The 228,396-nt window shown below is 52.1% G+C and overlaps 10 protein-coding genes and 2 long non-coding RNA genes across 28 annotated transcripts; 4 read left to right on the top strand and 8 right to left on the bottom strand.

The window, feature by feature from the left end:
• The first annotated feature begins 2,000 nt into the window (after positions 1-2,000).
• Positions 2,001-14,045, top strand: PTGES (prostaglandin E synthase). Of its 6 annotated transcripts, none has more exons than XM_052669260.1 (4): positions 2,001-2,084; positions 11,003-11,132; positions 12,147-12,229; positions 13,064-14,045. In XM_052669260.1, exons 2-4 carry the CDS (start codon positions 11,025-11,027, stop codon positions 13,311-13,313), a joined length of 441 nt encoding a protein of 146 aa, XP_052525220.1. In that variant the 5' UTR covers positions 2,001-2,084; positions 11,003-11,024; the 3' UTR covers positions 13,314-14,045. The 6 variants fall into 6 exon arrangements, with proteins under 6 accessions (XP_052525220.1, XP_052525222.1, XP_052525227.1 ...); XM_052669262.1 differs by lacking the exon at positions 2,001-2,084 and adding an exon at positions 3,166-3,218; XM_052669267.1 differs by lacking the exon at positions 2,001-2,084 and adding an exon at positions 10,267-10,439.
• A 3,775-nt stretch (positions 14,046-17,820) lies between these two features.
• Positions 17,821-34,534, bottom strand: PRRX2 (paired related homeobox 2). Its single transcript, XM_052669259.1, has 4 exons — positions 33,522-34,534; positions 20,647-20,831; positions 20,349-20,527; positions 17,821-19,910 (listed from the first exon to the last, which is right to left on the bottom strand). The coding sequence occupies exons 1-4, from the start codon at positions 33,763-33,765 to the stop codon at positions 19,775-19,777; spliced, it is 744 nt and encodes a 247-aa protein (XP_052525219.1). The 5' UTR covers positions 33,766-34,534; the 3' UTR covers positions 17,821-19,774.
• A 3,323-nt stretch (positions 34,535-37,857) lies between these two features.
• ASB6 (ankyrin repeat and SOCS box containing 6) lies at positions 37,858-42,943 on the top strand. Of its 4 annotated transcripts, none has more exons than XM_052668889.1 (7): positions 37,858-37,974; positions 38,093-38,317; positions 38,709-38,890; positions 39,275-39,381; positions 39,799-39,907; positions 40,375-40,473; positions 40,859-42,943. In XM_052668889.1, the coding sequence occupies exons 2-7, from the start codon at positions 38,136-38,138 to the stop codon at positions 41,626-41,628; spliced, it is 1,449 nt and encodes a 482-aa protein (XP_052524849.1). In that variant the 5' UTR covers positions 37,858-37,974; positions 38,093-38,135; the 3' UTR covers positions 41,629-42,943. The 4 variants fall into 4 exon arrangements, with proteins under 4 accessions (XP_052524849.1, XP_052524851.1, XP_052524848.1 ...); XM_052668891.1 differs by having other exon boundaries at positions 37,870-38,317; positions 40,859-41,631; positions 42,466-42,943; XM_052668890.1 differs by having other exon boundaries at positions 37,876-38,000.
• Positions 42,944-43,542: 599 nt separating this feature from the next.
• NTMT1 (N-terminal Xaa-Pro-Lys N-methyltransferase 1) lies at positions 43,543-46,272 on the bottom strand. Of its 4 annotated transcripts, none has more exons than XM_052668903.1 (5): positions 46,195-46,272; positions 45,434-45,739; positions 44,797-44,991; positions 44,403-44,655; positions 43,543-44,014 (listed from the first exon to the last, which is right to left on the bottom strand). In XM_052668903.1, the coding sequence occupies exons 3-5, from the start codon at positions 44,956-44,958 to the stop codon at positions 43,758-43,760; spliced, it is 672 nt and encodes a 223-aa protein (XP_052524863.1). In that variant the 5' UTR covers positions 44,959-44,991; positions 45,434-45,739; positions 46,195-46,272; the 3' UTR covers positions 43,543-43,757. The 4 variants fall into 4 exon arrangements, with proteins under 4 accessions (XP_052524863.1, XP_052524864.1, XP_052524862.1 ...); XM_052668904.1 differs by having other exon boundaries at positions 44,797-44,997; positions 45,672-45,739; XM_052668902.1 differs by having other exon boundaries at positions 45,672-45,739; positions 46,195-46,271.
• Positions 46,273-51,968: 5,696 nt separating this feature from the next.
• LOC128073721 (uncharacterized) lies at positions 51,969-74,055 on the bottom strand. Of its 2 annotated transcripts, none has more exons than XM_052668897.1 (4): positions 73,734-74,055; positions 72,843-73,048; positions 69,791-71,060; positions 51,969-60,957 (listed from the first exon to the last, which is right to left on the bottom strand). In XM_052668897.1, exon 4 carries the CDS (start codon positions 57,415-57,417, stop codon positions 56,239-56,241), a length of 1,179 nt encoding a protein of 392 aa, XP_052524857.1. In that variant the 5' UTR covers positions 57,418-60,957; positions 69,791-71,060; positions 72,843-73,048; positions 73,734-74,055; the 3' UTR covers positions 51,969-56,238. The 2 variants fall into 2 exon arrangements, 1 of the variants encoding a protein (XP_052524857.1); XR_008202841.1 differs by lacking the exon at positions 51,969-60,957 and adding an exon at positions 66,695-69,555.
• An 18,389-nt stretch (positions 74,056-92,444) lies between these two features.
• Positions 92,445-95,620, bottom strand: LOC128073728 (uncharacterized). Its single transcript, XR_008202848.1, has 2 exons — positions 95,371-95,620; positions 92,445-93,302 (listed from the first exon to the last, which is right to left on the bottom strand). It is a non-coding gene; the product is annotated as an uncharacterized LOC128073728 (long non-coding RNA).
• A 23,236-nt stretch (positions 95,621-118,856) lies between these two features.
• Positions 118,857-141,955, bottom strand: LOC128073727 (uncharacterized). 4 transcript variants are annotated; one of them, XR_008202845.1, is made up of 7 exons: positions 141,685-141,955; positions 139,419-139,583; positions 131,531-131,782; positions 131,218-131,420; positions 121,638-121,715; positions 121,331-121,495; positions 118,857-120,793 (listed from the first exon to the last, which is right to left on the bottom strand). It is a non-coding gene; the product is annotated as an uncharacterized LOC128073727 (long non-coding RNA). The 4 variants fall into 4 exon arrangements; XR_008202846.1 differs by having other exon boundaries at positions 121,331-121,715; positions 131,506-131,782; XR_008202847.1 differs by having other exon boundaries at positions 121,331-121,715; positions 131,218-131,423.
• A 5,470-nt stretch (positions 141,956-147,425) lies between these two features.
• Positions 147,426-148,980, top strand: IER5L (immediate early response 5 like). The gene has a single exon (XM_052668898.1). It carries the CDS (start codon positions 147,928-147,930, stop codon positions 148,933-148,935), a length of 1,008 nt encoding a protein of 335 aa, XP_052524858.1. The 5' UTR covers positions 147,426-147,927; the 3' UTR covers positions 148,936-148,980.
• A 6,850-nt stretch (positions 148,981-155,830) lies between these two features.
• Positions 155,831-179,450, bottom strand: PTPA (protein phosphatase 2 phosphatase activator). The gene is made up of 10 exons (XM_052668899.1): positions 179,131-179,450; positions 177,628-177,728; positions 176,266-176,352; positions 171,441-171,566; positions 170,580-170,697; positions 168,970-169,069; positions 167,865-167,989; positions 167,287-167,387; positions 162,648-162,755; positions 155,831-158,196 (listed from the first exon to the last, which is right to left on the bottom strand). Exons 1-10 carry the CDS (start codon positions 179,153-179,155, stop codon positions 158,122-158,124), a joined length of 966 nt encoding a protein of 321 aa, XP_052524859.1. The 5' UTR covers positions 179,156-179,450; the 3' UTR covers positions 155,831-158,121.
• Positions 179,451-179,494: 44 nt separating this feature from the next.
• On the top strand, positions 179,495-195,448 carry CRAT (carnitine O-acetyltransferase). The gene is made up of 14 exons (XM_052668884.1): positions 179,495-179,626; positions 182,572-182,835; positions 183,268-183,386; positions 185,498-185,551; positions 186,403-186,568; positions 187,136-187,310; positions 187,876-188,054; positions 189,041-189,141; positions 189,571-189,690; positions 190,174-190,296; positions 190,382-190,517; positions 190,968-191,030; positions 191,558-191,695; positions 192,204-195,448. Exons 1-14 carry the CDS (start codon positions 179,600-179,602, stop codon positions 192,417-192,419), a joined length of 1,881 nt encoding a protein of 626 aa, XP_052524844.1. The 5' UTR covers positions 179,495-179,599; the 3' UTR covers positions 192,420-195,448.
• A 2,645-nt stretch (positions 195,449-198,093) lies between these two features.
• Positions 198,094-210,686, bottom strand: DOLPP1 (dolichyldiphosphatase 1). Its single transcript, XM_052668901.1, has 8 exons — positions 210,570-210,686; positions 204,368-204,468; positions 202,588-202,672; positions 202,235-202,334; positions 201,314-201,412; positions 199,905-200,033; positions 198,913-199,002; positions 198,094-198,487 (listed from the first exon to the last, which is right to left on the bottom strand). Exons 1-8 carry the CDS (start codon positions 210,643-210,645, stop codon positions 198,451-198,453), a joined length of 717 nt encoding a protein of 238 aa, XP_052524861.1. The 5' UTR covers positions 210,646-210,686; the 3' UTR covers positions 198,094-198,450.
• A 2,367-nt stretch (positions 210,687-213,053) lies between these two features.
• Positions 213,054-227,939, bottom strand: MIGA2 (mitoguardin 2). Of its 2 annotated transcripts, none has more exons than XM_052668885.1 (15): positions 227,817-227,939; positions 226,956-227,166; positions 225,727-225,839; positions 223,367-223,484; positions 222,998-223,137; positions 221,410-221,527; positions 221,134-221,234; positions 220,443-220,558; positions 219,941-220,013; positions 219,500-219,586; positions 218,797-218,895; positions 218,175-218,309; positions 217,701-217,754; positions 216,683-216,799; positions 213,054-216,562 (listed from the first exon to the last, which is right to left on the bottom strand). In XM_052668885.1, the coding sequence occupies exons 1-15, from the start codon at positions 227,910-227,912 to the stop codon at positions 216,362-216,364; spliced, it is 1,779 nt and encodes a 592-aa protein (XP_052524845.1). In that variant the 5' UTR covers positions 227,913-227,939; the 3' UTR covers positions 213,054-216,361. The 2 variants fall into 2 exon arrangements, with proteins under 2 accessions (XP_052524845.1, XP_052524846.1); XM_052668886.1 differs by having other exon boundaries at positions 226,956-227,151; positions 227,817-227,925.
• Positions 227,940-228,396: the final 457 nt, after the last annotated feature.

The following is a 228,396-nucleotide window of genomic DNA, read 5'->3' as shown; positions in this document are numbered from 1 at the left end:
GCTCGCAGCTCTGGCTCCGCAGAGGGCAAGAGCCTCACAGGCAATTTCAGTCTGAGAGCAATGTTATCTCAACAAGGGAGAGCTTGAATAAAGAAATGTCACCTCGTGGTTCTCAGCAGATGAAGGAACACGATGTGGTCCTGAGAGTACAGAAATGGAAGGGCAGCTCTTAATCTCTCCAGGGTAAAGTGCAGCACCAAGCTGTGTCTTGGAAAGGATGAGTGGCTTCAGACCTTACAGTCCACTCTTTCTCCTTGTATCTGGGAGCGTGGAGCCTCTGCTGACTATGGAGACAACGAGGTGTCTGTACTAAATTCTTTGCTGTGATTTTGTGTCCTTCCACAACCAGCACGTCTCCCTAAATGCGTGAAATGCAAAGTAATGTGCCAGAAACAGCAGAGAGGAGGAGGAGAATGACCTCATTTATGCGTAAAGAAGGAGCAGCATGGGACACATCTATAGATCTTTTCCTTCCCATATGGGAGGGAGGTGGCATATATTTCCTATACAACAATAGGATGTATGCTGCCTAACAGGTACCAGATGGGTGTTTAAATAACCTTCAGCTGCAACATGTCATGCTGTTATCTCATTATCCCTTACAAGTTAAATGGGTTCAAGCTGGGCCTGGACATGGCTGAGATGTCTAATAGCGGTGGTGAGGCTGACACTGATGGCAATTTCCTTGAACAGCTGTCTGGAAGCTCCAAGTGGAGCACAGACCTGCAACGTGCAGCCTGCAGAGCCTGAGCACGGTGCTCTGCCTTTCCCACCTCCCCACAGAGCCTCAGCACGGCGCTGCTCATCATCATCACACATCAGCACGTGTCCCAATCAGCACAGAGACCAGTGGGCATGGGGTGGCAGTTGCAAAGGAGAAATAAGGTGTGCAGAGGTGGGCTGCTAAAGGCAAAGGGTACGAAGAGAAGAAAATCCCAGCCAAGAGTTCTGCCTGCCCTTTCTCTGCAGTCTGTATGTTGAAATTTTCTGTCACCCACCCATGGTCTGATTTGTAGGTTGTTGGTTTAAAGTCAGTGCTCCTGGCAGTTAGAGCTTGAGAGCTTGCTGCAGTATGGTACAGAGCGTGGAGGATTGGTGCAGCACAGGGCAGCATGCCTGACTGGGGGCTGGAGAGCCAGGGAAGGATGCATGTCTCCAGCAGGGTGATGGGAATGGGAGCTGCAGCCCTGACTTCATGCAGTGGAAGAAATTTGCAGGTAAGAGTTTTAGGGTCAGTGAAGCAACACTCTCCTGAGAAAGCCTGTGGCTTTGGGTGTATGGGTTTCTCCATATTTCCAAGTACTTCAGCAAATAGGTTTGGGACACAACTGCAGTTGTCTGCTGTTGACATGAGGTGCTGGGCTGGAAAGAGGATCTTGTGAAGATTTCTTGCCAGAGAAGTGGAAAACTCTCAGTGTTCATTTTTATTTCTACCCAAGCATATCTCCTTGCACAACACTTGTCTCGCTGCCTTCCGACCCTGACTGGACGCTCTTAGTGCTCAGAGTCTTTCCAACAGGCGTGTTTTTATTTTTTCCCTCCCGTTTGCGTGGTTTGAGTTTGTTTTCTTTCCCTGCTTCAATTTCAGCATCACGTTCCAAGTTATCCTTGTCCTAAACACCAAGACTAGGCAGCAACAGGAAAAGGCTGTCGTTCTGACGTACTTTGGGATCTGTTCAGAGCCTGGCTAAGCTCTGAGGACGGCATTAATGCTGTGGGAAGGCTCTGACTCATGGAACATGGTCATTTGTTGACCTTTCTATAATGTGATGGTAGCAGTAACACCAAACACCAAAATCTACGTGAATGTTGAGCAAACATCGTCTAATCCTGGCAACACCCAAGGAGTCAAAAGACTGTCATCCTCCTCTTGCAGCTAGGGAAAACGAGCCTTAAAGATGATGAATGTTCTTAACGTGACATTTTATGGCAAAGGGATTGGCAGCTCTGCTCTCTCTTTGGAATCTTTGCTGGAGAGCCTTGAGCAGATTAAAAAACCCTTGTCTGGGGTACAACAGCCCAGAGCTCCCGGTGCTGGTGTGTGCAGCTGTGCTGTGTGAGGAGGTGCAGTCTGACAGGGAAAGGTAGGGATGGACGTGGGGTAAGGGTGGAGGGAAACGTGGTGCATGTGGCCAGGCACATCTGTCCGTGTGAAATAGCTCCTTTGATCACAGCTGAATCCCTGTGAAATTCCAATGGACTCGCAGAGCTTTTGTTCTGAATGCTCCCTCTAGGAAACACAGCTGAGGCCCTACAGGATTTCCCATCTGGATGCCTCAAAGCCTTTTGCTCTGTCTGCAACATAGGCTCAGGGAAGAGACTCACCGTAATGTGCAGAGGAAGACAAATGGGGTTTTAAAGCTGAACCGGGTGGTTTTCAGCAGGTGGGGCCAAGCAGGTGGTGTTACCTGGTAGGGATGGGAGTGAAAGGAGCGGGAGGGGTGGTGCTTAATGCCGTGCTGGGTCTGCAGCGCTGGTGTGGGTGAGTGAAGCTGCTGTCTCGTGCTTCTCCCCTCCTGTGGGCACTTCCTTGAAAGGTAATGCTGTGTAGATATGTGCAAGGTGGCAAGCTGGTAGGGCACCTCCTGCCCTTTATAGGGCAAGAGCTGCTGCTGCCGTGTGTGTTTGATCTTTTAGAGGTATTAGCTCCATCCATCCAGCGCTAAGGAAGGAGATGGATGGGGAGCAGCTCTCTCAGAACAAACACAGGGAGGTTCTTAAGTGCCTGCAACTACAGTGGCTCTGTTTCTTCTCAGATCATAATGTACTTTTGAGGGGGAAAGAAGGGAAGGGGGGGAGGGGGAAATCAGCTCATTGGCTTTGGGGAAACTGAGGCACACTCTGAACTCTTCTAGTTTTGGGGCCAGGAATGAAGAGGTTGAGATACAGCTGCCCTGAGCTGTCTCTGCTCCCACCTAATTGCCTCTGGGCTCTGGTTTCAGGACTGGTGTCATGCAAGATCACAGTGAATAATGGATGGATTGGAAGTGATAGAGCCAGCGGATGGCTATCGGGTTGCACTTGCAGTTGAGATTGTTTTGTCTTGTAAACTAAACACTGCTCGTGCAGACATCTGTGGTTTAGTGATTAGATCTGGAATCCGGGCAAGGTGGTGTCACCCTGCATGGAGCAGCCCAGGGTGGATGTCGTTAGTTGTGCTGCAGCCTCCTCTTCAGTGGGATGGGGGTGCCACGAGACCTGGATTTCACCCATCTTAGGTTTGTTGGTTTTTTATTTTCTCCTTTTTTTTTTTGTTCTTTCAACTAGAATCTGGCTTTCACTGGGTTCCAATCTGGGGCTGGGATCTGCAGACTGGTTTTGCTCTGCATCCAGGCTTGGAAGCAGCTGAAGCAGAGTAGCTCTCATGTGAGCCAGCCTGTGTGGCTGTACAGAGCAAGAAATAACAGGGAAACTCTACCCCTGTGTTTACTTCTCTCTTAAAACTTGATTTCTGTTGCAGATAATAATAACTTAGAGACAAAGCCTGTGTGAAGGGGACAAAAACATTCTGCTCCAGGGAGGGTTGCTACAGGAATAGGATTACAGGCCATGAGACAAACTGTTCCCCAGCCATGGGCCCTCTGATGTGGCCAGTGCCTTGTACCTCATCCAACATACATACACCAGTGGGGCTATTAGCCAGACATCCCCATCCAGATCTTTGGGACCTTTAGCTGAAAGAAGGTATTAAAGTGCTCCATAGGTCTGGAATTGGACTAGAATCAGAGACTGTGCTTGGCTTGCAGCTCACAGAACAAAACACCCTGCTTTTTCACCCATCTCCTGTGGAAGAGACTTAAACACAGCTCACTAAAATAAGTCCTGCAAAGCAGCTATTGCAAACAAGGGCTCCAACACGAGCGAATTCCTGAGGTGATGAGTTATTGTGCAGCTGCTCCAGTTATGCAAGAAAACTGATTTGTAGGGCCTGATGTTATCCCATTGGTGTGGCCTTTGGGAGCTCTGGGAATGGCTGTGTCCCTGCAGCCTGCTGTGCTGGGCACTCCTGCACGTGCATGCAAATGCCATCCCATGCAAACTGTGCAAAACGATCTCACTCAGCTGCTTTCCTCTGCTCTTCCTTCTGCTGATAGGAAAAAGTCTTGTCCAGGAGCATGGACTGGAGTGTCTGCAAGCAGAATCCCAAGCAGCTGTGTCGTGGCTCTCTGATTTTCGTTATCAGCATTCCACATCATAATATCACGTAGTGTGCTGGGAGTTAAAGAGTTATTGCTCCAGTTTGGTGGATTGTTGATATTTCCAGGTACGTGGTTCTCAGGAGAGAAGAACTACAGATCCCAGAAGACCTCACTGTTCTGTTTCCATTTTCTGTTTGGAGGGGAAGATAAAAAGAGGACGAGACATTCCCTTATTTTACTGCTCCTCACTGCTGTGTGTGCACTCTCTCATCTTCAGCATTAGAGTAAGGCCTTCAGTTTTGGGTGCTCTCTCTCTCATTTATTTGATTTACTAGTTTCAATTCCAATTATATTGTATTATATTGTGCTATCTTGCACTCCACTGTCATATTTAGTAAATGTTCTCCCTTAGCTCGATGACACTGTTTTGTTTGTAGGCACATCTCTGCCTATTCCCATTTTTTCCCTTCCTCATCTCCTGGGGCATGAATGCATGGGTCCCCCATTAGTCACAGAACTGGGCTGAACTGCCCCAAAACAAGTGACAAGCTGTCACTCAGTCTCCTGGATGGTTCTGCTGTTTGAGCAGGGCCAGCTGCACAGTGCTAACCCCTCTGCTCCTGCAGAATCCATGTGAGAAGTGCTCAGTGAGCACCTGTTGGGTTGTGCTCCATGTCCAATGCTGAACCACTGGGGGGGAGTCACTCCTGTATATGAGACATGGAGACATCTATCAGCGTTGACTGTAGAGAGTCTGGAAAGTGTAGGTTCTCTTTCCTACGTTGTCTTACAGGGGAGGAAAATGGAGTTCTGTGAATAGAAGGTTGCATGCAGGGCTTCGGTATCCAGCTATTGTTAAGATGTATTTGAGAGCTGGGAACCCCCTGGCTAGCGGTGAGCTGGAACAAATCAAGGACAGGAGGATGGACATGCTCCACAAAGAGCAGGGTTTGCTCTGTGCAAACAGCATGCCAAGAGGGAGACCGAGCTGGGGTGCAGAAAGACCCGAAGGAACAGAGCGAAGCAGATTGGTCAGATGGCTGTGGGGTGACGTCCCAGGCCTGTCTTCTGCAAGAACACAGTTGGAATTGCTTCGTTTTAGGAGCAGCCTCTCCAGAGCAATAAGCAGCTTGGTATGGAGACATCCTAGAGCCCAAAGAGAGGATCTGTGGCATTTAAAAGAAAAATGAGCCAAAGGACTGCTGGAGCAGTGAGTTGGGAGTCATGTGCTGGTCATCTGCTTGCCTCAGCGTTGGAGGGAAATAAGAAGTATGGTTAGGATAATCAGAAGCATGGAGGAATCTCCTTTGAAGAGAGATGAAAGTGAATGGGGTGTGATAAAGCTGAGTAAGAGGTAATTTCACAGACGTATATCAAAGGAGGAGTATGCTAGACAAAGCTGAGCAATAATCGCCATTCTTCCTAACCCCCAGCGTGTCTCCCCATGACATGAACAAGAGGGGAGGCAGATCCTATGAACAGATTATCGTCATCATCTTCACTTAAACTGTGTTTTATTGTGGGAATCATCGTCCCAGGAAGTAATTTAGTTTCAACAGTTTGGAAAGTGAATCGACGCGTATAATTATTGAGCGCTACCGTCAGCTATGACAGCAACCCGGGAAAGAGAATTAAACCTAGTGATTCAGAGCTTAAATTAATCCTCAGGTTCTGAAAGGTCAATGAATCAGGGTGTGTATGAGGTCAGTTTGCTGCTCCCTGCTCTCCCTACAGGGGCTGTGGGGCCTTGGAATGGTGATGGACACCAGGGCTGGTATGGCTGGGCACCTCCGTGCTCTTGTTGGAGAGCAGCAGCCCCCTCCCAGCACAAACCAGCACACTCCTGTCCCTTTCATTGCCTTACTCTCCTCGTGGGACAGCTCTGGCCTCCATCCCACAGCTCCCATCTCTTCTCGCTTCCCATGACTTCTTCCCAACCGGTTCCCATCTAATGGGTGAGCTCTTCTTGTTCATTTTTAGCCATGTTGATGGCACCATCAGTAGAAATGTCTGTGCTAGAAAGATGCCTTCTGCTGTTTTGTAAATATTTGTATGGAGAGCATACCTCCTCGTGGAAGGCTGCGTAAAGCAGTCATGGTTCCATAAACACAGCTTGGGGCAGACCTCTGAGCACACGTCATGGCCATGGGGGCAGAGCCTGCAGGTCAGGGGAGCCATCAAAGCTCGGGACCTGGATGGGTTGCTGGTGCTGCTGGTGGTTTGCATGGAGAGAGAAGCCAGGACAGTAAGTCCAAGTGCTGGACTCCATGCTCAAGTTGTTGCTTGCAAGGGTTTCTCTGCTTCACTGCATCATTCACACCACGTTCTGCTCTTGTTAAAGATGGAATATTAGTCTGGATTGTGTGGTCCTACATCCCTTTCTCTTTCCTCACTGTGGTTTTTGATTGCTTCGTAAATCCCACATGCTGTGCTGCACAGGGCGTGCGATCCTTGCTGCAATGTCCAGAAAGCAGCCTGTGAGCTACATTCCTTTCTCCTTATCTCCTGCTCCAGCACTTAAGATGTGACTCCTGGGTCTTGAGCTGTGAGTGCACAAGAAGAGCTCCCAGGCAGCGAGGGCTGTAAACAACACAGCTAAAGGACTCCCTGCTTTCCAGGCTGATTGCAGCGAGGATGCTCTTTGCATCATACATGAGAGGTATTTACTGATAAACGTCAGCATTCAGGATCTGGACCACCTTTCTCCTGGTTGCTGAGATGCAAACATGATGCTGCCAACAGGAGACTGAATGACACACCGTGCCACCAGCCCAGGAAAAGAAAGGGAAAGTTTCAAAATCTGGAATATTGCGCACAGGCTGACTTCATCCAAACTGTGGAAAAAACCTCAAACCACCAAGAAGCTCTTACTGGTCTGAGTCAGGCACCCTGGGTTCTTAGCAAGCAAGCTGAAAGACTGATGGAGGTAAAAGTTGAGGAGCTGGGAGCTCAAATGTCTTTGCTCAGGGTTGCTGCAAAAAGGCTGCCCAATGCCTTGCTCTGAGAAGTGAGATCAGCATCGGTGATAAAGAGATTTAGAAAACATGACCTATAGGGAGAGGTGGGAGGGATTAGTGCTGTTTAGTCTAGGAGTGATGGAGGGGACAAAGAACTCAAGGCTTTGAAAATGAGGTCTGCCTTTTGGAGAGCGTCATGGGGAGCCAAAGTGTGCCCCAGTTCCCCTTCCTTTGTCATGCAGTGTGTGGAGGCAGGGCTGTGCAGAACCCTTCACCTTTGATCTTGCTCAAGAGAATCCCCCCATGGCAACTGTAGTTACTTCATATGTTTGCAAATGCTTGCTTCGAGTCTAGGAAATGCTTCCCGATTTTGGAGTGTTTGGCAGTAGGACTTATTTCTCTTCCCCCCCTCTCCCCCCCCCAGCCTGGCTGGGAAAGCCCCTCTTTTTGGTCAGTGACATAAGTGGTGTTTGCCTGTTGTTTATTGGCATCTGATTCAGGGGAAGAAACACGATGCAAGTTGCTGCAGTGGGATAAAGTGAGAGATGCTGGCTTCCCACACACCTAGCCCTGTCCCCAGCTCCCACCATGGCCCCATGGCAGCTGCAGGTGCAGGTCTGCCTGGAGCCTGTTTGGACTGCTGGGTGGAATGGAGTGGAAAAGAGCATCCCTCCCAGCTGGGCTATATCTCTGCAGCCTCGCCAAGGAATTCTTCCCTCTAAGAGACAGCTCAGGCGTGAATCCATGTGAGGCTCAGAACAAGAAAATCTGATCTGCCTCCCACATGCTCACAGCCTCTTGGCTGCTTTTCCAGCAGCCCTTCCTTGCTGTCCCACCAGCAAGGGACAGTGACAGCCCCGCAGTTGTGGTGGCTGGGAGCAGGGCAGCAGATGGATGGAGCTGGGGCTGCCCAAGGAACAGCAGCATCCTCTGCTCCTGCTGTGTCCCAGACCAGAGATGCTGCATCCCTTCCCCAGGCCTCTCTGCCGCTGCCAGCATCTGGTCTTTGGGAGAGTCCCATTGAGAGGCCTCAGACACGAGGAATGTGCGTAGCTTCTGCCAGTACAGCTGCAGGGAAGATGCTTTGCAGTGCACCACAGACAAAATCTCCTGGAGTTTGAAGAATTTGGATCTTGCCTGTTTGTTTTAGGCTTTGAGGCACTTTGCCATATCTCCTCCCATGCTTCACGCTGCAGTGAAGACCCCAGGAGCTGGGGAACAGGGAGCTGCATGTGAAGCAAGGGGATTTCACCCTCATGTGGAGCACGGGGTGCATCATGAGTCGGGCTAATCACCTCTTTCCTGATGTGACCTTTCATGCGGGCTGAGGGAGAAGGGCAGGTGGAGCACCTTTCTCTTTAATTAAGGAATATCTAAGCTGACTCATGCCTTTACTTGAAGCTGTGGTTGCATTGGAGCAGGAGCAATCTCCCGTGGGCTGCCGGATTTCCCTTGCACAGCAAAGGGCAAGTGATGGCTGGGGCAGGGCATGCCTGCAAACTGTGTGACGGGAGACGTGGGAGACAGTGGGGAAGGAGGGCACTGAATGGGCAGGAGTATAGCTGGGGGCCTTCTGCAGTCATGGGCTGAGCTGCAGCCTAAGGGAAAACAAAATCTTCCTCTACCAGGCAGCAAAATGGGGAATTGTCCATTTGGGCAATGAGAAATGCCCTCTGCAGTCACAGCCGTGCCACCGTGCCACACACATCTGTGCCCCAGTGGGAAGGATTTCTGACACAAGCAGCCCTCTCACTTTTAGGTGCCACCAGGAAATGACCCAGCACAGCAGTGCTGGAAAAACACAGTTATAATGCTGTGGTGTAACTCAGCTGCTCAAATAAACAGTTCCCTGTGTGGGAAATGAGAGCAGCTTTTATCCCTTCTAAAGAACCTAAAGAAGGGTTGTTATTAAAGGCTTCTATTTTTAAGCACTTCTCTCAGGCACTTCCCATGAATTTTTCTTTCCTTCTTCCTGCTCCTCGTTCCTCCTCCAACGAAACCCTCCACCTTCCCACAGCTCCTGGGATCATTCTGACCTGATGGTGCATCTTCAACCCTTTCAGAGCCCAACCCTGACTCCTGTTAACCGTTCACCCGCAGAACGCAGTGCTTTCCACCAGCAGCATTGGCACAGGGCAGGTCCTTGGGCTGCGACCTCATGTGCTCGAGGCTTTGTGGCACAGCTGCGTTATGTTGCCCTCAGGACCTGCTCTTGTTCAGGCAACAGCTCCATCCTAGCAGGATGTGCTCCGTGTAGGAGGATCAGCAGCTGCCTTCTGCCCCAATTAATGGGGCAGCTGAACACGGTCCTGGAAGCTGCACTGCCGCAGGCCAGAAGGTGCCGCCCTGCCATGGACATGTCCAACAGCACGAGGCCCCTCAACGTGAGGCACCCCAGCAGCACCACGTCTGCCCTCTGTGCTGCTCTGCCCCCTCATTCCTATCCAGGTGGGTGCTGTGCCCGCCCCTCTGCAGGGCTGTACACCCAGCACATCCGATGCACGTGGGGCTGGGGCTGCTCCTAGGCTCACATCCGGACAACCCAACGTTCTCCATCTCCCCGTTTGCTGCTGGAGCAAACAAGAGAAGTCCTGGCTTGTCAGCAGCTGGTACTGAGCTTGTGCATAATTCCTGCTGCTCAGCAAGGTGTGCTGATCCCTGGGGAGGTGCAGAGGCAGATACAGAGAGAAGGCTGCTGGTGTCTGCTCTGTCCAGGGGGTGCCACCGCTGTTGCATTGCTGGGACAGCTGTCCTTGTGCAGCAGGACCTGAGCACGATCCTGGGCCGTGACATTCCTGCTCATTGCTCTGGTTTCTCTTGGAGCAAAGTGTGCTCATTTGGCAGTTAAAAAGCACTGCAGAACAAAGTCAGTCCTACAGGTAGCAATGCTTCGATGGATTCTTTTGCAAGGAGCAAACCATCCTACTCTGCTCATGGGCTTATTTTGTGGCTGGAAACAACTATTTTAGTCCAAACCAGAAAGAACTACTCACATACCCAGAATATTCATTTTCCAGTCGATGTCTGAAAGTATCCATTTGCTTGAAATAGATCTTTTTGTGTGCGTAAAGGAACTGAGTCCCCAGTCCAGCCCTTGTAAGCTCAGAGAGCTCTCTGCCAGCGCTGGGGCCGCGCAAGGGAAGGAGGAGTTAAAGGTTTGCAGTGCAGGAGCAGCCAAGCTCCGACCCTCCTTGCAGGCGTAGATCCTCTCACTCTTCCCTTCTGATGGCTGGGAAATCCAGCTCCAAACTCAGATGCCCCTTTTTAGGCTAGAATCAGCCTGCACCCAGCTCCCCTGATTCGCGTTTTGGGAGAAAAGCAAGCGGAGCTGCCCCAGGGACGGGTTGGTCTGTATTTCCCTCTGCAGGTTGGGGGCTTTGGGGTTCTCCTTTTGGGTTTTGGGATCCTCTGTGGCTTTGGGACCTCCCAAGGACAATCCAGTCTGGTGGGCAATGTGGGTAGCTGGAAAGAGGGCCAGGTCTGTCCCTGTCCCCTTGGCAGGTGGTGCCGAGGGGAGGGCTGGCTGCCTGTGCAAAGTGCTCAGTCCTTGTGGGGCGGGACTGGGAGCACTGCCACGCAGGGCTGTGGGACTGGGACGGAGCTGGGCTGGGTGCAGCAGAGGTAGGTACCTTCTTTCTCCCGTCTCCTCCTCCCTGGGGCTGCCGATGAGCAAGGAATGCTCTGTGCAGCTCTGGGCATGAGCAGAAGGGGAGATCTGTGGGGTGTTGTAGGACAGGCTGATGTATCGAAGGAGCTGGATCCCAGCTCAGAGCATCCAAGGCACACGGTGGGGTCCGGGTACCACTTGCCAGTAGTTCAACTCTGTTTCGCTGGTGGATGACCCTGTGGGGGCAGTGGGGCTGGGGGCTGGGGGCTGAAGCATTGCCTTCCTGTCCCCCTCTGCAGGGCCAAGGCAGGAGCTCCCACAATGATGGGGAACACCGTGTTCCTGTCATTCACCTTCTACAGCACGATCCTGATTCTAAAGATGTATGTCGTTGCCATCATCACGGGACAAGTGAGGCTCAGGAAGAAGGTACGTCCCAGCTTCCTTTCCCTCCCTCGCCCCTCCTGCCTTTTGCTGGGGTTTCTGCGTGGATTTACTACAAACCCTTTCTTCTTTTCGTCCTGCAAAAGCCAACAGGGTTTTGCAGAAGCAAGCTGAGTTTTCTTTGACTTCAGTTGAAAGCAAAACAGGTTTTCTAGCTGTGGCAGATAGCCATCTCGCTTCTCTTTGGCTCTTTCTGTTTGCTTCCACCATCTGCAGCCTGATGTTTATCATTTCTGAATCCTAATCTAAATAGTAATTTCAGATGCAAAATACCATGCAGGTGAGCTGCTGCTCTGTTTACATTCATTTGCCATGTCTGAGAGAAAAGAAAGAGAAAAGTTTAAGGACAAATGATTGAAATGCCAGAAAAATTCTTGCAATGTGGCAGCAGGCTTCTGTGCTGCAGGAGAGCGAAGTCACAGGGAGCAGAAACAATAGCTGGAGGAAATGGCTCTTGGACGTGGGGACAGCAGCAGGGATTGAGGCACAGCTCAGCCCTGCAGAAAAAAACCTGGAAGTATTTGAGGCGTTTCTGAATGCACCAGCAGAGAGGGAGGGAGATGGTTCTGCTCCCAGGCCAAAGGCAGAAGCGGGTTCTGCATTGTGGCGTCGCTGGAGCTGGGGATGTGGATCCCATTCTTCCCAGGGAAAGCAGTAGTGCCAAGGAGCCAGCCAGGGGATTTTCTGCCTCAGTAGGGCAAAGCCATCCATCATTTGCTGTTATCTTTTGGCTGCTGCCTTTGGTGTCTGCAAGCTCTGTGCAGGAGGCTGGCAAAGTCTCCCAATGGATTTCATGGAGAGAAACGCCTGCGCCGAAGGCACCCGGGAGATACCTGATGTACTGAGATCTGCTCCATTCATTACTTTTTTCCTGCTCCATTCTTTTTTTTTTTTTTAACCTCCCCTTTTGAAAACTGCATGAAAATAACCCCTAGAGCCCTCCCAGAGATATCAGGAGCTGCATCCTTGACAGTCCTGCATGGGGACACTCTTTTGCAGGCGTTTGCTAACCCAGAGGATGCGCTGCGCAATGGAGGGCTGCAGTACTACCGTGAGGACCCTGATGTGGAGCGCTGCCGCAGGCGAGTACAGAGCCAGCATCCCGCCCCAAAAGGGCAGCAGGAAGCTGGAAGGCTCATTAATTAGCTAATTGCACAGCTAGGTGGAATGCCCTGAGGTCCGAGGCAGGACCCCGTGAACCAGGGCAGCTCAATCATTAATGGAAGCGCGCTGTGTGTGGAAGGATTGGGGTTTGGGGGTCAATGGGTGCAATGAGACTGAGTCCTCAGTGTTGAATTCGGGGTGACCCAGCTCTGTGCTTGCCTTCAGTTCCCTGCAGGAGGTGGCAGGGCATTGGCCCAGGCACTGCATGGGCTGGTTCTGCACAGGAAGGGAGGCTGGAGCCGTGCTGAGCCCTGCTGCCAGCTCTGCTTCACCAAACATCCGATAGCACCAAGCCACAGGCTGCCAGGGAGAGGAGGAGGAGATAGATGAGCTGTTCCTTTGCTAAGAAAAATAAAATAGTAGTGATAATAATGATCACCCTCTTTCGATGAGTCAGAAAGGACCAGCTTCCATAAAAATAAATAACCAGAGCTGCAGTGGCGGCGGTGTTCAGAAGTCTGGGGTTTGTGCAATGAGCACATGCCAGCTCAGACCTTGCTAATGTGTTTGCAGCCATGGAGAGGGCAAATCACCCTCAAGGTCGGTGCGTGAACGGGAGGTATCAGGGGGCTGGGGGCTGTGTGGAGCCTTGCACAGATGGAGGAGAAGGGTCTCACAGCACAGCTCATCTTTCATTTCCCAAGTCTGGCCCCACTCGCATGCAGGGGGGCTCGGAGCCCTTCGGGAGCTACGCTCACCCCATCAGCAGGCTGGAAGCCAGGTGGGAAGGAGCAACCTGTTTCTCTTCACAGGGCACATCGCAACGACATGGAGAACATCTTCCCCTTCCTCTTCCTCGGAGCTGTGTACTCTCTGCTGGAGCCCAGTCCTGCAGTGGCCAGGATCCACTTCTTCATCTTCTGTGCGGGACGCATCATGCACACCGTGGCCTACCTGCTGAAGCTGAGGGCTCCCACACGATCCGTGGCATACAGCGTGGCACAGCTGCCCTGCTTCTCCATGGCCCTGCAGATCCTCCTGGCAGCTGCCCCGTATTGGTAGCACCCAACCGAGCAGAGCACCCAAGCCCCCATTCTGCTCTGTTCAGCTGTGCCAGTACTGAGACGTTCCTGGTGGGGGCGTGAGTGGGTGCTGCAGGGATGTGTGGGGTGGCCTCGGTAAGGTCACTGGGCCTGCTGTTGAAATTGGGGCAGGGGAAGTGGGCAGGGGATGCCTAGCAGCTTTCCCTCATTCCTGTCCTCGAGGAAGGGGTGTCATCAGAGGAAAAGACATTTTCTGACCCAGCATGGGATGGGGAATGCTGCCCTTGATCAGCAGCAGAATCAGGAGGGAAAAACCACCACGGTCTCACAGCTCTGCAAGAACTCTTGGTTGGTGGATGTGGGTGTTTGCAGGGAGGGAGACAAGCTTTTGATCCGGTCCCAGCCTCAACACGGGATGCAGCAGGGACTGCCAGAGCAGCCCGCAGAAATCACTGCCCTGCAGAGAGCTGTGTGCCTGCAGCCATGTGCTGCCGCTGCCTGGAAATGCTCTGAGAGATGCTTTCAATTTGCACCCCAAGCTGTGCCCTGGGAGGAGGGCTCTGCTGTTCTTCTGTGCTGCGTGAGGATGGCCAACCCTACTGTGCCACACAGCTGTCCTTAGGGATGATGCTGGGGCAGCCTCATGGAGGGCAGGGCAGGAGGAAGGCTCTGAGGACAATGCAAAGCTTTGCTAAGATTGCAGTGAGAAAGCAGAGTGAGCAGAAAATAAAATCCTGTCTTAAGCACTAAAGCTCTTCCCTTTGCTGTGCTCTCCTCTGGGATCCTCTCACCAAGACCCCACTGAGTATCAATGGGAAGCAGGGCAGCTCAGGTAGATTCTCAGAGCTTCACCCAGCTCACAGAGGGCTCCCAGCCCAGCAGTGGCCATGGCCTTGGGCTGAGTTCTTTGGGAGATTTGGAGCACAGCACTCTGCTCTCCTGGGTGCAGCAGGAGGGCTGCAGGTCCCACAGTTTGCTCTTGGTCCCCTCTTGCTCACACAGCCCCAGCTTAGCAGATGTCTTCATAATACCCCTTTCAGTGAGCCCATGCTGCCTCACACGGTGCACAAGGTCTCCAAACCCCTGCACGTTTCCCTCCTGCTGCATATGCATCCTAGTGGCAGGAAGCAAGTATTCCCAATAAAAACAAATCATTGTGCTCTGCTACATCCTTCCTTGAGAGCTGCCGATGCAGCTGGGCAGCAGCTGGGGCCGGGTCCAGCTGCAGGGAACGCTGAGCCTCGCAGGGCCAGGAGCGTCCTGGGGCTTCTGGAGAGCTGAGCACCCTTCCCCCAGCCCACCTGCAGCTCTTGGCATTATCAGGGCCAATCCTTTAAATGCAGAGAAGCTGGGGCTCGTAGTGCAGCCATGCTTGGTTCTCCTGCCTTGAGCAGCCCAAAGTTTGGTGTGTGCCCAGCTCTCCTCCAAGCAGGCTTTTGCTATAAGATGCTTTTTCCAAGCAAGCTGTCTCTGTGCCCTGCCTGCACTTCTTCCCAATGGAGAAGCTTAAATCCTGGAGGGCTGAAGCTGTTCAGCTAAGGTGTGGTTGCTCTCTTACAGCTTCCAAAGGAGCTGTCTGTGTTTTCCATGCTCAGCAGTCCCTTCCTTCTCTAGGAAGCCAACACCTTGCTTCCTTGGTTTCCTCCTATTTTCTTCAGCTGTTGGTGTTTGGGAGGTGCTGCCTTTCTGTGTCTGCATCCGCATTAATGGCTGAGATGGACAAAATGGTCCCACGTGACAGATTTTTTTTTCCCTCACTACTTCTTGTTTTCCAGTAAGAAAGGCGGTGCTTTATAAGATGGACTCCATCCAGTACGTGCTGCTGTGTGTAGGGATGTAGCTGTGGGGACCGGGGCTTTGGGGTGGGAAGGAAAATCTAAGAGCCCCCTCTAACCCCTATCCAACGCCTGGGGGTGATGCCCTGCTCAGGGAAGCTGAGGTTATTTGCAGAGCTCTGCTTACTTCTTTCTTTATTAAAAAAAAATAAACCCTGCTGTACTGGCTGCAGGGGGAAAAGCTTGGGAATGTGAACTCTAATGCCTTCAAAAAAACAAATAGAAAAGGCCCACGAGGCAAATTTCAAAGAGGCACAGCCACTGAGCCTATTTTGAAATGCTGGGAGCTGATGGGAGTGTGGATGGAGCCCAACTCGTCCCCGCATGGCCAGAACTGGAGCTGGGACTGCATCGCTGCGGTGCATCAACATGAGGAACAGCCTTGTGCCCTGCTTTATTCCCAAGGGCATGTCAAGCTGCTGTCCCCCGAAGCAGGACGGTGTCCCCAGTGTCCCCTGCAGCTCTCGGAGGGAGGCACTGGTGGCTGTACCCACGAGTGCTTGAGCTGTGCCAACCATTTGTTTCTCACACCTGGCTTACAGCTGAAACGGTAATGCAGCAAAACCCACCTGGGATCGCACGTCTGCCAAGTTCGGTGCTTAAAGATTTGGGTGTGATTCACTCCGCCAGCGTGTCTTCCTCTCCAACGTCACCGAGCCCGAGGAATCTGAAGGTGGGATGGGGGAAGCAAGTGCGGACCCAGCGACACATCCCTGCCCCTCCTGCACCTTCCGGACACCTCAGCCCAGGTCACCCCTAACCTCAGGCTCTGCTCTTACTCCTCCTCACAGTGGGGCTTCGCCATGCAAATCCCCTTGAGGAAATGCTGTTCTTGCGTCTTGCAGCCAGACCCACGACACGCCGCCCCATGGGTGCAGGAATGCCGGCGGCACCAACCGCGTCCCCGGCCCCGCGTCCAGCCTGGGGACAGCGCTGAGCAACGCGGAGCCGCAGCGCCCCCGTGTGGCCGTGGGACGCACAGCCCGGGGACAGCGCTGTGCCGGGGGGACGGCGGGGGTTTGGGGTCTGGGCGGCTCCGACCTGGGGACGGGGAAGCCGTGGGGTGGTTTTTTGGGGGGGTTTGGAAAGAAGCTGTGGGTAACCTGGCTGGGATACCTGGCTTTTTTTGGTCAGTAGGGAAAACTCAGGCAGTACAGGGCTGCAGGATCTGGGACAAAGGGAGAGAGGTCCTTCATCAGCTGAGAGCTCATCTGGGAGTCAGCTGGATGCAAAGCAGCTGCTGGAGGGGAGTAAATGCAATCTGCAACCAACGTTCTTGCAGCCTTCCAACGAAAGCAATGGTTTGTGGATGGAGACCAGAAAGCAGAAGGAGGAGAAGTGAGTCTGTGCTGGATGATGGAGAGGTGGCAAATCCATCCCTGTGATCTACTGAGTCGGAAGGGACACTTAAAGGTCTTCTGGTTCAGCTCCCTGCAGTGAACAGGGACACCCACAGCTCCACCAGGTGCTCACAGCTCTGTTCAGCTCTGACCCTGGGTGTCTCATTGCAGGGAGTCGGGCTGTGGTTCTCCCTGCTCCTGTCTCTCAGGAGTCCTCAGACCATGGGTTGGGGCCTCCTGCTCTAACAGGAGCTGAAGTGGAGCTGGGATGGCACAGGCAAGAAATAAATGACATATTTCTAGCAGCAAATAGTCATGAGTCAACAGAGAATCTGCCCTGGGAGCAGCAGTAAGATCTTCACCTCAAAGAGTCTTCTGCAGTTGGATCTGGGCCATATTTTGCTGCCACAGTCCCACCCACCATTAACTTCTTGGCCCTCTCCAAATCCATTTTACACCTTTGACGGCTGCAGCATCTTGAGGTGATGGATTTCAGGCCATAGCTGTGCTGTGGCTTTCTATAACAGCTGTGAGGACACTTTCTAACCCTTTCCTGGGCACTCCTAACACTTGTTTGCTCATTTTGATCTCTGTTAACCTGATGCTCCTGTGCAATAGCATCAGGTTCCATAAGCGCCTCTTGCATTTTTCCTGCCACTTCGTAGCTCAGATCCTGCAGCTCATTCCTATGTGGCTCATTCCTATGTTCCTGCCCTTCTGGTCCATGTTAGCTAGCAGGCTGCAGAACCTGACTCACTGTGGTGCTGCCCACCTCGGTGCAAAGGATGGAGCCTGGAAGAGCTGCACTTGGTGCTGATGTGAGCTCCTGGCACTGGCGATGCTCAGCCCTCGCTGAGTCCATGCTCTGAGCGCAGTGTGCCGTGAGAGACCACCTCCTCTGAGCACGTCTACATCTCCTTTCTGTATCTCCTGCCTGGTTCTCAAGGCTGGGCCACATGCTGGTCTCTGCTGTGACTGCAGATGATTGCACATCCCAGCAGGACTTCTGCAGCAGATGCTTGCCCATGACTGAGCACTACTGAGTGCTCAAAGGCTTTCACCCGTATTTGTGCTGCGGGATGGAACCTGACAACTTAGCAGTGAGGAGCTCTGGCCCTGGCCCCATCCCTCCTCAGCCCACTGCCACAGTGCTGGGGGAGATGTTCTGATAGCATGGATGCCCAGCGCTGCTTGGGGGGATCTCCTGGCTGTGGGGGTTCAGCACTTCCAGCCCCTGTGCCCAGCAGTAGGGCTGGGATGTGGGACCGAGTTTCCCTGCCCCCCTGGGACCCCAACGTTACCCCCCCTCCCCAACGGTGTGAGCACTGCTCTGCATGCACAGACACATCTCTACTCAGTAAAATATTTATTCCTCCATTATTTCACAAGAGTTGTTTTTTACAAAACAAAAAAAAAACAAACCAAAACAAAACCAAAAAAACCTTTACAAAAAAATTCCAAAAAAATACAGACATGCAAAAAAAAATAATAATAATCAAAAGTCGACTGTGGATCTTGTAACAAGCCATTGCAATGTACAGATAGAAAAGGGAGAGAGCTCAGATGACATGACCACGATCCCTGATTTCCCTCTCGGTGAGGCTGTGATGCTGAGTGATGCTCTGCCTTAAGCAGCCAAGAGCGTGGCGAGGGAGGGGCCCAAAGATTAGGAACGCATGTTTTCAAATATATATATACATATAGATATTTAGTGAAGAAATATTTATTCCCTGCTTTTTTTAGGTTTACAGAAACGGCATCTGCAAACTATTAAATGGGTTTATTTTCATTAATGCTCTCAAAGAGGCAGCGACATTTATATCCCTGTGGTTTCGTCTTGTATAACCAAAAGAGCCCTATGCTTTCCATGGGAATGGGACCCCCCGGCCCAGTGCCGTTCCTTGGGGTGGGGGCTTTGCTCTGCAGGGGCTCCTCTGCCCACATGGCAGTGCTCAGCGCTGTGGGATCCCCATGAAGTCTCACTGCAGCACTCTGAGGAGCTCTGCCCTCCCCGCTTGGCACATCCAGGGGACACCATGGCCATCAAGGACCAGATGTGGCTTTCCTTGGTAAGAAAGGGAGAGAAAGCTCCTGTGGGCAGGATGTGGGGGCTCTTGGGTATGTATGCAAAGTGGTTTGGGTGCTTTTGGCCTGGCATCGCATACTGATGGGTGTTGATCTCGATGGCTGTCGTGGCCATCCTTGGGTCCAATGCTACATTCACTTGTTATTGGCCCCACCATGCTGGCTGGACAAAGCCCTCCTAGAATAGGTTTGGTTGGCTGCTTGGCTGCTTCTCCTTGCAGTGGGTGAGGGAGGAGCACTCCACTGGCTTTGTCCATGGAGTCAATCCCCTATTGCCCCAGCGCCGGCTCATCCCACGTTGCTGCAGGGAAGTTTTCTGCCCACCCTGCAATCGAGAGCCCCTTCACCGGGCTGTGTGGTGTGGTGGGGAATACAGTTTCCTTTATTCAGAAACACAGAAAACACCCCATAGAGCCTCCAGCCCCGCATTCTGTGGCCCATCTGCAGAGCGGCCGCTGGGGATGCTGTGCCTCCGGAAGACGAAGCCTGCTCTGCCCTTGGCACGAAGCACTGGGAGCCGCCTACTCAGCTGAAACCAACAGCTTTTTCCAATTTTCTCTTTCCCTGGGCTGGTTCAATGACCTGGGGCTCTGCAGAACTGCTGGCAAACCCGCAGATGTGGGGTGGTGGTGCCTGGATGGGGCGCGGCGATGTGTTCCCCCCCCAGTTTACGGCACCAGGACGCAGCTGTTGGCTTTCAATGGTCCCACTGAGCCCCATGGCTGGCAGTGCATGAGGAGGTGAAGGCCCAGCATAAAGGGGGGCTCAAAAAATTGGCATCGTGCAGCATCGCGATCGTCCCAGCGCTGCGTGCCGTCCCTGTGGGAGGAGAAGACCCAATAACTCTTTGGCTCTCCAGGCAAGATACCCAAATTGGTCAAATCCAAAAGTCCAAGATCCTTCCATGTTTGGAAGCAAATTCTTGTTCGCTTGGTAAGTCTGTTTGTCCTCGAAGAGCGCGTGGGGGGTATGTGTGTGTATATATAGCCTTTATTATAAGGGTGTGCAGAAAAGCAAGTTTCTAACCAAGTTTGCTCCATATGTGGCTATAGCGATGTGCCACTTCAGACTGGGACTTGACGCCACCTTCAAGAGGGAAGAGGAGAGGAGAGGTGCTGGGACGTCAGACGAGCAGTGCGTGGGGCGGGCAGCGGGTTGGTGCCGATCAGTACAGGATCCCCACGTCGAGTCCTGGATGAGGCCATGGGGATTTTCCCCGGTCAGTTCACAGTCGGCACTTGGTTCTGATGCAGGCTGAACTCTTTGGCTTTGAGGCGCAGGCTGGCGATGCTGTTGGCCATGTTCACCCCTTGGGTGGGCGTCGCGGTCCCGCTGGAGCTGTAGGACGGCACAGTGCTGCGGGGGGAGCGGAGCGGGGTGAGACACAGCCCATGGGGAGCCCACACATCCCGCTGGCTTCCCAGGCTGCGTTGGCGGCTCCCTTTTGGGCGTCTCCCACAAGAGCTCTGTAGCATTTTTATGTGGCTGTATGCATGTGGGAACCCCTCAAAGTATGTGCCAGGAAGCCATGCCCTCCGCTTTTGGAGAGCTGGGAACTGAAGGGTCCCGCTCCCCCTCTTGGGTTAGGATGTGGGAAGGGTCAGTGCAGGCCAAGAGGGTCCCTCATGAGGACCAGGCGTCCTCCCATCCAGAAAACGCTTGGGGGGGGGCCAGCAGGAGTTCCCAAGGTGACATCCCACCTCTCACTCCGTTAGCCCTGCAAAGCTCTTCGCGTCCCCACCAACAGCACAGGGCTCCCAGGGAGATGGGGGTGGTCCCACGTCCTGCACCCACCTGTACGGGGAGGAGCTGCTCCACGAGAGGTACTCGGGGCTGAGCGCGGTGGGCCGCGGTGCCATGGGCTGCTCGATGGCAGCTTCCTGGCTGTAGGACTTGAGGAGCGACGCCGATCTGTTGGCCAACATCGCCCTCTCGTTACGGCGAAACTTGGCCCTCCGGTTCTGAAACCAAACCTGAGAAGGGAAGGGGAGGTGTTAACAAGGCCTGGGTTGAGCGGAGATGTCCCCATTGTCCTTCCCACCTCCCAGACCCTGGTGCTGTGTGGGGATGGAGGTGGAGATGTCTATCCCACCTGGACTCTCGCCTCGCTGAGGTTCACCCTCCTGGCCAGCTCCTCCCGCACGAAGGCGTCGGGGTAATGCGTCCGCTCAAAGACCCTCTCCAGAGCCTGCAGTTGGCTGCTGTTGAACGTGGTGCGGTTCCTCCTCTGCTTCTTCTTCCTCTTGGCCACTCCACGGCTCGGGCTCAGGCTCTCACCTGGGGGAAATCACAGCAAAAGCCCCGTGAGACTCCGCAGAACCCAGCTTCTAAAGATTCAGTCTTCACGGACAGCAACGAATTCAACCATCTCAGAGATCTCCCATCCCCATCAACCCACGGAGCTGCAGCATGTGGAACCCAACCTCATCCACACACCAGGAGCAAACACAACCACGGCTCTTGGAGCTCTGCTTCCTCCATGCTTATTTCTGCCTTTGCTTGCCTATGGAAGCACCAAGTGTAGAACACAGATTGGTTTCACCACATCAACCTTGGGCTTTCCGCCAGGCTGAGATAAATCTGATTTTTTGTCGCTAAGGTCATCAAATTTAGGCAAACTTACGGGAAAAAGAATTGATACCCAATCCCTGCCTTCACGGGAAAGACATTTTGCTGTTGGTATTCCTCGTGGAGGTACTGGGTAATTATTTTTTTCCATTAATAAAGCATCTGGATCCAATCTGTACCTACTGGTGGGAAAGTATTTTGGAATTATTTGAGATGTTAATAGTTTTATGGCATCGCTCTGATTCATAGCAGGGTTATATTGGGGTTTTCTGTTCTGTATCCATGCAGAGGCCGCGATGGCAGGAATTACTGCTCCCTGAGTGTGCAGAGGAAATAAATACTTGCTAATAAACTATCTTGGTAGTTATTAAATAGATGTGCAGCATTTGGGGATGATTCTTGAGCAAGGAACAAAATCTGCTGGAAGGGATATTAACTCTCCTTCTTTGAGGCAATACCGAGCAGGAAGAAATTAGAAGTTTTGAGATCATCTTGGCCTATAATTATGAATAACCATAAAACCTCTGCCATCAGGTTCTCAAGAGACCCTCCGGTCTCTTTGTGCCAGGAATGGCCCATGCAGCCCGAGATGGGACACGATCTTCTCGGTAGGGTGAGGGCTGGTGCCTGAGATACGCACGGGTTCGGGGCCTCTTTCCCAGCCGGGAGAACGCAGGCTGCTCTTTGCCGCAGTCCGCGTGAAGGCTCACAAATAAAATTCCCCAGATTCCCTCCAGCTCTCGTTTCTGCTGCTCCAAATGCTCTGCCCGTCTCCGCTTTCCAGTTGCCCCTTTTAGTTAAACTCCTTTTTTGGTCCTGTTTTTCCTCAGCGAGCGAACGAGATGCTGGATTAAAATACACGGAGTCCAGCCGTGGTTGATCCAGAGCTTCCCAGGGCTGGGACTGAGCTGGGTGCCATCAGCAGGATCCAGCAGTGAATGGGACCAAAGCTTGGGTCAAAACCCTGGGGTTAGAAGCCAACGGCCCTCAACAGAACACGATGAAATGTATAAATAAAATTAATTAACCCCATTTGATTTTCATCCTGGTATAAATTCTGGCTGTTGGATCTGAAGCTCTGGTTGAATAGTAGGGAAAAATTGTACCCAGAAAGAGTGGTGATGCAGGGGCACAGACTGGCCTGGGGTTGGGGGTCACCATCCATGGAAGTGTTCCAGTGGAGATGTGGCACTGCGGGACGTGTAGTGGGCATGGGGGGGTGGGCTGGGCATGGGGATCTGTGAGGGCTTTTCCAACCCGACTGACTCTGTGATTTTATGACTTTTCCACAAGTGATGGCTTCTCTTGCCTGCCTTAAATTGGCTGAGAGAAAATAGGATTTCTTAAATCTCCTCTCCTTAAATGCCCACGTCCTCTGCTGTGCTTGGAGATGAGGCTCAGTGATGAACGCGCATCTTGTCCCCATCAACCCCACCATGGAGCCCTTCCCAGCCATGAGACCACAGGACCAGATAAATGCTGCCCTCGCTGGCGGCAGTCACCACTTCCATAAAGGATAAACAAGGATAGATTTACAGAGGTGAGCATCACAAACCGCCCTGCTACTCACCAGGGGAGCAAAATTCACCACAGCCAAATTCACCATAACCTTCACGGGGGAATAACATTTCTGCACCCTGATGTGTTTCCAAGAATAAAAGCCGTTTAGTTGCCCGAAGTCAAAAACAGCTCAACAAACGTGTCGCTTTCGCCCCCAAAAAACATTACTTGAGGTGGCTGGGGGGAGATTTTGGTGAAAGCCAAACCCTTGCATTTGTCAGCTATAATTTGGGGGGGGTTTGATGGCAGTGTGGTGGAGGCATTGACTTGATTGTCCAAGCAGTGGTCAGAGGGGACCTCTCAGCAACTCCCACTTTCCCTTTGGTGTATTTACTTTCCACTGATTACAATTTCCGCCAAAGGGAGAAAAACAAATGCAGGGGAAAGGGGGAAACGGAGGGATAACGTTACTGAATAATGAAGGATGACGTTGGGGATGGAAGGATGGGGGGGGCTCAGCAGCCCCATGGCTCATGGCGGGACGTGTCCCATGGTTCCAGCCCCCAGGACACCAAGACCACAGAGAACAGCCCTGCAGAGCGGAGCTGGGAGCGCATAGTCATGCACCATTTGCAAAACCAATGGCCCCAGTGCTGCTGGGTCAGGGTTTGTTGATTTAGCTGAGCACGGAGCAAGCTCGCTTTTCCAGCTCTTGCCCTCTTTCCCTGTGTTTTCCATAGCAATGATGTGTCAGGAGCCCCAAACCGGCCACCGGTGAGGGCTGTAAGTGGGTGATGCGCACTGCAGCACAGATGCTGGTGCTGGATTTCCACCCCAGCTCTGCTTTGACTTCCAACCTCCAGCACCCAGTGATGCCATCCCCACCTCTCTGGGATGCTCACATCTTCCATTTCCCATCGCCAACCCCCAGAGCCCCATACAGGATGCAGCTTTTTGCCGTTGCATTATTTCACACGTTCCACTTGTTTGCCAAAGACCTTTAAGCCTGAAATTCCAACCTCCCCCCCCCAGATGATCCAATCTGCAGTACCATTTACTTTCCTGCTCCTCCTGGAATGGCATTTTTGTGTTGGCTTTTTTTTTTTTCCTTCCTTCTTTCTTCTTCTCGGGTATAATTTAAGGGTTGAAATAGCCTGGAGGGAATTAGCTGTAAATTCTTCCTAAGACAAATAAATTCAGCCCTCTAAGTTTCTACGTTTTTCAAACTGTTGAGAGACGTTTTGGGTTTGTTTTACTTGAAATAATGATCATGGCATATCTGACCCTCAGGCTGCAGCCGGCTCTAACCAAATAAATAGCTTTTATTAATTAAGGTTTATCCTTAACAAATAAAACCCCAATTTGATCTCGGCCGGCTGAATTAGCAAAAATAAACAACTGGTTCTCCGGGCACTTGATGTGGATTTAACAAATTAACGCTGGGCCTTCATCAGGGAAGCCGCAGGGTGGTGGAGGACTTTTACAGCCAAGAAATCCTTTGGAAAAACAATGTCTTTCGTTTCTCCCATGGTCTCTCTCGGTAAACATGTGGACTCCCTTCATCCCTTTATATACTCCAGGGAAGCGAGGCGTGCTCCAGCGATGACGTCCAGCGAGCTCCATGTGCTCCATTAACCGGTTCCATGGAAGCACTGCCCATGAGGTCGTGATGGGGTTGAGCAGAGCTCTCTGCCCTGGGAATTTCCACCCCCCGGGGGTTCCCCGTGCTCCAGATCCCTTTTCCCCACAGCCCGTGGGCTGAAGGTGTGGGCACGTTGCGTTGGTTTTGTGCTTGGCCATGAGCGTGGCAGAGGATGGAGACACAGCAGGGATGGGGTCTGTCCCCTGGTGGGGCACAGGAGCAAAGATGGGAAGCACCCACCCCACTGCTGGTGCTGATATCCTCAAATCACCTCCAAAAGCCCAAGGAAGGTGAGAAGCAGCCTTTGCTCAGGACCCTTTGCTGCATCATCCGAACCCACCTCAGGAGCATCCCAAGGGCACGGGGATGGGGGTCTGGGGCTGCCAACCTCCTTGGGGCTCTCCTGCTGCCCCATCCCATCCCACAGCCACTCCCTGTCCCTCCAGCCCAGCCCCAGCTCCCTGTATCCCAGAAATCCAGAAGCTCAGTGGGAGCAGGAGAGACCGGGGGGGTCCAAATGTGCTGAGTCCGAAGGAAACTTTCTCGGATCAAGTGGCGGACGTTAAAAATTTAAGAGAGGGGTAAGTCTCAGCTACCGGAGAAACATTACAGCGAAATGTTTCCGAGGATGTTTCACCTCATTAATTGTGAAAAAACTGAAACGCTGACACGTTTTTACAGGCTGCCAGTTTTGCTGGGGGAAAAGTGTCTCTGTTATAAAGGAGCAGCAAAAAGACCGTACCAAAAAAGAGGCCAAGGCCGTCCCGGGAGGGTCTTAGCTCCACTCACTGACAGGCAGCAGCTGGCTGCTTTATGGTCATGGGGCTGCCGCTGCACCAGCCAGCAACCACCCAGCACTGCAGATGGATGGGTTTGGACAGCATCCTGCACAGAGGTGCTCTGTGAGCATCCCCCATCGCTGGGGATGGTGTGGGCACCCATCGTGGCCCAAATGCCCAAATGAACTGGGGGGGGTCCTTGGCATCATTCTGCATCACTGCAGGGCTGTACTTCGAGCCTTCTGCCAGCTGCTGTGCAGGACAAAGCTGCTTTTTGGCACAGCTTGTCTCTAGTGCAAGAAGCATGGTGAAATCATGTGGGTCACCAGCATTTGGGGACCAGAATGGAGCCTGTTGAGTTTTCCCAAGGCTGAGGGCCTGATCTTGCCTTTCCCTTCACCAGAACAAGCCCACCATGGGGAGAAAACCCCATCCCATGTGGCTGCAGGGCTGCAGGGTGGCACCAACTCAGGGCACCCACAGTGTGCATCCCTTAGGCTCAGTGCTGCGTGTGCCATGTCCCCCCCCGAAGCCATCAGCTGCAGCATCACATCAGGCTTTGGGGGCCCACAAGAACACCGTGAACACACAGAGCACCCAGCCAAGCTGCAGTCTTGCTGCTTCCCAGCACCGTTGGTGTCGCGCATTGAAATAGCTGAGTGCAGAGCCTGGCAGCACCATGATAGCTAACAGATGTGTGAGCAGTGCACGAGGAAATGCTCTGCTCAGGCCCTGGGAAGTGGGGGATGCAGGAATGGACAGGGCTGGGAGAGCACCGGAGCTGCAGCGGGATGGGATCTGGGGATGGACAGTGCTGGGATGGGTGATGCTGGGACAGACCTCACCATCCTGCAACAGCAAAGCTCTGCTGAAAGCTCTGACTGCAAAGTGCTTCTCCCTGGAAGTGCCCATCTAGGTACAGGGAGAGTGACATGGTGTTAAGGACATACAACTAATCAGGCAGGGCTGCATAGCAGGAGTGGCTGGCTCCCAGCCAGAGACTCCTGGCATGGCAATCTCAGCCTTCCTCCCCCACGGCAAAAAAGTTAAAAAAAAAAAAGAAAAAAAAAGAAAAAAAAAAAAAAAGAGGTGATTTCTTGAAATTTAATAAGCAAAAGCCCATAGCGAGGCCGCCCTGATGGCATCTGGCACTGAAACCCAACACCAGCCCTCCAGGTTAGCGCACAGCCCTAATTGCATCAGAGTCATTGCCAAGATCGAAGGAAGAGAGCATATGGGGACCAGGGGACAGCCCCATGGGACGCTCCCTCAGGCAGCTGGGGCACCAGCACCAGACCCTGGCACCCACTCCCCCCATCTTTACCTTTCTGCAGCCAAATGGGTGTTTTCCAGCTGGAGATGCCACCAAAAGCCCCATTCCAACACCACCCACCTGCCCCAAACCCATCCTACAGCCCACAGCCACCTCTGGAGCATCCCGGGATGGGGTCACCAATACATTGGGGTGGTGTGACGGTAGCTGTGAGCCCCTGTCCCCACGCCCCTCTCTGAGGAGCACCCCATGGGCACACACACACTCATCACACAAACCCTCTCCAGCGAGCAGCGTTGCCGTCCTTCGGTCTGGTTTTCATTTGAGGTCGGTGGCCCCTCGCCAAATTTATTGTAAAACATTCATTTTAATAAGTGGCTCGTATCTTTTCTCCTTTTTTTTTTTTTTTTTTTTTTTGCTTTCCCCCAGACCGAACCCATTTAACTGTTTGCGGGTTGACACACAGCCCCACTGGATGCAGGTAGGACGATGCTGGGGGATGAGGGGGGGCTGCATTGGGGTCCTGCTCACACACAGCACCTCAGAGCTGAGATTCCTCTGTCCATCTCACCACTGCCCTCCCTTCTGTCTCCCTGCCACGCTCAGACCCCTCGAACCCACCCAGAAGTGCAGTGTGGTCATGCTAGCATTGGTGCAGGGCACAGCTCAGCCACCTCTGGGTGCTCACTCACAAATCCCATAGAACACAACGTGCCCCCCCAAAGGCTTTGACAGATCTGCATGATCTGTCACGATAGGGATCTGACTGCATGATGTCACGATACAGAACAGCCATGGAAAACCGTGACACACAACTTGTTGGGGTTGGAGCACAAAGGGGATGGTGACTGGTGGTTCTATTCTGACATTTGTTTCGGTTTTATAAACCTCTAATACTAATAGAAACACTTCAGACTCTTTTAATTTAAACAAAAACAGGGAGTTGGTGGGTTGTTTTTTTTTGGGGGGGGGGGGTTGGGGGAGCTGGCTTTATTTTCCTTCATTTAAAATTTCCCCCTGAGGTCTTTACAACCCCCAGATCACAGACACGTGGCTACCAAACTGAAAATGGAGGGGAATGGGTGTCCCATAGCAACGGCCACGCAGCCACGCTGATCCATGTGCTCCGGGGTGCAGCAGGAACCCCCCCCCCAATCATTCCCTGCTCACAGGGGCTGCACTGCCACATTGCTGCCCCTGTCACAGTGTCCTGCACAGCTCGGGGTGCCCAGCCCAGCCCTGCAATGCTCTGTGTCCCCTGGGGGGCAACTCAGTCCCCTTGCATGGCTCAGGGTGCAACACAACCTCCCCATCAATGTTCTGCAAAGCTCATGGTGCAATACAACATCCCCCCCATCTTAATGCAATGTCCTGCACAGCTTGTGTGCAATGCAACTCCCCCCTCAACATTGCAACACCCTGCACAGCTTGTGTGCAATGCAACTCCCCCCTCAACATTGCAACACCCTGCACAGCTTGTGTGCAATGCAACCCCCCATCAATACTTTGCACAGCCCCAGGTGCAATGCAGCACCCCCTGAACACTGCAATGTCCTGTACAGCTCCGGGCACAGTGCAACCCCCCCAGATCCATAACTTGCACAGCTGGTACTCAATGCAACTCTCCCTTCACCATCAACGCTCTACACTTTTGGGTGCAATTCAACCCCCTCCCCACACCACCATGCCCCGGGGAGGCACAACCCCTGCAGCAATGCCCTCTCCCCACCTTTCTGCATCCCCCCCCAGCCCCAGAGCTGTGCCAGGAGGGCCGTGCCCCCCCCGCACCCCTCCTGCCATGTGCTCCCCCTCTCCCCTGCCATGTGCACGCCAGTTTCCTCGCGTGTGAAGGCGGCAGCCTCTCAGCTGCAGTGGCTGGAAAGGACGGCGCCTGAGCACATCTGGTTCAATGCGAGCGCCTGGCGCCTGGCTTAGCCGCAGTCTCCATTCGGAGACGCACAGACTTTAATAGACTCATACAATTCTTCCTGATCTATCACTGCAGCCGCAGCTGAAAAGCTGCTTTATTATACCCGCTCCAAAGGGGGAAGAGGAGGGAAGGGGAGGGGGATGGCGGCTGCCGCTGCCGCTTTCTAAAGGCTGCGGAGCTCCACGGCTTCTCCCGACAGCACGGGGGGCACCTCGTTAGTCCTCCAGCTCAATTAGCAGCCTCCCGGTGCCATGCATCACCCAGAGAAGGGCTGCAGGGTGGGGGCTGCGCTCCATCATCCTCGTGTCCCCAGTCTGGGATGGGGCAACGTGTTCTCCAAAGTGTCCCCTTTAGCCCCAACCTCCCCCCTGTTCCCAAACGCATCATCTTCTTTTTCCCCCACACTGCTCAGGAGGGGTTGATCCTCACCTCCCCTCCCCCTCCAGGTTTCCTGGTGTCCCTCCAGTGCTCCCCAGCAGTCTTTACACTGGGTGATCCCTTGGGCCAGAGAGGGGTGCTGAGAAGGGAAGGTCTCTGCGTGGGGAAATGATGGGAACGCATCAAGGGTGGGGGCTTTAGAAAAATATCTCCAAAAATTTGAGGGTGTCCCTCTTCTGTGGGCACTGGGAATTGCCTTGAAAGCCCCTCTCAGATCGTTCCTATGGGGTTTCCCATTCCTATCCTCCCGAGACAGTGCTGACCCCATGCAGGGGACCCCTGCCCACCAGTGCCCTGCACCAAAGAGATCCATGACAAACCCACATCCATTCCCATCCCCATTCCCTGACCCCTCCTGTCTCATTTTAAAGGATGCTCTGGGCTTCCCCACAGCACAATGATGCTATCCCAGCCCCGCTCCCTCCCCCGCCCCTGTAGGATAAACCCTTCCAGCTGCAGATGGGGACCTGATGCCAATCAGGGGACTTCACCACAGTAAAGCAGCTGGCCCCATCCTGCCCTCAGCCCCATCCCTTCAGCTCCATCACTTCCCAGCCCCAACATGGGGAGGGGGTGAAGAAATTGCCCACTGCCGGAGGAAAGCAGCGCTGGGGAAGGGGGTGACAGCCCCGCTCCCTGGGAGGGAGGAAGGGTTCCTAACGAGGCAGCCTCAAAGCCCTAAATCATTTCATCAGCCTCCCAGCTACAGACACACGCCCAGGCTCTCTTAAAATGCTGATTCGTTGAAATTCGCCCATCTTGGCCACGCGGAGTCGAAATTTCATATTTTTCCCGTGAATCAGCCCCGTTCCCTGAAATAACAGCCCGAAAGGAGAGGGGAAATAGTCTCGCCCTGAGCTGTTCCTGATCACAGCAGACACAACAGCCGGGGGGCAGCGAGGTGTCCCCGTGCCCATGGGGCTGCAGGGACTCCTGATGGAGCGGGGCAAACCCCCACATCCCCACTGCACCCCCCGTCCCCTTCACAGCACCACAAAAGGTTTTCAACTCCGTTCCTATGAGCATCACTGCTCCAGGGAGAGAAAAATCACTGCTCTGAGAACTGGGGGGGGAGGGTAATGGGACTTTCCTGGCCGAGCCAGGCACTTGGTGTAGTATTTTTCTCCCTCCAGGCACACGCTGCAGGGGGTGTCCTGCAACCCCTATGGGGGTATTCAGCCAATCTGTGTGCAAATTGACCCAAATTAGAGCCCAGGTGTTGCTGGTCTGATAGAGCCTGAATGCAGCCCAGGGCAAGGAGCATCCCCTGCCATGTAGGGAGGAGTGTGACAGTGAGCCCATGGCATCTTTTGGGGACAGAGGAGGATGGAGGAAGTTTGGTGCTGGGGTGTTCCCCTGACAGAAACCCCATTTAGACATGGGATCCCTCTTTGCCCACACCTGGCGGCCGTTTGTGCTGTTTCTGGGTTCTTTCTACAGGCTCTGACCTAAATCAGCCCAACCTCAGCCCCTTGCCCTGCTTGTCCCATTGGAAAAGCATCGCTCCTGCCTGTCTGTGGTTTTCCGCGCACACCTGGGCACCAGCCCCAGCCCACCCCTAGGGCAGCAGGTCCCATGGCAGCAATGTGGGGTGACAATGGTGGATGGTCCCCATTTGAGGACGGGAAGCCTCACTGTAGGGTCTATGTCTCAGGCTGGGGGCCAGGGTTAAGGTGGGTCCTTCCCCAGAGCCCTTCATTTCTTTGACAGGGATGCACTCAGCTCCCCGGAGCGGCTGGAACTCATCAGTCACTGCACTGGGACACGTCAGGCTCCCAGCCCCTCACATGTCACCAGCCCTACATTAAGTGCAAACAAATGGGGCGGGAGATCCCTGACAGCGAAGCCCGTCTGGATTAATTGCAGGGTATTCATCAATGATCAATCAATCAATCAATACCTGCGATGGGTGCTGCAGCATTGGGTGAGCGCTGGGCTTGGGCACTGGGCACAGACAGCATCCCCCTGCACAGAAGTGAGCTGTCCCGGGGTGTGCATCCATCCCTGCGTGGTGTGGGCAATGTCCCCAAGCTGGCAATGGGGACAGCGATGGTGACACTCCATCTGTGGGCATCACGGCCATGCAAGGCTTGCTCCTGTCCCAGATCTGTGTGCCACCCAGCATGGCCATACAAGGACCGAGGAGCCCTTATCTCTCAGCCCCCCTTCAGTTCCACCGTGGCTCTGCCACGTGTGGTCAATGCAGACAGGCACTCACAGACGATGGTGTTTTGGGGAGCAGCACGGGACTATGGGTGATGTAAATCCTACAGCCCAGCCTGGCTGCCTGACAGCCTCTTCTCAGCTCTGGGGATGAAATGGGGTGCTGGCAGCCCCAGCCCTTACTGGGCATCAGCATCGTCTGGTGGGCACAGCTGAGCTGTCTCCACATTGGGACTCCACAAGCAGCATTTTGGAAGGCAGGAAAAGCCCAGCAGAAAAGCATCCCAGTGGGCTGCTGGAAGCAACCACCCAGCCCTGACCTCAGAAACAATCCCTTGCCACGTTCCACTTTCATCAGGTCCTCACTTCAGTTTACCTTCTCACCTGCCCTCATTCATGACATTAGAACCAATTCACCATAACATCATCAGGTGCACCATCTCCTCTCACTGCACAGAGGGACCAAGGGCGATTTCTCCCCTCTGCGCTCAGGTGATGGGATGGGGAATGAGCCACTCTGCCCAGGTCTGGCCCCCTCACCCCATCCCATCACCCACTCCCATCCATTATGGGAGCAGCCAAAACAGCACAGTCCCAAAGCACCCATCTGAGACAGTGCCCAGCTCCACTCCCACCCCCAGGCAGCACCAAAAGCAAGTTCATTGTTTGAAAAGCCATCAGTCAAGGCCCGCTGGCTAAAATTACCCTCCTGCTTTATCATCTTGAGAACATTAAGGGCTGCTGTTAACAGATGTTTCGCGTTACACATTATTTGTTAGTCTAATGAAAGGAGGTGAACAAGCTTTCAAGACCTCAGAAGTTGTGTGGAAGAGTTTGATGGGACGGTGCACCACTCCGGGGGATGATGAGGATGAGGATGGGGACAGGATGGGGATGAGGATGGGGACAAGGATGATCCCTCACTGCCTCTTTGGCACTCCTTCCACTGCCGAGCCGTGCAGCTCTTGGCCTGCATCTGAGAGGGGAAAAAGATGTGATGGTGGAGAGGAAGATGAGGGAAAATGCCTTCACTGGAGGATGCCCGTAACAGAGAATGTTACGCTCCTCTGATGTCGTCACACTGATGCCAGGAGCGTCGCAGATGCAAATGCTGTGTGGTATTTATGATCCTGGTCTTGGTTTAGGAAACTGCATCCCAGACTCTGGGCAGTGGGTCCCACAACCTGAGGTTTGCACCAACATGGGTTTTCTTGCTCCATTTCCTCGTTCATCCTCCTGCAGGCTGCTTGCAGTTCCCATCGCTCAGGCATCTCCATTTGGGGTCACAAGAAACACTTCCACTCCTGACTGTGTTGTTGGTGCATCCCAGATGCTCACAGTGTCTTCATCCCCGTAACTTCACAGAAACAGGTGCCAGAGGGGAATATTGTCCAGTGATGCCAAACCCCAAAAGGCCTCTGTCCCATGAGGAATGGGCTTTTAGGGGTAAAAAAACGGCCTTGGAAGGATCTGCCAGATTTCCAAAAAGCCAGACTATGCCGTGCTGCATGCAGCCCCCCCCCCTTCAATTGTACAGCCCCATTCACAGCCTCACAGTCCCAAAGGCGATGCGGGAAGTGCAAACAAAACCCAAGGGAAGGGGAGGAAGGATGGGAAACAACACCAAAAATCTCAGCTGCCAGTCCCGAAATTGGCACCCAGCCATCAGTATCCCAAGCAGAGGGCAGAGTTGGGGTTCTGGTTGTGCTGGGAATAAGATGTGGTTGGGAAAAGGATTCTTCTGACCCAAATCACAACGTGGGAGTGCTGGAGGGGACACAAGGACCACCGTACTCTCCCTGGGATCCCCTCACCGCAGCTCTGGGGCTGCAGCATCCCTCTACACCGGGTCAGGCCCACGGCACGGCCAACAGCGCCCCGGAGATGGGGCCCAAATCCCAGTCCAAGGCAGGTTTGGGGGTCCCAGATCCGAGCTGGGGGCAGGCAGAGGGTCTGCACTTCCACCCCCTCCTCTCTTCCACCACCCTACAACCTGAGGGAGCTCTTGGGAGCCTCCAGGTGCCCCCGGAGCGGGGCTTTGCCGCAGGGTCGGGGCCAACCTTCTCGCTCCGGAGCCGGGATGCAGCTGGGTGAAGCGGATTTGTCCCTTTCTAAAAGTGCCGGGACAGAACGCAGCGAAACCCGGAGCACCGGGGCACTGCCCGTCCCCAACCAGGCTCCTATCCGCCCCGAGGGGAGCGCTGGGACAAAGGCAGCTCCGTGCCGGTGTCCCTGTGCCAGCGGCGGGGACCCGCAGCTTTCATTTCCACCGGTCCCACCGAGCCGCCTCCGCTCTCGGAGCCCGAGAACAGGGGCGGGGAGCGCCGAGAGGGCCAAGCAGCCCCGGGACGTACCGGGAGCTCGGCACCGTCCTGTCCCGGTGGCGGCGGGGAGGCGGCCGATGCGGTGCCCGCGTCCTCCCGTCCCCCCGTCGGGTGCTTTCGGTGTTCCGGCGGTTCCGATCCCGCAGATATCCCAAATCCACCCCCACAACCCACGGGGTCTGTGCCCCCACAGCAGCCCCCATCCCACATCGGGGGGACCCTGCGCCCCTTTGTCCCCTGCCTTCAGCCCGGCCCGGGGGGTGGGGGGGGTGGGAGAGGGGGCAGCGGGGCCACCCCACACCCCGAGACTGCGGGTAGAGGGGGGCCCATCCCGGGACGTCCGTACTCACCGTCCTGGGGTGCCGCCTCGCTGCCGCTGCTGCCTCCCGACGGCTCCGGCATGGCCTTACCGCCGGCGGAGGGTGGGGGGCCGGCGGGGGGGGCCCCGTTCATCCCGGCAGCCACCTCCTCCAGGTCGAGGAGATGGCTCACGCTGAAGTTTTTCCGGCTCTGAGGGTTTTCGGGCGGCTCCGGAACGCGCACGGTGCTGGGGGCGAACGGTTTGTCCATGGCGAAGGCTGGCGGCGAATCCATGTCTCCCACCCCCACCGGCCCGCAGCCCACCCCGAGGTGCCGGGCCGCTCCCCGGCCCCTTCCCCTTCTCTGATCCCCACCAAATAATAATAAAATAATAATAATAATAATTAAAAAAATAAAAAATAAAAATCCCGGCTGCCCTGCGAGTCCGGCTCCCTCCCCAGCCCCTGTTCCGCCTTGTGCTGACGTCTGGGGAAAAAACCACGCTCCCAGCCCAAACTTTCTTCCCCTGCTCTTTGCTCTGGAGCTGTTCAAACAAACGCCCCTACACCGAGCGGGGCGGCCCCTCGCCCCCCGGTACAACGACCCCCGGGGTGGGGGGGAATCACCCCCTGCGCATCCCCCCCCTCCAGCCCCGCTTTAAGTGCTTCTCTCAACAAGTGTAAGTGGCTGCGCTCCGTGGGGAGTGCTGCGCTTCCCCGACTCCAAATGGGGCTGCGAACGGGTCACCCCAAATGGTGACCCTCCGGGCCCACCCCTCCACCTACATCCCACCCTCCGGGCCCCCATCAACCCCGGAGCGAGGTCAGCTCCGCTGGGAGCAGCCTGGCTCTCTCCCCTTAATGAGATAATTACGTCCTGCACCGCAGTTACAAACTCATAGGCTGCTTCCCTTGGGGTTAGAGAGAGAAACCTCCCTAATGAAAACCAGCCACCGGGCAGGGGAAAAAGAAGGTTTTCCTCTTTAAAAATTCGATATTTAGAGGTGTGTGTGTGTCGATGTGTGCGTACGTAGGGACGGAGGAGGCGGCGTGTCCGGCTGCGGGGCGATGGGCAGCGGCGGGGGGCTGAGCACCGCTCCTCGGATCCCCGCATCCCCCCATCCCACACCCCGCGTCCCCCCTCTCACCGCCTCTATCTGCTCCACGCGCAATTTCCGAGCTCGCAGAACCCTTTCCCACCCATCCCGGCCCCCGGAGGAGTTGTTTTAACATTGGCCGAAAGCTTTCCTTGCGCTCTTTCCCTTGGAGCAGAGAGGGGCGCGCATTTCGATGCAATCCGGCGCTGCCAAATCTGATCTTCCTGACAAGGCAGCGGCTTCCCGGAGCTCCGCAGATTGCGGCTGAAGGCAAATTTTGGCAGTCTGCGAGTCCGCTGTGTGTGTGCGGGGCTCCCAGGGTGCCCGGCCCCCAGCCCCCCTCCCGCTATTGACGTTTATTGGCCCCAGTGTTTGGCCCCGGGGTTGCGTTGCAAGGCTGCAGCCTCGGCGTCCCTTCGGCTGTGTGACCGCAGGGATGGTGGCACCGGCACCCTCGGTCGTACATCCTCTCAGCCCCACTAAAACCATCTCTTCCCAGCACGGAGGTGATGCCGCAGGAGGAACAACGCGGCCCCGGAGCGCGGGGTCCCACCATCAATGTGACAATGGCTTCTGCTGGGGCGCAGCCCCGTGGCCAACACCTCCCCCCCCGCCCCATCTGCTTGTCCAGAGCCGATGTCTTTCATTCCATCCGCAGCATTAAATAATTAAAAGGAGGGAATAATCACCAGCAAAACCCCCTCGGGTTCGCACTTCCTCAGGCCCTCTGACGGCCGATATTTTTTTGGGTGAAATACGACCTTTTTATTTATATATATATATATTATTATTTTTTGTAACGATCAAAGGGGATCAGAGCTCCAAAGGAAAAAAAAAAAAAAAAAAAAAAGAGGCCAAGCGTTTTCTTATCCCCAATCCTCACAGCCCGGTGAAGTTTCTTTAGACACGCAAAGATTTACACACCTTTCTGCGGGGTGCCTGCAGTTCCCCGCCGCTCCTCACGCATTTCCATGGGCAGGACAGGAACAGTAAAGCATTGAGAAACCAGGCGGCCTTCAGCCGTAGCCCTGTCGGCCCTTCAGAGGGTGAGCGCCTAATGGCTTTTTTTTGAAGTAGGGGTCAAGGTTGGGCTTGCTTCCCCCCCCCCCCCCCCTTTTTTTTTTAAATAAAACAATCTGTATTAATGCAATTTCCTTTTTAGCTGTAGGATTTAACTTCTACTTCTTTTTTTTTTGGGAGGGGGGATTGAAAAATGAGTTTTAAGTGATTAAAACTGGTGCTGGCTAAAGGAGATCCCGGCACAGAGCAGAGCGTTGGGCGGAAACTGAGCCAAGCACGTTCACTGCACCTAACCCTGAGCGCATGGGCTCCGATCCCACACTGCGGGGCAGAGCAGCACCGACCCACTGCGATGCTGTCTGTGCTCCTTGGCGTGTTTCCTTCTTCGTTTTTTCCCACCTTAGAACGGAATGAATGCAGTGAATTGAGGCGCAAATCGATGCTCCGTTGTGTCTTCCCAGCAGTGGTGTCACACTGTGGGGCAACTCGAGGGGCAGGGGCTGCAGTGCCTTTGGTGGCATTGCACACCCCCAGCCCCACGGGAAGGTTTCTCCCCCAAACCCCTCATTCCCCACTTTCCATCTCCTTCTTTCACTCCTTCCTTCTCCCTCTCTCTTTCTTTCCCTGCCAGCAATCCCAATCCCAGATGAACCAATACTCCGTGGCTCTGCTATTTCCCTTTTATTCCCCCCCCCCCTCCTTCAGCAGTGAGATGGGAAAAGAGTGAACTACAAAAAAAAAAAAAAAAAAAAAAAAAGAAAGAAAGAAAGAAAAAAAAAATCAAAGCTGCACATATTGGATCCAGATGTGCTTGCAGCCCTTTCCAGCAATTTAATTAAATTCCCCCAGACAGCCAGGAGGATTTCTTAATGATCAAATTTCCCTGGCTTTCCTCCTAAAATGCCCCTCTTTCTTCGGCTCGCCGCTGCTCTGTCTCCCTGATGGATGGCAGCTCACATTCCTCCCCGCCGCCCCGCCGGGTGCTGCCAGCAATGGCACAGCCGGGCACCAACAGCGAGCGGTGGCACCGGGCAGTGGGTATGGGAATGGGGGGGGGGAAGGATCATCTGTGGGGGATCGGGGTTTTTGGCATTGCTGGGGGGGGGGCACAAAGAGAGCACAAGGGGACACAAGGAGGACACAACAGGGATGCAAATGGGATGCTGTGAGGACACGGTGTGGATGCAGCAGGGATGTGGCAGGGATGTGGTGGGCACACAACAGGGACACAACGGGGACATGGATGGGACACGATGGAGATAATACAGGGACATGGCAGGGGCACAACAGGGTCGCAGCAGGGACATAGCAGGGACATGGCAGGGACACAAACAGGGGCAAAAACAGGGATACAAACAGGGGCACAGCAGGGACACAGCAGTGCTACAGCATGACACGATAGAGACATGACAAGGCCGCAGCAGAGTCACGTTAGGGACGTAACAGGGACACCTACTCACAGCACTGCCTTCTAAATGATTTCTTCTCTAACAGTGCCTGGTGTGGGATGGACCTGCCTGGTGCCTTGTGCTGCCAAATGTCTGGGGATGGTGACAGTGCCCACCACCCGCACCACGGTCTGGGGAACAAGGAGGGATGGGAGCAACACCACGGATGTGAGCATGGTGCTGAATCCCCAGCAAGGGGAGCTGAGAGCCCATGGGTGCAGTGCAGGGGGGGGGGCACCCACTGCTCTATGGCTGCAGTAGGGGGCGCCTTGGAGACATGAAGGCACCTGCACCTTTGGGTGCTCCCTGGAGGGCGATGGGGGGTGCGTGGGGCTGCAGGGCCGTGCTGCACATCTGCACGCACCCGGTATGGCATGGACAGAACCAGAGCCATTGAGGGCAATGGGAGGGGGCTGTCACTGCTAGGGGGCGGGATGAGCATCTGTGCATTGGTGTGCGTGTGCACTGGTGTGCGTGCACCCGCTTGCAGGCACGCATCATGCACGTGAGAACAGCTGCGGGTGCGTGCACCTCTTGCACACCGCATCTTGCAGATGCAAGTGGGGCGTGTACACACCTGAGGCGTGTGTGTGTGTGTCTGTGTGTCTGTGAGCATGTGTGTGTGTGTGCGCGCGCGTGCACGTGCGTCTCGCGCCCACCAGCACCTGCTGCGCGCGCCCCCGCCCCGCTCCCGTTCTCCCGCTGCCCCCTGGCGGCCGCGCGCGCACTAGCCCCGCCCTCAGAGAGGCAGCGCCCCTCGTTAGACCGCGCCCGCCGCCAGGCCCCGCCCGCCGCCAGGCCCCGCCCACAAAATGACGAAACTGGCGACTTCCGCTTCCGGCGGCGGGGTCCCGAAGTGCGGGCGGCGCGGCTGTGTTTTGTGTCGCTGCCTTCGGGCTTCGCTCCGCGGGGCCGGCTTGGGGCCTCCGGGGCGGCCCGGTGGGTTCTGCCGGCGCTGCCTCGAGGTTCTGGAGGGGTGGGGTCGGGAATTTTGGGAGCGAGAGAAGTGATGTTTTTTTAAAACGCGGAACTATTCGAAATTCATGTTTGTTTTCAGAGGGGCAGGCGGCCCCGTGGAAACCAGGCCCGGGTCGGCCTGAATGTGGACAGGCGGCACCGCTGTGCGGAAGGGCCCTGCGGGGCTGGTGTGCAGAGCAGAGTGCTGCAGGATGCCTTTCCTGCACGGCTTCCGCAGGATCACTCTCGAGTACCAGCCCTTGGTGGATGAGATCTTGGCGTTGCTGGCGCTGCAGGATGCAGAAAGGCAGAATGCACTTGAAAGGTAACTGACCGGGCTCCAAGCAGAGCTCTGAGGATAAACACCTGCTTGATGGTGGTGGCTGGAGCTCTGCAACTTCGGCACTGGAGCAAACCCTGTCTCAGTGAGGGCCATTTTTCTGAGGGCCGTTCTCCTTCTATCCTTTGGGAATGCGGGATGGAGCAGAGCAAACGTGAGGCTGTGTGTGCTCCTCAGAAACTGGCTGACCCACAGCAACAAAAACTCACTAGGGTTTCAGCTGCACTCCAGTACTGCTGTATAACCCTGTAGCCAGCAGTTTACAAGAGAACAGGAGAAACCTGGGGTTTTTCTCCCTCCCTGCTTTGACCCTTGCAAGCTCATAGGAGACACATACTGCCTGGGTGAGTAACTGGTTATTTTCATTCATTTCCAGTCATGCCTGCCTGGGCAGCAATGGAAGCCAGCTCTCAGCAATGAGACAAGTCTTGGAGAGGGAAGCCCACTCCCCATTCTACCAGGAAGGTGTGAGCTATACCTTGCTGAAGGTTACTGAGCTGGGGCTTGTCGAGGCTGCAGAAGTACTCCTGGAGTTTGGTGCAGACCTCAGCTTTGAAGGTATGGCTGTGGGAAGGGCACTGTACTTGACTGCTCCTTGGGCTGGCTGGGAGGGGCTGGGTGGTGAGAAGCTGCCCCTGCAAGGCAGAGATAGCTGGGACAAAAAGGGAGGGGTGCTGCTGGCTCCGGCCTCAGGTTCCCACTACTGGATTTGATAGATTAGATGTGCCTTATCTAAATCCAGCTATAAGAATGGGCTGGGGGGTGGCCAGAGAATGGGAGCCATCTTTGAGGGCTTTTGATAGAGGCAAAGCCATTGCAGATGCAGGACCTGGGGCATCTGTAACGACTGCTTCTGTGGGCAGCTGTTCTCAGTGCCCACCCTGGCTGACGTGTTCCGTGTCTGGGAAGACCCTCGGTTCTGACCACGTGTTTTGTCCTCAGACCCAGTCACCTACTACACCCCCCTGCACATTGCAGTGCTTCGCAACCAGCCTGACATGGTGGAGCTCCTGGCACGCCACGGGGCCGACATCAACCGCAGAGACCGGGTACGGAATTGACTGCTTGGACACAGAGGTGCTCCAGCTTCCTTGGGCCTGCAGATGACCAGTCTGTGGGGTCGGCCCTCTCTGCTGCCCCTTCCAGAGCCTGCTGCGTGCCATCTGCCATCAGTGGCCTCCCAAGCTGCTGCCTGCACCGTTCCAGTGCTGTGGCAAAAGCTGAGACCGCCTTTGGCCAAGCAGATCTGCCTCTGCTGTGGAGCGTGTGGTGGGAGGAAGCTGGGGTAGATCAACCTCTCCCTGTAGACATAGTGACACTGGGGAGGGGGCTGTCACTTGTTTTTTGGGGACAGGATGAATTATCTGCTCTGATGTTGGCCATGACGAATGGCCCCATCGGTGATTCTCCAGAGGTACTCATGAATAGTCCTTAATACTTGTGTGTTTTCCTCTTGCCCTGTACAGATCCATGAGAGCAGTCCCCTTGATTTGGCCAGTGAGGAGCCTGAGAGGCTGCCGTGCCTCCAGCGGCTGCTTCAGCTTGGGGCTGACGTCAACGCAGCTGACAAAACTGGTTTGTGGGGTGCTTCCAGCAGGTGGGCTGGAGCAGGGCATGGGATCTGTGTACCTTCACCTTGCTGCTGCAAATTCTGCCTGCTCTGAAAATTGATGCAGGCTGCAGAACCTCCCTGGTGTTCTGTGCTGTCTCCTAATGTCTTGTCTGCATTAGATGCAGCAGGAGGCTAAAAGCAGCTCTGTACAGCCCATGGAAGATGGGGGAGAGGGAGATGAAGGGGGGGGGGAAAGGGGGGGTGCTCTAAGAACCACTCTGCCATCACCCATGTGCCTTCTGGGGCCACCACCAGCCCCAGCTGCACCACCACAGCTGTGCTCCGTCACAGCAATGTTGGGAGCCTGCTAGCAGAAGGGCTGTCTGCCTTGTGATTAGCAATTGGGTTGGTGGGATGGATTCTTTTCCTTCCTTCTGAGGGTGTTTCCAGGTGGAGCACTGTCTCATCTGATTGTCTTTTCATACTGCAGGAAAGACAGCGTTGTTGCACGCCTTGTTGCACTGTCATTGCAGCAGTGTTGTGGATCTGGATGACATCACAGAGAGCATCCGTCTCCTGTTGGAAGGAGGTGAGGGCAACGGCTCCCTTCTCCACTCAGAACCCCTCTAGGCCTGGTGCTTGCTGATTCTTTGTACAGCACCAGGTGCTGCCCTCCCAACTCCTTTGTGTTCCCAGCTGAGCAAGAGTAAAGTCCAGAAGAGCACCTGTCCAGGGGTGCTCTGATTTGAAATACTTTTCCACTAGGAAGAAGCACTGTGGCTGTCAGCTGTCTTGCTGTCAGTTCTACAGTGGGTTGTGCAGGTGCATGATGCATTCAAGTACTGCCTTTCATACCTCCTGGTGATACTAAAGGATCTACACCCCCTCCCCCCTCTTAGTATGTCTCATAAATCCATTTTGATTGTGTCCTGCCTTTCTTTACAGCTCCGTTTATGTTCTGTTCCTTCCTCCAGGTGCAGATGCCAGGGCTACCACTGAAAATGGTGACACTGTCTTCACCTACATCATCTTCCTGCTGGGTGACATAGACTTGGCAAGCACGGAGGTGGCAGAGATGCAGAATAGTTTCTGCATTCGTGTCATGCAGCTGCTCATGGCCCATGGTGCCAACCCCAGTGAGTGCCCATCCCTCGAGTCCTTGACCTACCGCTGCCTCCAGAACTTCACGTGTCACTTCCCACTGCTGCGTTTCCTGCTGGAGTCAGGTGCTGCCTACAACTGCTCCCTCCACGGTCCTTCATGCTGGTCAGGCTTTCAGACTGTCTTTGACTGCCTCTGCTCTGACGTCAGTATCCTCAAAGATAGCAGCATCTCTACAGAGGTCATCCAGATGGGTCAGACTGTGCTGGAGCTCATGATGGCCAGTTCACAAACCATCCAGCTGCCCAGCGACTTTGAGGTCGACATTAACAGCTGCAGGTACCATGAGGAAAAGATCAGGAGCCTGTTCTGCTCTGTGAAGCAGCTGGAGCACACCCCACAGGCACTGAAACATCTCTGCAGGGTGTTCATCCGGCAGCGCCTTAGGCCTTGGCCAATAGATGTAAAAATCAAGGCTCTGCCTCTTCCAGACAGGCTGAAGTGGTACCTCCTCATTGACCACACTGCTGTTGGGCACGAGGACCTCAGCCTGACTGATGACTCCTCATCTCCTCATTCTGTGGTCACAGTGCCTACTGAGGGTCAGCACATCACTGCTCTGCGCCTGTTGTCCCTGCAGTGAGAGGTACTGCTGTCCCTGTGCCAGTGGCTTTACTAGTTCTGCCTGTGGTGTCTCTGCTGAGTTTTCAGGGGTGTGCTTTTTTGTGCACAATGCTGCATGCGTGTCTGTGGAGGTCTTGTGGCTTTAAAATACGTCGCAGGGAGGTGGGCAGAGCCCCCGGGGGTGAAGAGGGATCCTGAGCAGTGAGAAGCTGGACACTGCAGGATGAATATGGTTTAAAAGGTGGATTCGCCTTTGCCAGGTGAAAGAATGTGGATTTGTAAGAAAAGGGGTGAGAGCAGGAGGATGGTGTGACCGTACAGGTCTCTGCTCTGGCTGCAGGGTGGGAGAAGCAGTGCCATGAATGGCAGCACAATGAGATGCCTCAGGATGCTGAGAGATGCTGCTTCTCCCCGGAACTGAGCAGCACTGAGCAGGGGAGTGCTGGCATTCAGGCCCTCCTCTTCAGTCAGTGGAAGCAGCCACAGTCCTGCATCTCTGCCTGGATGCGGGTGCCTTCTTCACCTTACCTGGGATTCCAAAACCAGGAAGTTGGAGGGGATGAGGGGAAGTGGGGTTAGGAACAGCAGCCTGAGTGCTCGCTGACCTCACAGTTTTTGCCAAGAGTGCTGAATCCACTCAGCACAGAGCACTGCCTACAAAGGGTGCCTCAGTATTGCTGGACTCCAAGGCAAGCAGACAAGTGGCTGTTCCTTGGCTTCATGTTGTGTCCTTGTGCAAGCATGTGGGATGGGCAGCTGTCTCCTCAGTGCCTTGCTCCTCCCTGTTCCTTTTATCTGCTTCTCTTTCCTTTGGTGATTGCATGCTGAACATTGATGTCCATTGCCTCTTTCCCAGGGGAAAGAAATTGCAGCAGGGCTGCAATGGGAGTTTTCTTGCCAAGCTGCTACTGGAACCCTCAACTTTTGGGGCTCTGCAGGAAGGTCCCAACCTGTCACAACCATCTGGCTGCATCAAGGAGGCATCTGCTTCCTTGTGAAGTGCAGAAGATGCTGTAAAGCTGAGCCCCCCACATTTCTATTGTTGTTGTTTGTCACGGGGAACAGATGCAGAAGAGGAAGAAATGTACTCTGAGCAGATATTTATAGCAAGTGGATCTGGGATCTGCAAGCAGTTGGTTGCAGAAGAGCTGTCTCACCACATTGCCCCTCCTGGCAGCATCTGTTTTTCACCTTTTCCTGCTATGTGGAACTGGAGCTGTGCATCTTGATGAATTGATGTTTTGAAAAAAAAAATAATAATAATAATGTGATAAAATACTTCCCTGCTGTCTGGAATGGAAAATGAGCAATTAAACAAGGCCTTTTAAATAGCATCAAGGTGCATGTTTCTTCTGCAGGAGAGTCAGGGTGGAAGCAGGGGCTCCAGCTGGTTCCTGGGGAGGAATTCAAGGGATGGGTGGCAGCAGCTCTGTGTGGGCTCAGCCCTTGGTGAGCAGCTGGGCCAGTGTTAGCAGTTGTGGTGCATTAGGTGGGCACAAGCCAGTGGCTGGGCAGAGATGCTCTGGATGTGGCAGAGGAGGAGTGTTAAAAGCTAGGAGGCAGCTGCAGCATTTAAGCAGGAGGCGTGGGGCCACTTGTTTTGCTGCAGGTGTGGAGACCCGCTTTGTGGGTTTACAGAAGGCCCTTCTCAGAGCCCCACACCCTACAGCGTAGCGTAAGGCAGTGGCAGAGATTTCTTCTGTTTGCCATACCCAACTTGGTGCCAATCTCAGCCCTCGCTTTTGTAAGCCACAGTGAGTTCATGAGTGGGACACCCAGGCAGGAAAGGGAATCCAGCCTGCCACAGAGATGTACCAAGCTCCTGCTCACAACCAGGGAGCAAACCTGCAGGTGCCCAAGGAGCACATCCCCAACAGAGGGACTCTCCTGCTCCCTGGGTGCTGCATCAAGCCATCTGACAGAACCCGCGTGCTTCAGTCCAACAGCAGGAAAAATGTATTTGGCAAACACCTCTTTTCACAAACAGCAGCAACTGGGAAGACGAAGCCCCATCCTCACCACCAGCCCCACACAGACGGAGTCGCAACGCCCTCGCTGCCCCGCGCTGAAGGCACAGTCCTCACCCCTCCTGACCCCGGCAGGAACCGGCTGTCCTGGTCCTGGAGAGACCTCCTCCCATCAGCACCTTCATCTCATGGCGAAGGTGTAGACATGGTAAATCTCATCGGGGAAGTTCTCCTGGCGCTCCTCGGCCAGGAGGTGCAGCCCGGCCCGGCGGATGATCTTACGGACCACATCCAGGTCCCTGCAGACGCTGCTGTCCACATCGTCCATGATGACACCCTCCTGAGCCATGTTGTCCTTGATGACCACGATGCCGTTGGGCCGCAGGCCGGCACGGCACCGCTTCAGGAAGTCAGAGAGGTGGTTGTCAGTGAGGTGTCCTGGGGGGCAAAGCAGATATTAGTAAATGCAGGGCCGCCAGGCAGTGTGATGGATGAAGGGAGGCTGTGGTTGGAATCCCTCCTGATCCAGGCAGACAAACATTTGAGCAGTGGAAACCATGGGGATGTTCAGCCCGCATCCTGTGTGCTCAGTCCCAGCTCTATCCAACCCACACCTCTCTGCCCTGGCCTCAGAGTTTGGAGGGAAAAGATGCCACAGCGCAGCGCCCTCCCACTGCCCCTCTGTGGGTCAGACCCCCTACCCAGTCAGGCTGCAACGCTCACGTCTTTGTCTCCAGCAGCCCCAGGTCTCCTCAAGCCCCTCCCTGCGCATGTTGGGGTACCTGGGACAGGCAAGTGAGACCCTGCTAAGCCGAGCGACCCTCACCAATGACCCACTGGATCCAGATGACGTCGTAGGAATTGGGCTCAGGGCTGAAGTCCTGGAGGCCACAGCAGAAGTAGTTGCGCACCCGCCTGCCTTCCTCCCCCAGGTAGCTCTTGGCCTTGGTGAGGAAGTCCTCGGTCACATCCACCATGTCCACAGTCTTGAAGAGGGGCAGCAGCAGCCTCTTGGTGATGCGGCCGATGCCAGCCCCGCAGTCCAGGGCGCGGGTTGTTCCCGTTCGGTTGGGGCCATCCTGGAGTGACAGTGTGAGGGACGGAGCTCAGAGAAATGGGACGACCGTGTGGGAGCTCACAGAGCAGCAAAGAGGGAAGAGCCCAGCTCTGCTCAGGGAAGAGGACAGAGCTCTGGGAGCACAGCAACCCACGGCACCTACCCGCAGAAAGCGCTGCAGGAATTTCCTGGAGCTGTTGATGTCGATGCTGGAGATGTGGCCGTAGCCCCCCAGCATGCCGTCCACTGTGGCGGGCACATCCTTCCAGTACTTCTCTGCCTTGGAGTAAAACTCAAACTCATTCTCCACCACCTCACTCGTCATGCTGGCTCGGGGCACGGACCCTTGTGGGACTCACTGCTCCTCCAGGGGGGAAGAAATCACAGGTGAGGCACAAAGCCCCCCCACCAGGTGGGGCTCCCAGCGCGCCCCCCAGAGAAACAGCATCACCACCCTCCCCTTGTTAATGCCACGGCCATGAAGATCAGCTCTGTGAGCACCCTGACTTGGGGCTGACACCCTTTATCACCCCCTAACTGGGCTATTTCAAACCCTAAAATCCTCCTGGGGAGCAGAAAAAGGAATAAAGTGTTTTCAGAGCCTCCCAGGCAGGGACGCTTCAGCCTCGCTCAGCAATACCCCATTTCTTCCTTTGAGGGCTGCCCCAGCCTTTTCACCTGTTCTGCCTCCTCTCTCCAACTTAAGAGCATTAACGTTTTATGTGTTTATCTGCACTGACAGCCCCATCAGTCACCTCCAATTACATCTGGAGTTGCTAAAAGTTCTTCTAAGCACCTACCTGAGGATTGTAAATCTCAGCCGTGACCACCAGTTAGATATATGTGCCATGTAATAAAGTCAAGGTATAATCAGCAATACAAGCTATAAATCCCCCCCAGACATCCCATAATTCAAACCGCTGTGGATGTGATTAACTGCGCCGGGGATCAGAAGTGAGATTTAAGGTGGCCAAAGGCTGAATTTGAGGACTTCAAACACCTTTATAAATAAGGCAAAGACCCCGTTAGACACAAAACCTTTCCTACGGCAGCGGAGGCAGTTTCGGGGTCCTCAGCTTGATGTCCCAGCGTGGCTCCGCTGTGACCTAAGGGAGGAAAGAACGCAACTGGAATCTGACAGCACGGCAGCCCCGAAAGGAGGGAGGTGAGAGCCGCTCCTTCCTCAGGGCCGCCCCACAGCGCCGTGCATGGGGCGGAGGTTCCGAGAGCTGCACGAAGCGGGGCTGGCAGCGGCACCGTGCTGCTGGGCGCCTCCCCCCCCCTGCTGTGTACCGGGTGACACGGCCCCGCCGCTCCCGCGCAGCTGCAGGCCTCAGCCCGGCTCCTGCGGCCCAGGACCGGCAGTGACGGTTTGGGGCCCTGGGAGCCGGGGGGAAGAACGCACAAAGGCCTAAAGCGGCCTAAAGCCGAGCCGCTCTCCCCCCCCTCCTCGCCGGCCGCTGCCAGGGGCTCCCGACCCCACAGCCCCGCGTCGGGGTCCCGGTATCCCCCGCCCCCCCACCCCGACCTCCCCTCCCACTCGGACGCCCCCAGCCGTTACCTCTGGCCGCGGCCACGCGCCGTGAGGCGGCGCTCGGCGTGACGTCACGGCGATGTCACGTGCCGAAAAGGGGGCGCGGCTCGGAGGCCGGACGGCGGAAGCTCCGCCCTCACCGCCGAACCGACCGCCTCCGGAGCGCCGTAACCCGGCACGGCCGCCAGGAGGCGCTGTTGTCCCGCAGTGCCGCTGCCGTCGGAACTTCGCCGCCTCCCGCGAGGCCGGGCCGTGCGGAGCGGAGCGCAGCGTGCGTCCATCGGCGGCCGTCACGGCGCGGAGCGGCACCGCGTGCCCGCAGCCCTGAGCCTGCGCCGCGCTGTGCCGCGCTCCGAGTGCGGCTCTCGGCCCCGAGTGCGAAGCCGGGGGAAGCAGAGCAGCGTGGCACGGCCCGGCCGAGGGCTGGGCAGCTCCGCGAGCCTTCCTTTTTCCTTTTTCCTTTTTCCTTTTTCCTTTCCCTTTTTCCTTTTCCTTTTCCTTTTTCCTTTTTCCTTTTTCCTTTTCCTTTTCCTTTTCCTTTTCCTTTTCCTTTTCCTTTTTCCTTTTCCTTTTCCTTTTCCTTTTCCTTTTCCTTTTCCTTTTCCCTTTTTTTTTCCTTTCCCATTTCTTTCCTTTTTCTTTCTTTTTCCCTTTTCTCTTCCCGTCCTTTGCCTTTTTTCCTCTTTCACTTCCTTTTCCCTTCTTTTCCTTTTCTTTTTCCTTTTCCCTTTTCCCGTTCCTTTTCCCTTTTCCATTTTCTTTCCTCTTTCCCTTCTTTTCCTTTCCCTCCTTCCTTTTACCCTTTCCCCTTCCCCTCTTCCCTTTCATTTTCCCTTCTTTTTCCCTTTTCTTTTCCCTTTCCTTCCCTTTCCCATTTTTCCCCTTCCCTTCCCCTCTGTCCAGCCCCAATCACTGTGTGATCCCCATGCACTGAGTCCCCTCAGACCCCATCCCCACCCCATCTACTCCTTAGCACTCACCTCTCACTCCCCTCCATTCGAGGCAATCACCGTTCCTGCAACATTCAGGATTACTTTTTTTTTCCCCTAGGTACTTAATCACCCCTATTACCCTTTTCTGATTAATTAATTCTAATTAATTTCACACTACCACTTGGAGGTGAGTTGACCAGCACTGCACGCGTTGCTCCCAGTGACCAGCATGCTGTGTGCCCCATTCAGGTGCCAACGATCCGGGGGACACAGAGGATCCCACACCCCACACACGCTGCCCTGCGCCCCACACCTCCAGCACTGCACTGCAGTGGGTTTGGGACGTCACAACAAATTAGGTCAGTGCTCTCCTTGTGCTGCTGGGAGCCACCAATGTGCCCAGCACCAGCTAAATGTTACACACTACATGCTATACACTATCTGTTGTACACTATATGCTATATATTATGTGCTATATACGATATGCTCTTTGCTATATTTATACACTATATGCTATATACTTTACTAGATGGCAGGTGACAGCTACAAGATACTGGTTATTAGCAAGAACAGTGTGTATATAAATGTTCTCTCTATAGACTGTGTATATAATTTTATGAACATAATACTGTGTGCATGTACATACACAGATACAGTTTACTTGCACCACACATATATGTACATACTTACACATTTGTACATACATACACACGTATTCCATGCCACACACGCCATACCTACACACACGTGTATTTACACAGCACAGATACATGGATACATGCATCTATACGAGACATAAATATATCTGTGCATACATAAAATACTTGTAATATGTATACCTGTGTATGTGTATCAGTATATGTGTGTTTCCAGATGGGGCAGTGGCAGGGAGAGAAGAGGATGTGGAGGGTGAGATGAGGGCGAAGGGAAACCGCTCCGGGTTACAAAAGCTCCTTATTTGATTAATTGTACTTTCTGTTTGATAAATGTTACTCATGAGTATAAAATATGCAAAGCACTTAGCAAGTTCACACTGTTTAAAGAACTCAACTAACCAAATTAAAATTCCATGATAGGAAGCAAGGCGCTGCAGAACGGCACGGCGAGGCACGCCGACCCTCAGAGCCGACTTCCAGCCCTGCAGCCCCCACAACCTTCCCCTTCCCAGCCCTCCCGAAATGGGGCTGAGTACAAGGGTTGAAGGGGAGCCCTCCCAGCAAGGGGGGGATGGAGCACCCAGTGTCCTCCATGCGTTGTCGTGGTCCTGCCACAGTCAATGTACAGTGAACACGCTGGGGAGGATGCAGTGCTCAAAGGGAGGACTCAGCGGTTGGTGGGAGGATGCAGTGTGTGCTCGGGGAGGATGCAGTGTGCACATGAAGCAGTTTCCCAGTTCCCAGTGCTGGCTCACGCTGGCTGTGCAGCTCAGCCTGGAGCAGGACTGACTGGAGCAGCATGTGCACAGGCAGCAGCTCCCCAGCCTGCACGACAGAGCAGAAAGAATGAAGAAAACCCGGCCTGGATCTGTCCCGCCTGCCTGCTTCCCTGGGCCCCTCTCAAGACTTGTGAGTCCCAGCCTTCAGCCCCCAGCCTCCCCTGCACCCACAAGGGTTGGAGGTTGGCTGTAGACAAGGGTGACTCTCTGGTCGCTCTTGCAGCGCTCTATGGTTAAAGCCATTGCTGGGTGGGGGCACCATTTCTCCAAGCATTGAGTGGATCCACACCTCCTGCCAGAGCAGCTCATGGCACAGCACAGCCCAGTGCAGCCCCAGCACCCTGTGCAGCCGATGCCAGGCTGAGCAGCACGCAGAGCCCCTCGCCGGCTCAGCTTCTCCTTGCAGTCTGAGCAATGATTTAGCACCCATTAACCCACGTGGCTGTAAATCCCGGCACACACAGGTCCCAAACATTTCAAGCAACGCAGTTTGTGTCATTTTGGGATTAGTGTTTACTCTCTTGTTAATTAATATTTGTTAAAGCGAGGCTAAGAAGAAAGCATTTGGCTTCTCGCTTTGGTGAATGTCTCTGTGCCCTCGAGGAGCAGCATGGCTGGGCTCAATGCATGGGGCCATAGCCAGAAAGGGGAAAAAATGCTATCATCTGTACATGGGGAGAATGCAGCCCCACACTGATGGAGGGAATGATGCAGTTCCTGCTGCTGCTGCAGCACAGGGGGCACCTCAGGGCCAGAGGGCATCATCCCAGGTGGGGCTGTGCTGGTGCCAGGAAAAATGCAAGTCATGCGAAGGCAGCAGTTTGGAATAGGAATTGGAAATGGAACAGGAACAGGAATGGGAGTAGGAATGGGAATGGGAATAGGAAGAGAAACAGGAATGAGAACAGGAATGGGAACAGGAATGGGAATGGAAATAGTAGCAGTAGAAATAGCAATAGTTATAGCAATAGCATCAATAGCAGCAATAGCAGCAATGGCAATAGTAATAGCAGTGGTAATGGTAATGGTAACAGTGATAGCGACAGTGATGGAGTAATAATAACAACAATAAGGAGCTAATTCTTTATTAATCTTTATCAAAGAAAAACAAACAAAACAACAAAAAACAAAGTCTACAACTTTATGCAACTCTGAGGCAGCCCAGGGTGACCGCTTCACATCCCTTAAATTGTGAAATGGTGCAAGATTTGGATCCTACCCCCAGAGCACTTTCTGGCTTCCATTGTATTGGATGGTCCCAGGTGTCCCAGCAGCTGCAGAGCAAACCCTGAGGCCAGGACCCTCCGGACACCTCCAGGTCTGAGCCCAAGGCTGTCTGGAAGCAGGGGAAGGGCAGCACCCCCTGCTCCTACTCTGCGCCCTTCATTTTCCTACATTTCCGGGCACAGAAATGAAGCAGCCCCTCCCTGGTTCAGTGGGGGGTGAGGATGGTGCCAGGCCAAAGGGCTGGGGCTGCTCACGGGGGTCGAGGTGCCCACAGCCCACAGCCCGCAGCCTGCGATGCGCTTGGCGATGCAGCGCGGCTCGCGCGCGCCAGGAGTGAATGTTAATGGTGCCGAGCTCCTGGGAGAAGTGATCAAATTCTACGTCGAAACCAGCGAGGAAAGGAAGGGGAGGGGGGAGGAGGGGGGGGAAACAGCTCTGCAGATTAATTCTGCTGATGAAAATTAAAATCGGGCATCTCCAAACCCAGACCAGGAGTAGCTGCCTCATTCCCAGCGCCTTCGGTAACCCCAAACCTCCCAGAGGGCATCTGGGCACTGCAGCAGGGGACGTGGCAGGGCCTCAAGGGGCCATCGTTGGGCACCCCTGGGTGGAACCCCTTGCACCCCATCTCCCTGCTCCTCTCCATCTCCTCTCCCCCGCCAGAATTTGGGTTTTATCCCCGGCTGCTTCCCTCCTCCCTCCTCCTTCCCTCCGCCCGCTCTCCTCTCCTCGCTGCCAAGTCCGCAGGTTTCCCACTGTGACCTTGAGCTCGTGTTCCTGGAGCTGGTTGTGGGCTTCTTAAAGGCGCCGTGTGGGCACCGAGGTCCCTGCCTGCTGCCTCCCCCTGGGATCCACGGAGATGGGGCACCGAGACGTGATGGCACGGCGCTGCTGAGCCCCATGGGCGGAGGATCCAGCCCTGCTCAGACAGCCCAGGATGCACTAAAAGCTCCATCATCCAGAGAGGACCCCAATCAATAGGTGCCTTCAAGGCAAGTCATAAAACTTGGACATTACGCCGGCACCGCTCGGCGCTCCGCGGTGAAGGCGGTGTTTAATTCATGGGATTAAATGGGAGAGAAAGGATGGAGGCCCCAGTGCTGCTGGGAAACCCATGAAGAGTGACCTTAGCCATGGCTGGGGGACACTGCTGCTCATGGGGGGAGCCCTGCAAGCACCCTGTGTTCCTGAGCACCGTGGCCTGGGCGTAATGCAAATACAAACCAATGTGTGGAAAGAGGGTTAAGGCAAATGTTAACCATGAGAGTCATGTGCTAGTTCACCAAAAGGACACGGAAATACCCCACCAGCACAGGGATGGGGCTCAGGGTGGGCTCTGCGCACCCATTCTCACCGTCCCCAAGCTGGGGCAAAGCACACAAGCAGGGGATGCTGCACACTGCACTGTTCCTCAATGCCTTCTGGGTGTGTGGATGTTGGGACTCCAGAGACTGGCATCAGGGCCCAGCACTGAGCTCTTCACTGCGTCCTGTGTGATGGGATCCAGAGCACAGGGACTGCAGGCAGCTCATGGAGCTGCACCCAGCTGGTACAGATATGTGTGGGGAAACTGAGGCACAGCAGGGTCTCAGATGCTGAAGAGACGGATAAGAAGGGAGGAACCCGGCCGAGACTCATAGCCGGCATCAGACCAACCCCACAGCATCCCAAAGATCTCCTACTGCATCACTGAACATGTATGGGCAACACAAAGGCACCAGCTGGCCACCGAAAGGCACAGCTCCGTAACCACAGCTCCACAGTGCTCCTGGATGAGGACAGATGCTGCGCCCTACGCTTGGCACAGGGTCTGTCCTGCAGGAAATGGGACGAGCAGCACACGGCCACTGCACGTGGGGGACACTCAGCACAGCCCCCCAGGTGAGGGGCCGGATCCGGAGCTGCAGTGCCCAAGGAGGGAGCGGTGTAAAGGAGGAGGAGGCTGAGAGGAAAGAAAAAGAGAAAAATGAGTTTTCCTGCTGCCCCAGCGGTGTGGCCATTGATCGGGCGCAGGTTAGTGTGGAGCGGTGCTGAGAGCCTCATTCCCAACCGCCGGCTCACAATTATTGGAAAAAAACCCGCGCTGCTGCTGCAGTGAAATTAGTTATTGATCTCTTGTCTGGGTGACGAGCGCGGCGCGGGGCTGCGGGGCCGCTGCTCCCCGGGGACACAGCCCAGCACTGCGCTCACCCACCGCCGTCCCGTGGACAGAGGAGGGCTGAGTGCCCCCCTCCCCGGGGATCCCCCTGTGCACCCACCCCCAAAAGCAAAGGGATAAAGGGGCTCTGCCCGACCCCAACCCAGCCTTCCCATGGTGGCCCCGTTGGCACTGGTTGGGGGTGTCTCAGGGCATCTCCCACCTTTGGGGCGGCGTGGAGGGATGTGAGCAGCAGTTGGGGGCTTCTGTTGTCTTTGTGCCTTGGGGGGAGGGTGGAGAAGTCTGGGTCTGGTTTGCAAGGGGTTCATTTTGAGTTTTACCTTTCCTGTGGTTAATTCAGGAGGTTCTTTTGCATGGCACAATGGCTGCAGACCAGCGCTGCCATGTCCTTGGGCATTTCCTTGGGCATTTTGGGGTTGTTCAACCCCCCCTCAAAGGATTTTCCCCCAACTATTTTCCCCGGAAGGAAACTCCATGAAGTGCCTTTGGGGATGCAAAATTACAAGTCCCTTAATGGAATCCTAGGGGCAGTGGGCTCTGCAACACCCTCAAGCTTTGGGTTTGGGCCCCCCCCATATGGGAGCTGGATGCTGGATGCAGATTGGCACACAGGAATGGCACAGGCTGATGGTAGTTCCCATGTGGAGACTCAAAGACTTCGCCTATGGTGAGACACCATGGGGATGGGACAAGAGGGACAGCAGGCAAAGGGACTCAGAGAGCATCCCCAGGCCCTATGATGGGACACTGAGCCACTCTCAGCCCCACGCTCAGCATCCCAGACCCCATCCACATGGGTGTCCTGGGGGAGGCTGGGGGGGTCCCAGCCCTTTCTCCACACCCCAGACAAAAGCTTGGCAACAAAAGGCTGTGGGATGCGAGGAGGCACCCCCTGAGCCGGGGGGTATTTGTTTAAGCCACAGGGGAGGGACAGCAAGCTGCATTTCAAAGCGGTTCCCCCTTTGTCAGCCCTTGGCAGCCCCCCTTGGAGCAACATTCCTGGCGTGGGGCTGCGCAGGGGGTCCCAATGGGCTCCGGTTACAGCGCACTGCCCCATCCCTGCAAGGCAGCTCCCGGCCCCATGGCTGCTTTTGCAGAGGGGAGAAGGAGAGGACTGGGAAGGGAAAATGGAAAAATGCAGCCAGAATGTGGCAGCAGATGGGCCTGGGAGCCCATTCAGGGACTCATAAGGAGAGAGTCCCCCCAGCTCCAGGGATTGCTTTCCACCCCAAGCTGCCCTGGCCGTCACGGCTCCACGTCCCATAGTTAAGGGGATGACCGTGTAGGGCCGTGCCGTCCCGCTCTGCCCCATGGAGCTGGCTGTAACCCACACCAAACGCAGTGGCTGGGCAGATGGAAAGACCAAATGATGGCTTTGCAGGGGGGCCGGGTTTGTGTGAGCCATCCCTGTCTCGGTGAGCGACTTCGAATAACGGATACACTTGAGAAAATCGCCATCTGCTCCCGGACAATTCGCAACCAGAGGAAAAGGTGAAATAAATGCAGGGATGGCTTCGACGCCAGCAGTGGGGCCATGCTTTGTGCAGCATCCCCAAAGCCATTTGGGCACGAGGGGATGGGTTGGGATGAGCAAGGCGCGAGCATCCCGGGTTCGGTGGATTTGGCAGGAAGATGGACTCTTGCCAGATCGATTCTTTTTTCCTTTTTCTTCTCTTTTTTTTTTTTTACCCCCACCTCGCCATTTTCTAATACCTCCTGCTTCCAGCTGGGCTGGAAACAACACAAAAATAGACAAACTACAATGCAGCACTTTCGTGTTTCAAGTCCCGGAAGAAACAAGATGCAAAAGATACAAAGCCCATTGCATGGGGACAGTGATGGTGGGGTTTATTCACCTCTTGCTCTTTGCTAGGCTTCACCTGGGCACGAGTGCAGATGTAAATGGAGGAAGCTCGGGTATGAGCCAAGTAGAATCCTTCCATGTTATCTGAGCTCATAGAAAAGCTCCCGTTTGGTTGTGATGGTGAACTGGAGGCGGGCAAGACACTTCCCCAAAGTTGCCTGCAGCACAGGGCTGGGTGTCCCCTGGGCCTGGGGAGGGCTGGGGGTTCTGGAACAGCCCCACACCCCATGGCCCCACACCCCATAGGCACAATGGGTTTCCATCAGGCAGGCCAGAACCATGAGCACAGCGCTGCCATATGGTGATGGGTACGGTGCTGAGGTGTGGTTGTAAGTGCTGTCTGCAGGGGGTCCTGTGGGTGCTGTGACCACAGGGGGCAGCCCCACCAAACACCCCTTTGGCCCCCATGCACAGCAGGACCCCCAGGCTGGTAACTGCCCCCACGCACAGCAAGGAGCAAACCCTGCTGGACACCCCAGGAGGAGGAAGAGGAGGGGGAGGCAGAAGGGCTGGCAGAAAGCAGCCGAGCAGGAGCGATGCAGGCACGGCGAGGCGAGGCTGAGCGCGAGGGAGCGGGAGCAGAAATCTGTTGCCCAGGATGTGTGCTTTGCTGTCAGCCGGCTCTGATTAACGGGCTGCCTTCCAGCTCCGAGCCGGCTGCGTTCCTGGCAGCAGCCGAGGCCCCACGGCTTCCTGCCGTAGGAGTGGCTTTGCTGAAAGGTTACATTTGCACAATGTGCCGCTGGAAAAGCGGTGCCAGAGGTTGCAGGCGGGGGAGCCGGGCGCGCAGGCAGCTCCGTTCTGTGTAATGGAAAAAACCCTCCGGGGGACGCGCGGGGAAATATCACGTTACGGTCCCGCAGCACCGAGTGGGGCCGGGCACTGAGCTATGGGGACAGGAGAGGGATGGGGGTGTGCGCCCCACAGCGCTGCTCTGAATGGGGACAGATGGGGTTGTGCCCCCTCCCCATGGTTTGCTGCGCCCTGCGTTAAAACGGCGGCGACGGAGGGCGTGTGTCGCTGCCCCTATGTGAGGGGTGTCCCAGATCTGGCAAGGAAGGATTTCCTTCCGTGGAACCTTCGGACAGCTTCTCCACAGCCCTCTGCTCCCCCCCCTCCATCCCACCTCCTGCCCCCAGCGCTCTCCTACAGCATTGCCCCAGGCTGCAGCTGATGCCACTCCGGGATGGGACCTCTGCTGGAGCAGGCTCCCCTTCAACCTGCTAAACGTTCCCACTTCATCACCCCTTGCAAAGGATTTTTTCCCCTTTTGCTTCCCTTGTTTCCTTGGTTTCAAGGTTTTTCTTCCTCATCAAGTCCCTTATTAAGAGTGGATTCTCAGTTTCAGGGTGTTGGTGGGGCAGGAAGAGGGATTGCAGCCACTCCAGCTTTTCTCCCCTCATGTGTGGGACCCAAGAGCTGTGCCCCAGCTCGCTGGGTTTGCCCCAAAGCTTTACTGTTATCTCACACTCCCCCCGTGCTGTATCTCATGCTGGAGCCAACTGGACTCCCAACCCAGCCGCATTCTGCTGCACAGCACCGCCCAGCCCCAGCCCCATTGCACCTCCGATGTCCCTGCCTTCCCTCTTCATCTGTTTTCATTAGGATTTGGAGATAAGCTTCAAAATAAAGGCAGTGTTTTTATCCTCGCTGCCTTATCAGCATCCTTCCAGCGGGGCCCGGACCCAGCAGTGCTGTATGGGATGCTCCAGGGAACACAGACCCCAAATCTCTCCCCCCAGATCCTGCAGATTTGCTGCCCCACAGCCTGCAGTGGAGCTCCGGAGGGCACCGGTGGCTTTGAGAAGCTCTCTCTGCACCTGGGGACAGCAGTGCTGCACGCACCCACGTGCGGGAATACAAACCCAGCGCCAGCTCAGCACACCTGGATTTTATTCCTGGCTCTGCCGCTGACCTCCAGCAGTTGTTTCCCTCCCCTGGGGCTGTCTCCTCTCCTGCTCTGTCACACCACCAGCATTTCTTTGCCCCAGTGAGGTCCCCAAGCTCCATCACCCCTTGGCTAGAGACAGAGCCCGACTTTGAGGACACGGCCCTTCCCTGCCCTTTTCCCAAACAAGGTCCCCAGCCTGACAGAATAACACCGCGTCCACCGAGTTCTTGCTTATGGACGGCAGAGATCTGGCTGGTCGCACGGGGTTGGCTTCTGTCCTCGTTTCCAGCTGCTAAATTGCATTATAGACAGTTAAAAATACATTGCATACTTTCCTAATGTGACTTTCCCGTGGTAGGCGAGCAGCACCGCCGCCGCTGAGATGCTGGGCAATGCAAGCGGGGCTGCACAGCAGCTCCACGTCCCATGGGGGGGCCCTGCTGGCTGGCAGATGGCTGCCCTGTGCCTTGCCTCAGTTTCCCCTCTGGTGAAAGCATTTGACAGCAATCAAAACACACATATGAGAATTCGGCGCTATTTAGTTGGGCTTTGCAGAAAAAGCCACTATTTGTGCAGGGAGCAGAGATTAAGAGAAGTCCAGAAGTGAGCTAGAAATGATCTGTTAATAGCATGATAGCACAATAAGTCCTGGGCATGATTGGAACTGCAACACGGCATCCCACTGAAACACCAGCAACACACAGACTGAGGCAGCACCAAAAGAGGTCTGGTGCAGCCTGCAGATCTCCCATTGCTTTGCTGTGGGTGGAAGGAGAACCCAAGTACCCAAAGAGGCAATGATGGGTTTCCTGCAGCTGGGACACACCTGCACCCCAGCAAATATTTGTTGGGGAACAGCTGCTGCTCCCGAGTGCTGTGTGTGCCCATCAGTGCAGTTGTGGCAGTGAGGTGCTCTGACACATCTCCCACGTTGGCTGCCTTCTTGTTGGGCAAGGAGGTGATGGAGGAGCTGCAGCACCTCCCCAGCTCTGCACCACTGCAATGTTGAGACGTGGGGGACTTCCCACGGGCCCCCAGTGGACACCCCTTCCTATGGGCCCTCAATGGATGCTCCTTACCATGGTCCTCCAATGGACGTCCCTTCCCATGGGTCCCCAATGGACACGCCATCCCATGCACCCCCAGTAGTCGCCCCTTCTTATGGGTCCCCAGTGGACACCTCTTCCCAATGGCCGTGCTGTTGGCCAAGCAATGGTGCAGGAACGGATGATTCCATGCCCATGGTATCGGGACATGAGGCTGCATGTGACTCCAGCACAACCAGGCACCTCCTGTGGATCCAGGGATGGGGTGGGTAGGGGCTCCCACAGCCAGGAGGGGCTCAGCAGGAAGAGGAGCGCTTCGAGAGGGTAAGGAAGGAGTTAAACTCCTGCAGAGCCAGCCCCCACCCTCTCGCTTCTCTGCTAACTTTGGGAGGAAGGGAATAGCATAAAGGTAAGAGTGGAGGAAGGAGAGAAAGAGGAGACAGATGAGAAAGGGAGAGAGAGAGGGAGAGGGGGAGCATGGAACAGACGGCGGAGAGGGAGCACGCGTGGGGGAAGATGCTGACGCTTCTCCTCCAGCTCTGCGCGATGCAGATAGAGGGGAGCAATAAAAAAAATTAACAAAAAAAAGGCAAAGACCAAGGGAACATGGGAGAGGGAGAAGGAAGGAGCCCAAGCAAGGGAGCATGTGTGAAAGTCGCTGCGAGAGAAGGGGCCTCTTTGATTCCCCGTGCCTCATACCAGACAGTGTCTAGACTGCAGCAATTATTGTCAGCTCAGAACACCCAGGCATTGCCATTTCAGCTGAAAGGGAGCTTAACAAAGAGCGAGGAAGAAAAAAATACCCTGCGAGCAGTGCACTAGGCTGCCTGCAGCAAGAGGGGCTCTTCGGAGGGCCTTCTGCCACCCTTGCCCCCCAGCAAACCCCAGCCCTGTGGGCATGCAGTGGGGAGGGTGATGCTGCGAGCTCCATCCCACTGCAGCCGTGGGGTGGAAGCAGTTCCTGGCCCATCCCCATGGCCCTTGCTTGTGCCAGCATGGGAGAGCTCTCCACTGAAGGCTCTTGGCGTTTGGGAGAGGAAGAGGTGAGGAGGAAGGCTTGGCACTTTTGCACCCAGTGAGCCACATGTTTTGATCGGGTCACACAATGGTTTGGTTGGAAGGGACCTCAAAGATCATCCAGTTCCAGCCCCAACCGTCAGATCACGTCGCCCAGAGCCACATCCAGCCTGGCCTTGAGCAGCTCCAGGGATGGGGCATGCACTGCTGAGCCTGTTGGTGGCAGGGAGGCTGTTGCTGGGACATGATGGGGTGACATTGCTCCATGGACCAAACCAGCACAAAGGCCCTCAGCAGCCCCACATGGAGCCATGGAGCAGCAGTGCCTTTGTCAAGAGTTTTGTTTTCTCTGCAGTTTGAGGGGGGCTTGCTGCCTGTTCAGCTGAACTGATTGCCATTGTCACTTCTTTGCCTTTGGGGAACAGGATCCAATTTCTGACCTGGCTTGGCTGTGTCTGCAAAATTAAGGGCTTCTTCTCCAGTGCGATAATGGTTCTGATGCCATCATGTGGACATCACTATCCAGGATCTGGGCACAGCAGAGCAGAGCTGATGACAGCCCAAGTCCCACAGAGGTCCAACATGGAAGAACCTCCTCAGGGAGGGTCGTGGCCCTGCTTCCACATGGTGTCTGTGGATATAGGACATTTCCTCACGTCATGTTCCCCATGGAGCTCAGTTTGAGGCTGAGCACAGCAGCTCAGGAGCCCCAGTACCACCCTGGGCAGCACAGTGAGGGACTGCAGATATTTCCTGGAAGGGCCCATGGCTTGTAATGCTTTGGGCTGGTGTTACAGCCATGGAAGACATTGAGTTTCCAACCAGGTGCAGGTGCTGCAGTCATACAAATACTTTGTTTTGGGTCAGAAAGGGTTTGCCCTTCACAGAGGACTTCATGCACCGTGTCCCATCCACACTGCTGTGCCTGTGCCCGCAGTGCAGCTCTGGGCGTGGGGCAGCAGATCCCCAGCGCTCTTCCAGCTGTGGGGCTTTGAACAACCGCTGCAGGGCTCTGCATCTCAGACCCAACACAACCATGTCATGCTGGGAACAACACCGACATGTCTCTGCACTTTGCCCAGGCTCCCATCTACACGTGGTTAAGCAGTGTGAGAAAGAAGACCTTGCTTTCTCCTCCACTCCACAGGGCAGCTCCACTGGGGCTCCGTTCCCCATCCCAGGGCAGCCTGAACCTCTCTGCCCCTTCTCTCCCCTCTGCAAAGCTGTGTGCTGACGCCAACCTCATGTTTTCCAGTTTCTTCAGATTTACCCCCACTCTTTTTTTTTTTTTTTTTTTTAAATCTGCCCGCTTTCCTTCCTTCCTTTTTTTTTTTTTTTTTTTTTTTTTTTTTTTTTTTTTTTTTTTTTCTTCCTGGGTTAAAAATAATCAAGTTTCTGGGAAGCAGCAACTCCTGCTGCGCTGCCTCCCCGCACTCGCCCCGGAGAATAGCTCAGCCCGGCGCTGGGCTGCGGCCCCTCCTCGCTGCTCGCTCCTTCCTCCTCCCCACCCCCTACAGGGATCTGACTAATATGCTCGGGCTCTGCTTGCCAGCTCAGCTGGAAAGGAATTTAACCGTTGCGTGGTCTGGAGGGAAGAGCGGGGAGCCCAGAGCCGCCCCGCCGAGCTGCGACCCTCCTCGCATCGCTCCTGGTTGGCTCCGTGCGTGGCCACGTTGCCCTGAGCGTGGGGAAGAGGGATGGGGAAGGAGGGATGCACCACACCAGAGCCCAGCAGCCCCATCCCTGAGCCCCAGGAGGGCGCAACCATCTCCTCCGTCTGTTCCCTGCCTTCTGTTGGGGGCACAACGCAGCACCCCGGGCTCTGTGCTCCCTAACGGCAGGGATAGTGGAAGTGCCTCCCCCACCCACCTGCGTTCCCCGTGTGCCAAAACCCCAAAGCGACGCCGCCCGCCGCTCAGCCCAGGCCTCAGCGCTGGGCAATGGAGCAAAGAGGGGATGCAGGATGTGGATGGGGGTCCCAGCGGTCCCAGCTCTGCGGCAGCAACTCCGCAATGGGGCTGAGACCCCGAGCACGGAGCGCTGAGCTCAGAGCTGCTGCAGTGCAGTGCTGTGGCAGCAGCCAGCAGCCCTCCTCCGGGGTGCTGGGAACCAGCCTCTGCACCAGCACAGCTAGCAAAGGCAGCGTTGTGTTTGGGTAAAAAAAAAAAACAAGAAACATGCGGGGAGAAAGCTGTCTTGACCAAGGTTAGCCCACAAAGTCTGTGGCAGAGTCCCTCCCTCCCCATAGCTCCAGCTTGCTGCTGTGCTGCAGCATCTCCCTGCTCCACTAAGAACTCCCCTTGAGGTCTCCTGCTGTTGCAGAAGCACTTGGAAGCCAGGACAGCTCAGCCCAGCGCAGAGCAGTGCCAGCTCCAGCTGCGCCCTGCCAGGGCACAGAGCGTCCCGCAGCAGGATGTGATCCTTCCCACAGCACATGGCCCCCCTGGAGATGGGGCTGCAGAGGAGGAAAGGGCACTGGGGACAAAGCGAGGGCCCAGGGAAGACCAGGGAAGGGTGAGGATCCCATAGATGCCGGGATGCTCCGTGCTGCAGGGTCTGCGGGATGGGGGCTACACCGGTAAGAAGGATTTGGAAAGAGGAAGATGTCTCCTCCAAACCCTCCCTTAAATGGCAGTTCTGCTGTCAAACAGGAGAGGATGGAGCACGTCGATCCTAAATCTCCCGGTGCTCCAAGAGCTGCCTCCAGCCCCGCTGCCCCGCAGCAACCCCAGCAGCCAGAAAGTGCTGGCAGGAGGGAAAGGGGTTGAGAAACTGCAGGCAGCAGGATGAGGCAGGAGCCAGAGCAAGCAGGATGTGACTAGGGGGTGACGGGGACGGCTGGAGGGGTGCCACGAGGAAGCGGTACCCGGGGCCATCCTGTTACCTCCCTCCCACGGCCCTCCAGCCCCAGCACCGCTCCCTGCACAGCGCTTCTCTGTTTCGTCCCTGCCACCTAAATTCTCTCTCAGCAGCAAAGCAACGCCTTCTCCTTCCATTTACCGTGGGGTTTTGCACTCCTGCCCTTGCTGGGTGCTTCCGGGGCTGTCACTCTGGGCTGTCCCTGCCACAAGTGCCCCAACCCTGTCAGTGCATCCGCGTGGCAAACCTGATATTTGCTGATCCTTTTTTCAGCACAGATTTAACGGCAGTGCTGGGAGGTGTGGGGTTGAGGAGAAGCTCAGACCATGCCCTTCTCAGTTCTCAAAGTGTTGTTTTAGCACTGCAGAAAGGAGAGAGGAGAGAACGAAGGAGGAGAAGGAAGCAGTAAAAAAAAAGAAAAGAAAAAATAATAAAAATGACTTTTTCCCTCACTGAAAATGACACCCAAAGCAGCTTTGTTTTGTTTCCCCCCAGCTCTGGCTGGTCCCAAGCTGCTGGCACCTCCCTCTGCTGTCCCCTTCACTGAGCTCCCATTTCATTGTCCCCCACCTGCCCTTCCCCTCCACGTCCTCCAGAAATCCTCATGTTTCCCAGCTCTGACATGGCCCAGGGAAGCCAATGCAAGAGCCACTCCTGCTAGAGAAGAGGGGTCCAACCCCATGCTGCAACACCCACCCTATTGAAAGGCAAGAAGGGACACGCAAATAACCCCCTCATCAATCCTGCCACGCCGAAATGCATTAAAAAGGATGGAAAAGCAAACACCCTGATGGGCAAGAATGCATGCTGACACACTGGCTTTGTGACGGTTCACCATCAGTCTTGGCTTCAGCTCATATCAGTATGGAGCAGCTTTGCTGTAGGGCAGGATGACAGGGAGACCCCCCTGCTGCCCATGGGGTATAGGAAATGGGCTGGAGCTTCATGGCAAAGGTGCTTCATGGTCAGCTGGGCTGAGCAGGCATCCCACAGTGTGTGCTGGGTACAGAGAAGGGGATCCCACACCTCTCTGGGAAGGTCTGTGATAGAGAAGAGTCACAGAATCATGAAGGATGGAAAAGCCCTCTCAGATCCCCAGGTCCGACTCCATCCTTCCCCACCACTCCCACTGTCACAGCCCTCAGTGCCACATCTCTGGAACACCTCTGGGACAGTGACCCGCCACTCCTGGGCAGCTGTGCCAGCGCAGCACTGCTCTTTTGGAGAAGCAGCTTTTCCTAATGTCCAACCTGAAAAGGCCTCGTTATAGGCCAGCATTGCCCTGCTGCACAGCAAAACCTCGAGAGCTCCAGGGTGCTGCAGCTCTGCTTTTCCAGCAGGGATATTGCATGGTGTGTATGCTGGGCAGGTTTGAAAATGCAAACCATCTTCCATCACTTGCATGACAAATTGTATTTGGGCATTTTCTAAAAGATTTTTTTTATTATTATTTTTTTCATTCCAGCAAACCTATTGCTTTCAGCTCAAAGATTACCTCAACGTAAAAGAGGAGATCTAAAGAAAATAAGCCACCTCCAAACACAGTGAAACAAAAAACCTTTCTGTCCAAACCAAACATCATGGCTTGACTTAAACTAAACAGTCATACTGGTATGGGGTATTTTGTGGGTCCTTATTTTCTTCGCTTCGCCAGAAAGCCCCTCCTACATCATCCGAATCTCTGTGCTGACCTGGTCCTACTTCCACACCCAAGACATTCTCTTTGGGCACCAACAACACTCTTCCTTCATTTTCCCATCAACACTGTTCTCCATCCATGGACGAGACCCATTGGACGTTCTTCCATCCACAGATCAGACCCAGTGGATGATCTTCACCAGAAGCAAGCGACACTTCAGTTCCCCTCGTTCAGAGACCTGTGAGCCTGCCCCAAGCATCCTCCAAAGGAAGCCATGGCCAAGAAGAGATGAGCACCCAGAAGAGGTTGGTTTCCCTATGGCTTCAATAGGGGAAGTCTATGGGGAGGGGGCTACACAAAGAGATGCTGGGTTCCATTTCCAGCCCCCCGCTCTTGCTGGGTGTGCCAGGGCCGTGCCCTCCAACCCGAGGCAAAGAAGTGAAACCCCAGCAAAGTAGCAAACAAGTCGAGGCGTAAACAAGGCACGAATCCACGGCGCTTCACCGTGGTTCGTTATCTCCGGTTAGACTGGAGACGGTAGAGCTGGGTTTGAGGAGAGCAGAAATATCAGCAATTAAAGATATGTCGTGTCAAAAAAACTCTAAACTGATTAAAGTTGAAGGCTCCGTTTTCTTCTTTTCATCAGAGAACGGAATCAAAACCTGCCTGGAAAGACGCGCTCCCCCCGTTCCCAGCGCTCCGAAGGCAGCGCCTGCATCCGTCCTGCTGTGTCCCTGCATTTTAATTACCATCTTATTAATATTCATGAGGATAGGCACTCAAGGGGGATTGCAGTCTGTCATTCTCTCTCTCTTTCTTTCCCCCTCTCTCTCTCGGCTGAATCTGTGTGGGGTTTTTTTTTTCCCCTTTCCCAACAGTTGGCGTGCCGCAGATCCGTACCGCGTGTGCGTGCCGACCCGAGGTGCTGGGTGTGCAAGGGGAGGACGTGGGGGCTTGCACTCGGGTGTGAGTGAGATTGCCCCCGTTGTACACGGCATCCCGAGACGAAGCTCAGCCGTGCTGCTCGGAGCGAGCATGTGTGTGTGCAAATGTGGTGCCGTGCACTCGGTGCGGGATGTCGGCATGGGAGCGGAGCGGCACGGTGCTGCCAGCAGAGCTGATGCACGTGCGAGCAGGCGTGCGAGGAGCGTGTGCTCACACTTGTGTGCATTATCCTGGCTGTACAGGTGTCTCTGAGCACCTGGGTCGATGGTGTGGGACCACACTGAGTCACAGCCTGGGTTGTCAGGGTGAAGCGGGACTTGTTGTTTCAGGCAAGCCCTGTGAACCTGGTTTGTGGGCGCACAGAAGGCACAGGTTGGCAGCGGAGCTGGAGGTAAATCGATTTTCTCATGCCTGAGTTGAACGATACGGGGTTCACCTGCTGCCACGTGGCATGGAACCCTTTTTATGATCCCTACTGAACGTAATGGCCATGTGGGTGGGTGGTGGAAAAGACCCACATGTGCCCTGCTCCCGTCTGGCTGGAGGAAACATGGCGAGGACTGAGCTATCCCCAGCTGGGCCACAGCCCTTGGGGCAGTGCAGAGCCATGGGCAGATCCCCCGTCACCCCACAGTCATTCCAAACATTCCAGCCACCACCACCATCTGCACCCCTGTGTTCAAGGAAGATGCAGCACCAACGCTCCCTATTTCCTCATCGCCTTCCTCTTGGCCAACACCACCAAGAGCTCAAAGCCCTTGGGGGAAGGATCCCACTGCACAGTGCACAGCCCTGCCATCACCAACCACCTGCAGAAGCCTGTGGAGAGACACTCCAACTCCACGGCTCCCCAACGCCCCACTTGCTCAGCTCCACAAATATTTGAATTAAGGTCCCCTGGGGAGCTGCAGTCACAGAGTAACTGATTTCTCCTCCTTCATTATATCTCTGTGTAATTTACCGAGGGACGGCAGCGTGTGCCTCCGTTTGAGTGAATTCCCAGCAGGACTCCCCAGAGCTCACAAATCAGGCAAAGGCAAGGCATTAGAATATGAAAGGTGAGGCTGGTCTCCCCACCACGACTCATCTCACTCTTCTGTGCTCCAACAGTCCCATATTACGTTTGATTTCCACCTGCCACCTCTGGTGGGTCACGCTCCTGTGTGAGCAGGGAGGTGCTTGGGCACAGGGCTGTATCCTGCTACCTTCTGGGCAGGAAAGGGATGAGGGTCACCTCCCTCTTGGCAGCATCTCAAGAACCAGAGATGAAGAGTGCCAATAGAGCTAACGCAGCAAAGGTTTCTGGATGAAACCATGTCACACAGCAGAGATCCCTGCCCTAACATCTGACTGTTTTCACCCATGGCTCCATTTCCACAACTACAAAGAAGAGCAACCATTCCCTCTGTTTAGTTGAAGACTCCACCAGTTAGATGTTGGAGGTCTATGGAAGCTAACCTGCATTCTGGATTGCATCTCCAGTAAGGTGGAACCAGAGGATGAGTCTGCCAGTGTGTCTCAGTAGTTCCCTGAAAGAGGTCAGAGAGTTGCAAAGGAGAAATGAAAGCAAAGGGAGAAATCAAGGTCTTTGGTCTAAGGATGCACAACTTTGCTGCTTGGGATTGCCTATGAAACACGCAGTGCAAAGAGATTGATATTCAGCAGACCCAAATCTGTCCAAACTAAATCCAAACTTATGCCCAGTCCTGCAAAGTGCCTGTGCTGAGGTGCCAGGTGTGTGCCCACGAGCAGGAGGCAACCAAGAGGTCACAGGGCCTCCCATGGGTCTGAAATGCACCTCTAGGGCAGAGGCTGTCCTGGGCCAGCCTGGGCATTGCTGGGGATGTGGCACCAGAGTAAGGCACCAGTTGGGCTCCGAGGCAGTGAGTTCTCTGTTCCAGATACGCTGCAAACAGCGGAGGGCAACATTTTGCTTCCTGGAAACCCAGAGAAAGAAGTGTTTTTCCTAAGAGCTGCCGCTCGTAGGCAACCTGTAATGGAGGCTTCAGAAAATTGGGTGTTCCCCCTTACATCTCCTCTGCGAAGACAAAGCCTTGGCAGATGGCAGTGGTGCTTCACAGTGCTTAGATGTTGTTTGGGAGCTGGGTGCATGAACCCTAACTCTCTTCCCTTTAGAGGTACAGAGTAAAATCTGCCTATCCCTCGGATATCTCAACTTCTCAGAGCCCACGTACTGTCTCTTCGCACAAGCTGACTCAAGGACCTAAGGCTCTTCAATCTGTAACAAAGAACTCCTTTCTCCCAAACATTCCCCAGTCATCGGAGCTAAATAGGCTGTGCTGAAACCAAACAAAATAAAGCCCATGTGAAGGCAGCTCCAAATCCCCATCTCCTTGCCAGCACTCTGAATTTCCTCCCATGGGCAAGCAGCTTCTCAGTGTGCCAGGGCTGGGAAACACAGCGATGGGCTGGCATGGCAATGATAAGAGGGTACCTGGGAGGGAAATGTGCCATGGAACTGCACCAAACACTACATGTGCTCTGTGCATGAGATGTCAAGAGCTGTGAAAAGCCTTGGAGCAGCTCCTGAGCAGCCTTTGTGGGCACCCAATGGGGAACCCCAAAAAGGGGGATGCATGGGCACCCAATGAGAAACCAAGATATGGTGATGCATGAGCACCACTGGGACCCTTCCACAGCCACAACGGGCTCCCAATGGAGCTCACGCATCCCCTGCTTGGGGTCCCCAATGGGAACCTTCCAAACGCTCTGCCCAGGCCACCCCCTTGCTGCCCCAACCGGCTGCTTCCACCCTCTCCAATTTGGGGCCAAAACCCCACCGCAGTGCAGTGAACCCTCCTCCCCCAGCTCCTCGCACCAAGCACCACCTCAACAACTGAAGCAGCTGCCTTTTCCCATCAGCGAGGTGACGGCAGGAGGGGGTGTCCACCCTCCCGGGGGGGAGGATTTTGGCAGAGCGCACCCGGAGGTGCTGCCGGTTCCGGAGCTGCGTGCCCAGGACCCCACGAATCACTGGGGCCGGGGGCTTTCTGTGCGAGCAGCTCGTGATCAAAGCGCCGAGCACAGCCCGGGGCTTTCGGGGAGGGGGAGCGAAGGGGGAGGCGGGCGGCGAGAGATGAAACGGAGCAAAGTTCTTCGGGTTCGGACGCGGGAGTTGGAAAGGATTCGACGGCAGCTTGGAAAAGGAGGAGGAGAGGGCCGGGAGCAGCAGCGTTCAGCAGAAAGGAATGTCCTGATGGGACGGCAGCCTGAACGCCAGCCAGGACCCCCCTCCTCCCCTCCCCCTTCCCAAGGCTGTTTAAAAGCCCCGGACCTCTCCAAGCCCTTTAATTGGAGCTTTAAAAAACTTCCTTGTTCCTTGACGCGGCGAGGTTTGCGTTTCATGCCCAAAATGACTCAATTCCCCCTCTCCCCCCGTGCAAAAAAATTCTCCTTTGAAACGTCTGCTCGCAGCCAGCTCCGTCCCCTCCCCATTAGCCCCAGTACCCCCAGCCCTCACCCCGCCAGCCTCTTGTGTGTATTCTTGTTCTCCCCTAATAATCCACATCCCAGCTGCCTCCCTCTCCCTTCACCCTCCTCCTCCCTGCCTCTCTCGCTCCCTCTTTCTCCCTCCTCCCCCCTCCTCCCCCTTTCCATAACTCAAAAGCTTGTCAGGCTGGTTCCAGACTGCTGGCGCCAGGCTTCACTCCAGGAAAAAAATAAAGCAAAAGAGAAAGGCATGCAAGGCAAAACAGCCCCGCCACATGAACACACATCAAACCAGCCCTTTATCTCCCCGGAATGCTCTCCCCTCTGCAGAGCTCCCTACCCCGTCCGACACACGCACACACTCGCTCCCATCGCTGTACCCCTAATGCAGCACACGCCCCGGCAGAGAAAAGCGAAGGAGCAAATACAAGATCTATTATTTATCAGCGTATCAATTATTTAGAGCCCCGTGGCGGGGAATGGGTGGGGAGAAGAGGCCTTCGTGGAGGCGGCTTTTACCCCGATCATTCAGGTGAGGGGCTCCTTCCTGGACCCACCTCCCATTGCCCACCCACGGGGAGGTGACCGCGTGCCTCCAGCCCCATCCTTTGCCCTCGTGTTCCACCTTGATCCTTCCTCTGACCACAGGAGCGCTGTTATTCTTCCCCATGAGCAAGAGAACCGTGTTACCCCGCTCTAACAACAAGGGAACCCCGTTATCCTGCCCCACAATCAAGGGAACCCTGTTATCCTGCCCCATGAGCAATGGAATCTTGTCATCCCACCCCAGGAAAATCCCAGTCCTGAAGGAACCAGACCTGGTGTGTAATGATGGCTCTTACAGGGTAGACCTGGCCTCCACGCAGCCCTCAGCAAGGGGAATTTTGGCATCAAGCTGCAGTGCCAGCAGCACTCACCTGCTTTGGGGCAGCCTGCACATACCTCCAAGCCACCTCCCTTCCCAGGGAATGCACAGAGCCACTGATGGCCATCCCATAATGGCAGTGGTGGCCAGTGCAGGGATGTGGAGCCGAGGCCGTGGTGGGGCTGTGCAACGGACCTGAGGCCCTGTGAGTGCTCCTGCCAATAAGCTTCCCCTAAAGGTCTCTTCCCCGCAGGTCTTGCCGCAATATGGAAGTTGCACAGCTCTTCACCTTATGGGATTTTAGGCTGGTCTTTACCCCAAAAGGTGAGAATCACAGAATCAGTAAGGTTGGCAAAAACCTCTCAGATCCCCAAGTCCAACCCCAGCCCACCCCACTGTGCCCACTGCTACATCCCTCAGAGCCACATCCCCACAGCTCTGGGACGCCTCCAGGACGGTGACCCCAGCACTTCTGGGCAGCTCTGCCACTGCAGCACCGCTCTTTCAGACAAGTAATGTTTTTTACTACCCAACCTGAACCTTCTGGTGCAACTTGAGGCCATCACCTCTCATCCTACCACTGTTACCTGGGAGAGCACACAACCCAAATGTGGGACACAGACTAGGCTGTAGGAGGAACACTACTCCAAAGCTACACAACGTCTCCACATCCTTCCAGCCCAGTTTTCTCTTGGATTTTGGAGCAGAACCCCAGCCCACCATATTAATGATCCCTTTGGCAAACAGCCCCATTCCCCAGCCAGGTGACACTGCGTAGTGCTGTGCCGACATGCTTGGGTTCACCCATGTGCCACTGCTGAGAGCTCCCAGATGGCTACCACAGCCTTCCCTGGAGGTAGCCGGGTTTCAGCAGCAGATCATGCTGAAGTAGCTACAGTGGGAACGTGTGATGAGGTGGGTGTGCTAAAAAGATTTTTTTTGGCAGACTTCAGGATGACTTTATTGCTCACAAGTTCTCGAGTCATGCCTGAGTAACACACTCATCGCGTGTCTGAAGCAAAAAAAACAACAACAACAAAACCCTTACCCCAGCACAAAGAGTGACACGTTTTCTCCCCAAGGACACCAAGAAGCATGCAGGAGAGCCACAAAAGGGCCCCGAAACCCAAGGATTCTGCTGTGCTGCTCCCAAGTCTGGGCATCCACCCCAACCCCAATGGTTTCTGAGCATCCCTCCAGCAGAGAGGGGAGAGGGCAGCAGCACGGAGCCCTTCTGATGCTGGCTTTTGGGTGGCAATAGCATCACCAGCTCTCAGGGCTCCTCACCAGCCCCTAAGGAAGACTCAGGTGGGATGGAAGTCTTCTCCCGTTGGGTTAAGAAAGAGTAAGAGTCACCTCTTGCACTTCACTGTACCAATGCTTCCACACCAACAGCTTAAAACAGATGAGAACTGGTTTGGAAAAGGGGGAAACGCTTGACCTTATCAATTCCATTCCATTCTAATGGGTTCAAAGAGGACATTTTGGTGAGTTCTTCTAGGACAGCTTTCACTTTTTTCTTTTTTCCAAAAAAGCCCAACATTCCAGAAAAAAAAAAAAACAACCCACATTCCCTATATTTGCTGCTACTGAAAGAGCAAATCTATCTCTGGGAGGAAAGCAGGACAACCCGGGAAGGAAAAACTTTCACTGAAGATTGAGGGGGAAAAGCAGAAGAACCTGAGTAGCCTTTCATTTAGAACCAGGCAGTTTCGTGAGGAAGAGAAGAATTCCATTCCGTGGAGAGCTGTTCCTGAAAACTTTGTGTGCACTCATGTTTAAAGGCAGGGTGCGTTTTGGGGGGTTGGTTTTTTTTTTCCTAGCTAAAATTAAAACTCCACACACACAAAAAAATACAACATGTCAGCTGTCCTGAGGCACAAACAGCATCCCAGGGACAGCAGCAGCGCCAGGACAGCCCGTGCCCCTCACCAGGCAGCCCCCATTGCCGTGATGCTGCTGGCAATGGCTGCTGGCAGGGGAAGGTTCAGCTGCATCCTGCTCTGTGCTGCCTTCAGAAAAGCCAAGGTGTGGGGAGCCAGGGTTGGATACGCTGTGCCCTTAGGTAAGAAGGAAGAAGGATCAGGGCAGAGCAATGGGTGCCGGTGCGCAGGGACCGGACGGGGATGGCGGGCGGCTGCAGCCGGTCCCAGCTGTATCCTTTTCCCACTTCCCTTCCATGCCTGTGGCCGGGCTCCCACCCCGCTCCCGCCCCGCTGAGGTCAGCTCCGGCTATTCTCTCCTCCACTTCCCCTGCTCCTGCCATGCACTTCCCTTCTCCCTTTGATATTTCACCTTCGCTGCGTCATCCCCCCACGTGCCGGGTTGGGGCTCGGTTCCACGTGGACGTTCTGTTCCTTACTACTGCCACAGGGTCGTGTCGGGGCTGTCTCTCACATCACCATGAGCCAATTGCCTCTGTGCTTTTGGGGCTCGTGTCAGGAGGGCCAAACAGAAGCACTGGGATGGCCAAAAGGCAGTCAGGCCTTCCACCATTGGCACCCAGCCGCATCAGGTGCTCCCTTGGCTGCTCTCTGGCGGGTTTCTCTTTTGCCAACAAGAGGAACTGAACAGACAGAAGCTTTTAAATGCACTGAACTACTCACACAGGGTAGAGCTCTGTGTTAGTTTGGTGGCGGATTTCCTCAGAGGTTGAGCACCATCACCCCCTGCCCACATCAGACACATCAGCTGGGCATCCCATCCCACCTGGACAGGACATCCCTGGCTCTGCCCCTTCCAAGTAGCGAGCTGTCACACAGTCACACACGTGCTCCCAAACCATCACAGATAGCACCGCCCATTTGAAGTCTCTCATATGTTATTTGTAGGAAAAAAAGACCTCAGAGCTCCCTCCCAGCCTCACAGTGCATCCCAACCACCCAGGAAGCACCAGCACTACCAATATGGATTGGGATGGGAGCACCAGCAGAGGAGAGGCTTGGCACCAGAAACCAAGCAGTCCTTTTCACCAAGCAGGCACTGAAATGGCAGCAATCAGTTCCAGATGCCAGCTGAGATGGTGGAAGAGGTACCATCAACGCAGAGGTACAGCCTCAGGCTGCTGGCATCCTATCCTCTTAAACCCTTCCATCTGCCAATGGCACCAAGAAGCATCAGCCAAAATTTCCAAACCTCCTCTTTTGGCTCATGGATGCTCAGCGCAGGGTTGCTGCCTTCAGTCACCTGTCTATACCTGGGGGGTCCTCTGGGAGCAAGGAGGGAGCTGTAGAGATAAGCAGTGGTGATGACCTGGGCATCAGGCAGCCCCACAGCCCAAAGGATGGTGATGGTCTCCCACCCCATTGCAATGGGGCAACGCTATTTTGTGGTTTCAGGCTCAGATTATCTGAGTGACTCACATGGATTTTTGTCCCCCTCCTGGAGGTCTTTCCTTCCTTCGTTGTCATTTTTGATAACCTGAAATATTAGTCAGCTGGACTGGAGCTGCACATTTTATTTAGCATCTCCAAAGGAAAACATAGTGCTAGCATTGAAGGTTGAAAACACACAGAAAGAGTGTGGTCAACTCCAAGCATTCAGATCTCCTAAAGATTTCCAGACTCTGGAAAAAAAATCAGGGGAACAGCCTTTAAAATAATGAAATTTGCAAGAGAAAATGAAAGAACAGTTGGCTTGTTTTTATTTCCCTGTTGGCTCCCAAGCCTTTAGGACACCTTTATGTCTCCCTCTGCCAACCTAAGGAGAGGACCCTTAAACAAGCAATCCCTATGCAACCAGAAGACTGAGGCTTCAGGGAAACCTCGAGCAGGAGACCAAAGACATCCCTGAAATCCCATTCAAAGCCCATGCAACTCCACCAAAAGTGCCTCTGTTGAGGTGTCCCATCCACTCCCCAGCAGTACTTCTGTCTGCTTCTGGCTGCTGCTACACCTGGCTCCTCCTTTGTATTTTCCCCATGAGCCCCAAGCACTAAGCACGGCCCCACTGTGGGGTGGGTTGGGGTTGGGGAACTGAGAAGTCTTTTCCAACCTCATTGATTCTATGGTGAAAATCACTGCGCACATGGGCTGAACCTCCCCAGGAGAGCCTTCGCCCCATCCACCAAAACCAAGCATCCCCTGGGCATTGCAAGTAAGAGCTGCTGTCCTGGAGTTTGGGGCAGGAGAAGAATTTGGAGATGTCTCTGCTTGCAGCTGCTCGGGGGTCAAAAGCAAACACACCATAGCAGTCCGGAACCGGGAAGAAGCAGGGTGCGGTGAACGCCCGGTTCCTCGTGCCGGATGAGGAGGAACTCGGCTTTGTGTTTCCCATGCAGGATGTCGCAAGAGGACACTGAGCCCTGAACCCACAGCCGGGGGGAGGAAGCCGCCCCGAGCAGCGGCACGGCCACGAGGGACGGTACGGCGGTGGCATCGGAACAGCGGCTCCGAGCAGGCGAGCAGCGCCAGCTGGGTGAAAACCGCAGCCAAGCAGCTCGGGGCCGATGCGGGGAAGCAGCCCCGTGCGTGGCGTGGGGCAGGGGGCTTCGCACCGCCTCGCTCCCCGGCTCTTGAAAGCAAATACAAAGGCTGGGCTCCCCAGCCCTCGCTGATGGTCGACCTCTCCGTTGTCCTCGCTGCACGCCTGTCCCAGTTCCAGCAGCCGGTTGCTACAGCAACTGAGCTCTGACTAATCATTTGCGCAATGACCTTTTTTCCCCCCAGAGAGAGGGAGGGAGGGAGATGGAGGGAAGGGAGGGAGGGGAGGAGAGGCAAAGCAAGTGGAGGTTAGCAATAAAAAGCAGCCGGGGAGAATGGGCTTTTAGGAGATGCGAGATTTGGGGGGTTGCGTTACGCAGGGACCCCCACTCTCCTCGCAGCCCTTCTGGTGAGAACAGAGGGGGGCAGGCTGGGGGTGTGGGTGAGGGGGTGGTGGATGCGAATCGGGGCTCAAACACAGTGCATCCTCCTCTCCCCTGCTCCATTTCCTCCCAGTCCCCAAAAGAAGGGACCGAAGTCAAGAATTTGGCTCTGCTGCTGAGAAACCATGAAGGGTTGGCCAGTCCCAATGATGAGGAGCCTGGCTTGAGCACCCTGAGCCCGGCAGCTGGGGGGGCTGAACCCCAAACCCCTCAGCCACATGCTGTTACTGGGCCCCAAAAGTGACTCAGGCAGAAACCTGAGCCTGCCTCCAGTGACTGTCACTGTGTCACCATGATGGGTTCACTCCCATTGCTGATGACCACAGCCCAGTGAGAGCAGGGTCAGGTCTGGCCTCATCTCTGTGATGCCGTAAATAATGCACGAGCCTCTGCGCACAGCCCCAAGGAACACACACGAGCTCACATTCTTCTGACGTGGGAGAAAACAAGTTTAGAGGTTGCAGGTACTTTTTCTCCTCTTACCCACTGGAAAGCAAAAGTTGATGAAACCAAAAGAGCGCATCCAAGGCTGGATGGTTGTGCCACCAGCACTGAGTTTCTGCAGCAAAAGGATTTGGGCTCATCTCCAGTCAGGTCAGAAAGCAGTCCCATCTGACCTTGACCAACCACATAGAACTGAGCCAGCTGAGATAGCCAAGAAGAGATCCCTGGTGATGGAGAGCAGAAATCTATGGAGAACCACAGGAGAACAGGTTGGCTATTTGGAAAGGAAAGGAATTGTGTACAAAACAAAGTATTTTTGTGGAAGGATAGACCACAACATGGAAAAAGCTGGACAAGCTCTGCAATGCTGCTGTGCGAATAGGAGAATGAGGGGAAGAGGAGGAGAACCTGGGGTGGCCATGGGGCACAGCAGGGAGGAGTGAGCTGTGCCTGGTGCTGCACACGTGCACTGCAGGCAGTGCCTGTCCCACAGAGGAGCTCAGGGCTGCTCCTGACCCCGTGGAGGGCTCTGCGTTGGGTGTATCCAGAACTGTGCTGAGATGCTGTGGTGGCCCATCCTTACCCTGCCTTTCCACATTAGGCACAGGCCCCTTCCTTAAGGCTGCTCTGACAAAATCCTTCTCACAACTCCTGGCCCCATAGCAGACATCCTCCTCTGGCTTACCACACTCCCTTCTGCTCATCAGACAAGCTCAAGGACAGGGCATTCTTAGCTACCTAAGCACCTACCCAAGTTCCCCTTGCAGCATCTGACCCCAAACTTGGCAAAACCAACACGCATTTTACAGAAGGTTCGTAGCATGCCCATAGCAGTGCACTGCAGGCAGCCACAGCTTGCCCTGCTTGAGCACATCAAAGCCACATCAAGCCCAACGCAATAAGCACTGCTGAACAGCAAGAGACACGAACCCGGCCTTGGTGCTATGCACTGCGGTCACACGGCTTCCAGATGTGGACAGCCCGAGCTCCAGCCTGCCCTGAGCCACCCTGTAGCCGGGGGCTGCCTCTAGACTGAAAGGCAGAGTGCAGAAATAAAACTGCTTTCCATCTCTTTTTGGTTAAATCGCTCTGCAGCTTGCAGAGCTCCACCAAGGACAATTATTTCCAGCATGTGCCGTGCGTGAATGCTGCAAGCAAGGCAGAGCTGGAGTTTCATCATAGCCCGGCTTTGTGCGCAGAGCAGAGAAGGAGGGGAGAAAAAAAATCTAAAAGGAACTTGGAACTGAAGGCCCCCCAGCCTCACCCTGATCCCGAGGAGGCTCCGATCTGCTCTTGCTCAACCCGACATCGAGAATGAGGAAGTGGAGGAGACAGGCGGGGGAGGCGGAGGAACGGTCAAGCTGAAGACAAACAGCCCCCGAGCTGCAGGGCTGGGAAAAAGCTCTGTGAGCAAGAGGGCACGGGAGCAAAGAGCATTCTGCATCCATGCTGAACCCCATCCCCACGCAGCGATCCCCAGGGTTTGGGTAACCAGAGTTCAGGTCTCCCAGGAGATGGTTTCCAGCACCCAGACCTGCAACCCCTGCAGCCCATGGGGAACGGCACAGCCTGTCGTGGTACGGCCACGCCGAGCCAGCCCCAGCCAACCCGCCGCCTGCCTTGCTCGGCAGCAGCCAGCTTTCAGCACAGCCTGCAGCTCACTCGCTCGCCTCCGTGCTCCTGAATACCAGGAACCACAACACCATGTTTGCTGCAAACAGGAGTTAGCATAAAAAATTAAAACCCAGCCAGGCGCGAGGTGCTGCAGGCGGCTGCTGCAGCCCGGGGCCCTGGCTGCTCTCTGGTCCCACCACCTCTGTCGCCATCCCCATCCATGCGCACACTCTCCGATTCATCTTGCTCCAGGGGAGGAAGAAACACAGGCGAGGCAGCCCTGAGCTGCATGGTCCAGGGGTGGTGGGGCAACACCCAGAGGAGTGCTCTCCTGCTGTTTTGTGCTTCCACTCACTAGAGCGGCCAGGAGCTGCCTTCACTTTATCCCTCTTACAGCAAAAATAACATAGCAGAGAAGATCCCTAAAGGGGTTCCCATTGCTGCAGCTGAGATCAGGACCTGTGGTCTGTAAGGTAAACCCCACACACATTTCCTATTCTCTTCTGGAGAAGCAGGGAACTGAGGCACCAGCGTGGCTAAATGGGAGGGAGATGAAGGGCAACAAAGAGCAAGACCCATTGCTGGGGTTGGTAAAACCTATCCCAGAGATCTGATGTTTCCCAGGGAAAGTGGCAAATCCCATGGGAAGGAACACTGCATGAGGACCAAGGAAGGCAACTAAACCCAGACAGGGAGCAGACGGAGCACAAACCCAGCAAAGCCCTGGGGAAAGGAAAGCCAGCAAAACTTCAGGAGAACGAGAGGTTTCTTTCCCTTTCATCCCACTGCGAGAATTGGGGTGAGGTGCCTGGGCCAGCAGCTATTAGTCAGGAGCAGAGCCTGATGGAGGAGCTCATGGGAAGGCAGCTGAGCAGCAGGACCTGTGTGATCGCCCACAGCAAGCAGCAATTCCAGCAAGTCTACACCCGGCGTGCATCTCAGAAGCATTCTGCTTTCAGAGCATCCCTGAAAGGGAGAACTCATTGCCAAAAACCAGGAGCTCCGCCTGCCCAGAGTTTGCATTTTCATTTTGGCTGGGAAACTGGAAAAATACAGACCTGAGAAGGCAATTCCCCCAGCCCATCACTCGTCTCTGACCCTGCAGGGCTGGGCTGGCACTGGGAGTCTCTTGGTTTCTGCAGTGCTGGGGGGTGGCATGGCAGCTTTTGGAAATGGGGCCGAGCGAATTTGCAGAGTGCCAGGACAGAGTCTGGGTGTGCCTGAATGATACCTTTGTCCACAGCTCTGAATTACCCAAAACCAGGGAACCTGTCCCTGCCTTTTCCTGCAGCCCCAGCCCCGGGACCTGGCCAGGAGCCCCTCTTAGCAACAGCCCTGGATTGAAATAAATAAATGCAATTCTGCTGAGAGGGGATGAAAAAAAAGGAATAAAGGATGTGCCTCTCCAGCTCCTCCTCCCCTCCCAGAAACCTGTGTGCTATGCAAATATATGCAAATAGCACACTGAAAGGGGGATGAAACTGGCTCTCTATACCATCATGGTTTGAGACTGAAAGCAGTTTGTTGGAAAGTTGGGGCAGAAATAGCTGCAGGATGAGAGGGACAAGCAATGACAACTGGAGGGCACACGTCCCCAAGCCCCTCCGGCACTGCAGTCGACTCCTGCAGCAGCACCCAGTCCCAACCCTCCCTCTCAACATCCCGTTTCTGCAGCTGATGCCGAAACACTTGCAAAACCTCCTTTCCCTCCACAAAAGGAGAAAAAGCACAAAACTTGCTTTGCTGCTGTTTACAGTTCCCACCTGAGAAGAGACAGCGCAAGCCGTGTGCGCCGCATGTTTGCTGCCACGGTGTTCAGCCCCAAGCAGGGCCAGCAGCTATGGACAGAGCCGGGTCGTGCTCTGCGAGATGGGCACTTCCCCCAGGTACTGCAGAGCGACACCTTTCTTACATGAGGAATGGGCTCGTATGAATTCCAGCTCATTTGTTACAGGCAATTTATCCAGCCCAGCACTGCCTTGTTTGGTAGCGTTTTCTCAAGGGGTTTCTGCAGAGAAGCAGGTGAAATCTAGAAAGTCTGAAGGCTTCGGGGTGTAAACACCATTTGCTTGAGCAATGCTGCTCACGTTGGTAGTCAGTGCCTGAGCATTTTTGCTCAGAAACAGGAGGTGTGTTATGTTAAACACTCTCTGCTCGAGAGCAGACCTATCTGAAGCTGCAGCCCCTTTCCTCCCTCTGATCCATAGAAGGAGTTTTACAGATACTCTGAATTCAGTGGAAAGTTTCTGTGAGTTCCAAGGCCCTGAGCAGGGCTGGACCATGGCAGCTGTGCTTCAGGCAGTGCCATTCCCATCAGCATCCCATGGGGTGCAGTGTGGAAGTCACTTCCTGGGATTTTGATTTTATGCCATCTCTCCCATTGGAATCTCCAGCTACTCCAGCACCAGCCTCTACCACCTGTGTAAGGGCGAGTGAACCTTGCTGATTTCTCCTATAGCACGAACCCAGCTTCTCTACTTGACCTGGTCTGGATCAGGAGGACAAGGTGAATGTTTTTCTCATTGATGTGTATTTGAGGTAACAGCAAACCATCTCTGTCTCTTCCCTGTGTTCCCAAATCCTTCCATCTGCACTTTTTACTGTATTTCCCTGACACCTTATGGGGAGCTGCCCTGCACCGACACTCATACCATTCAGGACAGTGCTACACAAACCTTCAGAGCACAGCCCATGCCAACAGCATAGCAACAGGACAAGAGGTAACGGCCTTAGCTTGTGCCAGGAGAGGTTCAGGCTGGCTATTAGGAATATTTCTTCTCAGAAGGAGCAGTGCTGCACTGGTACAGCTGCCCAGGGAGAGACTGAGTCACCATCCCTAGAGGTGTCCCAGACCCACAGAGATGTGGCACTGAGGGCATAGTGGGGTGGAGACCTCAGAGGTCTTTTCTAACCTCAATAATTCTATTCTACATACAAGTCCCTGGTGAAAGGAGACGAGCTGCTGCTCACCAGCTCACTCCAGGTCCTTTCTGCAGCACCGGCTCTCCACCCAAGAGCTGCCTATTTCTCCCCTACCCACATGGCAAAGCCCTGCACAAAGCTCCCCCCACAGCAGAGGGGAAGCAGCCGATGCACATAAAGGTTTGGGACCAACTTCTAATCAAATCATTCACCATAAAAAAGCACCTCCTTGGCCTCAGATCATCCTATGATCCCACAGATGGGAATATGCAAAGTGTTGGATGGGGATGGGAATGATTGCCCTTACCCTTAGATGCTTAAACCAGCCCCAAAAATTTGAGGAATAACAGGTCTGGGATTTCAGATTTGGTGATTAAGGACAGAGGTAAATCTTCTCCCTCTCCAGGCTGTGGAACATGCAGAGATGAGGGCAGCTCTTTGTGTGCTGCCAGCAGTTGCAATAGGTGCCTCTGCTGTCACCAAGCAGAGATAATTCCCTGGATCTCCCAGGCTGTTTATCAGGAACACTCATTGCTGCAGCCACTAAAGCAGTTTAAATACCAAAATTAAAAATAAATAATAATAATAAATCACTTCCGTAGCCTCAGAAGGAGAGAATAAAGGAGGTAAAAGGGAGTAAAGGGAGGTAAAAGCATCTGGGAGGCAGGTTGGGGTCTTAACAAAGCCACTCTACAGAGTGCTAGGAAGCCAGCAGGGAGGGACAAAGTTGGCTGTGCTCATCTGGACACCTTGCCTTCAGCACATCAGCGTGGTGAGCAAGGAGAGTGACTGGCACCCAAGGAAGAGCCACAGAGCAGTGCCCGCTCCCCCTGCACAGTGCAGGATAATGAATTGCACGAGAGTCCAGATCTGGGGACTGCACTGGAAGAAAAGCCACAAGGTCTGATTTCCTTGGGCATCCAGAGCCTTTGAAGATCAGAAAGCAGCTAAGTGCGAGGCAGGCTTTCAAGCTGGTTAGTGGTGGGCCTGGGACTCCCTGGGGAGAGCAAACTGCAGGATCCCAGCTGTGGGGTCGGATCCTGCCTCTGTGCTGCACACTGAACAGGAACGGCTCCACCAACATCACAGGAACACACTTCTCATGGGTTGTTAATTAGCACACAGATGTGAGCTCAGAAACACCAAGCTGCTTGCTCACGGCTGGCTGGGTGCTCACTGGTTAGGGATCATCCCAGCACTGGACCCCTTTTGCAGGTTCCATTGATCCAACTGCTGTCTACAGGCGGGCTCCTTCTCCTGAGCATCCTCCTTGGGCAGAGGGGCTCTGCCTTGCTTTTGGTGCAAGCCTCCCACTGCCCAGAGGCTCAGGACGACAAGACCCTTCCCAGGGTGTTGGCAGGCAGGGAACATCCCAGCCACTTGCATGAAAGGTTAAGACCACTTTCCAATTAGAGAGGCAGGAGCCATTGCAATAAAGCTCTTCTGAGGGGATATTAATCAGGGCATCTTCCTCTCACGGAAATGCAAATCAGCCAAATGGAAACGGGAATGATTAGAGCCAGCGATTAATGTGGGCACTTCGATCCCTACTCTGAGCACAGCCACGAGGGTGGAGGAAAAGTGCACTGGGAAAGGGTGGCCTCCACCTGGGACATTCAGCATCGAGTCTCCCAGATGACAGCAGCTGGAGCACAATGCCCCCCATCAGCCCAGATTTCTGGCCCCTCCTCTTGCACCCACCCAAGAAGCAGCAGTCTCATGGGGAAGTTGGCTGGGGGTGCGTGGGATGCTGCAGGAGATGCAGGCGCGTGGATCAAGGACTTGGGTGGGAGAAGTGGTGAAAGCAGGAGTGAAGCCGGATAAACGAGCTGGAAAGGGTGAAGAGCAGAAGGCAATGTGGGAAGGGGCCAAAGCACGGGCCAAGTTGTGGGGGCACAGAGTGCTCCCTCCCTCGCCCAGGAAGTGCCGCACCGAGGCCGGAGCCGGCTCTGCTCCTCGCGGCAGGAGGCATTAGATCCAGCTGAGCTGCTTCAACGCAGCATGCATGTAAATCAGCCGGACAGGCAGCGAGAGAAAAACAAGGGGGATGAGATAAGAGGATGGAGAGAAAGGCAAGGGGAGGAGGAGAGGGAAAGAGAAAAGGGGTGGGAAGGAGAGGAGCAGGTGTGGAGAGAAAGAGAAGAACAGAGAGGGTAATGGAGAGGGGAGAGGGAGGAGGAGGGATAGGGAAGCAGGAGGGCAGGGAGGGGACACAGGGCAGCCATGGGAAGGGATGCACAGGGAGTGCACAGGGTGAGCACGCTGTCATACTCCCACATCCCTGCTCCCAGACCCACAGCACCAGGCCACGTCCTTCCTGAAGCTTGGGGCTACAGAAGCACCACGGTGTTCTATTACAGCCCTGGGGGAGATTTGGGCACCCATTTGCATTGCCACACAAATAGCCCGTCTGTTGTCCTATAATCTCTTGCCTGGAAATGTGATTCCTTTGAATCACCTGCCCTGAAACCTGATGTGCATTTATTATGGAAGACTTGGTGGGTACCAGCCTGAGGTGTCTGCACCTGGGGGATGAAATGACAGAGCCACATTGCTCATTTGAGTCAGGGATATCTTGCAAAGCACAGAGGTTCCTGAAAAACAACAACTTGGCTTTGTCCTTTTCATCCAGGGAACTCATAGGCAAAAAATTATTATTTTAGACTCCCTACAATGAAGATCAACAGCTTAAAGAGAAGTTCTTGTGACTGGGCAGGACACAACAGTCTCCTGACATCAACGTGCAATAAGCAACCAATGCTGATGCAAATCCCATCTGCTGTAATCATGACATCACCCCTAATTATATAATGAATGAGGATGTCACCACCTGCAGAGTCCTGACGTCACCAGCAGAGCTGGAGAAAGGTCCAGAGCAGGATGATCAAACAATGAGTCCACAGGAGGAAGACCTCAGCTTGGAAACCAAGCAGCTAGAGAGGCACATCTGTGGCCTCAAAAAGGTGAGCCAAGTTTGATTGCTCACTGTGTCTCCCAATAAAAGAATTAGGAGATATCCAATGACATTAAGAGGCAGCAGATTCAAAAGGAACAAGAGAAAATTGTTCTTCACCTGGTCTGTGGTTAAACAGTGGAAGCCCTCACCACAGCTCCCAGAGGATGATTAAAGCTTCTGCGTTTACAAAAAAAAGAAAATCAACCAGACAAATTCATGGGAAATCCACAGAGGGGTATTAAGGACAAAATGCCACTCTGGTTGGGGAAGTACCTGAGCTGCCACGTGCTTGGAGCTGGGAGCGTGCTCAAGAGGCACACCCCTGCCCAGATCTGCAGCGGGGACACCCTCTACCATTCCTTGCACTACACTTGACATCCCCAAGCCAGACCCCACAATCTTAGCAGCCTGCTGTCTCTCCAAGCCCTACCTCAGGAGATGCCAAACCCACGCAAGTTGCAAAGTCCACAAGCAGTGGGACTGCTCAGTGCTGTCACTGTGCGGCTCCCAGGACCCCCGCAGGAGCCAGGCTGGGTGCACAGCCCCACTCCTCGGGACAAGCAGCTGCATGCGTCCCTGCAAACAGCATCCCTCACACAGGCAGGCACACAGAGTCCACGCACGTAGCAATCCCAATTAAACCCAACTACATCGCAAAGGGCCCTGGCAGCGCTGCATTTATCAGGCTGCCTGGAAGGGGCTTGTGCAAGCTGTCCCCCCGGCTGACGGATTAGACAGCAGACAATTAGGTTTCAGACACACACACACACACACGCAAGCACACGCATGCACACAAATCCTTTTCTCCATCCATCTGCAAGGCCAAGGCGGCTGAGCACAGCTGTGCGGCTGTCCAGTGCTTCTGAAGCTGCGTGCAGCTGAATAAGAAAAAGCCCCCGCGCCTCGGCTTTCAGCGGCTGCTTGCAAAATGAGCGAGAGGTCCCCAAAGAGATGACACAATTGCAATGGAAATGATTAACCCTTTGCAGCTTGGTTTTGTTGCTCCGTACCGCAGCAGCCAGCCTGGCCACAAACTCCCACTCGGTGGGTTTCAAGGACAAAGCCGCGGCAACTCAGTGCTCAGCCAGCTGAAGGATCGCAGGGGTGAGCATGCTCCTGCATCCGTGTTTCATGGCAACAATGTGGGCTTTTGGGGATCGTTTTAGACAGCTCACTGCTAGGATGTTCCCAGCTCCTCTAAGCAGGGATGCTCTCTCTGCACACACGTCACTTCTGCAAACATCCCACCTAAAGCATCCCCTCCTGGCGCCTGAGAGCCCACGCTACCATTGCTACACCCAGATCCTACATGCTTTGCTCCTCTGATTGCCCCTTTTGAGGGCTGCTCAGAACAACAATTCAACACCAGAAAAATTAATTGCAACATTAAATGGAAAAGGAACAAACTGAGGGCTTCTGAAAGCCAAAGTGTGCATGCCTGCTCTGGGAGATTTCCGATGAAATCAACAAGACAATGGATAAAGGGAAAAATCAGTAGATATAATTTGTTAGGATTGCCCTAAAGCCTCTGATAAAATCCCAGATTCTTTTTAGGAAGCCAGGAATTACCAGGCAATGTGTAAAACACTGCTGGAAGCAGGAAAGAGCAAAGTGCCAGCAGGCAGGGGGTGGCAGCACAGGGGCAATGCCCATCGCTGCAGGCAGGACAGGAAAACCAGAAGTGTGACCTTGTCCCATGTCCAGTTCCCCACAGACAAGGGTCTGCCTGTCCTGTCACGCAAGCAGGGATGACAGGGTGGTCAGCAGCTCCATCCCTCCATCATTCACACGTACTTGAGTTTGATAAGCTGAACATGCTATCAAGTGTGTCAGTCCTGTGCCTCAGTCCTTGCACTCACAACCCTAGATCTCCCCATGTCTTTCCAAGCCATCTTTCAGCTGTATGTTTGGAAAGAGCCCAAGGAGAGAAATCTCACATCTTACATTTGGTGTGGGACACACAGGGAGAGAGGATTCTCCGCCAATGATGCTCAGCTTCGTGAAACTACAGCATGTTCTCATTTTTCTTGAGATTTTTGAAGATCACATCACAGGATCCCATCCTAGTGTGTGTGATCTTGCAGTCAACTCCAAGATGGCAAACACTCAGGTAGAAATGGCCACATAGGCAACTCAGTCCATTCCTCAAATCAATGAGAAGTTTTTTGAGGTTTCCCTGGGAAACCTTTTGAGGTTTCCTTTCACTAAATATAGATGTATTCACTGTATGCAGATGCCATTCGCTGCATCTCCTTGGGGACTCTGCCATCGTATCTTGTATCAATCCACAAACCACTCCTTCAGATTTATCAAGGTCCTATAGTTTTCCTTCTGCAGCTGTAAGCATGGTATCAGAGAGAATTTTCTGTTAACTATGCTATGTTTTCCTCTCCTTCTTTTATCCCATTATCCACAGTTACATCTCCTAGACCACTCTAAGTAATTACTCAGCTGTGTGTTTATGACCTTCAGCTATTTGTCCACCCTTGGTTTAAGTGAACTCTTATTCAAGCTACCCTTAACATTTAGACTGCACAGAGAAATGTTTATGTTCAGAGACCTTTCAGGATGGGGAAAAGAGAAAGTAGCTTCCCAAGCTCTGTTGGGCAGGCTGGGAAACTGAGGCATAGGGAGACAGCCACAGATTGATCCCACAGCCCACCATCTGCAGACACCCAAGACCAGGAAGAACATGGATGAGTTAGCAGAAAGGGCAGATTCTGCAGCTTGCCATGGCTCTGGTGGGTGCAAATGGAAAGCAGCAAAAAAATTAAGCCTTTATTTAACAAGCCCTCTGGGAGGTAGGAGGTGACAGCCTTCATCCCTGTGCCCAGCCACTGGGCACCTATTGTGAACTCCAGCAGGGTCACACAGGAGATTGCAACCCACAGAGCAGTTGATTGACTCAGCTGCGGTGAGGTGATGGTCAGAGCCACAGCAAGGAATGGTGAGACTGGCAAGAGTAAAGAAGATTGACTGCACCAAGCCCTGTTAACTGCACAATCTGGATATCGACTGCCAGCACAAGATACTGGAGACCACAGCCCAGTGTGGTATGGGCATGAAGGCAGGGAGAAGCAGGAGGCACTGTGGTAGTCTATTGCTGTGCAGGAAGGTGAGAGGTCTGAGGTGGAGGGTTCAGCTGGAAAAGACTCCACTGAGAGGAAGGAGAAAGGGAAAATGCATGCTCCCATGCCATGCAGATGCTTGAAGATACCTTGGGCTAAGCCAGGCACCTCTGTACACATGGAGGTGCAGAGGCACAAGGACAGCTGTGTGTGCTCACAGCTCCAGGCACACGTACAGAGGCGCACCAACACAGTGAGGGCATCTGCAGCAGGGGCAAGAAAGGGGAGAGGTGAAGAGAAAGCAGAAGGAGCTCCCCATCCACAGCATGGCCAACTTCATGTGTCACTGCCAAGCTCTAAGCAAAGTTAAGAGGATGGTCTGAAAGTATGAGCGTCTACAGGGTACTCACTTCAGGGTGGTTATCGTGCATTTTCCAGGGGTTGAAATTACATTTCCCTTCTGCTATGATCATGGAGTTGCCAACAACATCTTAACTCTGCCAGTGAAATCTCAGACCAGAACTCCAAGCTCCATGACCTGGAGTCTTGGAGCCTTTAAAATAAGATGCTTGCCATTGCTAACACCAAGGGCAGAGGTGGGTGGCACTGCTCCGCAGGCAGGTCCCCAGCTCTGCACAGTGACATGGCTTTCTCTTCCTGCACAGCAAACACGGCACCAACGGTCGGCTCCAATGCACCCTGTGAGAGCCCCTCTGACTCACAGAGGGGAAGTGACTCGTCATGGTGACAGAGCATCGCTTCACCGAAAAGGAAGGAGAGCTGGCACATGAAGCAAAGCCTTCTTCCTCTTAAAACTGGGTGTCGCCTGTGAGGAGACAACAGGGGAATCAGTCCATCGCACACACTGCCCGGATGACAAAGCCTGGGGCTCAGTCAGGCCTTCCATAGGGGATGCAGGGAAGAGCAGCCCTCACACGTTCCCTCCAGAAGAGGTGGCTCCCGCTGCTTGGAGGGGATACCAGCCCGTTCTGGGCTGAGGAAGACCACATCTGAGGGAAGGAAAGCAGTGAGGGAGGAAGGAGGAGAGAAGCGAGTCCAAGGCCCCCGCAGGCCTCAGCCCCACGCCGGGCTGTGTTATGCTGTTTCCTCGCCACGTCGCCATAGCAACTCCATCAGCAAGCAGCTCTGCTACAGCTCCGCTTCCCTCTCCATAAGTGTTTTTTGGGGGCTTTTCTTCTCCCCTCTCCCTTTTTCTCACCTCAGCTTTCTGTTTAGTGCCCGTTCCAGCCCCTGTCCTAGGAGACTGCTGGCCTGCCCTCCCTCACCAAGTGAGGATTCACAGTGCTGCTCTGCAACCTGGCCATGCAGTGAGGCCGAGGGGTCACAGGCAGAGCCCTCAGCTCAAGTGAAGGACAGGACAGGTTTTTTTTTAGGGGGGAGGGTTCTTTTGGTCTGAGACTTTTGGGTCCCCACAATCCTTTCCCTTGCTCTTGATATCTCTGCCCCTTCAGCATCACCAGCCACGAGGACTCCAAGCACCCCTCTGCTGCAAAGAGGGTCTTAAAGCCCACCAGTTCCAACCCCCTGTTGTGGGCTGGTTGCAATCCACCTTCCCAGGGCCCCATCCAGCCTGGCCTTGGGCACCTATGGGTGGAGGCACCCATACATCTCTGGGCAGCAGTGCCAGGGCCTTACTGCCCTCTAAGAAACACTGTTCAGACTTAACTTGCTCTGTCACAGGGGTTCATCTGCCTCCAGGAGTCCCTTCCAGCCCTGTTTTCTAGCACCAATAACCAGAGAAGGCTAAATGTCTAATTAAAATACTAGCTGAGCCAGAACCATGGGTAAATCAGTGCTTATATAATTAAAAAAAAAAAAAAAAAAGTGGAAAGAGATGTAGCAAGGCCAAAATAATCATGGAAGATGCAGAGACACTGGAAGGAGAGGGCACATAAAAAAGACAGACTCTTGACCTCGGTTCAGACAGCCTGTCCACAGTGACAACAGAGCCATCCTCCAGGAAGAGGATGGTTTTGAGAGCATCCCCCAGCATTAGATGCTTTATTCCACTTAATATCACAGCCCTCCTTTAGCTCTTTGAAAGTCCCAACCTTAAGTACCAAGGAAAGCCACCGGTCCCTTGAAAGGCCGTCTTTGAGGAGACCAAATTCATTGCCAAACTCAGAGCTCATCTGGCCCTGCTGAGCACCAGGTGGGTGTATCCCTGCAGCTCACACATCCCCAGAGCCTGCCAGCTCCTCACCACGATGGCAGAGTTCCTCTGGTTTGTTTTGCAATTGTTTTTGGTGCTTTCAAATAGCTGTGGTTGGAAAGCAGAGGCTGGGTTAATCTGACCCTGTCATATGCATCAGATGTGCAGCAGAAACAGCCCTCCAGTAAATGTTACCACGCCGTTTGTGGAGGCTTTTTTTTTTTTTTTTTTCCTCTTTTATAGCAGACATCTGCAGCAGGAGAAGAGGGATGGAGCAGAGAGGACTCAGAGGGGACAGCAAATCTTCTGACAGCCGAACCCCAACGACGCAAAGCTCCTTGGCCCTGAGCCCCAACATGCTCAGCCCAAAGCCAAGCCAAGAAGAGCAGCACAAACCCTTTGTAGTTATTCCTGTGCACGTCTGCTCCATGCTCGAGGTTTCTTTATGCACACAATCACACTGACTTAAGGTGCAATTTCACAACCACTGCTGCTTGCTTGGAAAGCTGAGCTTCTTTCAATGTGGTGTAAGTCAATTAGGAGCAGGTTGAAGCTGAAGTGAATTAAGGCATTCAACCCCAAATGCAAGTGCCTGCCTGGAGGAAAGGGGAGGGGAAGGCAGCTCTGCACCAGTTTTAGCTAACCCAGTGCGATTCAACCAATATAAAATCTGAGAACAGACAAGGCAGCATCCTTTCTCCCTCCTCCTCTCTGTTCTCACTTCTGCTCCCCCCTTTTTGCTTCCCCCATCCCTTCCCTGAAGACTCCCCTGCTGTTCATCCTTCCCAGCTCTTGCAGCCCAACCCCCCCTCCGTGCCCACATGCACGAGGGGGCCAGGAAGCAGTTGGAGAGCAAACTTCTGGCAGCCGAGGCATCGGACGTGCCGAGAGCCCGAGACAGCTCCAGAGCAGGGAGTCAAAGGAGTGGGATGAGCGAGAAGCGGGTGGGTTCGGGTGCGAGCAGAGAACTGCCTGCAGCGTGTGAGGCTGTAAGAAGGCAGGGGAGAGCATCTGCTTTATAGCACCAAGCACACGGAGTCACTGAGCTTTGCCCCCACACAGATCTGCCTGTACCAGCATTTTAGAGCCCAAACTGTGAGTTGTTTGGAAGTCTGTAAGGAATTTTAATAATGCAGGAAGATGCATTAACATAGATGCCACAGGGTATTTTGAAAGTTTATATGCCCCTAAAATACCACCATCCTCTATCCCTCAAGAAAAAGTCCTTAATCTTCCAGATTGACATCTGAGATAAAAATCAGCACTGTTTAATTCCTCCTAGACATCACCCAGCTATTCAGGTGTCAAATCCCCTGCAAGGAGGGTGGCTTCACGCTGGGGTCTCCACATCCATCCCCGGCAGCCACGAGTGGGTTTTCCCCATGAAGATGTGGGAGAAAAGAGGAGGTGGGCAGCAAGACCCCACAGAGCTGCTGTGGGGCTGCTTGGATGCTGGCCATGGGATTCTGAAGCTCAGTGCAGAGGTACCTGCCATGCTCTGGCTGCTACCAGAGACTCTCATACTGCGCAAACAACCCGCATCAATAAAAATGCAGCCGTAGCAAAACCCCCCCACGCCCCACTCCACACCGCAAGCTGAGTTGCAAAATCCTCATCCCTGGGTGCTTCTCTGCAAAAGGGCAAACGCACCAGCTATTTTCAGAGATCCCTGCTGCAGGTTGAGCAGGAGCGCTGTGAAGCTGCTCTCTGTGGTTCACGGCATTGGCTGCTGCCAGCAAAAAGGAGGAATTGTTGGGGAGAACAGAACAAACACAGTGGGGGGATGGATAATTAGAAAAGCTGCCCGAGATGCAGCTTTCCTGGATAAACTTTGGGATGTGCTTCTACTCTTCATCAATGCACATAAAGTGGGAGGACCTGGGGGACCTGCCAGGCCCTCCTTTGGGTTTACACCCAGGTAATGCATGACAAAACCATCACTCCCCAGCCCCCATAACAGTGGCACCCCAATCTACAGATGCAGCTCTTCAGTCTCCAGCCAAGGACAGGGGAGCTGCCATGTGCTGAACTTGCTGTACTTCTAAATGATGTGACACCAGAAAAATCACATCGTGGACAGACCTACAGGAACCTGCACACCTCCCTCTGCTCATCCTATGGCCATCCCTGCTTGCTAATTAGATGATATTTCATACTTGTACAAAAAGCATCCTTCAGCCGCTATTTCCCTTTACGTCCTGGGAGCAATGAAGAGAATTTAATAGATTTTTGAGAAAATATGACATAGATATACACCAACTATCTGCACTCTAGAGTATAAAGAGCAGCAAACAACCAAATTATGGACAGACAGTGAGAAATGACATGGGATGGTGCATGTAGAGAGCTGGAGCGGAAGGCTAGACAGGTGGGACAGGAAGCCAGACCTGATTCCTGGCTCTGTCACCAGCTTCCTCCCTGACCTTGGACAAGCTCTGGGGGCACCAGATTTTTAGGCAACTTCTGTTTCGGCACAGAACGGCCCAGGCTTGGTCCCCTGAGGCACGCAGGATGCTGAGCCCTGAGTCTTGAAGGGAAGTTTGATTTCTGGGGTTCCTAGGGCCCCAGAAGGGACCACATCTGTGCTTTACAGTGCTGCCATAAACATGAGGGATTTGGACAAAGCAGCAGAAGCCCTAGGTCTGCATGCCGCCCTCCGGGCCCTGGCATATGCTGGCCTCTGCCCTCTGCTCCCCAGTTTCTGCTACCAGTAGTGGTGCAGCTGTCGATCAGCACAGCTTTTTTGAGACCCTTTGGGTCAGAGCAGTCAGAGTGAGCCAGCACCTCACCCTGCAACATCAGCTCGCAATGCTTCAGCCCTGACATCAGCAACAGGGAGGAATGGAAAAATACAGAAAGTACCTCAATAGAGCTTCCTCGCAAAGGGGCTCAGACCACACTTTGGACCCTATCTGCCACCTTTGGTCTCTTGTCTTGACAGCTGCACAGTGTATCCATGCAGAGGGAGCAGATCCGAGCTGCAAACTTTAAAAAAGGAATAAGAAAAAAGGAGAGAGGGAGCGAGCAAGCGAGAGAGAGTGTCTGACTACAGCCCTAAGGGCTGTCACAACAGATAAAACCTCAGCCAGGCTTCGCAGTTTGAGCTCCTGCACGCTAATGCACAGCAGAGCTAAAAATACCAACGTGTGGAAAAGCAGAGGCTGCTGTTGCTGCGTTTTGAGCTCAGCGCGGGCTCTGGCTTCCCAGCGAGCCAGATGCATGGCCACAGAGGGGAACACGACCCCAGGCAGGGGCAGGGGTGCCCAGGGGTGTCCCCACTGCAGCTCTGCTGGCTCTGTCCTGCTAAGCACAGAAAGCGAAGGGTTGGGTTTGTGCTGATGTGCAGCAAATATCCAGGCCAGGCACTTTCACAGTGTGGGCAAAGCAAGGGAAGGAGCGGCCTTGGGGAAAGGAAAGGACCAAGCCTGGATGAAGGCGATGCAGTGAGGCTTCACAAGACAGCAAAGAGCCAGGGCTCTGTCCCTTGGGCTGCCAGACCTGGAGCAGCCTCGTGTGAGACAGCAGTGAGCTCATGGCTGTGTTATAGCCCTATCTCCTGGTGTATCTGGCCGTCTTCTGTGCAGCCATCATTACCCTATCTGAGGCCCATGAACATACTTCACCGTGCACTTAGATTCAAGCGTGCACTTCAAGTCTATTTTCTTCAATGGAACTGAAGGACATGCTTAAGATTTGCACGTGATTAGCTGCTTTCAGCAAAGGTCAGCTTTCCAAGCCAGGGCATTCTCAGGGCCTCCTTCTCCCAAACCTGAATGCTACTGAGCTTCTGCATTCCCATTCTTGAATTCAGACAAAACTCACTCAGGGTCACTTGGCCCCAAGACCTGGAGCTTAAGCTCAATAGAGAGGCACTAAAGACAGAGCCTCCAAGCCCTCATCTGACCAGAAAAACCACATGCTCCCCACCCAGCACCCCCATTTCAGTCCTGCTTCATGCCTCCCAAATCAGCATTGACCCCACTGCAGAGTTCACAGCCCAGTCACCCCACTCCTTCCCCACTTTCTTTCCTACTCACAATAGCATTCAAGACACCAGCACAAAATCCCTACAGATCCGTTTCAAGTTGCATTATCAGCACATTTGGCATTTTCATCATGCTCAGGACACGGTCCCCTACAAAAGGGCCAATTTATCTTGCAAGCAAACACCTGCCTTGGAGGCTACACTTTACAGCAGCTACACCAGCACAGCCCTGGGCAGAGCAGGAGCCCCATGGTTCCACATACAGCAACGCCCCAACCTAGGCACACAGCAGCCCCTTGGCACTTGCCAGCCCACCCAGCCCAACACTTCTAGCATTTCAAGGGCTCTTCCAGCCTCTTTTCTTTTTGCTGCACACAAACATATGAATATTATAACTGCACCAGATACATAAACTGTACACCATCCAATTATAACCCAGCGTTGGCAAATACCACAGCGCTATCACAAAGTAGTGTGAAACCTTCTGACTTTCACAGAGCCCCAACTCACAGAGGCAAGAAGTTACATAAGGAAGAAAATCCAAAATTCATAACTCTCAATAAAAGCGAAAACCAAAGTCACAACTAGAAGAAATAAGAGGGCTGAAAACATGGGTCCTAGCCACACAAACTGAAAAGCACAATAGAAATCAAGATTTTTCACCCAGCTGTATTATACTGACCTTTTGATTTGGAGACAGCAGCTAACACTACAATCATTTCTTATTTGCTTGGGCTTGAGGAAGAGGACAGATCCCAGCAGAGCAGCATTCACCACTGTTCCACGCAGCTCCTGCTTCTTCAAGAACCTGGATGTTCACAGAGAAACCTAAGCAGGAGCCGATCCCATCTGACAACCAGCCATGATCCCACCTAACCACCAGCCCAATAGCCCAGATATCAAACAGAGCCTTCATGCAAGCAAGAACCCCTGCTATAGTTGTACCCATGGCCTCCAGAAAGCAGCCCCAGTTTCCTACCTCTTTGACTCTGGAAACCTTGGGTGACTCTCAGCACTTCTGCTAGACCAGCACACTGCTTCATCATCAAGCTTTTATCTGAGAGTGCCCAGAGGCAGTTTGCACTTTGGAGAAACCACTTTGCAAAAGGAATGGCTCGGCTGCTAACAGGGCATAGGAACTCCCACCTTGGGACCTCAAAACTGCCAAAACTGAGGCCTGAATGCAGCTCTCCAGCAGGCTGATGCTCAACCAATTCCTTCCTGACCTGCCTGCTTCAACTTGGGCTACAAGATCTGTATGACAAGAAGCATTATATGCATTGGTCCAGCACTCTGCACTGCCTCCAGCCCCCAAGCATTGCTCTAGCAAACTCAAACAGCAGCTGTATTAGCTTCTAGGCAATATCAGGCCCAATATCACAATATCCTTGTTGGTCCTCCTAACAAGGTGTCAAAGAAAAGGGCTCTGGGCTTCCATACCTCATGGCCATGCCTCCATCAGGGTCACATCCAAGAGGCAGCACAGGGAGCTCACCCAACAGTGCCTCTCTCCCAGGCTTTGGGACAAAAGCACTGTCTCTGTGTTCCATCCCCAGTCTCGTGACTGAGACCTGGAAAACCCAGAGCTGTTCAGAGCCACACACAGTCGCTGGGACAAAAAGCAAGGCATGAGGCAATGCAGGATGCCCCAAACCCTGTCCTGCTCCAAACTCCTGACGATGCTTCTGACCCCAGCACACTCCTGCCACAAATTCAGCAGGTCCCTCTGCCAGCTCCCACCTCTTGAAATTCTGCACACTAATAACATCCTACCTCATTTACATCTGAGATGGGGAGTGAGTGGCAGCTGTTGCTATAGAAACCTTCTCCTGAGTCCTGGCTCCCACTGCAGCTCCAGGAGGACAGATCCTAAGCAGTTCCCCCAGCCCCGGTGGCATGGGACAACCCGTGATGCCCTGCTGAACCCAGCACTGCTGCCCCTGGTCCCATTGCAGTGGGTGCAGGGGCTACACAGGCATCCCCTCTTCCTCCTCCTCCAGGCCCTACCTACCCTACTGACCCTTCAATCTCTGGAGCCCCACGCTCACCATCCTTTTCCAAAAACATGTGATCACCAGCTCCTGGAGGTGGGGTTCTACATGCAAAGCCCCTCTCTTTGCAAAATACAAAGGACAAGTGTATAGTCAATGGATATCAAGATGTTACAACCACAAAATAAACAAGAGAGGGAGGCAAAGTAGACTATGATAACAAGAGAGAATAAACGGAAGGCTTACCCTTATGCTGGGCTCACCACAAAACACCAGAAAGAGGGATCTCCAGACAAGAACCTTTCCCAGTGGTAGCCAGCTCTTAAATAGGTCTAGGAGGGGGGGGAGCCTGGCTCCACCCCTTCCAGCAGCACAGGTGAATTGCCTTCAGCTATGCTCCTCTGGCTGATTCATGGCTCACCTCAGGTGAGCAGAGGTTCAGGCTGTGACTCAGCAGTTCCCATACAACAACAAGGAATTGCTCACTGAGCTACCAGGCTTTGGGGGAACCAGAGCTGAGGATCTTGCCAACAGAAGGAAAACTTGCAACGTGCTTAACATTTATTGTGGCTTGCTGCTTTCCCTAGGTTGGGCTGATGATTATTTAGTGCATGGCCCACAGGTACATAAATGCTTTGGGTTGCTAGCAGCACCTCACAAAAGTCCTTCCCTTGGCTCTGCCCAGGCTGATCTCTGGTTTACAGCTCAGCTTGCAGCACTAGAGATTCACCATTACCTGACAGCACTGCTAGGCAAGGAGACATCACCCCTCCACAGTGCAGCATTGGGAAGCAAGATTTTGAGCAGAAAAGCAACCAGAGGACAGGGCAGATCCTGCTGTCACTTACAGGCAGGCTGAGCAGGAGGCAACCAGCTTTTGAGCTGCCACATCTGCTGGTGGGTTGAGGAGCATCACACAGCCTGGGCATGCATTGGTGGGTGAATGTGAGGTGCCTTTCTTGTGGGAATGTTCCTCAGGTCATCCAAGGAGCAGCATTCCTGGTCTCCTTTTTCTTAGGCCAAGACACCAGGGCTGTCTGAACGTTGCTTTGCAGGGACATCTCCTTCATCTCCTCCAGGCGTGCTGTGTCATGTGGGCACCATGAGTATAGGATGGAGAGTGGTACCACCACATTTTCCCCACCAAACAACACCCCCAGCATGCCTTTGAAGCTATTTATTCCTCTTCCACACCTCAGCTGCCTGCTCCATCACACAGGGAAAAACTGACTCAGACCTTCCCAAGATAAGGAGACCACATCTGCAGCCCAGCTCCCCAGGAATGCAATCAAAATAGCGACCGGCAGGCAAGGCGAGAAAGCATTTTTCACTGCTGACTCCGACCCCCTGATGGACTGTTGCTATGGAAAGGCAGCGAGCAGCCCCAGCTGGGGTTCTGCTGAAGGATTTTCCCTGTTTGGCCTGAGGCTAGGGCAAGAGGAAGGGGGGAGGATGGGGAAGGAGCTCACATCTGGCTGCGGCTGGGCTCCCCATTGCCAGGTGCGGGCTCACCTCTCTCTTGTTTGCAGCATCCTGAGACACTGCATCCTGCACCAGGCTCAGGTGCTGCTCGGTGGTGTTTGGAGACTGGTGCAGGAAAACAGCTAATAAGCCCAGCTCCTAATTGGTGTCAGAGGTACCAGGGAAGGGGCAGAGGGACAGTAACCTAAGCCTGGCCAGTCTTCCTCTGAGCCTTTAAGGTCTCTGGGACATCCATCCAGCTCCTTTCTCCTTCAGCCTGTTTCCAGTTCCTCATTCTGGCACGAAGAAATAGGACAGTAATTCCTCTCCTGTGGGGAGAAACAATACAGAAGTTAAAGCAGAGCTCTTCCAGGCTGCATGAGCAGGCAGATGGTTGGGTGAAGATTTGCACAACTTTCTTATTGTTAAAAAAAAACACTCAATGACAGCATCGGGCCAGGAGCAGCAGGAGACCCTCAGCTCCCTCTGCAGATCCTTCCCGTGACAGCTGCCCCCTGGGCGGATGAGATTCATCTGTGAGAAGCCACAGGGACACATGCAGGGCCGCTCTGCCCCCCCAAAACATCCCTGCTCCGCACTCTGACAGCGCTGAGACAGCATCGCATCTCCTGCCAGCCTCTTCCACAGCTCCTGCTGCACTGCTGCTGTTATTAAAGCCCCTTCCCATTGATGGAGGCGGCCTGAAGATGAACAGTGGTCTGGGCACTGAGCGGCTACTCCTCAACCAGATCATTGAGATGAGATGGAAAAGGCCAGAGTTCCAAGCTGCCTCCGTATACCAGCGCCTGGCACCAGGCACCGAGGGAGCTGCTGCCAGCAGCCAGCACCCAGAGGAGCCATTCCCCCTCCCGCTGTCTCACTGGGAGTTGGCAGGAGGGGACGGACAGCTGCTTTTCCATAATCATTTCTCCACCGCTGATGACATGCTGGAGCTAATTTTCGGAAGACACCTTAGGAAGAAGAATGCATGTATATCAGCTGAAGCAACTCCTTTCAGAGACCGAACATGCACAGCAAAACAAAACACTGCTTCTTGTTAACCCTTACCAATACGTATGCAGTACAAAAGTTGCTGGTCAGATTCTGCCTTGCTCACAGTCCTGTAGCTTTGCTGACAGTGGTAGTGGGGGGGGGGGGAAAGCAACTGTCTCTTCAGAGATGTCACTGATTGAAAATCCCCCCCGAAGGAGGGATCCTGCCCCAGTTATTGCCAAGGCTTGCTCTCTCAGATACCCCCTGGGAGCTGGCTGTGCTGTGCCCAGCGTGCCGGTGTCGCTCGGATGCGCAGTGCGTGTGCTATGGCACGCACGGCAGCCCTGGGACAAAGCACGAGCTGCAGAACGCCCTGGGTACAGATCCCAGCCCTCACAGCAGCAGGCTCTGATGAGCATCCCTGGCCCAGGAGGAGAAAGATGAGTTGGAGAAGGTGAAAGGGAGGGGAGGAGGAACACCACCTGCTTATTGATCAGAACATATGAAAAGGGTTTTTCTTCTGGTTCTCGAGCTGGAGACAGGAACCTATTGGTTAAAACCCTTTGCTCTCCTGCTGCCCTGGTTTCAGCCACTCCAGGCTGCTGGTTAATTAGATGAGCATTAGCAGAAAGGCAGCTGGGCAGCCGGGAGGGGCCAGGTCTCTGTGTCTGTAAATGCTGGTGCACCGGGCTGTGCTGACGGCCAGGGCACTGCCAGTGCTGTGCTGCCCGCGTGTCTCCTGGGTGCAGCCAAGCCAGGGGCCAACGCAGGCGCCAGGGAAGCAATCACCTCGTGTGGTGCAGCCATTTACCTCTTCCCCCCAGATTTCCATCTGTTCTTGCACCAGCCCCACGGTTAACATAGCCTGGCCCTGACTGACGGGCCACCCGGAACCAGGGAGGCTTTAGAGCAGAGCAGGCATTTTTCCTGCCTACATCCTATTCGCGAGAAATTACAACAAAGTCATGAAGGATTTGCAGTTATTTTCGTGATCCTTTTCCCAGATTAACACGTAGATCCACTTTCTGGTGAGCAGTCTTAGTATGTATTGTTTTGTCTTTGTTGCAACCTTGCACTCCCACATCCCAGGGCTTCCAGTGCCCCACTGAGGTGTACAGGATATGAACAGGAGCTCACTTTAATTAATGTTTACTTCTTAATTGGGCTCCAAGCTCCCCAGCAAGTCAGGTAGTGTTTTATCACCATTCTACAGCCCTGGGAGAGAGAAGGCAGAGGGAAGAGCAAGGGACATGGGCAAGGATGGTCAACAAGAAGGTGCCAGGTCAGTGGAGAGACCCAAAGATTCTCCCCCCTCCTTTCCCATTACCTGCACTGAACCCAGCAGCAACATCGCCTGGTGACAGCTCAGCCTGTTTGCAAGGATTATTATCCCAGATTACCCACCTGCATCAACCCGCCTCTCTCCCTTGCTGTCAACAGAGAGACACAGATTCAAGGAAACTGGGTTAGATCCACATTTATATAGGGATGCAGCAGTCACAGGTTAAACAAAGTTCTCCTGATTGCCAGGCTGTTGCCAAATGACCCCAGAGGAAGGATGGAGCTTTATGTCAAAGCTCTACCAGGGACACAGGGTGAGCTAACATTACATGCTGTAAAATAAACTTTCCAACAAAATCAGGATGCAGCTGTTTCAGCTGCTTTCAGCAGAAGACATTATCTGCAAAGCAGATAAACTCGCTGCAGCCTTACCTACAGCTCAACAGCCAGCTCTCCACAGCAGCGTCAGCATTCGGCTGTAACACAACCATGCCGGAGCAAACTTATCTCTGCTGGTTTTGGGGGAGAAAGCCAGAGTTTTGCATTGTCCTTGTCCCACAGCACTCTGCCTTGGTTGGTCTGAACCAGCTGTGATGGCATCAGGAACACAGTGCTTTGCTTCCTCACCCAAATACTGTTTTTCTGCCCTGTTCTCTGTCCTTAGGTACCCATTGCCAGCCAGCATGGAAAAACAGGGGAATGGGAAGGATGAGAGTTTCCTTCTAACAGTGGCATTCCTGGGGCTGCACAATGTGGGGCAACAAGTCCCCGGATCACCTGCAGACCAAGGAGTGAAAGGCTGCAAATGCTGGTGGAGGCTCTTGGGTGAAGGTATAGCCCACAGCCAGGCTCACCAAGGGAGAAGACGTGGCAAGACCAGAGGGATGAGGGAGCAGAGCCTCGGTTTGCATTGCTCTCTTCCAGCTCCTGGGATGGACAGCTCACCATGGAACACTTGGGGACCTCCATGTCATCCAGCAAGCTTCAACCAACCACGTGATGTGCACCTCCATGTCTGTAACCCCTGTACCTAGCTCAGGAATAGAGTGAACAACATCTGTGGGAACAATATCTGAAGAATTTGGGGCAGCAGCAGAAAGATCACCGGAGCACAAGTACTGCTCAGTCTCCAAGGCTCCTTCTTTCAGTCAGGTCCAAAGGACAAATATTCACTGCTGTGTCACTAGACCAAGCGTAGCAACCCACACACAGGCACATCCTAGGGACCAGTGCCATACCAACAGCAAACCCCAGCATGTAAACAGGCACCTCTGGGCCATTAACAAGGCGGTCTGTTTGTGCAGCATGGCCTGGATGGCGCTTCCTTCAAATGAGATCTTCAAAAGAGAGAAGGGAGTTGGGTGCCCAACTCCTATTGGATTTTGTTTCCTTTCAGATTATTGAAGCTCACAGCCTCAAAGCCGCCCATCCTCACAAAACACAGTGCAGAATTTGCTACGCACAGAGTGATCGATGCTGGAGAGGGTGCTGCGCACTCACACCCACTCACACCGCTCTGAACAAAGCCAGCACGAGCACACAGTGCTCAGCTCCAGCAATAGCAGAACCCAGCACACTCACAGGCAGCTCCTCTCACCTGTGGGTGCTGCATCAAGGCACCACGGGGAGGTTTTCAGCAAGCAACTTCCCAGTCTTACAGCAAGACGGCTGCTCCCACGGGCGTGTGAAATGCCCAGGCTTGGGAGAGAGGGGGTAATTATATGCCAGGGGAGCAGCTGATTCCAGCCCTTCTGACCCCCAGGCTGAAGAGTTCTCCTGATCGATCACGAAGATGCTCTTTCATTTTCCTCAGGCGTTTCGCTGATGGATGGAAAAATCAATGCCCCACCAAGGAGTCTGGAGGGGGTGGAAAGCAGGGAAGCGAGGGAGAGAAAGGAAATGAGAGAGAAGGAAGGGGCAAAGGGAGAGGGGACCCAGTCAGGGGAGGCCAGGGGTCCTGTCAGAGACATCCCTGATACCCACGGTCAGATCTGGGGTAAGAAGCCTGCAAGGTCCACGAGGATTTCCCTGTTAGCTTGATTTCCATGAATACTGCTCTGGGAAGATCCCCCAGCTCTAGCTCCCTACGTATGTGCACTCAAATCCCACCTCAGATCCCATCCTGTCCCACACATCTGCAGGGACCCCCAGCACCTCTGTCCTGCGGGGCTTTGCTACCCCAGCACCTTGCCAAACCTGCTGAACCCAGATGCTGCCAAGAGGGACCACATCCCTCCAGGGGGCTGAATCTTTGCTAGAGACCAAGCTCAACCCCATATGAGTCACTAAGCTCCTTGGTTTCTGATGGCTGTGGCTTTCAGGGGGACAGCTGAGCCTCTCCATTAAGATCTGTGCTTGCCGACAGCAATCACTACAAAAGAGATCTGCGAATCTCCCCTTGGGTCAGGGGAAGATAGGTCTGCACTGCTGGACACAGACGAAACAGCAGCTTGGCTCTATCTGTTGGGGTTTCCCAGTGTTTTCTTCCCCACATCCTATTAATAATTAACATCACTGAAACAAGACTGGCTTTTAAGAGGCTTCTCTGCTATGGGCTGCATTAGTACCTCTTTCAGGAGCAAAGGTTTATCTGTAACCACTGGAAACTAGGAAGGTTCTGATCTTGGCCAAGGCTGCCAGCCTCATGGGAACACATCTCCGTGTCCCCACCAGAACAAGTCAAACCAACTGTCACATTGCTAGAGCTGAGATGACAGTCCTGCCAGGGCAGCCCACCCTCGGCTCCTTCCCCAGATCCCATCCTTAACTGGAGATGGCTCATCACTCCAGTTTAAAATCACCATCCTCTTCTCCTCCAGAGTGCCCAGTGCATGAATTAACCGGGCAGGAGGATAAGCCAGTGCTCACTCTCAACATGAGATGTTGAATTGGATAAAGTAATGGTCATACTAGGGGTGGGATTTGGAAGTCAAAGGGCAGAGTGTGGGGATCAAAGTCCTCTCTGCCCACTGACACATAAACCCTGTCCCATGGTGTCTACAAAGCAGCAGGCAAGTGTATGCCACTAGAGCAAAAACAGCAGCCCATTGGTGGGCTTCTTTTTGGGGTGTCTTGCACAATTTCCATATGGAGAACCAGGCTGTGTCATGCCAGGCTGGGGACAATGCTCTGGACATCAGTTGGGAAAGGAGAGTTATGCTCATAACATACCCAATGCAAAGGGTTTGGATGGAGCAGCGTAAAGCAAACCTGTGGCCAAGCCCCAGAGCTGTGCTTGCTCTGGCCCGGCCCCACGCAGAGCGGCTGCACCAGCCTGGCCGGTTCTGTCGGTCACAGTGCTCCAGGACCTGCTCGCTGCAACAGCCCTGGCAAGAAACAGCTTCCCCACGCATGCTGTGTTGCCCAACCACCTGCTCCCCGCCCTGAAATACCAACAAACTTATTCATCAGCACACAGCAGACATAAAGCAGTAGCAGTGCTTGGCCACGGGCGCTCCAGCACAATGGGGCTGGACAGGATCTGTGAACAACACGCAGCCCTAAAGAGTCCCATTGCCCCTGCACCACCAACTCATACAGTGCTGCTCCAGCTCCACTACAGGAGCCCCAAGCTGGCCAACCCCTTTGAACCTCCTTTTCAACACAAATCTCCCCAGTTTTCCTCCTGAAAAAGGGACTCATCCAACACTATCTGCACCTTCACTGTGCCTCTAATTTCGCTGATCCTGCAAACAGCTCCTAAGGTTTAAACACACCAAGCTCGAACCCTCAACAGCCTTTTCTCTATAGAAAACCTCTCCCATTTGGACTTGGGATTGGGACGCTGGGGAAGTGCCATCCAAACCCATTTCTGCCTCCATGCCCAGCAGCCCCCAGAGATGACAAACCACCTCCGAAGGCAGAAGGCAGGCAGGGCTCTGGCTTTGCTGGCATCCCGGTGGGCTTATGAGATTTTAGCAGCACCAGGAACAGTCACTGGATTAGAGCTGCAGGCTTCAAAAGGAGCTGATGAACGCGAGAGCCGAGGGCTGGAGTCACTACAGCTTAAAAGGGAACACTGCACATTATAAATAGCTGCCTCACTGGCAGCACATCTGTTTCAGGCAGCAGCTCTGGAAGGCTGCGCTCCGGTTTGGCTATTTCGGGGGAAAGAGATTTGAAACTCACTCGTAATTATTGTTTGCCCAAGAGATGTGAATTTTTTTAAAAAAGGAAGGGAACAAAACGGGGCGTCGCAGCAGTTGGTTCCCCAGGAGCCGCAGCTCACGCTGAGCACTTGCAGCAGCACCCTGCAGTCACCAAGCCCATCGGTCACGGCCCTAAACATGGCAGCCCTGTGGCAGGACACAGGAGGGAGCGGCAGAGCCCTCATCTGCTCATCCACAGGACAAACGCCGCGCAGCGCCACACGCTGCTGCCACCCCCCAGCGCTGCCCAAACCTCCATGAGAACCAATGTTGAGACGAGGCCTGCAGGGCGGGACGAGGCCTACGGCATGGAACGCGGCCTGCAGCCCCAGCCGCGCTGCAGCACCGTCAAGCCTGCGGCCATCGCTCGGTCCCTTGAAGGGCTGATGTCGCACAGGGCACCGTGCGCCCAAGCCGGGCAGAGCGCGGGGAGCCGGCGGTGAGCACAGGAAGGCAGCGGGGGCCCGGCCCGTGCACGGCCGCGCAGCCCAGCGACGGCTCATTAATCACTCAGCACCGCCGCGGGATCGAGGGCCTCGCCGCCCGCCGCCAATCCCTGCGCCGTTACCACAGAAACAACCCTTACCCTTCACAGGCTTCAAAGGGTTTTGTGCGTGTGCCTGTGTGTTTCTGTATTTCTTTCTCCCCCACCCCAGCCCTCCCTTCTCCTTCCCCAGTTGTTGTTTTGTGTGTGTGCGCGAGAAAGAGTTTTTTCTCCTTCCCGGGAAGCGCTTGGCACCGGGGCTCAGATCATGTGAAAAGCGAGCGCGGGAGAGACAGGCAGCCGGAGCAAAGGAGAACAAGCGCAGCCGTGGTTGTTGCATGGCTGTCGGGGGCTTCGAAAAGGAGAAAGAGAAGGCTTGGATGGGGGGGGGGAGGAAGGCAGCTGCGGTGCTAACGAGTCAAAAATAAATATTTATACGGGGAGAGTTTTAAAACCCTATTTTGCATCGTTATAATAAATTATTCATCCGCTGGTTTCTCCCTGCCTGCCTCTCTTGTTGGGGAGCTGTGAAGGGGGCTGACACTGCAGGGTGAGAGAAGGGGTTGCATCTGAGCAGGGCCCAGAAATGGGGCTCCCCGGTGCCCCCCGCCATGGGGAGAGAGGCTGAGGGCGTGGAGAGGAGGACACGCTGCAGATGAAGCCAGACCCGACACAAGCTCAGCAGTGGCAGATGGGGAAGGGTCAGGGGAGGTGGGTGTCGGGCTGAAGGGGCCCCAGGGACTCCAGATCAGTGCTGCAGGAAACACTGAGAGCTGTGCACTCATTCTGGAAGGAGCCCTCTGCAGCTCCCAGGCCCTCTGATTTTTGTTTCAGCAAAGCCAGCAAATTTCCACAAGGCTGGAGGATGCCCTGCAACGTCCTTCTGCAGTGGTGGGAACAGGCAGCTCTGCAAGGAGCCACCTGCACCATCATTTGCTCACCCTCATCCCTTCCTCCATGGCTACCCATGTTCCCAGCTCACAGCCCTCCTGCCCAGGAGCCTTTACACACTCACTGAAGCAGGAGAGATGCTGGAGCCCTATAGCACCAGCTGAGATGCATCTTCCAGAAACCATCTTCACCACTGCTTTCCTACCTACGTGCTAATACACACGCAGCCCTCTGCAAAGCTCATTGCCTGCTCCCACCAAGGATCTCCAGCAGCTTCTTCTTGGCTGCCCCAGACTCAGCCTTAACCCTTCTGAGCACAGCAAAACATTTGGGCTCTATTGCATGTCCCTGTACTCTGATTGCAGCTGTTGTCATCTCCAATAGTGTATGGGGTTTGAAAGGAGCCACTGTGCACAAAGGAAAGGTTTTTTGGAGGAGCGGTTTGCTGTGGCTATTTCCAGGCTTGCTGCAATTGTGTTTGCCAGGACTGCTGCAACAGAGACAAAAAAAACAAGGAGAAAGCGAAGAGCCTGGCTGAGCAAAACACAAAAAGCTCTTTGCCTAGCTGGAGCCTTCCAGCACATGAAGGGGAACTAAAGGGGCTGGAGAGGATGAAAACTGATTACCTCGATTACCCTGCTCCCCTCGGCTCCCCCTAGCCAAGTTGCCCCTCCAGCAGTACATAAGCAGCCCCCCAGAGCCTCACCCCAAAATCTCCATGTTTAAGCCCGTAACTTCTTGTCCTCCCCACAGTAGGACACGGAGAATCGTTTATTCCTCTCCTGTTTGCAGCAGCCACTGACATATTTTTGAAGGCTGTTATCACATTTCATCTTCAGTCTTAGACCTTTTCATGAAAGATGGAACAGAAACACAGGTTTGTGACGGGGAGGAAGGACGGAATAACAAAGAGGGTTTCAGGATCACACGTGGGAACCAGGAAAACCACTGAAAAGGCAGAGAGCCAAGGAACGGGCAAGGGGCAGTGCATAACACTGAGAAGAAGCTTAAGTGCCTGCAGCCAAGTTCAGGACACAGAGCTGCTGGAGACAGATCAACAGAGAGGCAAAGCGGTGAAGCGAGGGGTCGTAGTGACATGGCTGAGAGCACTGAGACAAAACGGACCCTGGGTTTCCATGCAAGGCGATACGGTGGTGCCATGTAGTGGTGCTGTGACTTATCTAACAGGAGAAGGAGCTGGCCTCACTTGTGCTATCACTGTTGTTTATGGCAAGTAGTGTGCTGCGTCCTGTGTGCTGTCCAGCCAAGCCAGAACAGCGCAATGGAGAACGACAGAGACACGAGCATCAAGAACCCAGCACTGAGATGCAATCTGCTCATCGTGCCTTTACAGGGCTGAATGTGTCAAAAGTACTTACAAGAATAAGATAATCTAATTTGATAAGGGAGAGGGTAGAGGAGTAACACTGCGGGCACAGATATCAGGAGCAGAAAACAAAGGAGAGGCTGCAGCAGGCATCTGCTACGGACCCCCAGGACTTCAGGAGAGAAAGAAAGAACAAAAAGATTCCTGAACCAACTATCAAAGAGCTTGCAAACACAGGATACTTGTACTCAGGGGACACTTTAACCACCCAGACATCTGTTGGGCGACAAACACATCAAAACCCAGCCAGAATGGTTTCTTAGTTATGTAGAGGACAATTTACAGATGAAGGAAGTAGAAAGGCTCCATGAATCTACTCACCAGTAAAAAGAGACTCTTAAAAAAGCGACTGTAATAGGGGAAGTTTGGAGCCTGTGATCACAAGCAACACAAATTCACCAGAGTGAGGGCACAGCGGCATGAGATATTTACTTCACAGCAAACATTGCAAGGGGAACTAAGGGACACGTGTCGGCCAACAGCAGCAGAGCTACAGCAGTTCAGGGAGCTGCTTGCAAGCACCTTGCCCCATCTGACAGCATAGGGACAGAGCGTTCTGAATGGGGTGGAAAGAAGAGAAGCAGAAGAACCATCCGCTGTACCAGAGACAGTCCTAAATGTGGGCTGTGGACCTGGCTGGCAGATACAGCATGCCTCGAGGCTGCCAAAGGCACATTTCTGCCTGGAGCAAGGGGAAGTAAAGGCAGCACCAGACTGCCCACAAGAGCTTAGGTGCCAAGACATTCCACGTCTTGTTGAGTAAACAGAATTGTCCCCTGCACGTCACCAAGGAGCTGAACACATCCAAACACCCAGCTTGAAGGGCATCCCGAGATCCCTTCGACACTACACCGAAAGCAGAGCCCCAGAGAGAGGTCTGTGCATGGCCAGGCTATTTCTCGGCTTTGGCTCCTGCTCTTCTCCCATGGATGCAGTGGCGCATCTGTGCCGTCGCGTGGAAAGGGCTTTCACAACATCCAGAGACACAAAACAGTATTGCATAACTTGGAGATGCAAAAGTAAACATCTCTGACGAGTCAGCAGAGGGGCTTTCCCAGCGTGAAAAGTTCATTTGGGCTTTTGGAAAGGAAAGTAAGAAGTGTATTGGAGGTTTTTGGGAAGAGTCTGTAAAAGGTGCTCTAGGCAGAGCCACAGACTTTGGGGAATAGGCAAGAAGGGGTTGCATGCAGCCCCCCAAAGCGCTCCTTCCCATGCAGCCCAGCCTGAGCAGCTCTGTAACAAGGCTTTGGCACTGTGTACTGGGGTTCAAAACTAAAATAAACATGGAAATCTGCCTCCCTTGACATTTTAAAGGACCTAAATTTCATTGAAAGGGTGGGAGGCAGCATGAAGCTCTGTTTCTTTTCCAGAATGATCCAGGCGATGAAGGGATATGTCATCCCCTGCTTCTCTCACCAAGAACAAGGATCTTCTCAGCCCTCACTTTTACTTCAAGCAGATGCAGAACCTGGAGATTTGCAACTTCAAACAACAGAACTTAAAAAAATACCGTCACCTGGGCACAGGAAAAGCTCCCTTGCTTTCAGCCACATTTCCAAAGGTGGTTCCCACATTTTGCTGTTAGCTGGTGCACACAGTTTTCCATTTTACTTATGCAAACACAGCTCTGGATACATGAATGTCCACATTTCACAGGTGCTGGCTTTAAAGTACTCGGGAAAATCATAGCCATTAAAAAAGGAAGGAAAAGCAAGTAGTAGCAGCCATACACCGCCCCTTTGCAGGGAGCAGCTCTGGACATCTTGCCCTTTATTTACTGAAAAGAAGACAACATCTTTTCTCAGGGCTGAAACCCCTATTGCAGTTCCAACACGTGTCTATTTATCAGGAGAAAAGCTGAATATTTCCACTATCACAAGATTATTGCCAGTGCTCGGATTTTTCCCTAACCTCCAGCTAAAATCCTCTGAGCTAACGCACCGAAAATGGAACAGCATACAAAATCTGCGCTCTGGCTCTCAGAGGTGGAGGCCCACCCTTTCTCCCAATAAACAATTTTGCATACGTTTAAACCTCCCTCCTCTGGTTTCCCAACTCCTCCTGGCTAAACCCCCCCAGCAAAGAAATTACGAGAATCCGTCATTTCTCTCTTTTCCCTTGCACCTCCATCTATCAGCGTTTCAAAGGCAGTCTCCTCAAATGCAGAGCGGAGCAGGAGATGGGCAGCAGTAATGGGAATGTGCTCCTGACTGTGCAAACCCACACAGAGAGTGAGGACAGGAGAGACTGCATTTGCATACATATTAAACGAGAGCAGTAAAAAATGCAGACGTGCAAACCATTTGGACATGGCTCGCCTCGGTGATGTGCCCTGCAAGGGAATCAATCTTCTGCGTTCTTAAAGGGAAAAACCTGTTATGGAGTGAAAAGCGAAGCCAGAAAGACGTCTGCTTACAAACACGGTCAAGGTTTGAAGACAATCTGACCTTCTGCCTTCACCAACCACGACCTGCTGTGCAAAGGTATGCGTAGGAGGGTGAGACCCTGGCGTGAGCCGATTGCTGTCACTGGTGAGAGATCTGCCAGGACCCCATCTTCAGTGGGAACTGGAGCAAGAGTTCCAAGCTCCACGTGCCCACCTGTGAAGGCAACACAGAGACTGCTGAGATGGCCCAAGCCAGGCTCAAGGAAAGAATAAGTGATATCTGGATGTGCTGAAGAAGCCCAAACTCTGCATCCCAGTGCCTTCACCTACTGAAAAGTGAGTATGAAGAGTCATGTCCAGCTTTAGCCCTAGCTATGATCCCATTTACTCCAAAAGAAAAGCACTGAGCGTGGGGAGAGTGGCTTTGATCCAAAGCCTTTGGGAGTCTTTGTTGGCCTCGTGGAGCTTTGCATCACCCTGCGCAGGCCAGCCTACCCAACTTTACACAACTATCTACCATGCCTGGGATCTACCATGCCCCAGCAGGGCCCAATCCAAACCCAGCTCCATCCATCTTAATGTCCTGGCTAAGGACGTTACCAGGATGGGATGATACATCCAAGACAATCAGTTAAGGGCAGTGATGTTACAGCATAGGACATCCCTAAGTGCCTCCAAGGTACCAATCTAACAAGGCAAAACATGCAAGCAAACCTACTGATTTCAAAGTCTGCAGGTTCAGATGCATAAAAAGTGCAAAATCAGTAACTTTTATATTGCCACTCAAGGAACCACAAAGATAAAAGCAATACTCTAGGAGCGAAGATGCCTTGAATATTTCTCATCTGCACTTATAAGTGATATTTGGGACCAATGGCTTGATTCTGCATTAGCCTTGTTCAAATGAGATAATTTACATTCCCTGCCAGCTGAAAACAGCCTGTCAACATATTTACTTGTGTCAGGTTTCGCTTCGAACCACGATGCTGAGAGCACATGGAGGGCAGAGGTTAGGGTCAGGAGCAGCAGAATGGTAAGGACGGGGCCTGGGGTGAGCACCTGGGCAGGCTGCAAGGCAGCAAAGCACACAGTCCTGCTGGGAGGGCATTGGGACACATCAACCAGCAGCTGTTCTGCATCCTCCCATCTCCATCCTGCAGGTTCCCCTCTGCAAAGACAGGAGCTCACCACACTCGGCCGTCTGTCCTTGAGGCTGTGGGCAGACAACTGGACATACCTCCCACTCAAACCACCTCCTGCTGCCCAAACCTCACCCCAGCTGTGTTCAGTCCCTCTGCTCTGATAGGAAACGCTGTCTGGAGCCCGGCTACCTCCTGTTAAGGCAAATCTAACCACACCACCTGCTTATAGGGACTGCTTCATCCCTGCACCTATAGCCCAGAGCACCTCAAATGGGAACATGCTGACAGGCTTTTTGGTGACCCTCCCCAGGTGCACCGAGTCGTGGGAGACAAAGCAGCATCTCATCGTCCTCTGCTTCTCTACCAACCTCCAGAACCACCAAACAAACCCTGGATGGAAAACCAGACAAAACATGCTTCCCAACAGCTCATCCAGTGTGGATTCTCTGGTGTCTTGTTAAGGTTGGGTTCACATGCAGTTATTGAGCGCTCGAGTCTTTCTTTCCTTCTGTAGCCACCCACCCATTTTCACAAGACTTGCGGGAGCCGTACAAGAGCTCTACCCTTCAGCCAAGCATAATTGAAGCTCGTCGCTGGGTAGAAAAGAGGGGGAGGCGGGAACAAATGGATAGAGCAAGCAAGAAAGAAAGAGGCACGTACAGGCACATGCACAGGCTGAAACATGGAGGCCTTGTTCTCTTAAAAAAAAAGAAAGAAAGAAAGAAAGGAAAGGACAGAAAGGAAAAGAAAATAATGAAAAAGAAAAGGAAAAAAAAAAACCAACAAAGTCAGTCTGCAGTGGCCATGGCACCAGCTGAGCTGCTTGCTCGCACACTGCACAGTCCCTCCACGTCAGCTGCTGGGGATTTACTGGCACAACTGATTTGGGAGAGTTGGTTCAGCCATGTGCTGGTGTTTATCCAGCACCCCGTACAAGAGCCACCCCATTTCCAATAACAAGAGGCAATACGTAAATCTTTTGCGCTGCTAATTACGTGCTGATTCAATTTTTGCCATAACAGTGCCCCCAGGAATGGACAGCAGTGAGAATCTCAAAGAGGGAACCTGGGGGTTTCCCCCCAGAAGCTGGATTCCTTGCCATGGACACGAAGGCAGAGGAAAGTGGAGTTGAAGAAAACAACAGAAAGATCTTATTGAATAGCTGTCATTTGGCACGTACAAATTATTAGTGATTGTGTTGATAGGAGGCTCGTATCAACGTAGATTAATGTGATAATTGCCCGTGCAGAGAAAAAGAAAAACCAAACAACTAAGTCCATTGCCACTGAGACCCGAGATGCCTCTCTTGGTTAAATGAAGTTCCTTTTTTAACTTATCTTGAGGTAATAAGAAAGTTACGATAGAGCCACAATCCAAAACCATCCCCTCATGTTATTCCCTTTTTGACCTATCTTATTTTTGGCATCAGCCCAACAGCCCGGAGCAGTCGAGGACCAAGGGCTTTATTTGTCCCTTTGGGGAGGATGAAAAGACTGTAGAAAAAAAAAAATGGAAGTTGTTTTGCTGAAGAACCCATCCCTCAGCCTCCCCACCATGCAGCTCATGTGCCCACACCGGCGGCTGCAGGGCCCGTGTGCTGGGCAGCACTCAGCCATGTCAAACGCACTCTGCACATGGCCCCGAATGGCATTTTTGGAGAGGCTCTGTTATCGGAGCCTACGGAATTAGCAGCGTGCAACATCCTTGGGCTGCGAGACGGCCCCTGCCAACGTCAATGGTGGCGTAGTGTGGAGATCAAAGAGCAGCCAAGGAACTGGCGTGGCTGGTGGGAGGGCATGGGGGAGCAGCCCCGCTGAACCTCAAAATGCTTGGGAATGAAAAATTAGCCCTGCCACTTGCCTAAATTAGGCAACCCACACGTGCAGTTCTTAAGGAATATCCGCCAGTTGTTTATCTGAAAATGCAGCGCTAAAAGCATTGCTCTTCTGACGAAGAGTTAATTGCCCTGGGAATAAATCAGAGGTCTCACCCATGCTGTGGGACTTCTCCCAGTGACACCACGTTCCCACTTGGAAATGAGTTTCTTTGTTTGCTTTTCCCCAGTTATATAAGGGACATAAATTTTTTGTTACGGAGAGAACTCCAGGCAATCTGCATCTCCCTCCAAGGCGTTTCACTATGGTTCAGCCTGAGCACTGCTGCTGTTGCTGCAGTTTTCCAGCTCCTGCCTACGTCTGCACTAAACCCCCCGCCCCAGGAAGTAACAGCCTGCATGAAACATCACTGCTTGACTCCAACTCCACAGAGCAAAGCCCTTTTCCACCCCCTGATCCTTATCCTACAAAGCAAAAAGGTTAAGAACAGGCAAGCTACAAAACCTCAGGCCAGCACAAGGACGTGCCCAGCGATGCTTCCCTGTGCAAGAACACTTTGGGTGAGCAAAGCGGTGAAACCCAAGCAAAGGCTGCTTTGCCGCTTGACCCTTTTCCACATCTCCCACAGCCCCCGGCTTTGCTCCTCAGCCCCATCCTTCAGCTCTGGAGAGCTGGGGAGGGGAGGCCGTGCCAGAAGGTCTCAGCAAGGGCTGGGTGCTCACGGCCGGCCGGCGCCGCATTGCACACATACCAGCAAACCTCAGCAGCCCCGGAAGGGGAACACGGATGCTCCCAGAGCAGGCTGCAAGGAAGCTTTAACCCCTTCCCCGCTAAGGCCAAGAGGCTCCTTGAGAGCTGGAAGTCAGCGGGAGAGAGGAATCCACTCAAAGGCCGAGCATCCTGATGCCACATCCCTCCCTTCCTCATGCTAGTCTAAAAAATCCCTGGGAACACAGCTCTCCTCTTCCCCTTCCCATGGCCTTGAGGGGGAGGCAGGGGACAATCCTCAGCCCTGGCCAGAAGCCATGAGTGCTCCCAGCACAGCCCAGGCGCTGCACAGCCTGGAGTACCTCTGCCCAGAGTCGAGGACTGTGAAACCCATGCCCTGGGAGAAGGGATGGCTGCAGGCTGGCGAGGCTCACTCTGCACCCTGAGATGGGGCACTGTGCGTTCCCGTGTTCACAGCACCTAAAATCATGACATCAAGGAGGGCTTCTCATCAATGTTGGTGGAGGAGAAATCCCCCAAATGGGGTTTGCCCTCAGGTGGGTCACCCCTGTGATTCAAGGCAGGTTGCTGTGCATGGCTAATTGCACCAGGCAAGAGCCACCCCACATCCCTGTGTGCCCAGGGAAATCCCGGCCATCCCATCTCCAGGCCCCCTTTCTCAGCCCAGTTTCTCACAGCAGCTTATTTAGTGCAGAAGAATCACACTTATAGATCCAACATGACAGCAAAGACTTTTCCTTTTCTTTTTCCTTTTGTTTTTGTTCTGATTAAGAGGAAATAAATGGACCGAACCCTTCCCAGCGCAGGTTGAGATCCCTGAAACCTATGGCTGAGCAGACAGAAGGAGCAGCAGCTCTCAGGGCTGCCCTCCCAGCACAGCACAGGGCCGGCGCTGCCCTTCAGCCCCGCTCAGTTCTCTCCAGCACCACTGGGATCAGATCAGGCCCAACAGGATTAACCGCATAACAGCGCGAGGGGAAAAGCAGATTTGCCGTTTGAAAAGAAAGGCTCCGACGCACCCAGCCACCGAGGCCGGCGTCAAAGGAACTCGGTGCAGAAGCTGCTGCAGAATTTAGGTTTTCTAAAATTGAGATGTCGTATTTTTGTAAGATCGAATTGGACCCCTTCGTCATAAATTAATAACCGAAGGCCCACAGAAATGTTTCCGTAAACTATTTCTTAATTCCGAAGGAAACCGTTTGTTTAAAAGAAGCGAGTGTTCCCCTGCAGAGCCGGCACTCCAGTAACTGCAGCCTGATGATAGAAAATGGGGCCGGATAGTAAAAATAACTTAAAACTATTCTAAACAACCACGAAGCTGAGTAATCTGTTTCAAAGTCCAAGTGGAGATATCCCGGTGACAGGGCCCACAGAAAACGCGAAGGTGCATAGTTAAAAGGGGAGGGGAGCAGCAAAAACAAACAGTAAAAATAGTACAAATTCCTTCAGATACTATTGGTGACAAAAGATGAAAGCTGGGATTTTCGTCCTCTTTCCAACATCCCTGCTACCGCCAGGCCCAGGGGCTTCTGCAGGGCTCCATCACACTCCTAACACCAATCCCTGGGTGTGGAGCAAACACTGGACACCGGAGCACCGTGTTCCTCTAAGAAATCAAAGGAAAATACAGACACCCTCTCCCCAGCTGGTAGCAGCCACTGCAACCCCATGAAGAACAAGGGAAGGAAAGGCCAAGCCCTGATCTCTCGGGCTTTTGTGCTCCAGCCTCACTTGTATACACTGCTCTCACGTTACAAAACGTGTAAGTCGCTGTACTAATGGCAAGATGCCATCGGCATAAATACATTCGTATCTGGACAAAGGATCTGTCCTCAAGCCAGGATCTTCATTAAAAATGAGTTTGTAAGCATTTCCCCTCATTCTTTTGCTTCATTTCCACAAAAACAAAACGTGTCGTTGCGTCAAAGTTGCAAGGATGCCCAACGTGAGGCCGCCCCGAGGGCTCAGCCCCAACCATGTTGCTCTCACCATGCTCAGCTTTCCCAGGCTGTGGTTGTGAGGTCCGGTCTAATGATGGGTGCACCCATGTACAGAGAATCATCGAATCGTTAGGGTTGGAAAAGGCTTCTAAGACCCCCAAGTCCAAACATCAACCCTTCCCCTCCATGCCCTTCTGTTCCACATCCCCTGCAGCATCCTGGAATACCTCCAGGGATGGTGATTCTACCACTCCACGGGCAGCTGTTCCAACACCTCACCACTCTTTCTATGAAATGCTTCTCCTGATATCCAGCCTGGCTATACAAACGCAATACATAGATGTGGTGACTTGTTCAGGAGGCTCCAGAGGACATTGCTGGAGATGGGCAGTCTCCAAGTGCATTCCTTGGACATGCTCCCATACCATCCCCGCTCAGTAGAGAGCTGGGCAAACCCGGTCACAACCAGCACAGCCAGTCCTTGGTGCTCAGCACCAAGGCTAACCTAAACACATTTCAGGTAGATGTGAGCACACCACGGCTAATCACTCACCCCACATTGACAACGTGTTGCTTGAAAGCCACCAAAACATGCGTCAATGCATCACGTGGTGACTGGCAGCAGCTCAGCCCTCCTGGTTGGCAGTGGGCAGCCCTCCTGCAGGCAGTGGGGCAGAGCCTCTCGCTGTCCCCCCAGCCCTGGGGCACTCTCTGGTGGCTGGGCTCCAGGGACGATTGCTCTGGAATTTCACAAGCGGTCGAGAGCCCCAGAAGGAGGTGCCAAAATGACATTAAAGCCCATGGGAACGGGCAGCCTGTTGCAACAGCGGGACAAGTGACAGTGACAAACCTTTCCTTGTGTGTGCCCAACAAAGGCACAGCAGAAGCCCAGTGGCCGTTCTTCCTGCAGCCGCTCCTCTCCAAAACACATTTCAGCCTTCACTCCCCTCTTCCAAAACATCTGACTGCCTGCAATTCTGCCTTGTGCTGCTGTAGTGAGGGAAGGGCTCCTGCCTTCTGATTACTGATGAGGAGCCAACGTCCAAAAAAAGCCCACAGAACCAAGGCAGACTGAGTTTGCGGTGAGAGGCCATAGCTTTTATCAGGCCAACTGACAGAGCTGGAAAAACAGCAGGCTGTATTTGGGGCACAATTGGCTTTCTTCAAGGTCTGCCTGTGTTGTATACAGGAGAAGCCCACGGTGCAGACAGGGTGTTCCTAGGCTGCACCCCAAATTAAAAACACCACTGGCTGAAGAGCTGGAAAAAAAAAAACAAAACAGTGAGTTCAAACAGGCAGGCAGCAGAGAGGGGGATTTCCAAAAAGGTGGGGAAGAAACCATCAAAGCAAGCTTTCCAAAGGGCTGCATGCGTGGGGTTCTCTTTGGGCAGGGAAAGCCTTCCAAGATCTGACTCCAGAACAGCTTCAGACGTCAATGCATGAAGCTGCCTTGGTCCCCGCTCCTGCAGCGGTCTGGGCAGGCAGGTGGCTCTGCAGGGGTTAAGAACAAAGCACAGTGGCAGCTCTGAACCTTCTGTCCTTTTTACACAACGCTCTCATCGCAAAGAAGCCATAAAGCAGAACTATTTTAACTCTTCTTTACAGCAGAGAGAAGCATGGGAGGGACTCAGCACGAGAAGAGTTCACCAACCAACAGCCAGGCAGAAAGACTTCAGGTTTTGTCCACTGCTGGAGAATGGAGACATCTTCTACATCAGATGTTTGGAGGTCAGGCACCCTCTGGGCTTGCTGCCTGGCTGCAGGGATGAAGGTCCCTTCATTTTCAATAAGAACACAAAGAAGTGTTGGTTTGTTCCCTAATGGCAATCACCATGGAGCTTTGCTCAGCCTTGCCCCTCATACCTAAGTACAGCTGAGGCTGTCAACAAATTCATGGGTCTTCTACTGTGCTTGTCCTCTAACTGCCCCAAGAAGAGAAGCAGCACTTATCTGTGCTTTACAGACAGGTCATTGGAGGCAGAGACACAAAGCCCCAGCTTCCCTCTGCTCCAGAGAGCCAGGGTTGGGGATTTCGTGGTGTCCAGGCACCTGAACCTGAGTCCAAGGTAAGGAATGAGGAACCAACCCTAAAATCCCAGAATCTGGGCATGGAGCCCTGGCTGCAGGCCCCCCTCACTGAGTCCCAGCTAGCTGGGATTGCTCTCCTAGGTCTCATCCCAGCCTTGGTGCTCTGGATTGTCGCTGCTCACAGAACAAAACTCAGCCTTCTGATACCTTTGGCACTTCCTCCATAAGTTGCTTTGAAGATTAGGGCCAGAGCCTTGGCTTTGGGAGCTGATGGGAAGCCAGTGGAGCAGCTGGAGCTCCCAGTGCCTGGCCCTTTGGGGCAGCACACGGTCCTGCTCTGCACCAGCTGCTCCACCACTGCACTGCTTCTACTCTCCGCTTCTGCTCTGAGTCATAGCAATGCAGCCAGCTTGAATCAAGCAACAGGATCGATACAGCAACAAGCATTCCCAGGCTGGAAGGGATAAGGCAGCATTTTTTGAAGACAGGTGTTGCCTGGTCTTTGCAGCCAGCAAAGAGGCATACAGGTCTGGGACACACACAGTATCTGCCCTCCTGCTCCTCACTCCATTTCCCATCCCCAGTGCCCTACAGTGCCGCTTGACTTGGGGACAATGGGCAGCAGCAGGAGCGATTTCTCCTGGGGGTAAGAGGGCATTAGGAGGGTTGAGAGCATGAGTAGCTTTCTTGGGAGGCAGGGTGGAAATACAGTGGCATATTTTTTATTTATCTCTGTATTTTTCTCTGGAACCCCAGTCTTAGGCACTGCATGTCCACAAACACATATGGCAAAGAGACCATTTTTGGTCTAATCAGTACTGATACTGCCTGCAGAATCCTGCACAGAACTCAGCCTCAAGGTGCTCACCAAGACATCCATCCCCATGACCACATCCTGGCTCTCCCAGCCGGATCAGCACAGCTGGATTTCTCCAGCCCCCAGCCCTGCAGCATCCACCAGCACAGCTCCCTTTGCCCAAATCTCTCCAGCCGCTTTGCAGACTGCCAACAGAAAGGCACGTGGACCACGAAAAGCTACAGTCGAGCTGAATCCCCAACTGAGGGAGGAGATCCACGCCTGACAAACTTGCATCCGAAGCATCTCCTTCCAGCAGGAGCTGGGGCACAGGGGCAGCCAGGCACTCTGTGCCGCGAAGTGACACGCATCAAAGTAGCATGTGGCACACTCACAGCCATTCTATTAATTTAAGTTAATTTCCTGCAGTTCTGTCTTAGTTTTCCAGCAGATTCGGGACTTAAAGGTTAAAGCGTAACCTTGTCTCGGTAGCTTGCTATTCGCTCCATGCAAATGTCTACCTACAGCCTGGTAATTACATGCATTTCCAAAGAGCCAATCCGCCGTCAGCTTGACAGATACTGATCTTCCCGTTTTATTTTTAGCTCTGTGCTTCCCCCTCTAGATGCAAAAAAAAATTCTGTTTGTTCCATCTCTGCTACAGCCTCTTTTTTCCCCAGCTCACCAGCAAGCTCCTGCCTGAGCCAGGCTGCAGCCAGCAGTGGCACGGGGCTCCTGGCAGGACATCATCCCCACGCAGGGGGACAGCGGGTGGCAAGGCCTTTGGGGCCACTGGGGGAATCTGTCTCCTTTGGCAGTGAGGGTGTTTAAATGGGGAACTCAAGGGAGACGTGGAGCTGCATGCACACACACGCTTGCTCGATGCACGGGAGCTGGGCACTTTCTTTCTGGGACTTCCCCAGCACACACACATCCCGTGGAGAGAGAGGGGACAAATCTGGCCAAATCCAGCCACATGTTCCTGGCTGCAAGTCCAGGATCTGTTTGCCACCCAGAGAGTGGACGGTAGGCACAGCAGAGGTCAGCCACGTGCACACAAGGCTCTGCTGATATTGCAACCCCTAAAATGGGCACATGTGAGAATTAGCACGTGTGGTGCCATGGGTGACATCATGCTGCCCTCCTCCATGAACTGCTCTGGTGGCTTTGGGGTGTTCTGCAGAAGTTTTGCCCCCTCTGCCTGTCCTCCACCAAAGAGAAGCCCAAGAGGGTGGCTGTAAATAAGAGATTGGGAGAAACAGGGATCGGGTTCTTCTTATTTCCCTTTCTTTTTGGAAAGAGTCACTGTGGAGTGGAGATGGGTTGGGCTTTGAGGGGTGAGGTCTGCATGCCTCTCTCTCTCTCGAATGCATATTTCACATTTAAACCAGAACAGACTCGCAGAAACTTCACTCACACGATGGAGAAAAAAAGACACTGAGCCTCAGCAGCAGCACACTCAGAGTAGGCTGGCTGTTGGACCACGGCACGGAGACCAAACCCATCATGGGCAATGCTGACCCACAGGAACAGCTCTGGGGTTGAACAGCGGACACAGCAGAGAAAGGAAGCCTGGATGCAAGGAAGCCACATAATAAAATGCATGAGATAAACAGCTGAAGAGAAAGGGGGGAAAAAAAAAGAAAAAAAGGAAAAAAAAAAAAAGGAGGAGCAGGGTTGGGTAAAGCAGAGGGAAGGTTTGAGAGGCAGCTGCAAAAAGTGAAAGACAGCAAAACTGGTTCTGATGCACCCGACATCACCGACACCACAATGCGCTCAGCCCTGTGCCGGCCGCAGCTCCGCCACATGGGAAGCCCTCATTATGTCTCTTGGCTGCAACTACGGGATTGCTTCTCTGGTTAGACTCGTAGGGACTTCCAGGTTACAATCTCTTCTGATATCGTGCACAAAGACAGCACACAACGCTGGAAGATGCCTACAGAAGCCTTCAAACATTTCCAACAGGTGGCTTTCGCTCTGGGCTTCACCATTTCAGTTTTCCCCTCCCACAGCCCATAACCTCAAAGCCCTTCCCACACACCATCAGGGAGCACAAACCATCCCCACGGCTTCCATGGGCTCTGGATGGGGCCATGGGAATACAGAGAACGCACCCATGGCCATCGCAGAGTAGGAAGAGCTGATGAATGCAAAGAAGCTATTTATTTAACAGCCCACACGCTCGGAATCGAGCTCAGCTCCCCAGTCCCCATCCTTCTCCACAAAAACAAATAGATAAATGAACAAACAGACCTGCTTCCTGCTGAGGAGGGGTTGGGGAGCTCCAGGGGAGCTCTGCCACCCACCGTACCTCCGAGCCCCGCACCGACACCAGCAGGGCAGAGCTCCATCAGAGCCAGTTCTTCCGATGCCAGTGAGTTTCGCCAAAGGGATTCAGGGCAAGCGATGAGCAGAGGCTGGTGTGAGCCTACCCCTTCGCCACGTTCCTGCAAAACATCTTTAAATCTCAGAGCTTTGCATAATCACATTTTAAACGATTCAAACCTGGCACTGCCAGCGTTCCTTTTGCACGTTGCTTTCTTGCTGCTGGCTCATTTGTGGTTGTTGTTGTGTTTTTTTTTTCGACCACCATACAGCCTCCATCTTCCTTTGTGCGATTCAATCACGCTGTTCCCACCTCAGCTTGATTTCTAAAGGCTGGGTACCCCCCATGCCTTTCAGATACCCCCCAGGCCTTTTTCCTCGCCCAAGGGAACAGTGGCCATATAACGGAGGCAGCACCCAGCACCCATCTCCCATCCCAGGCAGCTCTGCAAGCAGCAGCAGAACCCATCGCCGTCACTCTTTTAACCTCTCCTCCCACGCTCATCCCTCAGGCTCTGTGTCATTGTGGTGCTTTTCTCCAAATCCCTTCCCAGTGGGTTTACACTTGAATGTCATTGCAGTGCCCAAGCTTGGGCACTGGGAAACAGTGCTGCGAGCACAAGCAGGAGAGAAAGAACAAGGGGAGTGTCTCCAGGGCTGCCTGACACGTGGCCTCAGCATCTGTTGCCCCCAAAATATCAAAAGGCTTTTACACAAGGCATGCACAACAGAAGGTTTTAGCTTCTCTGCAACCAGAGCTGGCTCCAGAGCTGGGTCCCCACCAACACCATTCTGGCCAGGGCTTATCCCAGGCACAAGAGGCCATTTCTCTCAAGGCTCCCAGCTCTTCAGCTGCAGGATCCCCCTTGGAGCTCCATTTTCCACATCACGTGGCTGTTTCTGCCTTCTCACAGCCAACCTTCCCAGGCTTTCTCTGCCTGTCTTTCCTCCTCGGTTATTTTCGGTCTCTGCCTTTCTGAAACTAATGAACACATCCAGCAGCACACAGGAAGGGCTGGAACAGCCACAGGGACTAAAGGGAGCAAAATCACACCCTGGAGGGTGGCACACAGCGAGTGCTCCCCAACCCTCAGCTTCCCCCTGCCCACCTGCAGCTCTCCTTTCCAGCACTCCCTGCAATAAGGATCACACCCCCCCCATTGCCATCCCCAGCCCTTCACAAGACACTCTCACCATGAGGACAGATGGAAATGACTCAGACCAACCTATTGTTATCCTCCTTTGCCCCCCCCCTTGCTGCCAGGTCCCACTGAGGTCCCCCTGTGCCAATCCCAGTCAGACCCATGGAGTCCTCGCAAATTTCCCCCTCTGTTCTGCTCTGCTGTTCCCCATGGCCTTGCTGTTCCCTCATGGGCTGCTCGTCTATTTCGGAGCCCCTGATTGTATCTGACAAGGTCTCCTAATTGTCTCCACTGATTTTACCAGAGACTGATTTTAAAAGCAGCTCAGTAACTTCGTCACTTCAATATCATTGCTGAATTCAGCTTCCTCATTTATTAATGGGCCTACTCTGGCTCTTTCTCCCCTGATATGTTTGCCAAATCCCTTTTTATTTCTCTTAACCCCTTTGGCTAACATTAACAAGCAAAAACTCAGTAATATTTGATATTATATGTGTATAAATAAAAGCAGGAAAAGATCTTATTCACTCCTGTCATAGCTACTAAAGCAGGCCTAGGGCTCTGCAATAGCAGCTTTACTGCATACATTCCATATCTCCATTACTTTATTAATGTGCAGAACATTGGTATTTTATTGGATAGTTTGGTTATTTACCTTGTAAAGTAACACATGCATCGCAAAGCACAAAAAGACGGTGTTTAGTTCGTCCTCCTGATGTCTGCATCTCTACAAACCGAGTCAACACGAGACCACCAAACCCCAACCCCAGGTGCTATAGATGAGTTTGCTTCCCTTTCCAATAGCTGGGGAGGAGAGGGAATAACAGCAGAAGCATCACTCACTGCCAGGAACAGCCTCCTGGTGCCGGCTTCATGGAATCGTGGAGCATTAATTATGGTTGAAGATGGCCAAATCCAACCCCAACCCATCCCCACCATGCCTGCTGAGCTTCACCCAGCCCATAGCCAGCAGAGGGGGAAGCAAAAACTACAACAAACCAAAAGCCAACGCAAAAGAAGGAATTCTCTGTCTTTCATATCTTCAGAGACATCTCACCCATGGTTCAAACAGTGCACTGGTCTGCAAAATGGTAACAGTCAGACCCACTCACTGACCAACAAACACCTCTGGAAGTCCTTCAGAAAGGAATTCCAAAAGGACTTTAAAAAGAATTAAACTAATCTAGATAAATCAAGTTGTCCTTGATGAAAGAGGCTGGCTTCCCAGCTCCATGGACTGGATTTTTATTTGCCTTCCTTTGAATCACTGCCTCAAAGGCTCCCCAACCTGGGCACCCAGCACCCATTCTGGTTCCCCACAAAGTGAAGACAAGCAGCAAAATGCTGAAGGAGCTCCTGAAGGGTCCCATCCCCACAGCTCAGCATTACAGCTTCCTCAAGGGGGGTGGAGGGAGTGCATTTTGAAGCTGTGGGACATCTGCACTGAGTGCTCAAGCAAAAATTCACAGCATTTGCTTTTCTGGCATGAGGAGAGAAAACGCAGAGGAAGACTGCAAAAAACGGGCACATGGAGCTCAGCTTACCCCTCTCCAAGCAGAACTGGTCCTGAGGGGATGCAGAGGTGACACGAGGTGGGCCATGCAGGGCAAAGCCCTTCCCACGGGGCCACAGTGCAGTGCAGGGATGAGCGTGAGGAGAAAGGATGCTCAGACCCCAGCTCTTCTATGCACAGGACGGAGGGGTAGGGTGGTCACCCCAAAGCAGGGCTGAGGGGACAAGTGATCATTCCATCCCTGCTTTCCCCCCTGCAAACATTCCCCAGCTCCTTTTTAGGGGGCACATTCCTACATTCTTACCCCCTTCCCCACACCATCCTGTGTCACGCTCCCTTCTTTAAGCATCCAGCTTCCTCCCACCCACCTATTTTTAAACCCAGCCAAAGCCAGAGCAGGGGCCCAGATCTCCTCTTTTATTTTTTTCCTGGGGGCTGTGATTTGGGGCGAGACGGGGAACAGAAGCACCTGCTGAGCTCCCGTGGAGCGCCGGCAGCCGGAGCAGAGCGAGGGCGGGAGAGCAGCTCCCCTTGCAAAGTCTGTCCTGTGCTGTCTAATAACACAAGGTGTCATTGTATACCCAAATCAGTGCCTGGAGCTTTATTTATAACAACTGAAACACAAAACCCAGCAGGCCAGATACGGCGGAGGGAGCGGGAGAGCGGAGAGGGCAGGGAAGCAGCCGGGCGAAATCTCCTGATTTAGTGGGATTTGCCTTGAGATTTTAAAGCTGGATTGAAGCAGGGAGGATGTGAGGGGCCACGGGTGGAAGAAGGAGAGATGGGAAGGAGGGAAGAGCAAGCTGGCGCTGTGCTGTGGCCGCAGCAGGGGCAATGGGAGCTTTGATTTGCTAGGGGCTTTGATTGCAGCCCCTAGCACCCAGCATAGGGACGTGGGGACAAGCTCCAGCTCCCCTGGGACTCCTGAGCTTTTACAGCTATGCCTCTTTAAAGGCCACTTTGTGCCCTTACCCTAGGAAGAGCATTGCAACTGATTCCAGAGGTCTCCCTCTCACCCTGGAACAGTCTTCACACCGGTTCTATCTGCAAACTTGGTAGGATCTACCCAAGAAGGACTCACCCAGCCCAGCAGACAGCGATCCCAGCGCTGCCTCAGGCTCAGCCCCAGCACACACGGCTTGCACGACCCCTCTGCTGAGTGCCCTGACCTCCTGCTGAACTCGGTGGGAGCAGAGGCGGCTCAGCACCCAAAGGTCCCAAGCCTGCACTTACAGCATGGGGAGATGCGCTCTCGTCGGGTGGGTCCAGATGTTATCAGCACCCCCAGCAGCTGGCTTGTCTGCTCCCTCGTGCCGGAGGCTCCTGCTGCCGGCGACCGCGTTGGTGGAACAGCTCTCGTGCTCTCCTTCATGGCTCCCGGGCAAAGCCTGGCAGCTTCACCCAAACTCTTTTTCCCCAGCAGCTGCCAAGCATTGTACTGGAGCGGGTGAGATGGGAGCGTTTGTCTCCCATTCTTCTGAGTCAGGGTGGAGGTGGGAGGGAAACGGTAAACAGCTGGAGGGGGGAAAGGGGAAGGTAACTTGGTCCGGAGCTGCAGCTAGGGATGCCGCTTGGTGTTCACCTCCTGTGCAGACAGATATTTAAATCACCAGGTGCAAAAGCCACTGAAAGTTCAGACTGAGTCAGAGCTTCAAAATCTGACCCATTAACAGGTGAGAGAATGAATAGGCTCATTAAGAGATAAAGCTGAATCTTTTCTTGCAGTTTCTCTTGCAACAAAGACACCTCTGGTCCAGCTCTGGTCCTGCTGGAGTCAATGGGAGCTGTGCTCCTTGCAACAAGACACAGCCAAGCTACAAGAGAAATTCATAACCAGCACAGGAACAACTTCCAGCAACTTGACCAAGACTTGAAAACTTCCCTCTCCTCCTACTTCATCCCAGTATTGGTCTCAGACATTCCCTGACTCCATCTCATGTTCTCTTACTCATGAGCACCCAATGGCAGCAGCCAGCATTGGCCCCACCAGGCTGCCTGTAGAATTCCACTTGCAAAACTGCTGCTCTGCAAATGTGCAACTAAACTCTGTGAAACAGGCATGCCTGGAATCAGACATTGGCTGGGGAGTTAAATGAGCGTGCCTTCAAACCTGCCTCCACATTTAGCCACGCTGCTGCGTACAGAGCTGCAAAACAAACACTTGGCTTGTTGCACATCCCAGTTGGCACTGGGCTGCCGGTCCTCTCCTCTCCTACAGCTTGTGTATGGAGCAGAGCCAGTGGGGAAAACAGGACAGGACACTCATGGTCCTGGCTGTGTTGGCAATATGAAAACGAGAGCTGTTGTCGGGAACTGCAGGACCTCAGGACATACAAGTCTGCCCCACAGGGGCAGTTTCTCAGGGCAGACAGGCAGGGTGAGCAATGCATCCAGTCCCACATCGAGTTGAGGGGCTGGACCTTGTGCCTCAGCCCACACAAAGGCTGGAGGCACCGTCATCATTCCAGAACAGGGCTCAGAAAGCCTAAGCATTACTGGAAATTTCTGGCAGGTTATCTCAGAAAGCTTTGTCCAATACAGGAGGGCAGGATTTTTCTTTCTAAGTCTGTGTACAGGAAAAAATATCTCCTTTCCATCAATGAGCTTGCCATCCCATGTCCATGTCCCACCAGAGTAAACCACTGTGCAGAGCCTTTTCTGAGATGAGTTTCTACTTCATTTTGCCTTCCTGAGAAGGCTGAGCTGTATGGGCAGGTGGGCAGTACGAAGGCAGATCCCCACGTGAGATCTCAGCTCTGCTGCCACCATCTCACAGCTGCTTCCCAGCTCCATGCAGTACCTGTGAGAAACACCAGATCCAAAGGGTGTTGCTTCCCCAGGACAATTTGGCTGTGTTCAAACCGCGACCTCCAGGAACCAGATTAATTACAGAGATGTTGAGCATGACTTTGTCTGCAGGGGCAAGTCATGTTTGACATCCCTGCCAGCTGGTTTCAGGGCTGGAGGATGAGAACAACCTGAAGATTTCTCCCTGTGCTGTTTACCAGCACAACTCATTGACAGTGCAGGTTTTGGGGAGAACAGCCTGCAGCAAAGCCGCAGCAAGCAAAGCCTCACACCTGAGCAGCCACGCACTGGGCAGAGAGAAGCTGCATTGCAGTGCCGTGCTGACACACAGCATTTGAAGCAGTTGCCATTAAGCACTGACCAAGTTTCATGGAGCATCCAAGCAGGGGATGGCTTAACCTATTTTTTTAACACAGTTCAGGAGACCTCCTTAGAGAAAAGGTAACGTGTCTCACGCATGAAACAGCACGTTCCCCATCCTGATCCACTGATTTTAGCTAGCGTGCAAAAATCTGACATGGTTCCTCACCTGCTGATGGGTCCAGTCTGTGGGAGGATCACACAGTCGGTTCTACAGTCCCAGATGGCCCTAAAAGCCAGAGCAAGGGTTCCCCAATATGGGCAGCCTCCCCAGCCCCCTGCACCTGGCTGCATGCTGCCCACCTCCTCCCACTGCAGGGCTCTGCCTCCAGAACTCGAAAACAAAACAACAAGAAGACAAGCTGAACTTTGAGGCCAGAAAGGGTTTTGAAGCAAAAGGGAAGGGGGGGTGGGTAGGGAAGGAATCTGAAGTTGCCTCACTTGGAAATACCCGAGCACTTCAGAAATGTACGTACATGTTTGACTTCCTGCTGTCTTTCCAGGAAACTGCTTGGGAACAGCAAAGTGACACCAAAGAGCCCAGTGACATCTCCCTGCACCAAGTGAAAACAGTCTCAAGGTTAATGCAAATAGGCCCACGTGTAAAATATTCCCCTCCTTGGAGGTAGGTGCTGTGGGCTTTGGAGCTCCATGCAGACAAGAGGGGCGAGAGAGGTTTGAGATACAAACCAATCCAGCACTTTTGCCCTTTGGATGACTTTACAACCAATCTGTAAACTTTCTCCATGGTATTTCAAACACTCCTAAGGACACAGACTAAAACTGGGTTTCATTTTGTTCAACAGAAGTGACCGTGACGTTTTCACGACAAGGAAAATAAATCGGAGGGGATAATGTTATTTTTCAATAAAAGTTGTGCACTTTTCAGGAAACCAGGCTTTTTTCCCAAGCTGCTCCCATGCACACAGAAGAACTGCAATCAGCTCTGAGAAAGAATGCTCCTGCCACATATCTCACAAGGACCAGTGTGGGTCCTGCTGATGAGGTGCCCAAGCCAGGAGCAGTCCTGGCCCTTCTCACCCAGCCTCAGTAGAGCAAAACTTTTGCTCTGCTGCAAAAGCTGGTTTACAGGTGGTGGGTTGGAAGGTACATAGAGATCATCCTGTTCCAACCCCAGTGGGTGGCAACCAGTCACCAGGTTGCCCAGGGCCCCATGCAGACTGGTCTTGAGCATTTCCAGGGATGAGGCATCCATACAATCATAAAATTGAACCACAGAATCATTCAGGTTGGAAAAGACTTCTCAGATCCCCAAGTCCAACCCCAATCCACCCCCCACTCCCACTGACACATCCCTCAGTGCCACATCTCCACTGGAACACCTCCTGGACAGTGACTCCACTTCCTAAGCAGCTGTGCAAGTGCATCACTGCTCCTTCTGAGAATATATTTTTTTAATAACCAACATGAGGATAGCACAAAGTGAGGCCATCACCTCTCTTCCTATTGCCATTCCCTGCGAGCAGAGGCTGACCCACCTCACCACGACCTCCCTTCAGGGACCGCAGGGAGCAATGATGTCTCCCCACAACCTCTTCTCCATGCTGAACCATCCCAGGACCTTCAGCCGCTCCCACAGCGCCTTGCTCAGACCCGCACAGCTCCATGCCCATCTCTGGACACGCTCCGGAGCCTCGATGCCTTCCTTACAGTGAGGGGCCCAGAACTGAACACAGCACTAAAATGCAGCCAACAGATCACCCAGTTCCAACTCCAGTGGGTGCCTCGTTGTCCCACACCAGCTCAAGCTGCCAGGCCCTATCCAGCCCGGCTTGAGCACCTCCAGGGACGGGGCATCCACAGCCTCTCTGTGCAACTTGCTAATCTTCTGAGGTCTCCCTTCTGCGACGTATAAGAGGAAGGCAATACCAAAACTATGGACATGATGCCTCAGTCCCTAAGGCTGCTGACTCAGTGCAGGACCGGCTCAGCTCAAGTCCTGCACGCCGCCCGCAGCTCCCGGCCCTCTCCCACACGCTCCCCTCTGATCCGCCCTGTGCTCCTCCTGCTGCCTGCACAACATGGCGGATGGAGCAGGCAGGCCAGGTGGCTGTGAAGCGTGCCAAGCAGCTCCGCCTCACTTGCAGCGACTTGTTGAGGGGAAGCCTTGTCTGCCCTTTCTTGTCGGGCTTTCATCTGCCTGGGGAGAAGGGAGAAAAGGGAACGGGGAAGGGTAAACACGGCTGAGGCAGCTGCAAGTCCCAGCAGCTGAAGGGCTGAGCAGGTGATTCAGAGCACGGGGGCCTGCAGACACCCTGCCTGCTGCTCCCAGCACCGTTCTGCTGCATTGCTGCAGCCCTACCAGCCTCTCTGCCCAGCTGTGCCACCGACCTCGGGCACAGAGAGGAGCCTGGCTCAGCCAGGCAGAGGCTCACATCCATCCGTACCTCCATCAGCCTACCCACAACCCAAAGGATCTTGGTGAATTCGGGGGGGGGGAGGGGAAGACCATTTTGCCCCTAAAAGGGACTGAAAGGTTTTGATATGAGAGTACACGACTTTCTGTACACAACACTAAACCACCAAGCTGCCACATGGAGGTTGGCCAGGGGAGCAGGCAGCGGTGCTGGGCTGGGTGACCCCAATGAGGTGCTCCAGCACAGAGCAGGATACAAGCACGGGGTAGGCAGGAAGAAAGGACCAGACAGGCAGGGACTGCCTCAAAACTAGGCTACGTATCCAGAGAAGCCACGCGACGTCTCCCCAGGCACCGCCGCCTCTCCCACGCACGATGAGGGACAGGAGCCGGGCCGGCCCCACACGCCATGCTTGCCCCATGCCACCCACACGGCCCCAGCAGCCGCCGGCCCCGCAGGCAGGGCTGGACAGGCAGCTCAAACCCTGGTGCAAGTAATTATACAATGGTAGAATTGCTTGGATTGGAAGGGAGAGCTGCTGGGCTCACACCCACTCAACATCCATCCTCCTCAGCTGCCACCTGGGGGCACAGGGTTAGTGATGGCAGGGTACAGTTTCTTGGCTTCTGGGGGACTTTTTGGCTGCTGGGTGCAGCCAGAACACTGCAAATGCTTTCTCTTGCCTGCCTGCCCCCTCCTCTGCACGCAGGGTATGGCTGTAACCACTGCAGTCCTGCGTCTGCCAGAGCCTCAGCCCCAGGGAGATGGGCAAGCCAGTCCAACCAGGTGAGGAGCCACGCTCAGCTGGGAAGCACAGGGAGACCTGCGCTCCCAGTTACCTCCCAAGCAGGTCAGGACGAGGGCCCTTCATCTCCCAAGCCTTTGGCCTAGTTATTTTCATTCCTGTCCCCACACACCCTGCCCGTAACAGCAGGGATTGAGATGCCTATTACAGCACAAGAGGCGCTGCCCTGTCTGCCAGGAGTTTAGAGGTGAAGTGGCTAAGTGAGAAAGAAAGGGTTCTGAGAGGCCAACCTACAACCGTAGAATGGCTTGGGTTGGAAGGGAGCTCGAAGATCATCTAGTTCCAATCTCTGATCCCATAGGCTCCATGCATATTTCATAGAATCACTCAAGATGGAAAAGACCCCTCAAATTCCCATGTCCAACCCCAACCCACCCCACCTTGCCCACTGATAACATCCCTCAGTGCCACATCCCCACAGCTCTGGGACGCTTCCAGGGATGGTGACCCCACCACTCCCTGGGCAACTGTGCCAGCGCAGTACTGCACTGAGAAGAAACTTTCCCTAATAACCAGCCTGAATTTGAGGCAGAGCAGATGAGAGGATGGAAGGTCCCAACTGCAGATGAATACACCAGGCTGGGTTTGCACCTACGCACGCTGTGCTCAGATTGTGCTTGCGTCCATCATCAGGAGAAGGCTCTGCTGGGCAAAAACTATCCCCATAAAAGTCACATCCATTCCCAGCTGGCACTTTTGGTGCCCCAGGTGGCACCTGCATGTAGCGAGGACTGAACGTGCTTCCAACTTTTAGCCTGACCAACAAAACAGGGATATGCAGGAGCAAAGAGGAAACCTGTGTGTGTGTAGGAGGGAAATATCAGAATAAAAAGCACCAAAAGAATGAAACAAGAGGAAAAAAGGGCTGGGGAAAAGAAAAATGTGGGTAGAAATAGTCAGCCTGGCAGCAGTTACAACTTCCTTGTGTTCAGATCCCCGTTTCGACGGCTGGAGATGCTACAACAAATGTCACCTTCATGTGAGCGCCAGAACTGCAGTTTTCTCATCTATTTTTTTTTTCTCCCCACCCTTTTTATTCCTTTTTGAAACCTGTTCAGAGCATAACCTGCTGGGGGCAACCCCGGTAACCAGCACAAGCCGAGTTTTTCTCATCGCGTTCCCTCTCCCCTCCTCTCTTTGTCCTGTTCTGCCACACACCGATCCCTGTCAAGTTTCTGGCTGATCCGGAGGGAGATGCCGGTCCTGCCAGCTCCAGCATCCAACTGCTCTTCCCAGAGCCCAGGAGCTGCAGTAACCATAGAAACTGCATCCAACGCGCAGGCTCCGCTGGGGGGGCACGAAAGGATGCTCAGACGCACACAAGGGGCAGGTAGGGAGCAGGCAGGGCTCCACCAAACCACCCCCAAATTTGGGAGACAGCACGGGGCGGAGGGAGATGCAGCAATGCAGGAGGTGTTTGGCTGCAGGCTGAGCGCTGGCTGGCGGAGCTGACAGTGCATTTTACAGCGCGCGGGGAGAGCGGTGAGGTAATTGGGAGGATTCTGTTGCAAAGCTTTGTCTAGCTCTGCCCTGCGCTTTAGCTGCATGCGAGATGGGTACCCGAGGCTCCTGCTGGCCCAAGAAGTAATCAGTCATTAATCCTTCGGCTCTTTTTGCACCATGAATATAAACAGGCCAAATCCCATCCCCGGCTGTGCTGGCGAGAGTCTTTATGTTGATGGCGCTGGCAGCAACGCACATACCTCCAAGGGCAAGATTTGGACCGGCACAGGCAGTTAATGAGCTGATCCAAACCTTGCATTAATTCTGCACATCTCCCGACGCAGACACAGCCCCATTCAGGCAGCACCATTCAGAACAGGCTCCAACCGAGGCCACCTCTTCAGACACCTCACACTGAGCCCTTAAATCCGCACACAGATACAAAAGAGGTGTGATTTTCAGATGCACTGGGCACAGCAGATGCTTGGTGTCTGCAAGAGCCAGACAGCACCCACTGCTGTGCCAGGAAAGCGGATCGGAAGGGACTCAACACAGGAGAAAGGGGAAACACTACCTGTGGGCACAGCCCACAAACACAGAGGAGCCTGAAATTAGGAACCAGGATGGCACAGGGAAATAGAAAATGGTACGAAGGGGACAGCTTAGCAGCTCCACCAGTTATTGGGTGCATTGCTTGTCCCCTTCACCTGCTCAGCACTCCAGCACTGAGTCACAGCGCGGGCCACGCTGGGGCTCTGGGGCTCCCAGTCTGTATGGACCTACAGGAAGGTGGGGGGATAAAAATACCAATACTTCGGCACCATTTTAGCACAGAAAACAAACAAACAAACAAACAAAATAAGCTTGCACAACTGCCAGCCCCTCCTCTTTCATTTCCTCCCCCCTACCCCACTCCAAGACATAAATACTCCACGCAAACCCCACACGCAAACAAGCTGCGACCTCTGGATAAAGAGGCTCAGCCTCCAAATGGCCGCACTGCTCCTATTTTGGGCTGACTCTGCTGGAGTGGAACAAGCACAGCTCAGCTGGCCTCCCCATCCGCAGCCCACAGTCAGCCGAGCCCCCAGCTCCAGTCCTCAATGGCCCCATTGTGTGGGGCTGGGAGCTGCTGGGCTGTCCTGTCTGGCTCCCCAACATCCGGCAGGGCACGGGGGGACCAAGCACCCTACAACCCCTGAGTGGGAGGGAAAAGAGAGGAGGGAGCTGCCCCAGCAAGGCAGAGCTGGTTGGGATCCTCTCCAGTGAGGCACTGGGGAATTGAGCCCTTCTCTCTCACTCCAGAGACAGGGCTTAAAATCTCCCCTCTCCCCCAGCAGGCTCCCTTTGACTTGCTGAACTGAGGAGCGAACACAATCACTCCCAGCTCCAAAAAAGAGCCAGAGATTGCAGGATGTGCACAAACCCTATGAGCCACCAGGAACAGGTCCCAGCTCAGGCTGGCATCCAGACAGACACACTTGAATGGATCACAGATCGCCAGGAGATAGAGGCACCCAGGGAACACTCAGAGATGGGCCAGCCCTCCCACAGCTCACTGTCCCACCGGCTTGGCTCTGACAAAAATCAGAGTCCTTGAGATATGGTGCTGAGCTGCTCCATCATCCCCTGCCCAGGCTCTGCTTGACACACAGCTGCCTCCACCCACAGCTGAAATTTTCCAGCAGACCAACATCAGTGCTACTTTTGAAAGTACCAAGAGTTTCCCCCTGAAAAATGCAAGCAAAGGGTTGAAACAATGCCCTTCCTCATGCAGCATCCTCAGCAAGCTTCAAACACCACCCAAGGAAAAAATTAAATAAAGAAGCTCCAGAAGCAACCTCAGTGTTCCAAGTCACTGTCACTGCTGGTCCAGAAGGGCTGAAAATGCCTTGGGAGCAGCAGTAGGACATCGCTTCCAATATCAGCACTGGTAGCCATAAGGGCCTGTGTCCTTTGTTGTATCGCATCATTGAGACCCATTTTGTTCCTGCTGCCATCACTGCAGCATCCCACCAGAGCCACTCTGATGAATTGCCTCGAGAGGTGACAGGTGCCCCATCCCTGCAGACACCTGAGCTCAGAGCTGGACGGGGCTGTGAGCACCTGGCGGAGCTGTGGGTGCCTCTGTTCACTGCAGGGAATTAGAGCAGGTGGCCTTTAAGGGTCCCTTCCCGCTGAAATGATTCTGTGATCCTATAATTTAGCCACAGCAGTTGGGGTAATTCCCTGCCAACCCCACAGGCAGCGCTGGGGTTGCCACATCCACACACATCCACTGCATCCAACCCACACCAGCCCCGTGCGGCAGTGCCACCGTGTACTGCTTGACCTGGTGAGCGATGCTTAGCCATACGAGACGTGCCTGCTTTTTGCACAGCTCGTTTTTCTCTCCTGCATGAGAATAGCTTTGCTGGCAGCGCCGGGAGCCCACGCGCAGGAACAGCTTGCTGTTTGTACTCGGAGCACAGAAGTAGCAGAGCAGCCCTGTGTGGATGAGCCCTGCTCTGCTTCCTGCTGCAGACAACGTTATCGGTGTTTAGGCAACGCTTGCCCTGGTTGAGCAGCCCTGAGCGGAGAGCAGTAATGCAGAGTCCTCAGGTTTTTTTGGATTTTCTCTCCAACACATGCACACAGGCGCCTATGGGGGTGGGGAGGCCCAGGCTGCACTGATTTATTGGAGGAAATACAACTTTAAACCCATTCCCCCTCCAGCAACTCTGCAGTTTTTCAGACGCAACGTTAGCAGCTCTCGTGCTATCCGCACAGATTGTCAGCTGCTCCTCGATCCCAAATGAAGGACGCAGCCAAGCTGTCCCCAGGTCCAACTGCAGCTGACAGGCAGCTCCCAAAAAAGGGAGCACATTCCTCTGCCTGGGCCGGACTTCATGGAGCACAGCTCATCGGCACAACACAGAGAGGGTCACACACACAGCCCTCACCCTCCCACCACATTCTCCTTGCACTCCCTCAGTATCTGCTCCCCACTTTGTAAGTATCTCTTCAACGGATGAAAGGAAAAAAAAACAAGCAAAAACTTCACTTGACTTTCTCCTTTGGAATCTTTCCTTGCAGGATTTCTCCCCTGTTGGCCCAACATCTCCCTGTGCCACACAGGTCACTTCCATTTGGGTCACTGAGCAATTGGTTTTCTTTCCCTTGTCTTGATCTCCTGTATCTTTTAGTCTGCCAGTTACCAATGGATCTGCTCAAAGAGGAGGATCTAGCAGCTCAAGTCCTGGAAGAGCCCTGCAATGGGCTTTGCAAGCTCAGACGATGCTTTGGTGAAACAGGTTTTATGGGCAAAATTGCCCATGTTCTCCTCTCGCCATGCTCTGCTATAGAGAGAAACAGAAGCCCTCTGGTTGCCCTCCGTGCTGTCAGCCCCAGCTCTGGGTGCTTGGGGCATCCCAGAGGTCATATCCAAGCATCCAGAACTTTAGCAGCAGAGAGCTGCATGGTACCATTTGCATGCCTTCTCCAAGTGGTTTCAGCCTGCAAACAATGCCACATCCAGCAGTGAGAACCCCGTGCCAGATCCCTGTGCCGATAGCTCCAGAAGATGATTCACCAAAGAAGTATTCAAACCAGGATCTCCCTGTCCAGAGGGAATACTCAGCGATCTGATCTCTCCAGCACTGTATTTTACTCAGCACTTAACACTGGCAGAACACTCGATAGGGCCCACGGGGATTTCTCTATCTGCCAATCCACTGCCTCTTCTCTCCGTTCCTCTCCAAGTTTTCATTGTTGCTTTGGATTTGACTTCACTCTGCTTCTTTTAAGGTATGAGGCTGATACATATCTCCGTAGAACTTCTAAACCTACTGACCCACTTCCAGCCAAGTTTATGGGGGCAGGTGGAGACATCAGAGATAACATTCCTGCAGCCACGGAGCGCGGCGGTGGGGCGGGCTGGGTGCACTCTGCTTAGACATCGTGCACAGATGCTGCCATTTTCCCCAACCACATGGAAACAAAGCAAAACAAGCTTCAGAATGGGAGCTTATGGCTAAAAATCAGCTGGTAGACAAGGCCAGCAGAGCATCTCCAGTGTGACTGCAATCCCTGCAGACATGCACTGCGCCTCGCCACCGGGTGCTCTCCCAGGTGAACCAAAAGGACCACAAACTGCAGAGCTAATGAGCCCCAGGTAAATAGCAGGGGAGAGCAAGGATGCTGCAAATATCTCATGTTCCTGCAGGAGCAGGGCAACGTCCCCCAGGGATGCTGGGAAAGCGACCATGGCCCACAGTGCAGAGCAGGGCACCAACAGAGCTGGGGCACCAATCCCCCACACAGCATCCTGGGGCTGCAGCATCCCTGAGGAGCACCAGCACACCCCTCCCTTCACAACACGCCTCTTGCTGTGGCCAATCTCCCCGTTTAGAAGACGGCAGAAACAATTTCAGGTGCCTGATTGCTACACCGAAGGCTGCAAAGAAAAAAATAATCATCTTTCCTTGCAGAACGCCTGGAGAAGCCCTGAAACACAAGATTAAGGATTCAACATCATCCCATCAATTCCTCTCCCTCGGCAGCTCCTCCAGCCACCCTTCTGCACAGGAACAGGGCAGGAGAGGACACATCCCCGCCTAGAGGTGCCCCACGCAGCATCTCAGACACACAACCACTTTGCACCGTCCTGCTGCAGGACATCCCATTTCATTAGGGACAGTTCAGTGTGCCTGCTCACCCCACTGGCTGCCCAATTTGCACTGCCTGCCCTCACACAACAATGGGAATCCGTGCCAGAAGAGCTGCGCTGTGATCTGATCAGCCTGTTTGATATGGTAGTGCCTGATTCAATTGAAATCAAAGGCCCCTTGATCTCATCAGGCACCAAATCTCAGCCCCGCTCTCTCCAGCTGAGCACAACCATCCCATTGCCACCAGGTGCTCCAGCAGCTTGGGCCACCACTAAATAATTAGAAGGCGTAACGCTGGGTTTAACCAATGCACCAACATGGCTTTTTCTTAACAGTTGTGAATAATTTCCCCTGGCTTTGGAATTCCATTGCAGAGGGAGTTCAATGCTATTCAAAGCTTCAGGAACCACTTACATCTGCAGATCTCAAAGCGCTGCAGAGGCAGCGATGCACTGCACTGCAGGTCTCCTTGGAGAGGTGGAGCAGGGATTCATATCAAGGGGAAGTGAAAGTACATTGAGAATACTTTGGGTCTATCCCAAAAATTCCCAGTGCCCAATCATCATCATACTCTCAGTGGATGCGAGAAGTAACTAGCTTGAGGAGGAGAGCAGGAATCCAACCCGCTGCATCCAGGCTGCAATCTGAGGGGCTGTTTACTTTTTTGCTTGTTCAGGAGCAGAGCCACCCTGTTATTGGGCACATCAGTGCTTGGCTCTGTGGGACCAAAAGCTGAAAGGCGATGCAGGAAGGGAAGCACAAACCAGACACTGCTCCATACCGTGCAAACAGCTCGGGATCATAGCTGGGATCCTGATGTATCGTGGAGAAAAAGGGGACGTGGGATCCCAACCTCATGGTCCTCATGGAGATGTGTGAGAGGCAGCGGGAAGACATCCACCAGGATGGGCTCACTGCCAGCTTTGGCGTCTGCCTGATCCCAGGCACCCCATTGGGTCAGTAGCAGTCACTTCCCATCCCACTCTGCTGAGAGAAGGAAAATCCCATCAACAAATAAAGAAATGCATAAAACAAAGCACCGAGGCTGGCAGAAAGGAGAAGAACCCACGCCAAGCACACGCAGCACGTCTCACCGGACGGTAGTGTGGAGGAGCAGCAGGAACAGCAAACAGAGGACTCTGCAGCAACAGCACCAGGAGCCGCGGGGCGGGTGGTTTATAGGCCAAAAAGTGGCTTTATAAAACAGGATCTTTAAATATTTGCTCCGACGTGGCTTCCAAGTCCCATCTGCTGCAGCAGTTAAGCTCTCGCAGCCCTCGCACGTGGCGGTGCCTGTGTGCAGTGTGTCCCTGCTCCAAAGGCAATGCTGATGTTCCCGTTCAAACCTGAGGAGTAGAAGAAACAGGTTATTCCTTTCCCACTTCTCAAAGGGGAGTGAGATGGCAAGATAGCTAAATGACAGAATCTGCCTTTCAGTGACAGTGGACACAGCAGTATCTGAACAAGCAGTGAGAAGTGGGGCTTAAAGAGCTCACATCAGAGGGACAGAAGGACACGCACACCAAATAAGCCCATGTCCTGCATAGTTCTGAACAGGAAAGGCCTTAAGACTCTGAATGAGGCCCTCGCAGCTCCTTCCAAGCACACTGGTCTGTTCCTTTCAGCAGCTCCAGACCTGCAAACCGTGCGTCATCGTGCAAGGGGAGCACACAATGCAACAGAAGAGCTTCTGCATCAGCCATTGCTGCTGACTCCTTAGCAAGAGCTTTTTAATGTTGTTGTTGCTGGGGTTTTTTTCTGCAGAACTCCCCCAGTGTTTTTGCAAAAGCAGCAGCCCCCATCTCCACACAGCCCCAGATGCCCCGTTCTCTCCTGCAGGGGATTCTAGAGGGTCCTGTAGATGATTCTCTCTGCACAGCCCCCACCCCCAGCTCCTGATGGCTGTTTGCCCCCATTCAGGGGCAGACCCTCCCAGGAACAGCCCAGCACCACGCAGGGAGCAAAGGAGTGTAATTCAGGCACAATTTCCAGCCCCTCAAATGCTCTGACCCTGCCCACATCCCAGCTCTTTCACCAGCTCAAGTCACAGTGTTTTCTGATCCTCTAGGAAAAGCACCCAGCCACATTTGCTGAGTATCCATCCCTACCACCCCTGCTTCCCAACAGCAGCCTCTCTGCGGCTGAGTGGTGCAGGCTGTGCTCCCCAGCACCCTCCTGCCTTCCCCCAGCCACCCCAGGGCCAAAAAGGTTCATTTGCTTTTGAACAGTCTGAAGCTGCCTCTGCAGCACGGGGAACTGCAGAAACAGCAGCCAGGCTGCTTGGTTTGCTGCTCCTCTCCTCCTCTATAGCTCTCCAGCACAGCACAAGAGCCTTCAGCTTTGCACCCGGTGCTGCCGAGCAGCCTCCATCTCCCCAGCTGGAAGAAAATCACTGCTTCTCCCCTCCCGTTTCGCTGCATCTGCTGAGCAGCTCGGGAGCAGCCTGCATGAAAGGTACTGACAAAATAAAGTTGGATTGTACTGCATTATTGAAAAAGTGACCTCCAGTGGTCAATAAAGCCTTTGCCCACCGTTTCCAGGCAGCGATGCCTGTTGTCAGGCTCTGCCTCGGTTCAGCAGGATGGCGTTCCGTCTCTCCTGGTCCCAACTCCCACGAGTGGCTCGTTAAAACTCAGAGTCTGCACTTTGGTAACGAGGAGCTCAAAGCACTTTAATGCACGGATGCAATCATGAATGCAAACAGGCTGCAGGCAAGAGAGCAGCATAACAGCAGCCTGTTCCCCCATCGCCATCCTCGGAGCTACTGGCTCTAGGCAGAAGCACGGGTCTGATAAGAGAAGTTGGCAGAAGGTGCAGTTGTAGGATCAGGGCTTTTTCAGTTTCACTGCAAACCCCTCAGCCGTGGGGAGAGGGAAAGGGGATTTGAGGGACGCATCCCTGCATCGTAGCAGCATCGGGCTCCGTGCAGCACTGGAGCAGGTAGCACACAGGTTCCCCTTGAAGATGCCCTGCTCTGCATCACTGTGATCCCCCTCCTTTCACATTGAATTTCTATGAACAACTGCACAAACAGCTTCCTCCTACCCTCCCCTCACCCCAGCTGCAGGAGGCAGATCTGCCCCAGCCACAGGAGGAGGTTAACCCCAGAGTGGAGCAGGAGCACCATCTCCCCACTTTCCCCTCCATCCCCCTTCACGTGGCTGGGGGCTCCGAGTTAGTTTTTCCACTTGGTGGGATCATCTTCAGGTAGAGCCCAGCTGCAATAAGCTGAGAGCTCCTTGGGACAGTAGGAGAGGATAACCCCTAGAGAAACAGAAGGAAGGCCCTAAAGGCTTCTACGAATCCCCCCCCTTGCTTGCTGGTGCTGCTATGGTAAAGGCTATTTCCATCCCTTCTGCTTTGAGCAGCCAGCCTCTCCAGGTCCTGCACCATCTCAGGACAATTGTTGCTTGGGGACATTGTCCCACCTCATCCAGGATCCAGGCAGAAGTGAGGAACAGCCCCATCACCTCCATGAGCCAGGCCAGATTGGGAAGAGCTCCCACAGCTTGGCAGATGCTCACGGCATGAGCTGGAGCCTCCGCAGCATCACCTCCCCTTCCCACCAGGGAAATCTGCACAGGACAGATAACAAGCTCCACAGACACATTACAGAGGGGGTCACCAGCCAGTGGGGTCTGTGAAACACAGGCATTGAGGGGGGGGGAAAAACACTAATTAACCATCTCCTTCCCCACGGGGACTTGTTTAGACAGCATGAAAGATTAAAGGTCTCAAGGATGCAAGAGGAGCTGGAGGGGAAGAACTTCCTCCTGTGCATGGGCACAGATAGACACACCACAAAGCTCATAGGTACAGCTGAGACCATGGTGTCAACTGTGGATATTGTGCACAGGGCAAGGAGATAACCAACAAAACGATGCTCTCCTAAATTCAGCATCCATCTCACGCATCATCCCCAAGTCTTCACCCTCAAACACGCCCAGAGCTGTGCAAGGCTCATTTCTATCAACGGCTGCTTTGGAAAAGACCCTTTCCATTTCAGCCCATCTGCCAAACTCCCTCTTTGTGCCAGGTGCCAGCAGCACAGACCGGGCTCCACTCCCCACCAAAAGCAACGCATCCAAAGCACAGGAACAGAGGGACAGCAGTTGCCCACGCAGATCCTGCAGAGCAGCCCCCCGTTTCGTGCAGGTGTACAAAGCACGGGTGGGGATGAGAGCAGAACCCAGCACATTGATCGCACCCTGTTGGTAGAACAGCCACATCCCTCCATGGCTCACAGCTCTGGGATCAAGAGGAAGGGCAAAGCTCATCGTTCCCCTCGGGTGGGCACCTACCTACGCCTGGCAGGTGGCACTGCTCCCAGGAGGATGGGAGCCCGGCGCCCTCCAGCCCTCAGCGTCTGGCACGGCTGCAGTACCAAGGGCAGCGCCGGGCAGCCGACCTGCTCTGCCAAAGGCTGCGAACTCCCCCAGCAGAAGTGAGCTGTGACATTCACAGGGGCGAAAACACCGGGCCAGAACTCCCTTTGCCTGCAACAAAACGGCATGGACTTGCGATGGCCACAACATGGCTGGAAAGAAGGCAAGGTGAAGACAAACCCCAGCTGACCGCAGTGGCTGGTGGTCCAATCATTTGCTCTCCTGAGGACAAGGACTCTTCTCCTGGTAGGGTCACTCCTGGTGAGGGCAGCAATGCAGGGGTGCCTGCCCCAATGGGATGGGATAAAGGAAGGTACCAGTGGTTGGAATTTTGCTTTGTGCACCTTATTGCAGTGGCAAAGGACAAACAGACCAAGCAGATCCCCCCACTGCTGGTAGGACCCATCCGGGCTGTGCTCAGCCACGCAAAATGCCCATTGCTCTCCAGAGAGATGAGAACGTGCTATACTCAATGGGAACAGAATCGTGATTTGGGGATGACCTCTCCATTGCTTTAACTTCAAACCTACTGCCTACAGCATCACATCCAACCTCATGCTGCTGCTCCAGCCATGGCAGATTGGGTCTGTCAGGTGAACCTGGGACCAAGTTACAGCTCTGCAGCTTTAGAAATTTTAAATAACAACAAATCACAGCCCTGCATCTCAGACCAAGCTCCCTTCTGGATCACGCAAGCCCCAGCCAGGAGCACTAAACCAGACAGGCAGGACCAGAATACATTCCCATCCTACCTCTGCAGCAGAGCCCCAGCTCCACGCCCTCCCCTGGGGTACTGTCTGGCAGGCGGAGCGAGGCTTTGGAGGCAGCTTAATTCTGAACCCTGCCATCAGTGGAGCCAAATCCTGGCTCTTGATTCAACCAAGTTGGGCCCTTTCCTGGGGGCTGCAGCTTGCAAGGGGCAAGAGAGGTGGACCATGCAAAGGAAACAGGAGCAAACTGCAATAGCTGCTTTCTGCTTTCCCTTTCCTGTGCTTCCCTTTTGTCTCTGCAAACCCTCTCAGCTTTTCTGGTGAGCAAGGCTCAACCCAAAAGCTGGCTGCAGCCAGCAGTAGGGCTGTACCTGCACGTGTTGGTGAGTCAGAGCCGGCTGGAGACACGCACTGAGCACTCCCTTTCCAACTTCTGCCTCTTTGAAATTTCCTCACCATCCGTTGGTGCTCTTTTTTTTGCCTTCAGTCCTAATGAGTGGGGGAAGTCAGGCTTCAGAAGGGAAGCCTGTCATCTTCACATCGCATTTGTGCCCGAGGTGCAGCACCCACAGCCGGGGCACCCTGAGCTGGGTACTCACCGAGGGCAAAGCAGCGTGCCTGATAGCAGCACTGGGACACAAAGCAGCCCTGCCACCTGCCCCATGAGATGTCTTGGTGGCAAAGCATGCCCCTAGGATGCCTCACACGGATTCTGCTTTGTGCATTTGAATTTCACTCTTGCTTCAGGTGCCAAGGAAGAAGCAGGGCGCAGACCAGCACAGAGGCACAAGATGTTCTTTGCATTGCACAACCAAAACCCAGGCTGGGCTGCAAACACATGGAGGCAGCTCATCTTCAAGGCCTTTGGTGGGGAGGAACAACCTGGACCAACACCGCACCAAACCTGCTGTGCCACGCAGAGCCCTGATGCTCTCTGCACATCTCTGAGCCAATGCCTCCAGCTGCAGCCTCCCCGTGAACCACAGCCACCTCCTTCACAGCTTCCCAGGTAACAGAGCAGGGCAGGTTGGACCCGGTGCTTTCATAACAAACCTGTTTTCTTTCTGTCAGCCACCTGCAACAAAGAAAACCAGGCTCACAGGCAGCCAAAGGAGATGTAGTACCTATTTGATTTTCTATTGTATTCCTGAATAGTAAGTTCAAGCCTATTCACAGCTGATTTGGTTCTGTTTTCGGTGCTATTTGAGACCCTATTGCTTCACAGGGAGATGAGCAGAATGTGGAGCAAGGACAGTCCCAGGGAGCACAGAAACCCCACGTGGTGAGGAGCACAGGGGCTCGGAGCAGGAGAGCCCACACTCACAAGCTCACCCCAGGAGTCCACATTTAGAGATGGGAAACAGATTCACTCCCTGCCAGGAGCAGAGGGAAACATCAGGGATACACAGGCAGCATTTTGCTGGTAGGGGCTGAGCGTGGGAGGCTGTGCTGATGCTCACTCCCCAGAGGAAAGGGCACAGATGACAGTGAAAAAGCTGTCCTGGCTTGGTAGCTGTGCAGGGAGGCTGGGGAGCACTGGGCAGGGAGCACCCAGGAATGTCACACAGTGGCTCAGAAACCCAAGGTGATCGATGGCATTTTTGGCAGCCTGCTCTGCCACCTTACACACACACTCACACCACGGTCCTTCAGGGTGTCAGCCCTGCTCTCCCTGCTGGACACCTGGCACTGCCCGTGGAGGGGCTCCTTCTCCACCTCCAGGGTGCATACGGGCCCCCAAACATTCACATGTAGCATAGGACCAGACACTGAGACACAGCAGGCACCAGACTGCTAGAAGTGTCAAATAATGGCTCCAAATACAGCAGTTTGGAGGATATGTCCAGTGTAGATGCCTGCTCTTGAGGTTCTTCCCCAGCAGCCCACAGAGCAGCAGGGCATGAAGAAACAAGCAGCCACACTTTCCCAACAGTAGCAGCCAGGCTACAGCGAACACCCAACCTGTCTAACCCAGAGACAAGCCCTGTTTGATGGCATTTTCCCCTCTGCCCTCCCTCCAGGTAGGCAGGGGTCCCATAGCATCCCAGTGTACTGATGTGAAAAGGATGCTTTGAGCAACATCCGCTTACAATGGAATAAGGTGGGATAAACCTTCATCAGAAGGAGCAGGACCAACATGCTGGGAGCTGCATGGTGAGCTCCAGAGAAGGACTGTCCTTGCACCAAAGTGGCAGAATAGCAGTACCCACACTTCACTTTCCCCTGTGAACCTTTGCAGAGGAAGGGCAGGGCAGGAGGCCCCCAGCAAACCCTTCAGCCCCATCATCCCTCTGCGTGGTTTTCCACTGCAGGATGAGGGCAGGAGGCCAAAAGGGAAGGGGGCTGCCATTCCCCCAGCCTGTGAGCCAAGGGGATGCACGTGACTCAGTGCTGGCTTGGATTTCCAAGCCCTGCCACAGCACCAGCTGCTCCTGCCCGTCCCTCTCCCCAGGGAGGCCCATAGACGGGGTGATCGAGGTGGCCACAGCCAGGTAAGCCCCCACAGACCTGACCAACAGCCCTTTCTCTGCAGCCACTACACAGTGATGCTGGTCAGGTGGGTGCTGGAGTGGCCCTGCAGGCTCTGGTCGATGCATGGTCCACCTCTGCTGGCACCAGGGATGTGAGCACTGCACCGGGCAGGGACTGGCCCTGGTAGAAACTAGATCTGGGCTGCTCCAGAACCAAAAATAACCCACCAGCTGCCCAGGAAGAAACGAGAGCCAAGCGCACACGGATCACACACGTGTCAGGAGGAGAGTCATCTGCACCCATCTTCAGGGGTAAAGGGGGGAGCGCAGCTCTTGGTGCAGTTCAACAGAGAATCTGCTCTTCTCCGCTGAATCGCACCAAGAGCTGTGCAATACAGCCTGCAGGGTTTTACGGGCAGCAAAGCAGCAGACGGCTGATACCTCCAGGGCCCTGTTCTCCATCTGGGAAAGAGCTGCCGTGCCTCAGAGGTGCAGACACCCCGGTGCAGCTGTGCCAAGCAGCAGAGACCACTGCTCCATCCCTGCCCTCCTCTCCTCCCCCAAGAGGCAGCGGTCGGGAGCCAACAGAACCACACACCATGCTGGGAAGGAGCAGCAATTACCACAAAATCCTCACACTCTCAGGATACAGCTTCATGTCCTTTGGGTTACCTCCTAGGGAATGTGAGCAATGGGGACACAGCATCCAGAGCTGCCTCAGGCATGAGCCTCACAGACAGCAACCCTTAGGGCAGGCAGAAAGTTGCCACATCCCGTACATATTCCACCAACAAAGGGCATTCACCCCCAAAAAACCTTCACTGCCCACACTAGAGAGGTGCAGTTCCTTCTCCAGTACTTCCTGGTGCTCTGCCACTCAAAGATGCTTTCCCTAAGAGAAGTACCCAAGCAAGGTCACAGATTTTCTGTCAGCCCCCATGGTCACGTGCTGATCACTACCAGGACCAGGGTGTAGTTAGGCTCAACTAGAGAAGCATCCTGCATCAACCCACGCTTCACGCAGCATTTTCTCCTGAGCTTTCCCAAGTTCTCCACTTTTTCTGCCTCTTCCTGCCAGCAAGGCACCAGCAACACGTTGTGTTTCAGGACTGGTCCTTTCAGAGCAGGTCAACACTGTCCTGTAAGCCAGGCAGGGAGCAGAAAGAGCCGGCACGAGTCACTCAGAATCCCAGCTCCATCAGCATACTGAAAACACCAGCATTGTGTTGGTATCCCCAGACACCACTATGGCAGCCAAGGGAGGACACTCTCAGCGCACACCTCATGGAAAAGCTCTATAAAAAGGAGTTGAGCCCTCAGCAGGCACAGTCTGTGCTCAGAGCAGAGCTGCAGAGAAGCTGGCCTTGGATGCAGCCACCCATCACCTCCCGGGGTTGTGCACAAAACTGCTCCCACCTTTCCAAGCCAGCCTCCCCAGGCAGGAGGAGGCAAGCAGGGAGCAGCTGCTCCTGTAGCCTCCATCCACCTCCCTGCTGCAGCAGGAGAAGAAAGCAGCATTGAACAAGTCTTGGGATGTCTGCCGCCAGCACTGTTGGATTGCTTCACTGGGAGAGGCTCATCCTGCAAGGGAGAAGAAGAGGTAACTGCTCAGAGGGAAAGCAGGAAGCCTGGTGCTTCCCAGCTCCCTGCAACAGTTGGGGAAAGGCTGTTCCACCACAGTCCTGCTGCTGGCAGGTGAAGCTGCGAGCTCACCTTGCACACCAGGACCTGCTTACTGCACCTCACCAGGCACCATGCAGTCCAGGGCTGGGCTCTCTGGCTGCCAGCAATGAAATCTCATGTTCTTTCTGCACAACCAATTGGCACTGGGATGAAAATCTCAACTCTTTTCTGCAATGTGAGCCCTCAAAGCACCCACCCAGGGCTGAGACTCTGCTGTCCTGAGCTCGGAATCCCAAAGGGCTGTGCTGCTCCTCAGACACACAAAGCAAGCAGGAGCTCCACACTAAAAGCCTTTTATTTCATTTTGCTTGCTCTCTCATTTCAAGCTAGCCACCAATACCTTGGGAAACCCAAGCTACAGAGACTTAGGATTTATTTTTGAGAGCATCCATTATGCTCTTCAAAAATTTATGCCCTTAAGCATCTCCACAGTGGCTGCTGAACACCCATTAAAAAACTCCGTGTGTTGCTTCATCCTGACAAGTCTCACCTTCGAGATACACCCATAAAGACCTGGCAACCTGCTCAGCTCAAGCCCAGGGCTCCTCAGACCTGACCATAGCACAAACAGCCCTGGAAAAATGTTGTCTCCATAGTAGAGTGGGACACCAGAGGTGAGGCTATGTCCAGGAGCAACCACCACACGCTGGCTTCGCTGCACACAACTGAGGTAGGACAGCTTGATGTGTCAGTTGGAAATGCAATTAACTTCAGTGTTCAGGGAGATAAGAGAAGATTCGAGGTTCCTATGGATGCGGTTGCTTGGCTCTTAGTTCCTCTAGCAATGCTGGCCTGGTGACGTTATCCACATTGCATTTCTGCCTCTTGCAGAGCACAAGTTCCCTCCAGCCATGGGAATGCCCATGCGAGTGGGACATTCCCAAAGCAGCACCACACTGGGAGCTGATTGCACACAGCTTGACCTCCAGGACTCCCCACCCACCACTGCTGCGTTTCAGCCGTTGGACTTCTGCTCCAGCATCAGAGCAGGAAGGATCTGGGCTCTGATAGGGAGCGGGGCTGTCAGAAGCAATCAGCTCGGGGGATGCAGAGGGGTGCACACCTCAGCACGGGGCTCCTTCCAGGCATCTGCTGCAATGCAACCATCATTACACATTTGGCAGCCGATACGAGGCACACAAATGGCAGGCAAGGGGTGAAAAGCAGAAAGAAACAGGCAGCAGTGCTAGACAGGTCCTGCGGGGGAGCTTTCCTCAGCCCTCCTCACCAGATATCACCACCAGGTCCCTGTGCAGCCCATGCTCTCCCTAAACGCAGCATTGGGGCTCAGAGCTTTACAGGCAGGTTCCCACCAAGCTCAGCACACACATGCAGGAGCCTTTTGCAAGGCAGCAAGCATCAGCACATCGTAGTGCCAAGGAGAGTGCAGGCAGCGAGCAATGGGACCAAGGTTAGCAGCACAGGCTGAGCTGTGCCACGCAGCACATGCAGCCTCATGCAGCTTGAACCCCCAGCAAGAGCCAGCAGAGCCTGGTTCCAGACGGGATTGGATGTGCCCAATGCTGCCTCCAACACTTGCAGGCAGAAGGAAAAAAGGACGTAATTCAGCACCTCTGTGGACGAGCAGCCAACCAGCACCCAGAGAAGCAAAGTGGGGGTAACAGCACCGGGCTCAGCGCTGCCACCCAAAGCCTCTGCTTGCCTTCAGGCTCACGGGTGAGCTGCAGCATGCAGCCACGGGAACATGGGCAGGCCTGGGCCGTCTTCCCTACAGCATCACCCAGCACCAACCGGCTCAGCTGCCAGCACTGAGCCCTCCCCACCGGTTGCATTTTGGTGGTTATTCCTGCTTTTCCAGTTAGCGAGGCCCCGGCAGCCCCCCTCCAGCATGCATGCCAGCAGAGGGATGTCATCCAGTAGGGTGCAGAGGCAAGAAAAGAGCAGCAGGGACAGAGCCTTCGGAGGCAGTCAGGTGCCAGGACGGCTCTGTGGGGTCAGCATTTTACTGCCAGCCCCTCGTCGTGGTCCCAGCACTCACCTGGCTGCAGCTCTCGCTGCAGTCCCCATCCCTGCACCCAGTGCCTGCCCCATTGCAGGTGGGAGCTGCAGCGGGGAGTGGGTGCTCTGCTGTCCCCTCCCCTCCAGATTTCACCCGAGCTGCTGAACAGGAGCCAGGCGAGCCGCAGAGCCAGGCTGGGGCAACTGGCTGCAAGCACCGCGTGCCAGGCTGAGCCACACCAGGAGAGAAATCTGCAGGTCACAGCCACGCCACCACGGCACAAGAAAGCTGCACGGCTGCTCACACTGCCACAACTCCGTGCTTTGCTCTGAAGCTCTTCAGCTGTGGGGCTCACACGCAGGGATGTTCAACCCCCCGCCCCCCCGCAAGCCCCAGTGCCGGCTTCTTGACCCCGGGAGCACCAACACTCAGCAGCATCCCGGCGCGGCAGACGGATGCTCCGGCAGGGATGCAGGAGCGGCGGCGCAGCGAGGCCATTGCCAGCTGCCGGCGCCCAGGCACCGAAGGAGTTACCGAGCTCGTTAATCCCAAAGGCCACGCGAGCGATTTTTATCTTTAAAAAGCCCACAGTCCGGGTTGCGCGGCTCCGCTAGGGAGCTCGCTCGGGCACAGCCACTGCTCCTTTAAGGTATTTAACAACAAAGTGGGTGAAGACGCTGGCTCCTCCCCGAGCCCGCACAACCCCTCCGGGTCCCCCCGCCCCAGCCACGAGTGACAGCGGGGACCTCACTGTCCCCAGACTACCAGTCCCGGCATCCCCCAGCGCTTTGCTCCCTGCCAAGGACTGTAGTCCTCCGGCCAGCCATCTGTCCCCGGGCAGGGCGAGGCCACGCTCCCATCCGGCAGAAAGGGCTCCGCGGGGGGAAAGCTGCCATTACATCGCAGCGATTAACCGTTCGGAGCCCGTGTCGGCTGGCAGCGCCGGCTGTGCGCCCTTCAGGTCACTTTTCAAGAGGGGAACCGCACCATAGCCGGGTCCAGGAGCCCACGCAGATCCCGTGCACCATGCCGGCACCCAGACAGCACGTGAGCTGCGGCTCCAACTTCCATGTGATTTTTGCTCAATCCGGCTGCCCCGGCTGCTCTCCGTGCTGGCTTTGCAAGCAAGGGAGCAGGAAAGGATGGGCTGTGCTGGGTGCTCGCACACTGCCTGCACGGTGGGACAGGCAGGTTGGCACCTACAAGCCACCAGGACAGGTGGGTGGAGAATTGCAGGAGCTGACCCTCATTCATGCTGGAGGCTTAGGGTAGAGCACAGTGCAGCACAGCTGCTGCTAGAGCTGTAACATGGGTTCAGACTGAGCCCAGGGACCAACCCTCAGCTAAGCAGCATCAAAATACTTGGCCTGGCAATTAAATAAGGTCACGATCAGATACCACAGCCCATCAGAGAGCCCAGGGACATCTCATTCCTCCTGGAAGAGATGCTTTGGGGTGGCAGCAGCAAATTCCCAAAGCGGTTCTGGGAAGCCAAGAGTACGTGGTCCATCACCACCAGCTGCCCACGGAGCCCCCAGCACAGACCAGCTTTCTCCAAGGAACTGGTGGAGATGGCCACAGCCTCCAGCAAAACCCACAGCAGGGACCTGGTCCCACTTGAAGCAAAAGAAAATTGGAGGGATCTTCTCTTGCATTTTTCCTGGGACAAACTACCTACATGGGGTAGTTGCCAAACACCAACATGGGGAGGGAGGCCAGCTGCTCGACCCACAGCCAAACCAGGGGGCAGAGCCACCTTTCCCAGGCAGAAAGCAAGCTCAGGGCTGTCCATTAGTCTGGCACTCACCTCCCCACTGTCTCCAAGCGATATTTGTTCCTGTTCCTAGCACAGGAGCCATCATAGAGCCATCACATCCCTCAGGCCATGGTCACGAGGCTCTCAGGTGGGGTGGTCAGTGCCGGTCCCTCACAGCCCCAGGATGGCAGCTGGTGCTGGGCACAGTCAGGTTTCACGAGCAGAAGCACCTCTGATTTCAGCCCTGTGTCCAGGGAAGCTCCCAGCCCAAAGCGCTCACTGGAGGGACTGGATGCATGCTTCATCCTCCCCTTCCCAAAATGGCAGCTCATACACTTTCAGCGGTTTATCTCATGGCTTCACCATCCTGCAGTGGTTATACAGGGAATCCACATTCTGCAGTGTGTACCTGCACAGAAGCAACGCGGGGCCATCGCTGCAGAGCATCGCCCCGACAGCTCTGGGTGCACAAGCAAACCACACCAAAACCAAAAGGGATGCTGAAACGTTCCCACAAACAGCCACAGCTCTGCTCACACTGCCAACAGTTCATTTTCACCAGCAAGGAAGAGATCAGCTAACACAGACCAAGCTGTGGGAACAGCAAGCCAGAAGCAGAGACACACATGGGCTAAAAACCAGCAGCACAGGCAAAGTCCAGTGCGTGATTTGTGGTACCAGGGTAGAAGAAATGAAGAAAGCAAGTCTATGAAGGCAGGTGGGTTCAGACCAGAGATCAGAGCACTGCTTCCACGCCCTGTGCTGCAGTAGTGCTTGGGAAGCATTAAACACTTAGCAGTTAAAAAACCCAGCTCAGGGGATGGGGCGACAGCAGCCAGCCCTGCTCCCAGAGCCCGACCTGCAGCCTTGTTCTGGCTTGTCTTCCCACTAGCTTTGGGTGCCTGACTTGTAATAAGCAAGCCTGAAAAGCAGGCTCCTTTTCAGACATGCCAGGCACCCGCAGCTCCATCTCACAGACGCATCTCCGGGGAGTCAGGTTCCAGGTGTACCCAAAAAAACCCGCGTTTCAGCCAATACCCAAACGCTTCCTTGTCTGAGAGAAGCTCAGCAATGGCCAGGCTCGGGACTCCGAGGCTCAAGGGGAAATTGTTCTACACCAGCTAGTCTAATTGCACTGAAATTACAAGATCAAGCAGCAAATTCGTGTCTGTGTTCATCGCTCTAGGTGGCAAAGATGCACCAGCCAGCGCCTGATCTCTGATTGCTGCAACTTTCACGTTTCATTGGGAAGGGAAGGAGGGGGTTAATGAAGGAGAGCCTTGCCAGTTGGAAGTGCTACCTAAAAAGGGTTTCTCCTACTAGCTGAAGCAAAATGGTTTCTCTTGCCAGCTTGTTTACTCTGCAGCTGAGAGCAGCGGTCCGCCAGGTTGCTGCTGGAACCTGCTGTAGGATCGACGGCTGCGAGAGCAGCGCTGGCACTTGGATGTGAGCAGGGCTGGAGCAGCCGTGGTCCAGCTGTGCCATCCCCATCCTGGGCCAGCCTGCCGTTCCCTCAAGACTGGCAGCATGTGTGCAGGGAAACGCACACACACACACAGCCCTCCAGCCTGCAAAACCCGGGCCCATCCTCCTGCCCTTTGGAGGAGTGCTGGTGCTCAGCAGCTAAAGCTGCAGTGACATGTAACTGAGGTGGTGTCAGACCAAACGTCCCCTGCGGCAGGAGAGTCCTTGGGGCCCTTTCCCATGGAAAGGACACACAAACCCCACCTGAGACCAGGGGCTGGCAATGCTGGACAGGACTCTGTGATTCTCCTGGGAAAGGCAAGCTCTGAACAAACCCATCCTGCCCCAGCTTGCTGCTGCAGAGACAGAAAACATGCAAGACTTGTTATCCTTTCAGAAAAGCAGAGCTTACAGCCATGTGCTGAGACAGGTATCAGCCATTCTCACGTCTCCAGCAGATTTTAGAGTCCACGGGCCAAACTGGGGCAGCTTCCACAGCACATAGCCCAGGATTAAAGCCACCATGCCTGCAAACAGAACGCAATGCCAGCAGAGCCAGCCGGGCAGGAGGCAGCCTGCAGGCACCCAGTGCCCAGCAGCCAGCCAGAGGATTGGGCCCGTGTTTTATAGCTTGTATATTAATTACTGTGAATGTAAATAAGATTAAGGTTTTAATTCCAACTTCATCTCTTTGAGGCTTCTACTGTGCTCTTGGGTTTTCTGTTGACATTAAGCTTCTCAGGAGGCTACAGCAGAGTGCACTTTGCAGGCAGGTGGAGGCAGCAGCACCTCCTGCACTGGGATGGCCTGACACCTCCACAGCCCTGAGGACACTCTAACTTCTGCACAGCCCTCTGCACCTTGATAAACACAGCACTGCTCTGCACGCAGAGCCCTGGTCTTCATCCACAACCTGCAGGGCTAACCAACAATTAAAACAAGAAGGGCCAACACCGTGCAGCATCCTACTGCAAACCCAAGGCAGGGCAGGATGGGGAGCAGGATGATGCAATGCTCACCAGGACAATGCTTTGCAGCTAGCAAAGCCAGCAAGCTGCTCAAGGCACTCATAGCAGCCAGCTGACAGGCAGTCCGGCTCTCAGCCTGGACCACCACCATAGCTGGAACTTTACAGATGGAAAGGGCCAGAAAGCAGCAAGCGTAGGCTGGACACGACAGCAGGCACTGCCTGCACAGGCTGGAGGCAGCAGCACCCTCTGCCACGCTTCCCTGCTGCCCAGGGGAATGCTGCTAAGCCACAGCTGGGCTCAGCCTGAGAGCACCAACCCCAGCAAAGGCAGAGCCTTCGGTGCCTGCAAGCAGGAGCAAACCTAGGTTCACCCACAAAAGCACCCTAAGATAACCACGATTTGCTGCAAGCAACAGCCCTGCTGCACCCCAGCTGTGCAGAGCAGCTCCTGGCTCACAGGCTGCAGCACGGAAGGCTGAGCTACAGCAAGGAAGGGCTGTGAGGGAAGGAGCCGAGCAGAGAGAAAGCAGTGCAATCCCACGTCTCAAATGCCCATACCACTGCCTTCAGCTACAGCCACCTCTGGGTAGGACCATGATTATTTTTCATTTTACACATCAGGAAAACAGACCAAGAGGACCCAACAGCAGGTCAGCAATGCTCACTGTCATTCAGCCCATCCCGCACAGCTGAGAGCAGTGAGTGAAGGGAGCTGCCCTGCAAGTGAGGATTAGGACCAGCTGCTTCCCAACTGGGGTCTCTATGGGGAGAAACCCCCAGCAGTGCTGGGTTTGCTCCCCTGTGCTGCTCTCCAGCACTTCTAGCAAAGGGGATCTCAGCCTTTGTCCCACCCCAAACTGCAGCCCTCCCCCAACCCCAGGGCTTATAACAAGCTATGGGCTTAGGGGGAACCAAAACCCCCATGTTGCTGCTCAATGAGGACAGCGAGACACAAAGATCAGCCCCAACCCACCCCCCTGCACACACCTCTTAGCACACGACCCCTCAGCCAGCTGGAAGGAGGGAAGGCAGGAGCCCTTAATGAGCAGCCCTTGATTAATCACACCTCACACACGGCCCTGCTTCTCATTTGGGGTAAAAAGCAGCGGGATTGGAGCCCGTCCCAAGCGGCACCCAACGCTCAGAGCGTGCAAAGGGACTGAATGTGCAGAGTGAGGCTGAGGCCGGAGCTGGGGGGCTGCACGCAGCTACCGGGACCGGAGAGTACGGAGGTGTGGCGGTGGTGCCGCCGTACCGGGCTTCGATGCGGAACCAGGACCCGCAGCGCCACGCACCACCCCGCTCACCTGAACCCGCGAGGCGGAGCGCCCGTCGGCGTTTGAACGGCGCTCAGCGCCCGCCTCACTCCTATTGGTCTTCGCACCCGCCCGTCATCTCGCCCTCCGCTTTCCCATTGGCCATCCGCTCGGGGAGGGCGGGGCGGGGCCGGCGCCGCGCTATAAAATGCGGGGGCTGGGCGGGCGGGCGTTCAGTGCCTCTACGCGACAGGTACCGGCCGTGGGGGGGCGGGGGGAGGGCGGGAAAAAGGGGGCGGGGCCGAGGGGCGGGGTCGAGGGCGCGCGCGGGGGCGGCGCGCGGGGAGGGCGGGGGCGCGCGCGGCGCTGGTGGCGGTGCTCGCAGAGCTCGCAGTGCTTGCACTGCTTGCACGCGCCGTGCTGCTCGGAGCGCGGCAGCAGCGCAGCACAGCAGCGCGGAGCACCGGCGCGCACGGCGATGCCCGCTCCGCTCCCTGCGCTGGCCGCCCCTTGAAGCCAACCCTCTCTTTCTCCTCCTCCGTTCTCCGGCTCTCCCCCCCTTTCCCCATTTCCCCCCCCCTCCCCCTCCCTTTCCTCCCCAAACCCCTTCTTTTTTTTTTTTTTTTTTTTTTTTTTTTTTGCCTTTTGGAGCCTATTTTTTATATACATATATATATTTTTAACCTATTATTTTGGATTTGCACACACACACACAAACAAACAACAACAACAACAAAAACCAAACCACCACCACCACCAAATCGACCCAAAAGCCCTCCGCACGCCCTCCCGGTTTGCACCGTGTGGATGCGGCCCGGGCTGCGTGGCGAGAGCAGATGCTGAGGGGCCGCAGGAGGAGGATGGAGTGCACCCTCGATGCGCAGAGTTTGATCAGTATTTCCCTGCGGAAGATCCACAGCTCCCGCACTCAGCGAGGCGGCATCAAGCTTCACAAGAACCTGCTCGTCTCCTATGTGCTCCGCAACGCCCGCCAGCTCTACCTGAGCGAACGCTACGCCGAGCTCTACCGCCGCCAGCAGCACTACCCCGACGGAGCCCCGCTGCTCGCCGTTCCCCCTCCCTGCCCTCCTCCGCCGCCCTCCGCCCCTCCAGAGATGCCCCCCCTGCCCGGCGATCCCCACGAGCGCGACGTTCGGAGCTGCGCGGCGCTGCGGGGCGGCGCGGAACCGGGGCCGGAGGTACCGCTGTGCTCCGCCGCCCCCGAACTGCAGCACAGAGCGCCGTGCAGAGACTCCGCGGGGTTCTACCGAGCGGCCCCCGCCGGGCACGGAGCGGGACACGGTGCCGGGGCGGCCCCCCCTTACGCCGCCGCTTCCTCCGGTTGTGACTTTGGGAGCGGAGGAGGAACGCAGCAGCACTGTAGCAGCCGCACCACGGTGCTGGATTTGGACACGCACGTCGTGACCACGGTGGAGAACGGTTACCTGCACCAGGAGTGCTGCTCGCAGTGCCCGTGCTGCTGCCAACCCGCGGCTCCGGGGCCCCCCTCCCCGCCGCCCCCGCCGGGCGCTAAGCGCAAGTATTACCCGGGCCAGGAGGAAGAGGAGGGGGTGGAGGAAGGGGAGCCGGGGGGAGGCGGGGTGGCGGGCGGCCCCCAATTCGCCCCGTGCACCAAACGCGCCCGCTTCGAGGAGTACGGCAGCGCCGAACACCCGCAGGACTCTTCCAACATCTCCAACTTGATCTCCATCTTCGGCTCCGGTTTCACGGGGTTGGTGAGCCGGCAGCAGGCGGACTCGGAGCAGCCCCTCAACGGGCAGCTGTGCGGCAAGCAGGCGCTGGCCAGCCTGGGGGCCTGGACTCGGGCCATCGTCGCGTTTTAGAGCTGAGAGGGGAGCGGAGGGAGAGACGGGGGTGCGGGGGGGGGGCCGCGGTGCTCGGAGCTCTCGGATGGGGTGGGGGAAAAAGGAGGGGGGGGGACACCCAGAAACAAAGGAGGGGATGGGGGTTGGGGAGAGGGGCGGGTGGGGGGGGGGCGAGGGGAGGTTGGGGGGAGCGGGAGGGCAGCGCGATGTTTTATAAATTGTACAATAAAGAACAAAAATCTCAGATCTTGGGAGTTTATTTTTGCAGAGAGAGGGGGGAAAAAAGAAAGAAATTAATAATAATTAAGCAAACAAACGGAGGGGGGAGGAGGAGGAACGGGGGAGGGGAAAGAGGGGAGGGGGGGGGAGATAATAATTAAAAAGCAAACAGAAAAATGCCACCCCCGGAGCACCTCCAGGCTGAATCCTCTTTGTGTCCGCCCGGGGCGGCCGCGGGGCCACGTGAGAGCCGGGCGGCGGCGGGGGGCAATTCGGGACCCCCCGGCAGCTCCGCTTTGTGCGATATATTAAAAAAAAAAAAAAAAAAAAAAAAAGGTAGAAATGAAAACATTTCAACTTTATCGTTTCCCCCCCCCAAACCCTGGAAACGCGTGCGATGTGACTTCAACCCCTCCCCGGCTCTGCTGCGGGGTTATGGGGTCACACGAGCGGGGGGAGCAAAAAGCGGGGCTGCCCTCCCCCCCCTTCCCCCTTTGCTTCTTAAGTTCAACTCTTCTGGTGCCGGCCTTCCAGCACCGCAAACCCAGCGTGCTTTAGGAGGAGATTCGGCTCCTGTAGGTTCGTTTGATTCCTAATAGTGTTTCTTCTATTATTTTTTTTTTTCGGAAAGACCTTTTGTTGTAAAAAGGTGGGTTTTCTGGTTCCCCCCCCCCCACGTGTGTGTTTCTGCCCACTCCAACTTCACGGGATCGGCACTGTGTGTAACTGAGGACGTTGTGTTGGGGTTCGGTTCGGGGTTTTTGTTCGTTTGCTTTCCTCCTCTTTTTTTTTGTTGTTGTCGTCTTTTTTATTATTATTATTATTTCCTTTGTTTGTAACCTGTATTTCTGTGCATATGGCATTGTATATCACCGGGTAAAACTGTTCAGATTTGTTTAAAATTTATAATCTTAATAAAAAGTCGATTATAAAGTTGCTGCGCCCTCATTTTCCTCACCACCCCGCATTCCTCTCCGCCCACCCCCGACCCCCAAATCCCCCTTTATCCCCTCCCCGAGGGCCCCCCGGACCCGCAGAGCCCCGCGCAGGTTTGGGCCCCCGCCGCCCCCGTCCCGCACCTCTGCGCGTTCCCCGATGCGCAGGGAAGTTTTTTTGGAGTTGGAGTTTGTTATCCCCGCGCGGTGCCGCTGGGTGGTGCGTGTGGGTGGCGGTGGTGGTGGGTTCCCCCCTCCCCCTTTTTGCGCGCATCTCTCTTCCCCCCCCCCCCATCCCCACTCCTTCAAACCAAATGAATGAAAGCCGCGGGTTCTCCCGTCCCACCCCCGCGCTGACCGCGGGATGCGCGAATTACCGTCAAGATCTCTAAAAATCCCGTGCAAAACGCTCGCAGTTCCCACCCCCTACCCCGCACCGACACACGGACACCCGCAGACCCTCCAAACCCGCACTCTTTCTCTCTCCAGGAGATGGGGAGAGAAGGGGAGGCCAAAATTGGGGTTACGGAGGTGGGGAGGGGGTGGGGGCTCTGGAGCTGAGCCTGGAGCGGACCCCCCCTCCGTCGCTCCGCGCCCACCGCGCCCCCTGGTGCCCGCAGCGCGCCCCGCAGTGCCGGGAGTGCGGGTGGGGGCAGCAGCCCCGACCTCAGTGCGGGGCAGGGAAGGGACCTCCGTCCGTTTGAGCCGGCAACGGACGGAGCGGGGCCGGGGGCTCCCGAACGGCACCGTGCGATCAGAACGGTCGGAAAAGACCCCCGGGATCAGCGAGTCGCACCGTCAGTCCCAGCATCGCCCCGACGGGGGAAGCGCGGCCGCAAACGGCGAGTCGGGGAGTTCTGCCCGCGGATGGCGATGGGTCAGCAAAGCCCGGAGCACCGCATCCCCTCCCCCAGCCCCCGCACAGACGGAGGGGCCGAGGCTGTGCTCACTGAGCACACGATCCTCACTTCGCCCCACTCCCCGTATGCAGCCATTGGGGTTCTCAGGGGGACACAGAGCCCCGTCACCCACAGAGCCCCATTCCCACTGCAAACTTTCTGGGGCTCCCATCACAGTTTCAAAGCCCGAAATGGACAAACCCATCCCCGTAGGACAGATAACCAGCGGGTGAGGGACACTCCATAGGGACGTGGGTAAAAATCCCTGACACCGAGGAAGGAGCAGAGCCCTGAGCTCCGCGGAGCTGCCGCGACCCCAGCGCTGTCCGTTACTTATTTATTCCCAGCCCCGGTACATGACATTTCTCTGCTGAAGAGGCAGCAGAAAGCCCATCACAGCCTCTCCTGAAAGCAGAGCCTGGAAACCGGTACCTCATCTGCATATTCATAAGCACCTGATAAATTAATCATGATGGCAGAAGCGCTCGGGCTGGCAGGGAGGTGACAGGAAGGCTGCACCCCAACAGCCGCATCCCCTGCGCCTCCAGGCTCCAAACAGTTCCACCCCTCCATAACCCACAGCCCGGAGCGATGCTGAGTGCAGTGTGGTACCCAACGTCTGGGGCAGCCCACCCTGACCGCCCCCCAGCTCTGCTTCAAGGCACACTGATTCTGCCCTATGGTGTCACACAGCCCTGGCTGAGTGTGACAGCCCAAACCCCTTGGCATCCCATCTCCTCATACCCTGTGACGCACAGAAGTGGTTTAAGGCTCTGGGAGGGAGCTGGGCTGGAGCAGAGCTGCAGGAGGATCCCATTCTCAGGACCAGGGGCTGCTTTTGTGCTGAGTCCCTCAGTTTAAGGGGAATGGGCCACCTCCCATCCAGAGAGATGCTGCCTCCAGGGAACGGGCCTCACATCCCATCCATTCCCCACTTCACTCAGAGCCACAGCGTCCCACAGCTCAGCAGAACCCTGCAGTGGTGTTTTGGGGCTGATTAGAATTTTTAGGGCTGAATGCTGTAACACACAGCTCAACCACTGCCAGGCCCAGGGCAGCAGCTGCATGCAGGGACATCACTGCACACACATCAGCTCTGTGCACCCCCGCAGGACCCACAGCCCCGAGCCATGTGCCCCCCTCACATTGCCCCAGCTCAGTTAGGAACAAATAGAAGCACGTTTGGGGATGTGTGAGCAGATGTCTGAGCTCTGCTGTGCACAGAGAACAGCAGCAGAGCTATAGGGACACTCAGCTGTGAGATCCAGGCAGCGCTTCTGTGAGCGGCGTTTGGTGTGTTGGGTTTGGGCCCAATGCAGGTAATTAGCATTGGAGTGGTAATTACTCACATTTGGCCTTCCTATGTCCTGCTCACAGAGCTGATGGTTGCCATGCTGCTCAAGTGAGACCCACCTCGGGAAGTTAACAGGGGCTGTGTTGTAACCAAAGGCACCATCCAGCAGAAAACAGCACAGGGAGCAAAAGGCAAAGCAGCAACAGAGCAGCCACTGCCAGCACACCAACACCAACACTGCAAAGCAGAAGCAGAACCTCCAAGCACTGACATCTCAGGGGCTGCAACGGCACTGCACAGATACACAGCAAAACCCACGAGGGCTCTCTGAGACAAGAAGTCGCTGCCTCTCAAACACAGAAACAACAAAACCCGGTGTTCCCCCCCAAAGCAGAGTTCAGAGCCCAGCGCACCCTGCTCACCTCAGCTCCCCAGTGAGTGGCTGCACTGCTCAGGTCAACCCAACTCCCTCCTGGAAGGACACAAAAGGAGAAAAGGGGAAAACAACCAAGCCCCAAACCCTGCTCTTATCTCCCCTCTGCCTCCATGATTGGGCTGAGGGAGCAGCCCCACACCTGCCAGGGGCCATCTCTGAAATTAGCCCCCATCAGTCCTGCTCTTAATTGTCCCCAGGTGGAGGGAAGCAAACAGCCCACCTATGAGGACAGCATGCTCTACACACCCCCAGTTTGGTTCATGAATCTTCCCCCAGTTTCATTTCTTTGTTTATTTCTACAGTACTCTCACAACGAGGCAGTGGCTTCTCCTTTCTCCTCCCCACACAGCAGCATTTGTACCTGTGTACTGCTGCTTTTTTAGCCTGTTTCACCAGGTTTTACAGCATGGAAGTGGACTTTGATGTGGATGGAAAAGCTCTGCATGGAGGCAGCCGCTGCTCCCTCCCCACACCCCCTGTTCCTGAGCTCCCCAATGGAATCACAGAATCATTAAGGCTGGAAAAGACCTTGAAGACCATCCAGTCCAACCATCCTCCACTGCTGACCGCTGTGCCGCGTCCCTCAGCACCACCTCTGCCCTTTCCTTAAGCACCTCCATGGTCAGTGACCCCATCCCTTCCCTGGGCAGTTTCATCCTGCCCCATCTCTCTCTCCTTGCCCACCCTGTGCCCCATGCACACTCCATACCATGCTCCAGCCTTTGCCCCCCTCCACCCCTCACTCCCTCAAGGTCTATCAGAGGGTTTTTCTCTCCCTGCGCTGACAAAGGGCAGCACTTGGTGACCCTAACCCCAAATTCCCTACGTCACGGATACCCCAGCAATTATCAAATGCTCCCAAGCTCGCTCCATAAACCCCTTTGCTGCCGCTATTAGTATGCATTAACGTTTTATTGGTGTTACAGGATGAAACATCCAGTCGTGCAGCTCCAGTGGGCTTGGGGATTTCCAGCATCCTGCAATATGTATCCGTGCAGAGGAAATTAAAATGTGGATGGATCAGCAAGATACAGTCAAATCCTCTACAGTAATTTGGAGAAGACTAAACTGTGCTGCTAGAGGAGCATATTCCAGGCGATCTAATAGACAGCTGATGGTCTCTGTAACAGCCTTTTTGTAAGTTTTATTCCTGCCTGCAAGGGAGTTTTATCCAAGGGGAGATGTAATACCTGAAGTCACATTTTTAAAGGTGTCTGAACGCAGAGAAAGGCCGATGCTTTGAGGAACGGCCACTTCCAGCAATCAGCTCCTCCCCACACCCAATGAGTGACACGCTCCAGTATCGTAAAATCTAGTTGGAATTTCTTCATAGCCACCACAGTTCATAGAGTCTGTAGCCCTGGTAGGACATAGCGATGCTCAGGAATATTGGAATGGTTTCTCTTCTAGCTATAGCACACTGTGTATTTCTTTTGTTCTGGATGAAGCTCTAAGTGTTGTGCCTACATGGAGGCCACAGAAGAGCAGTGCCATACCTGGCACCAACCTGGGAGAAATCCACATTGGAATGGCTAATCTGGGTATCCTGACTGTGCACTGCTTGGATTTCTCTCTCCCATGAGTTTTAGAAACAGAAGGACCGCATGGAACCTCCTCTCTGTTTTCTCTTCTTCCTCCCTCCCTAAGCTCAGCAGATCCCAGGGCACAAATGTAACTAACCCACCCACATTGGGATCCCAGCCCCAGTTCCAATGTGCTGAGCGCCTGCTGAGGGATTTGGATGGCCTTTATTGGTACCACTGCAACTGGGAACATGGGGAATGTCCTGTTCCAGTTTCAGCAACAACTGCACGCCCGCAGGGAGCACTCAGTGCCGCGTCCCCAAGCTTGGACTTTTCAGAGCAACCAGAACCCTTCCACCCCACAAAGCCTCTCCTGGCTGCCCAATCCAACGATGCCCCTCAGGGCTCAGCCCTTGCTGGAGCCCATAGAGCTGGGGCAGCCCTCCTCCAGCTGGGCTCACTCCAGTTCACAGTTTGGCACCATTTTTACGAGCTCGGTCCCCAGGGTACTCAGGAGTCAGTGAGAAAGGTGCTCACTGCTCACTGCTGAAGGTGAAGCCATGTTAATGAGGACAAACATCTCTTCTCCTGGCTATTGGAGCATGGAACGGCCTCCAGAAGCCCTGCCAGATTCCACACCTGGGCCAGGAAAGCCCTTCTTTGAAGCAACAGCGAGACACCCACGACCTGTTCCATTGCAGAAGGCTCCCACCAGCACGTCGGCTCGGGTTTGGATGAAAGTGAATACAGCAGCGATGCCACAACACAGTTCTGGCTTTTATTCCTACCACCACCACGCGAGGCTGCTCCTCTCAACTCGTACTTCATTTCTTACCGGCTGTCACGAGCATTTATAAAAGAGGGCTGCAAAGACAGAGGCAGGAAGGCCGGCGGTGACCTGTTGAACACAAAGCAGCAGCAGAACAGCTCACCGCCGGCCCAGCTCTGAGAAGTGCACTGAAAATCCCAGCTTGCTCAATGGGGAGAAACCCACGCTACATCTGCTGTGCTCACCAAGGGAGGCATCCAAATGAACACAAAGATGTTTGACCCAAGATGACATTCCCCACTCCCAGCTGGGCACTCACACGCAGCCGGCCCCGTGCTGACAGAGAAGATAAGAAACCTAAGCACAGCTATGGCGGCTCCCACCGCTCCTGAGAAGTTCCAGGTATAATTTTCTACAGACGTCCAACAAAGCTGCTGAGCTGAACTGATGCTGGAAGTGCTGAGTCAGCACCTCCGGCAGGACAGGAAAAACATCTGAAGGAAAAGGGTTCCAGTTCTCAGCCTCAGAAACGCGGCTCTAACGGCCTTTGGTCATGAGAGTCTCTGATCTTCAAGAGGTATTTGGTGGCACATCACCCAGGTGCCGGGAGGGAGGGGCAGATGGAGCACAGTGGTTAAATAAATAAATCAAAGGCAGCGCACCACGGAAAGAAAGAGGCTCGCAAGGGAGCAGCCTGGATGTGCTTGCTTCATGCACTTCAACGAGTCGGTTTTGGTGCAAGCATGCAGCCAACAAACAGGCGAGTGGCTCTGCAAAGCATCTTCCCAGCACCACAAAGAGGGAACAAACCCCACGCAGGAGAGACCAACACAGGCACTGGTGCAAAACAGAGACTTTAATTAAAACCACAATGTTGGGGGGGGATTGAGGGGGGAAACGCTCCGGCCCCAGGCGCTGCTGATGGCAGAGCTGTGGGAGAAGAGCTGAGCCCGAGAGCCCATGCTTACTGCTGGGAGCTGGACGGAGGCGAGCAGCCAGGAGCCACCTACAGAGATCCATCTCGCACGGTGCAAGACAAGAATGAGCTGCTCCAAGTCCACAAAGCCCCAGCAGAACAGAAGCACAGATTCAGGCAAGCAAGAGCTACCCGTGAGCCTCTCCCCACCTCCTTGGTGGATCCCAACCCAGGGACACCATCCCTGCAGAGCGGCTGCAGGGGAAGGAAGCATCTCCCCACCCTTTTTTGGTGCTGTATTTCATATTCTGGGTGTCCCTCCCACTACATAGGGAGTGGATGTCGACATTTCCACCCATCCTTTTGCATGGAAGCCCCGTTTCCGTAGGATTACTGGGAGAGATGTGTCCCCAGCCCTTGGGCAGGTTTGGGAAGCCACAGGCTTTAGCTCAGCCCTCACCAGCCAGATGCCATGCAGCCAGTTACAGCGTGGTGACACTTGCCAGAAGCCACACAGCAAGGAAAGGGGATGCAGAAGGAAGAGCCTGAGGTCTCCTCCACCAGAAGCAGGCTCCCAGCAAGCGCAGGGCTCCAGCCCTATTCCCACTTGTAAAGCCAAGATGACACACATCTCGTTAACAATTTGAGATTAGAACAAGACTTGAGTCTTTCATTATTTAAAACGCACATCTATAGTTGGTTGAGGCAGCTCAGATCCGTGCCCTGTCCCACCCAGCTCAGGACAATGGCAGAAAGCTCTGCTTTAGCTCTGCAGCCACCTGCTCCTCGCTTCCTCTTATTTAGCAATGCATCAGCAAAAGGCAAGCAATCAGAGAAGGGACACAGCTGCCTCCAGCCCCAGCCAGAGCTCATCCCCTGCCAAACCCAGCCTGGGAACCCTAAGATCTCCCCTCCCCAGGTTTGTAGGCCACCTCAGCCAAGACATATGGACACAACAGCTCCAGATATTTCTGCCCTCTGAGCGATGCTGGTGCTGATCAGGACCATGGCTCCATTCATTCTCCTACCTCCAAGCTGCTGCTGGCACTGGAAGCGTGGTCCTGCTGCCTGGGAAGCACCAGCAGGGAATGATAGAGGGAAGAGAGCTTTCTCCAGATAAAACCTGCTGTCCTGGGCTAATTATGCTTTTTGTTTCCAGCACAGGTACATAAGTGCATGTTAAGCTGCATGCTTATCCCCATGCTGCCTTCGCTCCAGAGATGCCTCCCTAAAAGGGCAGAGGAACATGCTGCTTTATGGGGAAAGCCATTGCTATAAGGCTGTCGCTGTAATTTATGACCAAGCAGTAGCAACCATGGCCACCTCGTGCCATTGAGGCCAGCCCAGACCCCGGGCAGCAAAGCACAGAGGAGGAGGAGGAGAGGAGAGCACAGAGGGCAGGTTGGACCCAGATGATCCCTACAAAGCAATGAATGTATGTGAACGTGTGATTCTTTGTGCCCATTAACTACAGAGGGGAGGGAGCCTGAGCAGGTACCACTCAGCAGTCCTTGCACAGCTGTTCCCACAGAGCCAGGGCTCTCAGCTCTAAAACCAGCTCAGACCTCACAGCCTCCTTGTTTCACATGAGAGGTGGTGCTGTGAAAGGAAGAGCCGGGCGCCCCTGCAGAAGAGATGGGTGGAAGGAGGGAGGTGGCTTTCCTTATTAGGGCTAAAGGAGAGGTGGCACCCTGGGCTCCCCGCAGTTCCCCTTTCCCATTTAAGAACCAAGCAGAGGTGCCCTGCTTACAGACACGTGCAGGCTCACACCTCACCCACTGCAACGGTTTCCAAACCAAACAGCAACAGGAAACTTCAACGAAATTCCAAAAGGGAAATTGCTGTTACCAGCGCATACACACGTGCCTTCCTCCCCTCCACACCCCCTTCTTCCTCCTAGGAAGGAAAGCAGAGGGTTTTGCTGCCAGACAGCCCCTAGTGAACCCCCTTCACTCGCCCAGATCCACACGCGGCAGCAGAGCGGAGCACAGCCCCTCGGTCACTTGTGAAACATCCTCATGGCAGGGCTCGCAGGAGGAGCTGCTCAGGTCCCGTCTCCCGTGCAAGGCCGAGTGCTCTGGGTCTGTGGTTGCCAATGAGGATGTGCAGGAATGGATGGGCTGTGGAACGGGTGAGGTGATGAGGAGGGGGTGAGGGGAGGAGGAAGAGTGCCACGCTACGCCTCCGCTGCTTCGGCTCCTCCCGCTGCCTCCTTAGGATGTCACAGGCTGGATGGGGAGCAGGCTGCCGAACTTAAAATGCTGGATCACAGGGAACTTCTCCAGGCACTGCAGGAGGGGAAACAAAAAGGGGTGAGTTCAGCAGATGTCCCCACTGCCCGCAGGCAGACAGAGCTGCGCCCGGCCCTGGGTGTGGGAGGCAGTGAGCTCAGGGCCACTGGCTGAGCTGTGTGCTCGCATGGGGATCAGTCCCACATCCCTCACCCCACATTCCCAGCAGGCTCTTCAGTCCAGTAACACCTCGTATCCCCATCTCCTTCCTTTTAGCCAGGCTCTTTTGCTTGCTAAAATTCAGGCCGGGAGCATGAGCAGAAGAGGCGTGTTTATGTCAGCAGCTTTCTCTCTCACCACCTTCTCATTGCTCTAGCTGCTCCCTTTGAAGAGCTTCACCCTACAAATCCTTTGAGAACTGCAGAAACCCAAAGGGAAGAGGCTCTCCCTCTCCAGGACAGTGCCCACGCTCCAGCTCTGAGCACCATCCTGCAGCCACAAGGCACTGCCCACGCTGCATTGCAGATTCTCAGGCCCTCAATAAATGAGCACTAGCAATTTTGCTGCCACGGTTTAAGATGCAATCCTATCCCCAAAAATCCCTCACTCCTAGAATTCCCACTCCCATCAGAGAGTAACGATAGGAGCAAGGATCACAGATCAATCTCACACACCCCCAGCGAGGCAGCTCAGCTCACAGCTGCTTTCTCCAACTAAGATGGGCTCTGTGCTGGAACAGGAACATCCCTGCTGCTCACCTCCCCGCCACGGCAGGAACACCAGCAACTGCTCTCAATGACCACGTCCAAGTTTCCCAAAACTTGCCTGTCAGAGCTGCTCAGAGCTTTATTCTTTGAGTCATTACGGGTTCAGACTGCCCAAAAACTCATGCAGAGCACAGAATGGATTCAGATCCACACAAACCTCAGCAGCACGTATGCATCGATTCAATAGCTACATCTACACTAATATCAGCCACATTACCCAGGGCTGTGCTGACCAGAAGGGCTGCAGACCTCCTCACTGTGCTGCAATGGGAGCTACTCTTCTACATGGGACATCGTGTCCAGCAGAAGGAAGAAGCAAGTCCTGCTACAAGTAATGAACATCACCTTCTAAGCTTCCCAAACACTTCCCAAAGGCTCAGAGCAGCCAGCATTTCCCAGCACAACCACTCCAGCAAGTCCTCAGAGGAAACAGCACAGGATAGCAGTGACGTGAAGCAATAATGCAGAGAAATGAATACTGGAGATGCTGATGGCTGAAAATGTCATCCCAACTGGTTCCAAGGAGTCCCACGGAAGACCTGACTGGTTTGGACGCCTGATGGAGAGACTTTACCACCAATGGGAAGAGCAAGAATCCTCCCCATTTAACACACCAATAGCACAAGGAGAGATGAGCAGAGAAACTTCTCTCTCTATCAGGGCTAGGACAATTTCTCTGGGTTATTAAAGGCTCCAGGAGACAGGACACTTCTGTGTCACCTGCAGGTGAAACTGATGCAGCCAATAGTAGCTTGACAGAGGCAACAAGCTTATTCCCTTCTTCCTGTCATCCCAATTGTGCCAAAGTCCTGGCTTGAGACTCAACTGGGGAGTAAATTCCTGCATCATATCCAACCTTTAAAGATGGAACTGGGACTAGATTAGTTACAATGGAAAGTATTTCCCATCTGACTGCAGTGGAGAAGGAAAGGTCAGGAGACTCAAAAGCAGGCTCAGGGGAAAAACATCAAGGCTGCTACTTTAACCAGACTCTATTCTGTCGACTTCTTCACTTGTCTTTGAAGGAGAGAATAAGAAAAGACCTTGCACTTTCAAGCTAACACTTCTGCACCCATTATATTTATATTACAGACACATTTGAGATTTCATAAGTACATGGAGCAGAAGATATGTTGCCTTGAACCTGCTCTCTGTCCACAGACCCTGTAACCAGCATCCCAGAGAGCATGGATCCAGGCAAGAGCACATGGATGTGCTTAAGCATTGTGTTGGTTGTTTAAAGCCATCCCATAGAGGGGACACAGAAGAGCCAAAGCATTCACACTGCATTTTAAACAAACCGGACCTGGGAACTGCTGCACTTCTGCCAAGCAAGAGTGGTTTATGAGTGAGCACCTGATTTCTGCTGGTCTGCTCCAAGCGACTGAGCTTTTTGCCTTGCTGCCTCTGCACAAAAGCAGTCAGCACTGAGCACTTCCCAGTCACTGCCACACTGTTGGTTGGAGACTCCATCCTGGATTTCATCTGATCTAATTACAGTGTGTGAGCAGAGGGTGAAGATGCAGTAGGAAGAAGGGGGTGAGAAGAAAATCTTGCTCTCACATTAGCCAGCTTGACAAGAAAAAAAACACGTTATAAACCCAAACCTTCCCTCTTCCCTCCCTCCAAACCCAAGTACTGTCACAGATCTTCACTGAGCTCGAGGCAAACAGCTTTTGTGACAGTACGTGGGGCTGTTGGCTTACTTATCTTCTGCTAGCACTGACAGTGCCCAACTAGAGAAAGACAGCAAAGGTGAAGGCAACGCAGCTGGAAACATCCAGCAGACACTAATGCTGTGATTCTAAGGTGATGTCCACACTCACCCCTCCTTCCCAGCTGGGCAGGAACTGGCTGAGACAGCAGTGGGGTGGGAGGCTCCCCTAAGCAGATACCAGGAATCAGTGGGAACTCCCCACTAAGTTTCTCCATCCAAGCAAATGTAGGCACCATGCTGTGCCAGGACAAAATACTGCTGCATGAGGACCATACTTAAGATCAGTCCTTTAAGATTTACTAACGTTCGTGAAGCAAGAAGCTAAATTTGAAGTCACACAGCAGTTCAGTTCACTCAATGTCTTCCATACCTTACCCTAAATTTGTGCTGTTACTCTTTCCAGCAGCTCCCACATTCTCTCCCAACACAGCCACATCTCTGGGTGTTTCTAGAAACCCACCAGCATCAGGTTCAGCATTTCCACAGAGAATGTAATCTGCTATTTAACATAAAAACATTAACAACCATGGCCTCTCCCACACCCTGACGGGTTCCCAGAGTTGTACTGTTCACAGACGGCCAGGTAAAACTGCCAGCACACAGTGACCCCAAAACACCAGTGAACATGCCCTTGCATTGTGGGCACATCCCTGCCAAGCTCCAGAAGGAACCAACCAAGCAGAAACAGGGCACGTTGGGCACCCAACCAGCACAGGACAACATGGGGTGCCTGGGGGATACCCAGAGGAGAGAGAAGATCAAAGGCAGTGCTGCGGAGGAGGCAACAGCCCTTCAGCAGTGCTCTCAGGACTGGGGGCTCCCCCTGAGACCGCTTTCTCTCACACCAGAGCCTCCAGTTCTGGGTTCCCAGGAACGCAGTGGCTCTGTGCTGGAGCTCTGAGCCAGGGCAGATCCAGAGGGGCAGCACAGAGGGACCCCATGGGGGTCGACCCCCAGCCCTGCTCTCCTCCTGGAAGCTGGGAGGAAAGCTGAGCTGGGGGCGGAAGGAGCCAGCGGGCCTGGGAGTGACACCTCGCAGATTAGAGAGGTATGTGGCCTGGAACCTAAACACAGGATGTGAAGCACAGAGGAAGGGCTGGGGGAGGGAGCGCACCAAGTTCGGCACAGTTAACTCCTTTGTGCTCTAGAGCTGCCCGCCCAGTCTTTGCCCCACGTCCCAGCAACAAACAGGAGCATGGTTGGCTTGAGCAGAGACCACAGGGTGCAGGAATAACTCCTTCAAGCCCTACCCAAGGGGACTGATGCACCTCCCATAGTGGGCAGCTGTGTAATCCATTGCTCAGGCAGGGCCAGCACAGTGCTGGCCTTCCAAGCAAGAGATGCTGCTTCTCAGTCAGTTCCTGCACAAGGCCCCAGTGTGGCAGTTTCTGTCCTGCTTCCCCAAGCTCAGGGTTAGCTTGAGCAGGAAGGAGATAAGGAACAGCCAAAATTGCCCAATTCTCTCAATCAGGGTTTGCCAGGAAAGCCTGCAGAGCCCATGGAGAACCACCAAGCCCCACTGGAGGCTGTGCCTCACTGGTCTGGTGCACTACGTGGGCAGGACTCAAAGCCAACAGAGACAAGACAGAGCCAACAGAGCAGAAGGCATTCAACCTGCTTTGGTGCTCCTGAAACATGGGATGGAGGTTTAAACCGGGTCTCCTGCAGCTGGGAAAACAGAAGTGTAGGAATCAGAAGGATGAGTACGTCAAAGCATTGGTCCTAACTTGGAGACCTGAGACTTGCACTATGGAACGACAAGAACTGGCAAAAGCCACGTCTGAAAGAAGGGCTGTTTTGGGACTGGTTTGTGGCAAACATTGTGCAGGCAGGAGCCTTCTGGCCAGCAGCACCTTCTTCTGAGCCACACAGCAAGGAGCACAGCTGGCTGTGACAGGCCCCTGCACCAACAGGCACGAGGTGCAGGCAGCAAAAGGCTGATCTGCAGCAAAGCAGAGACAAGGACCTGTGTGGCCATTGGGCAAGCATGAACCAGCCTCCCCTTACCCACCCGCAGTGCTCACCTCTGCCTTGTACATGCGGATGAGGCCCTGGTTGACCTTAGACCAGGAGGGTACGGCACTGATGTTCCAGAGCTGGTTGGAATGCTCAGCAAAGGGGCCCGTCTTCATCTGAAAGAGACCCGAGAGCAAGGCTGAGGAGCAGGGCCATGCAGGAGCTGTGCACCACTGGTGACTCACATTCACCAAGCTAACATTCCCACCAGCCCTATGAGCCACACGCCAGCCACCCCACCACGCTGTCCCTCCTTCCCCCCCAGCTGCAGCCACAGTGCATGAAGCTCCATCTCCTCACCTCTCTGACAAAATTAAGCCTTTTCCTGCCACACTTCTCTAATCAAACCTTCCTATGCACACCTCCCTGTTAACGGCTGTGTTACAAAACCCCACATAAGTCCTATTCTCCCTCCAAGTAGAGCTTGGCTTAACGCTGTTCCAATTCTACCCAGAAACCTCCCTGTTCAGCACTGCTGGGCTTTCCAAGAAAATGACTCATTCCCCATTCAGATAATCAACAAGCAGCACAGACAACCACTGCTGCCTTCCCTGCATGCAGAGGGCAGTGCAGGTCAGCAGCAGCCCTGCGCCCACACCTGGGAGAGGAGGGGACCCACTGAAGCCCCACTCCAAACAAGCTCCAGAGCTGCAGCTTGCCTGCTTGCAGCCACACACCTCAGGGTGTTTTTTTGTTTAAGCACTCTGGCTTTCCTCCTCCCAGGAAGAGGGGTGTGGAGGAGGAAGGACAAGGGAAAAGCTGCAATCAGGGATGGCTGCATGCAGATTCCCTTGGTGGCTCTCTCTCTTCTTCTCCACGAACAAAAACAGACCCTCAGGGAGAGGAAGAAATATAACGCAGCCTCTCTGAGTGAGCAAAGTTCCCATGACATCAGAAACCACAAGGCCGAAGCTCACGCTAGAAAGGAGCATGGGGAGAGAGGAATCTCTTGGACGCTTGCTCTCAGCTCCAACAACCAACTCCTTCCCTCCATGCACACAGAGGCCTGGCATGAGGGTGGGAAAACAGCCTCCAAACACAGTGCTCTAAAAGGAAGTGAGGCTGCTCGATTCGTTTTGGGAAACTGCTGCTGCTCTTCTGCAAGGTCTGCATGGCATCAGCTGGCAGTAAAAAAAAAAAAAAAAAAAAAAGAGAGGAGGAAAAAAACCCAAAACATTACCTGGAGGACAACAAGCTTCAAACAGGCTGACCTCAGGCTGCAGCTGTTTTGCACAGACCTGTCCCCATTCCCCTCTATCGCTCTCATGGGCAGAAGAATGAGTGATGAGCCACCGAGCCATCCCCGCTCCCCTCCGCCGTGCATGTTTCCCTTGCAGATACAAGATGAAACGTGCAGATAGACAAAGCACAACATCATTCGACAGAGCCGGCGTGCCATCAGGCAGGAGGATTTGGCACTGGCGGGCACCACAGTGCAGGCTGCACGTGGCAGGGGAGCAGGGAGCATGCGCGTGGCTGAGCCCCATGTGCTGGGCAGCTCGGTGGGCACAGAGCTTCCCCTGGTAAGGCTGAGCTGCTGATATGCTTTTCGACGCCAAACCTTCCTCCAGCACTGCCATCCTTCGTATGGCACAGCTTGCAGCAGCCCTCGCACGCGTGCTTTGCTTTCCTCCTCATTCCTGAGCTGCAGCAGACTATCAGGGGGCAGCCAGCTCAGCCAGCCGGCCCCGCGCTCCAGCCCTGCTGGCTCCATAAGCCCCTGGCACAGTTGTGACCGCAGCCCACTGGACCCTGCGTGCCCAGCAAGGGGAGGCATGGCTATTGTTTCAAAGTGGGGCGGAGGGGAGAAAGGGGATGAGGGAGAAAATGAGCTCATTCCACCCACAAAGGGAGAAGAGGGAGAGAAACAGAGCGAGCTGGGGGGAACGAGAGCGGCAGCGAGCGCGCTGCAGTCCCGCAGTGACCCCAGGGGAACGGAGTGAGTCAGAGCAGCCATATTGAGCAGGAAATTACTCACAGACGCTGCGTTCCTGCCTCTCAGTTCCCAAGAGAATCAGCCTTTTGTAAATGGTTCCTCTGTCAGTAACTGGGGGAGGGGGACGGCTGAAGCTGTGCTTTCCTGTCAGCTCCTTCCCTTCCAGCCGAAACCCGAGCCCTCCCTTCCCAAACCTCCAAATTTAGAAGCCAGATTGAAGATGAAATTCTTGCTGCCTGCCCTGGGCTCTTAAAGCAACACGGCCCCGGCCTCACGCCTCCACACGTCTCCTGCAGGAAGGTGCCTGGGGAGGTGACTGTTTCAGCAGGCTTTGGTTTCAGCAGGGTCAAGAGCTGGCAGCCTCTGCTCTGGGTTTTGTCCCATGCTGTGCAAGGACAGCATCCACACGGTTTTTGCAATCCTCAGAACCCTTCCTTGCATTCAGAGCACAGAAGCAGGCAGGATCCCACCGTGGCAGCAGCACTGCTGGCTCCATCACATGCTGGGATGGTTCCAAACCAACCTCACACCCTGGGGCATCTCCCTGCAGCCTGCCTCAGCAGAACAAGCTGACAGCAGGGGATAGCTCAAGCTCTAGCCACCTCCATAAGCCTCCTGTTCAAGGACCAAGCATTGAAAACACCCCTCAGGTTAGCCAACAACAGGTCAGCTTGCATAAAGCTTGCTACCATTCCATGTGCAGCAGGGTGGCACCGCAGGGCGGAGGCTTCAGCAGGTTCAAACTGGACATCATCTCCCTGTTACTTTAAGAGTCTGAGGTTTAAATATACACGTGGCAAACACCACCACGGCATACATTCATATCCCTGAAACGTCACCCAGAGGCTGAGAAAAAAATATCTGCTCAAGAGAATATTCTCTTGGTTGAAAGAAAACAACGTAGCCTGGTCACAGCTTGCTGAAACAAAACCTGTTTTCAGGTTAGTAAAACCTACCAGGCTCACAAGGGGACTGCTGCAGTGTTTGCTATTTGCTCTACACCTTTACAGGAGAGCTGTTTTCAGACGAATAGCTCAGAAGGAAATCATGTCATTCATTTATTAAAATCATGAATCCCTTGTACCTTTTTCCCCCCCTTAGTTTTGTTTTGTTGTTGATTTTGGAGAAAAAGCAGCACTCAGGGCTGCCCCAGCCCCCCCTAGTGGCAGGAACAAACTTTCTGGGCATCTGAAGGAGAAAAATCCCATTTTAAAAAGAAAAACCTTATTTAAAAACAAAACAAAATAATAATAATAATAAAAAAACAAAACAGTGCTTGCATGAATAGGGATTGCAAACAAAAACACTACACGTCTGATGATTCAGCTTGTGGCAATCTCTGTGGCTCACACCAGAGAGGAAGCTTCCCTGCCACCAGGTGGCACTGAGGAACTCAATAGAAAAAACTCCACGATCCTGAGCAAGTGTGCAAAAGAGAAGTGAAATCACTTGTTAAAAATGCCTACTGAAAAGGTACCTTTCTGCAGGCAAAAGCGGAGTGACCTGAAGCAGTCTGGTGCTGTGTATTTTAAACTGTTCACGTCGCCTGTGCACTGCAGAACCCTCTGCACACGTGAAGAACTGTGTGCTCTGACATTTTTAACAGGCTAGTGCTCTGTCTGGATAGTACAGAGGAAGAAAACAAAATGCATCTTTGCTCCCACTTCCCATGAGGGTGAAGCAGGAGCGGATTTCCTGTCCTCAGCTCAGTCTCTTCACCATCCACAGCACAATTTAGCTCTGCACTGAAGGTGAAATCCTGCGAGCTGAACACTGACAAACCCTACTGGATTCAGCACGACTTGATTCTGCACCTCCTGGGGTTTGGGCCAAAGGCTCCTATGAAAATTTCCTACATGAAAGGCTGAGTTCACGCTCTGTAACCTCCCTTCTCATCTAATCAGTAAATGAGAGAAGCAAGGAGGGGGAAAAGCAAACAGAACAAAGGGGCAGAACTGCACTCCGTCCTTCAAAATTAATCCCATCAACTCCTCCTTGCCATGGACAGGAAATCCCTTGCCACAACAGAGCACGTGGTTCTCACTGTCCCTGCCCAGACCATGCAGCAAGGTGGACAGTAAAAGCAGGGCCAGCTGAGGGAAACCATAAATCCCTTCATTTAAGAACACTGCTGGTGGTTGGCAACACACTGAGTATCAGCAGCCCAAGGGCCCTACAGAATTTGAGCAGAAATGTGCTTCTGATAATGGTCCTGAGAACAGCTGGGCTAACCAAGCACTCTCTCCCCTCCAGATTATTCACGCGTTTAATGGAGAATCTGCTCTGATCTGGAGAAGACGAAACTGCACAGAGGTATGGGAGTCTGCCCTAAGCAAAGGGAGGCCCAGGCAGTGCCCAAGGACTGGAGGGAAGGGAGGTTATCTTGGCAAGCCCAGCTGCTCTGCATCTCCCACTTCATCTTTCTAGCACACTTGCTAGCACCAGTCTTCTCCATCCAAGCTCCCACTGCCTGATCCAAGGCTATTTGTTTGCTCTTGTTACAGCTCCCTTCAATAGCAATCCACAGCCCATCTCCCCTGATCACACTTTCCCCTCAATATTCCAGTTTGAACTCATTGAAGGAGAGCACCTCAGACACAACAGTGGTTTTTCTGCACAGCTCCGTTACAGCAAACGGAGGAGGAAGAGAAAACCAGAGCCAGAGCTAACTGCCTAGTATGAGAAGAACTTTCCTGTGGAAAAATCCTCACCTCTGTAATGAAGAGGATGCACTCCAGGAACATGAAGTCCTTATGGTTTTCATTTACCACCTTCTCATCCACAAAGTGTCGAGGCTCTAGATTTGGATGGTCTGAAAAGAGTAAAAGACAACAGAAAATAACCTGCATGACATCCCCTTCTGAGACCAAACTCAGTCAGGCTTTGTCCCATCCCTCTTTCACATGAGGTCTCTCCCAGCAGAACTTTTCAGAAATCAGCACAGAGCCACTGCCTACCACCTCACCTCCACTGCCTTAGCAGTGAAACTGGTAAACTCCCCAGGGCAGAAAACGTGTACTCTAGTGCCAAAACCAGAACTCCCTTCTCAAAAAGCTTGTAGTCATTGCAGGTGTACTGTACATGGAAGCTTTCCACCTCCTGGTCTAAGCAACTAGCTTTATTTGGAAACCTGAGAAAAAAATCCAAGCCCCAAGCAAACTCTGCTGCTGTATTACACACAAATCTGACACATTTGAATTTAAAAGTCAGTCTCAAGCCCCATTATCTCTGCAACCCAGACAGACAGGGCAGAGGGCAGGCTGGGACATGAGCAGATTTTCATTAGTACCTATCAGCTGGGAACTGCCCCATATGAAAGGTAGAAACTGGAAGTCATCCAAGCCCCAGACGCCCTGGCTGCCAGCAGGTTCCATCCTGTAGGTCTTCTGAAGTTTTCGCATCACTTCTAGGTACCTGAGACAAAAGAGAGGGAAGACTTCAGGCAAGGCTGTGTTCTGGACTGCAGACACAAAATCCAGATCTCTGCCTTCACACGGGAGATCCAAACAGACCATCCACTCTTGGAGGGCCCCATGCTCACTTTTGAACCCAACAGAAAAGCATGGATCAGGTTTAACAGCTAAATAAGCACCAAAAGTTGGTCCCAGGAAAGAGCAAGTGGCCCAAGTTAACAGAAGGAAAAGGATGAGCTCCCAGAGCAAGGCCCACTTTGACTGCAATCAATGAACATTCAGGATCACCTCTCTTCAAACAAGTTTTCCAAACCTTTGTAACCAGGTGGAAAATTAAAGCTGGAAGTACTATTGAAGGAGATTGTTTTCATGCCAGAGATGCAAATTGCAATAGATCTCTGGACTCCACATGCCAAGTCTGGTGGTTTTATAGTGATAAAACTCCACCGCCTGGGCTGGAAAGACATCTTGAGGGGCAGTGGAGGCCTGCCAGCTTCACAGATTACTGTTTTAATGCCTGAAGAGATGTAACATCTGACCAGATATTTCTGACCATCACAGAACTTCATCCAAACACTCTTACAGTATCAGTAACATTCCAGAAAGGCACACAGCCTCTAATAGATGATGTGCTATGCTCTATTAAAAAGCACATCTGCTTCCTAAATTTGTCTTCACTTTTTTCACTCTGCCCTTCTGTGTAGGCCAGCAAACCCTTCAGCACTCATGATCTTTAGCTAGGCATAGAAGCCCTTGTTTTATGCAGCTCATATCCCAGCTAAAGGACCTCCTTATAGTTTCTCACTCCCAGATGGGCATGGATGAGTGGAAGGAAGAGGCCACAATCAGCCCAACCTACAGGAGTACGATGTATGGAACACGTGGTAGCGTCTCACACATCTCAGACAGCTGGAAGGGGCTGTCTGGGATCTGCCCTCAAGTGGCCCAATGTTTCCAGCCCTTCTCCTTCTGGTATCTCACCTGTTAAATACTTTAAAGACAATGGCCATCTGGTCATCCACTCTGAGAACACCTATTTTGCAGAGGCAGCAGAGAAAGGCTGCAAACGCAGCTTCATGTCCTACAGTGAAAAGAAATGAGATGTGACACGAGTGTTTCTGGTCCTGAGGACAACCTTATGGCGAGTACAGCAGCTCTTCAAAAATCAAAGCAGTCATATTCCTACAGAGGAAGCCCCTGCCCACTGTCCCTGATGTGCTGCCTTATCCTGTTACAGGAGCTGACAATATTTCATCCCCACACAGCACCCACCCAAAGTACCCCTTCCAGATATTCACAAGGTGGTTATTAACTCTGAGAGAAAAGTTCTTGAGGAAATGCAGCTCCAAGTGGGGGTGCTGGGAGCAAGGCAGGGCCTTCCTGGGAGCTCAGCACAGCAGTGGGATGTGGAGCTCTGCAGAGTCGCCTGCTCAGAGGATATGAGAGAACTTCACATCTGCAAGTAAACAGACTTCCTCCCACTTAAAAATATCTGTGTCGGAAGGATGCAGATCCCATGATGCTGGCAGGAACAGACCGTCCCAGAAGGTACTGGGATCTCTGGCTGACCCTCTGCAGCTTGGCCCTCCAGCTAACAGCAGGGAAAAGAAACAACCAGCAAAATCAGAGCAACGTCTTTTTGTGGAAGGGACCACAGAACCAGGATCAACAGCTCCACGTGGCAAAGAAGTGCAGCTTCCAGTGTAGGAACAAAGTACATCCATAGTCCAGTCACCCTCAGTTAGAACACTTGGGACACTTGATTGGGACACACTGGAGGGGAGCAAAGGCTGAAATTCCTTCCCTGAGCTGACAAAACCCATGCGTGTGGGTCCCTTTCCAAAGACAACATCTCCCCCTGGTGCCAGTGAGCTGCAGCTTTCCTAGCAAGCACTGCTCAGCTTCCAGCTCTTCATCCTTTAACCCAAGTCCTCTTCCTCCTCCCCTCCCTGCCCAAATCTGAAGCCATCTTTCTTTGTACCCACAGCATCCTACTCTTCTGACCTTTGGTTAGCACACCCGTCTCAGCACACCTGTCCTCCAGACAGAGGAGCAAAGCATGCAGTAACCACATGGTTTCAAACCAAAGATTCTGCATTTAGGTCTAACTGAAGCCAGAGTGGTTACTCCAGCCTGCAATTCACTATCTTCCCAGGTACAAAATGCTTCAACATTCAGACTTTAAAGTCCTTCTCTACTCAGCAGTGTCACCTCCAAGGAGCACCAGACCCCGAGTCACTTCCTGCTGTCTACAACCTTGCTCCCCTTACTTCCAATATAAGTAATTACATTTTATTCCTCTAAGTTGCCTGTTGTGGATCAGCTGTGCAATATTGCTATGTGCAGTAAAGCTACTCCTACAGTTCATCCCAGAATGGCCTGCACAGCTTGATTCATGTTTCCTCAGATGAGACATGTGAAGAGTGTCACAACCCACAACGAATGCTGGGTGAGGAAGAAAGTGTTTGTAGCAAACTGACACAGAGAAAACTTGCTAAAACATATTTAAATACACCCAGCAGCCGGCTCCAGAGGGTCACTACCCAAAGGAGAGCAGTCTCAGCCACTGAGCATGCTCAAGCAATAAATACCTGTGCCATAATCAATGCGGGTAGAGTTCCCCACGGATTCTTTCAGGTACACGGCCACTTCTGGTGCAGCACTGGCCAAATGTTTGGGGATCACTGTTGCCACCAAATTTTCTGCTTCCTGGAAGACACAAAAGACTCCCCCAAGTGAGTGTACATCTGTCACAGTCCTCACGGGCAAGATGATGCTCACACACTGATGCAGAGGGGGGATCTACAATGGTGCACTCTTACATATGTAAGAGCCAGCAATGACAGAGGAGAGTATTTGCCTATTCTAGAAGCAGAGAAATGGAATAACTCTGGGAGAGCTCATCCTAACACCCATCCAGGCCACATGTATCCTGCAGAGGGGGGGGGAAGAAAAAAAAATACATCAGCTCAGTTACCCACTGGTTCACCCACAGGACCAAAGCATTAACAGAGCAGCAGACCACCTGCAAAAGGACATTCCTGCTTGGACTCTGTGCCACCTCCAGAGCTTGGTGCAGGGCATGTAGTCTGAGTTGAAGAACATCAAGCAGTTTCACAACCCTCCTCTGATCTTCTCTGTCATCTGTTCGCTAATAGTTACAAAGCAAAGGTCTTCCTTGGGCTTGAAGGACCCCAAAGGCTGATTCAGGACTTGGAAACTCATCAAAGAGCATTTACATGGACCATATGGTCTCATAAGAGGTGAAGACAGCAACAGATCAGGAGTAAGTGATATATATCAAGAGAAGGATCCTTCTCAGCTTGTCTGCACAACTCCTTTGTAGATTGCTCACTTGCCTCACAATGATGGAATCACTCTGTTATCCCTGCTAAACATGCTGCCCTTCTGTAGGAGCTGCATTTAACATTGTACACGAAAGACATACTCACCTGGTCTAGTTTGGCATACCAAGTCCTGAAGGCTTTGTTCCCAAAGCGAGAAGGTTGATCCACTGGTGGGGTTTCATCGATCCATCTGTCAAGGGTGTTCAGAAGAGCCACCAGCTTTTCAATTGGCTACAGAGAGAAGAAAAATGAGGGGTCATGGTCTGTCATGAAACAGAGCAATTCCTCAGGCCTCTGCCATGGCTTGGAATTGTTGAGGCCCACACTGCCCTCCTCAAGGGTGGAGGGCAAGAACAGGATGTGCCAACTTTCCCCAAATGCACAATGGCCAGACAATCCTCCCTCCCTCCTCAGATCAGCCCAGCACAAAGCCCAGCCTGAGGCAGTCTCTCCAGTCGCCCACACAGCCTTTCATCAGCTGCTACAGTACTATGCTCTAAAACCTCAGGGAGAAGAGCTAAAGCAAGCTCCTAGCTGTAGGACACACAGGGCTGAGTAGCAGGGAAGTGTCACACGATTCAGGGATCTCCAACAAAACTCAGTCTCTGCATCTTCAGGGTCCTGTGTGCCCAACACAGCACATACCATACAGCCACAGCACGTACCATACAGGTCTTGAAGGTAAACTTTCCTTCTCAACGCCTCTAATCCTGTCCTGGAACATCTCAGGAGCCAGGATTTGCAGAGAGGATGTTTGCATTTGTACAGCACCCAGCACAACAGGGCCAAATCTCAATTCAGCATTCTTAGAGTAACCACATTGCTTCAAACTTGCACCAGCCAGACTGCTAAGGCAGCTCCAACCCCATGATAGCCTGTGCACGTTACACCTTGCACAAGTGCATAGGCAAAATGCAGTCCATCAGGAGGATGAAACAGCCTGGCTTGCCCCAACAGCCTCATCAGAGCAAGGATGAGAAGCTCTGGGTTCTAAGAAAAACATCTCAGTACAAGAACAATGCTGATGGGAAGGCAAAGACAACAGCAAGGAAAGAGAGCTGATTTCTTGCATCCAGTGCTAGAAGGAAGAAGTGAGGAACGTGTGTATGATTTAGGAGAGAGTGACTGGACAAGGCACACCAGCAGCCACAAAGGAAAAGCAGCGAGACCCACAGAGCCACAGGCAACACAGTATGGTGTCTCAAGCACTGTAGGCCACTATTTTAGAAGCTTCAAGCAGTTTCATTAGGAGGCTCTGCTGACAACCCATGGAGCCTGCCAGAGGGTCTGGGATTCCCCTTGCCCAAATACAAGCAGTCAGTGAGCCATCAAATGCCACAGCAGCTGGCCAGGCCCTGGGCAATGTAGGCTCCTCTGTCTCGAGAGGAGATTCCTCCTTCAAGGGGACAAAGAGGACAGCAGAAACAGCGGCTGGTTTGACTTTGCTGGAGGCATCGACCGTGTGAAGCCGGCTGGTCTCCTGGGCTGTGGTTCAATTCTTCCTGCTGCCTGCCGGGAGGATGAAGAAAGAGCCGAGACCAGCAAGTTTCCAGCCCTTGAAGTGCTACTTGAAGGGGGTGGGGAGGAGACACAGCCACGGCCAAGCTGGACAGCAATCCCTGCTCCTTCTGAACCCAGGAGAAACAGCCTCACAGCAGCACAGTATCCCTCTGGCAGCACTCCTTGGAGCTCAGGACGTGGTGGGATCAGAGAGCGCGGATCAGGAAGGACAAGGATCCACTCGTCCCACAGGACTTCAGCACTTGGCTGACGAGCAAGGCCAGGGGCTGAGAGGAAGGGCAACACCTCACCTGAGCACACCAGGAACACAGGGGACCAAAGCACAAGTGTGCTGAGGGACAGAGGTCCTCTGGGGAGGCTGCATGCTTGTGCCAAGGATCTGCACAGACCAAGGCAGCACAGCCCTCTTTGCTTCAGCCCTACGCTGCCCAAAATGCTGCAGAAGCTTAGCACCTCCCCACTGCAATGGGTCGGGTTTGGACTCAGCTCCATCCCTTCCTGGCTATTGCATTCCCCTCCAATTAAGCAACAGCATCCTCAGCACCGGGTTGCATTAAATAATTAAATCGTGCTGGTGATTTATCCGCCGGCACCAGCAGCTCATTACAAGCAGCTCCCGTATTTCAAACCCCTCTCAGCAAGCACTCGGAGCTGCCTGGATAAATGGTTGCTGAGGACGGGTTCCTTCCCCCTCCCCAGATCTGCCCGCAGGCCTCGGGGAGCGCAGAGTCCAACCTCCCCTTCCCCACTCACTTGCTTTAAAAGGATTAAAAAGCACAACCCCACTGAAGGCGGGTGAGCAGGACCCAGCTGCCGGCTCAGCCGTGCCAATAAATAATTAAAGAGATGCGGCTCGGTTTGGGCTCACGGCCCTTTGAAAAGGGGTTATTAAAAGCAGCAGCTCCCATTGTCCTGCAGAGGAAACTTGTGCAGCCGGGGCTGACCCCAGCAGGGGGAGGGAGGGGAGCAGCGGGGCTTACGGGAACACAACCATCAGCACCGCTGCAACCCTGTTTTGCCTGGCTGGGTTTTTAAGCTCTATTTTTGCTTTACCTTTCCAGTGATCAAAGCAAGGACAGCCACCGCGCCCCCCCTTGCTCTCTTTGCTCTTCCTGTTGTGCTGATTTCGCATCGCCTTGACCCTGAGCCTGCCGCCGGTCCCAAAGGAGAGCTGCAGAGCCTCGTGCAGAACAGAGACCTGCCAGCATCACTCCCAGCAGGGGCAGGAGGAGGTGCTGCAGAGGCATCAGAGCAGCCAAGGCCACCCGCAAGAAGCAAACCTGATCCTGGGGCAACTCGCACCCTACCAGAGTGGGGAGCTGCTGAAATTAGGCCATTTGCTGCTTCCCTTTACAGAGCAGAGCAAGCCATGAGGCCAGCCAGCTTCCCCCAGTACTGCTGGGCAGTGGGCTGCTTGAGGGAAAGGTCTGCCCCTCGCACAGCCAGCATTAACCTCTCCCCTTGCTGCGCTGCTGCTCTGAGCAAAGCCAGCTCTGAAAGCCCACCGCAGGCTGCAGCCCAGCACCCGCTGCACAGATCCCATGTGAGAATTACTCCCTGCAGGAGAAGGCAGGTCACAGCCTGCTGATGTCACACAGCCCCTGCCAGATACAATGCCACAGTGCTACACAGCCACCCAACGTCTCCAGCAAAACTCCAGATCTCTCAGCAGAAGAGGAGCAAGCTCAGCCAATCTCAGAAGGGGCTCAGCCCCCAAAGGACCAGGCTCTCACTCCAGCAGGCTGTTTGCTACCGACACACACCACTACAGAACCTATTAAGCTGTCTCTTTCAAAGCAGAACAGACCATGCTTGCAAAGCAATACAGTCAGTCGCAGAGGATACGCATTCAGCGGAAAGGATTCCAGGAGGTCATTGCCAAAGGAAGGCATCTCCAGCATTTGATCAGGGAGGAAGATGGGACAGCACAAAAGCACATCAGCAGCAGGTACGGGCAAAAGAGAAGAAAGCAGAGCAGAGATGCAAGCAGAGGCCACAAGGGGCTGAGCCTTTAAAAGCAAAGATAAGCAGTTTGATCTACAAACAAACCTGCATGAACAGGCAACCTCATCAACAAGGCGACCCAGGGGATGCTCCACCTGTGCCTCCAGTCACGAGTTATTGCTCTCCCCCACGCGAGGGGAATGGGACATGTTCCCTGCCACATCCCCAGCAGCCAGGATCACATCTCTTGTTTATTGCCCGTACTGGGGCTGCGGGTGGATCAATTCACTCCAAGAGGGACCCGTGCACAGACACAGCCTGACAGCCTCTCCGAGGGGGTGGAAGAAAAGGGAGTTTTTGTTCCTTCCTTTTGTACATTTTTAATGCTTTGTTTCCCTAGAACCAGCTCTGTGAATGAGCAAGATTATGACAAAGGCAAAACTCAAAGGTGAAATACAAACAGTGGAAAGCAAGAGTGGCATTTGACGGCACATTCTACCGAATTAAAGGAACAAAGGGTGGACACAAAGCCTGTTAGAGAGGCATTCGTTATCCCTGATCCCCCCCATGAAGTACAAGCAAAGTTTCTCATTCACACATCGTTCCTTGAAGTGAAGGCTGGACTTTACATGCCCGTTCCAGACACAAATGGCTAGGTTAAAGATCGTCGTAGGCTGCCTTCCCACACAAGAATGAATCTATAAACACACAGGCCCAGTCTGCTTTCCATTCCACCCAGATCTTCTCTAGCCAGACCGTTCCCAGCTGTCTTGCACAGCTGTGATAAGCTCAAACAGTAAAAAGATACCAAAGAATCTCCTCATTCCAACACAGAACAAGGGAGGAGAATTCAGCATGCAACATGGAAGCACATAATCTGCAGATCACTGCAGCACCCATAGCGACCTCAGAACAGTCTACGTGTGGCTGGGGGAAGGCAACAGCAGCAGGGGAGATGCTCTCCCTCCCTTTCTCCCTCCCTCCCCTCTGGCAGCCCCACTGGCTCCAAAACACCATGCCATGTCTCTGACAAGGACATTAGAACCGGCCCAGCACCACATAGATGAGGTCACACAGAGAGGCAGTGGGAGAAGCAGGAGCAGTACAGACTTCTTTGCCTTTTGGCTGCAGCCAGGAGGGAGTATCACATCTACAAAACAACCCTGGTTGAAGCCAGACTGTAAAATCAGGGCCAAAGCACATCCCTGCTGAAGCTTCCTTTCCATCACCAGTTTCTGTCCATCTGTAGCTTGCTCCATTTCCTAACAGCAAGCACACAGTGCCTCTGCACCAGGCTGACATTTACATCCCCAAACACAGCCCAACTATATTTATTCTCCCAGATAAGTTGTCAGCTCATCCCTTGCTTAGGAGATATTCACTGTAGAGACCAAAACAACAAAAAAAAAAATAAATCAAAAGCAGCAAAAAAGGAGAAACAAGCAGATCTAAACTCCCCTCCTACCTCTGAAACGTTGTATTCACAGGTCAGTTTCCTGCCCTTGACACCTTCGTTCAGGGTGAGGATGAAGCCCATGTAATCTGCGTATGCCTGCAAACACGTCCAAAAGAGCAAGGTGTCAGTGAGTACCCACAGTCTGTTTGAATAAGCACTGCAGCATGACCGTGCTCCTGCACACCAAGGGAACCCTTCCCAGAACACAGCATTGCTTTCTTGGAGACAGCCAGGGCACAGGGCTTGCTGTGAGGTTATTGCTATTTCTGGCAGACCTCGAAGGCAGATGGTGATTGCACCAACAACTCTGCATTGCTGAAAAAATTATGGAGAGAAGAATTCTAGGAAAGCTCACACCGCCCTGAAATCCTTCTCTCAGCTCCCTGCCTCTTATCAGGTCAAATTCACACTCCCTGGCTCTGCAGAATCTCTGTGGTGTCCAGACATCCCGTTCCGCACTGCTTCTCCCAGACCTGTCATTATCTCCTCTTTTCTCCTTCTGTTCTCCTGCATACATGCATGATGGAGAAGTGGGAGACAGCCCAAATTCCTCACCGTTGTGCTGCTTTTGAAATATCATATGCAGAACAGCTCAGTAGCTCTAACACTGTGGAATGGCTAGAGTAGCACACTGCCAACTCTTGCTCCTTGGGACCCTGTCACACAGAAATCCAGAGAGGAGCAAGGCCTCAATCCCAGAAGATTTAATAAAGGAAACTGCAATCCCCAAGTTTGCTAGAGAGCTGGTTACAGTAAGGTGCTCATAAGACATTAAGCAAGAGTTTGTTCCTAAACAGCAGAACGAACAGGAGAAACAAGTCTGGGCCATCACTGCCATCTCTTAAAGGCAGAGAACAGAGAATCTGCCTGTTCCACCAGTCCCACAGACACTATAAACAAAAATTACCCAGTAAATTGAAGGCTTTGGCTCTAGAGCCCTTTCCAGTACAGCACGGTGGGAAGGCACCAGGAATCAACTCACTCTGATGTCGTAAGAGGGCCAGACAGCCAGATCACACTCAAGCTGAATTCAAACAGCACTGGGTAAAGCTAGTACCTCACAACATACAGGTTATGTGGGGTGAGACAGTTACCACTTGGCATGCCGGCAGGGAGCAGTAATAATTCTTACACCTCTCTTATCTCCTTCAACTTTTGGGCTCTCCGGGCTCCTTTGTCTGAGCATTTGACACCTCACTGCCAAGTCATTTTCCTACAAACAGGCAGCGACTCCTGCTTTAACACACATCAATTAATTTCCCATAGCTTGCCCAAACCTGCTGCACACCTAGAGGCAGTTACCAGTCCAGACTCAGCTGCCACTGTAACATAATAAGCACTTACCAGTTTTCCCTGAACCCACAGACATACCTGAGAGCGCTTCCACTTGCCCATGTCAGAAACCATGTTTATCTCCTTCCTGGGGATCATGAAGCTCTGCTGGAGAGGAGGAGCCATCTCCTCTGAATTGCCTGGGAGATGCAAGAAAGAGGTGAAACAGAGGCAGTGGGGGAGCAGCAGTCCTCTAACCTTCCTCTCATAGAAAGCAACATTAATGTCCCAGGAGACTGAAAGCAAGAAAGTATCTCTGCCCATGCCTTTATCTCACCAAGTCCTGCTCACCAAGCAGTATCCTCTCAATAACATTCCCTTGGGGACACTTGATGGCTTCGGAAGGTTGCATTACGTTCACTGTCTCTACTGAAGATGAGTTCCCCAGTCAGAGAGAGAAGCCTGCAGGAGCTAGCAGTGATAGCATCCAGCTAGTTTCACTATTTCTAGGGTGAAGCCTCGGGTCATGCTAAAGCACTAAGCTTTCCTGACAAACCACCTGTTCTCAGGGTGGTCTCCCAGAGCTGCATTCCCTTAAGAAGTACAATTCCTGCAGACAACACAAGAGCAATTCAGTAGATGGCAGCCCAGAGCAGCGCTCCCCATTCCAGAAGCACTGAGGATGCTGGCTCGCAGCACCTTAAAGATCATTTGGAGGCAGTTTGCAGTCTTCTCTGTAAGCATGACTTCTACCATAGAATCAGTGACTATCCCAGTTGGAAAGGACCCACGAGGACCACCGAGTCCAACTCCTGCCTCCACACAGCAGCACGAGGCAGCAGAGCAGACAACTGTTAAAGAAACCAAGGGCTCATGCAAATTCATGAATTCTATCAGGGCCAACCTGCTCACCACATGAACCCCAGAACACCTGCAGGCCTCTGCCTGCTCAGCACCTGGAGAAGCACCTCAGCGACTGCACAGCACAGTGCTCCACGGCACCCATTGGAACTCCTTGAAATGTCACTAAAGGCTGCATTTCCAGAAAAATACCACCCGAGAGCAAAGGCAGCCCCTGTGTGTGCAGAGCAGGGAAAAGGGAACCCAAAGTCCTGGGAAACAGGGAGGATCTGCTATGAAAAAAGTTCAGGAAATCATTCAGGACGGAACTTCTCCATGCTGCGAGCTCTCTGTCTGAGGACCGATGTCAGCTCCTCGCCTGTCCCACCTGCCCGCGAGTTCTGCTTAAGAGAATGAGATTGAGGAACCACGCAGGAGGGCTGAAGGGGATGCCGTGGCTCCGCTCCTCCAAAAACCCAGCCGACAACTGAGAACCACCGCTTCGGAGCCCCTTTTCAGAGCAGCGTCCGACACGAGCACGGCGGATTCCTCCGGGCCGAGGAGCCCCGGCTCGCACCGCCCGGCCCGCCCCGCGCTGCCGGCCCACGCTCGGCTCGGCTCGGTCCGCCCCGCTCCCCGCAGACACCGCTCCGCTGCGGACACGCAGAAAGGAGCGACGGCTGTGGGGGTCCCGCTGCCGCGAGATGAACCCCGATCCCCCGCCAGCCCTCGGGGCACCGCAGCCCCCGGCCCTGCTCTCACCTGCCCGCCGCTCGCTCTCTGCCATCTTCCCGGAGGCCGCCGCCGCCGCTCTCACCCCTCAACTCTCACCTCTCACCCCGGACGCCGAGGCTGCCGGCGGCCATCTTTGAGCCGGGCACGCGCAGCCCGGCCGGCCTGCCGTCTGGCTGGCTGTCTAACCGACAGACCTCCCTCCCGACCGCCAGTTGTGCCGTTGCCTACTCGGAGGGTGTGGAGGCGGCCGTGCTCGAACAAGGCGCCTCGCCAAAGCACGGAGAGGGTAGCCGGCAACGGGAGAGCCGCCTCGCCGCTCCGCCTGCGCTCGCTCTTCTGACAGCGGTGTTGTGCCCTTTCCCAAAATGGCGGAGCCGGCTTCGTCCCGCACCAAGATGGCGGCGTAGCGGCCCCGCCCCTTATTGGCCGAGCGGGGCGGCGGCGCCCGGTGTCGCCGGTGTCCTTGCGGCGGGCGGCGGCGGCCGGGAGCGGAGCCATGCTGGGCTGCGTGGCGAGGGCGGCGGTGAGTGCGAGGCAAGAGGGACGGGATGGGGCGCGGGGTGCGTGAGATGGCGGCCGGGCCTCGCCTCCAGCCTGAGGGGAGCGGGGGTGCGGGTGGTGTCCCCTTGTCGCTGAGGGGTGCAGGCAGGGGATGGCAGCCTGCAGGCCCTGAGGCCCGCCTGGGCCTTGGCATCGCTGCTGGGCAAGATGTCCGTGAAGGTTGGAGAACGGCTCTCAGATCCCCAGGCCCAACCCCAGCCCACCGACACGTCCCTCAGTGCCGCATCTCCGCGGGTCTGGAACACTTCCATGCATGGTGACCCCAGCAGCTGTGCAGGGTGGGCAGCTGCGTCAATGCAGCACTGCTCCTTTGAGAAGAGACGTTCTGGACACGCTCTGGAGCCTCGATGTCTTTCTAGGGACCCAGAACTGAACACAGCACTGAGGTGCAGCCCCACCAGTGCCAGTATGGGGCCACAGTCACCTCCGTGTTCCTGCTGGCTGCACTAGTGCTGATACAAACCAGGGTGCCATTGGCCTTCTTGGCTACCTGAGCACACTGCTGGCTCACGTTCAGCTCCAGATTCTTTTCCTCTGCATACCATTGCAGCCACTCTGCCCCAAGTCTATAGCACTGCGTAGGGCTGTTGTTGCCAAAGTGCAGCACCCAGCCCTTGGTTTTGTCAGAGCTCACTGACACCGCTGTGGATGTCAGGGCAGGAGGCAGTGTAGGATAGTGTCAGCTCTGTGGATTCACTCCATGAGGTGCTTTCTCAGCACTGGTTGCCTCAGGGCTGGAGGGGGCTCCAGTTTCTAATTTAAAAAGACAAACACAATCTGACACTACACGTTGTGGCTGTGCTGGGAATCAGACACCGCTCTGAAATCCATCCCGCCCCCAAGCCTGCAGGTGGACTTCGCATCAGCTTTACACACTCTGGAAAAGGTCACTTGCTGTACTGGAACGTGGCCTGGGAGCATTGCCAGCCTGCAGGCTGGATCCATCCACACACATTGCACTCTGCTGTTTGTTTCCCCGGTGCTTGTGGGGAAAAGGCAGGCTACTCACTATCTCTGCTGCCAGCTGCCTCCTCTGTTCAGCTGTGATCACTGCTCCTCCTTGTATCAAACATTTGAGTTTGACCTCGATCCAAACAAGCAGAGGACAGACATAAAAGAGAAAACATAAATCTACCCCGTGTTTTAACTTGTGTTTTCAACTAATTTAGTGTGGGGTTTTCTCTGTTTGCTTGTGATCTTAGCTGTGTTTAAAGCCTGCTTCTGTCTCCCCCTCAGTTGCCCAGAGGAGCGTAATAGTCCTTGGGACTGCACCGTGTTGTTGCTCTGCTTTGGAGATACCTTTTTATTTATAAGGGTTGACAACCCTTTACTTCCCAAAGTCTTGCAATAATGATCATACGTGCATGGAGGAAGAGCAGGAAGATATCTTTAGCTCCAAATGCTTTCATTTCTGCCATGGCTGGAGGCCCAGAGCTATTGATCCAAGAGCAGTCAGCAGGCACAGACCGGGGCAGTGCAGGGCTGACAATCAGTGACCGAGGGAGGGCTTCCTGGAAAGGTGCCTTCATGGCATTTGATGGTGTGATTACCCCCAGCTCTCCCTGACCTGTGCCTGGCCTTGAGCCCTCTGATCGGAGCAGTCATGTGGCAGTTTGCTAATCAGGTGACGCCCTGCACGGGCAGCCCGTTGTCAGGGGGAAGAGGAAACCAAGACAGGCCGAGGGAGAGCTTTACGATCATTTCTGTCCTCCCAGCCATGGATAGCAAGCAGAAGCAAGCAGAGAAGGTACAGTATCCTCATGCTGCCATGATTAATTCCCTTCATCTCTTCCCAGCCCCTCTCTTTTAATGCTTGAGTAATTCCCCCTTCTCTTGTTTTTAACCCTCCTTCCCCAAACCTTGATCACATGGTTTTTATTGTGTCCTGCAAAGAGCATACAGCACTTTCTCTGAGGGCTCAGCACCATGCAGAAAGCTTTGTCACTTTGCAGATTTTTCTTCTTCTCTCTGCTTAACTCCTGGGAGCTGGGAGGTATGGGGGCACTTATTTTCTTATTGCCTTGCAAATAAGGTTAAGCAAAAGGCACTTTGCATCCCAGACTCCTGTAGAAAAGGATATCACCTGGTGTGATGCTGTCTAAGGCTTTCATTCACCTGTCTGATCCCCAAAGCCTGTTGCCATCACCCACAATTTCCTGAACAGCTCCCAGTGATTCCTCTCCAGAGATTCCTATAATTTGAACAGCTCCATACTGGTACAACTGAATAGAGGCTGTCCTAATACTGCTGGGGCTTCCACCGACAGGGAGGTTCACCAGCACAAAGAAGCACTGCCCAAAGGCCAACACAGCCAGTCTTTCCCTGACCATCACTTGTGATAGACCATCCCTGGCCAAAGCAGAGGGGTTTTAATCCTGCCTCAGGCTTAGCTTACCTTAACTAAATCTGCCCCCCCCCACCTTCCAAAAGCCTAAAGTGTAATTTGTTTTGTTACAGAGCTCTGCTTAATTTTTTGACCTTCTTCTATTGTGTATCCTGAGAAGCAATTACGTGGCTTCTGACTACCTAAGATTAAGTTTCTTTCATGACTTACTTCCCATGGGATGGAAGTTTGGCTTGAGAAACATGGAGATACTCAGCTAGAAGGCACCCAGACAGCAGGGATGTGTTATTATCCTTGCAGTGTTTCCTGCACGGAGATAAGAATCAGGATCCTGATTGATCAGATTTCTCTTGCAGCTTTTCTGAACATCTTACAACCATATAGAGATTAGAAATTGCTAGAGCATGCAGTCGTAGATGTGCACCTTGCATTGCTTCTTGTGCTCCGTTCCCCTGATGAGATACCTTCAGAATCCGGGACGGGGACTCCCAGACCCAAGTTGTTTGTGACCCCATGCACATCAGGGGGAAGTTCTGTCTCGACATTTGCTTTGTGCTTTACAGGCCAGGCCCTATGGCCTGCTGAAGCCAACAGCTTTAGGCAAGATCCCAGGCAGATTTCTACTTCATCAAGAAGCATTGCCCCCTCTCCCCGTGCCGCCGCTTCAGCAGACGCTGGATCGCTACCTGCTGACCCTGCAGCCCATCATCAGTGAGGAGGAGCTGAACCACACGCAGGAGCTGGTGGCTGAGTTCCGCAAGCCAGGAGGTGTTGGGGAGAGACTGCAGAAAGGCCTGGAGAGGAGAGCGAGGAAAACAGAGAACTGGGTAGGTTGGGACTCTGGTCCCAGGCTTTGTGTGGGGGGAGAGGCCTGATGCGTGCCTCTCCAGCATCCGCTGGGATCTGTGTTCTTATGGCACTGTCTTCATGAGCAGCCTGCTGCTGGCCTTCCTAAGATGTGCACGACCCTCACCAGGGCTTGGGTCACTGCCCCTGGCTGTGGCTGCTGAAGCCCTTAGCTTGTTGGCATCGCAAAGCTGGCACTAAGGAGTTGAAGGAAACTTCCTTTTTGAGCCCTGCATCAAAAGCCCCTAGTGCTTCACTACAGTGCCCCCCTACCATAAACAAAACATAAAACCCAAACAGTCTGTTTGCAAAGTGTGGGGCAGAACTGCGGTCAAGGTGTTGAGAGCGTTCAGCTTGGCTTGGGTCAAAAAGCAGCAGATGCTGTGCCTGCATGTTGCCTTTCTCCATGCCAGCTCTCGGACTGGTGGTTGAAGACAGCTTACCTGGAGTATCGCCTGCCAGTTGTGGTTCACTCCAGCCCTGGTGTGGTTTTACCTAAGCAGGATTTTCAGGATCGACAAGGGCAGCTCAGGTAAAGTCCTTTTCTGCCTTCCCTTGGGCTTCAGATGGGATGAGCTACCTCTTTTGGACTGGGGGTGGGTGTTCAGGCTGTCTGGGAGTAGTTGGCATGCTATAGCCTGTCCATGCTGTGCAAGAGGGCTATACAGATAAGGAAAGGCTGGTAGGCTGTAAGGAATCCTGGTTATAAGGTGAAGAGTCTGGTGGTTCAGGCACTGAACTCAAAACTTAAGTTTGTCTTTGCTTGACAGCCCTGACTGGAGGCATTGTGAGGATATATCTGACACACTAAAAGCTAGAAGGCAGTAAGACTGTGTGTGCAATTAAAGGAGGCATGAAGACTAGCCTAGGTGTGAAAGTTTGCTAGTTCTGAGGGACAAGGGAACTTGCTGCAGGGACTGTCTCCTGTTTTGTAATTTCATTTATGGGTTAGAAGACCAACAGTCACCAGTCTCTCTCCATGACCAGAACTTTTAGCAGTTCTGCCCTGCCCTTTGTTGTCTGCCCTTTGTTGTAAGCATCAGAGTCCCACAGCTAAAACCAGCCCACCGCTGCCCATCTGCAGCAGATTCTCTTGCTCATTCCTGAACCAGCATCTGGTTCACATCTTCTCTTCCCTCCCTTTAATTTTTAACCACCATTGTAGACGTGTGTTTCAAACTCCATCTGCAAAACGTTAGCATTGACCTTTACACAGGACTACCTCTTCCCCAGTTACTGCTGCTCCCTGCAGATGAGAAGTACCAACCAGGGCAGCACTGCTGCTGTCAGCTGTATCTGCTCCTTGGATACACCTGACCAGCAGTACAGAGGGTGAGCCTTACAAGGACAACACAGAATTACACAAACACCTCTGAAAAGTTTTGCTTGTATTCACTTTTGTGTGGATAGCAGATAAGACTTGGAGAACTACCACTGTTCCAACCCAGGGAACTGAGCAGCCACACGATAATCTGGGCTACCCTTGAAAATACAGTTCAAAGTGTCTATTTTGTGACTGCATAAAGAAGTTTGACGGTGTAGCTTGAAACTAAAGCTTCAGAAATCAGAAAGCAAGTTTAGAAAGTGTTCTTTAGTCCTCAGTCTGTCAAAAGAGACTGGAAACAAGTCAGCTAACAAAGCTCTTCCCCTGAAGCTCTAACTCTGCTCCCAGGCTGTTTCCTCTCAGAAATGACTCCCTGACTTCTGTTTCTTGGCTGTTTTACTTCCTCAGATTTTTCAGTAAGGCTGGGAAATTTTCACTGAAAACTACCTTGGAAGACACGTGCTGTGTTTGTTTAACAGCCCTTAGGTTCTTGGAGTCACTTTGATTTTTACTAGGGATGGGGAGGTTGAGCAAATCTGGATGACACTGCATGCAGATGCCAAATGCTGCTACTACTTTAAAGCCTTTGAAGTTCAGCTGACTGCAACCTCTTGTCACAGTGACCTCCTGCCCCTTTCCTCCCACGCGTGGTTCAGAGCTCCCAGGTCAGAAAAGGCCAACTTGTCACTCCCAAGCAAAGCAGTTGGATGTGGCTGGTCACTACAAACTGTTTCTGTTGATCCTAGTGAGCACAACACCTCAGTGTCAGTATGCAGCATGCCTGCATTTGTTTCAGATCCTTCACTGCCAAAGGAGTGCTTTTAGGGCTGCATGAGCAGCAGAACATGAAGCAGGTAGGAGCTAGATCAGCATTAATGAGTCCTCAATACAGAGATGTACAGCTGCAGTTTAGCTTGAAACTCAGAGCTGGCCTCTGGCCAGGGAAGGGCAGAAGTCCCCTTCATGTTGTTTTAATGCTGAGACTTGGATGGGACAAAAATCATCACACAGCAGTAGAAAATGCTGCTTTTAGAGGGTTATTTATATATTCAGACTACACCCTATCTTGAGAGTTGTCCAGAATTCCCTTGTTATGTAATAATTAAGTGCTAAAGGGCTGGACTATCCAGCAGTCTGAAATCACACCCCCAGAGTGGCTGTATCAGCTAACCAGAGATGGACACAACAGGGGCTTGGCAGAATGGATGAACTTCTACAGAGCAGAGAGAAGGCTTTGCTGCTCCTCTTCCTTAGCTAGCCCCTCTGCCCCAGGTGCTCTGTGTTGGAATCTCAATTTGTTACATTCGATATTTTTCCAGGTTTGCTGCAAAGATGATCGAGGGCATCCTGGATTTCAAGACCATGATTGACAAGTGAGTTAGCAACTTTTCTGACTTCTCAGGTGTTCCTTACTGTCACAGAGAGGCTGACCCTAGTCAATAAATCTCCCTTCCAAATAAAAAGCTTACAGATAGCAGCACATATTGAAGAGATACTGTAATCAGCATTGCTGCTAGCTGTCAGGGTTACCACTGCTAAAGAACAAATTTACTTTCTTCATGTTCTTTGTTTACCTTAATGCTCTGGTTGGCATGCATACATGTTTAGAGGGATTGAGCCAGACAGTCTTGTGGAGTTACATACTTCTGTTTGCCCACAGAACAAGTTACAGCTCAGGCTGCAGGAATTTGTCTCTCTCCTTTTGGGTTTCTGGTGTTGCTCATCTTCCAGCTAGCCTTAGAGAAACTTGTTCCTCCCCACTCCCTCTCTTCTAAGCACCAACTGAATACACCTTATTTATGTTCTCAAAATAGCATCTGCCAACACATAACCAACATCATACCTTTGCATCCAAACTCAGCTAAGGCTCGGGGCCAACCGTGGAAAGGGTAGTGGGAATATATTGCTAAAGTGGTCCATTGAGGCTCACTCTTAGCTGATGAATCATAGCTGGCCCACTAGATTAAAGCTGAAAACATCCTTCTGCTGTTTTACTGGAAACAATACATCTCCCAGTATTATCAGGCTCTTAATTCAGCTTAGCAGACAGCTAACACAGCAGGAATGGGAAAAGATGAGCCTTTTTTATACCATCAGCACACACGGTTAGGTTTTGCTGGAGGTGATAGCGGCTGCGCAGTGGCTGTCCTGTGTCTGTCTTGTGTAAGGAAAGCAGGCCCTCTCACTGCTATATTTTCTCTTCCATACCTGGATATATCTTCAGTGAGACCCTCCCAGTGGAGTACCTGGGTGGGAAGCCCCTCTGCATGAACCAGTACTACCAGATCCTTTCGTCCTGCCGCATTCCTGGGCCCAAGCGGGACTCCATTGTCAACTACGCCAAGGGCAAGAAGCAATCCAGACACATCACAGTGGTTCACAACTTCCAGGTAAGAGCAGCTCCTGGACTTTCAAGGAGGTTTGTTTAGATGCACATGTCCCTTTCAGTAAGCTGTGCTGCTGAAGAAAATGGAACACAAACTCTGCCCACAAGGTTTGCCTCAGCAGAGATTCACGCCTGCTTCCTTTATTCCCTTTGGCTTTAGCTGAACAACAGCTGGGATAGACCTGTGCAAGCAAGGGATGAGGCAGAAACCTCTTTTTCTTGTCCCTGCAACCCCTGTCTCTCAAAGCCCAGACTTAGGAGGCTGGGACTCAAGTTGGAAATTGGTAACAAATTCTACCACTATAGGCAAATGTAGGAAATAGAAAATCCTTGTGTTTTGGCCCTCATTACCACAGCTTTCAACCTTCTTGAAACCTGGACTGTATTTATGTCCTGCAAGGAAAGTAGGACTTGGTTGGTCTGTCAATTCTGAATGCCTTTCAAAGGTCTGCTTTCAAACTGAGTTCTTTGATCAGGTCTTACCTCTTCAGAGTGGCTGCTCATTCTTTTGGCAGCTGGATAATTAAGATCTTCTTTCATTTCCTATGTCCTTGTCTGTTCTCATCTTCAGTTCTTTGAGCTGGATGTGTACAACAGTGATGGCAGCCCCCTTACCACCGACCAACTCTTTATTCAGCTGGAGAAGATCTGGAACACCTCCCTCCAAACAAACAAAGAACCTATTGGAATCCTCACCACCAACCACCGAAACAGCTGGGCAAAAGCTTACAACAACCTTCTGAAAGGTGTGTACAGTCCCTAACGTCCAAGTGCTAACGAACACTACAAATGTTTGAAAACCAACCTCACTGCTGTGCTCTGCTCAATTCTTTCCTTTGGAAAGCTTTTGGAAACACGTACATGAACTTCCCACCCCAAAGCAGCAAGCGGATTTCATTGTAAACTGTTGCTTTTTCTGTTGTAGAAGGTACATGAGTGAAAGCTGAAGTTTGGTGAATTAGAGCCAAAATCCTGGAGTTTGTTGGGGTTGTAAGAATTGCAAATCATAGAATGGCTTAAGTTGGAAGGAATCTTACAGATAATCCAGTTCCAACCCCTGCTGTGGGCTGGTTGCCACCCACTACATCAGGCTGCCCAGGACCCATCCAGCCTGAGAAAAGGAAGGAACTGTATATATTCATCTTTAACCCAGCTGCTATCACTTTACATCCCTAAATAATACATATTACACTGATGTACCATAGGGATCCAACACTGCTCCTTCAAACCTTCTCTTTCAAATGCCAGTCTCTCTCCACTCGAAAGCTTTTCAACTCCCTCTTCTTATTTTTTGTTCCTTTTCTCTCCCAGATAAGACCAACAAGGAATCTGTACGTACAATTGAGAAGAGCATTTGCACTGTCTGCCTTGATGCACCGATGCCACGGGTGTCTGACGACATCTACCAGAGTCGTGTGGCCGCTCAGATGCTGCACGGTGGAGGCAGTCGCTGGAACAGTGGGAACCGATGGTTCGACAAAACCCTTCAAGTAAGTGCTGATCTCAAACGATTCTGAATAGATGAGTCTGAGCTTCTTCCTGAGACTGAAAGGGGCCAAGCAATCCAAGACACCTTTTGCAGGAAAGCTTCTCTAGCACTGAGTGGAGAAACAGAGGAGATAAGCTGTGGAAGCTGACAGCGTGAGATCCTTCAGTTTCCCTTGCTGTCAACTCAACTTGCTTCAGGGACTTTGCATTTCTTCTACTGCCTCTGCCCACGCTTACTCAGTGTAGCTGTTCTTTGTGTTCCTTGTAAATCAATTTTCTGCCTGCGGTGAACAATGCCTTGTCTGCTTGGAGGCAGCCCAAACATAGGGAGGTCTGTTTCTTTTATTTTCCCTAGGCTTGTCACTTTCCCAGTTTCTGCTAGAAGCTGCCCAGGGTTTTTTTTGTTGCTCTTCCCACTCCCCCCCCAGCATCAGCTGCCATCCCACAGCATCCTTCTGGTCAATTCTCCATTCAATCAAGAACATTCATGAGCAGCTGCTATTTGAGCTTCCCCCTTATTAGTTCACCTATCCTGGCTCACAGATCAAAGCTGTGGTTCTTTAAAAGATTGCTATCTCTGCTGAGGTCTCCACGTTTTCCATTATTTTGTTCCTATTTGGAACTCTTCCTTGATGGGATAAAGCTGAGATGTTTCAGGTAATGCAAAAGTAAGGCTAAGTCAGCATATGGTGATATTATTCCTGTATTACATGTGCAACTGAAAAAATCAAACCCACTGAACTACTCTGTACTGCCAGAGCACACCAATATAGCTGTCAGGCACACTTCTATCTAGTTAGTTTTTCAAAACTCTTAGCAGTAGTATTAGATCTTTCTAGGCCTGCTGAAAGACTTCTGTGTGTTACCTTTGAAGCATGCAGGAATAGGTTCACTCTCCAGTCTGTTCCAGAGCAGTGAGGCACTAACACCTCTCTCTGGATAGCTCGTGCTTCATGTACTAGTCATTTTCCTTCCTGATCTCTCATAGTTCATCATTGCTGAAGATGGCTCCTGTGGTCTGGTATATGAGCACGCTCCCGCAGAAGGTCCACCCATCGTTGCTATTCTGGATCACATTGTGCAATACACGTGAGTCCTGCCTGCTCTACCATTCCTCAGCTTTTGAAATAAGGAAAAGCTGTTATGGCACCTGTTTCCCCAAGACCATGCCTCTTCACTGCTCCACCAAGAATTTATTCTTGAGGAACGGTATCGTATGCTAATTGGTGATGGCTTTTCTTACATTTATAATGAGAATTGAGCAGGCAAGCTCACGCTGCTTCCATTTTTAGGGAATGTTACTCTTCAGAGTCAACAGGACTTTTGCCTAGTACCTGTTCCTTTTGGGCAGGAGGCACTGAAGAGATTTCACTCATACTCTTCAAAAATCATTGTAATGGCACTGTGAAGAGTTTTTCAGCGCGTGGCAAATCTCCTGTGCACTTCTGCCCCTGTTCCACTATGTTTAGCTGAGTCTTGTGTCAAAGGACTGATTAAACATATCATTTCTCTAAGCAGGAAGAAACCCGAGCTGGTAAGATCACCAATGATTCCTTTGCCAATGCCCAAGAAGCTGCGGTTTAACATAACTCCAGAAATCAAGAATGACATAGAGAAGGCAAAACAGAACCTTAACATGTAAGTACAAAGCACTGGAGAGGTTCTGGTGAGTGACTGAAGGTTTAACTCATGTCCCCATTTCAAACACATCAGCCTTCCTTCCCCCACTGCTGCTAGGGAGTTTTTCCAATGACTTACTGGGTCAACATTGAGCCTAGCTGAAAAGCACACTAATGCCACCTGCTAAGAGGAAACTGAAAGGCATGGAAAAGGGCCAATTGTTTATCCATTCCACTTTTGCTAAGAACAAAGCCTCAGCAGATTCAGCTAGGGACACTGGAGTATACAGACATAAGCCCATCTAACTCAGTGTAGATTTTTAGCAATGACCAGAAGAACTCACCTGCATGTCTAATCAAGCCTGACTGTGATGGAGCCATCAGTCCCTACGTAGATCCAAGCAGCCTGTTCCTTCTCAGCCTCAGGAAAGCCAGGTTCATGCATTTATGTTTCAAAAACAAGCAGCAGGTGAAGGAACGCTTCCTGTCTCTTTCCTTGCAGCATGGTCCAAGACCTGGATATCAAAGTGATGGTCTTTCATCAATTTGGAAAAGCCTTCCCCAAGTCAGAGAAGATAAGTCCTGATGCTTTCATCCAGCTGGCCTTGCAGCTAGCATATTACAGGTAAGATCACCAACTCAGGAGGTAGCTTTGCATCCTCCCCACCTTCAGATCAAATACACGAGCTTGACTCTTCCCCATCTCCCAGGATGTACGGCCATGCCTGTCCCACGTATGAGAGCGCCTCACTGAGGATGTTCCGTTTGGGCCGCACAGACACCATCCGCTCTGCTTCTATTGAGTCTCTTAAGTTTGTGCAATCCATGGACAGCCCTGACAAATCGGTGAGGATTTCAGAGAAGTAGCATGAGAGGAGGCCACAGCAGGAAATAAGGGAAAGATGCTTATTTGGCTTTGTCAGCTTTTTTCAGCTTTGCAGAACTGCACCTGGTATCAAGTTGAGCTAAAATGTATCTTAGAGTATACAGTTACTCACCTTGGATTTAATTTAGCTTTCTTTTGAGTGGACTGAAAGCTAGGGAAACAACAGGTGGATGTTTCTAATACTCCCAAAAGGAATCAACTCCCTTCTAATAGTTTGCTTAGGCACCTTAAGTTTTACTGCTGATGGATGGAGAACTCCAGTTGAAATAACATAACACAGCCAAACAACATCATTTTAAAATTAACACTAGTACAGACACACAAGGCAGAAATACCTGTGTCCTACAGGAATGATTGAAAGGAGGTTAGCTGTTCTGTAGAAAAACTAAAGATGTGTGTGTTCCTTTCAGGACCAGGTGAAAACCGACTTGCTGAGGAGAGCTACCCAGGCCCACAGGGAATACACAGATATGGTAAGTGACCTCTGTGCAACCATCATTGAGGTTTTACACAATAAATGAATAAAAACAAACAAACAAACAAACAAATCCAAGACCTAAAGAGCTTTATCTCTGTGGCACAGTGATGTGGCCATTAATGCTACTGCCCGAATGCTTTCTCCTCTTTAACTAGTTGTTTAAGAGCCCCTTGTGATAGGAAAAATCTAAGAGCAAAAAAACTTCTGTTTTCACTGCCATGGTTTCTGATTAATGCCACAGCTGCAGGAAAACACCTTAAACCAGAGAAAGCACATAGGCAGGAACTGTAAAGTGGGTTCCACCAGTATGTTTATTTTCACAGTCTTTACAAATGAGACTGACTCGCTAAGGGCAATGTCCAGTATTCTAACTTTGTAGATGTATAGATACTTAGAAAGGTTTTTGTTGTTGGTTTGGGGTTTTTTTTGTGGACTTTTTGTTGGTGTTTTTTTGACCCAGTGGTGATAGTGTTACTCACTTTGCTGCAAGACAGGTTTTCACCTGCTCTTCCATCCTTACAGGCAATAAGGGGGAATGCAATAGATCGCCACCTCTTGGGCCTGAAGCTTCAAGCTATTGAGGATTTAGTGAGCATGCCTGAACTGTTCATGGACACAGCATATGCTGTTGCAACACACTTCAATCTCTCAACCAGCCAGGTAGGACTCATTTAAGCAAAGATGGAAGTGGTCTATATTTATTACCATTGTGTTTCTTCCCCACATTTCTCCCTCATCTCTTCACAATATTTTAAAACTGCTACCAGCCCCAGTAAAACTGCAGATCTAATCTGCAGCTGCCAGGCCTTCTCTACTGCATAAAACACAAGCATAACCAAGGCTGAGATAACCAAAAGCGTTTGGTGCCTACCTGCACATGGTAGAAAGTGGAGTTAGGTGCCATCTGCTGTGCTCCGGGTCTTACTGAACAAGTTCTGCTTGTGATTTATTAGAAGCTGATATCAGAGTTTTCTCCTTTGTAGAGCCACAAGAAATCACACTGCTACTACACAGCAGAATCCAAGATGTGTGTGCAGGCAGGGGGAGCTCAGCACAAGGTTCTCCTTAGAGCATTTTCAGGAGTTTCTTCTACTGTTGACATAGTTAGCCTTTGATAGCTGCATTTTTTGCCTGGGTAGTTAGAAGTTTAATCACATTGTCTCCACAGGTCCCAGCAAAGACAGACTGTGTGATGTGTTTTGGTCCCGTGGTTCCAGATGGCTATGGAATCTGTTACAACCCTATGGATGAACATATCAACTTTGCCATTTCAGCATTCAACAGCTGTGCTGAAACAAATGCAGCTCGCATGGCACATTATCTTGAAACAGCACTGCTAGACATGAGGAGCTTGCTCCAATCTACTCCCAAATCCAAACTGTAAGAGGCAAATACGATGTAAAATCCCCCACGAGAGAGGCTGTCTTTCTTGCACTGAAGTTCCCAGTTCCTCAGAAAATGATTGAGGGGACAGCCTGTCCTGACTGGAATCTAGGAGGGCAACATTTGTTTTCAGCAAGACAGAATCTAATATCTACAGATATTAGGCTGTGGGGCAAGAGGAGACGTTGTCTAAAGCCAAAGCACAACTGAGTGGTCCTCTCCCATCACTGCTAAGTGCACCTTCCTGTCCTCAGAGAGGACTAAAATCTTTTTATGGAACTTACTGTAACAGAATGTAGAGAAAGCACAGTCCTTACCAGTATCTACATCCATTTGGTGAAGAAGGTAGTTCTCCAGGAAAAGCAGGGAATGTTTATGATATGAGGGGACTACTGCAAGACTAAGGCTTTTTCTGGTTTAGGCTTCTGAAGAGAGCAGCATCTTTGCAACTCATCTGAAGAGTTCTTTTACTGCAGCCAAACACCATCATTGAACAAAGGGGAGAAAGAAGTCAGAGCAGATCCTGTCTTGTTAAGAGTGCACTGTACTACCCGTCCCAGGCACCTTATCATTACATACTTTGCAGCCCTGGAAACGTTCCCTTCTTCTATCTTTAAGATGCTGAGATCTTTCCATTGCACTGACCCAACAACAGTATACTACTCACTACAAGCTAAGGCAGCTTTGTTTGCTTTGTTCTGGGCTTTTTGTTCAAGCTTGCTGTTTGTGGGCCCAGCCCTTCATCTTCAGACTGTGTAAAGCTCCTCCTTCAGAGCTTCCACAGAACTTGTCTTGCACAGGTTTTACGAACTTCAGCTTTAGGTACCTTACCTTGCCCTTTATTGAGATGAGAAGGAGCTGCCTGTGCATTTAGCAGAATAGTTGCTCCACTGTAGTTTTACCTTGCAACTGAGGAAAAGAAACAGATGCTGACCTTCTGTTTACTAGTCAAAGGGCCACATGCCTATTCTCCTTCAGGGCACACATGTTAAATCTAACATGGCTGTATAACTTGCTTTCAGAAACCATATATTTATGCAGAATGTGTTTGGCCTAAGTTGTGGATAAAGAGGAATATTTCTGACCTGGAATTGCAGAATGCACTTCTGGTTTTGGCTCACAGAATTCAAACCTGTTGGCGCCAAAGGAAAAACAGAACATCCCTTCTTACACAGTGTTCTGCTTTTAAGAAACACAAACACTTGAAAAGCAGGAAGAAAGCTAAGAATGCTCAGGCACCTTGAGCTGCTTGTCTGCTGTAGCAGCCATTGTTCCTGCAGTAACAACACTTTTTTTCTGATACTCTTACATTTTCTTCTTACTGCAGTGTTATTCAGATCTGTGCCATCTCTGTTATGTGGACGATAATCTTGTAACAGTGCTTTCATGTTCAACTGAGACAGTAGAAGATTATACAAAAAACATCTACGTACAATTTTTGCACAGGAACATTTTCCAAGCACTACTTCCAATCAATCTGCAAGAATCTAAGCTCCCTTAATTTTTATTTAGTCAAACTGAGTGGTAATGAAGAATTCTACTGCTTCTACTGCTATTTCAGCAACAGGAATTTAATATTTAAACTGCACACCCTTCAAGATAAGATGGTTGGGACATCACAGTAAACAAGATGCATTGTAAATCTGATGGCCTGTACTGTTAAGAGCAAAACATTTGATCCTAATTGCTACTTTTATGATCACAGATCTGATCAAAGTGCCTTGGTAAACAGACGTGAGGAATTTTGCACTAAATCAGTTTTAGAGAAAAATACTGTTCTCATCTGCTTTGAAAAAGACACAAATCAAAACTGTTGCAGTTTTTTTCTAGAAGGATATTGTTTTAAAGCTTCATACACCTAAATCAACCTTACAATGGAAAATTTAACTGAAACTCACCTGCACAGCCAGTGATTGTATGAACTGCCACCTTCACATCATTTACATGGATTTAGTTGATCTTTTAGAAGAATCCTGAATGGAGTGCGATAGTCTAAGGAAACAGTGGGAGCACCAAAAACCTGTGAACACACATTCCTGCTCTCTTATTCCTCTGCTGTGAGGTAGACTGAAAATTACAAGAGGATAAGCAGTATTATCAGAGAGTGAGCGACTGTAAATACTACATAAAAGACACCTTGCTGAAAGAACAGCTACTTTTATAATTTTTACTTTGAAAAATGTATTTTTTTGTTTGCCAAAGTAATCTTCCCCTCATGCTGGATCAACATCTGTGCTTGGGGGTGAGTTACTTTCCCATCTGCAATGCCTTGAACCACTGATAATACAGCACTGTCATTTCAGTACTTGTAAGCTGCCCCTTTTTCCTTCTGTCTTATGAAAGGAAAGGGCCTTAAATAAAGTGCCTATTAAACATTGAGCAGAAGAAATGCCCTGCTGTGACTCTATCTCAGAAGATGGGACTGATATTTCCTGGCTCTAAGTCTAGATATCCCACCAGCTTCAGCAGAGCGCAGCTGTGAGAAGCAGAGTATCACACTGAAAGACAAGGTTCTTAAACCACTTGATGCATCCTTAATGACATAAGGAGCTGAAATTCAGATGAAAACTTGCTTTCTGATGTGCTTGAAAGGACGCTGAAATCATTACAAGGTTTCTCTTTAAAAAGAAAAACGTACTTTATTGTGCAGGTTCTAAAATGTGATAGTATTCCAATTCATACCTTCAGTTTTTCCAGTGTAAACTTACTGAATACTGTTCTCCTCTCTGTTTTTGATTGTCTGATTGCTTTAGTGAGAGATGTCGATAGTCTTAAAGATGCATTCAGTACGAGAAACAAAACTTCTGGGAAAACTACTGATTTGGAGCAAATAAAGAAACGCATAGACTGAGAACATTCAACAAACTCCTGGGGTTTAAGTGCAATTTATGATACAGCCTGGTAGTGTTTGCATGCTTTGCTGGTTAGCTGTATTAAGTTCTGTTTTGATAATGTAATTCATGTCGTGCAGTTTTGAAATGTTCTTCGAATAAACTGAAACACAATAAACAAGTCAGTGCTACAAAAATACTTCAATCTGCTTCAGTACTGCCGAAGTTACAGTCCTGCCCTTACAGGAGAATGTTCACAAGTGGGGACAGCAAGAACAGTGAACCACGATGTTCTGTCACCTTCCTTTTTATTGTCTTAGAATCTCCATCCAGCCCTTGAGTACAGGGGAGGAACTTGAAAGCATCTGCTTGCAAAGCCATGTATTCCAAAGGAAATATTTTTGTTTCAGAAAACTAGTGGCAGGAGACTTCATACAAGTTTAGAGTAAGGCAGAGCTTGAATCTTTTTCCTGCACAGCACCATTTAGTTAAGAAAATCCATGGGATTGCTAACAAATTTCTACCATCAAATATTGCAAAGACTTCTGGAAAGGTACAGCAAGAGTAGGTGGAAGATGCAGATTACAAACAAATCACAGAACACAGTCTATTACAGTGTCTTACGAGAGCTCTTCTCCCTGTCACACCCCTAAGCATTACTGCAGGAAGCCTGGGTTTGAAGGCAACATGAAGAGGAACAGCTTTGTACCCAGTTCTGCTCTCCATGAGGACATGTAATCCCTTCTCTAGTTCAACTGCTGCTTCCACACAGTTTTGCCAGCTGGCTTTCAGCTTACAAGAAACTGAAGAAGTGCCATCCACTCCTTAAGCACTTTTCAGCCTTTTCCTTAGGGAAGAACCTGCGACCCCCCTTCTGACTTTGTAAGTTCACTTCTAAGTGATGCAAAGGAAAAAATAAAACAGTGAGTCCTAAGTGATTAGTACCAGCTGTCAGACTCATTCGTAAGATACCACTATGTTACAAGGCTTATGTGATGTTCTATCCCAATTTTAATACAGCAAGTCCAATTCCACATTCCCATGAAAGCTGTAGGATGCCTCTTCATTTGGGTGCACCTTCAGAGCTGATCTAGTGCTCAGGTCCTTCAGACAGTAAGAGAAACAGGACCGCTCGTGTTATGCAACAAGTTAGAACAGTTCTTAAACCTGACTCAATGCAACTGAAAAACAATTAGTTCACTACACAAAGCTACCTAAACAGAGAAATTTAAATGGCTTCATTCCTGAACTGAATCAGGATTGCTACTTTCTACTCTACAGTTAATACTCTGGTTGTCCAACAGTTTGTACAGCAGCCAACTCCTGCTCCTTACAAACACGCAAACTCCTATGGCAACAGGCACAGATGAAAACTTAAAAAATAAAAAATAAAAAACTAAAAAAAATGTTAAAAATCAAGATGAACAGAAACATCTCACTTCAAGCAGCTTTATAATGCAGGAGTCTGTTTAAAGTGAAGATATTAAAACAGGCAGCAAGACTGAGATGTGACAGTCATTTTACCTCTGCTCACATGACTGCATCGAAGGCACACCGATGACCTTTGAGCCAGAAGCTGTCCTTTATCTGTGAAAGTTCAAGTCAATTGTGCTTTGAATAAATATTTCTCTGTACTTGCACTTGAACTGCTGCATTATATACTAGAAATACGGGAAGTGTCCATGCACAGCCCTGAAGCACGTTGAGTATAGCCCTTGCCAGGTTAACTCACGGATGGCTGAAGTCGTAGGCATCACCAGCACACACAGATGGCAGGCACACTCCCACAGAGACACAGCACCCAGAGAGCTGACTTGCCAAACAAAGAATCCAACGGAAGAAGGATGGAAAACAAAACTTGTTTGTAGGAGTTTGGTATTCAAGGTTGCTCCTGCTGAACCCCAAGCAACCCACCATAAGAACTGGCAGGAGTATCTGCTAGAATAATCCACCACTTGAGTTCACAATTGGATTCCAACGGGACTCTTTAAAAATTCACACAGCAGCTGAGCTAGCTATTAGTTGTTCACCTTATTTGTCTACAGTTGTCATTTTGTTCATCTTTAAAATCCTTCTAACAAAAATAATAATAATAAAATTAAAAAAAAATAAAATCCAGTGCTTAAGACAGAAACTAGCAACTGAATTTTGTAAGGCTTTGGGCTGACTCTTACTGGAGCGTAGCATTGCTTGTAACCAATGGGTTTCTAGTGCTATCAGTAGCACACCCAGTACAACAGACGCTGTACAGATCCCAACAACCCTGAGGTAATAAAAGAATAAAGGAAGAGATGAAATAAACATGAGATACGTATGGTAACCTTGCCACCTAGAAGAGATTCTGAGAAAGACACCCTTGCTAATTACACACCAGGAGCAGCAGTGGAAAAAAATTATAATAATAATAATAATATCAGTGTATTTCAGTTTTCCTTTGTTTTACACACACACTCCCCTTAACAGAATCCGTGCAGGCTTCCCCACAGAATCATCACTAGTGTTTAAAAAAAAAAATTCAAATCTTTAGTACTTTCTGTCTGTACAAAGTGCAGTTGGAATTGATTTTGATCACCCAGGCTGGTTGTAGAAAGGGAAGAAACCCTCCTCTCCCTTCTACCTCGGTCACGCCATCTCAGTTCCCCTCCCTCCTGAGAAATGTTTAAAAACTAATAGCTCTAATTAACCATGACCAACGGGAGATTAGTTTTGTCATCTTCTTCCAAAACGAAAAACCCCCAAACAAAAAAGCAAAACAAAACACACAAGGCGTCTCCCACCCCAAAAACAATTGCTCCATTTAAAAAAAAAATAAATAAATAGTGTGTATATTTCATGCTAAAGAAAAAAAAAAAAAAGAAAAAAAAAAAAGAAAAAAAGTCACAGAAATGATTCATTTTTGGTTTTCCCTCCCCCAGACATGACACCAGGCATTTTCACCCCTTTCCCCTGACGTAGACATGATGGTACATTCCAACCGGCAATGTGCATCTGTGTTGAAAATGAGTTTCTACTCCTGCACGGTCCCACATGCATCAGGGAGCATCCAGCTAGCTGCTAAAGCAGAGCAAAGGCTTTCAGGTTTTGGGTATGGTCCCTGCCTGTTCCTTTGGTCCGTCTGTTTAAAGGCTCCTCGCTGCTCCCAGGTCTCTGCTCTTGTCTGTCTCTGTTAAAACGCACACTCTGGTCCCCACACCTCCTGAGTCACTGGAGCTTCGTACCCAGCTTGCGCTGTCTGTTTCTGCAACACCACAACAGAGGACAAGGTGAGACAGGCAAACCAGTGGGTAAAAGACAGAAGGATTAAAGCAAGGCTTTGCACAGCTTCACACAAAACTAAAGCTGCCCCCATCACACTCTGCAGGGATTTCAGTCCTTCCTACTCTCTACACAACAGCCGCCATGTTCTAAGAGTGCACAAGCTCACGCACAGATACAAGATTAAAAACACCTGCTTGCAAGGAACATGGACTGGAAAGCTGGCATAACTCCATAAATTAAACACTAACCTCCCCAGCAGACCCACCTTCCACATGCAGTAGTTGCCCACAACTTGGGGTTTCTTACACTACTCCATCCACAGCAGCCATTATTTTCTAATACGTAAGAACCACATCTCAAGTCAAGCTAGCTACAGCTCTTGCTCCCTCACCTCAGATCACTTACCTTGCTTCTGCTCTTGTGACTGTATATTCAAACCACAGGATGTTAGGAATGAGGCTGGTGTCTCGGATTAAAAAGAACTCTGAAATGGGCCTGAAAATAGAGAAGGTGGTAGAAAGTGGAGAAATCAGATTTGTTCTCTACCCAATTTTGATCAGAATACAAAAACAAAACAATCCTAATACATAACGACACAGCATAAAATCTGGTTCAAATATAACATTGCTATTCTATTATCCTTTGAGTCTGGGAAGAAGGCTCCTTGTTAAATTCAATCAGAGAAAAGAATAGTTTTTTCTTTCCTCATATAATATTTTTGGACTGTGTTAAGTTTAAATGGCTTTGTAATCTCACTTGGTTGTCAAACTGATTAAGAAGTTGCTCAAAGAAGTTATGGAGACGCTGCCCCTGGAGGTGCCCAAAGCCAGGCCAGATGGGGCCCTGGGCAGCCTGAGCTGGTGGGGGACACCCAACCACAACAGGGCTGGAACTGGGGGGGCTTTAAGGTCCCTTCCTTCCCAAACCATTCTATGATATGAAAAGCTACTTCTTAACCAATACTCTGCCACAACCCACAACTTTAGAGGGGCCTTACAAATGTGTTTCTTAAATGTCCTCTCTCCCCCATCCATACGTGATCTTTTGTATAGACATGCAGAAGAAAACACAGAAGAACATGTTACACAGCTGTACAACAAAGCCATCAAAGCTGGAACAGAACCCAGGAATTCCCACTTCTAATACTTATAACATAGTTCACAGGACTTTGATCAGCCCGTGGAGACACGGCTTATACAGCTACAACAGCTTTAGAAACTAAAGTGTCTTTGCATTTTTCCTTCAGATGCAAGATACAATTTTTACACTTTTTTTGTACCAGGGAGTTGTACTTTATGGTGTAATCAATTCATTTCAAGAAACTCATTTAATGAGCACAACGGTGATCTAAGAAACGCAGACTTGCAGGAATAAAACCTCACAGAACAGAGACTCACCATGCAGCTATCCTTGGGAAGAGAGGAGTTAGTATCTCTTGTGTGAAGGCAAACCAGGCTATGGCCATAACGCTTCCTGCCACACCTCCATATAAGACTTGGCTCCAGGTGTGGTAAAGCAAATAAACCCTGCAGTGGAAGAGAAAAGTCACCAGGCAGGCATTAAAGCAAGAGTAGGTGCAACTCAAGGCTGGACTCCCTCAAGTTCTGAGGAAGTTATCCTCCAGATGTCAGACGTGGATATTTTACTTCATTTTTCATTAAAAAGTTGACCAAAAAAAAAAAAAAGTTGGAAAAGCTGGAACACAAACTGTGCCTCCTCTGCTGCAGCAGATTCAGCTTACAATTTCTATGTTGAGCTTAACTGAATAATTCACCACGTATCACCACGATGAGCTGAAGAACTGCCACTGTAGTTCCCACGAGAGACTTCTTCAAAGCCAGCAGCAGAAATCTCCTTCAAGCCACCAAGGCTTGCAGACTTGAAACAGACAGCATTTTTGTCTTAGTTTTGCAGCTCTCAAGTGTGACAACACACAGGCTGCACAACTACAGAGCACCTACTGCAGTTGCAACCAACCAGAAAGCTGTGTTGATGGTTCCTAAAGTCACCCCTGCTCACAACCTACACGAATCACACTCAAAATTCTTCTCCCCCCACGCATGCAGCCATTAAGATCATCTTAGTTGACCTGCTTTGCAGAAAGATTTCCTCACAAGTTAATCTTTATTTGAATTAGACCATACATCTTTTATGAAATTGTCCTGCCAGTTTTAAAAGCAACTAGTAATAAGGAGGCAGCACTAGCATGCAGCCAACTGTCCAAACTACTTTGCTGTGGAAGATTCAGGCTGGAAATAAGGCTGTATCTGTCTGCTTCCACCCACTGATGCTCATCGTATTATTTGTTAAAGGAAAAAAGTAAATCATTATCAACACTTCATTTTCATTACTCGTCATGTTAACATAACTAAATCTTGCAAGTCAAACAACTGTAAGTGTCTGTAGCTAATGCTCAAGCAAAACAAACAGTTTGACCCACTGTAGCAACCCACGTGCTGCAGATGCTGGTGTACCAAGCCATGGTGCAATGCTTTCATGATTAGTGCTGGAAAGACGGCTAGGCAGTGAGGCTTGAGCATGGCAATGGAGCCAGCAGGGAGTTGGGCACAGGCTCAGGTGATCTCAGGTTTCATAAATGCATCTGTGAAGCACCACACACGTAGCACCTTTGTCTCATTATTTGAAGGGGCTCATGGCAACGCAGCAACTTCCACAAAGCTCTCTCACTTGCACAGTGCAGTCGTAGAGAATTACATCAGAAACAAGGGACAAAGAAGGACAGCTCTGCGGGCTGTTAAAAGCCACAGGGGTGTATGAGAGCATAAGACAAACAATTGCTCCATACCTACTATATGAGACTAGCAAAGCCACTGTGACGAGGCAGATGGACAGCACATGTCGCCATAGTAAATCCAGAAACCTCGCATTGTTTGTTTGGTGCATTCTGAAAGAGATGGAGAGCCATTAGCACAGTGGCAGGAAGCTGAGGAGTCCTTGTCACTACTCTCACTACTTCTGAAACCCTAGGAAAGCTCTGCTCCAAGGGGTGATGGGCAGCTCAGTATCATCCCAGCATCAGTCTGTCCCACTGGCAGCAGTTACACAGAAGCCAGAAAGCCATACTTCTCTCATCAACTGTTTTCAGGGATTGCTGTGATGGAGCCAGAATGCTCACAATTACCACAACTGATGTGAAAGGCACGTGCTGAGCATATGCAACAAGGAGCTAAGACCTCAGAGTCCTCCACTGCCCATAAAGCTAGAAGGAACAATGAATTTTGCCCTTCACACTTGGAGCCACAAGACAGAGCCATGCCAGCAAGATTTCAGAACAGCACAGCGCAAAAAGACAGTACTTGGTATGGGAGATGAACTAAAAGGTCATGCAAGTGGGAAGAGGTATTACCTGAGACCACAGACAACCCCAATGACAAAACTGAGCAGATACATGAGAAAGCAGCTCTTCTTTCCTCCTCTCTACTCACCACCCTCCCCTTCCCTCACACTGATGGATCATCGTGGCTTATAAAAAGCAAATTAGGAGACCTGTACCCAGACAGGCATCAGGAAGCCCACCCCTACCCTTCCCTTCTCAGCAGTGGTAACCACAGTCCTACGTTCCAATAGAAACACTTCATCCACACAGCAAATTGTGGAGGGCCTCAGATTTAACTCCACTGCGTGCTGAAGCAGCACACAGCAAGGAAGCCACCTACTGGAGGTGTTTCAACATATTAACAGCCAAAACCTGATACTGAACTTTTACCTTAAATAAAGGAACAGAAATGAATAGACAGAGAAAAACCACATGAACTGGGAGTGGCTGGACGGCATCCCATATTTTGTGGTCACTGTTGAATGGGCTTCTGGGAAGAGAAGAAGAAAGAGTATGGTCAAGGTCTGCCCTGTACACGGCAACAGGAACACTCCAAAGGTAAAGCCAAACAACTCCACTGGACTCTGCGCACACAGGTTCACAGGACACATCTCTGCCAGCCTTCTTGCACCCAAACATCCAAAGCCAACACGAGGCAAACAGGAAAGCACCTTCTAACACCCCACAGCTATCATTCCACTCAAGGCCAACCAACCCCATGCCAGCAGCAGGCCGTACCGTACCTTCACAGGGCCGTGGCTCCCGGATAACATTTTTTATTAACCAGTTCACTCCCTCGTTGAAAGCCAGCCCTCCCAAGAAAGAGATCTGTGAAGGCAAGACAACTGTGTCATCCTATTTAAAAAGATTCATCTACTTACCAGGTTCTCTCTGTCGAGAAACCCCCAAGTCATGCATTTCTAATTTTCTTTTTTGACTACCAGTATTACAACCAACAGCTTCCCAATACTCTAGCTGAGGAAGAAAAGCATTTATTTTTCAGTCTCCTTTGTGTATCTGACAACACATTGTGCATACAAAGCTGTCAGCAGATAATTCAGAGGACAACAATGACACGTGTAGAGCAATAACGTTTGCATGCTCCCATCAGCAAGCACAGAAAGAAGTACTTTTAAACAGAGCCTGTTTGAAGGGATCGTCTGTCACATACAGCCAACAGGGGGAGCACACACACCACTATTTGGGCAATTAGCTCAAAGAGCAATTTTTTATGCTTTCTGGCTTTTCCCCTCTATGAATGTTTCCATCCTGAAGCTGCTGTCTTCAGTCTAAAATGAAATCACATTCTGAAGACTGGCAGCAATTGCTGTTCTTCTTATCACACAGTCCATCAGCAGTAATGATAGGTTGACGGCCGGACTTGAAGGGTGGAAAAGACCTCCTAAGATCACCATGATTTCCTACAGCCTCTCGAGCTTAAGTCCTACTGCTGTGACCAAATTCCCAGCTGGTGGTGACACTGACTCCTCAACACTCAGTCCTACTTGAGTTTCCCACTCTGTGTCCTGATCTACGGGCAGCTGGTGCCTCACACCAGCTCACATGAACAGGGAACCAACCTCAACCCTTGCTGCATCACTAACAATCATCCAGCAAGTGTTAGATGATAACAATCATCAAAAATCTGTTGATTTTCAGACAGTAGTTGCTCTAGGTTATGTTCAGCCTTGGGGCAGCAGAAGAGGAAAAAAAAAAAGTTGGATTGTCTAAATTTAACAGCTGTCTTTCCTTCAGTTTAGGAACCTAGAAGTCCCACTCCCAGGTCCCCTGAGCCACTGGTTCCCATGACACCATGGCCTTGTATCAGGAACCTGCTGCCAAAATCCTTTCAGTGGCCCCATTTTATCTGTTTACAGAGGGCAAATTTGACAAGTGCTTCATGCCTCCTGAAGAGCATTTATCCATGACATTGACTCCCAACCACCTGTCAGAGCAGGCAAAGCACTACTGAAGAGTCCTTTATTGCTCCCTTGGACAGAAGTGAAGTCTCTTCCGTCCCTGCTATTCAATGCACAGCTGGGAAGCAGCCCTGAGACAGATCCAGTCCCGCAGGAATTTGTAGGTTTTATTTTGAATCTTATTTTGTGCCTCCCTGCTGTTCAGAGAAAGCACATCCTACTGAGTCAGACACCATTTCCTGCACATTATCCATCTTGCAAACCCTGCCAATGCTATGACCCTAATGGATTTTGGATCAAGGTAAAAAACTACTATATCCCCCCATGAAACAGCACTGAATCTCAGATATCTCTCATTGATGTTTGTGCACAGATCTGGCTAAAAGATAGCACAGAGTAACAGAACATCAAAGACTAATCTTTTAGCTTTAACAAATGGTAGCATCTCCTGCTGTTGACAGCAGGTCACCTTACCTAAGCTTTTTTTTTTTTTTTTCTTTTTTTCCTGTTTACAGAGAGCAAAAGTGTGAAAACAGGAGCACCATGTCACAAATGCCAACATTTCTGTCGTAAGGAGAAGCTGGGTAGGGAGAGAAAAACTCACCGTGTGAAGCTCTCTCTTGAATATGATGAGTGTTACAAAGCCAACAATAATGAATATTGGACCAAGACTCAAATAAGCTAAAAGCTGACCAGAGAAATCACCTAGGGAAACAAACAAGAGAAACAAATCAGCCTGAACTTCACAAGTACTTGTCACCAGGATGTGGGCCAGCTGCTGCCCCGAATGGCTGAGAGCAGAGGGGTAAACTCAGCACTGCAGCACGTCTCCATTTTGCAGACTGACAGCAACTGTGGAGCCCAACGGGAGCTGAGGCAAGGAAGGCAGCAGTGCTCACGTGCAGGTTCAAAAGCGGGGATGAGAGGAGCTTGGCATCCTCCAGCAGAGATTACTGCCAGCCAACTTACAACAGTGACCATGGGTGTGGGCCAAGAGCCACTTTAACCCAGCAGAAGCACAGGCTGCTGCAGAAGAGGCAGCATCTTTCCCTCCCCGCATTCACACTGCCTGCCCCTGCCAGCAATTACCAGAAAACACTCCCCAAACAAATCCTTTCCCACTCCCTTCCTAAAATGGGTTCGTTTTCAGCTGGATCAGCTTCCTAATCTGTCTCACCATGTGTCTGCGTGAACACTAGCATTAGCAACACAGGGAGGAAACAAATAGCTAAACACTGCAGATGAAAGGAGGAGGGAAAAAAAAAAGAAAGCCAAGGATTTTTTTGTCAGTAGCCCACTTGTGTCATACAGAAGGGATACTGGGCCTGCACCTCACTAGCAAACAGTGCAGTCATCCCCTGGAAGAATCCAGATCTCACAAGAGGACATAAGGCACTTCAGACACATGTCTGCTTTATGCTGAACTAGCATGGACACAGGAAGGGGAAAGCAACATCGCAGAGCTATGCATCACAACCCAAGTCTGCCCTGCTTCTGTTCCCTGAAGAATTAGATTTGGGAACAACTTCATCACCAAGCAGAATTCCTACACGTTTTAGTTTGTAACGCCAGTGAAATCCAGGAGATTTGCAGGATAAACCCCCAAGAATACTGGGGTTTGGTTGGAGTGAGGTTATATCTTGTTCATAACCCGAAAAGTGTCAGAAAACACTCAATTTGGAACTTTTCTTATGACACGTGGCAGGTTTGCTCTGCAGCAGGTGGGTTCCACAAGCCACCAAAGCAGAACTGTGACCTATCATGGTAATACAAAGTGGAAGTAGGTGCATCAGCTGCCTACCAACAGAGCATCACGCCCCTAACGGTTTCATATAAATTACACTCCACGAACTGACCTTAAACGAAGAAGAAATTCATGAGATAAGCTACCAGACATCCCAAACTGAAAGCTTTAGCAACACTTTCCAGAAGCCTCAGTTCCAGTGTCATCAATACAGGTTAGTTCCTCACTGAGGAATCGCCACGTTTCAGATCACTCTCTGTAAATCCATGGTACGTAAGAATTTTGGTATTCAAGACATTATTTTGCAAACAGAAACCAAATTATTTGTCTTCTGGGGAAGGGCAGGGGGATGTCTCTTACCTGCTCAGACAGAGGAATACTTCAGGATGTTGCCTTTAATTTAAATAGCACCATTAACATCATATTGAGGATCCTCCATGATGTTATCAGAGAGCATTCCCAATAAATCAAACCACCAGCACACACTTCCCACCTGAACCCAACACCACAAATCAGTCAACACTTAACTGCCCCTTTAAAACAGAACAGAGACGGTACCCACAGCACCTCCTATTGCTGTGGCCAACAGTAATCAAACAGGATCACGTTCTGAAGCTGCTCTTTCTAGATGAGGTAACAAAATAGCTGTGCATTAACTGAAGCCTGTGCCCTGCATACCGCACCAGAAACTCATCAGAACCATCATAAGAGCACTGGCTAGATTAGCAGGTTAAGGCAGAGCTACGCTAACTGAACCAGCTCTGCAATGACTGGAAGTGCAGGCGAAGGAGCTGGGAGAGCAGGGCTGTGCTGAGCGCTGCTCAGAGCCCCAGGGAATGACAACTTGTATCACTGCTGCCCACTCTCACGCTCCAGCACACTCAGGGAACTCTTCCCAGGCAGCGGGGAATGGCAGGAGAGCCGGCAGCTTCACATCCATCAGATCTAGCAAGCAGGTTCCATGCTGCCTTTTATAAAAAGAGTTCCTCAATTTTGCTTCAACTTGAAGAACACAAAGCAATGCCTCCGACCAGGGAGAGCACACCTCATTAGCAGCACCAAAATCTCTGGAAACTGCAAGAAAAAAATATATTTAATACACAGCCTGGGTTCTTATTTGTTGTGGGTGTTTTATTTTATTTTATTTTATTTTTTTAAGTAAGTCCAGCATCATTTAAGGAGGAAGATGAAAAATAAAGAACCTGACTCAATTATAGGCATCCAAGGGATGAACAGAAGGAACACCACTCACAGCTCAGAAACACACCATTTCTTCCGCCTTCATTCAGCATTTACTTCTGCTCTAATTCAACATTTTACCCAGCATTCTGTCAGGGGAACCACGCAAGATTTGCCACACCAGCTCAACCTGTACATAAGAAAAATGTGAATCAACAGCACTACCCACATCCTACCACAAGACCTGGCTTTACCACCACAGCTTCCTATTGAGGCATCTCCTCGTGGCACTGCTGCTGGTCTACGTGCAAGTTGCACAGACAAACACTGTATTTTGTTTCACGTGCATTGACACCAGTAAGAATTCATGACTGTTTTCCATTTCCTCTGCTTGCACACATCCTGCTGTCACAAGCTGTGCAACAATACAAATATTTTCAGGAGGCTTTAAAGTACACCATGAGACACACAGACATCGAACTTGTGCAGAAAGATTGAACGTAAAACCCAGCATTGAAGAAACCAAATCATCGGGTTTTAAAGAAATACTGAGGTGTGAAATGAGCCCCAGCTGCTGAGCTGCCACCCCAAGCAGAAAGCAGGGCAAGGACCTGCAGGGCAGACATGCTCATAGGGGCATCGCAGGCTGACTGTCAGCCAGCTCTGCACACTTGCCACTCCACCTCTGCCTGACAATAGCAAACACCTAAGAGAACACAGGAAGATTCTCAGTCATTCTGCAGAGAAAGGGTTTGCCACTGCAGGGTTCTCTCCTCACAGCTTGTCAAATGTGAAAAAGACAAGTCCCAAAGCTTTAAGGATCCCAGCTGCACTGAAGGATTTTTTTTTTTAATCCCAAACAAACCAGAATCTGTGATTCTCCACCAGTGAAACTCAACCTACAGGCAGGAAGTCCCTGAAGATGTGTTTTAAGTCTGCAACACAAAGTCATCCCATGCAAAGTAATGCACACAGAAAGAAAACAACCCTAATGATACGCACACAGCAGTGGGATTTAGTTCAGTTAAAAATCATCTCTGGCTTAGCATGAGCCAACACCTTCAGAGCAGCATCCAGTGCACCGGAGCAGTTCAGAAACCGAGGAGAACATTTTAAGAGCCAGAAGTTACTGATCTGAAATTACTAAAAATTCTTACGTGATTCTTGATGTAACATAACAGCAAACACAGCAAAGGCAAATAGAAAGTGGATCAAGATAACAGAAATGGAACAGCAGCCACTCATATCAAGGAACTCCAGTTTTCAAGTGAAAAGGAAAAATAATGTAACAGCACTGGCTCTTGTATGATACAGAGAAATAGCAAACATTTGTTACATCTCAGTGCACGTGAAATAGAGAGCATTCAATGAAATTACTGAGCAGTGAGCTTAAAAGCAGAAAAACCATCCAGCTCAGTGCCACTGGTACTGCAGAGATCCAAAGTGGAAATGGGTCCAAAGAGCAATTAGAGTATAGCTTTTACGGACCCATTAAAGGACATCACAATCCTGATGCAATCACCAGCTCGTTACTGGAAGATACACACAAGAAGCATTACTCCTGCCCACCTGCCAGGGACCCGACACTGTGCCAAATGATCCCTTGGTTTCACAAAAGCACAGTCGCTGCTATGAAAAGTGACAGCAGGATGTTTTTAAAGACCATCCCCCCAAGAAGCATGCTTTAATGCATTGTCAAGTAGCACTGCCATTGTCTGTCTTTTCTCTAGCTTTGACTTCGATGTTTTCTATCAATAATTTTTCTGTTAGGTTCTCAAAAATGCCATTATTCCATCTGTTTGCAGATCGTTCTAGCAGAGCATTTATCTGTTGTTCCTCAAAGCTGACACTGCAGAAAGCTTCAAAGACTGTGCAGCCACCCCAGCACCACGAACAACCATCTGAAGTATCTGTATTGACAAGGAAACATTAGAGAGAGGCAGGAAAGATGAGCATCCTTCTGGACGCACCTGTCCCTTTCACAGCCTCTAGCAGAAACCCAAGAACAGGCTTCCTCTGTCAGACAAACATCAGCAAAGACCGATGTTCAGCTGATCACAGTGGGAGGCCACTCACTCACTGTAGACAAAAGCTGGGGCAACAGCAGCTCTGTGCTGAAAGTCTTTAAAGACAAGAGATTTGAAGAGTCAGTTGCCACCATGGCTCAGCTCGCTGCATGCCAGGCCAGCAGCCCCAGGATCAGCCAAGAGCAAGAGGGTTTGTCACACGACAGTACGTGATGTGCCAAGAGAGTTTAATAATTTATGTTGGTAAAAGCAGGATCTATTTCTCATTCCGACCCCTCTCTGTCAGCACAAGGTTACATCAATTCCACCGTACTGAGCATACTGCTCATCATTATTTTATAAATATATTATCTAGCAGCTTTAATGGATCTGGATTTAAGCCCTACACAGACAGAGCATAACAGCTTTCTAAATAAAGTTAGAGCACTTCTCCTGAATCCAAGACTGACCATCTTATTGCAAAGCATTTTTTTAGATCAGCATGGATGAAGACACTTCAGTACCTAGACATGTTTTAATCTTTCAGTCTTCTGTCTCTGTTTTTGGGCTTCCAGAATCACTCATTTGACCCAAGCCTAGCACAGCGCTCTTCCCTGTAGCACACAGCCCTGAGCTGGCTATGATTTATCTGCCCCACACAATCACCTTCTGCACTGGACTGTAAAAAAAAAAAAAAAGCAGTCAACAATGAGAGAAAATAATCACATTGTCACATTCCTCCAGGGTCCCTTTCCCACTCAGTGCCCTTTCCATCACAAACTAATCTATGATTATGACCCCTTAAGGTCTGTCGGGCGACCCTTACACTGCCAAACCTGCAGATTTCAAACACCCTCATTTCCCACCACTGCCCAAGGAGGAGCACACAGCACACAGCGCACTGTCAGGTTCAGGTAAAGAAAGAAGACAGCGACGTGTCTGTGCTATGAGGAAAGATTCCCTCTTTTCCCCTTAGCTTTCACAGTGGCACGCTTGAAAAGCAGGTTAGCAGAAGAACGTACGGGGTGAAGGAAAACACAGAAAAGGAACGAATGATCTTTCATGCACAACATGGGGAAAACCCTGCAAACAGCCATGATGGGGAGTGCACAGGAGCTGTGTTCCTCAGCGCTCTGTCACACATCTCCCAGCTATGCCAGCACCTCCAGCCCTGTGGACTCCAAAGAGCTTCAGCAGCTTTCGGTACTGCGCTTCTGAGGGCAGCATCAGGAAGCAGAGCCCTGCAATAAGGCAAGCCTGGGGAACAGTGAGATGAACCAGCAGCACTAACACCACCTTCAGACTTTGACCAGACCGAAGATTAGTGGAGACTAATGCCCTGACACTTCACGCGCTACTTTACCTTATTTTTGGACTACGAGCATGAAAAAATAAAGTCTCTCTGCCTCAACACAGCGCAAAGCACCTGAAGAGCCCCCAGACCCACCCGCTGCCGCGACACCCGCGGTGTGCACAGACGTTTACCGCCGCACACTGGGACCTCAGAGCTTCACGCAACCTCACCGAAGGGCGGTGGGGAAGGCGGGCCGGGCCGCAGGGCCCTCGCATCGCTGTGGGGACGGGAGCTCGCCCCCAGCCCCCCTCACGGCCCCATCCCCGCAGCCCCTGAGGCACAGCGCCCCGCGCAGCGCGCATGCGCCGAGTCCCCCCTCGCGGCTCACTATCCCGCAGCAAGCTCCACTGTCCCCCAGCGCGCACGCGCGCCCCGCCGCCTCCAGGCGCTCTCTCAATGGCTCACTATTTGGCAGCCGCCAGCCTGGCCCTCAGAGGTACCGTGGAGCGGCGGGCGGGGGCCGCCCAGAGGAGCAACGCAGTGAGGACCGGGGAGGTCGGGCGGGGGCGAAGCGGAGCTTTACCTGCGGGATACTCGACGTGAGTGAGGGAGACCGGCCGCCACGGAGCGGGGAGCGAGCACTCTCCGACTGCGGCCATCTTACCCGGATACCGGGCCGGGCCACCACAGCCAATTGGAGCGCAGTTAAGGGGCGGTGCGACCAATGGGCGGGGGCGATGAGAGCAGCGAGCCAATGACGATGAGCGGCAGGTGAGGCGCCGGCCAACCCAGAGCCACCCAATTAAAAATCGAACCCGGGGAGTGGCGGAGCCAATAGGCTGCTAGCATCGCTGCCCAATGGAATGGGGGCGCAGGTAGCCGGAATACCAATCGAGAGAAAGGCGGGCCTCAGCATCTTCCCTCATTGGAGGGAAGAGCTATGCAGATTAGCCAATCACCAGCTTCCATTGCAGCCCTCTCTTAGCCAATCGGCTGTGGCGATTGGGCAGGGGGCTGAGGAAGGGGCTTGCGGGCGGGGGACGCTTAAAGCGGCCGTGTGGGGCCTGAGGCGCTGCGTCCCGCTCAGCTCCTGATGGCAGCGCGCGTGGATGAGGAACAGGCCGTCCCCTGTGTTGTAAGTGAGATTGCTACAGCTGCACTGCATCATTTCACTACTTAAAGCATAACGTTTCACTTTGCACTACGCGGGCACCAGGTGTGAGCTCTGCTGACAATTCCTTTAGTACTGAAGACCCAATCAAAATGAACGGTCCCGTTATGTGGTCACAGAGCTACGCTTACCTGGAGAGCCCGAGGACAAAGCAGGACACACAGAGAAGGGAATGCAGACAAAAAGAGCTTGCAAAAGGCAAATATACCTCGAGAGCAAGCCAAAGTTAATTACAGTTAAAAATAAATATTAAAAGTGCACAAGAGCAGTGCAGGAAGTGACACACAGGCAAGAGGCAGGGGATGGGTTGTCTTCTGTACATCAGGACTGGGCTATCCTGGCCTGAACACATTTTTTCCTGTGGTTTTCAAATAGCAATTGTATCCAATTCATTTTAAAAGCTTTTCAGGTTGGCACTGATTTTGTCATAGCGAGAAAAATAGCGTCGAAGACTCATTATTTTGGAAAGAAAGAAAATATCTGCTGCAGAAGTTCATTTCATTTCAGAAGAGTGATATAAGAGAGCGTGAGTGATTTACTGCTTTCACTATTCGAGCTAAATAAATCTCCTCCTTTCCCAGCTCTTGAATATAGAGTTGTGCTGGCAGAGTGGATTACATTTGATCTATGTACCATGACAAGTACTGAAAATTGTGGGCTTCATTGCTGCGTTCACCCACTCCTTCCTGAAGATAAGAAGAAAGTGTCAATACAGAGAGCAGCCTTTGCTCCGTTCCATCAGCATAAGAAAGCACAAAGCTGCTCTGAAGATGTCATGAGTATACAGTCTGACACCATGGAAACCAAGGTAAATCCCTTTTTAACTCTTTCAGCTAACATGCTGGGTGTGGCAAGAGACAGAAGTTCTCCTGTTCATGAACATTTTATTTGCATATATCACAGTTCATGACAGGCTTGCATTAATGCTAACAGAAGCTTCTTTTAAGCATATGGTTGAAATTTCAGTCACCGTGGAAGCAAGCAACCTATGTGATTCAATCTATTTTCTGTGTCATTTGAAAAGGAAAGTATTTAAACACAGTGCAATTGCCTTAGAGGAGTAAGATGAGTTTGCTGCATCGCTCAGCAGATGGTCATCTCAAATATCAGCCCACAGTCTTTACTCTGCTTTTCTTTCACATAGGTTGGGAGGCTGATAAGGATACTATAAGAAACCTGGACAATGTCCAAGAGATTCTGCTCCTTACTGAGATTATCTGTTATCACAATCACAGACAGCTATCCTATGCACACCACATGTAAACACAATCAAACCACCAAGAGAAAAAGACAAATCTGAAAAATGAAACCCTGGAGTTTTCACCCACTGCTCAAAGTACAGCGAGTTGTCATGTTTATTTTATAGCTTGTTGGATCTCAGGGTATAGACTATTGAGTAGAATTTCATACAAACAAAACTATGAGAATTTACTTGCTCTGACTGTAGCATTTTGACTCTAAGACAAAGGAACTTTGCTTTATACTATTGCTCTCCTGTGAAAGGTGTTGCCACAACTGCCACCTGTATTGGAAACCAAGGTATCAGTTCCTAGCAGGTTTCTCTAGGTAGTTCAAGAACAAAAACCAAGATCGTGAAGGAAAGTTTTATTTGACTTATTCAACTTTTAATGCCCACATCCTAAGATAAGAGGTATTAGAAAAAAAAAAATAGCCACAAAGCAAAAAAAAAAAAAAAAAAAAAAAAAAAAAAAGAAGAAGCCAAACACAGACAGATATTATTTACACCTTTAGAACATCAAGAAAAAAAAATAGGCACAAGTTTACATTCATTAGTTTCAGATATGGCCGAGAAACGTTCAACTGAAGAGGAGTAAATTTCCTCACATCCTTGCACATGTCATGCTTTTCAAACCCACTCTGATCTTGTACATAAAACAAGGCAAATAATCCTCATTTTTAATATGTTTTTGCTTTAAAGATCACAGAGCCCCTCCTAGAGCCATTCAGTTTAGTACATACATACTGAAGCACTGGGTATGTGCTTTGAGCGCTAGTGAAGCTTGTTACAATTCCCATGTAAAAAGTGAGAGTCATGCAAATCTGTTTAAGTATCAGAAACTAATAAAGGATTTTATTTCATAGCTGCTAAGCCTTTCAAATCTTACAAGTGTCAGCAGAGAATGATTTAACCCTTGAGAAAAAGGGTGCATTATAAAAGAGGCAAATATCTCTCGAGATCTCCCCACATACATATCTCATCTACTACTAATACTGAAGGATTCCTTTGCTAAACACAGTATGCTAGGGGAAAAAATTTCTGCTGTTCCCTTACAGAGCTGGAGGCAGACAGCTGCTGAGGCATCACCTTCTGCTGTGCCCTGCGAAGCAGGTGAATGTGACGTGGTTGCCGTTTCAGCCGAGCCCTGCTCTAGAAGGATCGGTGGAAACAGCCCCAGCGCCTGCAGCTCACATCCAGAAGGAACAGAATGCAGGAGGGGGCTCCCCTCCGGTCAGGGCTCTGAACCCACTGGTCTCAGCAGTACCGCCTAGAGGTGCCGAGAACGTTTTGCACTTCCTCCAAAGCCACACGGGATCAGGCAGGAATGACATAGGAGCTGTGGGGGTTGGGGGATGTAGGAAAGTGTAGCATTCTCCTCAGGCAAAATAGTTTGTCTCAGCAAACATACTTGGCTTGAGCAGGAACGATTTAGTGCTGGCAGGTGGAAGGGAAGAACTCAAGCTTCAGAAAGCTGCAGATGTTCTTCAGGAACATCCATCTTTACCTTCCCTGCAAGGGCAGCATATCCCACTTGGAATAAGGGCTAAGCAAGAGAATAAAACTGTAATAAAACTATCATTCTTCCATGTCACTGATTAGGAATTTACAATTTCATAGTTTAAGAAGCTACAATGCAAGTTAGCATTTGCTTCACAAGGACCCTGTTGTAGTGTCCTCCCTTGTGATGTGAGCCACCAGTGGTCTCACCCATACACAAAGCAGGCAGGCTGCCCCGAGCACCAAGGCCTAAAGGCACCCAAAGTAGTAAATAAATATACATAAAACACAAAAATCTGAAATGAATAGCACTGATTGTTTAAATTTACAGTCCATCTTTTTACATTGAACTCAACGTTTTAGCATCTTTAAACCACTACACAAAGCTGCTGAAGTTACTCTGTTACAAACCTGCCATACAAGAGCATAAAGCACTAAAGTATTTTTTGGCAAAGTAACTTGCTTCCAGAATTTAACATACTTTCAAATCACAGTGTACATATAACAGATGTGTCACACTAATACAACATCCTCTATTTTCTCACAGTATATTCTGCCAGAAGCAGGACACCTCAGAGACCTTTCCTCATTTCATTTGCTCTCTTAAATCCTTCCTATAACAGCTTATTTAATACAGTCTCAGGTCAGCTGCTCCTTACTTCTGCTTCAGTGTTGTCCTGTTTGTTGCATTAATCTTGTCTCCAGGATAAGCCACATCAGTCTGATGTGTTTACAGAACAGATGTTACGTGCTCTACTCTTGCCCTCTTGCAAGCATCCTGGGAGCATTATTTATGCCTTTTACATCCTCATGTTTACTTTTTCTCTGCTTACTTCCTGCCTTAACAACAGAATCCACATTAGGTTTCTGAAGAGGAAGAAAAATTTTATTCTCCAAGCGCACATACTGATTTTCCATTCCTATGGAAACTCTTACATTGTACTTCTTACATTCTACCTCCCCTCCCTGCCATACTGTGGCTGTCAGACTTGCACTTTTACCTGGGACACAAGGAATAACAAATCTAGGGGGGGGAGGGAAATAAAACAACAGCAATGCTCGTGTTTTTGTCCAAGTTCCCATTTTCTTCTCCCTGAATACCTCCTCGCTCTGAGCCTGGGCTCTGAGACCCTCAGAGGACAAAAACAGGAGGAAGGACAGGCTGCACCTTCAGCCTTCATCTGCAGCATTACAGGCACAGAGGACTCAGTACATCATTGCAAACCTTGCACAAACCCCATGAATTTCTCAAGTCTAGCACACTCAAATGCTGCTATCCTAACCTAATCTCCTATTCAGAGAATGATCCAGGCAGGCTTCAGGTGCCAGCTGTGCAGTCAGTATCACATCACATGAGAAGAGCCCATCTCAGCACTATATACACCTGCATTTACTACATAACCAAAACTATACATTGTGTTTCTTAGGATAAACAAAGTATTAAAAAAAAAAAAAAAAGTTTCCTCTCTAGCAGCTTGATCCCAATTCAAGTACCTGCACAATCTCTCCTGTATATACATCCAACATCCATCTGTCTTCTGGCCTTGTGTGTAATAGGAACAGGCACCATGCTATCTATACCAGTTCCCTGTGCTTGAGTACTTCACTCTGCATTCCTCTTACTTAGCAAGAACTGCTGCTGGCTAATTCTGAAATACAGCAAGGCACTTTGATGGATGTTAAAGACTTTGTGTGTCCACAGGCAGGATGCAAATCCACCCCCTCCACACAATAACTTGCCTTTAGGGCAAACAGCCCTCAGCAATCTCCTAAGGAAAGATGACCACAGCACAGCAAGTCATCTGGCCTGCAAAGAACAGCAATGTGGAGGGAACAGACCAGCTTCCTCAGAGTTACAGATCGGTTACAAAAGTCCATGTTTTACTTCAGTGCTTTACAGAACTACTACTTCCTCCCTGGGGAAAAAAAGATAAGAATTGCTAGTCATGTTGCATGTGTTAAAATATGTGAAGTCAAATCAGCAGTAATATCTGTAGAAACACAGCAGAAAAATCACAGTAATAAAAATCCCAAAGCAACATAAACCTGTTTGAGAAGCCAAGGGTCAAGTGGAAAATTTATCAGTGATGTTCCTGCTCCTCCAACACAGCCATAAACATCTGAGGAGCCTTCTGCCAGATAACGCATCGGCCAAATAGGTACATGGGTTGCCCTATTCAAGAGAACTGGCAAAAGTCTCAGCCCATTCAGCTCATGATTTATCTGACACATTAAAAATAATAAAAGGTACGGAAGGGCGGAACAAAGACAAAATTCAAACCATAAGCTGGCAAGTGGTCCTGGATCCATCCAGCAAACAGTACTGGCTACAAAAAGCAGAAGGTCCCACCAGGCCGCTGTGTGTTGAGATAGTCTTGTGGCCACCACTGACCGTTGCAGGTAGTTTAATCCAATTCTGTGAGGAAAAAAGTCCTTGTACAAAACTGTTTTCCTCCTCTGATTGCCATCAGATGAGCTCCTTCAGCGGCTCGTTTTCAATGGGAAGTGTGCCATTCATCTCAGGGGAGCCCTCTGTGCCCAGATATCCCAAGAGGATCTCACTGCGCCTCCGTGACAGCTGCAAGATGTCTTCTGCCAGCAGCTGCACTGTTGTGTATCTCACATTGTCCAGATCAAACATGTCCTTCAGATATTGTACTATCTGGTGCTGCAAAGATAAAAGGGAGTTTTACAGTAAGGAGACCTTCACTCATACCTTCCAGTACCACCTATTCCATAAGGAATTTTGTATGCCTGCTATATATATATTATAGGAAAGCCATCCTACCTTGAAGAAACTGCAGACTTCAGCGAGCTGCTGCTTGGGCCCCAGAAAACCAAAGGCTAGAACAGGACTGACATGCTCCGATACGGAGTAGAAGTGAGAGATAAAGCCATCTGGTACCTGCCACAAGGAAGGGAAAAATTGGTAGGTCTCAGTTCTCAGACAGAATTAGCAGCTTGTTCCATATCAACTACCACAGTTGGAACTACCATGCCAGCACTGTGCTTCAGTAACTGAAGAGCTGCTTAAGAATCTCTCTTCCTGCAGAATTACAGTTATCCATCAGATTTCTTGAAGGATGATTTGAACTTTCTATCTTTATGTTCCTAAGCTACTCTTTCAGGAGAAGAATAAATAGAAGATGGAAGGCAACCATCAGGCAGTCCTTACCAACTCTACTTGCAATCTCCAAACTAAGCCAGGAATGAGCACAAAAAATTCCAGATAGCTAAGATGGAGATTCTGCGTGGCAATACAGCTTCCAATGTACTCATTACTCTTTGCATCATCTCACAAGGCAAACCCTGTCCCTGTGGTAGAAGTAGGGATTGTGCAGTTGCAGCTTCCTGTTCTCCAGGTCCTCGAACTCATTTGTTGCAGTACTTAAAAAAGCAGCAGGTTTAAGGGAAATGCACAAAGTACAAAGTAGCCAGTCGTCAGCATTGGGAGGCAGGAGAGCAGGTGAGCCCAGTCACTGCACTGCCAACAGGCAAACTACAGTTCAGAGAGCAACTGAGACCATTCCTATGGGATCGTGAGCAAGGATAGGGAATAACAAATGGAGAACATTATCCTCTGGATCTTCTTATTAAGAAAAAGTGAAAATAAACACAGAACTGTAAAACACGGATGTTGCACTGGTACAGAGAAATGACAGCAGGACCTCAGCACTCTAAAGCAGAGAGAATGCAATTCAGATCATTCTTATACCACAAAGATTTTGCATTTCACCAAGATCTTGGTGAAATCTTTTCAGCTTCAAATGCATTTGATTCTTTCCCTCTTCATTAATCTTGCTTACCATTAGAAGCCTCCTTTTTGCTTTCAGAACGGACCAGCAGGCAGTTGCTAGGGCCTACAATTAACAAAGAGACCATAATTTGCTGGGATTACTCTTCTGAAGAAAAAAACAGCCTGCCAACACATTGCCATCGAAACATCAAAGCAGTGGCCCTTTTGTGCCAACAACTCTAAAATTAGTTAGGAAAAATCCATACGAGCTGGAAGCAGGTTTGGCCACTACAGATCCATTCTAGACAAACCAAAGTGTTTTGGAAGATCTCTAATACAATCTGGCATAGCTGCCACATGCCCCAGAATACAGACTTTGAGCAGATAGCTGATTTACTGCAGGACTGCTGTTGAGAGTTTCAAGAAAATATGGTGTTTCTAAAGAGAAAACACTGTTCTGTTCTGCCAGGCCAGTCAAAGTGCTGTATGATCATCTCTCCTAGCTTTGGCATTGCTGGACACAAGCACTGCCTGCTTAACCCACCGTCTCCTTGAAGCTGTCGGACAGCCAACGGTTGCGCAGCACAGCCAGCACAGAGGAAGGTGGATTCTCCAAATCCTCAAAAGCATCCATGAGGATAAAATCCAGCACAATATCGAAGAAACTCATGCACACCACCTGTCAGAGAGCAGAGCAGTCTGTAAAGGAAACAGGTTTACAGAAAAAAAAGAGATGGACTTTGAAACAACAAAACAGTGTTTGCCACCAGCATAGGAAGCTGTGTTCATTCAGTTCACTGGCCAAACCCCAGACAGGGGCTGGCCAAGGGGCTTCCAATTCCTGAGTCCAGGAAAAGTCCAGTCAAAAGGGCAAGCAAATCTTAGAGCTACACACATTAGCTCGTGCCCTCCAGAAAGAGGATGTGGTGTTTTTTTTCCCCCCATTATTTTTACTTTCAAAACACAGTAGTGCTAACCTTGCTGAAAGCAAGATTTGCTGTGAAGCTTAAACACTCAGCCAGGCACTTTTCCCCCTGGCCTCCCTCACAACATACAATTGCAGAGTAATCATATTTCAGAAGCCATTCATTCACTCCATGGTTGTTCCTACATATCCATTACTCTCCAACTCCTCTCCAACGTTTAGAGAGAATGTCTTTACCAACCCCTCTTCCCTCCAGCTCCTGCTGTGTGGTCGGCCAGGTTTCTGGCTTCAGTGCATAATGCAGCATCTCCTCGTAGCTTTCCAGAAAAGCTTTGGGATTCTGCAAGAGCAGAGAAAAAACACTTCAGAAGGCACAGCAGTTGTGGACACATCATAACGAAGGCTTACTTCTCTATTTTGAGCTAACAAACATCAACACATGCCACTGGCTGAATTTTTCAGCCAACACACACTTTGTATGGAAATACTTTTTTTTGTGGGAGGCACGGACAGCCCCAGGCTCAGCTGTGACTTAAAGCACATACTTAGCTGTCTTCAAGGAAGTGGTTATAGGCACCTATACATAAACCAAGTCCAGTAAGATTAAACCGTGCAAGCATCTCTCTGCTTGGGAGATGATGTGGTTGAAGCAGAGGTTTCATTATTATTTCCCTTTTCTGTATTTGAATATTCCTATGATGTACTCTGTACCTTCTGCTCTCTCTGTAATAAGGCACAGTGTCAAACTGTGGACAGGAGCTGCAGAGAGCCTCTTTCCTGAGAATTTGGTTGAACAAGACTAAAAACATTGGCAATTTACTTTTCACAATGGTCACCTACATACAGATGAAGTTTTCTCCTTTTACAGTCCATAATTTGTCTAGTGCATTGGAACAAGTGTTCCTGTGCCCACAAGAGAAATAAGCCACTTTCAAGCTTCCTACCTTTTCAGCTTTTGTCATCAATCCTATCACCATTTGCTTCCCAACCTCTCCAAAAAACAGTTGATTGCTTTCATCCTCCAGCAGCTCCTGCAAAGGGAACAAAAGAAGTCTCCATGAATGGGAGTGACAGCTTCTGGCCAGCTATGCAATTCCCAAGCTTTCACATTCCAACACTAGATCAGCAAAGAGGCAGCCAGGTAATCGCCACTCAAGTTGGGCATGGGGTCTAGGGGATACTTATTCCTCTCCAAATCAAGTCAGTGATAATTACAAAGTTAAGTAACAGAAGCTTGGACTGTTTCTGTTTTTGCTTGCTCTAGAGGGAAAAGACTTCAGTCCTGCATGGATGTAAAAGAACACACTGCTGGGGGCAACATGCCATGGCAATGCAGGAACCACAAGGACAGCCAGCCTCACACTCCTTCACTGAACCATTCTCACCTTGAAGGCCTGCCTGACACAATGCAGCTTTGCAAGGAAATCCTGGTCACTATAGCAGCCAAGGAGCTCTGTCCTAGAGGGAAAAGGCAATGAATGCATAAATTTCAGTTCTCCTAATATCTCTGACCCTAACAACTATGCTTTTCTAAGAAAAAAAATTCCAGGCTCTGCCTACAAGAAAGTAATAAATCTGTTTCCTTTGTGTAGTTCCCTGGAGGATCACAGTATCGCTGTAAAGGCTGTCACAGCACAGAACTGTGCAACCCACCACACAGAACATTATTATTATTATTAACTTCCTGGGATAATATCCTTTCTTACCATGCACCTAAAATCTAGAAAATCCAAACAAAGATGCTAGGAGTCCAAACAACAAAGATGCTAGGAGTTTCCTGCCCCAAAGGGTTATTCTTTTTATAGGGCTGTTCAAAGGTAAATATTGTGTTCATATTGCTCAAAGGAGCCCTGACATAAACATGCACAACTCCAGGTGGCACTTCACCTCAATGTCCGGCATGCAACCTTCCCTTCTTTCACTAGCTGCAGGGCTTCTTCATATGCTGCTACTGGCTTTGATAGATGGAATGGTATTTCCTCAAAGTGAAGAGAATCAAAGAGCTGAAACGGTAGCAAGAAGCATGGGAAAAAAAACAAATGACCTCATTAAATATTTGTAAATACTTGGGGACTGCACTCAAGCAAGACATTCCTTCTTTAGCTGGCAAATTTTTGTCAGCCCCAATTATTTCATGCAAAGATATTTTCCTTCCCACCATTTTCACACAGCTCAGTATTCCTTGAAAATACACAACCAAGCCACATTACATTAGACACAGCATTTTCCTAGCTGTTTCAGCATGTTTTCTACAGTAGATTGGAAGATGACCCAAAACGTTGGATGAAAAGAACATCCAGCCTCCCACTTGAAGAAGAATGGTTACCCACATAGATCAGGTCAGTTATGGTTCGTTCTGGGCAAGCCTTGAAAGCCTCCACATAATGAGATTTCCTGATCTTTCCAGGGAAGGCTGCACCATCACCTTAATGAAAAAGCTTTTCCTAACATCTATCCAATCTGGTGCTGTTGCTCCATGTTTTATCATTTTCCTTTATTAAGATGTAATTGGCTCCACTGTCTTTGTGGCTTCCCTCCAAGCCGCCGCTCTGCTACGCACAGTAGGAACTTAAGCTACCTCTGCTGCAGAAAAGAAGGAGTCCTCAGAAATTGAGCTGTCTTCATCATCTGTCCGAAGCCGTAAGGACCCGTCCGTCAGCGGAAGCATTAAAGTCTTCTCTGGAGGAGACAAAGAAGCCGCACGTGTTGGAGTTCACAGACTACTATTCCTCCTACAGTCACTATGTTCTCTCTCCCACCCTCATAAGAGCATTCTGCCAACACTCTTTTGCTTTGCTCGTGGAAAAGAAAAACAGAAAAGCAGTTTAACTAATGTATTTCACACCCAGCTCACCCAGATCCAGCAGCATGCTGTCTGATGGAAGTGAAGACCCAAACTCCTCCTGGAGGTGGTAGGCTCGGTGCAAGAGGGACTCCAACTTCTCAGCAAACTCTCTTTTCTGAGACTCCTCCTTGAACATAAATGGCATAGAATTTACAGATAAAATTACATGCAAGAGAGAGAGAGAAGGAGAAAAAGAGAGAGAACTCAATCCTACAATACAGCAAATATTGTAATGGGAAGAATGCTTCTATACAGCCTATTCAAATCCTCTGGCATTTTTAGCTTCACAATTTTGTATACCTGTTAAAAAAGAAAGAATTTCAGTCTGCTATCCAGAGAAACAGGTATGTTTACAAGTTACAGTAACTTAACTCTCCTGACTCGCGATTCCCTCTTCAATGAAATTAGGCTGAAGTCATGTATCACAGAACCTGTGTTGAATACAGAGGTGTATCCAGAACTGGATAATGGCATAAGTGTCCTTGGATTAAGGTGCTGGGCACAAGCAAAGCTTGCTGTAAGCACAAGAAGAAAAAAGGAAAATAAGACACAGCATCTTGCCCTCATGTCTGTGTGAATATGTCACCCAGTAGATAGAAGCATTAGTAAGAAGCACAGGATCTATTTTGATGTTGGATTTGTTTGCAGAAACACTATGGCTGGTGGCCCTGCCTGTGGCAGGGGGGTGGAACTTGATGATCCTTGGGGTCCCTTCCAACCCAAGCCATTCTATAGGATGCTTTAAAAAGGAACAGCAAGAACACAGATTTGACTTGCATAAATACCCACTCCAGAAGGCAAATATCCAATACACTTACTACACTAGGCCCTATTTATGACAGCCTTGAAACACTTTTTACCACTGACAACTCCTGGAATGTTTGGAGTTTAGCTCCTTTCACAAACCTGAGCTACAGCTGCTCTGTTTAGCTTCGTAGTCAGTCATCACAGAGCCTTCTTAGTTTGGATCTCCTCTTTTATCAGAGGTCTGCCCAGCACAGTCATCAGGTCCAAGACAAGACGTTGTCCTAAAATACTTGTTCTGTAGGTGGAACAAGTTACACATCTCCCCCCTCCACTTGTTCTGTGAACAGAGACATTCTTAGCAGCTACTTTGCTTTAGTCATTAATACACACAAGCAGCTGCATCCTGCTTCTCCACTCACCTCCCTAGGAAGTGAGAGTGACCACCAAGATCTCAACTTTCAACGTGTTAAAGAGTTATAGACACAACACAGCCAGGCAAAAAGCTCGCTCTTTCTCTCAGGCACTGCATTTGTTACAGCCTTTTCCTACTGCAGTCTCTGCTGCTTGAGCAGTTGCATGACAGTGACTGACATGTTCTGGAAGGTGGGCAGAAAAGCTGAGGAATGAGGGGGAGAGACTTATTAGAAAGAAAAAAATAAAAAATAAAAAATCACCCACTCACACTGCATAAGGAAGCCACAGATTTAGACAGCTCTTATGCAGTCTGGCCCAGCTCTGCCCTTAATTTGCTCTTCTTCTATCCTATTAGTTATTACTACTACTAGCATCTTGTCTGGCCTTCTGGCATGTTTCCCAGCTGCCGAATGCAAGAGAAAAGAGGGGGACCTACCTCTAAGGCATTCTCAGACAAGTTCTCTTGGTGTTTCTTGCTGTCCCAGGGCACAGGAGTGCTGGAACTAGCACTGTCCCGCTGCCTGATGGTCAGTGCCTGTTCCCACTTCTGCAGGGCCTCCTCAAACAACTCCATACCTAGCAGCACAACCAAAGAAAGCTCTGAGATCTTGCAACCAACAGGTGACTGAGTTTAAGCCAAGGATGGGAGAAAGCTTTATTAGAACACAAGCTATTAGAACACAAAGGTGAACCTCCACTGCATAGACATACAGCTGCTGATGATCTATGCCACTTCACACCCTATTTTTGCTCTTCCCATGATAAACAACCCCAGAGGGTGAAGTTAACTCCTGTGCTTGTTTACCTTGAACATAGAGGCTTTCTGCACTGGAATCGCCGATGGCTCCACCATCCCCCATGGCCTGGGCCTCCCACATCCCAGCCGATGCTGGTGTTGGACTCGAAGAATTCACAGCTACCATCTGCAGGAATCACAGAATTGTAGGGATTGGAAGGGACCTCCAGAGATCACCAAGTCCAACCCCCCTGCGCAAGCAGGCAAATACCTTTTGAAATATCTCCGGGAGGGTCAGCATTAAAACTCCCTTGCCTTGTAAGGGGTGCTATGAACAATTACCAGTCCCTTCCCATGCAGGTTCACACCATGCTGTCAACTGCCAAGAGCTGTTAAGAGGGGACACAAGAAATCCTGCTCTTTGCCACCTGGCACCACAGCAGTGTCTTTGAAAGCACAGAAATCCATGCAGAAAATACCTGCCCTCACCAATTTACAGTGAGGCTTCATTAGGAAACAGCGAGGTGTGCAACTATGAGCACAAGTAGGACAGCACCTCTGGAGGCAACAGCCCAAGAAAACTTCAAAGGAAACACTACAACAGCACAAGCATTTTGATACGAAGTTTGTGTCAGCCCCAGCTTTCCATACAGAAGGACATTGGAAGTGGGAGAAGTAACCGCACTCCGAAAAAAGCAGCAGATTATCAGCAAAAATACAGCTGGGGAATTTGGCCAAGGGAAATTCCAGCTCTTTCTTTGTAACTAAACCTTGTCACGGGAAGGCTGAGCACTAAGATCCACAATGCAAATTGTCAGCTTGGTCAAGTTTCACCCCTGTGCATAAGCATCTTCTGAAGCCTGACAAAACAAAGTGCTGGGTTCAGATAAAATCAATGATCAGTATTTTCATAGTTGTTTTCAGATTACTTAGATAAAATGCCCAAATGTGAGCCTGATGCTAGAGAAAAAGCTACAGTAAATGGCTGATAGACAGTTCTAGCCATGCCCTCATTGATTCATCTCTGTGGAGTCGTAATAAATCACTTTGAGATCCAGGACTGCAAAGAGCAATTCACTGCTGCTGACTTAGTAAATAAGTGACAAAGCTCGGGAAACCAGGCAAGACAGCAGGCAGAACCTGCAGCTGTGTGAAGGATGAGCTGTTCTCCCATCACATAACATAAAAGCAATGAGGACAACATCACAGAAGTTCAGCTGCCACACAGTGAAGGGGTACTGGAACAGATTTCTCAGTGTGAATATCATTACTCAAGGACCAGCAGTGGAAAAAAGAATTCAGATACTTTTATGTCAAGAGAAACAGCTTTCAGCATTACAAAACCCAGACAGCATCTGCGGGAAGGGAGAAGCCAAGGGGAATTAAATGGCTGCGAGTCCATGGAGGGGGAGGAGGCCAGGGCTGGGCACAGTGCGCTGTGCACTGCGCATCCCATGCTGTCCCAATTACCCAGGGAAAAACAGACAGGCTGCACCCCCAGCACCGTGCCAGCACTGCCGCCTGCTGGAGACACACTTTGGCCAGCACAAATTTTTGTCAGCTTTCTGGTTCTTCAAATATCTAAAAATAATGCTAAAAATAATGCAGTACCTGCATTGTGGCTAGATGATTTTTCTCCTTCCTTCCTCAGCACTGCTAGTGAAACACCAAGCACAAGTGCTCCTGCAACTGATGCCAAGGAGTTTTGTGGCACATCACGGTGTTGGAAGCTGCTGTTCACTTGTGCCTTTTGTTGCTTCAGCTTTTAGCAGTGAGGATATCAAACAGGCCCTGAAGCCACAAACATTCCCCAGCGTTTCTGCCTCTGGTCTCACGAGAGGTGGATTATACACAGTGACAGCTTCTGCTTTGAAGGACGTACAACCACTGGGCTGCGTCCCAGCCTGCGCTGTTTCATTAACAGAGCTATCTGTTTTTTGGAAGTTAACGTGGTTTTAAAAATTGAACAACCTTGAGTAGCCTGTATAGAGGCAGAAGGGCTGCAATGACACAAGAGCTGGTCTATCTAACACCCCACTACAGAAGGAAACAAATTTCCCACTGCTGCAAGTTCCAGTAACAATTCATTCTTGCTCCTGTAGAAGGGCATAGATAGCCTGAAGGAATCATGGCCGCATCCCACACACAAGTCCCTCCACAGCCTCTTGCTGACCACAGACACCCTGGGGCTCTTGGTCAGAAAAAACACTGCTCTGATTCCGGAGGCATGCCTGCCTCAGACAGCTCCAGACCATCACTGCTGAATTACAACAAGACTGCCCTCCAGTTACACCATAACCTCTCCTACTTCAAGAATCTTGGCATTATCCATCAGCCAGCACAAGCCCATGGACCTGGTGGTCTTGTTATATGGAGATGCACTAATCTGTCACCCCTGCTTCTCTCAACCCTTCTGAGAAGGTCCTTACCGAGGCAAGGCTGTGGGAGGAACTGGAATGTTTGCTGGGCTCGATGGAGGAGATCCCGCTGAGCGTGTCGTTGCTTTTGCTGCTGGGACTCTGGACTCTCTTGCTGGAGTATCCTGAAGTTAAGGTCACACAAAAACAGGATTTTAAACCTGGTGGCCTGTGCATGCAGGGGATGGAGACAGGCTCTCCTGTCACAGCAAATGCTGTTGGGCATGGGAACCCTGCAAGCTACAGAATGTGCAGTCCACATGAGAAACTACAGCAGTCACAGGAAAACCCAGCACAAAGCAAAAGAGATTCACTGCAGCTGTGGTTTAAGGAGAGGAATGTTGCCCTGTCAAGCATGACCGCAGATAGGCAAGGCAGCATCCAATACCTAGAAATGAGTCACGTCTCCTTTACAGTCTATTTTGTTCTAGACACAAAGCAAGTTGCTATAAAGGGACCTGAGGCTGAGGAATGAACTTGCATTGCCTTTGATGGTAGGAGGCGAGCACAAATGGAAAGCATCAAGGAGAAACTCCTCCAGCTTCCCTTAGGCTGGGCAGAACACGGACATAGCACAAACAATGGTGCTTCCATAGTTATTTAGCATGCTTCAAGGGTTTTTGTTGTTGTTTTGTTTTATTTCTTTCCCCTACAGTGCTTAATGAGGAGCTGGGTCAGCCTTATCCTGAACAAACAATACAAGTGGGTGAAGAAGCTGCCCATGGTTTGGGAGCTTCAGCAGCTGGGACAGACACTCCTGACCCACAGCTAGGCCACCACCCTCTCCATGCTGCCCCAGGCAGATGTAGATGCACACAGCACCCACAGGCATCAAAGTCAATATGCAGCCAGGTCATGGTGTGCCCCAGGCTGTTATTATCAGGGAGGCATGGCAAAACAAGTCTATAGACTTTGTGTGGGCAGGGGGATGGGAACTACATGCCTTAGGGAAAACCTCAGCGTCACTTCCCCTCCCCCAGTCACAAGGGTTTTGAGCTCAGCATCACTCCCTTTCCTGCACTAACCCTGTGTTCATAGCACTGTGCTTCAGATCTCTAATTCAATCCTACATCAATTAGTGCACAGAAATCACTTTTCTTTCCTCTCTGCCCACTTGCCAGGAACGTTCTATGGTCCCACTGCTGCTTATACATCCCCTTTCTTTGAACACTATTTCAGCAATATTCTCTTCACTCCCTTGCTACATGGTTTCGGGGTCTCCCTTTTATCGCAAGACCAACCTTTCTTCACAGAAGAGACCCTTCTGGTTGGCAGAATGGGCACTGTGACGCCTCCAGGCTTAAAGCCACACTTCTCCGGAGCAATCTGCTTCTTTCGGCGACGACGTCGCTTCAGCTGATGAGCTGCAAGAGCCAACGCAACTGTCCCAAGAGCTGTAGCAAACAGTACCTTACGTAGGCCTGGAGAGAGCCGCAGCTGAGAGAAGACAGACTTTAAACACAAAAGACACGAAAGAGCAACAATGAAAAACCAAAGTCTACCATCCTTTCTTTCAATATATATGTGTATTTTTAATTTTAAGCAGTTGTAAAGATGAGATACCTGAAATGTACATTGGCATTTCCCCTCCCACCCATAGGACTCCTCCCATTATCTGCTACACAGCTGAAGCTTAACAGGAGAGAAACTGCATAGCACCAATGTGATGGAACCTGGGGAAACTGGTCTCAATTCTCATTGCCAAAACAAGCTGTAACATTCACAAACAGCCCATAACAGACGAGACCTGAGTCACCCAGGTTCAGCTCTGAAACCCTGGTATGTAGCTGACCTTTGCTACCCCAAACACTGCATTACTACAAATGGAAAATATACCAATAATCTTTAATTGCACTTAGTGCCCTTGAAGAGAAGAAAGCTGGAATTCAGGCATTGTCCCACAGAGTGATGTGGAAACACTTCTCTCACCCTACTCCAAATCCATCCTCATTACCCTGGCCCCTACATACAAACTAAACAAACTGACAGGTTCTCCCACCATCATGCCTCTATTCCTCTCAATTAACACAGATTCTTCTTTCTTGGCAGACAATCTCCAGAGACAAAGCCCAAGGAACCAAAAGACTTTTCTCTTGCTGTACCTGTCCAAACGTTGTGTACACAAACACGGGGATCTCTGCCACAGTCATTGCCAAGGCCTGGATGATGGACATTCCCTCGGTTCTTCTAAATGCCATGGCTAAAGGATGACCTCAGCACCTCAGGAGTCACGAAGGGGAAGGGCACTTGTGGATGGATGCTGCGCGAGCCACTCACACGGAAATCCAGCTTTCATCTGACATTGAGCTCAGTGTCCTGGAGTCAGCCTTCATCCAGCAATTCTGAAGGAGGAGGGAAGAATCAGGTGAGTGAAGGTAACACACAGCCTGTATTTCCCTGTACTGCACTTCACAAACAGCACACCAGCTCACTCAGAGCAACAAGGCTGCTAGAGCCAAACCTGAGCTTTAAAGCATCTCCCCATCCATAGCAGCAATTGTTGCTTCTCACACAGGGGTAAGGTTCACAAACTGCTCTATAGTGGCAGCAGGGTCCTTGCACTCAAAAGCTGAAGCTGTGCCAGAGATTTGCACATGCTCTGCAATGGGCTGCATGTGGCTGGACAGAACTTTTGGCAGCTCCCATGTAAAAAACAAAACAAAACAAAACACATATAAATAA

This window comes from Tympanuchus pallidicinctus, unplaced genomic scaffold (genome assembly GCF_026119805.1).
Source record: "Tympanuchus pallidicinctus isolate F22 unplaced genomic scaffold, pur_lepc_1.0 scaffold8, whole genome shotgun sequence".
In the NCBI taxonomy this organism is placed as follows: domain Eukaryota; kingdom Metazoa; phylum Chordata; class Aves; order Galliformes; family Phasianidae; genus Tympanuchus; species Tympanuchus pallidicinctus.
Note: the sequence above shows the minus strand (reverse complement) of the source record. Positions and strands in the feature narration are given on the sequence as shown.

What these genes read in the sequence shown, in the direction of transcription:
- CRAT (XM_052668884.1), top strand. Translation starts at nt 179,600, where the DNA reads ATGCTGGGCTGCGTGGCGAGGGCGGCG. An exon ending in TTACAACAACCTTCTGAAAG is followed by an intron (nt 187,311 to 187,875) that starts GTGTGTACAGTC and finishes TTTCTCTCCCAG; the next exon opens with ATAAGACCAACAAGGAATCT. An exon ending in GCAAAACAGAACCTTAACAT is followed by an intron (nt 189,691 to 190,173) that starts GTAAGTACAAAG and finishes CTTTCCTTGCAG; the next exon opens with CATGGTCCAAGACCTGGATA.
- ASB6 (XM_052668889.1), top strand. Translation starts at nt 38,136, where the DNA reads ATGTGGACAGGCGGCACCGCTGTGCGGAAGGGCCCTGCGGGGCTGGTG. An exon ending in ACATCAACCGCAGAGACCGG is followed by an intron (nt 39,382 to 39,798) that starts GTACGGAATTGA and finishes TGCCCTGTACAG; the next exon opens with ATCCATGAGAGCAGTCCCCT. An exon ending in CCGTCTCCTGTTGGAAGGAG is followed by an intron (nt 40,474 to 40,858) that starts GTGAGGGCAACG and finishes TCCTTCCTCCAG; the next exon opens with GTGCAGATGCCAGGGCTACC.
- PTGES (XM_052669261.1), top strand. Translation starts at nt 10,837, where the DNA reads ATGTATCGAAGGAGCTGGATCCCAGCTCAGAGCATCCAAGGCACACG. An exon ending in AAGTGAGGCTCAGGAAGAAG is followed by an intron (nt 11,133 to 12,146) that starts GTACGTCCCAGC and finishes ACTCTTTTGCAG; the next exon opens with GCGTTTGCTAACCCAGAGGA. An exon ending in GATGTGGAGCGCTGCCGCAG is followed by an intron (nt 12,230 to 13,063) that starts GCGAGTACAGAG and finishes TTCTCTTCACAG; the next exon opens with GGCACATCGCAACGACATGG.
- PTPA (XM_052668899.1), bottom strand. Translation starts at nt 179,155, where the DNA reads ATGGCAGAGAGCGAGCGGCGGGCAG. An exon ending in AGAGAGCGAGCGGCGGGCAG is followed by an intron (nt 177,729 to 179,130) that starts GTGAGAGCAGGG and finishes TGCATCTCCCAG; the next exon opens with GCAATTCAGAGGAGATGGCT. An exon ending in GTGAATACAACGTTTCAGAG is followed by an intron (nt 171,567 to 176,265) that starts GTAGGAGGGGAG and finishes TTCTCTCTGTAG; the next exon opens with CCAATTGAAAAGCTGGTGGC.
- DOLPP1 (XM_052668901.1), bottom strand. Translation starts at nt 210,645, where the DNA reads ATGGCCGCAGTCGGAGAGTGCTCGCTCCCCGCTCCGTGGCGGCCGGTC. An exon ending in TTCCCAAGGATAGCTGCATG is followed by an intron (nt 199,003 to 199,904) that starts GTGAGTCTCTGT and finishes CTCTATTTTCAG; the next exon opens with GCCCATTTCAGAGTTCTTTT. An exon ending in GTCACAAGAGCAGAAGCAAG is followed by an intron (nt 198,488 to 198,912) that starts GTAAGTGATCTG and finishes GTGGTGTTGCAG; the next exon opens with AAACAGACAGCGCAAGCTGG.
- MIGA2 (XM_052668885.1), bottom strand. Translation starts at nt 227,912, where the DNA reads ATGGCATTTAGAAGAACCGAGGGAATGTCCATCATCCAGGCCTTGGCA. An exon ending in AGAAAGCCTCTATGTTCAAG is followed by an intron (nt 223,138 to 223,366) that starts GTAAACAAGCAC and finishes TTGTGCTGCTAG; the next exon opens with GTATGGAGTTGTTTGAGGAG. An exon ending in CAGCATGCTGCTGGATCTGG is followed by an intron (nt 221,235 to 221,409) that starts GTGAGCTGGGTG and finishes TGTCTCCTCCAG; the next exon opens with AGAAGACTTTAATGCTTCCG.
- PRRX2 (XM_052669259.1), bottom strand. Translation starts at nt 33,765, where the DNA reads ATGGATTCGCCGCCAGCCTTCGCCATGGACAAACCGTTCGCCCCCAGC. An exon ending in CGAGGCGGCACCCCAGGACG is followed by an intron (nt 20,832 to 33,521) that starts GTGAGTACGGAC and finishes GATTTCCCCCAG; the next exon opens with GTGAGAGCCTGAGCCCGAGC. An exon ending in TCAGCGAGGCGAGAGTCCAG is followed by an intron (nt 20,528 to 20,646) that starts GTGGGATAGACA and finishes TTCCCTTCTCAG; the next exon opens with GTTTGGTTTCAGAACCGGAG.
- NTMT1 (XM_052668903.1), bottom strand. Translation starts at nt 44,958, where the DNA reads ATGACGAGTGAGGTGGTGGAGAATGAGTTTGAGTTTTACTCCAAGGCA. An exon ending in TCCTGCAGCGCTTTCTGCGG is followed by an intron (nt 44,656 to 44,796) that starts GTAGGTGCCGTG and finishes CTGTCACTCCAG; the next exon opens with GATGGCCCCAACCGAACGGG. An exon ending in CTGGATCCAGTGGGTCATTG is followed by an intron (nt 44,015 to 44,402) that starts GTGAGGGTCGCT and finishes TTTGCCCCCCAG; the next exon opens with GACACCTCACTGACAACCAC.
- IER5L (XM_052668898.1), top strand. Translation starts at nt 147,928, where the DNA reads ATGCTGAGGGGCCGCAGGAGGAGGATGGAGTGCACCCTCGATGCGCAG.
- LOC128073721 (XM_052668897.1), bottom strand. Translation starts at nt 57,417, where the DNA reads ATGAGGCACGGGGAATCAAAGAGGCCCCTTCTCTCGCAGCGACTTTCA.